The sequence below is a fragment of the Cydia splendana genome, chromosome 13 (assembly GCF_910591565.1).
Source record: "Cydia splendana chromosome 13, ilCydSple1.2, whole genome shotgun sequence".
NCBI classification, from domain to species: Eukaryota; Metazoa; Arthropoda; class Insecta; order Lepidoptera; family Tortricidae; genus Cydia; species Cydia splendana.
Genome location: NC_085972.1, coordinates 188,903 through 477,260, shown reverse-complemented (window position 1 = coordinate 477,260; position 288,358 = coordinate 188,903). Strand labels below are relative to the sequence as shown.

General features: G+C 39.6%; 9 protein-coding genes and 1 non-coding gene across 13 annotated transcripts; 5 read left to right on the top strand and 5 right to left on the bottom strand.

Moving 5' to 3' along the window:
• Window positions 1-1,026: 1,026 nt before the first annotated feature.
• LOC134796329 (uncharacterized) lies at window positions 1,027-5,775 on the bottom strand. Its single transcript, XM_063768423.1, has 4 exons — window positions 5,668-5,775; window positions 4,037-4,173; window positions 3,189-3,310; window positions 1,027-1,108 (listed from the first exon to the last, which is right to left on the bottom strand). Exons 1-4 carry the CDS (start codon window positions 5,773-5,775, stop codon window positions 1,056-1,058), a joined length of 420 nt encoding a protein of 139 aa, XP_063624493.1. The 3' UTR covers window positions 1,027-1,055.
• Window positions 5,776-61,187: 55,412 nt separating this feature from the next.
• LOC134796343 (unconventional myosin ID) lies at window positions 61,188-80,058 on the bottom strand. Of its 2 annotated transcripts, none has more exons than XM_063768495.1 (17): window positions 79,795-79,924; window positions 76,707-76,828; window positions 75,768-75,987; window positions 72,887-73,084; window positions 71,908-72,147; window positions 71,651-71,801; window positions 71,132-71,289; window positions 70,872-70,993; window positions 70,504-70,654; window positions 70,052-70,198; window positions 69,403-69,629; window positions 68,836-68,985; window positions 67,765-67,879; window positions 66,804-66,984; window positions 66,301-66,494; window positions 64,416-64,561; window positions 61,188-61,422 (listed from the first exon to the last, which is right to left on the bottom strand). In XM_063768495.1, the coding sequence occupies exons 1-17, from the start codon at window positions 79,858-79,860 to the stop codon at window positions 61,230-61,232; spliced, it is 2,781 nt and encodes a 926-aa protein (XP_063624565.1). In that variant the 5' UTR covers window positions 79,861-79,924; the 3' UTR covers window positions 61,188-61,229. The 2 variants fall into 2 exon arrangements, with proteins under 2 accessions (XP_063624565.1, XP_063624564.1); XM_063768494.1 differs by lacking the exon at window positions 79,795-79,924 and adding an exon at window positions 79,935-80,058 and having other exon boundaries at window positions 61,204-61,422.
• A 29,545-nt stretch (window positions 80,059-109,603) lies between these two features.
• LOC134795951 (forkhead box protein J3-like) lies at window positions 109,604-121,694 on the top strand. Its single transcript, XM_063767841.1, has 6 exons — window positions 109,604-110,177; window positions 112,709-112,832; window positions 117,918-118,064; window positions 118,532-118,694; window positions 119,870-119,944; window positions 120,864-121,694. The coding sequence occupies exons 1-6, from the start codon at window positions 109,987-109,989 to the stop codon at window positions 121,064-121,066; spliced, it is 903 nt and encodes a 300-aa protein (XP_063623911.1). The 5' UTR covers window positions 109,604-109,986; the 3' UTR covers window positions 121,067-121,694.
• A 5,536-nt stretch (window positions 121,695-127,230) lies between these two features.
• LOC134796476 (E3 ubiquitin-protein ligase Ubr3) lies at window positions 127,231-251,255 on the bottom strand. Its single transcript, XM_063768668.1, has 38 exons — window positions 250,713-251,255; window positions 215,926-216,139; window positions 204,755-204,880; window positions 195,571-195,721; window positions 194,627-194,751; window positions 193,753-193,894; window positions 192,867-193,275; window positions 191,499-191,731; window positions 190,951-191,106; window positions 163,846-164,027; window positions 163,481-163,605; window positions 162,849-162,991; window positions 161,736-161,899; window positions 161,318-161,454; window positions 160,826-160,989; window positions 160,428-160,614; window positions 159,918-160,027; window positions 159,731-159,814; window positions 159,054-159,210; window positions 158,698-158,798; window positions 157,860-158,004; window positions 157,562-157,697; window positions 155,311-155,571; window positions 154,706-155,257; window positions 148,574-148,698; window positions 148,246-148,429; window positions 147,840-148,113; window positions 147,531-147,673; window positions 147,234-147,333; window positions 146,900-147,026; window positions 146,486-146,611; window positions 137,889-138,134; window positions 133,385-137,616; window positions 132,773-132,990; window positions 132,281-132,533; window positions 131,666-131,805; window positions 130,755-130,873; window positions 127,231-129,351 (listed from the first exon to the last, which is right to left on the bottom strand). The coding sequence occupies exons 1-37, from the start codon at window positions 250,927-250,929 to the stop codon at window positions 130,756-130,758; spliced, it is 10,707 nt and encodes a 3,568-aa protein (XP_063624738.1). The 5' UTR covers window positions 250,930-251,255; the 3' UTR covers window positions 127,231-129,351; window position 130,755.
• Window positions 166,429-190,460, top strand: LOC134796349 (uncharacterized). Of its 3 annotated transcripts, none has more exons than XM_063768504.1 (10): window positions 166,429-167,012; window positions 183,707-183,848; window positions 184,440-184,577; window positions 184,761-184,978; window positions 185,379-185,471; window positions 186,691-186,818; window positions 187,764-188,000; window positions 188,327-188,458; window positions 188,837-189,006; window positions 189,438-190,460. In XM_063768504.1, the coding sequence occupies exons 1-10, from the start codon at window positions 166,449-166,451 to the stop codon at window positions 189,599-189,601; spliced, it is 1,986 nt and encodes a 661-aa protein (XP_063624574.1). In that variant the 5' UTR covers window positions 166,429-166,448; the 3' UTR covers window positions 189,602-190,460. The 3 variants fall into 3 exon arrangements, with proteins under 3 accessions (XP_063624574.1, XP_063624573.1, XP_063624575.1); XM_063768503.1 differs by lacking the exon at window positions 186,691-186,818 and adding an exon at window positions 185,970-186,097 and having other exon boundaries at window positions 166,430-167,012; XM_063768505.1 differs by lacking the exons at window positions 166,429-167,012; window positions 186,691-186,818 and adding exons at window positions 180,843-181,363; window positions 185,970-186,097.
• Window positions 210,300-213,990, bottom strand: LOC134795949 (uncharacterized). Its single transcript, XM_063767840.1, has 2 exons — window positions 213,155-213,990; window positions 210,300-211,361 (listed from the first exon to the last, which is right to left on the bottom strand). Exon 2 carries the CDS (start codon window positions 211,260-211,262, stop codon window positions 210,351-210,353), a length of 912 nt encoding a protein of 303 aa, XP_063623910.1. The 5' UTR covers window positions 211,263-211,361; window positions 213,155-213,990; the 3' UTR covers window positions 210,300-210,350.
• A 2,222-nt stretch (window positions 251,256-253,477) lies between the features above and the next one.
• On the top strand, window positions 253,478-264,615 carry LOC134795948 (probable ATP-dependent RNA helicase DDX56). Its single transcript, XM_063767839.1, has 10 exons — window positions 253,478-253,742; window positions 253,850-254,074; window positions 256,072-256,334; window positions 260,955-261,215; window positions 261,806-262,001; window positions 262,212-262,361; window positions 262,508-262,605; window positions 262,864-263,005; window positions 263,498-263,740; window positions 264,410-264,615. Exons 1-10 carry the CDS (start codon window positions 253,683-253,685, stop codon window positions 264,482-264,484), a joined length of 1,713 nt encoding a protein of 570 aa, XP_063623909.1. The 5' UTR covers window positions 253,478-253,682; the 3' UTR covers window positions 264,485-264,615.
• Window positions 264,616-266,408: 1,793 nt separating this feature from the next.
• On the bottom strand, window positions 266,409-276,913 carry LOC134796524 (uncharacterized). The gene is made up of 5 exons (XM_063768711.1): window positions 276,711-276,913; window positions 270,306-270,461; window positions 269,508-269,603; window positions 268,673-268,824; window positions 266,409-266,611 (listed from the first exon to the last, which is right to left on the bottom strand). Exons 1-5 carry the CDS (start codon window positions 276,723-276,725, stop codon window positions 266,437-266,439), a joined length of 594 nt encoding a protein of 197 aa, XP_063624781.1. The 5' UTR covers window positions 276,726-276,913; the 3' UTR covers window positions 266,409-266,436.
• Window positions 276,914-277,267: 354 nt separating this feature from the next.
• Window positions 277,268-277,433, top strand: LOC134796613 (U1 spliceosomal RNA). Its single transcript, XR_010144975.1, has one exon. It is a non-coding gene; the product is annotated as a U1 spliceosomal RNA (small nuclear RNA).
• A 786-nt stretch (window positions 277,434-278,219) lies between these two features.
• On the top strand, window positions 278,220-287,575 carry LOC134796523 (uncharacterized). Its single transcript, XM_063768709.1, has 7 exons — window positions 278,220-278,384; window positions 278,664-278,849; window positions 279,477-279,572; window positions 280,320-280,528; window positions 281,127-281,258; window positions 281,470-281,626; window positions 286,728-287,575. Exons 1-7 carry the CDS (start codon window positions 278,352-278,354, stop codon window positions 286,914-286,916), a joined length of 1,002 nt encoding a protein of 333 aa, XP_063624779.1. The 5' UTR covers window positions 278,220-278,351; the 3' UTR covers window positions 286,917-287,575.
• Window positions 287,576-288,358: the final 783 nt, after the last annotated feature.

Here is a 288,358-nt window from a genome sequence, read left to right as displayed (position 1 = left end):
TATTTCAACCAGGTTTTTGGTCTGTCGAAGTATTTCACAGATGGCGCCATCATATTGTTTCCCTTGTCAATAGTGTCAAAGTGCCCAATTCTTGTCATGTTTTTGGAATTTTATGGCCTGGATACCAGCCCTTTAAGCCAAATCCCATAGAACCAAACTAGAAACAGCGGAAACCTATGATGGCACCATCTATAAAAACCTTAGACAGTCGCCAACCCCATTGGTTGCCTCTGCCTGTCTTGCTTTGTGTTTAGTCAAATCGGCCAGGTGATGTGATATGGGGTGACTTCGAAATTCAGGGGCCACTTTGTAATGTCAGTACCTAATTATAGCCTCATGTTCAAAGTCAAGTCAATCCATTTTGGTTCATATAGGCACTTGTCCCACCGCCGACGATGAGCGATAAGCGAGTAGAACGATAAACTAGAAACGAGTGCGCGAGCGGCGAGAAGCGAGTGTTAGCTCCAATAGTTTTGTCGCTCGGCTATAGGCGAGTGTTCGAGTGCGACGGGCTATTACTCGCGTCACTCGCTCGGGTGGTGCAGCGTAGCCGAACACGCAGTCATCAGTCGATTGGTCTCGCAGCTTGAGTTCTAACTACGAAGCGAGCATCGCCGAGCGAGTACCGCTGAGCTAGTTTTATCTTATCGAGGCGACAAACTAGTAGAGCGAGAGTTCTCGCCGGCAGTGTGAACAGCCAGCGATGAACTATTAATATATGTGTCTCTTTTACTAACACATGATCCTAATCTTTTGTTCGTTTCTTGGGCGAGAAAATCGCCGATAGTTAATCGCTTACTCACTCTTGGTGGGACAAGTGCCTTAGGTACCTATTAAAGTACATTTTTTTCTTATAGTTTATCTTTTCTAAAATTGGACGTATACAATGATTGAGATCATTTATTCACTTATTATTTATAATCATTTATACCTAATCACATAACTATCGATGAAACGAATTGACGATAAGTTAATTACATATCCTCGTAATAGCTACATAGGTAATATAAAATTTGTAATATGTAATAATAGAAAATCGGTGTCATGGGGTCGTCTTATGCGGGATTTCTGAACGCACACAGCTTGAAGTAGCACACCATTTGCGATCCTGGAAACAAATATTGATTTAACTTTAAGTACCCTTTAGTATTTTTTTATCATATCTTGGTACGGTGACCGCTATCATCCATTGATATATATGCCAGTTATCACCGTGCCCAAGCTATGTGAAAAATACTATAGTAATACCTATAAAATGGGGTGACTTTGAAAATCATGGATACAATTTATTTTAGGCAGTACAAAATATCTAAAATATCTTAATAGATTAATAACGCATATTTAGCGTGTAAACTAAGCGGATGCTCGAGCGGTGCCACAGGTTAATTTGCAAAAGAGAAGCTCAGTGCGTAAAGCACTTCTTTCCCTCGACACTCATAAGTCGAGTGGGCCTGATGGAATCCCTGCGATTGTGCTGAAGATGTGTGCTCCTGAGTTGGCACCGGTCTTAACGCGTCTTTTCCGGCTCTCTTACACTTCTGGCGTAGTCCCAACCTCGTGGAAGTCAGCTTTGGTGCACCCGATCCCTAAAAAAGGCGACCGCTCAAACCCGTCCAACTACAGGCCAATAGCTATAACCTCCCTTTTCTCGAAGATAATGGAGTCCATTATCAACTGCCAGCTCCTTCGGTACCTAGAGGATCACCAGTTGCTTAGTGACCGACAATACGGTTTCCGTAGAGGCCGCTCGGCTGGTGATCTTCTAGTCTACTTGACACATCGTTGGGCACAGGCGATCGAGACAAAGGGTGAAGCATTGGCTGTTAGCTTGGATATTGCGAAGGCCTTCGATCGCGTTTGGCACAAAGCACTTCTTTCGAAGCTACCATCCTATGGGCTTCCCGAGGAATTATGTGTATGGGTCAGTAGCTTTCTAGCAGACAGAAGCATAAAGGTCGTAGTTGACGGTGAATGCTCAGAACCCATGTCTGTGAATGCTGGTGTCCCCCAAGGCTGTGTGCTATCACCCACGCTATTCCTTCTGCATATCAATGACATGCTGCAAATCAGCGGCATTCATTGTTATGCTGATGATAGTACAGGTGATGCCTTTTACACCGGCCGCACCAATATTTCTCGGGAAAACGTCATCGAGAGCCGGAACAAACTTGTGTCTGAAATTGAGACTTCCCTAAAGGAAGTCTCTGAATGGGGTCGACTTAACTTAGTCCGTTTTAACCCTAGCAAGACACAGGTTTGCGCGTTTACCGCAAAAAAGTTAGAGTTTGTCGCGTCACCTCGTTTTGAGAGCACTCCCCTGAGTGCCGCAGCCAGTATCGGAATCCTTGGTGTCGACATTTCGAGTGAAGTCCAGTTCCGCGGTCATCTAGAGGGTAAGGCTAAATTAGCCTCCAAGAAGCTCGGTGTGCTCAACAGATCGAGACGGTATTTCACACCGGCCCAGCGCCTACAGCTTTATAAGGCGCAGGTTCGCCCACACATGGAATACTGCTCTCATCTGTGGGCAGGGGCACCCCAATACCAGCTTCTCCCTCTGGACCGCATCCAACGAAGAGCGGCTCGAATTGTTGACTGCCAGCGTCTTTCGGAACGGCTTGACTCCTTGGCGCTGCGTAGAGATGTAGCCTCGCTCTGCATTTTCTATCGCATGTATAACGGGGAGTGCTCCGAGGAATTGTTCGGATTAATCCCTGCCGCTTCTTTTCGCCATCGCCCTACGCGACAACATTACCATCTTCATCACTTGGATGGTTGGCAGTCCTCAACTGTGCGTTTCTCCAGAAACTTCCTGCCTCGCACAGCCAAACTGTGGAATGAACTGTCGCCAGCGGTATTTCCGGACCGATACGACCTACAAACCTTCAAGAAAAGAGCGTACTCCCATCTTAAAGGCCGGCAACGCGCTTGCAACCCTTCTGGTGTTGCGGGTGTCCATGGGCGGCGGTAATCGCTTACCATCAGGTGATCCGTCTGCTCGTTTGCCTCCTATTTCATAAAAAAAAAAAAAAAAAAAAGCTATCACGTATCTCATTGTCAACATATCACTACTATCGCGAACCACGTTCGACGTGTAGCCCCTTGTCCCTCTGTAGCACTTGTAACGTACGTAAGTGTGACAGGGAGGCAGCACGTCGAACATGGTTCGCGGTAGGCATCCTGATTCTTACCTATAACTTTCCCCTTCTTAGATTTCCACCGCTGTTGTGGTCTCACGCCTAAGAAGAATCTCTTCGCCATGTTCGAATCACCCAACATTGGGATGTCTCCCGTTGGCGCGTCTTTATGCATTCTGAAACAGATATAAAGTCGGTCTAACTAAGTACATTTCTGGAAGTTTTATGAAAATATGTCCCATAGTTCTTAATTCACTGACATAAGAGTTATGGGATGGATATTTTTGAAATGATTTGTACACCCATATTTTTACCATTGACTGTACCTATAGTCACACCTATTGTGTGTATACATAGGTACATCGTACCTACATCTATATGTACGTGTCATACAGTTTTGAGTTTTCACCTATCGATAGAGTGTCTCTTGAGGAAGGTTTAGGTGTACAATTTGTTAACCCGTGCGAAGCCGGAGCGGGTCGCTAGTATACAATACATATACGGCCATGTAATGATAATGAGAAGGCCCGAAGATTATGTGACCCGACAAGTCCTAAACATATAATGTAGGTATACCGGACCGAAGAAGCACGGCACTCGGCAGACCCGTTCCGTCATGATCAGCTCGTAAAGTAAATGGCTCGACGAGCCAGAGCAAACGTGTCTGGCAAACAGAGGAGAGCCGAAGAGACAGACAGAGAGAGAGTTTTTTTCTTAACTGAGAATGAAACAAAAATCTAGCAGAGGGCTCTGCACATCGGCGACAGAACCAGCAACGGCAATTATCCAAGATCTCGTAGGTTAAGTGTAGATACCTAATAATTTATTTTATTTGGGCCTTATGATTTTTATAATTACTTAATATATTTGCTATCTTATCGTAAAATACAAGTTATACAAACCTGTGCTCCGTCCGTAACCCTCGCAGATGCGACTTGATCAGTCTGAACAGCAGCAGGTCGTTGAGTCGTGTCGTCTCCGTGTCGTCCGGGAGTAGGTGTCTGAGCGGACCCGTGTCCGTGTCTATGTCGTTGGCGTCCTGCAAGTAAATGGCGAGTTTCGTACTTATCGGGTTAAATATTTTTGTTTTACGCTGCCGTAACTTCAAAGAAAGGAATTTTTGTAAAAGTGTACCGCTTTTTAGGGTAGGTAGGTAATAATATATGCACATAAGCTAAAAATATGAAAATTGCTTCTAAAAATCTTTCATAGTCTTTGTAAAGCACTAAAACATCAAAAATATGCACGGAAGAGTGAACTCTATTTAGAGTGACATTTACCGTACACTGACTTAATTTTCCACCATATCCTCATGCTGAATGCGTCTTAGCACTTAACTATAATTATTAATATCTTTATTCATTTCTCATCTTAAGTTAGGTTATTTATAATATGAATATAAAAGTAAAATATAAAAACACTTACAAAACAATAAAAATTAATAAAAACACATTATAAAAAACCTAACCTAGGGTGCCGCCAGCAGCGGGGCAAGGCCCAAGCTACCGGTGGTCAGGGCTGCAGAGAGAGGAACCGGCGGACTATCCGCGCCGTGTCCAAGATCACCGCCTTCTGCATCTGACCCTTGATCCAACCACCTAGCGAGAGTCTCTCAAGGTGTTGGTCGAGACTCTTCGCTATTAGACCGTTTACTGAAACGACTATCGGGACAATGATCGTCGAATCAACATCCCACATGGCTGTTATCTCGTGAGCCAAGTCTAGGTACTTACTGGACTTGTCCTTCTCGGCTTTCACGAGATTCTCATCATGGGGGATGGTGATGTCAACGAGCACGGCCCGACGTTGCGATCGATCTATTATCACGATGTCAGGCTTATTGGCTACAATAGTCCTGTCAGTGATGATAGATCGATTAATTATTAATATTATTAATGTTACATATGTCTTTGATCCAACCAAACAGCTTCTACTTCGGAAAGAGAACAGTTATGTTAACTTCTTGCTCATTTATAACTCGAGTAAGTTGTTGGTAAGTAATGAGACTAATGAGTTAATAACCTATGCCTTACCTTAAATTAGTTTTTGAAGTAATTATTTGTAACTATTAAAGATACACGTCTATGAATACTCAGTGATTAAAGCCTCATTTACACGGTTCAAGAACTTGCATGCCATTATTTGTTACATTGTGGTATTTGTGGTATTTGGTCGATCGAATAAATTAATTGTACTCTGTAGTTAGCAATGTAGGTATCGATTATTACACGCAAGTTTTTAAACCGTCTCCATGGGGTTTAAAGCTAATTTTTGAAGTCAGAAATTTAAAACGAATTTCAAGGCTGGTACAGTCAAGTGTAAAAGTATGGGTGCACACATCATACTCCAAAATATGTGCCATAGCTCTTATGTCAGCGAATTAAGATCTATGGGGCAAATTTTTGAGAAGTTATATGCACCCATATTTTTACACTTGACTGTACACTCGAATTCTGGTGCCAATTCATACAGTTTGGCAATTAACTGCCCGTACACACAACGCCCCACACTGTGACATATTTCTGACCCTTACCTGGTACATGAGCTCGTTGTTAAATTCTGGTGGCAACTCGTACAGGTCGACGGCGGCAGCGGCGGCCAGCAACACCCACACGGCGCCCAGTCGGCTATGGCACATCATTTCTGAAACAATCGGGGCTAAGTTAACAACAATAAACTAGGGAGGTGGGTTAATTTAACTAAATCTAACTCTTAAGATTACAAAAGAAGTCAAAATTTACCCTTTTCGAATTTCAATAAACATGGTAATAAATAACTCCCCTAGTTTGTGACGTGCTACTAAACTGCCCGATCCGATATCGGAAGTCGGATGGAAGTAAAATGCAGTCATATGTGTTTTTCTGTTTTAATAATTCATTTTTTAATAAATCATTATTACTAAAAAACGATACATAACGCAAAAGGCGGACTTGGTGCCGTATGTATGACGCTCTATCCCTCAGCTTTTTTCTCATAGGCACTTTCCGACATCCGATATCGAAAAGGCGCTTCCGATAATTTCATCCATGTCCAAGCCCCCCGTCTGCTTACAGACTGATATATTTTTTTTTTGTGTGCGTATTCGTAGACATAATGTTTGTTGTCGTGTGCGTGACCGCTAAAGGTAAAGATGGCGCCCCGCCCCCGCGGCCTGACTACGCAGATATAATTCTGCATCCGATATCGGTGAGGACAATGTGAAAACGGTCACGCTCTAACGGGCTCTAAGGGTAAACTGATACCCACTTAGGTATTATGCATTTTGTCGTCACCCCGAACTGTGTCTATCTACAATTAATCCGCCCGTGCGGTAGCGAAGAAATTTCCCCAACCAAGCTATTCTCGACCTTAAGCCCACGCTGTAAGGTCCACGGTCTAGAAGGGACACATAGAAACCTCATCATGATGATAAGTTTGCGTAATTGTTTCCTTAATCCCCTCGTGAATGAACTTTTTGAGCGTTTTTGGGGAATTTCGGCTCTATAACGGACGCAGTTAGGTTCATTTTGAATCAATATTTTAAATTGTAATTGAGACAACAGTATAATAGCTTATAAGAAAGGATCGATGGAATATGTGAGGAATATAAAGAAAAGACCAAGAATTAACTACCCTAGTTGGAAATAAAAGTCATACGTATTATGACATTTATGACAGTATGAAAAGGGTAGTTAATTCTTGGTCTTTTCTTTTCTTTATATTCCTCACATATATCCAACGAATAGAATTGGATTTAGGCGATACTGATAAGACCTTTTCTAAGCATAATAGCTTCCGTAAAGTCACCCAACTACGAGTATAGTCCAGTTAATAAAAATATTTTGCCATGGAACTACGACCTATTAAGGTTTTGGTTAGATTCTACTCTTGCAAATATAATTTACTTAGATAGTTTCCGTGCGAAAATTTTCATGACATTTTCCTTTGTAAAAACGTGTAACAATTCAATATAAAAGTTGCAATGTGTTAAATGTGAAAACCATTAAGTTGTTATAAGGTACTCGTGCCACTTGAGACAGAAGCACGAGTGGGTGCTCTCGTAAGCCTTTTGTACTTACACATTTTAACGCACTTCAAAGCAGCGGAGATAAAAGGAAAATAAACAGTTGCAATTAAGACCATTGTAGATTTTAATCACAGGTCTAGAGTGACGCTTACAGTTAAAGATAATTTAAGTAAGTGCGCAAAAGGGAAGCGATCATGTATGAACATTTCGTCAGTGAGTAAGAGGCAGACTACCAATTGAAAAAACATGATCAGTTTTGAGCTTAATAGCGGCCGCTAACGGCCGGCTTGAATGTACAGTCAGCTGGAGAGATAGTTGATCCTCCCCTGCTAACAAATTTCTATACATGGGGGTCAGTTATCTCTACAGCTGACTGTACAAAAGGTAAGGTTAGTGAACTGAAAAACTACAAAAAGCTTCATTATATCGAGTACCACCTATAGGATTACAAATTGAAACTATTTTTATAATATAATTATTAATTAATTAAGAAGGTACTTACGTAACATTTTCCCTCCGAACACACAATTTATTTTCCATGCTTATACCGTTTACATATTTCACAAAAGAACCTTAGGTGTAGTTTGCTCAAAGGTAATTGTACTTAATTACTTATTTAAAAAAGAACTAATTTTCTCGTACTCCTTTTTTGTTACTTTGATTTTACAGGAAATTCTATTGCAGGGGCTCAATGCATTTGATAGCTTAATTTAATATAACAAGAAAGAAAGAAAATTTCGACATGAATACGTAAACAAATCATTTACAAATCAACCTTTGATAATTCACATTGCAAAAGTTTATACCTATATATATATATCAGTAAAATTATATAAGGCTTATAATTTCGTATTAATACATAAATATTAGGTAAATAATAAAATAGGCGTTTTCATAATGTAAGTAAATAAAATAGGTTTTCGCAAGCAACGACCGTAAAAGATTATGGAAATCTAATTCATCATTTCATCAATCAACAAATATCTAGATGAAATAAATTCGATTTGGTGATAATATTTGCTAAAAATATCATAAAATTGATCACAAATTATGTGTCAATAAGATTAATACACACTCGTTGCTTTCAAGATTTATTTTAATGTCAATATTTCGTCGTCTTCGTTAGGGAGGAACAGTCGCCATCCGATATATCGGAGCGGCCGAGGTGCTCACAAATATCTGAACACGCACCTAGCGCTATGACAATATTAGAGGCGTGTTCAGATATTTTGAGCACTTTGGCCGCTCCTATATATCTGATGGCGACTGTACCTGCTTGATGAGCATATTGGTAAGATCGCACAAAGCGCGTACTAAAAAACAAGTTATATTTATCATTTTCCTATACGGCCGCAAAAACCAACAATAGGTCATGAGTGTCATGACCCCTAGACGTCATGAAGTGGGCGGAGATGGTATCTGCGACCATTACTGCTGACGGACGCCAAAGGCGATAGACATTGTTAGTGCAGATTTATGGGTGCCGATGCCGAACTACCGAATGTTTATTTATTTAATCGTATGGTACCTATATATGCAGTATGTAGCAGATACTTACTAAAATATTTTGCTGACCGCCATCGCCATACTGAGAAACCATTGGAAATAAGTACAACTCCAGAGAATTAATCCACTTCGTCGTTTAATTTTATCAAGTACTTATAAGATATGTACATTCTATACAGAACAAAAAATGAGCAAAAGTGAGTTGCATAAGTAGACTGGATAATACTTACTTACTTACTTACTTACTCCGTTGGCTCAGCGACCCAAAATGAGACTTGACCTCCGACACAAGACAGCGCCACTTTTCTCGGTCCTGTGCGACCTCTCGCCAATTGCTGACTCGAAGTTCGCGCAGGTCCGCCTCCACCATGTCGCACCAGCGATATCTGGGGCGTCCGATAGGACGTCTTCCTGCTGGACGGCCCAGGTATGCTCTTTTCACGTTCCGATCTTCATCCATTCTCTCAAGGTGGCCCAACCAACGGTGTCTGTGAGCTTTAGTCTCTCCCATGATGTTAGGTTCAGCCACTAGGTATGATTGAAGTCGCCACGAAGGAGAGCAAAATGTTGGTTCAAGTCGACGGAGAACTGACGGATGAATTCGCGGTGATTACGGGGCTGAAACAGGGCGATGCATTGTCACCCATGCTCTTTAATTTGGTTCTGGAGTACATCCTACAAAAAGTTCTGTCACAGGAAGGGGGAATAGAGCTAAATGGGAGTCATAAGGTGATCGGCTACGCGGATGATCTAGCCCTGCTTGGAGCATCTGTAGACGAAGTGCGGCAAAGCGTCAGTGTTCTGGCAACAGAAGCTAAAAAGGTCGGCCTGAGTATTTCACACGAAAAGACCGAGTTTCTCCACATGCGACGCTATAAAAATACCCGCGCTCCACCCCAAAATCTAAATGTAGGAGATATAAAGTACAAAGGAGTGTCAAAATTTAAATACATAGGCTGCACCGTTACAGACACCAACAATCGTGACGAGGATATCAATATCAGGATCCAGAATACCTTGCGATGCAGTGCAGCCCTTCATAAGGTGTTAGTGTCCAAGCTCCTAAGTAGATGCGCCAAAATCCGAATCTATAAGACCGTGATTCGCCCAATCCTAACCTACGGATGCGAAGCGTGGACACTGACACTCAAGGAAGAAAACATGCTGCTAGTGGCCGAGAGGAAGATCCTCCGTAAGATTCTGGGCCCAAAAAAAAGACCGGACGGAAGCTGGTCAGTCCTTACGAACCGTAGACTGGATAATAAAATAACAAAAATGTATGCAGAAGAATGTGCTGTATAGCTGACCCTTTTTTTAAGAAATCGTTATCTAAAGTATCTCTTTCTGACATACATTCCCTCCGTTTTCTTAAAAAAATATACCGGGTGTCGCCTATAGTTGAAAAGTAGACTGCTGTTTGGCGTTTGTACATTGTATTATTTTAGGTAAGTAATAAAGGTCAAATGTCAAATTAATTAGTAAAATAAGACTCAAATTATGATCGTAATTTAAAAATACGTTAATCATAAATAACTGCATTATTATTAAAAATCCCGTCACATCCTATTAATCAAAGTTATAATTACTTTTACACATTTTCACTTTCAGTTTTCAGTCACATTCAATTTAAAATTGTATCCCAAAGTTTCAAAGGCTCGGATATTGCAATATTACATATTCATATTTGCAATATCGTGATCGCTAATGAGGTTTTTAATTGAGCAGGTATTGTTATACGGGACGGTTTGACGTTAATTTCATTTGCTTGACGTAAATTCAATACTTACTCAATTTCCTACGTCTAAATTATTTTCTCAAACACGTGAATCCAAAAATGAACCGCAAAATGTTGCATTTGTTATTTTTAAGCATTAATTTACTTTTGTAAGCATTTCAAATTTATTAATAGAATTTTTATTTTACACCAAGTTTATTGAGAATACCAAAAAAGAAGCGATTCCACGGTTTTCCGTGTGCTGCAAGTGTTGGTAGTAGTGGTCCTAATTAACAACGTATTAAAAAAACCGGCCAAGTGCGAGTCGGACTCGCGTTCCAAGGGTTCCGTATATTACACAATTTTTAACAATCAGTGTCGGATTAAGATATGTTGATGCCCTAAGGATTTCTAGGTGGGGCACCTAGAAACTCTCACTCTCCCTCGGGTCATCAAGATTACATTGATTTTTTGGTAAATTGAGAGAAGTTCATTGCCGCGTTACAGCTGAGAATGGAAATCAGTCACATCATTTTATCACGAAAATTGACAGTGCCGCAGCAGTAATGTTGCAACAGAGTACCTAATGCTGTTGCAGTCGCCACCCGAATGTCACCTTTATCATAGCTTAGAAAGTAATAGAAACGCGAGCGAAGCGAGCGCGGAAATTTTTCGATATAAAAACGCAATATGATAGACAGTTGTAAATTTTTACTTTTAGTATGGAAATCAGTCACATCATTTTATCACGGAAGTTGACAGTACTGCAGCAGTAACGTTGCAACAGAGTAATGTTGCTGCAGTCGCCACCCGAATGTCACCTTTATCATACCTTATAAAGTTATTGTAAACGCGAGCGAAGCGAGCGCGAAAATTTTTCGATATACAAACGCAATTTTACTTTTAGTCCCAACCAGGCGCGAATCCAGGATTTCATACAGAGAAGGGATGGGACAGTTTTCTATCAGCCTAGCTTCGCATAGGGCTCGATATTTCTTAGGCTTCGATATTCGAGGTTGTTTTCATGCATAAAATATGCAAGAAAGCAGAGCTTGGAATTGAATTGGCGAAGTGTGAGAAAGGCAGTAGGCCTAGCTGCGAAAGAGGAAAGCTTGGATTTGGATCCACGCCCAAGTGTAATTAAGGCAGAAGGCCTCGCATAAGACCTAACGCCGAACCGCAAAAGAGTGGGTTGAAATCGAATCTATGCATGTAATCACGACTCTTCTACTGCTACCGATTGTTTCCCAAAGAATTACGCGCCATTATTTTTGCAAATTAGCTTTTGGACAGCTAAAAAAAATCGTGTGGTAAAAACGATGGGACAGACGTCCCTAATTTCAAAATTTGTTCACCTTTTTCAACCTGGCATTTTGGTGCCCCTCCTGAACGTGGTGCCCTAAGCACGTGCTTGTTTTGCTTATTGGTTACAAAGTCTTTATTAATTCAACCATTAAAGTCGACGAGTACAAAAAACTTTAAGCTAGCTCTCAATTTAACATTTTTTTTAAACATTATTTTTAATTTGACCTTACAATTACTCGTAAGTGGGTAAGACCGTTAAATATTTAAAATGATTATCTTATCAGAAAATTATCACCAATTACTCTAAGAAAACTACTACTCTAAGTAATCCGGCACTGTTAACAATGTATTTTTTATGTGAAACGTGAGTGAAATCTCTTTAAAAAATCCGTAGGGGTCGGATTAAAAACTGTAATTAAGTCCGACTCACGCTTGACTGTACATTTCTAATATAGGCCAAGAAAGGTACGCTCGGCTAGTATGGCGGAATGGAAATAATTAGTAATAGCTGAAGTTTTCGGTGTATGGGACAGATAATAAATCTAGTGATTACGTCGACACATAATCCAAATAAATATATTACATTTAGGTATTTAAAAAAAAATGTAAAAATATAAAAATTCACAGAAAATTTGTAAAAAATATTAATAACATTTTTTAAATTTATACTCATAGAGAAATATTTGCTTTATGACATTAAGCATGAATCACACAAAAAATTATTCTGTATCCTACATTTAAAGTAAGTAAGCTACGGTTATTATTAAATTCAGTATATTTCCGTCCTCAAAAATGGTAATAGGCTATTTTTTCTCTCATTATTTCCAAATTACAATAAGTACAAGCGTTGCAATTTAATCGTACACTAAATAATACCGTATGGTGGGTTTTATGGGGTTGTGCATTAATTGCCTGGTTAAAAATGGTAATAGATCAATATCATATGGGATTTTCATTGTGAGTTCTCTTTCGTCGAATACTGTAAAAATCGGCTTGAAATATGATTCGTAACACAAAAAACCATCAAAAACGTTATCGTTGCTTTAAAGTTGCCGCGCACGAGCCAGCGAGCTAACGCGATTGGTCGTTGCATGGAGCGGGGCGACGGAACGATGAAACTTCCATCGCCCCGAGCGCGAATATTTAAAAAAGTATTTAGTATATTTACTATTTACTCGGTCAGAACATATGTACCAGTGAACGTAAAAAATATGGGAGACTAGATTCGAACTAATTATCAGCTTTAATATGGGCAAGAGTGCTGTAAATAAGAAAGTAAATTTTACGTAATTGCAGGCTTTCCGTCTTTGCGTGCGCGTTAAATTTAATACAATAATAGGCCAATTATATAGGGCTATTATACTGACACAAACCCAATTTGATAGCAGAAAAGGTCGCGAAAATAAAATTTTCTTAGGGAAATCAAATCTTCGCGCCTATAAGTTTAAACCATTTAAGGTTAAAATAGCGGTCATTTAAGTACCACCCCTCACCACTAAAATGTAATTATCAAAAACGACAGTTGCTAATGTTCCCCAATACATTATACATACCTACATGACATCAGGCTATGGTTTGGCGCACCGTGACCCTGAACGGCGCGGTAATGTGTTACGGCTGTTAAGTGAAGTCCAGACGGGATGATCAAATCGACCGATTTGATCAGAAATGAAATTGGGGTCAATCTCCAAATTAAGCAACAATTAAACAACTGTACCGATATTTGGAACCTCAGAATAATATACCCGGCCGGATACCGGATAGTAACTTTGCTTGATTTCAGAGTAAATAAATTGGATTTAAGAAACAGTCACGGTCATATTGTACATTACTCGTTTATTATTTCAAAGCAATTTAAACATCCACTCACTTGCACGCGTAGGTACCTACTCATTTCGAACATAGAAATGAGTCCGCGCCAACGTTCACCACGAAACAGGTTAAAATCTGCACAATGCGCACCTAAAAACCAAAATGTAGGTATTGTTAAATTTAGTTTGTAGTTAATTAGTTTTTTGGTGTAAGTGTATGAACCAAGGTCTGAAATAAATGATTTTTTATTTTTTTTATTGTTCCGCCGGCTGAATATTCGGCGGTCGGATACCGAATATTTGGCCGACGGTTAGGCCGAATATCAGGTATCCGACCAAACAACTACCCATTGCATCTCTAATTGAGAGTGGCAACACTGTCGTAGGTCGTATTGCCCTTTTCTAGCATATACGTCCCTCGCTCCTACACTCCCACCACACAGGCAGGTTGCTTTGTCAGTTATACAAGGCAAATTTTCAAGTCATTGGCTTGCTGTTTTTCCATCTGGAAGGTCGTGAAGCTAAACTGCTGGTGAGTTTTTGAATTTGTACCTCAGTTTAGCTGACTATATTGAAATAGTTATTTATTTTACAAGGGGGCAAAGTTGTTATTTAACCGCTCGTGCTAATATTGATACTTGAGCAAGTAAAACATTCGAAACATGGAATCTTGAGCGTTGCGAGGGTTTCAAAGCACGAGGGTTAAACAAAATTTGCCCCAAGTGAAACACAAAATGTTTCACCACACCAACCCGAAGCAAATATTAAATGTAAAAATATCATACAAAATCAAATACAAATGAATGTTATTAAATATTTATGATTTAAAAGTCAATTCTACCAGCAAACATAAGAAAACAACTCAAAATTTGCATTTGATTACTTCGCCTCACTTGTGAATAAAATGAAACTTTGCTCTCAGTTTTTGAAGTGCAAAGTAAGCCTTTCCGAGCTGGTGTGGTGAAAAACAGTTTCTAACGGCTTATGCCGTTCGAAATAAATAATTAAATTATTCACGCCACTGTTCGGAAATGTGGCAATAGATGGTCTAAAACCAAGCTGGAAAGTAGGCAATAGCTGTAGCACCTGAACCACCACTACTACAATGTTTCATTGTTATCATCATCTGTCATTGGTGACAGTTCGCTACAGCAATGAGTATAATTTAAAACAAAAAAATCAATAAAAGTTCTTTTTTGGCGCAACTTTTTCCTACAAAAATAAATTTAGGTTATTTATAGGACCAATTTCTTGTTTAAAAAAAAAACGAAATGTCAAACTATTCATTCATTCAGTCAGTTCATTCGATTCACGCTTAAGGCGTTTTTTACTTTTGTCGCTGTTTGTGGTTTTTTTAGCAAAAACGCTTCTAAGTTTAGAGTCGGTTTGAAGCAAACAACAGAAAAACGCCTCTTAAATGTGATAAAAAAGAAAAAAGGCGGGATCGGAAAATTTTCACTGAATTGGATAGTACTATAAAATATAAGAAACACGTATCTACGCTCGCTATAAAAATGAGTTCTTCTAGTGAAGAAAATGATATTCTTACGCTGACGCCTACCGAAATTCAAGAGACAGCACAGGCAGTGGCTAGTAATTTGCTACCAGAGAAATTGCGGGCTAGTACTTATAGTTATGCAAATGTTTCCTTATTTCCTCGCAGTAGTCGTGAAAAGCACTATGTAATGCCTCGGCCGGAAACGCTAAAGATGGAGTCGTATTATTCTAAGCCTCCACCAACGTGTCGGCCCTCAAACTCACTCGTCCATCTTTTAGCGGTTTTCCGTCCTCTCCTACAATGTACTATAGTTGTCCGTTAAATTATCTAGCAAATAAAAACGATCCGGAATAGTGATGTGAAAGTGCAAGAGGATATTAGAAAGAGAGATGCCTAAGAGTACCATACCATAATGAATACATGTGTCTTAGCTGTATATTGTATTGTTATAAATAATGTTAAAACCGGGCAAGTGCGAGTCGGACTCGCGCACGAAGGGTTCCGTACCATAATGCAAAAAAAAAAAACGAAAAAAAAAAGCAAAAAAAAAACGGTCACCCATCCAAGTACTGACCACTCCCGACGTTGCTTAACTTTGGTCAAAAATCACGTTTGTTGTATGGGAGCCCCATTTAAATCTTTATTTTATTCTGTTTTTAGTATTTGTTGTTATAGCGGCAACAGAAATACATCATCTGTGAAAATTTCAACTGTCTAGCTATCACGGTTCGTGAGATACAGCCTGGTGACAGACAGACGGACGGACGGACGGACGGACGCACGGAAGGACGGACGGACGGACGGACGGACAGCGAAGTCTTAGTAATAGGGTCCCGTTTTACCATTTGGGTACGGAACCCTAAAAATGCTTTATGTTGTTAATGTGTTCCAAATTGTGCCGCTTTGGCATTAGCTGTAAGGTGCAATTTGTTATTTGAAATAAATAAATAAATACCTTAAATGTTAATTTTACAAAATGTACCTATCAAATTGTATACTTTACTAAATATATCTCTCCTCACAGGTGTTACAATAAAGGGTGTACGTACTACATAATTAATTAAACACTCATAATATAATTATAGATGGTCAAGCAAATCTTGTCAGTAGAAAAAGGCGCGAAATTCAAATTTTCTATGAGACGATATCCCTTCGCGCCTACATTTTTCAAATTTGCCGCCTTTTTCTACTGACAAGATCTGCTTGACCAAGTATATATTACATACACATAATAAGTATATCATAGGATATGTATAATCACATTGGTTTGGCGTCTTCCCACCACCAGGCGATAACAAACATGTTTCAATATTATTCTTAGGTTCCGAATATCGGTACAGCTGTTTAATGACAGCATTTACACAAAAATAAAACGCTAATTAAATAACTTATCATATTCGGAACTACAGATGCAACGGATAGTTGTTTGGCCGCATACAGGATACCGGATGTACGGCCTAACCATAGGCCGAATATTCGGTATTCAGCCGCCGAATATTCGGCCGGCGGAAATATACCTACATTCCGGTTTTTCAGGTGCGCATTGTGGAAGTTTTGACCTGTTTCGTAATGAACTTTCGCGCGGTCTATCAATCTATCAATAGGTACGAAATTAGTGCGCGAGCTAGTGAATGGAACGTTTAAATTGTTTTAAAATAATAATCGAGTACTGTAGGGTAGGTGGGAGTTTCACTCAAACGCCAATGTCAACGATACTTTTATTGACTATGGAAACTTATACATATAGGTGCATACATTTATGGGCTCATACAAAACTGGTTACTTCCTATCTACGTAATATCGAATAACAGACGGCAAGGTTGAGCACGCCTGCTACCGATGCAAATTGCCAAGGGATAGTCGGGAACCTACCGCCAAGGCACTAGCTAAACCTAGGGAGGTCAGGGAGAAGACTGCAAGTGGCTATCGAACTCCCGACCCATTGAGACTAGCCAAAGGACAGAGGTGTACCTATCGCTAAGGCAGTCGCTAGCTAAGTGATCTGATGCGGCGCGGACTGCGGCTTTTATTCGGTCCGGTCGGCGATCGTCGTGCGCGCTCGGTGCTCCTCGGTGGCTGGCCGGTGTGACGCAGTACTGTGCGAGCGAGAAAGTATTCGAGCCCGCGCGTCGTGAGAATTAGTATTGTTACATTCTCCCCCTCTGGTACTCGGTAACGTCCCGTGAGAGTACCAGGATCAGTATTGTTACATTCTCTCCCTCTGATGCTCGATGACGTCCCGTGAGAGTACCAGGATCAGTATTGTTACATTCTCTCCCTCAGGTGCTCGATGACGTCCCGTGAGAGTACCAGGATCAGCATTGTTACATTCTCCCCCTCTGGTGCTCGATGACGTCCCGTGAGAGTACCAGGATCTGGATTGTTATATTCTCTCCCTCTGGCACACGTATGTCTGAAGAGAGAGTACCAAGACAGGACTTGTGTAGAACGATGTCTCCTTCAGTTTCGCCAAGTTGGCACTATCTTACAAATACTGCCTGAGAGGGTGTTCGACGGAACCCTCCCCCTGGAGTGATGCTGGTCTGATAGCATACATCAACTGTATTGGTGTGACTGTGGATTCTTCTGTTGCTACTTTGTCTTCAAGTTGTGTTGTTACTACCTTCTTTAGATGATTCGTCGTTTGCCTCCTTATTTATTTCGTACAGTCCCATTTTACACGTAGGGTACTTTAGAAAAATAATGTAGGGTAGATGCAACTTCTTCTTTAAAAGAGTGGGTAGTTGTCATTGTTGAGCGTGACAACTCACAATGTAAAAATACCAAGGGACAGTCTATGAACCTATCGCCAAGGGACCTAGGTAAGTCTGGGAGAAGACTGCAAGTGGGCTATCGAACTCCCGACCCATTGTGACTCGCCAAAGGACAGAGGTGTACCTATCGACAAAGATTTAGATGTGGACTTGCAGTGCGTGAGATGGGACTTAATATCAAATCTTGAAAATGTAAATGACATGATTAATGTTTTTAATCAACAAGTACTTAGTCTATTTAATGTACATGCCCCTGTAAAGACGTCCCTAGTTACAACACAATCCTACCCCTGGATTACTGACACCATCAAACATATGATGAGGCTGCGTGACAGTGCTGCGGCAGACTTCCACAAAAACCAGAGTGATGTTAAAAAGAAATACTACAAAGATCTTAAATCTGTTGTAAATAAAGCTTTATATTTTGAAAAAGTTGCATATTTCAAACAAAATATAAATAATAAAATAAAAGAACCTAAAACTTTATGGAAAAACTTAAAATCAGCAGTCTTGCCTAAAAAGGATAAAGAATTACCTACTTTTTTCAATAACCCCGATATCTTAAATATACATTTTCTAGAGCTCCCGGGAACTACAGGTGTCACTATATCACAGCTAACTTATTTTGAGTTCCATAAGCACAGTGACTCTGTTTTCCACTTAGACACTATTAATTCTAGCCAGATTATCAAAATAATTAAATGTCTAAAATCTAACGCCGAGGGTTTTGATGGGATAAATTTGAATATGCTTATCTTAACTTTCCCATACACAATTGACATCATTACAAGCCTAATTAATACCTCTATTGTTACATCCACCTTTCCAGATATCTGGAAGTTAGCATTAGTAAACCCCTTGCCTAAAGTATCAAACCCAACCATGCCTAAAGACCTTAGGCCCATAAGCATACTACCCTGCCTATCTAAAATATTGGAAAAAGTTGTCTGCTCACAGTTAACCACCTACCTAGAAAAAAACAATATTTTGCCAGATGTCCAATCAGGTTTCCGCAAAGGACGTAGTACAATGACTGCTCTATTGGATGTCACTGATAACATTTTGGATGCTCAAGACAAGGGAATGTGCACACTTTTAGTACTCCTCGACTTTTCGAGGGCATTCGATTGTTTGAATATTAACCTGCTATTATCGAAGTTGAGCTACTATGGTTTTGACCATAAAACTGTAATGTGGTTTGCAAGCTATCTGTCTAACCGATCGCAAATTGTAAAAGTGCATCTCAGTGATGGTTCTTCACTTTTTTCTGAGAAAGCCGAGCTAACTAGAGGAGTTCCGCAAGGATCCGTGATTGGCCCGCTCCTGTTTATATTATATTCTGCAGATATTACATCTCACATCACGCATTGCAAATACCACATCTACGCAGACGACATACAAGTATATATATCATGTAAGCCCGCCGATATCAACAGTACCATAGGGAAACTAAATGAAGATCTCACCAGAATTGCTGGATGGGCTACACAAAACTGCCTACTACTTAACCCTAGCAAAACAAAATACCTTGTGTTTGGCAGCAAGCAGCAACTGGCCGGTGCCAGCATTTCAGTGGATGTTCTGCTAATGAACAAACCAGTTGAGAGGGTGTATGAGGCGCGTAACTTAGGTCTCATAATGGACTGCGGACTACGATATGAGAAACATACCGCTGAGGCCATTAGGAGTTGCTTTTATAAACTTAAGGTACTATATAAAATTCGGCCATATTTAAGTGAAAACCTGCGCATTCAATTAATTGAATCACTCGTCCTATCAAAGCTGAACTACGTGGATGTTGTGTTTGGGCCAAGACTTCTTGCAAAAACTAAACGACTCATACAGCGTGTTCAAAATGCCTGTGCTCGCTTCTGTTTCGATATTCCGTTGAGAGCTCACGTGACCCCATATCTGAATAGCCATAGCATCCTCAAAATGCAACACCGCCGTAAACTACACTTGGCTTGTTTGCTCTTTGGCGTACTGAACTATAAAACTCCTTCATATCTCTTCAACAAGCTATCTTGCATCAAGCTCCACGAACGCCGTGATTGTGGGATTCAACTGTTGACGCCGCGTCATGCCTCAGCCGCTTTCCGAGGAAGCTTTAAATATTCTGCGTCCCGCTGTTGGAACAACATTCCGCCCCCAGTGAGAAACCTGCAAAGTATATCGTCGTTGAGAATGCCAAATACGGTATGTGCGCGATTTTAATCAAATTAATTAATACCTTATGTATTTTGTTGCTAGGTAACTATTTGTCAATCAAAAATCGTGCACATAACGGATTTGGCATTCTCAACGACGATATATAGTTTTAAAACAAAGCTCAAACAGTATATGCTCAATCACCAGCTTAACCAGGAAACCTGCAGATTAGAAACCAGCTGCCTGTAGTCAAGACTCTTGCTATTGTTGTATTATATTGTAAATTTTGTTACTTACCACAATGTTCTTGTTCCTTCCGCATAGGAGTCGACACCATTCCCGACACGCCATCCTTTTTATCTGTGTCATTTCATTATGTTTCTATTTGTTTAACTTTGGTGTTGTTTTTGTTTATGTATTTTAGCCAACTTTGTAACATTGTTTTCATGACTAAAAAGTTAAAACTGATTGAGATTTTACATAATATTATATTAGATTCACTCACTTTATTGTTTGTCAAATCTGTCATCGAATTTAATTTCGTGTAGCTACCGCTGGCGCTAGTTATGCGCGCCTAATGCCGCGCCACGATGTGACCCGACCGGATGGTACAAGTTCGATCGTTAATCCGTGTACTTAATTCATCTCTTTTTTGTATTAGCTGTGTAAAATGTGTGTAATCAATTTTTCGGTTTATTTTATGTTTCTTTACTTATTTTTTTGTCTGTTACCTTCCGTGATTATTTCTCACTTGATGGTCTAATCGGAAGATCAGCGCTGGAAGTCGCCAGCAACATGCTGAGATGGGACCATTTCGTGACACTTTATTTTTCACTATGTTTTTTCAATGTATGTCTGTTGTCTGTGTGTTTACGAATAAAAAACTATTCTATTCTATTCTATCGCTAAGGCTGCCAATAGCTAAGTCATCTGATGCGGCGCGGACTGCGGCTTTTATTCGGTCCGGTCGGCGATCGTCGTGCGCGCTCGGTGCTCCTCGGTGGCTGGCCGGTGTGACGCAGTACTGTGCGAGCGAGAAAGTATTCGAGCCCGCGCGTCGTGAGAATTAGTATTGTTACAGTACGATTATATTCCGATATCAAGCATAGTTACTATCCGGTATCCGGCCGGATATTAAAATCCGGTGCATCTCTATTCGGAACCTAAAGTTTTAATCCTGCATGGTGCAAATATGTATAATTTTGAGACAATGACTTGAAAATTTGTCTTGTATAACTGACAAAGCAACCTGCCTGTGTGGTAGGAGTGTGGGGGAGAGAGGGACGTATATGCTAGAAAAAGACAATACGACCTAGGGGCTGTCCATACATGACGTCATCTATTTTTGACGATTTTTGTCCCCCCCCTCCCCCTCTAAAATCATCCAAAAATCATGCTTCGAATGACACCGTTTCCTCCTGCGTCATGCTACCATCATCCGATGTCCAGACCCGCTCCCCCCCCCCCCCAAATTTGAAATGACTTAAATTTATGAATAGCCCCCTACGACAGTGTTGCCGCTCTCAATATTATTTATTCTTAGGTTCCGAATATGGTAAGTTATTTAATTAGCGTTTTATTTTTGTGTAAAACGCTGTCATTTTAAAGACGTACTTTTTGCCTTATTACAAAGGAGTAAGGTGCAAAAGTGTAAACATATATTTGACGTCGACTCTTATTATCGGGCATCGGAGTTTTTATCGCATGGTAAGACTAATAGCAAGCTATGGAGTCGACATTTGCCATAAATGTAAACTCTTATTCATACTCATACTCATTTATTTAATTTATCTTAAAATGCCTTTAGAGCGGTCGGTCGTGTATATTGAAGTTCCAGTGGATTTCGTTTGATGAAGAATACTGTTGATATGTTTTAAAATAAATTTATGTTTCAATTGGGTGAGTTGTACTTCACAACTCAAGCACACTCTAGCAGATTTTTCATAGTCATATTGTAAATCGTTGTATGGCTCTATCCATGCTAAAATTGCAGCTATTTCTGGGTTAGGCATAATAATTAATTATGGAATAATCCACAACGTATTTACCACTTACAGATATAAATAACTACTACGTTTGCAATCACCAGTGATTGACATATGATAAATACTAATCAATTTTATCAGCGATCAGTACCTACATGACATTAGGTATTTCGCAGCGATGTAGTTTGTATAGTTGTATGTTAAAATAGTTGAAGTTATGAATTCATAATGTAATAGAAAAATATTTTTATATATAATTCGACTAAGATAATATACACGACCGACCGCTCTAAAGGCATTTTAAGATAAATTAAATAAATGAGTATGAGTATGAATAAGAGTTTACATTTATGGCAAATGTCGACTCCATAGCTTGCTATTAGTCTTACCATGCGACAAAAAATCCGATGCCTGCTTATTATACTATGTTATACTTATCATGGAACTTAGGAACGTAAACTATGAATAGAAAGAGCACGAAATAGTCAATATAATACGTTTGTTGAAAAAAAAAGTCTACAGACGCTTAGGCGCGAAGGGTTATTGTCTCATAGAAAATTTGAATTTCGCGCCTTTTTCTACTGACAAAGTTGTTGGATAGACGTTAATATCAAATTAAAGAGTGGGCCTACACACTTCGCTGTGACAGAATTAGAAAGTGTCACCAAAACTGTCAAATGACTACGATAATAAGTATTCCTTTTATAATGCCACTCCACACTATGCCATTCTGAAATTAAATAAGAACGATAGATAGTCATGCGCAATTTTTATTTTTGTAGTGGGTCATAATTGACGTATATAATTACGAATATAATTTGAACATCAACCAATATTAAACTAAATATTGGAAATGATATCAGTTATTTTTAATCAGCTATCATTCACGCGCGCGTTCATTTTGCTCAGACTTGGCCGCACAAATAGCGAGACGCCCGCGCACGTTCGAATTGGCCTGTCACTTGTAGCAACTTGTAGGTAAGTACATACTTACCTACATACTATCCACGCGTCCTTGGCACGAACTCCCGCCACCGCCCGCATTGAAACTGTCCCCGCGCGCGGCAAGGAAATGTAATCCTTAGCATTAGCGCAAAGAGTTCAAATTTGGTAGTTTCATTTAGCGAATTTGTTAAAATGCACTTATTTATTACATTGACCATATTTTTGTGTGATTATGTATTGAATATCACTTTGAACGTTATCAGAACAAAGTCTGCAAGAAATTATATCTGTAACCATTTTTTCTACCATGTTTAAGGCGTAAATATATATACAAGTGATACAAATAATATTGATGTCGGATTCTCGGATAAATAGCTTAATGAGGTAGTTTTATGGTAATTCAATCAAAGACCTAATTATTACTTTTTTTTTATATCAAGTTACGACGTATATCCGTGAGGCCCCGCCATTTATTGAATTAGTTATTTTCCGTGTTAATATTTTGACTGATTCCATTGTCGACTCATTATAAATATTATGTTCGTCACGTTTACGAACTAAAAATACTATTACTATTTTTAACAAACAAGAACGGCTCTTTTTTTAAACTATTTTTTTTTACCTACTTCCGGACAGAAAGTTAGTTGGATTCGAAAATAAAGTATCTTAAAATGAACTAAAGAACAGGAATAAAAAAAAAATTGCCTATTACTAATTAATGTTTAACGTAACCGTATCTTTACTGGAGTAATAGGTTCTCCTGTCATCTATAGGTATAGACCTATTTTATGTATTTTTTTCAAAATTTTAGACCTAGTAGTTTGGGAGATAAGGGGGGGGGGGGGGGGGGGGAATGGTCATTTTTTGCCTATTTTCTTGAATAACTTCTAAACTGTTGATTTAAAAATTATAAAAAAATTATTTGAAATCCTTATAATAAAGCTCTTTCATTTGATATGTAACATGATATAGTTTGAATTTTTTTTTTTTTTCATTTTTTCATTTACCCCCCAAAAGTGGCCCCCATGTTTAAAATTCATTTGTTTACGTTACATGTCCGTATTCGGGTCACAAACTTACATATGTGTACCAAATTTCAACTTGACTGGTCCAGTAGTTCCGGAGAAAATCGGCTGTGACAGACGGACAGACAGACAGACAGACAGACAGACAGAGAGACGCACGAGTGATCCTATAAGGGTTCCGTTTTTTCCTTTTGAGGTACGGAACCCTAAAAATCAGACCTAGCCGGTAGTTTGCGATTTTGGCCGCCTAGAAGTACCTAACTACTTACTTACAATTATCAGAAGTCAAACTGCGGTCTAATTGGTAATAATTATGCATACGACACAGTTCTAGAGATCCTGGTCTACATCCAATATATGTATTTACCAGGCTTATTTATCTACCTAAGCATTTTAATAAATATGGTTTAAGAGCTAAAATCCTACAACCCAGGTGTTTTATTCCGTTACTAATTGCAATACACATATGTAAATTGTAAAACTCCGTAATTAATGTAGTGGGATGAAAATGATACGTTCATTTAGCGAGCTCCGGTGTGCGGGTGGGATTGCGATGCGCTGTGACCGATTTAAAACGATAGATCATCATTTTTCATCCGGCATTTTGTTGGATCTCACGTCATCGAAATACTAGATTAAGACATATTTTTTAATAAAAAAAACAATAATAATAAAATAATTTGATTTGTTCCCGAGTTGCCTTGATTTTAGATGAATCGTTAGACATGTTTTGATCCGTTTCGAAACATTGTTTCCTTTTCTGTGAAAATTGTCACTCCGGGACAACTTTAAGTTTTGAACTCGTAAATTGTACTTAACAGCTGTCACTGAATCCGAACTGAAAACAAATATTTAATTATAATACTCTAAAAATATAGAAATCAAATGTGATTCCGTAGCTGCGTAGGCTGTGATGTGAAGCGTAGCTAAGATAATATGTTGAAAACTCTAATAAGCCGGGACTCGACGTTTGTATATATTGAGTAAATACAAAATCCTCTATGACTATTATGATGCGTTCAAAACCCACAAATTACGGCCAGCATAAAACTGTATTATTAGAACAAATTTGTTACTGTGAAAATGTTATCATTATGGTTCGTTTTTTTAGCATTAGAAAAGACTACGCAATCTTGACGTGTCTTTTGATTAAAAAACGCTTTTTAAAAATCAGTAACTATTACTTGTGAAAGCAAAAGAATGTAAATAATCGTCTATGATTTATAATTGTTACATATTTGCCGTGACTTATTTTTCAAAAGTGTTTTTCAATAAAAAGACATGCCAAGATTGTTTACTTTTTTCCTAATGCTAAAAAAACGAACTATAATAATGAATAATGACATTCAAATTTCGAACATCTCTGAAAAACAAAGGGATGTGATTACCTAATTTCTATAGTACCTATAAATCGCGATGACTTTTATTAGAAATTAAATATGAGTATAAGGGCCAGTTGCACCAACCACATTTGACAGACTGATAAACGTCAGCCGGCTATGAAACTTTCCATACATAAAAATTTTGCGAATTCTTTAACGATACGAACAGTATGGTGCAACCGACCCTAATACATCTATTTTGGTACCTCCTGAGTCCCAGAGGCCCTTAAAAGGCTTTATTCCAATATTCAATTTCAACTTTTATTAAATAAGAGAAGGTTCCAAATTCAAAAACAAAACCACAGAAAGGACACTTCCTACAAACCCGAAGTTTGACAGCGGTTCAGGGTCGAATCATACTATCCCTTTCTAATATATGGCTATCCCTTTCGGCTATTTAGGGTTGTCAAAATTAAAGTGATTATCTTATCTGTGGTCGTGCACGCAAAAGGAAGTCAAGTGGTGCCAACCCTAATAATTGCTCGGAGCAATGCTGAGCCGAACGGAGCCGAGTTTGACCGAAGTGTCTCCCCACTGACAAAACTTGAGCTTCTGAGACTTAGGAGTTTATAAACCCCGCTATAAATATTATTTAATCGCACGGCACGAAAAAACTAAAAAAATCGAAAATATATCAGTTATGTCACATAACCCCCGCTAAAATTAAGAAAAACAAGAAATTAAAATTCAATTACGGTGAAAAACGAGGCTAAATGGTATATAACCACACTTTATATATAAGTAGGTGTTTATTATTGAGGACCGCTGCAACCTAATACCTCCGCTGCAACCTAATGGATCTCATAAACTTTCATAATTTGACTGAAAAACTATAATTATTGATAATTCCCATGGTATAATAATGTACTCCGTCTGGTACTCTCTTCCCGTCTTTTCGTGGCCACGTGACTGACACAAGCCTACGTCATCATGCGACAGCGCTATATGATAATATGCGATAGCGCTATATAAAGTGGCAATGTTATTGTTATGTAGGCTTCTGTCACTCTGGGAAGGGAAGACCATGTTTTATTAGACTATGGATAATTCCCTACTTATCTGAAAAAAAAAACCTTTAAAATGTAGGTACCTACCTACATCAATTTAACTTTACTTAATGCCTTTTATTTGCCCTTGTTATACACTAAATTAAACTGTCGTCACTATATGCCACTTTACGAGATAAGTCGTCAGTTGAGCCCTTGACGGGAATAAGTATCCTCTTTAAGATCATCCCCTTTAGTTTAATTGCTCGTGAGTCGTGACGAAAAGATCAGGATTACTATTGTTTGTGGAGAAATAAGTCTCCCCACGCAAGATGGCCTAACTGTACTCTGTTTAGTAATAGAGGGTGGTTTCCTATTTAATTGTTTCAAAGCGAAACGTGGAAAAACGACTAAAAATATAAAATCGTGTAACCCACCACGCGTAGGTAAGGGAGAGCGAGCCAAGACAGGGTGGCGGGTAACAAGACGGAGTAGCGGCTTTATATGGCGATACGACTGACCAACCAGAATCCCGCTAGTGCATGCCGATGCGTCGCCATCATGGTAAACAATCAGCTCGCACATTGATCGGCTTGACAAAAGGTGTCGTTAATTATTTATTTGCGAATAACGGTTTTTGTCATATTCCTTGTTATTTTTATGTTTTATTTGGTTTGTGTTTGTTACCTTAATATCACCAGCACAAATTCAGTGTTAATTTATTCCTATGGACCAGCAATCATGGCAACAGCCGTGGACTTGTTTGATTTCATCTACTGAATGGTTTTTTTTTTACAAAAAAAATACAAATTTCATTAGGCACATGGGGGCAAGATGTAATGTACCCCATCTTTTGAAGTGATGAAATTGCAGATTGAAACGTATTTGTTTCTACTCTCGTAGAATGTAGAAAACGTGTAAAAAGAAAGCCTAATAGAGGAGAGTGGTCAGAGCAGGCCATGAAAAAAGCCGTGGATGGTGTTATAGAAGGGAAGATGGGGGGGGGGGGGGGGGGGTCATGTTAGCTGCAAAAACATTTTCTGTCCCTCAGACGACTTAAGAAATAAAAGTAAAAACAGTTCGTGAGAAGTTATTAGACGACGATTCTAATAACCAACAATTGAAGTTTTGTTTAGGCCCTAAAGATACTGTTTATATGAATCATTCCTATAACACCATCTTGTCCCATAGGGGTAACCCATCTTACCCTACCTAGGGGGCAAGATGGACAGAAGGCACCTTTTGCCATTTTTTATTATATTTAATATTCGAACTAGAGTTCCTAGTAAGTGTTGAGTATGAAAGACTAATACCAAAGATAAAAATAAAAATAACAACCCTTAAAACTAATAGCAATTTAGTTATATTGGGCTTGAAACATTGAGTACCCCGTCATGGCCCCCGCTCCCCTACAGTCGTTATAGTCATTCAAATTTATATTTTACTGCACGGGATACGGTAATCATTTGATTGAGTTTTCCAAGAGCGTTGTAAGTAAGGCGGACTTGTAATGTTAATATTTATTTTATTTTATTTGTAATTTATTTGCTAGAATCATGGATAACACAGATGTTACATAGAAATATTAGTCCAGCGCAAATCTGCAAATTTTACTATACATACTTAATTACTAACATGCATGTACTCTATATTTACATTTCACGGATTAATTATTACTTAATAACCCTGTCAATATTTATTTTATAAATTGTTAATTACCAAAATGAGTATAATTATATTAACGGACGTCCTACAGAATAATTGCATTAATTAAATTATAATTAGTTATTAAACCATATTACATATGTAATATTATATTTTCGAACCTTGGTATACGTTACTGAGGTATGATGTATATGAACTGGGGTGTACGTTATTAATAGACTCAGGCGTTACTTTGCGGAAATCCATATTAATTAAAACAAAAATAACATATTACTTTGCTCATCCGCGTCACGTGCGCGTACTTTGCTCATACGCGATCAAAATCGCGTCACGTGCCCGATAAATTATAGGTAAAGCAAAAATATTACATTACTAATCCGCGAAATTGTAACGTCATCATTATCATCATCATCATCATCAGCCTACTCTCGTCCACTGCTGGACATAGGCCTCTCCTATTGCACGCCATTGAGCCAATTGTAACGTGCTCGTCAATTATGTAGTGCTAACCCGTACCGCGAAATTATAATGTACCTAAGTACCTACTACGGTACGGAGTAGTAATGTAATATTTTTGCTTTACCAATAATTTGTCGGGCACGTGACGCGATTTTGATTAGGTCCCGATTCGCCAGATTCTTGTAGTTATTTCTGAATTCGTGTTTCGCCAGATTTACTTCAGTACGTCACGATCCGACTAGGTAAACGAGAATCTAACGGAACAAGAATCCTGCGAATCGGGAACTAATATTTAACTATTTTTACACGACTGCCCAAAAAAAGGAATGTATTGTCTACGCTACGTACGTGACGCTATTATCTAAAAAGCCGATGTTTGGCATGATAACATTTGGTAACTTGGCATTAAGTTCAACGGTATAATCTAACGATTTGTTAAAGTCACGTCACCGACAAAAGTTATCATTCTGGCGAATCGCCTATAGTATTTTTCAAACAACATGGGAAAAGTGACAGATGTCATCTAACTACAATTTAACGAAATTTTGCGTTTTAAAGTTATAAATTGCATTGAGATGACATCCGTCACCGTACCCAAACTGTTTGAAAAATATATACAACTTATCTGGGTGACAATTAAATTATTTATCTACTAATAAAACCAATGTGAAGTATCTATTCACATTTTAATTAAAATTGCTATAACTGCGTAAAGCCTTTTTGCATCTTTCCTTGCTTATATAAATTATCCATTGATTTCCATACATAAAGACTATTTGTACGCAATATTCCCACAGAGGCACCGCCTAAGTGAACATGCAAAATTACAAAAGTAATTTCAGGTTAAAATATTCATGAAATATGTTATACATGAACAGTTTATTTTCTCATCTTGGCACCTGAAAGCTAGAAAAATAGATTTACACACAAAATATAAATGCTGTGAAACTAAGATAAATCTCATAATAAATGCTAATAAATGCTGCTTATTTTCGCTCCTCTATGTAACAATAGTTGATCAAAACGTAATAGTTCAAGACAATATTTATTTTAATCACGCGCTCTTCGCGATTGCGTCCAATATTGAAACAAATGATAGTGCAAGAAATATTGAAAGAAAACCATTTAATTGAGCACCACACTATTTCATTTCGCCATTTTCATGTCTCTTCTTCTGAACAGGCTCATTGTTGACCGAAGCGAAGCGAAGGTCTACGTTTTGACTCGGGCATTTTGCTTTCGTATGTCCGGATGTTCTCCTCTACAGGTCGCAATTCTTAACCGATTCTCGTGAAATTTTGTGACCGAATTTTATGACTAAATAAATTTTTTTTGTCAATCCGGTTTTTGGAAATTTTTAAAAATGGCGGAGTCGTGATACCTGGCGCCTAAACAAATAGTCGTATCGATATCATAAGACTTTTTTCTTTTTGAGACATGTTTACAGAGTTAATAGCAAAAAATGCAGAAAAAAATTATCGCTGGTTTAGGCGGTATTTAGATATTTAATTTTAACTAATTTTATTTTGAGAAGGAGTAGCTAAATTTCGTCAACCCATCTAAGAACTATTTGGCTCAGTTTGTAAACGTTCGCTTTTTCTGTTTGCACAGAGGGTCTGGGTTCGATCCCCAGTAATTGTATGCTGGGATATTATAACTTTTTGTATTTTTTTACACATAAATTTCGTATTGTTTTTCTTTAATTTACTATACACTGTGTTTTTATTGAATTCCGTTAACTTCGGGGTATAGTTAAGTACGTTTATAAGAACTAAATGGCATAGTTAATTTTCAAAAAAAAAAATTTTTTTTGTTTTCTTTTTTGTTTTTTTTTTGTTTAAAAAGTAATTAAATGTAGCATATAGCGTTGTTGTAACACGGGCATTACATTTAACTCAACCAAACAATTGAAATCTGTGACATATCAATGTCATTTCGTACATCAATCGACCGAGATTGTACTTAAGTTTAGTAGCAAATGTATGAACTCATTCTAAACACTAATCAATATGTAAGCCGGCCCTAAGGCAAGTGTACACGCTTGTAGAGGCCTTATAGTAAAAAAATAAATTATGGATTATCTCCGAAATGGACTTAAGAGCGCTCTTACAAGAAAAGTCGAAATAATGCAAAATTGATGATACTAGTCGACGAAATTCAGGACTTTGCGCTCATTATTAGAAACAATGAGTACTTGTTCCAGTAAAAGCGTCTTCTTATCTTTATAAATAACGTTGTAAATATTAGAAAAAGGACTTATTAAATTAGTAATGATTTTTTTTCTGATGGTCGTTTCCGAAAAACCCCGTGAAGCACTGAATGGCGAGCTCTTATTTGGAAATGTTGAGAATTTTACTCTGCTAAACCTGGCTATTTTGTATTACTAATACCCTGTACTTTAGGCATATCAAACTATATTTTTCCTACATACCTTTGAGAAAGAGAAAATCAAAGTAAAACGAACTCGATTTTCTCTCCGAAACAAGTGTCAATTCCTACGAAAATCTACTTAATATCGAAGTCATTTTCATACTCAAGCAATCTGCAACGTTTGCTTATACTGTTGGTATACATTAGTGTTTATGAAATTCTACTATAATTTTTTGGCAATTTTTTGAAAACTACTCTATATTACCGATGACGCGCGCTGCGCCAGCTCAGTGCCGCGGCAGAGCTTGTAGAGGCAGAACGTGTGTCGGTCGGCTCCGCACATTTTCAACGGCGACGACGAGGTTTTTTATCATTGTGTGCGGCGGGCGCCGTGTAAAACGCTATACTGTGTGCGTGTAAACCGCAACGAGAGACTTTGATCCTAGCACTGTTTTTATAGTATTATAATTTATAATGGTACAGTTTAATAAACTACCGGACAGGATTAAAAATATTTGAAACGACCTGACATTCTATATGTATTTATTTGACTCAAGATAGTACTCAGGGTCTGATGATGGAGCCGGAAGGTGGTCACCGGTACCAATCAACCATGCAACTAAACCACTTCGTGTTTAGGCTCGTTTTATTCATCTCAACAAGATCTTTGACACAAGATAGTACTCAGGGTCTGATGATGGAGCCGGAAGGTGGTCACCGGTACCAATCAACCATGCAACTAAACCACTTCGTGTTTGGGCTCGTTTGATTCGGCTCAACAAGATCTTTGACTTAAGATAGTACTCAGGGTCTGATGATGGAGCCGGAAGGTGGTCACCAGTACCAATCAACAATGCAACTAAACCACTTCGTGTTTAGGCTCGTTTTATTCGTCTCAACAAGATCTTTGACTTAAGATAGTACTCAGGGTCTGATGATGGAGCCGGAAGGTGGTCACCGGTACCAATCAACCATGCAACTAAACCACTTCGTGTTTGGGCTCGTTTGATTCGTCTCAACAAGATCTTTGGCACAAGATAATACTCAGGGTCTGATGATGGAGCCGGAAGGTGGTCACCGGTACCAATCAACCATGCAACTAAACCACTTCGTGTTTAGGCTCGTTTGATTCGTCTCAACAAGATCTTTGACACAAGATAGTACTCAGGCTCTGATGATGGAGCCGGCAGGTGGTCACCGGTACCAATCAACCATGCCACTAAACCACTTCGTGTTTAGGCTCGTTTTATTCGTTTCTATAAGATCTTTGACACAAGATAGTACTCAGGGTCTGATGTTGGAGCCGGAAGGTGGTCACCGGTACCAATCAACCATGCAACTAAACCACTTCGTGTTTAGGCTCGTTTGATTCGTCTCAACAAGACCTTAGATACAAGATAGTACTCAGGATCTGATGATGGAGCTGGAAGGTGGCCACGGGTACCAGTCTACCATGTAACTGAACCACTTCGTGTTTGGGCTCGTTTGATTTGTCGCAACAAGATCTTTGACACAAGGTAGTACTGATGGTCTGATGATGGATCCGGAAGGTGGTCACCGGTACCAATCAACCATGCAACTAAACCACTTCGTGTTTGGCTTCGTTCGATTCGTCGCAACAAAATCTTTGACACAAGTTAGTACTCAGGGTCTGATGATGGAGCTGGACTGTGGCCACGGGTACCAGTCTACCATGTAACTGAACCACTTCGTGTTTAGGCTCGTTTGATTCGTCTCAACAAGACCTTAGATACAAGATAGTACTCAGGATCTGATGATGGAGCTGGAAGGTGGCCACGGGTACCAGTCTACCATGTAACTGAACCACTTCGTGTTTGGGCTCGTTTGATTTGTCGCAACAAGATCTTTGACACAAGGTAGTACTGATGGTCTGATGATGGATCCGGAAGGTGGTCACCGGTACCAATCAACCATGCAACTAAACCACTTCGTGTTTGGCTTCGTTCGATTCGTCGCAACAAAATCTTTGACACAAGTTAGTACTCAGGGTCTGATGATGGAGCTGGACTGTGGCCACGGGTACCAGTCTACCATGCAACTAAACCACTTCGTGTTTAGGCTCGTTTGATTCGTCTCAACAAGACCTTAGATACAAGATAGTACTCAGGATCTGATGATGGAGCTGGAAGGTGGCCACGGGTACCAGTCTACCATGTAACTGAACCACTTCGTGTTTGGGCTCGTTTGATTTGTCGCAACAAGATCTTTGACACAAGGTAGTACTGATGGTCTGATGATGGATCCGGAAGGTGGTCACCGGTACCAATCAACCATGCAACTAAACCACTTCGTGTTTGGCTTCGTTCGATTCGTCGCAACAAAATCTTTGACACAAGTTAGTACTCAGGGTCTGATGATGGAGCTGGACTGTGGCCACGGGTACCAGTCTACCATGTAACTGAACCACTTCGTGTTTGGGCTCGTTTGATTTGTCGCAACAAGATCTTTGACACAAGGTAGTACTGAGGGTCTGATGATGGATCCGGAAGGTGGTCACCGGTACCAATCAACCATGCAACTAAACCACTTCGTGTTTGGCTTCGTTCGATTCGTCGCAACAAGATCTTTGACACAAGTTAGTACTCAGGGTCTGATGATGGAGCTGGACTGTGGCCACGGGTACCAGTCTACCATGTAACTGAACCACTTCGTGTTTGGGCTCGTTTGATTTGTCGCAACAAGATCTTTGACACAAGGTAGTACTGAGGGTCTGATGATGGATCCGGAAGGTGGTCACCGGTACCAATCAACCATGCAACTAAACCACTTCGTGTTTGGCTTCGTTCGATTCGTCGCAACAAGATCTTTGACACAAGTTAGTACTCAGGGTCTGATGATGGAGCTGGACTGTGGCCACGGGTACCAGTCTACCATGTAACTGAACCACTTCGTGTTTGGGCTCGTTTGATTCCTCGCAATAAGATGTTTGAGACAAGATACTACTCAGGGTCTGATGATGGAGCTGATGATGATTGACAGGTACCCGTCGCCACCTTCGCGCTCCATCATCAGACCCTGAGTACTACCTTGTGTCAAAGATCTTGTTGAGATGAATAAAACGTGCCTAAACACGAAATGGTTTAGTTGCATGGTTGATTGGTACCGGTGACCACCTTCCGGCTCCAACATCAGACCCTGAGTACTATCTTGTGTCAAAGATCTTGTTGAAACGAATAAAACGAGCCTAAACACGAAGTGGTTTAGTTGCATGGTTGATTGGTACCGGTGACCACCTTCCAGCTCCATCATCAGACTCTGAGTATCACCTAGTGTCAAAGATCTTGTTGAGACGAATCAAACGATCCTAAACACGATGTGGTTTAGTTGCATGGTTGATTGGTAATGGTACCTTCCAGCTCCATCATCAGACCCTGAGTACTGTCTTGTCTCAAAGATCTTGTTGAGACGAATCAAACGAGCCCAAACACGAAGTTGTTTAGTTACATGATAGACTGGTACCCGTGGCCACCTTCCAGCTCCATCATCAGACCCTGTGTATCTTCAGTGTCAAAGATCTTGTTGAGACGAATCAAACGAGCCTAATCATGTTACTACATGGTTGATTGGTATCCGTGACCACCTTAATCATCATCAGATCCTCAGTACCAGTTCGTTTTTAAACCCTCGTTGATACAAACTTTACAACCTATAGGTACCAAATGCAATGACGAAACATGTAAATAAGCGAGTAGGTACCTATAATTTCTTTCGAGTAATATACCTTCATAAGTACGAGTATGGGGCTATTCATAAATTACGTCGTTTCAAATGGGAGGAGTGGGGGGGGGGGGGGGTCTGGACATCGGATGATGGTAACATGACGTAGGAGGAAACAGATTCATCCGAAGCTTGATTTTTGGATGATTTGAGGGGCGCGGGGGGGGTCAAAAATCGTCAAAAATAGATGACGTAATTTATGAACAGCCCCTATGTACATTTGCACTGCATTTAGTATTTTCGTACTTACCAAATAACAGTTTTAGAACTTTAAAAGTTAAGTACAGTTAGTGTTGTTATGGTTGATTTCAATATGCTTCGCGAAGGATCAAGAATGTTTAATCCATCATTGTAGTGCGAGTGTGGTAGAAGGGATCGGCGTACTGAGCTCGCACGGCCTGCCGCAGCGCGTAAAATACCTAAACTCGCTCAACGCCGAAATGTAATAGCGCTCTTAATTAGAACATCGGTGTCTTTGAGAAAGTTACTTGATTTAAGCTCAGGAATGCACCCTTGAAATTAACGGAAATAAAAAAAAACACGGTGTATTTAAAGCTCTTAGCACCATGTTATTTCAAGCTCTGCTCGCGAGGTCTACAGCTCACAGAGCCACTAGTGCTAAAAAGCTAGTGTAGACTTTTTTGTCTATGGCTGTTAAACAACCTTTAATTCCGACGTTTCAGCTGAGTTGCACCAGCTGTGGTCACGGAAAGACCGTGTCTTAAACAATGAAATTATATCGCGCTAGACCCGCTTGTGTAATTAAATATACTTTTTCTTTGTTTGTAGAGGTATGTTTTTCATTGTGTTTTATGTTTGTGTTACAAAATTATTAAAACAATTCTTATCCGTGAAGTATCCCACATTATTTACCTACGCATGATGAAAAACATCAAATTAAATAAATTCTATTACATTTTTTATCATATAAAATCGACAACAAGTGTTGCCTTTCCGAGTTAAGGTTGATGAGGGACCGTACATTACTCATGTTTGTCATTTTCGTGCACCTCTCCCTTTTAACCTGCCAACTCCTATCGTTGAGAAAGTTTGACAAACGCTCACTCAACCCGTGTACAAAACTCGTCTAAACCTTATTGCAAAAATATACCTATGGTAAAGGTTCACCGATGGTAAAGATAAGATAAGAGTAAGCATTACTGTTAGTACATACGAGTATGTTAATGTTAATTTCATAATTGGGAAAAAGCAACTTAACGAATTTAATACACTTTTTTTGATTTTGTGCCCGATCCAGATTTTAAAAGTTGTTACGGTTTTGACCTTATTATGATACCTTGAAGATCGCTCGCGCTGATTGGTGCATGCGAAATGAAGTGAACCATCAAACCAATCATCAAAACGATCGTCAAGGTAAGTATCAAAACCGTATCAAGTTGTAATATCTGAAACGGGTGCTCCTTGTCTTTTGGAACCGGTCTGAAAATAAGGTTGGAGGGCCCTTAAGATCGCATTTTAATCAATACACATCATACTAAATTTTTCATTTAATTTAATCATGTTTAGTAAGCAAATGGATTTTGCCAAGGAAGTATAGCTACTTGTCACTTACAGTTCTTCTAGAAGTTACTGCAAGTAAGTTTTATTTTTTTTGTTTGTTTTGTTAATTAATAAGTAAACGTTTTAGAACAACAAAAATAAAAAATATAGTAGAAGTCTAGAAGTATACATATGCATTTTATTTATATAATTCGCCATTCGGAGTAGGTACGAAGCTTTTGCGCTTCATTCCAAAGGAAGTAACTTAGTAATAACTGTCAAAGTCAATCAATCATGAAACAACTAAAGTAATCAACGCCAAATATAAGGATAACTTTCATTTCTAATACTTCTCGTGTTTCCCCACTAATTCAAGAGCCAACGGGAGTGGTCATTTCTCCATACAAACTTTCCTCCGTGGTTTTTGAAGCTAGAGCAATGATTTTTTCAACACAGATTAATATTGTCAATATCTGTGTCGGACCGTTTTGCTTTTTTGATATTTTTGTTTTTTAAGGCGCTAGAGCCCTTCAAAAATGGCCAAAATGGCCTAATTGACTATGCCGCAATGAGAGGCGTGGCATTCAAAACTGATATCAATTAGCCAAAAAAGCAAAACGGTCCTACACAGATAATTTCATAATCATTTAGATTTCCAAATTTGGTTACGATTGGTTAAGTTTTGGAGGAGGAAACAGAGGAGTACGAAACCTCGATTTTTGAGATTTTTACGCAGGATTTTTCGCCTTGTCCTTATCGCACTACTTTTAGGTGCCGCTTCCGTTAGCGAGACGGGTATATTTACCTAAAATATTTAAAACTCAGCTCCTGTTTCGTCTTAAGGGAAACGACAACACTCAGGGGTAATATTGATTTACATGATGTGGCAGATAAATATAGCCATTACCATCCCTACAATTTATTTGACATAAAACAGACCGGGGGCCGATTTTTGAATTTCGAGCGTTCGATTTCGTCACTCAAAAATCGGTGGAAAACAGCGAAATGCTCATTTTTTAAATACGAGCAATAGAAATTGGGAATCGAGTGGTATTGACCACTCGTTTTCAATTCTAAGATATTAGTAGAATTTAAATGCCTAAGTAGTGGACTTAGTGGAGATATTATTGAACGAAATACACGAAATCGAGCGTTGGAAATTCAAAAATCGGCCCCCAGCCGGAAAAGTAGCAATTACTAGCTAGTAGGAGTTGTAGATAATGCAATTAAAATCCCGATACTACGTAGTATCGGGTCTCACGACATTTTAAATAGAACACTTGGTTTGTTACTAAGGTTTCTGGGGTGAAATTATTAATTAACATCTCAATCAGAAATGTAAATACCGATCAGGTAACGATAATTCAGGCCGGGTAAGATAATATGGGAGGCCAATTCGAAGTTTAGAAATCTTATCTTAACGAGCAGTGGGTTCAGCCAGCAGTGTTTTTGAACAATCGTGGCGCTTTTTTTGACCGGAATACAATTGCCAAAAATATGAATAGCAATCTGGAGGCCTTTTTCTAGTAACATCTAAAAAGAAAAAAAAACACGAACATTGAACTTAAAATTCTACATTAAAAATTCGGAAAAAAATCTGCACAAAAGCTAAAAATATGAATACGGTTTCTAATTACACGCAATTTTATGATTGATAAATTCATCGATTACTTTTTTTGTTCAAATTACAAACAATAACAATTCAAAAAGATGATATCTGCGTAGAACCCGGGTGGATTTCAGCACAAAAAAAAATTCACCATACAATTTTTTTTTTTTAAATGTTTAATTTAACACGATTCTAGCTGGGTAAAGTAATGGGGGGCTGTATATTGAGGATATGTATGGTATTTATACAATCATTTGTGGCTTATATTTGAAGTTATCGCTTTCGGAAAATAAAAACGCAAGATGGTGATGACAACCATGGTATGGTAATGACTCTTTTATAGACGGTAATGACACTGCATGTACGGTAATGACGATTTGGGAACTAATTTACATATGTATTAAAAACGTATTAAAAAAACAAAAACTTTATTTAATTGTAAGACTTTAGAACTTTAATACACATTACAAATAACATGTTTTTGAACATAACACTAGCTACATAAATTATTTTTAGAAAATTATAAAAAATACATTTTATTCATATAAATAAATATATAACAAGTATTTTTATTGTATAATTTTAAATAATTTATGTTCCGAAATAGGCAATTTATGTATTCATTTATTTTTTTGGGTTTTTTCAATGTTAAATCATATTAACAATATTGTACTCTTATTATCAGTTTAAACCCACATCTTCTTTTATCTACTGCATAACTTGGTATTTATGTCATATTATAAAATTACTGGCTTACCAATGAGCTTAATTTTTATGATATATTACTTTTTTTTTGATAGTTTGATTCATTGCACAAGTTTGTATTTTTGTTGTTTTATTAATTAACTTTAAAAATAGCTATAATGATTTAAATCCATATATATGTTGTTTAATAGCTAAACATTAATATATAATCAGTGTTTTATAAGTTGCAAGACCCCTACTTGTAATGCATGTCATAAGTTACAAAATGTTAGGTATTGGGTCCGGTGACTACCCAATAGTATAATTATTAATTGCTGTAATTATGTACATCAATTAATATAATATTATCAAAAAACATAAAGCCATCACGATAGTGAGCCAGTAACCGTAGCCTATGGTCGCTTAAAACTTAATATATGTTGCTTGTTTAAATACTTTGTTTTAACACGACTAACATGCAATTACAGACTCTAAGTTGCACGATTTACATTATTAGATTATAAAAAAAAAACATTTGTATGTTCTAAGTTCTAAATGACCTAAATTTTGCCTACTTCAGTCAAAATGTTAATTAAAAACTAAGCATCCTCTAGTGTGAAAGAAATAGTTATATCTTCTTCTACATTTATTCTACATTTATAAGGTAGACATTATATAGTGTTAGAAGACATAGAGAACGTTTTTCAAACATACAGCTTAATTTCATAATGAATTATAGCAAAATAACTAGAAAAGTTTCTGAGAACCGTCATCACCATACACATGAAATCATCTCCGGTCGTCATTTTTTCCCGGTGATGATGGGTATGGTGTTGACGATTTGAGAGTTTCTTGTTTTTATTTCTAGAATACGAATAATAGTAGTTAATGTCTATGCTACACAATAAAATTCATGTAGTTTGCCATTTATTTCAGTAATTATTTCTAATATATCATTTGTAACTTTTATAAACCAAAGCATAACGGTGATGATGCTCTGTTGTGACAAACCACGTTTTACAAATTTGTTCGTAATATTTCTCACGATTCAGTGATGTGACTTTATAGTGAAATCATTTTTGGCATTCTATACTAAAGTGAAAAATAGGGCAAGGACCTTTAGCGGTATTTCGTTGTTCATACACCGAGATAAGCTCACATTGACATTACCATGACGGTGTTGACGAATATTCGTGACAAAATTTTAAATATTTTTAAATGTACTTTCTCGGTGAAGGAATTATTGCATATTTTTTCATGTGTTAAACAACAACATGGAAAAGATATAAGTAAAAGAAAAATCGCAATCGTACGATAGGGATGATATAATTTTCACTACAAACAAAAAGGTTCAGATTTTCCGGTCGACGGTGATGATTTTAGACACATAAAACATTTTATATAAAAAAAACTATTAAGTTATTGGAGATGGTAATTGAAGGAACATGAAGATAATAGTTCTTAAAAACATATAAAAAAGTTGCAACTCGCACAACCTACTAGTTTTTTTTATAAAGACCGAACCATAAGTTTTCGCTGGATTTTGAAATCCACCCACAGCCGTCTCCCTCAAGCTCAGTGAGAGTGAGAGAAGAAGCTGAACTCATGGCGCCTTAATCTGTTATTTAATGTTAGTATTCAGTCGCCATCAAATATATGGGAGCGGCCAAGGAGCTCTAAAATACCTGAACATTCACTTAAACGCCTCGACAAGAGAGGCTTTGTCCAGATATTTGTGAACACCGATGGCGACTGTCCAAACTGTCCACGTCTCCACGACATGGACAATAATGCGGTCATTTACATATAGGTACTTAAATTCTAAAACAACTTTTCTATCGTCCCCAGTCCCCACCAATCCGATCACTATATTCACTATAAAAGTGAAAAATCTTGCTCGGAGTAAGAAGATTACTCCAGATCAGGATAGCGTGCAGGTTGTAGGTAATTTTGTTACCTCAGGAATCCTTTTAAAGGTAAATATACATGTATAATATATGTTTATGTATTAAGGTAGCTTCGATCCTGCTAAATTAGATCTTGTTGGGAATAGAAACGTGTTTACTGTTGTATGATGTACCTACTAATTCATATATAATGAGTAGGTATGTATTAACTATTTTCAAAAAAAGCAACCACGGATAAAAATAAATGGTTTCCAACATAATTATAATGAAATTTTAAATTCACTTAAAGCAGCACTCTGTTGCTCAGATATTTTATTTAAAATATGAAATAAATGTACATATCGGTGAATATCGGTCATAAGAGCTTGTTTATATTTTGGGTTTGAGTTTAAATACTAGCTTACTTTTTTTTTTTTTACTGATAATTAATAATGATTTATTTACATACAATATATATACAGTGGTACTACTAAACGAAATTAATAACTAGCTTAAATCTAAAATAGGCCCTTGAGGCATTGTACCAAGGATGCTGGCGGCATTTCCTCGCTGTATCGCAATGCTGATACGTTGTGCGAGGTAGCCGCCAGCTCTTCGGTCACCAGTTACGTCAACCCGACGCTTCGCGATTTCTGCGAACAACTTATGCGCGCTGGGAGTTGGGACCCCATGGACCTAGAGTTTCAACACCTAGATTAAGTACTTAACTACTAACTGAAATTTCCTGCAAACATTGAAATGATCCTGTACCCTTTATATAGCTTGACACTGACCTGACACTGACATATTCGCTAGCGTATGCGTAACGTACTTTTCTACGCATCTCGCTCGTACTATTTCGTCGGGTGACAAGCAAAACTCACTAAGTACTATCAAAAAATTAAAGTAACAATGCACGTTATTACACTTGTAACACGGTTTATTGTCCAATAATTTCAATAATGTTAGTTAGTGACTTTTGCTTGTCACCCTACGATTTAGTGTATTAGTGTGAGCGAGATGTATAGAAAGTAAGTTACGCAGATGTTAGCGAATAGGTATGTCAGTGTCAAAGTCGTGGTAGCCGTACCTACATGTTGAAAATACTTAAGTAATAATTTGATCAGTAATACAAACTTAAATAACCTTAAACTACCATATTTAAATTACCAAATTATATAGTCAGTAGGTAGATAGAACAAAATAATGCCAAAGTCAAGGAAACTATTAGTCCTATTATGATGACGAAGGAGACGAAAATATAAATAATGATGACAATGTGTGTTGTTTCTTCCAATTACAATATTATAAACGAAATTACAGCATAAATAAGAGATAAAATAGTTTCCGTGTTCCGCACAAAACAAACGGTAAAGCTTCCGAGTACTTCTTTAGGTTACCTACTAACAGTATATGTATACCTACCTACCAATACAGTCTAACACAATATTATTTTCTAATCATTAGTCAATGCTTGTCAATTTGAAATGCTATGAAAATAATAGATTTATATACTTATTATACGAGTATAACAGTTTTAGTGCACATTTGGCCAGAAGGCCGATTTTGATCTTGATCTTGTTTTGATATGAAGAATATAGTAACAGCACCAGTCATGGGACATTTAAGAGGAAATTTGGAGTATTTATGATATTTCCCTTGTACATGTAAATGGTCCTCCGCTTAGCGTGTTAAAAGATGAAAGTCCTATCCGCCTTTCATGTTTTAGGCGTGTTGTATCAAAGATACTGCAATGAGTTTCCACATAATTAACAAATTAAAACTATGCTTTTTTTCTCCAGTCATGGACACCAAAGCTCCAGTAATGGGCCCCCGGTAATGGACGTGGATCCAGTAATGGGCCCCCTATAATGGACATTGCTCTATCAGTATAAAATATAGAAATGGGGAATAAGTTATGGCAAAAAAATCCATTTTTGGTATAAGCTTTTATCGCTGAATGTATTTTTCTTTCCACAGCCAATTATTATTGTATTAGATTCATCGAGACAATTCTAATATACCCAAACACAATTAGTTAGGGTTTATTGCGATAAAGTTTCCATAGCCACCTCCTGTCTCCATCATCAGATCAAGTCCATGTTATCATAATATTGCATTATCATCCGATTTGCATACTTAATTACGTACTTACACAAAATTTCAACTGAATCGGAAATCGAAAAGTGGGTCAAATTCAGCTACCAAGATTTGACCCACACTAACTAACAAGGCAAGTTAAATAAAAGTTTGGAAAAACGATATTAATTTATCCTAAGGCCGAGAATACCTCCTGGTTGACATATTTCGTAACTACATTTTACTTCTGTATTGTTTAAAACATGAAATTATGGCATGGCAAGCATCATAATGTCAATTGTCCCATCATAGGAGGTATGCAGTTTTACAGCTCCTATAATGGGATTGGGCCAAATACCACTATTTTTTTACATCTGTGGAGTCACTACATAGTGTGTTGTATACCTTATCTCATGGTAAATGCAATTAACAAAACACATTCTAGTTTTCATCAAGTATTCATTAATTAAAATTTAATAAATTAACTCACCTCTCTTAGCGAAGTTGTTAAGAATTTTTAGTGATATTTTTTTTCAGTGGCACGACAACTTTTGGGTTGACGCACATTTCTTAAAAATTAACCGAATTTAATAAAAATTCAAACATAATCAGCTCTAGGACTCTTATTTATGATAAAAATATATCCAGTGTTTATAAACTACTTTTATATACTTATTTTAGAGGAATTGTGTTTTTTTGTCCCATTACTGGTTCCGTGTCCATTATAGGGTATACTACTATATATTCTTAGAGCCATTTCCAGATCCTATTTACAAATTGAAATATCATTTCATAATATCATACCTATTATCAAACATTGAAATGTTTAAATTCGACGACCGCAAAATGTTTGCAAAGTTCGTAAGACCGTAAGACTTACCTGCGTTTTCCCGACTCGCGTCACACTCGCGTCACACTCGCGTCGCGGCCCCACGCACCCGACTGCCGCCGCGCGCTGCGAGCCGCCCTTATATCTGCACGTGAATTTCCACCGCTAAATATAAATTATTTCACTTCCATTATAGAACTATTCACTTCCTAAGAATAGTGAAATCTAGAGGTTTGAGAAGTTTCTAGACTGTGAAAGAAATACGAGACGAAATAGGTAGTATATAAGAAACAATAACGTTTTAAAGTAGGTACCTAATGGCAGTGGTTAGCATGAAATCAAATTAAGTATACGAAAATCGGTACGGAATGCAAGGTATTGTTACTGACAATTACTATTTGATATTCCGAATTCTGTATGAATACCATAAATTATTCGAATTCTATACTCACCTAATATTTCTTGTTTCTTATAGTACTTCACTGGGATTCGAACCCAGGACTCTAGCCTCAGGTCACTACCGAGTAGGCAAGGTTGTCGTTAAACACTTAGCTAGGTAAATAAAACTTTTAGTACACAACGTTGTGGCTTTAAAGTCTTAAATAGATAATATATTCATCAACTTGAAAGTGGATAATCATTTTGTTGTAGCTCCAAAGATCTAAGTATTTATAGATTTTGTTCAGGTATAGATTGAAGTTGGGGCAGAATAATTAATAACACAACACGGCTCATCACAGATACAGGGTGAACATGACACGTGACAATATTAAAAGATTGTTCACCATCGTATTTAAGTAAAACTATCGCATTTTTTTCTATTTATTTTTAACTTTTTGTTAAGTAAAGGTTTAATTATGTACAATCATGTTCACCTTACTATAATTAATATAAAAAATTGTAACCATTAAGACAGAACTTTAATTAAGAAGAAAGTAAACTGTAACACTTGAGTGTTACAATTGTTACATGGTAAGGAAAAAATTACCACCCCACAATTTTATTTCTTATAGATATGTACCTACATAATTTATAGGTGGCAATTAAATAGTAAATTTTTAAAATATAGTACGATGAAGGGTTAAAGATAAAAAGATAAAAAAATAGTTTATTCAAGTAGGCATATTATTATGCGCTTATGAACGTCAAATAAAGCTATACCGGCTCCAACCCTACACCTCTGCCTCGAGAAGATTTAAATCCCCCCTCAATTGGAGGAGGGTATCCCAATATGGGACCCGCAACAAACTCGGCGGGACACATCTTTTCAAAACATTATTACCTACCGGCTCGATTCGGAAAATTAATTAGATTTCTACTAGACTTCAACAAGTTACGATACGAATAATTTAAAGATATTTGTAAGATAGATATGTCAAATTTGACGTTTCCGCGATTCTGGAGGTCCTCTTGAACGATTTCGACAAGTTATAACTTAGATATCCAAGTCACATCTAGTCGATATCTAATGTAGATCTAGTTGATGATCTCTAAATCGTCTCAAGATCTTGTGATTATCTCGAAATCCGAATAGGCCTGTACATCTTATAATTAACATGCATTAGGTACGAGTAAATAAGAAAAATACAATTTAAATTATTATAGAATACAAAACACTAGAGAATTCGAGAAGTGACTTGCACTTCGTCGATAACTCAATTTACGAGATGCTCGTAGCCTCGTAGACGGGCTACGGTTGTCGTAGCACGCCTACGCCGCGCCGTGGCAAATCATTTCACAGTAAACAACAACAATAATAAGTGAGCATATATGACGCATTCACTAACCGCATTATGCCGTAGTCAAGGAGGCGGTTTCAGATCTTTAAAATATGTGATATTTCTCTCAACGTATTTAGCGGGCCGTAATTTCAGGTTTTAGGTTAGGTTTCGTTCATGTCGTCTCGGATATGGACGAATATGGTATCGATGGATTCAGTGTAATGCCCTGAACACAAATATATGAGATGACAAGCGCGAAAGTGGTGGGGGTAGTTGCTGTGGCGTCATAAAGTCTGCAGTACAAACTTTTTTTTAGTTTCTTTTAAACATATCATATTGGGTACCAAATGAAAGGGCTTTGTGAGTAGATCACAAATATATAACATACTGTAACATTTTCAATACTTGGTCTAACAAATTATTAGAAAACGTTCAAAAATTTCACAATCCACTGCTGACTTTCAAGTGCTCTAAATTGAAAATGGCTGAATGGATTAGTCTAAAATACATACCAAATGACTGTGAATATTCTCTATATAATGTTAAAAAATAATTAACCAGATATATCAAAAAATAAGAAAAGTACATGTAGTTGAAAAAGTATAATTATCTGTTACATTAAACTGCAACTATTGTTAAAACAAACAAAAAACCCGACTGTTTACATATATTTTTGAAATGGTCTTTTCACTAGCTTTCATTTGGTACCCATATTGCTATAGTAAGAAAAAAACACAATACCCCCCCCCCCCTCCATTTTTTTACTTAGCCGGCGCCATTTTTAGGGTTCCGTAGTGACATAGGCTACATACATTTTGAGAATGGCGCCCGCTAATATAAAAATGGAGGGGGGGATTGTTTTTTTTCCTTACTATAGCAATATGGGTACCAAATGAAAGCTGGTAGAAATACCATTTCAAAAATATATGTCAAACTGTCGGGTCTTTTGTTTGTTTTAATAATAGTTGCAGTCTAATGTAACAGAAAATTATACTTTTTTCAACTTGATGTACTTTTCTTATTTTTTGATATATCTGGTTAATTATTTTTTAACATTATATAGAGAATATTCACAGTCATTCATCATGTATTTTAGACTAATCCATTCAGCCATTTTCAATTTAGAGCACTTGAAAGTCAGCAGTGGATTGTGAAATTTTTGAACGTTTTCTAATAATTTGTTAGACCAAGTATTGAAAATGTTACAGTATGTTATATATTTGTGATCTACTCACAAAGCCCTTTCATTTGGTACCCAATATGATAATTTTGGATCCATTTAGCCATTTTCAATTTAGAGCCGTTAGAAGTCAACTGTGGATTGTGAAATTTTTGAACGTTTTCTAATAATTAGTTAAACCAAGTATTGTTAATATTATAGTATGTTATATATTTGTAATCTACTCACAAAGCCCTTTCATTGGGAACCCCACATGGTACGTTTAAAAGAAAATAAAAAAAAGTTTGTACTGCCGACTTTATGACGTCACAGCAACTACCCCCACCACTTTCGCGCTTGTCATCTCATATATTTGTATTCAGGGCATTACACTGAATGCGTCGATACCATATTCATCCATATCCGAGACGACATGAGCGAAAATCGATTTCTAGAAGACTTTTCTTTCGTTGGCCGGGCCACTAATTCCTCTCATAACAATTATGTTTTTTTTCTAGAAACATTCTACACCTACCTACATAGCATTTTCCAATACATTTTTTATATTTGATGTTTTTTTTGTGAAAGTCTTAGTATTGAGTCTTAAGGAACAATTTTTTGTGTTCCGGACAATTGGGAGTCGTGCACGGAGACTGCAACTGCAAAGTGGCCCATTCTAAGAACATTTAGTGTTAACATCAGTTGTATTATTACGACTTTAAACCGTTTCCAATACACCTACGTGTCTTTCGACGTCACAATCAGCACGTGTCTTAGGCATGATCTTAACTGTCCTCAATGAAAAGCAACTTTACTATCAGACATTGACTGCGCTATAAACCAAGTCCAGCCACTCAGCTGGAAGTCAAGTCGCAAGTCCAAGGCTACAGACTACCGAGACTACTAGACGGAACATGTAGGTAGGTTAATGCTGATTTCATACGGAGGCACACAGATCTGGTATGACGCTTACGCTTAAAGATTAATTGAAGAGTGGAAAAGGGAAGCCATCGCGTATATGAACATTTCTTGAGTGCGAAAGAGGCAGACTACATAATATAATGATAATGATGATGATCCTTCCAGTCGATTACGGCGATGGCGATCACTTCGACTCCTAGTTTGCTCGGCGCTCGTGCGCCCGAAGACGGCTGACGTTAGCCGATCCTCGAGGTGAACCCCCGCGCACATTAAGGGCACGTGGGGACACCAGCCACGTATTGGATGGGAGCAGGCTGGCGTTTTTTCCAGCTAATAATAATAAGTCTATCATATCAACTATGATATGGAAGTAGAATATATTAGAAATACTTATGCATCGAAGACGAAGTCGCGGGTAAGAAGCTAGTGTTACATAATGCGATGTGTAAGAAGTCTGTGTTCAAGGCTAAGCTATTTTATGGTGATAGTCGGTAAAAGCCAGTTAGCCGTGAGAGGAAAACGACCAAGGATCAAACCGCTTAGTGCCACTATTTTGGTCTTTAACTACTTTTCTTAAGACTTCTTAAGAAACTGTCTACGTTCCATTTTAATTTGATTTACAAGCCTACATACTATTTATTTAATCTTTATTGCACAGCATAGTTTAGAAGTTTAGAGGAACCAATGAATACCACCCAGATAGATACGCGTTAAAAACATAATCCAATTTACCTGCATACAGAAATTTAAACGAGTCCGATTGAGATTTGACAACATGTTACGGTTTTGATGATATTTTGACACGACCTTGAAAATCGCTCACGCTAATTGGTGCATTCGAAAGGAAGTGACAGTCGTGCGTGAGATGCGCGCCAATCACCAAGACGGTCGTCGAGGTTATATTAAAACCATAAAAAATTGTTAAATTAGCATCGATCTCTCGGTTTTGCTGTTTTGTATTTTCTACTTTATCTGTAGCAGGCGAACAGCTGAAAAAGACAACGTATAATTAGATAATAATATTTCTACACAAGAGTTCAAAGCACACAGCATTTAATTACAACCCTTCGCCTCTCGCCTTTTGTTGTTTCGCCTTATACCTATTACTTGTTGCCACTGTCAAAATCGTTAGAAATATTCATTTCTAAGAACGATTTTGTTGACAATTTTTTTTTTCACTTCCATCAGCTCAAACAAGCATATATACCTAATTTGGTATTCGTTTCATTTACGAGCGATGCATTTTTTAAACTTCATCACCGATTCAACTTAGGTAAAATGGGTCATATTTATCCCACCAAAAACATAAATGTAAAAAAGGAGAGCCAAAAGTTCAATACAAAAATTATGCTTGGCTGTGGGGTTCGCCGCAAAAAGAATGGAGATCTAAATGAGTGCCAAGTTCTATGCAAAATCCAAATATGTATTTATAGGAACAAAATAACATTATAAATAGGTATTAAACTCTATTTCTTTGCTTTATTGGATACCTATAACATTTGCTGTTATTTAAAAAAAATGTGAGATCTTAAAGTAGGTTAGATTTGACTTGGCAAGTTTTCATTACATCAGTCATTTTATAAAGTTATTCAACATATATATATATATATGGACAAACAACAACAACAACAACACAAGTAATCCTAATAGTCGGGGTGGTTTTGATTTTAATTTTAGTTTTATTTTTTTTTGTTTTATATACTTTTATTTTCTCTGCATTGTTTTTATTTTCTTTGTGTACACTAACCTTTAGGCAATTAAGATGAATGTTACTAACACTCCTATGGACTTTGATGGTCTGCAATAAACGATTTTTTTTTTTTTTTTTTTTTTTATATATTTTGTAATTCTGATAAAAACTGGCCAAGCCAAATCTAACCTACTTTAAGATCTATATCTATAATAGGCTTCTAAATGTCCTTATGGATATAATTAAACACACGTAGTTTTATGTGTTTACGTTAAAGATGTTTTGAGTTATACATAGAAGGGTCAAAAGTGGCACCAAGTGGTTCGTGTAATATTCTGCGATCATATATAACCATGGATACCGCCTTCAGGAACATTACCGTTCAAATTCTCGGGCCAAATTAGCACACATACACAATTACGCCTACATTCAAATAAGACGACGCGTTTACAGAGCCTGTAATCAAAGCTGGTAAACAAAATAAGAGTCATCTTTATTACACTAATGGTACATAGCTAAGTGTAGATGAAATGCATATAATGTCAATAACTACCAATCAGCGATATTAATCCGCTAATAACCTTCTTGCTGTACGTACTGGCCGCTGAGAGTTCGCGGTTCATATTTGATTAGAATATGACTTGGACAGGGATAGGTTTATGCCATACAGTGAAGAACCAGTCAAATAATTCACGTATAATAATTTAATGCAGATTAAAAGATAACTAGTTAAAATGTTGTTATGACATGACAGACTAACTCAACGTAAGTAAATATATCATTGTTGTATAAATGTATTCCGCTATAACAAGTATTTTGTATATTTTATTATCAATCTGCATGGCAGTGCGAAGTCACGTTCACGTATAGTCTGTCCGTTTTTCTAAGATCAAGTACGCCATAGTAAATGTATGGCGAACTTGATCTTAGAAATCGGACTGGCTATACAGTCTGCAAAATTTACATGGGTACACGAATCGGGTCAAAAATATTTGAACAGGCGGAGTCACAATAAATCCCCACTTTCAGTTCAGAATATTTTATATGTATATAGCCGGTTAAGAGCGCTATTACATTTCGGCGTTGAGCGAGTTTAGGTATTTTACGCGCTGCGGCAGGCCGTGCGAGCTCAGTACGCCGATCCCTTCTACCACACTCGCACTACAATGATGGATTAAACATTCTTGATCCTTCGCGAAGCATATTGAAATCAACCATAACAACACTAACTGTACTTAACTTTTAAAGTTCTAAAACTGTTATTTGGTAAGTACGAAAATACTAAATGCAGTGCAAATGTACATAGGGGCTGTTCATAAATTACGTCATCTATTTTTGACGATTTTTGACCCCCCCCCCCACCCCTCAAATCATCCAAAAATCAAGCTTCGGATGAATCTGTTTCCTCCTACGTCATGTTACCATCATCCGATGTCCAGACCCCCCCCACTCCTCCCATTTGAAACGACGTAATTTATGAATAGCCCCATACTTGTACTTATGAAGGTATATTACTCGAAAGAAATTATAGGTACCTACTCGCTTATTTACATGTTTCGTCATTGCATTTGGAACCTATAGGTTGTAAAGTTTGTATCAACGAGGGTTTAAAAACGAACTGGTACTGAGGATCTGATGATGATTAAGGTGGTCACGGATACCAATCAACCATGTAGTAACATGATTAGGCTCGTTTGATTCGTCTCAACAAGATCTTTGACACTGAAGATACACAGGGTCTGATGATGGAGCTTGAAGGTGGCCACGGGTACCAGTCTATCATGTAACTAAACAACTTCGTGTTTGGGCTCGTTTGATTCGTCTCAACAAGATCTTTGACACAAGACAGTACTCAGGGTCTGATGATGGAGCTGGAAGGTACCATTACCAATCAACCCTGCAACTAAACCACATCGTGTTTAGGATCGTTTGATTCGTCTCAACAAGATCTTTGACACTAGGTGATACTCAGAGTCTGATGATGGAGCTGGAAGGTGGTCACCGGTACCAATCAACCATGCAACTAAACCATTTCGTGTTTAGGCTCGTTTTATTCGTTTCAACAAGATCTTTGACACAAGATAGTACTCAGGGTCTGATGTTGGAGCCGGAAGGTGGTCACCGGTACCAATCAACCATGCAACTAAACCATTTCGTGTTTAGGCACGTTTTATTCATCTCAACAAGATCTTTGACACAAGGTAGTACTCAGGGTCTGATGATGGAGCGCGAAGGTGGCGACGGGTACCTGTCTGTCATCATCTGCTCCATCATCAGACCCTGAGTAGTATCTTGTGTCAAACATCTTATTGCGACGAATCAAACGAGCCCAAACACGAAGTGGTTCAGTTACATGGTACACTGGTACCCGTGGCCACAGTCCAGCTCCATCATCAGACCCTGAGTACTAACTTGTGTCAAAGATCTTGTTGCGACGAATCGAACGAAGCCAAACACGAAGTGGTTTAGTTGCATGGTTGATTGGTACCGGTGACCACCTTCCGGATCCATCATCAGACCCTCAGTACTACCTTGTGTCAAAGATCTTGTTGCGACAAATCAAACGAGCCCAAACACGAAGTGGTTCAGTTACATGGTAGACTGGTACCCGTGGCCACAGTCCAGCTCCATCATCAGACCCTGAGTACTATCTTGTGTCCAAGGTCTTGTTGAGACGAATCAAACGAGCCTAAACACGAAGTAGTTTAGTTGCATGGTTGATTGGTACCGGTGACCACCTTCCGGCTCCAACATCAGACCCTGAGTACTATCTTGTGTCAAAGATCTTATAGAAACGAATAAAACGAGCCTAAACACGAAGTGGTTTAGTGGCATGGTTGATTGGTACCGGTGACGGCGGTGACCACCTGCCGGCTCCATCATCAGACCCTGAGTACTATCTTGTGTCAAAGATCTTGTTGAGACGAATCAAACGAGCCTAAACACGAAGTAGTTTAGTTGCATGGTTGATTGGTACCGGTGACCACCTTCCGGCTCCAACATCAGACCCTGAGTACTATCTTGTGTCAAAGATCTTATAGAAACGAATAAAACGAGCCTAAACACGAAGTGGTTTAGTGGCATGGTTGATTGGTACCGGTGACGGCGGTGACCACCTGCCGGCTCCATCATCAGACCCTGAGTACTATCTTGTGTCAAAGATCTTGTTGAGACGAATCAAACGAGCCCAAACACGAAGTGGTTTAGTTGCATGGTTGATTGGTACCGGTGACCACCTTCCGGCTCCATCATCAGACCCTGAGTACTATCTTAAGTCAAAGATCTTGTTGAGACGAATAAAACGAGCCTAAACACGAAGTGGTTTAGTTGCATTGTTGATTGGTACTGGTGACCACCTTCCGGCTCCATCATCAGACCCTGAGTACTATCTTAAGTCAAAGATCTTGTTGAGCCGAATCAAACGAGCCCAAACACGAAGTAGTTTAGTTGCATGGTTGATTGGTACCGGTGACCACCTTCCGGCTCCATCATCAGACCCTGAGTACTATCTTGTGTCAAAGATCTTGTTGAGATGAATAAAACGAGCCTAAACACGAAGTGGTTTAGTTGCATGGTTGATTGGTACCGGTGACCACCTTCCGGCTCCATCATCAGACCCTGAGTACTATCTTGAGTCAAATAAATACATATAGAATGTCAGGTCGTTTCAAATATTTTTAATCCTGTCCGGTAGTTTATTAAACTGTACCATTATAAATTATAATACTATAAAAACGGTGCTAGGATCAAAGTCTCTCGTTGCGGTTTACACGCACACAGTATAGCGTTTTACAAGGCGCCCGCTGCACACAATGATAAAAAACCTCGTCGTCGCCGTTGAAAATGTGCGGAGCCGACCGACACACGTCCTGCCTCTACAAGCTCTGCCGCGGCACTGAGCTGGCGCAGCGCGCGTCATCGGTAATATAGAGTAGTTTTCAAAAAATTGCCAAAAAATTATAGTAGAATTTCATAAACACTAATGTATACCAACAGTATAAGCAAACGTTGCAGATTGCTTGAGTATGAAAATGACTTCGATATTAAGTAGATTTTCGTAGGAATTGACACTTGTTTCGGAGAGAAAATCGAGTTCGTTTTACTTTGATTTTCTCTTTCTCAAAGGTATGTAGGAAAAATATAGTTTGATATGCCTAAAGTACAGGGTATTAGTAATACAAAATAGCCAGGTTTAGCAGAGTAAAATTCTCAACATTTCCAAATAAGAGCTCGCCATTCAGTGCTTCACGGGGTTTTTCGGAAACGACCATCAGAAAAAAAATCATTACTAATTTAATAAGTCCTTTTTCTAATATTTACAACGATATTTATAAAGATAAGAAGACGCTTTTACTGGAACAAGTACTCATTGTTTCTAATAATGAGCGCAAAGTCCTGAATTTCGTCGACTAGTATCATCAATTTTGCATTATTTCGACTTTTCTTGTAAGAGCGCTCTTAAGCAAGTTTGTCAGTAGAAAAAGGTGCAAAATTAAAATTTTGTATAGGACCACAGCCGTTCGCGCGCTTACATTTTCTAAATTTGCGGAATTTGCCGCTCTTATAATATTTTAAACTTTCGCGTTTTGAACACATATTAACTCACATTATACGAATCGAAACTGATTTACGTCGGTAAATCAAGGTAATTGAATATAATTCGCGTTAGACCCGTCTATAATGTGAGTTAATATGTTTGCCGCTCTTTTCTACTGACGGAAATGGCTTGAGAGAGAACCTACATATATGTGACAGTAGAGGGTGGATTCAAATGATCAACATTTTCAGATAATGTGTGTATTGGTAAATTAATTCAGTGAAAGCATGATAGGAAAAATGTATCTACATATAGGAGACCGGGTATGATTATCTCACGGGTTATATCTCATGAATAGAACATATTCTAGATATCTTGCCAGGCATCCACTCAATTTCATGTCTCTCTAATTGGACAGCTTTTTTCCATAGTTCTCTGCGAATAGCATCATGTGGGAATCTGAATGGAAAGTAATGTAAAATGACAATACCAAATTTGATTATTAATTTGAAATAACTAGGTAGTTTTTTTATAGCTCCATCTCATGAAATAAAAAATGAAATTACAAATCTGTAAGAAGGAATTTATTACTACATTTATAATTATATAGAAAATACCTAAACCAAACACAAGTTAATAAAATAGTCTACTTCATTTAGCATAACACCATCCCTATTATCCTCGCAATTTAAAAAGTCGTATGTTGTTATGAAAGTCGTATGCAGTTGTTACGTTTTAGCTTACCACGGTAGTATTGAAAACAAATCGTCATGTTTTTTTCCAAATTCTACTGAAGTTATCTGTTTACTACAAGTGAAAAGTGATTCCACTGTCCTTGGTATGAACTAAAATAACTTCTGCACCACTTCACGACACATGAATATATTTTTAATTACAAATAAATGTTGTTTTTATAAATCAATTTAGCCATTTGTCACTGACTGTCATCTCGGTGGTACTGAGATTGCCAATCGAGCAGTTTGTAAGTACCGCCTATCGCGGGGTAGTTTGCGTTGGGTCATAATTGAGCGGACAGAATACTTCCATGTATAGCATTTCGCTGGTAATATTACACTCGGCGCTGGCTAGCCAGTTCCTTTGCTTGAACTAGGCTTGACACGCTGCCGCGTGTCTAGATTTACAGTACATTTTATAGTATGGCTCATTTTAACTCATTCCCGTCTTTCCTGCAGATATAGCAAACTTGAGAGAATTATTATTACTTTGTGTTTTAAGGGTGGTAAGCAAGAATCTACAACCGAATATCGAATATGAATTGATTATTTTTTTTAATCATTTATTTACATACAATATATATACAGTGGTACTACTAAACGAAATTAATAACTAGCTTAAATCTAAAATAGGCCCTTAAGGCATTGTACCAAGGATGCTGGCGGCATTTCCTCGCTGTATCGCAATGCTGATACGTTGTGCGAGGTAGCCGCCAGCTCTTCGGTCACCATTTACGTCAACCAGACGCTTCGCGATTTCTGCGAACAACTTATGCGCGCTGGGACCCCATGGACCTAGAGTTTCAACTCCAAATGGTACAAAATGGTACTCTCTACCGAGGCTCTTATATTTGTTACTTAATTGATTAAATGTTATTGATTAATTAACACGACTGTATTTTTCTGTTCGAAGCGGCAACTTCGTTTAGCACAGTCGTTTCGCAACTTGAAACTTCCCGGCCGGAGGGCAAAAAACATTACCATCCTTTCTTCACAGGTCTGCCCAAAGTATTATCTCAGTCAGATAATCCTTTGGCCAGTTATTTATTGATAATGAATGGGTAGTTATATATAGACAAGAACAGTTAAATGAAAATGGGACTGTCTAAGTCTCCGTGTTCGATTAGTCTTCGTGTCTGTGTTAAAAGAGGGCAATTTGGCATTCCATCAGGTTCACGGGAGGTATAACAACGGGGCTTGAAAACGGGCGCGAGAACTGGCCAACTATTTACAATGCTTGTGGATCTAGAGCAAGTTATGCAAATAAATTAGTGTAAAATATTATAATAAATATTAACAAATATGCACTATCTAGATATATCAATTATTTCAGTTCAGCGATTTGATGTGGCCTGTTCCATCTTTTTATTTCATTTTTTTTACTGTAACCGATATACAATTTTAATTAAAACACTTGAGTCGCCGCGTACCTACTTAATTCGCCATCTAGATTTACGCTCTGGAATGTACCTAGGTGTTAGGTATTACGATTATGTTCCGACGCTATCATTCTAGATTATATTATTAGTTACCTACTATTACTATGTGGTTTCCCTGAGCTGCAAAGCAATCATTTCAACTTTACAACTGGCAATTCATTCCATGTAATGGATTTACGTAATATTCATAAAGTCTTTATTACAAGCCCTTGTACTTCTGAATATTTACTGAAATGAAAGAACCTCCTCTGCGGTCTGAATGGCGTTATCGTGTCAAAAATAAAAACAAACTTACCATATTGCGCAGATGTCATATTACCTACGTAGGTACCTACTCGTATTTTAGGTAATAGTAGGTTAATACGATCTAAACTCAAAACGAGGGTAAAGGATTTAAAGAGTGAGTATTATATTCTTTGATTTAAAGGCGTTCGTTTTATTAACCTAGATACAATAAAAAGTGGGTAAAAATCAAATTGTTTAGAATTTAAGTACCAACTAATTTTGAACACATTTACGGTTTAGACTCACTTGTTTTAAGTCTAAACCGTAAAGTTACTCAATGTTAGTATGTCTCACAACAGTTTAAATTCGATTACCAACTAATTTTAAAGCCCAGCGCATGTGGGGAGGCCTGTGCCCAGCCACTGGGACGTATAGGTATAGGCTAAATGATTATTATTTTATTAAACAAAGTTCGAGTGCTCTCTCTGAAGTGCTGATTAATACGAATTCCATCCTAAGTTTCATTACCCTGGCGATATCCATTTACCATTTCATTAGCTTCGTAGGCTTCGTTATTACTTAACAAGTTAACAACTAATTAGCATCATAATAAACTTTTATTTGTAACATATCACGCAAACGAAGGGTCTGGATCTGGATATAATTCAGAAATGTATCGTATGTATGTAAAGTCTAAGGTCTAAAATATATGCACAATATCTTTTATTTCGAAAAATAAAGCAACATCCGATAGAAATAAACCTTCTACACGTCGAAGCACAACAATAATAAGTCCACAATTAATACATACAACGCTAATTATAATAAAGTAAAAAGATGTTGTGCGAGTTTGTCGATAGTGGATTACCGAGAAAACCAACAGCCTCTCTGATAATTATGATAACGATGAAATAATTTCTGTCACTATGACATTGGAATATTACGGTACCATCGAACTGATCTGATGATGGACGCAGGATATAGTTTTGTATGAAAAACTAAACAAACTACACCAACTGATGAAAAGGCGCAGTAAAAGGTTATAGAGATATTTCCCGTTGGATATATGGATGTCGTAGTCAGATCGTATAATCCGCCGTATTACATTACGGCTAGCCGTTTTCAAAAACAAGGGCGTTTTGAAATGCGGCGGTTAGCCGGATTGTCATTGCGATAAGTACGTTCTTCAATAAGGCGGCCTACGTTTAGCCGCATCGTACTACTATTTAGATTGTAGAGTGACCAGTACGGTTACCGTCAGTTTGTCACTGACATAAACGCCGTCGGTTCTCGACGGCGTTTATGTCAGTGACAAACTGATGGTAACCGTACAGTTCTTTCGGTCGCCTACGTAACCGGAGATTGATAATGTTTGCAATTTAATTTATTTTTACCATGGTCCCACCGCACTACATGTGTTTCTTTTCCAAAACATTCCCTTCACAACTTAAATAGACTCTGGGCGGTTTGCCCTTCGGGCATCTGAAGCTACCTAACGAACCTAACCTTACCTTTACCTTACCTTACCTTACCTACCTACGCTTTATTCCCCAAAGTGTAATGTTTTCACGGACGTCTCACTAAATCAATAGATAGGTAGGTTAGGTTCGTTAGGTAGCTTCAGATGCCCGAAGGGCAAACCGCTCAGAAATAGGAGCCCCGCGAAGCGGGGCTCCGTCTAGTTAAGTTGCGAAGGAAATGCTTTTTGAAAAGAAACAGTCCGACGAACTCCAGATTTGATGGACACCCCAGCGTTTTTCATAGTTTGGTGTTGTTAAATATGTCAGGCAGCGCCACGAGTGTTAAAAATGGGAACTAAACTCTGTTAAAGCGGCGGCTAATGACTCGCTGTATTACATTACGGCTAGCCGTGTTGAAGAACGTATGGCGCCGAATACATTCCGGCGGATTCTCATTCAGCCGGATTCAATCCGGCTAATCGTTGAACCCCCGCATTTCAAAACGCCCCTGTTTTTGCAAACGGCTAGCCGTAATGTAATACGGCGGATTATACGATCCGACTGCGACATTGATATTACGTATCATTTTACGGTTAATATTTATCCTATCTGCAGTACAGTTCCATAAGTCTCATAAAATAGGTACTGAAGTTGTAAGGTGAGTTCGACTAAGATCGGACACCGGGTAAGATCGTATGATTCAAATTTCCGCCTTTTGCGGGGCTTTTTTTTAATGCTAGCAAGGTGTTGCAATGCGCTATTTTGTTCTCCACCCCCCTTCAGGCCCCACTTGTCGCTCCGACTAACAAGTCTCGAGATATGTGCAAACGTCCAAAAAATGAATTTTTATTTTGTGTCAGGAAATACCCTCCGCCAGTTTTTCTTGAATAACTGGCAAGTTGAAACGTTATTTGTTTCTTTTACAGATTTCATGTTATTTTTATTAAATTTGTGACAAATCTGTATATTTGGAATTTTGATACGATGCCTGTATTAGGCCGAGATCCGGTCTAACCCAAAGTGGTAAAAGATCGGATGCTAATTATCCGATCTTAAATTCTCAGGGATGCTCAAACTTTATTCGTGTCACCACTTTTTCTAATGAAATTAGGTATTAGGTAAATGTGATTAATAGATATTAAATCACTATAAAGCTCCCAAATCATCATGTATTGATCTCTACACTTAACTAAGTAACGCCACATACTTAAATGATCTCTTATACTTAATCAAATATGTTTATAAATAATAAAAACGCAGACTGATTAAAAATGGTCGTATTCATTCATCCACTTTCATATTAATTTAGCCTTAAATCCTCTTTTATCACCTTTTTTCAACCTACCACGCTTATGGTGTCAATGAACCCACATGGTTCATTGACCCTACATGGGTTCATTGACCCCACATCTAAAGTTTGACAACCATAATTTCTTGAATATTGAGCGCATGGTGTAAGATCGGACGGAAAAAATGCAAAAAAAAAAAAGATTGGTCGGATATGATAGCCCGAATTACTGCTAGGCCTATTCTTCTATATATTAATCAGTGGGTAAAACCGGTTATTTTGCAATAGTAAACTCTTTGGTACCGTCAATAGGGCCGAACTTAATAGGCCCGTCCGTTCTTACACCACCAGGTAAAAAAATAATGTTGTCAATTTATTGTGTTTCCTATATTTAAACACTCATTATAGCGTCTAGAAACATAATAAAAATCTATTATATAGAGCATTTCATTATTATCAATTCTGTATTTGAATCATGTCCGTACCCTATCCACAAGCAGAGAAAAAAAAAATCTAACATCATCTCAACCCGCCTAAAAACGTCCGAAACTTTGCCGAACTCACCTTACTGTGTCACTATGTAATATTGAAAAATTTAAAATTGTTGTTCTGGGGTTAGATATGAGGATATCACGCATCATTTGTGGTATATTGTACAAAAAACAGTTTGCCATATCGTATCTGGAGGAGCCCAAACTAGGTATGTTATGAATATTAAGTTTGTTTTCGTTTAAAAAAAATTGCTAAAATGTAATGATGTGGTGGTTTAGAATCGCCTCAAAAAGCCCTTTCATATAATACCTACCAAACACGATAGGTTTGTAAAAAAAAAATTTTTTCCCATACAAAAATGATGACTCGGCACTCCCCTCCTAAGGGTTTTTTTTAGGAACTGCGGGTCAAAAATTTTGTTTTGACCTCTAGTATACGTGTGCCAAATGGCTAACCTGTACATCGATTTGCGGTTTTTCTATGAAATTGGGAAATGGAAAAAAAATGAAATCGTACGGCTGCCGCTAGTAGCGAATTTCCTACTTTCCGCACCTGTATCGTAAATAACTATTGGTTCTAAACAAACACATCCCTCGCGACGCATCCTCGCAAATCTCTGGTGGAAACGCAGCCTAAAGGAAGTTAAGGTAAAATGGTAAATAGGAAGAGGTTAAACAAATAAACACGCATCAGGTAAAAGATTGTATTCAATACATAAAACTCATGGCACCACATGAAGGCACATCCGAATTATTCTCGTATATACATAAATGTCGCGGCGCACCGCACCGCGCCGCCGTCCACCCAATACTGACCAGTGACCATACATCATACGTTAATCGTGTTATACCTAATTATATCTCAGATACTAAAATACATAGTTTCATTGACTCAATTGCCAAAATTTTAGTACCAAATTGATACAAAAGCACGACTACCACGAGTGGACGTTTGAAATTTATTGCGATGTATAAACGTCTGTCCACTCGTGGTACGGCTACAGGTGATCGGTTAGTAAATTGGCCACTCGAATGTTTAGTTTAGTATCTGGGCTATACTTAGTATCAATTGTAACAAAAATATCCTTCAGGTTAACATTTGACAAGCTGCAAAAGCTTACACTCAAAACCAGTTACTCTGTCACTCTGTATGAAAATTTAGTAAATCATAATATTTTTCTTTTACACTTAAATGTAAGTTTTTGGTAACATCTGGCCAAAAACAATAATTAAGTAATAAAAGACTAGGTCGTCGTTGTGTGTGCCCTTTGACCGCCGCGTTTGTTTTACTTTATTTTATTTAACACACAATAATAAACTTTTTAAGAACGTATTAAGGCTAATTTTATACTGTGTCTGTGGCGTCAAAGAGAAGAATAAATATTCCTGGTATTTTGTGCGTTTCCTTTAAGTAGGCGCTATTGCGTAAAACAGTAAATAAGGTATTTACCTACATATTAAATATAACTAAGCAATGACTTACTTATAAAGAAAATAATTAATTACAATTAAATCAATAAAAACATCTAAAAATATAATTGTTTTTAACTCATCGGAAATCATTGTTCACATAAAAGGCCATTTAATAGTAAAATCATAATTAAGTTATTAACAAAATAATTTAAAAGAGTTAGCACAACTAAACAGTTGTGCAAACGCGCGAAATACTTCTTTAAGAAAGGAAGAATTATTTTGGAGCCGGTAGTTGTGCTAACTCCAAGAGGCCGCACCCTGAAAAACATTTTGTAATTTCATAACGTCGGGTGACAACCAAAAGTCACGAACTAACATCATTGAAATTATTGGACAATAAACCGTGTTACACGTGTAATAAAGTGCATTGTTACTTTCATTTTTTGATAGTACTTTTGCTTGTCACCCGACGATAACAGAAAAAACATAATCCATAAAAAAAAATTCTCGGCTGTCATATTACGAGGTACTATTAAACATATGAAATAGTCCCGGGACGGCTTAAAATTAATAAACTATAAAATAAGGTAGCAGGCTAATATTATTATTATCACTCGAATAAATTATTGGTACTTATAAATTACTTTACAATTCATATCACTATTGCTTATAATACGGTCAACATTTTTTTTTAAACACGCGAGAGCGGGACGAGAAAAAAAATAGACGATTGATATCCAGAATTATAAATGCAAAACGGATAATAGTTTATTTTTTTTATTTCGGGCATATAAATGTTACGAGTGAAAATGTATGGATGGAGTCGAAATACACGCCCGAAAGTAAAAGTTTACTTTTTCCAATTTTGTTTAGGAATACATATATGGGGCATTATCTATGAAAATGGACGTTATTGTCGATGGCGCTTACGCCGCACAGCGTCGCGCGGCATTGTATTTATATCGGAGCATCGTTAATAATGGCGTAACCGCCATCGACAATAAGGTCCTTTTTCATAGATAACGTCACATATATTTTGTTTTCGTTACTACCCCCTCGGGTGGTACAAAATACGGTCGGGGATAGGTTTTGTGAAAGTGAAATATCTCTGGTTTACGCTCTCGCCGATGCGGGATGGTAGGTGATGACGTTGTGTGCGTGCGTGAAGGGGGTGGCGGGGGTGGAGGAGGGGGAGGAGGGGGAGGGGGAGGGGGCGGGCAGCTGCAGCGCGCGGGACTTGCCGCCCAGAGTGCAGCGCGTCGTCGCGCCGCTTTCCACTTCCACGGATAGTTCAGAACCCGTTAGCCTGCAAACAAATCGATATTATATATTTTTTCTCAAAAATGGACGGCAAAGTCGACTTTGCCGTTTAAAAAAAAATCGGGCAAGTGCGAGTCGGACTCGCGCACGAAGGGTTCCGTACCATATAAAAAAAAACAAAAAAAAAACGGTCACCCATCCAAGTACTGACCACTCCCGACGCTGCTTAACTTTGGTCAAAAATCACGTTTGTTGTATGGGAGCCCCATTTAAATCTTTATTTTATTCTGTTTTTAGTATTTGTTGTTATAGCGGCAACAGAAATACATCATCTGTGAAAATTTCAACTGTCTAGCTATCACGGTTCGTGAGATACAGCCTGGTGACAGACGGACGGACGGACGGACGGACGGACGGACGGACGGACGGACAGCGAAGTCTTAGTAATAGGGTCCCGTTTTACCCTTTGGGTACGGAACCCTAAAAATAGGTCGCGAAGCGCGTAGTTTATAGTCAGTCATAAATTAAAAAGTTAAAAACATTGCAGTCTCGATTTTGGGACTGCAATGTTGCATACAAATTCCATTATTTGTCGAGTTCCAAACTTTTTAAAAGTTGAAATGGCCATATCAAACGAAGGCACAGGCCCATTAAACAGCCAAACAGATGATTAGTACCGCGACTATTTAGCTGTCTCAAATAGGTTGACGTATTTTCGGCAGAAAAATACACTTCTTTTTTTTTATTTAAAAAAATAAATAATAAAAAGGCGGCAAAGCAAATTTTTTCAATTGTTTCTACTTTTTTCTGTGAAAATATATACGTAAGAACGTTGCTTTTGTAAAATATTTCTATGATATTTATATTTCTTGCACCATTTTTGAGAAAAGCACTATATATGACTCGGCTGGAAGGCTACTTGCTGGCTTCGGATTCAATTAAACGGACTCCCAAGGTCGTCCGTTTAAAACGAATCCTCAGCCTGCAAGTAGCTACTTCCGAGCCTCGACAATAATGTACTATTTCTCAAAAATGGACGGCAAAGTCGACTTTGCCGTTTAAAAAATAGGTCGCGAAGCGCGTAGTTTATGGTCAGTCAAAAATTAAAAAGTTAAAAACATTGCAGTCTCGATTTTGGGACTGCAATGTTGCATACTAATTCCATTATTTGTCGAGTTCCAAACTTTTTAAAAGTTGAAATGGTCATATCAAATAAAGGCACAGGCCCATTAAACATCCAAACAGATGATTAGTACCGCGACTATTTAGCTGTCTCAAATAGGTTGACGTATTTTCGGCAGAAAAATACAATTCTTTTTTTTTATTTAAAAAAATAAAAAGGCGGCAAAGCTAATTTTTTCAATTGTTTCTACTTTTTTCTGTGAAAATATATACGTAAGAACGTTGCTTTTGTAAAATATTTCTATGATATTTATATTTCTTGCACCATTTTTGAGAAAAGCACTATATATGACTCGGCTGGAAGGCTACTTGCTGGCTTCGGATTCAATTAAACGGACTCCTAAGGTCGTCCGTTTAAAACGAATCCTCAGCCTGCAAGTAGCTACTTCCGAGCCTCGACAATAATGTACTATTTTCTACTCCCGTACTTTTATTTGTCATTTAAAGGGTCGTGCACACACCTTTAAAACCCTACCTTATAGTTATCAAGACAAGTCTTTAGTCTATTCCCCAAACAAGACTTTGTGCATACACGCAGTATCTTTTTGGCGATTTTACGATACTTCGTGTAATTACCACTTATAAAATATTGAATGAAATACAGTGTTGCCAACCTTATTTTAAACGTCATCTCTGACAAATAAGTGAACCATAGACTTTTTTTTTAATTTCATTCATTCATTCATTCTTTTCCCGCCGTACCCGCCATTTTTGCTACTTCTTGAATTAAAAATATTTGTTAATTTTACAATTTTATTTCAAAGTAAGTGCTTGATCGTAGAAAAAGTATTTTATGCAACTTTGTTTAACTGAGTCAAAAAATACTCGTGGCGTCTTTATTAACGTTGTTTAAGAGAGGTCAAAAAAGGCGAGTGGCGTGAGTAACAATTTGAGGCGAAGCCGAACTGTATTTCATTCAATATTTTTTAAGTGGTTATTACGCGAAGTATCGTAAAATCGCCAAAAAGATACTGCGTGTATGTACAAATTCTTTTTTGGGGAATAGACTAAAGACTTGTCTTGACAACTATAAGGTAGGGTTTTAAAGGCGTGTGCACGACCCTTTAAATGACAAATAAAAGTACGGGAGTAGAAAAAATACTATTTTCTATTCGTCGACTGTAGTTCTTGAATTAAGATTTCGTATACCAAACTGCATTTGGGTACTTTTAAGCTATGGACTCCCGACTCAACTATAATATTCATTTAGATACAGTTTAGTCAACTATAATGAAATTGACCAATCACAGCTCAAAATTATTTATTTTAGGTTGTATTGTAGGAACAATTGCTTCATAAGTCAGAAACGCGCATGTGACACCCATAATATAGGAACATCCATAGACTACGAAAACCGCTTAGCGTTACTTGTTAGTCTCCATAGGCTACGGTAGCTAAAATCGAAAAAAAAAAACTGTTAATAATTGAATTTAGCGAGGAGCAAGTACCAGGGCCTCATAAGTTAGAAGAAGGTGTCGTTGACCAACCCGCCGGGCCGCGGCCGGGGAGCTACGAGTATGAAGGTATCGCGGCTGCTCGCGTATCTTAGCTGTCATGGTATAATAATATTACTCCGCCTGGTACTCTCTTCCGAGAACGCGCGAACCACGTGACTATAGCACGATTGTATAAAATACTATTAAACATGTCCATTTTCATTAATTTTAGTATAAAATTATTCCTACACCTTATAAAACAAAGGCCCCCGCCGCGAGTGTCTGTCTATAGGTTCGCGAAAAACTCAAACACGACTGTGAACAGATTTTCATGAGGTTTTCACCTATCAAAGAAAAGGGAGTTAGAAATAGTTTCGTACGCGTACAAAAACTACTTAGATACGCATACAGGACAACTTACATGTGATACCGGTTGGCGAGCACGCCCACGAGCTCGCCGACAAGCTCGAAATCGGACGCCAGCCCGATCACGAGGTCGTTCTTCGCGTGGGGCACACTGATCACTACTAGTTGTGCATCTGAACTCATCACACGAACCGCTCCCACCTGCACAATAACCGAAATCAAAGTTGGTATTACAAAAAATAAACAAAAGTGACCTGGTAATGGTATTTTTCATACGATTTTTCAATCCCTAAGTCATAAGATTTACATGCGGTCCGAAAACACTGCCTTGCAGTACTCCTAAATAGTGACTTATCTCAGTGATAGGCGTAATAGACCGGGAGATAGTGACACATTTTACTGGGTCATTTGTACCAGTATGGCGGTTCGTCAGGGGTCTAAGCATGTAATGAAGGAAAGAAAAATGATGGTCATAGCGCTGGTACCGGCGGCCCAATCGCGTGGGCGTTAGTCGAACGTGTCGGATAAAATACGAGTGTCGAACGATTTGTTCCACAAAAATCCTCGTATTTTCCGATAGTCCATAAAAAAGAAGTAGGCGGTAGCGTAATGCCATACTTCTCCAGTATGACTTACAGCCCGCCATACTGAGGCGAACACATTAATTAAAAAAAAACAATTCAACCATTTGTGCCAAGCTAATTTTTGCACAGGTGATCATCGTCGAGCAGCCATTCATGGACATCACCATGCCATACTCTTCGGACGGTTCCAAATGGCCGCCATACCGCCGCAAGGGAGTTAATTTTTTTTTTTGTTAAACGATTTGTACCAGTATTGCATTTAAATTTTTGGAAAGTATTTGATATAATGTGTCCGTTATTATAATTGCCATACTTATAGTAGGGGGATAAAGTGCTGCCATACTTGAAAAACTTATTTAATCGACACGTTTCAAAAATACGACTATGTATACGTAAAATAATTTTTTACAGCATGGCATCATCATATTCTGTTTGTTTGGATACAATTGTACCTAAAAAAATATATTTCAGATTATAACTACGGGGCGGACGACTGTGAGACTTAAGCCAAGACTTAAAACAAAAAACAATTTTTTGACGATTTGTACCAGTATGGCATTTGGATTTTTGGAAATTATATGATGCAATGTGACCATTATTATATTTGCCATACTTCTAATAGGGGGAAAAAGGGGCACCATACTTGAAAAAAAAAATATATTGTACACATTTGCCACCTCCTACAGGTATGGCATTATGAGATTTCCATTTATGATCACACAGAAAGTCTTGAAAAAAAATTACAAGATGGTACAAATCGTTTAGCAATAAAAAAAAATTAACTCCTTTGCGGCGGTATGGCGGCCATTTGGAACCATCCGAAAAGTATGGCATGGTTATGTCCATGAATGGCTGCTCGACGATGATCACCTGTGCAAAAATTAGCTTGGCACAAATGATTGAATTGTTTTTTTTAATTAATGTGTTCGCCTCAGTATGGCGGGCTGTAAGTCACACCGGAGAAGTATGGCATTACGCTACCGTCTACTTCTTTTTTATGGACTATCGAACAAATCGTTCGACACTCGTATTTTATCCGACACGTTCGACTAACGCCCACGCGATTGGGCCGCCGGTACCAGCGCTATGACCATCATTTTTATTTCGTTCTTTACGTACTTAGACCCCTGACGAACCGCCATACTGGTACAAATGACCCAGTAAAATGTGTCACTATCTCCCGGTCTATAAGTTTCTTCAGCACTAAACGTGTCAGCATCCAGTTTGTAAATGCTGTGATCCGTGATGAGTAGGCATTCCGCCGCAAGTTTGTTGTATCAATTGAACTTATACATGCGGTCCAAGAACACTGCCTTGTGGAACTCCAGAGTAAAATCACAAAAAAATTAAACTAACCTCAGTGATAGGCGTAGGTTTCTTCAACACTTTGAAGGTATTGGCATCCAGTTTGTAAATGCTGTGGTCCGTGATGAGCAGGCAGCGCTCGGCCAGCTTGTTGTAGCGGTTGAACTTGTGCACGCGGCAGGAGAACAGCGCGGCGCCGGCCTGCTGCGACTTCTGGAGGGACGCTACCGCCGAGCGGTACACGGCTGGAAAAGGGAAGAGGTTTATTTCAATAGAAGGTGAGAATGTTTTCAAATACGAAACTAAAGAGTTTTGCATTAGGTAGCCAAACTAAATATAAAAAAAATATGAACGCAAATAATTGGCATAAGATTGGAAGTATAACTACAACTAGGTATCGAATTTTAAAAACTCCCTACGCTAATCATAAGATTGTAAACCATTTTATGCCAAAATGCCTTACATCAATTCGAAAAAGAGCTGTTACTTTTTAAACGTTTTTTATCAAAGACAGCTAAGAACCACCGCACCGCTTGGAGGTCGAGTAGACTCACCAGCTCTCGGGTTGTACTGGTCCTCGGCCAGGTAGTCTCCCAGCCACTGGCGGCCGGCACCCCAGTCCCTCCGCCGGCTCCGCAGGGCGCTGGCGGCGCAGATCTTCATCTTGAGCTGCGGCCACTGCGCGCGCGGGATCGGCTTGAGGGTCAGGTACGCCCTCCAGCGGCGATAAGCGGCCTGGAAAATTATACATATATTATCTTAAAAAAACAACAATTATCATCATTTAAAAATGATGTTAAACAAAAAATACTCTGTTAACCTCTCGTGTTCCGCGAGTATTTTTTTAATATACTCATGGACTTTGGAGGAACGCAAAAAAAAGGTTTAATTACTGGCCTGGGGTTTAGTAATTTCAAAATTAGTAATTAAACCTTTTTTTTTTGCGTTTCTCTAAATTTGTTCATGAGTGTACGCGTGTTTTCTCGTACGCGGATCCGCGAGAACATAAGTTTATGTTAGATACTTAAACATCTGTAGACTGCTATGGGCAGTTTGAATTCACAGAGAAAGAATGAGTAAGTAAAGTGTTGTAATGTGTTGTAATACCTGTATAAGGGTGGAGTTGACCCGCCTCGGGGCCGGCGGCCAGGACCTGATGACGTTGCGGTTGCGGTGCAGCTCGTGTTGGATGGCGGCGATGTAGCGACGGTAGCAGTAACGCCTGTAGCATACACGTACATACCTGTATGAGGGTGGAGTTGACCCGCCTCGGGGCCGGCGGCCAGGACCTGATGACGTTGCGGTTGCGGTGCAGCTCGTGTTGGATGGCGGCGATGTAGCGACGGTAGCAGTAACGCCTGTAGCATACACGTACATACCTGTATGAGGGTGGAGTTGACCCGCCTCGGGGCCGGCGGCCAGGACCTGATGACGTTGCGGTTGCGGTGCAGCTCGTGTTGGATGGCGACGATGTAGCGACGGTAGCAGTAACGCCTGTAGCATACACGTACATACCTGTATGAGGGTGGAGTTGACCCGCCTCGGGGCCGGCGGCCAGGACCTGATGACGTTGCGGTTGCGGTGCAGCTCGTGCTGGATGGCGACGATGTAGCGACGGTAGCAGTAACGCCTGTAGCATACACGTACATACCTGTATGAGGGTGGAGTTGACCCGCCTCGGGGCCGGCGGCCAGGACCTGATGACGTTGCGGTTGCGGTGCAGCTCGTGTTGGATGGCGGCGATGTAGCGACGGTAGCAGTAACGCCTGTAGCATACACGTACATACCTGTATGAGGGTGGAGTTGACCCGCCTCGGGGCCGGCGGCCAGGACCTGATGACGTTGCGGTTGCGGTGCAGCTCGTGTTGGATGGCGGCGATGTAGCGACGGTAGCAGTAACGCCTGTAGCATACACGTACATACCTGTATGAGGGTGGAGTTGACCCGCCTCGGGGCCGGCGGCCAGGACCTGATGACGTTGCGGTTGCGGTGCAGCTCGTGTTGGATGGCGACGATGTAGCGACGGTAGCAGTAACGTCTGCAACATACAAGTACATTACATTAGTATACATACGTACTACAAGGACCATTAACACGGCACGGATGTCTAAAGTGTCATTCTATGGAACTTGCTAACTATGTAAACAAAAGTCACTAGTAAATTAATCATTCTTTGACAATTTCAATATGGCGGTTTGTTTTTAGCCCTGAATATACTCGTACGACTCTTGTAATACAATAACAATAATTCATTTTGTAAACTCCACGTACGATATCACACTTTAAATGGAGATTAATTATTAAATGAGAGTAGTATATACCCTCCATCGTCCATATGAACGGAAAACCATTTGGTTACTAGTGGCTCTGTGAGCTATAAACTCCCACGGCTGCGTTATTGTAAAAAAAAATACCAAAGCCATGGTGACAAAAAAATCATAACTATCGAACCTGCTTACAAAATTTTACGGAAATCGGTTGAGAATTGCGACCCATAGCGGAGAGCAGCCGGGCATATGAAAGCATTTTTGCTCAAGCTGAACCAGAGATCTCCGCTTTTATTCAGTCAAGCCATAGTATACTAACTTCCAGGCGTTGTATATGGTGAGCGCAGCCTTCATCTTCTTGTAGCGCATGCGCGCCAGGGTCCCTCGCCACAACTTCTGCAGCAGCACCACGATGGACGGGATGAGTGCAGCGCGTGCAGCTTCTAAACCGTGCAGGGTTTTCGCGCTCCTGCGGATTAAACATTGTAATTAGGGCATACTGAAAATTCCTGGACTGGCCACTTAGAAAAAATAACTCGTCTCATATATCAGAATCCAGAAACTTTCAGTATGGCCCACGTTTATCATTATTAGAGTAAACAACCATCCTATTTAATATAACTACCGCTACTTGTTGCGGGCCATACTTTTGGTGTGTCTTCCGTTACCACAGCTGGCGCAACCCAGTAGATACGTCGGGATACTCGGGATTAAGTAAAATAATGAAATTTAATCTCGACAAACCCGTTAAATATACAAAACACGAGAATTTAAAATGTAAACCTGCAAACCATGTTTTTCTACATTTATTCATCATCTCTAAAACATGGTCCTCCGAACCGGATAACTGTTAACGGAAGCCGAATACATGTCATCGTCTACTAACCTGATGAAGAGCTTCGTATGTCCATACTGCACATCGTTGACCTGCAGATCTTTCAGCAGCACCATGACGGCGTCCTTGTCGCTGGAGCCTCGGAAGTTGGGCCACGTGTACTGCGACAGCATCTTGTACCGCTTGAGGAAGCGGTCGTAGCGCTGGCGCGACGCGAAGCCGGCGCGGCGCACGCGCACGTTCTCCACGAGCCCGAGGTACGCCACCTGGTGACGGACCTGGCCAACGAGTGAGGTTACTTTAGTTATCGTGGAATTAAAAACTCATTTTACGGTTCAACTCACGGTTTTAATCAGTCACTCGCATGTTTCGGGGTCTAGGTTTCTATTTTCAAACATTAAGGGTCGGTTGCACCAAGTCGTCACAGTTACGAATTTCGGTAAATTTTATTATATGAGAAGTTTCATAGTTTTCTGCTGAGTGACGTCGATTAGTCCGTCAATTGTGAGTGGTGCAACTGGCCCTAAGAGTGCTAAGAAAAGGTTCACGTCCAGCGTGTTAAGCGCGCAAAGAAAATAGCTAAATCACTGATAGATAAATCTATTCGCATACACAAATTTACAAAAGTAACCAACACATTTGTAGCATATAGGTACATATGTACAGGCTACACAAACAACAAGTAGCACAGCGTATTTACCAGCTGGTCGTCCCAGGCGTTAGGTGACTGTATGGGATTCGGCTTGACGCAGCGCACGTAGAATGGTTCTTTACTCTGCAGTCCTGTTACTAATGCTGCCATCGAGTTGCGGAACAGAGTTGCTGCGGATGGAGGCCGCTTTGATGTCTGAAAACAATATGTATGTGTGATGAAATCGTTGATTAAACCGAAATTGATCTATAACTATACGAAAGAAAAAGTGACCGAGGTCTCCAGTGCCCAATGCTGGAATCTCGAGATATTTTAATAAAAAAAAATATTTGGGACCCGTACCGCGCCGACGGTAATAAAACCGGGAGAAGGCATTGGGTCTGTATAACCAGTTGATTCCTTCATTTAAAATCAAACAATCATTGAGACAAATTCGTGCTTCGAATTTGACAGCTAACGTAGATGCCACATTGACCACTAAACATATGTCGAAAGCTTACCTTTTGTATGTGAGCGCCGCCTTCGGGCCACATGTCAGCGAGCGAAGCATTCGAAGATGAGTGCAGCAGCCGCTTGAGATCTTGCCATAAGGAATCCTTGTTCTTGTCCATGAAGCCAGTGATTGCATAGGTCACATCGCCCGCATAATGTCTGGAAAATTAAGGAAAACGATTTAAAAATCCTCTTTTGTACAAAATAAATAAAATAGAATTTTATGCAACGGGTACGTAATAAAATATATGTAAATTGTTTTGTTTTAAATGAACTCAAACAAATGTAACTCTAATTTGAATACCTCGAAGTCTGAAGATTGTTCCTCACTCATAAGAATGACCAAAGAGAGCGCAGTATCAAAGTAGGAACTCACGTGATTCTAAAGTCAACTCCATGTTTAAGTTTTTTGTCTGTGGGCGCGAGCTGCCGCGATGTGTAATGTTTGTGTGAGCCCAGCCGTTTGTCGAGTGCCTCTAATAGTTGTGTGTCGGAAATCTGCACAAAAAAAAAACAAAAATAGGATCAAGGATAATTCCAAAGCGATCCAACTAACGAGAAATCGGGAGACATTATTCAAAAAAATACCGGAATCAAGTTAAAAATATCAAACAGTTAAAAAATACGTGAACCAACCTTCGTAGGATTAAGACAGGCTTCGTCCATGACGGAGATGATGCCCTGGTGAGGAGCATCCACCAGCTCGCAGATGACCCTGTTGTTGAAGTACTGGATCGGAGTCCACTGGATACCCTCACGGGCGTATTCCTCCTGCTCCTGTTTTAGCACCAGTTCTGAAAGGTAACAATTCGATATCCAACAATGGTAAACACTATAAGTACCAAAGTCTGGCACTAAACGTTCTTGACCAGGTGCCCACAAACTGCAGCCTGCAGGCTAGAAAAGACCCGAGAGTTTATCCAGTCCGGCTCGCGAAAATAAAGCGTAAGATCGAATTTTTGACTTGTAACAACGATAGTAGGCATAAAAACTATGCTTTGGCTCTACTGAATTTGAGTAAAGTACGCCTTCGAAATACTACTTAAGACAGCGACTGCGATTGCGACCTTGTTGCGTAAGGAATAAGCGACCTTATTAACTAGTACTAGTCTACTGATAAGCTAAGATGTGACCTTGCCAGTAACATTAACTAACCAATGAAGAGTTGTTGTAGCTTCTCGTTGCAGTAATTAATGCAGAACTGCTCGAAACTGTTGGTGTCGAATATCTCGAACCCGTAGATATCCAGTACTCCGATAAGGGTGTTCTTGTATGTGCCGGCTGGGACCTCAATCGCACGGTTTATCTGTCAACGAATAACAATATTACTAAACACTTCATTACAATAGACATAAGTTCCGAAAAACTCATTGATAAGAGCCGGGATTTGAACACGCGACTTCCGGACCCACCTGCTGTACAATCCATGTGAAAAGACGATCATAAGCCGCCTTAGCAAGCGCCAATCTAGTATAATTAGCGTCGCTGAGCGAGTGCTCCTTGGACACCAGGTCACCGCCGGCGGATAACACGCGGCCCACCATGGCCCCACGAAGGCCTTCTTCTGTGACCCCTAGAGCGGTCACGCATTGTTTCACTGGGCCCCCGATTTTTAACTGGCCGTCTTGTGTTTCTGTGAATGTCAACTCGCCCTGGAAAAAAAAGAAGACACGTAAGAAATCATTTTTGGAGCATCAGTTCCAAATATCTTCAAAACCGGACAGCGCAAGGCTACAGGACTTTAATATATGTGTCGCTTAACTTCACACTCGGGTAAATCCATTCGACCCTCTCAGCAAATTTCTACCCTATTACTTTTGCTTAGTACCAATATCGCATAATCTGACAGATGGATTTACCCGAGTTTAAAATTAAGCGACTCATATGTTAGTTACAGTATAAAGCTTAAAGTCCTATGGTATTTAATACTGGCGTCCTGCAACACCGATGACGCTGCTGTATGTGTCCCGATTACACTACCTTACGAAGGTCGAGGAGATCGTAAAGTATGTACGAGCCAAGTCCGGATTCATCCTGAGGGTCGTGAAGTTGGAATCTCGATACAGTGTGAATTTTAATTCTTTTGTGCTGAGCGTTCCGACTGAACATCTAGCGACCTTCACCAAGGAGGAGTTTTGGCCGAAGGGTGTCAAGTTCCGGCGGTTCCGCGGCCGGCTCCCTGACACTGCGGGGTTGCGAACTGCATCGCAGCCATAATTGTGTTTTTAGTTTTAAGATATATTTTGTAATATGTGTATATGTGTAATATATGTATGCTAGTTTTAAGGTATTTATCTATAGGCCAATAAGTTGCCTGAAAATAAATGTTTTCATTAATTTCATTCATTCATTCATTTAAGCTGATACAAATAGGGTTCAAAATCCGCTTACCAGCAGGATAACTCCAGCGACGATACTCCAAATATCATCAAGCACGGACTGCGCGAAGCCCAAGGCATTAAAAGCGCTATTCGTTAGAGAATATAGCTTAGAATCTTGTGACGTTGCTCGCTCGCTGCCCAAGATCATGTATTGCGCGTTCGTCGTTAGGCCGAACTTTTTCGTGTGCGGGTTGTTTGTGCTCAGTAACTGGAAGTAAATGTAATAAATTATTATTATTGTATTAATAACTCGAAAACCGATAAGTAAAGAGATAAGCTGAAATATTTTGTATGTAAGTTGTAGGTACAGAAATATATGGTCACAAGAGTATCACACCATTTACTAGGTAAGTACATATCAGGTTCGATAATTGAATATATATTGTAAAGATTGATAATACTTAATATATGCATTATTTTAATATACATATAGAATTTAGGCACAGTTGGGCACGTAAGGTAAAGTCACGACGTAGCACGTCTGTAAGACTATTAATTGGAAAAAGTAGTAGGGATTTATTGGAAATATTTGCCGCTGTTGGATAATATTGTAGCTTAATTGGAACAGCTGTGGATCGGCGTCATAGAGCGGTGAGTTCGAATTCTTTATGGATGGTGAATGGATTTCTTCATTTGAAGTTGTACAATAAGCTGCAGAGATATGCATAGAAACTTGTTTGGAGGGGGTCCAGTTATCTCTGCAGCTCACTGTACGTGGATATAATCTATTAAATTCTTTGCTCTGCTGCTATTTGTAAAGAATTCGCAAGCATCCTGGCACTACACGGACTATTGTTTAATTGTGTAGCGTGGTACGGAAACCGCAGTCAGGGGAGTGCGGCTATTTGTGCATAACTGCAGCGGCGACTGCATTGTGTCGCACGTGCGGTTGGTATTCGTAATCATGACAATGTTATGATGTTCAACTTGTACACTCAGCATCAAAAGTAGCGGATAAGGCTACGATTTAAAAGTATCTATCATTTTCTAGCTTTACAAGAAGAATCTATATAAATATAATTTCTAGCCGGTAGTGACCCTGCCCACGAAGCAGGAGATCCTGGGTTCGAATTCCGGTAAGGCCAGATGGTATGGCATTTATTTATAGGCATATAATTGTCGCCTAGTAACATAGTACAAGCTTTGCTTAAGTGTAGTTAAGGCTAGGTCAATCTGTTGTAAGATTGTCCCCAAATTTTTATTTATTAATTAGAGAGTGGTGGATATTTTTGAACAGGAAATGTAAATATTGGCACTTCCATACTTTGTCGATGCAGAATTAGCTTAGACGTACTCTAACCATCCTCAGTTTTAGGACGAAATTAGCTTATGTGCATAGATTACAAAAGTTAAATAACCCAATCTATACAACACAAATAGTTTACATAACAAGTGCTACAGACAATCGATACTGCTATTTGACCATTCGTATACCTTTCTCCAACGAGATACGGCTTACAATTGGTCAGAGATTTGATGTTAGTACAACAATAACATCGGTTTGTAAACATATCGGCGTATACGCATCAATGGCTGACACAATTCGACAATTGCACCAATCAGAATCAAGTGAGCTTTCTATTGAAATGTTTGGACACTTTAGGCGAAGATCACTGATAGATATATTGACCCTGAAACGTATTTGTTAAAGTTACATTATTCTTCTCACTAACCTATGTCCGATAAATATCTCAATTTGGCTTAGAGTGCTCACCCCATACATCTTAGGTACAGTCAACTGTAAAAATATGAGTGTAGCCAACTTATTCAAAAATTTGTCCCATAGTTCTTAATTCGCTGACATAAGAGCTATGGGACATATTTTTGAGATGATTTGTGCACCCATATTTTTACAGTTGACTGCACCTAATAAATAGTTCTCACAATGATTTCGAACTTTATTTTAAAGTGTTAGGGTTCAATTTTACATAAGGTACTATATAAGTACAGGTCGCAGCTCTCAGACATTCTCGTGAGATATATTTTGTGAGCAGGTTCGATATTATATTAATCATGTATATGGATTTATTTGCAGATTCAGGAGATATATTTTGTGAGCAGGTTCGATATTATATTAATCATGTATATGGATTTATTTGCAGATTCAGGTTTTTATGGCAGATTTAGACTGATGAAGTCTATAGTTCACGGAGCCACTAGAATGAAAGAAGTGGTAAGGTTGTAAATACTAAAACACATTGGATGAAAAGGTTACCTACTTTAGATATTAGGTGTATTAACTAAACAGTATTATTCTCATGTTTTCCAGGATATGAACTCACTGCAAAGTGGATACAGATTAAAGTTATCGCTATCGGAGATAGCGCTATGGAACTGAGTCACCTGTGTAATGTATTTATGTTATAGTCAAATATTATGTGAGTTTGTTTTGTGAAATGGTTGTGTACGTGTCTCAGCATTTTTATTGCTGCGTTGAACTACCGAACGTAATTTATACACAGAATAGTCCAAAACAAATAGATAAATATTTAATTGTAGGTACACCAAATACTACTCGTACCTACACAAATGAAGATAGGTTATCTGCTTCTTAGCCTATTTTATTGAATGTAACAGATAAAGCTAAAAAGAATACAAAGCTGTATTGAAATTGAAACGGTTCCAGGGACAACTGAGATTTGGTGAGCTTGAATTCCAGGTTCTGAATTAAAAACGGACAATTTTTTTCCACCGTAACGAAATCGTCGGTCCATTTCGCTGCAGATGTACCCACAGAATTTTCTGCCCGAACATTGGGATCGTCATTTATCGTGAACTTTTGCATCGACCTGGCAGTGATCTATCCCATAAGGGCGCCATACTTGACGTAGCAGTTGGCATGAAACGTAGCATCATCGGACTCTAGACCTCGGTATTCCGTCGGTATTTACCTGATAGAAGGCATGGAAGTTCCTCTCTCCTTGCTGCAGACTGACGACTCTACTCTTCTCTAACAGGTAGTTGCTGATATGCCCACCGACTGGGTCACCCTTGTAGTCGAAGTGGATGTCCATGTATTTTCCGAACCGGGACGAGTTGTCGTTGCGAGTGGTCTTCGCGTTGCCGAATGTCTCCAGGATTGAGTTGGATTGGATGAGCACGTTCTTGACTCTGCATAAGAAGATATTGTCAATGAAAGTAACTAAAGGAAATACGTTTTCGAGTCGTCGAGTGCCTCATATTTATTCTAAAAGATAACTTGTAAATTGCAGAGAAATAACGAGTTTGCATTTTGTTCAAGTTTTTTCCACAAGTACTAAAACTTGCTGCAATAAGCTAGGAAAGTTTGCTTTTGGGATTTTTTACCCGAAGTATGTCAACCAACCCTTATTATTATGAGATTGGTTAAGCCTGGTTCTAATTTCATCACGAACACATTACATTTTGTAAACAAATCATTGATTTTTGTGTTGTGTACCTACCCATTTTGAGCAGTTTCAGAAAAACTGACACCTATCTTAGTGACTATTCTTTATCCAGTAGATACGTCTGCAAGGGATAGGTACATTAGGTACACACATTCTTTTAAATGAAAGGATACATTTAAACATTCACCGCCTCTCTATAAGGAAAAAGAAGGAATGGAAAGATTCGCGCGCTTCTCACCGGCTAGCATGAGTTTGGTTTTCGCACGCGAGTTCATACTTGAAATCGCGCTAGCTAGATGTATGGAGTTGCGCGTGAGAACGCAACTCATGCTAGCAGGTCTAGTATTTCTGGAGGGCTTCGGTAGTTCCGATGATTAAGAGCGATTAGAACAGTGTTCCAAAAAGTTGCAAGTTCGAGTCTTGCCGGGAGCGGTGAATATTTCCTTTAATTTACAAATATACCTGTCTATGTAATCCCTGTGGACCTGTGTGGTATTGGCGGCGATGTACTTCATTATAAACTTCGATGCCTCTGTCTTGCCTGCTCCCGACTCGCCCGATATGAGCACGCATGTGTCTTTGCCCTGAAACAAAAACGAAATTATTAACAATACAGTCAGAAATACAGTGGTTCTCGTTGGATAAAGAAATTACGGTGGTTGTGTTTAAAGAAGACACAGTCCAGAAATATTTATTTCAACAGTTAATTTTTCGGTCCGTGGTCACCACTCAAGAACCTTTCTGCCCCAACGGCCATCAGTTCTCCGAGCAATGTGCCCTGCCTGCGATCTGGTCAAAACCGCAGGGACACGTTGGATGAGGTCAGCACATGACCGGCCGTTGTGGAGATCATTGAGGGTCTGAAGCAGGGCTTTGTTCAGCAGTGGACGTCTTTCAGTTAATACGATGAGGATGATGAACAGTAAGTTTAAGTACCTACTTACAGCATTTGGTGAACAACCATTACTGCATTTATTCTTAGTTTCGTCACTCGCTGTGGGTTATTTTATTAGATCTTGGTCGGTGGGAATATGTTCTGATGGTTAAAATCATTACCATTATCTCGAGAGGAAATCTGGGTGTGCCATAAGATTGGACAATTTAATGGAAAACCTTTAAAAATACTTATCGTTGAGTGAGGTATCTCGTGGCAAAGTAGGTAGATAGAATATGGAAAACTTAATAACTCCTTCGTCTTTACTCTTGTATATACAATGCACCATTTACATTTCCATAAACCACATTGTAAGCAATATAGGCGTTAACATACCTTCACTGACCGTAAAATGCTTTAGGGCCCTCGAGTTTACGACTTTGTCGGCACGGCACGCCGGCCAGCAATGTGCATTTACGGCGGAGGACAATGGAGATTGGCACGAAACAGTGCCGTGACTGATTTAACTGCTCGGGGAAACGCACAGACGATACCGCTGGATGCATTGACGTGCTGATCTCTTTCGAAGATTGGTGGGTCCATTTGGAAAGGAGATTTGAAATAACAGGAACCATGTTACTTAATATATAAAATCGCCGAAAATCGCAGGGCCGATGATTCAGAAATTAAACATTAACAGAATGAAAATGGTCTCTAAAAGACCACGCTGACACTCACTCTCAAAAACCGCTGGAGTCGCTAGACATACCTGATAAAGGTAATAAATCGTCGGGTGACAAGCAAAAGTCACTAACTAACACCATTGAAATTATTGGACAATAAACCGTGTTGCAAGTGTATTAAAGTGCATTGTTACTTTAATTTTTTGATAGTACTTAGTGACTTTTGCTTGTCACCCGACGAAATTTCTTGGTCATTCGATATAACGAAGACTGTCTATAAATTGTTTATACGACAACGGTTTCACTTACTTGAATTTTTAGTCGCTATTGGCGACATGTTTCGGGCCCGTCGGGGGTCCTTCCTCAGGCTAGAGTGAAACCGTTGTCGTATAAATAATTTAAAATATGTCTCACGAAAGTTTAATATCGATTAAGACTGTCTATATCGCTAATATAAAGTGCTCGATCCCATGAAGAACGTAGAAATATGCAAACGAATAACTAACGAAATAATATCTACTCTCGTTTGCATTTTATCTATATACGCTCTGGTCATATCGTCTTATGTTACTTTTAAGTTTCATTTTAAACTAAATAGGTACTCAAGTGAGACAATAAAAATGCTTTATAAAATATCGCTTACCTACACGACAAAGGACGAAAGGGCTCGCGGGACGAGTGCTTCGTCCTGGCGACCTTTAAACATCCTTTAAAGGACCTTTACAGAGGGATGCTACCGTATAAAAGGGCATGCACTGGAGTCAAACTATATGTGTCAGCGATACCGACATATCGATTTAGTTATGTCAATTCCGTTCGGGGTTTGGTGACAAATCATTTGATGAAAGAGTGACAATGATTCGATAATGAATGCGTGTCATTCGTTTATGTCACGCATCGATTACGATTCTTAGGCCCGCTTGCACCATCCCACTAACCCGGGGTTCAGCGGTTTAACCGTCAACCCAGTGTCGAATTGTACTGGTAACCGTGGTAACTTCTGGTTTAACCAGTTAACCCCGGGTTAGTGGAATGGTGCAAGTGGGCCTTATTGTTCTACTCAATACTATTAGGTATCTGATAGTACCTATAGGATAGGTATTGAAACATTAAATATTTAGTACGCATTGGTAGAGGCCATTAACTCATGCTACCTATAGGTAGGGCTAACACATTATTACAAACTACATTTACCTACTTCACACCACCATAAGCAAAACAATACATACAAGTATGAAAATGTTTCTGCTGCGCATACATAAGTACAATGTGTACTGGAAATTGCTACTGTTGGTGCACTTATTATCTTCTTGTATTGTAAATATTTATTTATGAATCTCTAAGATGAAAGATAGATAGATGGTCGCTTTAGTAAAACTAGTGTCTACTCTACACCACTTGTTGGAAAGGTGGCCGGTGTTATCTACTATTTATATAAAGCGAAAAAAAAGATACAATAAATTCCAGTTTATCAAAATGAGCCGCGTCGTCATTAGACCATAACTGGCACAAGCCCACCCTATAAAACACACCCCATTCAGAGTTTAACTAATTAATTATCTTTTACACGCTCGCCCTTCGAATTCGCTTACACAAACGCATAACGTAATGTTTGGTGTCACAATTTTTTAAATTTTTAAATGACGCGTGCCACCTATCTTGACGCAATTAGAATATTAAAATACCGAGTCTTCCAAGTTTAAGAAAACTATGCCAATAATTAAGGCAGCGTTTAAATGAGCTTTTACACGCATAGACGTACTACGGGTGTCCTTAGTAGGCCCTGAAATGCTTCATCAAATCATCAGCACTGTTAAATAGACCAAGCCCATTTTTTAGCCGTGCGATTACCGCGGTAGGTACTTTGCATGGCGATCCGACATGATTCTCAGTAACTTTATGGTGTATAAGAGCGGTCAGCATCATGCCTACCGATCATTGAATTCTGCATCTTAGAGCAGATCTGCTGCTTAGAGAACGTATCTTTACTGACCTGTTGTCTAAGTACGCGTTGACACGCGTCGGCGACAGCGTACACATGAGGAGGCACCTCAAACATCTCTCTGCCTCTGTATTAAGCCATGTGCTGGGCATTGTAGATGTCGAGCGTCTTGTACGGGTTGTATAACTGACCTGTTGTCTAAGTACGCGTTGACACGCGTCCGCGACAGCGTACACATGAGGAGGCACCTCGAACATCTCTCTGCCTCTGTATTGAGCCATGTGCTGGGCATTGTAGATGTCGAGCGTCTTGTACGGGTTGTATAACTGACCTGTTGTCTAAGTACGCGTTGACATGCGTCCGCGACAGCGTACACATGAGGAGGTACCTCAAACATCTCTCTGCCTCTGTATTGAGCCATGTGCTGGGCATTGTAGATGTCGAGCGTCTTGTACGGGTTGTATAACTGACCTGTTGTCTAAGTACGCGTTGACACGCGTCCGCGACAGCGTACACATGAGGAGGCACCTCAAACATCTCTCTGCCTCTGTATTGAGCCATGTGCTGGGCATTGTAGATGTCGAGCGTCTTGTACGGGTTGTATAACTAACCTGTTGTCTAAGTACGCGTTGACACGCGTCCGCGACAGCGTACACATGAGGAGGCACCTCAAACATCTCTCTGCCTCTGTATTGAGCCATGTGCTGGGCATTGTAGATGTCGAGCGTCTTGTACGGGTTGTATAACTGACCTGTTGTCTAAGTACGCGTTGACACGCGTCCGCGACAGCGTACACATGAGGAGGCACCTCAATCATCTCTCTGCCTCTGTATTGAGCCATGTGCTGGGCATTGTAGATGTCGAGCGTCTTGTACGGGTTGTATAACTGACCTGTTGTCTAAGTACGCGTTGACACGCGTCCGCGACAGTGTACACATGAGGAGGCACCTCAAACATCTCTCTGCCTCTGTATTGAGCCATGTGCTGGGCATTGTAGATGTCGAGCGTCTTGTACGGGTTGTATAACTGACCTGTTGTCTAAGTACGCGTTGACACGCGTCCGCGACAGCGTACACATGAGGAGGCACCTCGAACATCTCTCTGCCTCTGTATTGAGCCATGTGCTGGGCATTGTAGATGTCGAGCGTCTTGTACGGGTTGTATAACTGACCTGTTGTCTAAGTACGCGTTGACATGCGTCCGCGACAGCGTACACATGAGGAGGTACCTCAAACATCTCTCTGCCTCTGTATTGAGCCATGTGCTGGGCATTGTAGATGTCGAGCGTCTTGTACGGGTTGTATAACTGACCTGTTGTCTAAGTACGCGTTGACACGCGTCCGCGACAGCGTACACATGAGGAGGCACCTCAAACATCTCTCTGCCTCTGTATTGAGCCATGTGCTGGGCATTGTAGATGTCGAGCGTCTTGTACGGGTTGTATAACTAACCTGTTGTCTAAGTACGCGTTGACACGCGTCCGCGACAGCGTACACATGAGGAGGCACCTCAAACATCTCTCTGCCTCTGTATTGAGCCATGTGCTGGGCATTGTAGATGTCGAGCGTCTTGTACGGGTTGTATAACTGACCTGTTGTCTAAGTACGCGTTGACACGCGTCCGCGACAGCGTACACATGAGGAGGCACCTCAATCATCTCTCTGCCTCTGTATTGAGCCATGTGCTGGGCATTGTAGATGTCGAGCGTCTTGTACGGGTTGTATAACTGACCTGTTGTCTAAGTACGCGTTGACACGCGTCCGCGACAGTGTACACATGAGGAGGCACCTCAAACATCTCTCTGCCTCTGTATTGAGCCATGTGCTGGGCATTGTAGATGTCGAGCGTCTTGTACGGGTTGTATAACTGACCTGTTGTCTAAGTACGCGTTGACACGCGTCCGCGGCAGCGTACACATGAGGAGGCACCTCAAACATCTCTCTGCCTCTGTATTGAGCCATGTGCTGGGCATTGTAGATGTCGAGCGTCTTGGACGGGTTGTATAACTGACCTGTTGTCTAAGTACGCGTTGACACGCGTCCGCGACAGCGTACACATGAGGAGGCACCTCAAACATCTCTCTGCCTCTGTATTGAGCCATGTGCTGGGCATTGTAGATGTCGAGCGTCTTGTACGGGTTGTATAACTGACCTGTTGTCTAAGTACGCGTTGACACGCGTCCGCGACAGCGTACACATGAGGAGGCACCTCGAACATCTCTCTGCCTCTGTATTGAGCCATGTGCTGGGCATTATAGATGTCGAGCGTCTTGTACGGGTTGACAGACACAAGGACCTCGCCGATGTATGTATATATCTTGTTGTGTTGAAATCTGTAAAGAGAGAAAGAGGTTTAGGATTTTGTTTTGATGATGAATTTTACTCAAAATACTAGCTCAAATCTATGGGCAACGATATTGGTATCATAATCGAGCCAAACATCTTCAAGTCGATCCACTGGTAAAACCAGCGGGTAAAACTGATAGAAAAAAGTCTTGTTTTGTTTGTCAGAACAAAAATATTTTGTAATAGGTTCGGGAAAATAATAATTTGACTTTTAGCTGTCTACCTTTCATTCCCCTGCTACCTGCTGAAGGAAAACAATTACCTATGCACTATACATCTGTAGCTTTATCTGAAATCTTCAGACAATCAGAGCACGGGTAAAGACAGACAGTAAAGTCAAACAAAAACGAATTATGATTTAATAACCGCGTATTGTTACCATTTCCAGTTCCCAGTGTTCTCATGAATGCAATAGGTAGTTATTGTTGGCGACACAATAGACGTAACATTAAACATGTAGATCTGTATGACAGAAATATATAACAAGCCAGAAAAACTTGAGATTACTATCTACTTTTATTATATCTATATAATCTCTTCCTTAGATCCGATCCGATCCGATGCCGACAATAACGTCAATAACTGTCGTGGTTTGCAGCGTGACATAAGACGTGACGAAAGAATGACACATCACTTCATTGTGCTGCACTTCACTTTGGCGGCTCAAAACAAAGCATTTCTTTGTAAGGCCTAAGGCTTGATTGGCCATTCAAACGTGTGCAGAAAATCGAAACAAAAAAGAGTCCCAAAAGATGGATACGATACCTACGAGTCATGTAGAATTATATTCTCGTGTATCTATATAACCGTGTATTTTCTGGATTATTTAATGTATTACTATTACTTAGCTGCTGCTTATTGGTTAGCTGGAAGAGATCCCTTAACGGGATAAGTTCGCCTTTGTACACATTTACTGTTTTCTCTCTGTGTTATGTACTTGTTTTGTGCAATAAAGTGTCTACTACTACTACTACTACTACTATTTAATACTTTTAAGGAGTTGCAGGGTGTGTCATACCGTGTCATGCGCGCTTCATCGCATAAGATATTATTGCAAGTAACTGTACTTTATAATTTGTAATGCCATGGTTTCAGGGTTATGTACCTATTATTTTATCTAATAATTGGGTAATTCCATGTAACATACAACTTTGAATTTATCGCACGTTTTCCTATTGATAAGCCAATAAGCAAAAATATTGTAAATCGACATTATTTCTGCAAACGTGCCTCGTGTCGTGCCGTATGCCAAAAAATAATATGGTTGATAATGATAGTGTACAGTCGCCATCAGATGTATCGGAGCGGCCGAGGTGCTCAACAATATCTTAACACGCACTCTAACGCCTTGACAATAAAGGCGTGTTTATATTTGAAGGGTACACGGAAAGAACATGTCTAGTCCATTTTTTTGAAAAATGAAATTTTAATCTCAAAATGTAGAGCTCTCAATGAACTATTAGTAACAACTTCGGTTACCTGTGTAATCATAAATATAACTCCTTTTTTTCTTACTTTAAAAACACCTATACCCGAAATTAATATGGTTAATTATGTACATCGTTCCTTTCAAATCGCGATAACTCAAAATGTTGTCAGAGTGACTAGACATGTTCTTTCCGTGTACCCTTCATTTGTGGGCGCCATGGCCGCTCCGATATGTTTTATGGGGTACAGTCACCATTTGTACTTAATTATTTTTTTATAGATTTTTTACGTAGCAGTGAGTAAATAATGTGTGTGGACTACCTACATAATGTAATACATTTTACTCTTGTTCCAATTTAAATAATTACCTACGCGACTATGATTCCGTGATGATTCCGCTTCGAGACCGAGAGTGGTCGTTAATTAGAAAATCCGGCGTTTATTCTAACAACACTTTTGACCATTGTTAGACCTTAAGTCTTTGCAATAAGGGTCACTGAAAGTCATTTGACAGGGTGGGCTCGTGCCCGTGGTGCCAACAAGCATGTTTAAATTTATACAATTAGTGTTAACCTGCGATAAGATAAATGACCATCTCGCTCGGACTGACACGTACAAGCATTTGTTGGTGATAGCGTTAATTGTCTATTAGAACAAACGCCGAAGGGACCTAACTTAATATGGAACTGACTGGTGGAAAAGCGTCCCATATAGCATGAAAACCAAAGCTGCATGGTGAAGTGAATGGTGAAGAAATTGATTTACACGTTCTTCTCCCTAAGAAGTTATGCTCAGAATATTTTGAACTCCTCGCTTCGCTGCTTCTACTGCTGACCGTATAGATAGATTATACATTTTTGCTTACGAGTTTGAGTAACTTAAGAGCTTTTGGTTGTCAATAAGTTCCTGTTTACTTTGGCCTTTTCAACCTTTTCAACCTTTTCGCTGCATACATAATTAGATTGTTAACAAACGCAAACGTAACATATTTAGCGGACGTAAACTTGAAATAACAAAAAAACAATTTAACCAACCAAAGACAATCGATATCATAACATAGCTCGCGTGTACCAGGTAAGTAATAAGCATGAAGCAGGCGAAGAGGGCGTTGACCCACGAACGGACCGAAGGCTGTCACCAGTTTATGGTTATGGTGCTTTATAGTTATAGTATCACTGTCACATTTGACACACTATTGGTAGCTCGTGTGGAAGTTATATAGGCGATAAACATAAGTAGCGGGCATTGATGGTCGGCAACGCGCAAGTAACACTCCTGGATTTGCGGGCGTCCTTTTCCCATCCGGAATGTTTGGAAATTTTCATTTTCAATAAATCCAGGTAGCCCCACAAATCACACCATAATAAAATCATGCGCTGACAACAGTTAGCAACACTTACGCAATGACTGCAGAATTAGATCATGAACACCTAATAACACTAAGCGCCACTTGCACCATTCCACTAATCCGGGGTTAACCGGTTAAACCTGAAGTTGTCATGGTTACCAGTACAATTTGACACTGGGTTAACGGTTTAACCGGTTAACCCCGGGTTCGTGGAATGGTGCAAGTGGCGCTAAGTAAATCCTAATTTAAACCGTAACTAACTAATTTCATTGCAACAATTAGTTACAACCTTCGAATTTCATTCGGAAAATTTATTGTTTTATTCGTTTGTTTTGCACCGTTTCGAATTGCAATAACGCCCAAAAAAACTTTATATAAAATAATGAATAATTATTTTCTCAATATTAAACTTTGACTGTTGTATTAATTTGTACAGTTTCTAATTGGAATAATTATAAAACCCAAAAAAAGTAATATTAAAATTATGGCTTTTATAAATAATTAATAAATATTTCTTCAAAATTAAAACTATAATAATGATGTTGTATATTTTAGACGTTGCGTTGCTGGTTGTAGATGGCAAGTTCTTTTGTAACGGGAACGGTGCGTGATCGTGGCGTCACTTATTTTCTATCTATTTAACTAGAATTCGTTATAAAATGTAACTTGTGTCGTCACTGGATGTATTCGACTCAAACTGTACCCACGGAAGAAAGAATGAGCGCGCCGCGCCGCTGCATGACTGGACCAAAACATAGCATTCCCGAACTCTACTATTACACGCAAACCATTCAAAACAATCAAAACCACAGGTGATGACCTAATATGACTCCAACACTCCATTCGAGTCGAGTCGCATTTTTTTACAACTCAAGAGCTGACGTCACCGCCCGAACAGGTTTGCGTCCAAGATTAAAACACCGGCAATTAAATGACCATCAATGAATCTTATGACATTGCAATAAGGTATATATGTATATATGTCAATTTGGTACACGAACTTTAAAGATACACACTTTTCCATCTTAAATCGTGGGAATAAGGCGGGAATGTGTATACTTGCTCTTATTATGTAGGAGGAAAACATGAAGACGCTCATGATCTGTATTTCGCCTTAAATGAAGCTCGATTGACAAAGGTAGCATGGAAAGTTTTCAATATGCACCTATTATAAAATACATATAACAATCTTAAATAAAAATTACAAAAAAAATGTAACAGAAAATGATACATATGTATGATCAAGCCGATCGAACACCGAATTCACCGACCAAACATAGCAAACATAGACAATGGACAGTCGCCATCAGATATATCGGAGCGGCCAAGGTGCTCACAAATATCGGAACACGCCTCTATTGTCAGGGCGTTAGAGCGCGTGTTCAGATATTGTGAACACCTTGGCCGCTCCGATATATCTGATGGCGACTGGACCTGCGCTACATACAGACAGACACAAAAGTTAACTTAGCTTCTCGCACGTAGGTAAGGGGTTAAATTATAGAATTAAGATTGTTAAGAATGTAAAGATGTACTATCAGTCCTCGCATTAATTAAACTTTAAACTCGCTCTCCTCTCCTATACTATGCTAATTGTAACTGACTTCGATGAGCGCTGCGATGACGTCATCCTCCTAACACCCAAACGTCGTAAAGGATTAGAATGTTACATTTAAATACGCCATTTTGTAACAGCGTAGGCGCAGCTTCCAGTTCAAGATCAAGAGGCTGTTTATATTTACAAGTCATGAATTCGCGTTGAAGTATTCGTTTCCAATATAGTCTGACCCCGAGACTCGTAACAAGACGTGCCCAACGAGAAACCCGAATTATTTAAAGAATAATTTAGAAACTAAAATGCGGTTTATTAAAATTCTCTGGATCACGCTCCAAATTTTTCGCAAAAGTAGCCAATCTAATAAAAGTAGTAAGGTTATGTTTTTTTAGAAGGTGACCTATATAGTCATAACTTCGTAACATAATGTTTGTTATAAAAGGTTCGACTTATACACTTGTCCGCTTGTTTGGCAAGCTTTGTTAATAACACATAATAACCCAGGAGGCCGTGAAATTCTAATGTCCGTTGGATTATTCATTGCCTATTGAGCTTTATTTGTATTGGCTTCCGATTCTGATTGATACGATTAGGCTTGTGATTTTCAAACATACGATATAATCGATATATAATAAGATAGTAAGTCACTTTAGGTAGCCACTTAAAATAACTATAAGTTCACCGTTGTAAAATCAGCAGTAGAAGTTGCTAATAAGCGGGTATAAATATGTCCAAAATGAACTGAACTGGTTTTGAGAATAAAAGCATGTGAAGTTCATTTTAAGCACCTCACACGCTTAGCAACTTCTGCTGCTGAATGCTCACGTATGTTATTATAATTGTTTTGTTTTATTTGTACATATTAACACAATTAAGTGTTTTACTACTCCTACTATTACTAAGTACACATTTTTTGCCAGACAAAGCATTGTTATACCTGCGGGCTCAGCACGGTTCCATTTTTATCGACTATGCGCGTCCCTTTCGCACTTACATACTTGTTAGAACGTGACAGGCATGGTGACAAGGGATAAAAACGCGACCGTGCTAAGCCGCCTGGTTATACTGATTTAATTAAATTATGAAGGGCACTCGTGACAGCTACACCGATTTTAATGATTTTGACCCAGATAGTATATGTATATGTAGTCTTCATAACTGTATTTAATCGTTTATCACATTGATCACAGATTCGACCACACGCGCACTCTTTAAATGTTACGTTTTTATATTTATATGATGCTCTTGCGTGTTTTGAACAAAAGCATGAGATTTGGTGTTATTTATAGTATTGACGAACCAAAATAACTTATTGGTAGTTTCTTGTCTGTAATAGTTGTTTATAAAACTGTCAGTTATTGAATAGAGATGTGGAAAAGCTGTTTGGAAATTTCATCAACACGTGCGATATTATTTGATTTTCACTTATTAGGTAGGTACGTGAAATAAAGAGTAAGTGAGATCTTCTACATAGAGAGAGAACAAATACAAACATGAACCCAGAAAAAGCTAATCCATTTGGGTTTTTTTTCATTAGTATTAGTTTTATAAGTACTCATATTATAAACTTCAACTACTATGCGAATAAATGATATCTATATCACGAGACGAGATATGAGTCACTATCGTTTTGGCTCGTGTGACTCCGAGTATGAGTCATTGACAGCATGGTATAATAATATACTCCGCCTGGTACTCCATTCCCGTCTTTTCTAGGTCACCTAACTGACACGGGCCTACGTCATCATGCGACAGCGCTATATGATAATATGCGATAGCGCTATATATAGCGGCCATGTTGTTGTGACGTAGGCCCGTGTCACTCTGGGAATGGAAGACCATGTTTTATTAGACTATGATTGACAGTGCCCTCCTGACGTCATGGATCCGTCTACGTCTAATATATTTTCCATTTCCTTGTGCTTACGTTCATCTGAATGAGTGGTCTACGGGGAAACGATCTATTTTTGTATTTAATAGTGTTGACAGTTCGTTGGCCAGTTTTTTAGATTTATAATAATAGCAATATAAAAATATTTAGTAACCAAAGGTTGGACTACCCTGTTTTCTTTTCGAAGGTATTTTTACGATTCACCGAACCGGATTAAATAAGCAGTAAACAGTAAGCAACAGGCAATATTATCTGAATCAAGTCATGAAAACATTTATTTTGTATCGTTTCACAGCTGCTATCTTTGGATAAAGCTATCTTCAATTTGATGTGGAGTTATTTCAATGAATTTTATCGGAATTCTAAACTCTTTTATACTTCCGTTGCACAAACATAAGTACAACAGTCCGTAGCAGAAGCAGCTAAGCGCGCAACGAGGCCAAAATTATCTGCACATAACTTAGAAAGCAAGAAGTGTCACATAATTCTTAAAAACCTCATCCGCTTAGCTTTTACTATATTTATTCGTTTAAAGGAAGTATTAACCAAAACGATTGCTGACTACACAAATCTGTAGATACGTCCACAGGAAACATGTATTTAGCACAATAAACAAACAATGTTACGGACAGGAAGATACAATATAATATATACTACAATTTTTTTTACAACCGACCACACTACCGCCATGCAATTCCTAATGCCCTTTCATAATGCACTTCACACAAGAATGCACCAAGACAATTGCATTCATCACATACCCAATCCAATACCCATCCTTCGCCTTCGACACACTTTCTAGTCGCTGCAACCATTCGGCATGCAAGTCGCGTACTACGTAATAGTCTTTGTACCCGAGGCGGTTCCGTCACAGGTAGGTCCTTGGCTACCGCGAACTAACACCAACACTCTTGACTGACCATAGGCGAACCTTTCGTGTTTGGTATAAAGTTCATTAATTGACAATTGATCGTCTATGCGTGTATATTCACCTCTATAGCTTTTGTACTGTCAAGTGTAAAAATATGGATGTACTCGACAATATGTCCCATAGTTCTTAATTCGCTCAGATAAGAGCTATGGGACATATTTTTGAGAGGATTTGTGCAACCCATATTTTTACACTTGACTGAAGGTATGGTGTATTATGCGAGCAAAAGAGATGTAGGCGATTCGAAGTGTTATAGATAGTCCACACTGCTGACTTTGTTTAACCTCATTGCACAGACATAAAGTCCACCGACGATCAGTGTGGCTGTTATCTAACAGACCTCGCAGTATAGTACTGCTAGCTTAGCTAGCTTAGAATACGTTGGCAGGTAAGATAGATGCACCACTGCTCATGCACTGGAATGGACTGCATGTGGCAGCCACAGATGCTGAGAAGTGGTGCATCTAGGTTGCCTAGTTACATATATATTTTTTTTGTACTTGTAGATATATTATTTTGTATGTCACTAACCTTAATTAATTTTAAGATTTGTTGTAACTACTAACAATTATAGATCTATCATGGATTCGAATTAAATAAATAATTGAAATTAGCTTCAATAACAGCGAAAATGCGTAGGGCTTTACTTGTTAGCGAGACTGTGCGCCGAAGACTAGACGTCGCCAAATGTTTAAGAGCCGTTTACATCAAACTGTCTGTTGGTACGTTATTCTAATTTTAATTAGGGCGTAAATATTGACAGATTAATATTTCTCTATATACATTTATAGGACATTAAAGCCCTGGATTGCCTGTTTTGAGACACTGAAGATTTTGGAGTTTCTACACATATCACTTACTATAGTTGCTTAGCTATACCTGGGTACTTTTAGCCAGCTAGGTGCTTGCCATATCTGTGTTAGTCTAAGTATTTGATTTTAGGTCTACTAGACAGCTTAACAGACAGACATTGATAAGCGATTTGTAAGGCAGGGACACACTTATCCCACGTACGCAACGTTATGCAATGCATTATGACATCTGAACCCTGAAATTTGTATGCTTATAATAGAAACATACTTGTCATGCGTTGCGTTGCGTATGACAAGTGTGTTTCTAAGCGTACAAATTTCAGGGTTCAGATGTCATAATGCATTGCATACGTTGCGTACGTGGGATAAGTGTATCCCTCGCCGTATTCGTTTGATTCAAGTGCAGTAAATGGTCTCTTTTCGATGTATTCTTTAAAAGCATGGACAAACGACTATTTTTATATGTGTCTTTTTGTGTTTTCTTCTGTAAGTGGAAATACGTTTTAGGTGAGGCTGAGTAAACTGCCGGATTATAGAGCGCCCATCTAAGACGTTAACTGCCGGATTACCGAGCGCCTACTGTACTAACTAGGTACTTACAACAGTAGTTACTTCTTAAGTTATAAGACAAGACAAGAAAATAAGTGCGCGTGAAGATTTTGAACATATCGTTTGCTTATTGAAGTATAGCTATAGATAGCTAGCTAGATAGATAGCTAGATACTAATACTGATTGTACATTCGGTAATTTTTGGGATGAGGCCGGTAAACCCTTACCATCCTTGTCCTGTCCAACAGCAGAGTGCAATGAACACGTATAATTTGCCGTGATCGTGGAATCCGGCGCAAAAGGCGAAGGGAAACTCCCGAAATAGCCGCGCCCACGTGCTGCCCCCCATTCGGGAAGGGCTAAGAATACCGGATTAAAGAAATGTCGCCTTATGCCGTGCGACTGTTAATTATTTAGTCCCTTTTCATTGGGCTAAGAATAACGGATTGTAGAAAACGTCGCCATATTGCCTTGTGCCTGTTAATTTTGTCCTTTTTGTTGCTGCTCCATTCACGAAGGGCTAAGAATAACGGATTACGGAAATTTTTGCTTTGTTTTATTGACCTGTGGCTATTAAATATTTAGTCCTTTTTTATTGGTACCCCCCATTCAGAAAGGGCTAAGAATAAAATTATAGGAAACTTCGCCTATACGGCTCTTAATTATTTAGTTCTTTTTTATTGTTACCCTTCAGGAAGGGCTAACAATAACGGATTATAGTAAACTTCGCTTTGTTTCATTAGCTGTGGCTGTTAAATATTTAGTATTTTTTATTGGTCTTTATTTAGCTTTCGATTTATATTCTTGCCCGGTGGTTTCCAACTCAAGCGAAGACACTGAACCAAGAGGCAATATAAAGTTTCAACATGTTAAATATATTTTTATTGGGCGTTAAAAACTAAAATAATATCGTGCCGGCATCGGCAGTTATTGAGGTACGGAACGGCAGACCTACATAGCTCTTCATTCGGAACTTTCAAATGAATTTGAAGACCATGGTGATACAATCGTTATCAGTCATAACGAAGTGAAACATAGGCATATTCAGATATTTTCTGAGCACCTTAGTTGCTCCAATATCTATCTGCTAATCTGATGACCGACGAAGACAGGAGCATGAGCAAGGCGACACGGATTCAACAGTCCATCCGCCATGAGTTGATTAATAGTCTGCCTAATGAATAAATATCGTAAAAGGATCGCATTAGCGTTTATAAATGCACCGAGTATAGTAATAAATAGGTGTAGCAGGAATCGGAAATTACAGCAATTTGCAGCGCGTAATGGCCACGCCGCCGCGCCGCGAGGAAGCTTTCTTGTGAGCTTTTACTGTTCTACTACGGCGTAGCTTCGTAAAAAGGTGTATTACAGACCTAAACTGTTATGACAGTTGTTTTATTATAATGTTGTGTTTATTGGTTGCTGTTGGTTGATTGGTGTTGCTGGTAGGCCAGTGTTTGAGGATAATCATCATGATTCTAGGGTGAAAAAATTAGATTAGGTACAGTGCAGACATGGTTTAGGCTTTTGAATATTGATTTTGTCCTCCATATAGAATCCATAACATCCTATAAAGGAGTCTCGAGAGGATCGCACTCACGTGATTGATGATCGCGATTGACTGTTTACAATCCTGATTGAAGCGATCGACAATTGCATTTTAATCAAATGAAGTAGATAATTAGGAGTGATCGAATATCGCGACTGATCGACTCAGGGATGTCTAACAGTCACCATCAATACTTTTGTTTACAAATAAACCCATAAATACAAGCTACTGTAGTTAACTTATGACTCAGCTTCGATGACACACCTGTCGAGGTTGGACGAACATGTTTTCTACTTATGTATCCTATACCTATCCCAACATCAACAAACACAACTATTGGACATTTAAGACCTTATATCGCGAAGGGCAATGGTAGAGACGACGAGGGACGGCAGGTGGGAACACACAAACCAACTCGTTCTATAATTAATTAAACCCATGTTATATTAGCATCACAAATGCGTTGAAATTATTTATAAGACTCTGGTGAGTCAGCAAACTCACATTCGTGGATATCGTTACCACAGATTTATTAAATATTTACGTGAAGTAATTTTTTTTATTCGGTAGACTAAAATGACATTTCCTAGTATGAACATAAAATAACATTTCATAGTATGAAACGTCATTTTAGTCTACCGAATAAAAAATTGACTTTAGTAGTAAACTAGTAAACCCAAGATACGAGTAGGTAAATGCAATTTAAACACTGTAAATGAATCGAAAAAAAAAAACATCCCCACTTTACGTGTAGGGGAAGTACACCCTAAAACATATTTTTCTACTTTTTATTTTACCACTTTGTCGGCATGATTGATTTATATAAGTATCCATGCCAAATTGCAGCTTTCTAGCACTAACGATCACGGAGCAATGCCTTGGACGGACGGACGGACATGGCGAACTATAAGAGTTCCTAGTTAACTACGGTCACTATTACGGAACCCTAAAAAGGCAAGCATAAAGGCGAACTTAAGAGATTTCTTCAGTTAACCTTTTAGTAATTCAAGCAAATGAGCGAGACTTGCACTTAATTGAGACATGACTTATTTATCGAGAACGTGAAATAGCTTACGCGCTCAGTTGCGTCAAGATTGTTTCTATTTCCGTTCCGCAAACGCCTTGGCGATGACATGACTTGTATATGTGCCGTGAATATGTCGTGACCCCAGGAAAATGGAGCGCCTTAAGGACACCTAGGGTTGACACAAGACACTAAGCGAAAAAAAATGCGTCATATCGTTTACGCACTCATCATTAGCGTCAAGCTTGTTTCTATTTCCGTTCGGCAAGGAACGCCTTGGCGATGGCGATGACGTGACTTGCATATGTGCCGTGACCCCAAAAAATAAAGCGCCTTAAGGACACTTAGGGTTGTCGCAAAAGCGAAAAAAAATTCGTGGTAACCGTAGAGTCAGTAGCAGAAGTAGGTACTCGGGCAAGGTGTTGAAAATAAATTAACGCACTAACTTATTAACTTCTAGTCCAGTTATCTTTCGTATCTATAAACATTGGAGCGTTTGACAGCCCTAAAGTATAGCGTAGGGGGCTGTCCATAAATTACGTCATCGATCTATGGCGTTTTTGACCCCCCCTCCCCCCTATAATCATCCAAAAATCATGCTTCAAATGACCCCATTTCCTCCTACTTCATGCTACCGTCATCCGATGTCCAGACCCCCCCCACCCTAATTTGAAATGACGTAATTTATGAATAGCCCCTAGGTATGAGGTCAATCCTCTATCAAAAGAAAATGACGCGCCATAGAAACGCCTCGTCAGCATCGTGTAGATGACATGAGAACTTGCGACCTTACAACCCCGGCTTAAGGTCCTATTCCGCTTGTTTTTGAAGGCTGCAGTTAATAGTGATTGCACGTAGGCATGTATATGTAGAGTATTACGTGTGGTTGACATACATTACGGCGACGCTGCACCACCGCCAAAATTGGAGACGATACACTACTCTTCCTATAGCTATACTTGCTATATGTAGACGGAAAATTGTGCAGTCAAGCAAAATTTTACATGCACTATTTCTATGGCATGTTTTATAGCATAAGGGCTTGACAGATCACTGGCAGACTCGCAAGTTCAGTCGTAAAACTCGTAAATTACTTACTTTGAAGAAGATAGGTTTAAATATAGGTAGAGTCCGTCTAAAGGCGGGATTCCACCAGTGTGCCGCACAAGCATTTTAGTACTGAACATGCTTAGTGTCGCGTACAGTGCCGCATACTGGTGGAATCCCGCTGTAAGCTACTCGTAGTTAACTTACACACACGGTTTATTGACATTTCTTTATACTTTGCCGTTTGCAGTATTATTGAAAAAATATATATATTCCAAGTTTATTCAAGTTATTATCGTGTAGTTTCAAGGACTCGCGTTTTTATCCATTAGTTACAATACTTGTTAATTTATCCTCATTTTACAAGACACTCTAGGCAGTCTAGGTTAAGTCCGACGGATTAAATTCAATAGAATACAATCTTATCAATCGTTCGCGATAAGTGATAAATGATAACAATCCATGTCAATAAATATTTCAAGTTTATTTATCTTTAGATATGGATAGTTGGAAACAAGTGTAATACTTAACACATGATAAAAAACACAATAGTTATAACTTATATGTTTTCAATGTGGCTCCATGGTAGACAGCTTGGGTCATCATGGCCTCTCTTGTAGCAGGAGTGCTGGTCGGATTCCTCGTCACGCCAGCTTGAACGATGTCATCCGAAGGGCTCTTGTCAGCGTAAAGGTGCCTGCTATTCTGGAGCCTGTTGGTTTAGCGAGGGATGACGGCAAGAGGCCCGACGGTATGACGCTGGTGCCCTGGAGTATGGGGCGGCCTCTGGTTTGGGACGCAACGTGTGTAGACACTTTTGCCGTGTCCCACTTACCGGGCACTAGCTCTGGTGCTGGTCATGCGGCCACGACGGCTGAGGATGGCAAACGGCGCAAGTACAGCATGCTCGGCAGTGGCTACATATTTGAGCCTTTTGGGGTGGAGACGTTAGGGTCGTGGGGGCCCAGCGCCCGGCGCTTATATAAGGATTTGGCCTCGCGTTTGGTCGACGCCTCGGGTGACCAAAGGGCTGGCCAGTATTTTGCCCAGAGAATTAGGATCGCTATTCAACGGGGAAATGCGGCCAGCTTGTTGGGTACACTGCCTGCTGGCGGTGAGTTGGAGGGTGTATTTTATTTGTAGGTTTTTTTTTTTTTCTTCTTATTAATGTGTATTTTTAGAGTAGTTGAGTTGACGAAGCCTGTTGCGGATTTTATCGCTGTAGTTTTTTGTGACGATGCCTGTAGCTGATTGTAAATTTGTGTTTACCTGACGAAGCCTGCGTTGCGGATATAAAAGTTTGGTCTCTGAATAAAACAGTTGAAACATATTAGAAAAAAAAAACTTATATGTTGTAACAATTATGCTCTTATAAATTTAAACAGTATGTGGGCCGCACACCCACACTTGTCGTCCGTGTCCAAAAACATGCAATGATGAGTCTTATTTCTTGGACAATAGCCTTAATATTTGTTTGAAGTCAAACGTACTATCTCTATGCTGCCCGAATTATTGAGATTCGTAGTGTTTCACAAAGTGACAGAATATGACGGTGTAGAATTGTACCATAACCATGAATACCCCACCCAGAGAGTATCTCGTTTAAGCTCGATTCTTCTTGCAGCTAAGTTTAAGCCAAGAACGAAAGAATGTAAACAAAGCAAGCCGTGTGACTAGTGTTGGTAAGAATTCGGGTCTTTTGAGTCCCGACGCGTCATTACGAGGCTGATGCGCTAAAAAACTTCCGAGTCTTTGAAGTCCCGAGGCGAGTCTTTTATTGATTCAAAAATGTTGTAGGTTTTATCAAACCAGTAGTAGCAGTAAAGAAAAAAAGTGTTATTGTATGATATATTTATTTTGCAAAAATAATGAGTGACCTACAACCATCAACTCGGGTCTCTAACAAGTTGAAAATAACGCGAGTTTCGACTTAATTATAAGTTCAAACCGAGTCGAGTCTTAAAGCAGAGAACTCAATGGACTCGAGTTTTAACCAACACTGGGAAAAAGATTTAGGTACCTACCTAATTCGCTGAATGGTCAATTCACGTGGTATTACAAACTTCTAAGGTCCTAATGGAATGGACTTAGCGGGAATTCTCCCTTTGTCAACATACTCGAAAAAATAGCAGTTGTTTATGATGTAATTTGCAGTGTGTGTAATAAGCAGTATGTCGAGATAAGATCTTAAGACATCGCAGCATCCGTCTCGCGAACTGTAATGAGAATGAGCACAAGTGGGGTCGGTGACCGCGCTTCGGGGGTCAGACGACGACTACACTCTTTGCAGTACTCCGTACATTTCATTTACTAGGACATATCATAAAAACAGACAAATTTTATCAACCATTAGGCATATTCACACTGAGCCACTTTTAGCCATATACTTATACACAGTTAATAGAAGTCTGCCCACTCCTGCTTATGACAAAATATGGTGATTCTTGCCTCCTCAACATACACACTTAAATGATGTAAACACTCGTGAGTCACCGATGACGATGACGGCAGAGTATAACCCATCAAATAGCTACAAAGCCAGCAGTGATAGTGCATGACACACCTGTTTATGCACTGAGTAAGAAATACGACGTTATGCGTATTGAAAAGATGTTCGCTTTGCGTCAGAAGAGGATTATTCCAATTTAAATTATTAACTCGATTACGTATTGAATAGTCAATAGCGTCATTACCTACCTGCAATACTCTCAGTGCTTCTCGCTCGTGCTTTATCAAGCTCGAACTAAAGTCGGTAATTTTACCGTGTGCGTGATGTTCGTGTGCGTTGCGATTATAATATTATTTAACTTTAATTTAGATGTGGATGTGGGTGTAGGGTAGGTGCTCGAAGGAGTCTAATAATATTAAAATTCGTTATTGCATGGTAATTTAATTTCTGGTTAAACAATTATGTGTTCATATTTTATATTTGAAAAACGAACCAACTTCTTGCGTACGCCCTGCAATAACGGAATGTTTATGAGCTCTAAAGTATTTATTATTTTGTTTACTTATTAAGATTGGGTAAAACTATGCCTATGAGGAATTTCACGTAGGTGTACGAAATGATTTAAATAAGATAATAAACAAAGAATACATTTATTATCAGCATAGATAGATAGATAGATAAACCATTTATCCATAGCAGTCCATTTTCAAACTTTAAAGGGCTGTAGTCGTTCAAAAAACTTTCAAACATTACATTATTATCTCAAGCGATGAAATCTCCTTCCTCCTATCTTAAAGAAATAAAATCGTCTTTAGACGAATGAGGTTTTACTAATTTAAATGATCGGGATTCTATTGAAATTAGTGAGGGGCGAACACAATCGGTTCGGCACGGCAATTACACGGGCTATTATGCGGTATGCCGTCATCGCCTGGCTATGGCCTGGTGGCGCACGTCAATGGAGCTTCTTGAAATATATATGCAAAATACGATAAGTATCCGTCATAGATATTATTAGGGTATCAGTGACGAAAAAGTAAGGGTCTCCCCTCCCCACACCTATCGAAGCAGAATCGGCAATAGCCTATAGAAAAAAAGCTTTATGTCTATTGTCTACCTCGCTACGCAATAAGAGCGAAAAAGATGTCGTCGTGTCGTAACGTAAGGCGTCGGTCGAGCCGAGTGACGTCTTGGCGTGGGCAGAAAGCCTACCGCGAACACCGAAGTTAGCAAATTGCCGGCATCTTTTTTCTGTCACTACATCTCATAGGTATCTGTTACGCCTTAATAATGCCCGCAATTTGCGAACTTCGGTGTTCGCGGTAGGCCTTCATACCCTAAAGCCTACTTTAATTATGATAAATTCCTTCAGAAGTCTTGGTAGTATTATAGATTCAATTATCAAAACACTAATTCATATCATATACATATACCTATGTGTATCTATTTGTTTTGTTTGGTCTCAACACCGCGCGCGCTTCTGTTTCGCGCCGGCCTGACCGCATTTGACTTTCTTGGCTAACGAACCAATCACAACTTAACCACTTTATTAGTATTTGTATTCTTCTATTTTTAGTCTATCGCAATATTTGCAACTCCATGCAGTATCTGTAACTAGGGCTTGCAATTCGAATATTCGAATATTCGAATATGTCGAATATTCGACCTGTTTTGATATTCGAATATTCGGCCGCTCAGGTTTCGAATATTCGAATATTTTTTATTACTAGGTAAAATCTATTTTCATCCGTTATAGTTACAGTTTCTGTGTATTTTGCAGGGTATTAACAGTGAATGAGGAACCGTAGGTACCCAAATGCGAAGGAAATAATGTTTTTACTGTATTCCTCTCAATAGGCTTCGTGAATACAGTTAAACCTAAGAATCTAACTCAATTTCAAAAGGAAACGAAATCAAAAAGTATGTTTTATTACGGTGCGGCTAATGCTTTTTCTAGGTACAAGTAACTTTACGTAAGTTTTAAGATAAAGGATCATTCTGTTTATTGAGTAAAAGCGTACCTTAAGCGAATATTCGAAGTCTAAACCTTGCCCTTTATCGCAATTCACAAATTTGATCATACCAAACCTACCGAACTAGGTAATCTAACCATGCACCTTTAGCTAACGAATAATCCACCCCGTAGTCAGCCAACTTTTTCCCTTAAATATTCCAATACCAATTATATAACAGCCGACCATTAGGAATCAAAACTAAACTTGCCAAGACTAATAAAGTCAATAAAGATTCAAAATACAATGGAATTAAAGGCCATTTTACAGGCTTCTTAACGACAAGAAGTTAATTTAAATCAGAAAATGATTAGTGATTACCTACTAAAATGTTTTCTCTCTTACATACGTGTTTGGATGGTTAAAGTTATATTAATTCACGCAACGACGCATTTATAATAAAAAGTTTTATCAAGAAATATTGAAAATGTCTAATTTTTGCGTTTTAGGTACTTACTTGCTTTTATAAACGTGGGTATTTCAGAGTAGGATGATAAAATCTAGTCAATAAGTGGATTTCTGCAAAATATCATTAATTTTAGCAATATGTGAAAAAAGCTTTTGAATAAAACTATAATAAACCGATTTTTCGTTCATTTTCTTATTTTTTTTAAATATTCGAATAATTATTCGAATATTCGAATATCTCGTCAGTAAAAGTCGAATATTCGAATACCTGGAAGTTTCGAATATTTGCAAGCCCTATCTGTAACACGATCCTCTAATCTCTAATATGTACAGTCGCCATCAGATATATCGGAGCAGCCAGGGCGCTCACAAATATCGGAACACGCCTCTATTGTCAGGGCGTTAGAGTGCGTGTTCAGATATTGTGAACACCTCGGCCGCTCTGATATATCTGATGGCGACTGTACCTACATTACTGTCAACAAAACTTCGACACGTGTGTTTGTTTTGGTGTTATCCCCTGCTAGCATCTCGCGTAATTGATATTCCTGGCTCACAACTGACCTAACCGAACTTTATTAGAAGAATATCCTCTATTCTGGCCTACTCCAATATTTGCAAATTTTAGTGTACCTATACGTAACACGATCCCCTGACATTACATTACTGTCAACACAATCACGTGTGTTTGTTTTGGTGTCAACCCTCGTGCTTCGTCGGTCGCATTTGACCTTCCTGTCCTTAACACAACCAATCACAACTCATTTAACCCGGCCTTCTAATCTCAGTATAGTACAATATTTGCAACTGCAGTATTTGCAACACGATCCCCTGTCATTACATTACAGACAACACAGCCACGTGTGTTTGTTTTGGTGTCGCCTCGCGCCCCATCCTCGCACCGACCGACCCGAGTATTTGTTTTGTTTGGAATTCTTTGCATAATCTAATCAATAATCTGTTCAATTACTTAGTTTTTTTTAAACTCTTTTTCGTCGACGCAGAATATACCTAATTGTTTTTCAAAATGTTAGTGGCTGATAAGGGTAGGTAATTGAACTTAATAATTGTTGACATACGCTTAGGCCTTAGATGACCGTAAAGAACCTTGCATAGTTTGTATTCCATGAAAAAGAAGCTACAAAATTACAGATGAAGCTGAGGCATTCTGAAACAAGTTTAGTCACAAACTTAGTCGGTGACATATATCATTATAATATATGTATGTATAATGTAGTCGGAATGTCACTGGAGTTCGTCAAGGCCGTCTGCGGCGTCGGTTTACCTTTGGAGAATCAGAGCACAAAAACGCCGCCAACATCAAAAACTCCACACAATAGCCCTCGAAGATATGTCACGATTTTCGCTTTGAACATAATGACTAACTACTTAGAGCATTAGCATAGTGGATGGGATTTTTTCACAAGTCCCGTAACCCAACTAAGTATTCTTTTAGAGCCTCCTTCTGTTTTTGAGTAGGTTACATGTGTTGCCCTTGTCATTGTCCGTACCAGACGGATATATACAAATATACATGTATAATGTACCTATAGGTATACATATTTAACATACAATAAATAAATACATAGGCTGCAAAAATCCTAACATACTTGGGTTAACATAACACCCACTAAACAATCGTTGGAATAAAGCTTCATAAATCATTTCAGTGCCCTTCACTCGGCTCCATAAAATTAAAAAATCATTCATGGGTAATTGTGTAAGATTTTATAATAAACTTCCAAACCATATTACTGAATTATCTATTAATAAATTTAAGAATTATGTAAAGCGTAAACTTATTTCTAAAGCTTATTATACCACACAAGACTACATGAATGATATTACAACGTGGGATTAATTGTTATTCGAAATGATTATTTATTAGGTATATTTGATTATTGATGAGGAAATGGATATTCCGATGTAATACTATCTACTTCTTTTGTTACTTATGCTTTTTTTTGACATTTAGATTTTATTCTAGAAATTCTAGACTAGTATTTTTTTATACAATCTTTTTAATGTTTGACGATCCTTTTGTGAAATTTTTAGTGTTAAATTTGATATGTATAATAATCCAATTTTATTATGGAATAATACTAACATCAATAAATTGCTCTGATAATTAGATTAAGATTAATTACGATTCATAAGAGCTTGTTGCTAGGCCTACATGAATAAAGTAAATTTTGTTTGTTTGTTTAGTGTTTATATGTGTTTTTAAGGAAATCTTGAATTAAAATTCCTTTATTGGCGGTAGTTTGAATATACAAACATCTAGTGTACCTACTCGTAATATTTCAAATACATATCAAGTTTTTAAATGTGTATAATTTCTACCAGGCTACGCAAGCATCAATAGAATGCGTTGAAAAGTAGATGTGATTCCGTTACAACATGCCCGACACCGAAACACATAAAACATACCATACACATGACTTACGTTTTACGTTCCACGCGATGATAGTTGTCTGTCAAATTGACGCCCCTATGCCAACCAACAGATAAAATATTATATACAGCTAGAGTGTACCGAGAACTTAACCGTTACTTACATTTTGCACTCGTTCAATTTTACACGTTTCTGTCGAAAATATACAACTTCAATTGACCCTCAACCACCCCTACACTGCTGTATCGAAAATAATGTCATGTGTATTGTAAGTATATCCGTAATGATCATAATTTATTCCACCAATCATCGTTTAAGTGGGATTACAATTCGCAAGTTGAGGAATGTTTCCGAAAAGTTGGAAAACATCCAGGAAATTTAAGAAATATCATGGAAAAGGGAAATTTAGATTCTCATTTCAAAAATGAGATGATTCTGAAAATTTTCCACGTGGAAATTTTGCATTTCAGGAAACTTTCCGACGGCACATAAGTAACTGAGAGGCTGGGCTTCGTAAGAGCTGAGGTTAGACTATCAATCAATCGAAGCATTTATTTTCAGGCAACTAAGGCCCATAAATACATACCTTACAAACTAACATATACAATAATAAAAGTCCTAAATACTAACGTGGCGCAGTTTTCTGTTGCGGCCTCACTCTAGTGTAGGATTAGACTATAGTAGCGCTACTCCCTTTTGGATGGACATTGACTGGCGGAAAACGCCCAGAAAAACTAAATAACTATGCAATGACGATATGACTTATAACAAAGTGTGGTATTGTCCATTATGTAGGTGGACACGTCAGTCAAGTGTGCATTCCTCCGATAGCAGTGATAAGTGGTCGTTAGCAGGTAGTGACGGCTTATCTACTCTTTATGAGGTGCGATACTTGCCTGTCGATCAGGTAATAGGCTTTCGTAAAACATTTTAATGATATAAACGAGCAGACGAATCGCCTGATGGTTAGCATTTACCTCTAGAGCGACTGGTTGTACAAGGAAGAGTGGAGGGAACCAGATCGCGCGGCAGATCACCTATGCGCTGGACTGACCAAATAAAATCCGCAGTGGGAAACCGATTATCTGACTATACCAGACAATCTGCCTCTACTATCGATGCGGACGCCTCAACATGACCACGACCGCTCTGTCAAGAGCGTTACGACAGAGAAGAAGAAGCATTTACCGTCGCCCGTGGACGCCTGGAGGGGTTGCTAATATGTTGCCGGCCTTAGTGAATAAATATATAACAGCACATTAATAGAGACATTAAACACGGCGATAACAATTGTGTTGTCGCCACGTTCATCACATAAAGAACAGCCAGCCGGTAAGCAGATGCAGTAGCCTCTGGACTCTAGGGGGGGCAAGAGCATAGCTGCCAAAACCTTACTGCAAGGATATAAGATCTACATCTGGTCAATTAAGAGCGTTGCTGTAAGTATTGCAGTTCAACCACATCAGTTATTCCACATTTCCACATACCTTAAGAAAGCCGTTACTGTCCTATTCAAGTATTAACCCATAAAACTTTACGCAAATAACCGCATTATGGTGAAACAATTTGCCTCCTTTGAAAACATCGAACTTTACGACAGCACTTCAATAATAAATTACAATCTTATTGCAAAAGCTTTAGGGATGTTTTCGAATGACCCCTGAAAGTTATAATACGCTGGGAGCTGAAGTTGCATGGTTTTGTGGCGACTATATTGCGGTTCCATCCTGTCTGACAATTCGGAAACCTTACTGCAAGGACATAAAGTTCAAAAATGGTCAGTTGTGTTGCTATTAAGTGCCGTACCGGTAAACCTATAAATCCTACATTGTGGCAGCAGTACTAATACGGTATGATGTTTCAATGAATGGAGGACAATCAGTGATAGCTATTTTCTTACTGCAGTTCATTAAACTTTTGAGAAGACACAACCACAGTAGAAATACGTAGTTTCAGGAACCCCAAAGTGTCACAAATGTTGATTTTATTGGTATAACTAAATTACCTACAAGTACTGTAAATATTATTAAACTTAATATCTAAAGATCTAGTGCGTAGTGAAGAGTTTTTCTTATACAAACATACCTCCTGTTTGTTTTATTTGTAGTAATTGCAGTTGATCGTTTTATTTGTTCTTCTTCCACTAAATTCTAGATTGTGTTCAAACCAAAGATCCGGTTGTAAAGCCTTTACTCCCGGGAATGTGAATATGATATGTGCGGTCTAACCGCAAATACCTATCTCATACAACCAATATGTTGACTCGATTATGCAGAAAAGTATCGTTTTATCGTTTTCGAACACTGACCCATCTTGATTTTATTGGCAATAACTTATTATTGACAGATTTTTTTAGAGACATTTTGTTTGGTTGCCTTCGGCATAATCCTCTCCCAGAAAGAGAAAGACCATATCTTGGGGAAGCGATAAGTTATCTTCCAATGCGATCGATACCTCCAGACCTCACAGGGCCGATGATTAAACAGCGACTTGAACATTTTATCTTACTTCTAATAAGCAAGCAGCATTATAAGTAGACTCGAGGATAATGAAGGTGATGTCAGCGCGACAGCGGGCCATTGTTACGAAGGCATCATCTTTGTGTTAGCGTCGATACTTGAGATTAGCCAACGTGAGGTATAGAGAGAGATATTACTTATATATATTAGATGTATTCTATTTTTTTTCTTAAATATGTAGGTATATTAAGTACCTATATGCCCATGCTTTTCGTCATTTTATATTTCACGACTGCATTATTTCCGAAGCCGTGATACAGCCAGTATCACTAGTAGCAGATGTGCTGCAAAAGTATCATTTAAAAAATATTTACTGCATGTTGCCGCTAACTCGAGATGTCTGAGATGACATAGGTAAGTACGAACGTTACGATGTTTTCGATTTTCATCGGTCCATATATATATCTTTCATCACGAAACATTGGAACATCAGGAAACATTGGTACTAGAAATAGATTTCTTTATGTTAAAAACCCACAGTAACGCCCGCAAAATTCCAGTAACAATAACAATCAATATCAAGTACCTAGACATCGTCAAATATATTTTTATGGCAACTTTCTCTTTATGCACAGCAATCAATGCCTATCTATATGTACCTTCACTATTACCTACTTTGATAAAAACAACACGTACAAGCAATAAATATGAAACTAACTAGTTGTGCCATGACATAGATACCATTTAAAACATGAAATGGGCTCCGAACCTAGACTACCTCCTATAGAACACCTCACCTCACCTCCCATGCTTCAATATTAGGTATACGCTACGCTCTTAAGGCTAGACCACACCGAATGCGTATGCAACACTCTCTGCTCTTAGCTTACTGTGTACTTGCATAGTATGATTGCAAACAAGTTTCTATGCAGGGGGGCTCAGTTATCGCTGCAGCTTACTGTTGTTCATCGCTTGCGTCTCCTGTCGCATTCGGTTATCTACACAACGTAAAGCCCATCATAGACGGAGCGATAATATATCGGCAGATACCGTAAGATACGGCATCTTACGATATCTTTTACGTACTATTTGACAGAGTCCACACACGAAGCTGTAATATATATTTTGGTATCTTACAATATCTTCTTAACACATGCCTTGCGATATCTAGGTACATTTCGTCTCTCTCACAATGTAGGTTTCAGACAGAGAGCGATAAATATTTTGGTATTGTTGGCGTGTGTGGTGCTTAGCGATACTCTAAAGTCTATGGTATCAGTCGGTATCTGCCGATATATTATCGCTCTGTCTATGACGGACTTAAAACGCAATGCAAGCGATGTATGGCAAAGGGATGCATTACCTACACATCATGTGTGGAATGGCCTTCTACACTTGCGTTAAGTAACTACTACATTGTTACATAGGGCACCACTATGCAAGTGTCAACGCATAGTGAGCGTGAGTTAAATGCTCCATCTATTAGTTACGAGCAGGTGATCTGTGACACTCAGCAAAGACAGTATAGTGATTCACTCATGCTCATGTCAAGACTTCACGTTGCTAACAATTAGCTGATATAATCTGTTTTGCAGCTTCTGTGTTCGAAAGGATTTCTATAATAAAATGAGTATTGTTGCGTAAGTGTGTAGGTGTATGTATGTTGGATAGTTCTACATACACTGATTGTCTGTTTTGTAGGTAAATAAATAAACGTTCAGACACACCTAGCTGAGTACCCAGTGTAAGACCTTCTTACATTGAAATACTTAAGGTTTACAAAATTCTGATCATTTTTTTTACATGTAGTTGATGATGATGGTACAGTCGACATCAAAGATATGTTTACGTTTTTTTTCCTTAATGCAAAGGAGTAAGGTGCAAGAGTGTAAACATATCTTTGACGTTGACTGTACATTAATAACCTGACGCGTTTTAGATCATGGTTTCAAAAAAAATATTTTGATAGTAGTAATTATTAAAATATAACACTGATTAAGTTTGTCCTCATGAATGGTAAGGGGTGGCTTTAATTTTGAGAAATATAAGGGGTCGTCCAGAAATCATGTGATCATATTTGACCTATTTTTTAAAGTTGATGTTTTAAAGTTGGTGCGATTAATGTTTTTATTGGGTAAATATGCATATAAAACAGAGCGGATTATTTGATATGATTCAATTTTTGAGTAATATTGTTGTTTTTGGCTTTCCCGCTTTGAAAAAAAAACTACACGTGATATCTTCTCTGACCCCCCCTCCCCCATCATGATCATTCGTGATATTTTTCTTACCCCCACCCCCCCTCTAAACGATCATAAGTGACATATTGAGAAAAAATCAACTTTTTTTTTATTTAGAAAACCAAACAGTCATAAACATATCAAAAATACAATAAGTACAAAAGATGTACTGCAACAAAAGATACAATAAAAAAGACCTGGAGGTACATAAATTATAGGGATGTACCCACTAGTCGCCGACTAGTCGGGAAAGCCGACTATCCGGCCTCATTTGTAGTCGGCGATTAGTCGGCGACTAGTCGGCAAAAATGGCCGATTAGTCGGCACTTTATAAGTGACAGAAAAACAGGGCAAAAAGAAATAAACAGCACATATTTTCATAAGCTTTTTACCTATTTTACCCAAATTTTTATTTAGGGTGCTTACGATAACTTTTGTTCGAAATTATTGACCTTGTGGTCGCTTTTTTATGTCCGATGGTGCGGTCGCCTTATGAAATATAAATAGCGCGACGAAAGGGGTGAAACGATTGTTTTTTAGTGCATTTGCCGACTAGCCGACTAGTCGGCCGACTAATCGACCATCCGAACGCCGATTAGTCGGCTAGTCGGCCAAATCAATAGTCGGTACATCACTAATAAATTATGTTAACTGTGTAAGTATGTACAATTATAACTACTGCATATATGTAGATATATCAGATAGAAAAAACTGCTATCAGTACTTATAGTTCGTTTTTTTAGCATTAGAAAGAACTTGAAAGAAGGTAAGCGATCTTGACATGTCTTTTAATTGAAAAACGCTTTTTAAAATCAGTAACTATTACTTAATATGAAAGCAGAAGAATATAAATGATTGTATTAGATTCATAATTGTTACATATTTGCCGTAACAACTTATTTTTAAAATGTGTTTTTCCATTAAAAGATTTTTTACCTTTAGATTGTTTACCTTATTTCTAATGCTAAAAAAAACGAACTATAGGTCTGCCGTGTCACGCGAACATGAGTTACGGATAACCAGTCTAAATCGTCTTAAAAACCATTAAAGATATATCTTCTAAAAGAAAATTTTGAAAATCTTCATTATTTACTGAGAAAAGCATATGACTAACTCATGTAACTTCGTTTTTTTGCCGATGGCGTCAGGCACAACTCAGTTAACTTAAGTTGTATGACTGACACAAGCAAAATATCACCATCGTTTCTTAAGTTGCCAGAGTTAGGCATGACTGGCCGAGCGCTTGGTTTATACAACAACAATATTGGTCAAGTAATATGAGTCACGTTTGATCACGCGTATGTCATGTAACTTGACTTACATGACTTCGTGTGACCACTATAGTATGGAAGAGTTGATAATGCGGAACCATTTAATTCTAATAAAATGAAAACTATTCAATTATGCTGAAAAAAAATTAAAGGGCCTATTCTGTGACCATATTTCCTACATGTAGATTAGAAAAAATAAAAAAAATTACGATGAACCGTCAATGATAACAGCATTTGAATCTTTAAAACTTTAAACGTAATTATCATGAAACTCAACTTTTAAAGTTACATGAGATGCGCGTGACACGGCAGAGGTACTAAAACCACTTACGTTTAACTATGGTTTTTAAACTAGACATCGAATTTTGAAAGCAATCTATTACGGAGAGATGTCTATTATAGTAACTAGGAACTCTATCTGAAAAAGGTATGCCTGGAATAGTTCTTGACAGAACAGCGATCGAGGGTGTAAGGGGTGACGCTGAAAGTAACTAATCTTAGGAGATTAGGACAATTAATAATATTTTTAAGAATTTTAAACAAAAACATAACATCCAGGTATATCCTACGGTTAAAAAGGGAAGGTACACGAAAATGTTTTGCAGCCAAGGTAGAATTTCCAAAATAAGTGCCTGTTCTATAACTTAACGATTTTAAGAAAACGTTTTGAATTGATGTTGTTATTTATTTCAGTTATGTATAAAAACTTAACATATAATTATACCATTTCATTTGCTACTAGCAATATATTAACTGGCAAATAACAATATTATTTTACATCACTCACCACTCTCACCAATAATTTTTATTTGGCAATAAAAATTGTGCATGAATAACATATATATTAAATGCAGAGTTTATTGTGGTTGCTGGAAGCTTTTATACCGTACCAGAGTGAAATTGACCAATATGGAGAAGCTGAGAATATACACACAAATGTTATTTTATATTATAACAAGTAATGTGATTGCACCATTACAAGAATGATATTTATTTACAGCTTAGTGTAGGTACTCATTAGTGCAGTCATCACACAATTTAGTTGGGACTGTTGAATGGCCATGACCAGAGATTAACATTCAAACAAAAAGATTTAAGCCATCAATCCAATTACCAACATTAGGTTAAGGTGTATTCCTAATACAACCTATTCAGAAACAGCACAAGGGCAACACAAGGAAAACTCTTGCAACCACAATATACAGTTTGTATGTTACTTGAATGAGTAATTTGACTAACATTCATAACACTGTGTGTGTGAGTAACTTGGATATGTAAAAACATTTTTACGAAAGTTAATTATATATTATCTCAGAATTATTTTGTAGGTACACTTACTTAAATTCTATTTCTATTTTTTAAACTAAGTTTTGTCCTTAAACATTCATAAACTATATAATAGGAATGAATACTTTCAAACGAAGTGGTGATATCAGCTGTTCTAATATTGATTTACTTAAGTAGAACATGCTGCAGCAAGCGCTTACTCCTCCAATAGTTCATGACACGAAGGTCAAACAACAGCTAACTAAACATAAGAACGTGCGCTAAAAGTGGAACACCATACACAGTTTTATAAAATACACCGTACTCGGTATTATTCCATGCGATTTATGTTTCTTTTATTGCGGAGAACTCAACCCAGGACTCCCACGCACGGTGCCGAAACGTGAAAAAGTCACACTTACCTCAAATGCAAATTCTCAATAAACTTGTCAGGAGTCAAATTGTCCAAGAGCACGAAGTCGGACACGCCGATTTCGGGTTGACTCGCCATGGTCACAAAAACACTTTATAATCCACTCAAAAAGTAAATTGTAATGTTCATATAAAAGTTTCTTTCTTTGCGTATAATTTGTCAACAAACCGTTAAAAATAAACGGACCGAGAGGCAACCTTCCACCTCCGACATTTCATTCAAACTGACAGATTTTTAAATAATTTTTAGACGCTGGCAACCCTGCAATGTTACCAGTACCCCATTTAAAAGTAGGTAGAATATTCAACTTCTTTATAGTATTATATTGAGTTTATATCGTTGTACCTTCATTGTTTCTTTAGTACATTTTAATAAATAACATATTATTTTTCGTGTAATTATGGATAGGGATAAAAATTCTACAATCCATAGGCAGTAAAAAAAAGAAGGAAGAATGATGACCGCCGCCGCCATTTTCCTTGTTGTAGGCGCCTCAAATGTCATAATAATTTCAGAAAATTAATTTTATTTCATTTTTTATGTTATTTTCCATGGTTAATTAGCGTCTTCAACTATATTTTAGTGTTGTTGCGTTTTCCTTGAGCTGCGCGCCTTCTCGGAGTTCACCGTCAAAGTATTCTATAACATCGTAATTTCAAGGATCCGCGATCTTGGTGTTCTACAATGAAATGTTGGGATCCTCTTCATAAAAGGTAGCGAGCGTGAGTTACGCCCACGGAGGGACTTGTTGGGTGTAGTGCGGCCTAAACGGTGTGGTTTTCTTTGTTAGGAATGGGTAGTGAAGTGTAGTGGAGTGCGGTGAATGGACAATGAGCGACTCGCCAGGAGTGGAATGGCTGCCGGCGTACAGCCCGGGCCCGCCGCGGCACAGCCCGCTAGGACCCATTCCGCGCTTCCTGTTCGAGGGCGTGCAGCCGCTGGGGCTGCAGGAGAACAACAACAAGGAGGCAGACCAGAAGGAGAACGCGAACAAGATCAAACACGCCAAACCCGCCTACAGGTTCATAGCTTTGCCACTTCTACACTTAAACGGTCATTCCTCTTAGTTTCTTGCTAACTATTAATCAGCTGATAAATGCTATTACATTTAAATGCTTGTTTAACCTTGCAAAACCCACTGGAACCCTGGGCAGATCCAAATTTAATTTAATCATCTTAAAAAAAAGTCTTTCTGGATTTCCTGGTTCCCCATGGAGCCAGCAAGTCCAGGAAGGTTAAGGTTTTGCTTCAAAATTTTTCTGTATTGCAAGAATGTACAATATATATGCAATATTTCATTATTTCATACCTATTTAAGTTTAAAGTAAAAAAAAAAACATTTAACATCATTTGCAGGGGGAGGAAAACTAATTTAAGTTCATATTTTCCCGGTTTCTTTATACAGTAGACACACAGACCTTCTATATAAGTATGATGGTATTAATTCCATAATAATTAGTCATAAGCCTCACAAGTAATGGGTAGGTGTAGCATTACATCATGTGCCTGAGTTTGTTGTTTTCCTTCAGACTGCTAATCTAAAGCAATAGGGGATATTACTGCAATGTTCTGCCGCCAGAGTGCAGCACTACCGACTCAGTAAATTCATAGACTAACTTATACATACTGTGCCTTAAACTGTTTTTTGACAAGTTTTCACAGACAATAAAATATGACATTGATGCATCAAGAAGGTTTGTTAACAAGGGCCTACCGGTAAACGCGAAAATCGAAATTTAGTTATCTGCCTCTTTATCGCTTGAATATGCAAGAGTGATAGAGAGATTAGATAACGAAATTTCGATTTTATTGTTTCACGGTAGGCCATGTGTCAATGTGGTTTGTTTACTGTATGTGCCACCTACGCAGAGCTTTGCCTAATATTCCCTATTCCTAGAAATCAGCTTGTGACTAATTCAATACACTCTGCATACTACTTTGTATAATACCTATAATTGATTTATAGGAAACACCAAATCAATGGGAGAGGCCATTGCCCAGCAGTGGAATGCTCAAATAAGCTAGGATTTTTGTTTTACATTTTGGCTCCTTTATGAACAAAGTAAATAACTATTTAATGAAATATATTTAGTAAAAAGATGGCAAGATACTCGGGGTTTGTATTTACAAACCAAACAGTTGCATCAGGCAATTATTTCCAGTGCTACAGGGAATAATTTCTAGTCTCAGATGGCCAAATCTTGTTCACCATGCCAGCATAAGTATGTAGATTCCTCATAGTCCCACTGCTTGAAAAATCTAAAATTGCCACTGTCAGAACGCAGTTTTTTTATAAGGAAAAATACAAAAAGGCAGTTACAAAATTCCATACCATACAGCACATAACTTTAACTCCATATAAAGTAATAAATAGCAATCCTATAACCTCCATCTTTGATGTGTGGGCAGTGGGCACACATTTTGATTAGTCAATGTCACTAAATTTCAAAATCAAATGTAATGGGAGACAGCTTTTTATAGGACTCTGGGTGGCTAGAAGATATTACAACTAAATATTGTTTGTTTGTTTTTCTGTATATTATCTATTGTCTAAAATTGTATTGTTGTATTGCATTGGCTATTTGTCACTGGAATATGCTCCCTTTGACAATAAGACAGGCCCCAAGCAGAATAACGTTCAAACGCTTACTTTATAAGCACCTGCTAGAACACATTTATTATTTATATATTTATCTTTTTCATTTATACATTATGATATAGTTAGGGAATAGCTATGTATTCTTTAATATTAGGTCCTTACCTATGAAATTGGCGTTTTTGTTCATAGATATAAGTCTGATCCTAGTTTTTTTTTTTTTACAAAAGTACATACACAATTACAATAAAACTACAGTGCACTCAATAAACAACGATTTTACATACAATTAATTGTTATTTTTTATTGTTAAGTGTTCAGAATTAAGCCTTGAAAATAGGTCTTTTCATGTGCTGTCGGTTCGAGTATTAAAATTACTTATATTTTTCTAATGGTACCAATTTTCAAGAAATGGAGATATTGAAAACATACCTTAAAGGTGTCAAAAATTACTGGAAAAATTTTGTTTGGTTTGAATTAGCCATCAAAAAAATATCCGCAAAATGAATTGTATGGAAATTCGTGTTTCGTTGAAATTCTCCGAACAAAACGCCAATTTCATAGGTAATGACCTAATACTTGTTTGCTTCAAAACGGTTTTCACTGCACCCACCTTGACATTTTTCTGTTTGGTCCTATGGTTGACTGGTAGAGATTGCCACAAGGTATTAAGTCCGCTTTTGTACTTTATTTTGATGTGCAATAAAGTTTAAAATAAATAAAACTATTTTAATCTAATGTATCAAAATAAGTATACTCATGATTATCAATTTATCAATCATGAATGGCTGAAAATATTTATTAAACATGGAATTCCCTCCTTATCTAAATGTTAACTATCAAGATAATGTTCTTTGATAAAAAAATTACCCTTTCACACCCTGACTTCTTTAACTTTCCTAGAGGTTTCCAATTTAAGATCTTCCAGGAACTTATCCACTCTTCAATCCTTCCAGTTATGCCAGCATGATCCGCCTTGCAATCAGCAGCTCGCCCAACGGCAAGATGACCCTCAACGAGATCTACACATACATCTGCAATGCCTTCCCTTACTACAGGGAAGCTGGCAAAGGATGGATGGTAACACTTACTTGTTGTATATCTATAGCATATTAGGTGTAGGTGTAGGTATGTGGAAGCATACACACACAGACAGGTAGTAGCATCCTATTTTAAGACCTAGTTCTAATGTGTCAATATTTGCAGAATTATGTTTTCTTCATGGTATAATAATATACTCCGCCTGGCCCCAATTTCACCACGGTGACAGGTGCGACAATTGTAAAATCACTGTTGCTGACGTCACAGGCATCCATGGGCTACGGTTACCACTTACCATCGGGCGGGCCGTATTCCTGTTTGCCACCATCATTGTATTATTTCAAATTCTTTATTATATCGGAAAAAAACAGATATTTCTTTTGTGAAGTTTCTGACAGTTGTCAAGATTTAGAAGAATTGTAGGTAATTCTTGACAGGTAATAAGTTATATATCGGAATTTCGTGACAATTGTAGTGTTTCTTGTGACAATTGTCATAAACTTAGCAAGAGAAATATCTGTTTTTTTCCGATATAATAAAGTTTTTTTAAATAAAACAATGATGGTGGCAAACAGGAATACGGCCCGCCCGATGGTAAGCGGTAACCGTAGCCCATGGATGCCTGTGACGTCAGCAACAGTGATGTTTTACAATTGTCGCACCTGTCACCGTGGTGAAATTGGAGCCTGGTACTCCATTCCCGTCTTTTCTAGGTCACCTAACTGACACGGGCCTACGTCATCATGCGACAGCGCTATATGATAATATGCGATAGCGCTATATATAGCGGCCATGTTGTTGTGACGTAGGCCCGTGTCACTCTGGGAATGGAAGACCATGTTTTATTAGACTATGGTTTTCTTGTAAAAATCTAAAGCACAAAAATGTGCCTTTTAATTAACAATGATGTTTGCAATCAAATCATACTTTTTAGGGTTCCGTACCTCAAAAGGAAAAAACTGAACCCTTATAGGATCACTCGTGCGTCTGTCTGTCTGTCTGTCTGTCCGTCTGTCACAGCCTATTTTCTCGGAAACTACTGGACCATATAAGTTGAAATTTGGTACACATATGTAAATTAGTGACCCAAAGATGAACATGTACCGTAAACAAATGAATTTCAAACATGGGGGGCACTTTTGGGGAGTAAATGAGAAAGTTAAAAAATAAAGTTTTTTCAAAGTATATTGTGTTATACAGGGTGTCCCATAAGTGACACGTCACAGTGACACTGGAGGTAGACCAAGCCAAGAGGACCCAAACCAACTTAACATGACCCCAGTAAAAGTGGCACGGTTTTCGAATTATTGCCAAATTAAGGTTTTTCATGAATATTGACCGTTTTTAACATTGTTAGTGCCAGTGTGCACTCGGAAAGGTCTCGAAGTTAGTTCTTTTTATGTGTACGGCATCATGAATAGTTAATTAAGATAACAGAATAGGTATTTTATCGATAAACAATGTAAAATGCAAAAAAAGTACTGGTTTAATCTTGAATTAAATTCACAGCGAAACATTAATTTCGACTATGACCACCTGTCGTGAAAAAAAAATTACTAGAAAAGTAATGAGCAAATGACGTTAAAATATTGAGCATGTTATGCAGATTCAAAAAAGGTATAACACATGTACCTTCCTGCAATAAAATAGGAATTATTATCATCTTTCGAAAGCCTCATTAAAAAATAAGTTAAAACTTGGAAATCTGCAATCCGTTGCTACTTAGTAAAAATAACGATTTATGTTAAGATATTTCATTCTGGATACAGAAATAAAAAAACGCCCATTCCAATATTTGTCGAATGCCTCAAAGAAAGAGATGGAAAATGCTTATCTCCCTTTTTAAGGATATCATTGAGTTGATAAAGGTTCAAAGAAAATAATACAGATAGAAGTTTGAAAGGGCAGGTTGAAATAATTTTACAATAGGTGCTCGAATTGCTTTTCTCCGGCTCATATATATTATTTATTTATTTAAAATTTAAGTCAGGCAACAAGGCCCATATTATAAATACCTTACCGACTAACATACATATATATTTTATAAACTTAAAAACTAAACACTATTTATGCGACAAAACGGCGTGGCTCCGTTGAATCGGCTGTTCTTGTGTCGGATTCGGCAGTTTGCCCCGGAACCTCCGAAACACGACACCTTTCGGCCAGAAGTCGGCGCACTCGATGGTCTCCTGCAGCGGTCGCGGCACGCGCACCACAAAAGAGTTGAAGTGCACGTAGTGGCGCGATTGAAGCTGGAACACCCTCAGCGAGTAACCGGTCTTCTGGTGTACGTACTCCACCACTTCAGCAGCCGTGGCGGTGTAATGCAGGCGCGACACATATAGCGCCTTACTCGGTGTAGCAACCCGCAAGCCAGAGTTAGCCGGTTCGGCGGTACCACACTGAGTCTTACGAGGCGCCGTGCGCGCCTTCTTCTTTCTTGATACCAGTGTGAAATCCTCCTCATCCACACCGGCAACAGGGAGCTTCTCCTTGGGAGCCGCTCGCTCTTCAGTACCCTTTACAGGTACACTAACCCGGTTCGATGCGACTTTCGGACCGGCGACGACATCCGCGTAAACACGATGACGTGATTTGGAGGATTTTGGACGTGATATGCATGCTTGACACCGTCTTGTAAAACTTCAAGTTAATTTTCTTAAATTAATTTCGGATATGTTTCGTGCTGCCTCGAACATGCCGTCGTAGTTCCTCTTGGGACCTTATTGGGTTGGAGTAAAATTTTTCTTTTAAGTATCCCCTATAAAAAAATCTAATGGATTTAGGTCCGGGGAACGTAGGCCATGCCACTTAGTGTAGTAAATAAAGGTAGTGGACCCCACAGTAATTCCTCAGCCAGAAAAACCTTTACAGTATGATAAAGTATCAATAAATAAAAAGTATTGTATTAATTTCCAAAAAATAATAATAATAGAATTAAAGTAAATACCTAAAGTCTTAAATCGTTAATATCTTTTTACGGAAAAATGCTCCGTTCAAACTTTCTTCACCAGACATATTCATGTAACGTATTGCAACAATATATGAAATATCAAAAAAATATCCCAGCAGAAATACCAGTATTAATAAAATACAATTTTTTGGCGTGTCTTGGACCGGAAAATTGCTCAGTCTAATTTTTTCACTGGAATGCCATTTTATTGCCGTTTTATACCTACAAAATGAAAATCTAAAAATGTTCCACTCTCAGTTTTTAATAGTTCTATAATACATACATTTTGATACGCATTTTTTTTTGGATTTTTTTACCCACTGCGCCAAATTATATTCTAAGATCATATAAGAAGAAAAAAATGACAGAGCAATTTTCCGATGAAAATGAGCGTCAAAAAAAGGAAGTATCATAAAAAAATATTCTGATGTTTGACAAAACTTTTAGATTTTTTTCTAGTATCACATACTGATACAAATAACTTATTTTGTAAAATAATTTTGGACTGAGGAATTACTCGGTTCAATATATAATCAGATTTGTGTTTTTACCTAACTTAGGAGTGTTTTTTTTTGGATATTTATAATGTTAGTCTCGGCTCATACTATACAATAACCAAGCTAAATTTCATCGACTGAGAAATTAATGCATGGGTCTCCATACAACAACTTGCTTCATTTACTACACTAACTGGTACCAGTCGGTCGATCCATCTTCAGGAGCTGGAACCACAGCAAGATGGCTGCCCAGAACATGACGCTCGCGATGTCCGCGATCACCTCACACAGAAATTCTCAGATGGATCAGCCGTTTGGGACCAGTGGCATGGCCATTAGATTTTTTTCATTGGGGATGCTTAAAATGCTTAAAAAATAAAGTTTACTCCGTGCCAATAAGGTCCCAAGAGGAACTACGGCGGCGCATGTTCGAGACAGCACGAAACATATCCGAAATTAATTTAAGGAAATTAACTTGAAGTTTTACAAGACGGTGCCAAGCGTGCATACGAGCCGGGGAAAAACAATTCGAGCACCTATTCTAAAATAAAATTACTTTAAAAAATTGATTAAACTTCAACCTGCAGTATTTTATTTTCTTTGAACCTTTATCAACTCAATGATATCCTTAAATAGGGAAATAACCATTTTCCATCTCTTTTTTTAAGCATTCGGCAAATACTGAATGGGCGTTTTTTTTTTTATTTCTGAATACAGAATTAAATATCTCAACATAAATCGTTATTTTTACTAAAAGTAGCAACGGATTGCAGAGTTCCTAGTTTTCACTTATTTTTTATGAGGCTTTTGAAAGATGATAATAATTCCTATTTTATTGCAGGAAAGTACATGTGTTATACCATTTTTGAATCTGCATAACATGCTCAATATTTTGACGTTATTTGCTCATTACTTTTCTAGTATTTTTTTTTTCACGACAGGTGGTCAAAGTCGGAATTAATGTTTCGCTGTGAATTTAATTCAAGATTAAACCACTACTTTTTTTGCATTTTACATTGTTTATCGATAAAATACCTATTATGTTATCTTAATTAACTATTCATGATGCCGTACACATAAAAAAAACTAACTTCGAGACCTTTCCGAGTGCACACTGGCACTAACAATGTTAAAAACGGTCAAAATTCATGAAAAACCTTAATTTGGCAATAACTCAAAAACCGTGCCACTTTTACTGGGGTCATGTTGTTGGTTTGGTTCCTCTTGGCCTGGTCTACCCCCAGTGTCACTGTGTCATGTCACTTATGGGACATCCTGTATATCAAATGAAAGAACTCATCTTGAGAATTCCAAATATGGTTTTTTCATAATTTTTGGAATGCATAAGTTAGAAGTTATTTAATAAAGTAGCCAAAACATGACCATTCCCTCCTCCCCTTTTCTCCGAAACTACTGGGTCTAAAATTTTGAAAACGTCGGACTTAACGTGCGGAACCCTTGAAACCTTGCGAGTCGGACTCCCACTTGGCCGGTTTTTTTTGTAAAGATGTAAGGCGTAGTTTTAAGTAGTCTAACACTTGAGGTATATTATGTAATTGCTGGTAGAAAATGTCAAAACTTGCAATTTTCCACTGCATAGTACTGCATCATAAAATAATGTGTCAAACTTGAAACATTCTATGTATTTATTTATATTAATTCTTGTAATTTCAGAACTCAATCAGGCACAACCTGTCATTGAATAAATGCTTCATGAAAGTGGCTCGCAGCAAAGACGATCCAGGCAAAGGATCATATTGGGCTATGGATAGTAGTTACAAGTTATCCGAAGTAACTCCGCGGCGGCGGAGGTCGCTACGGGTAAGCATTTTGGTATACTTAACATCTTTTTAAACAAAAGATGGGCTTTCTCACCTTCAAACTTACAAGAAAAGAGCGTATTCCCATCTTAAAGGCCAGCAAATTCCTCTGGTGTTGCAGGTTTTCTGCCTGTTTACCTTTTATATCTTAAAAGAAATCAAGCAATTCCACTACTATTACGACTGAACATGACACGATCGTGTCGCTCGTATTGAATGGTTCTCAGTAATTTTAACTAGATTGCGTATTTTTAAACTTTAGCTAAAAGAAAGGAAAGAAAATAAAGTATCTAATGATTTTCTAAGCTTCATAAATTGTAACACAATTCATACGGTAAAATTAGTTCACGAGGAGCATGGGCGTTTACAGGTTTAGACGATCAATAGTTAAGGCCCGGACGCTTTATCTTGGTATCTGTCAGACTGTCAGATTTAGAATCCGCTTTACACGCTTTAATGATCTTGTAGATGGCGCCGTACAGCCCGGAGTGCAGCAGCAACAGCAGCGGCGAGGCGGGCGGGGCGGGGACGCTGGTCCCCGACGCGGCGCCCACGCCCCCCGCCACGCCCACCGACCCGGTGCCCGACCACAAGCCGGCCGCCGCCGCCGCGCCGGACCCGCGGAACACAGGTATAGATAAAATTCTTTCAACTGAACTTGTTCACTTACCTGTACTAACAATGGCATTGTTCTATTACAATCCTATTATCTGCTTTTGTTCTCGTAGGCGCCAACCAATTTACTTACAAAATAAGTTAAAAGTACATTGCATGTATATTGAATTCTAAACCTTATTTCTTGTTGAATGGGGTTAAAATGGTCTAAAAAGATAATATCATATTCAATCTTTTGGAAAGTCACATGCACCTTAGCCGGCTTAGCCACGACAGGTGTCGATGATTGTTAAAGGCAAAAAAAGTTGGGTTAGCCATTATTTAGTTAGTGTATTTTGTAGTCTATTGTTTAAAGAAATAGAGTCGTTAATCTATACTAACATTTCAAGGCGGTTATAATCTGCTTTTACTACGAGGGGATTATCCTAATTTGTGGTTTACCACTCAATGGTATTGTATTCTTGAGACTCTTTGAGTAAACTAGCTCAGATCGCTTGATTCACACTACAACTACCATGCTGACAGTCGTCCTGCTTCGGGCTTCGGCTAAGGCGACAACCATCAGTTGGAGCGGAACACGGCGATCGGACCTTACGTTCCCACCTATGGTTTTCGCCTTAGCCGAAGCCACAGTCGCGCAATGTCGTGGCCGAGCCGTAACGCCACGTCTATTGTGTGAGGCGCGTTATTGTAAACCATGCGGGAATCCAAAAGGGTTGATATTGGAGTGAAGCCGCGCGTGACAGTTTAAGTTGACGTCTTTGACGGTCGAAGACCTCGACCTCGTGTCTCTGCAATAAGTTTTACAAATTATCAGTAAACATTGTAAATTATGGTATGTAATATGATAACTTTTTAGAAACACGATGTTACATTTGTTATTTTCACCGACTTCTAGCTTCGTATTGAAGCGATATATACCGTATATGTATACTGAGGAAAAAGAAAATAGTTTTACGTTTAATAATTAATAAATAATTTTTGAGTAACAAATTCAAACTTCTGGGAGTTGGGAGGTTCATTCAGATTTCTAATATTTATTGAAATGCTAATATGTGAAATATTGAGAAATAAATTATAAATAGTATTATTATTACCGAGCATAACGAACACTTAGCACTAGGAATACTATACACTTAGGGATGCTCTTTTGTGATCTTTCTTTTACAATAAATGTTTAATTATTTACAGAATCGAGTCATACAGACGATGCATTAACAGCACTTATGAATGAAGAGCTAATATCAGACGTGGACATTAGTGAAGGTAATATTAAAACAATACCTATTGAAATGTATTTCCTACAGATACGTATTGTAGTTTTTTCCTATAGTGTGTTCTCTATATAATTATAAGCTTTATAATAGAGTCATTAATTAAATCTCTTTTGTGCTCATGGCGACAGGTCATTAATCAAAGTCATTATACTTCACAAAAGTGTTGTATAATGAATTAATTAAAATGATGTCTGGAGCTTCATGTAGAAAAAGCATGCGATTATAGTTCGGTCTTTACAACTAATGAGCTGAAATATCAGTTTTCACTTCTTATGCTCAAAAAGTGCACCTTTATGTCGTGCGTAGACGACATAAAATCGCATTTTATGCTCTAGAGCATAAAAGTAAATTTTTCTTCTAAGACTAAGGTAATCGGTCTCAACAGCCAAACAGTTAAAACATATTGCACAATTTTACTGAGCAATAAAATTGTGTAGATGACAAAACTTGTTATATTATTTTATTTTTGCTACAATTTATTAGAAATCCGTATTTTCTGTCATTAAATTTAGTAAATCACATAAAATAGGAGTCGATTATCGTTCCAAAATGCTCCGAAATGTTTGACTTGGCAGAAAACCAAGCGTCTGAAACTCAGATCACATGTTAAAAATTAAAAAAAAGAAATTAAAAAGTTAGTTGGCGGGAATTGGTTATGTATTATGTTCTTTCGCTTTACGACAATTTCGTGGTGTAAATTGCCGTGAAAAATATAATTTTATTTTCCTCGCAATCGAAGTGAAAAGCACAGTGTACAACAAGGGCATAAATGTCCATTTTTACCCTTGTCTACTATTTTGGTCTTCGCTTCGCTCAGACCAAAAAATTGCCTCAGGTAAAAATGGGTCACTTTATGCCCTTGTTGTACAATCTACTATTAGATTGTAACGGACATATTGTTCCCATAGAGCGGTCGTGGTGCTCCGGCGGGCGGCGGCACGTGTGCGCCACGCAGCTCACCTCCCTCACGGACGACTACGGCAACTTCGTCGTGTCGCACCACTGCGACTGCCCGCCCGACGACCCCCTGCCCGCCACCCCGCACACCCCGCACACGCCGCAGACCCCCCACACGCCGCACAGCCCGCTCTACTGGCCCAGTGACTTATAACACTCCGTGTGCTGAACCTGGAACTGCTCAGGTGGGACACGATCGTTTATTATGACGTAGGGCGATGCTCTTTGAACACTCGGCGCTATCACATTATCGGACGTGAGTTCGTCTTGCGAAAATAACAAATACTAAATCTACAGTTCGATTGGCTAATGAACTGGACAATCATCCAGTTTCTGTACCGATATTACACTAAAATGATCAGTTGGGAAAAGTGAAAGAGATGTACAAGTCTACATTTATAAGATAGGATAGCGCCCTGTTCGGAACAGTAGTTGCATGTATGTAACTAAAATACTTGTAAAAATGCAAGTGTTGCCAACTGATTACAATACTAATTATGCGATGTTTTTATATCGACCGTAATGATAACTAACAGACAGTGAATAATTAGTAATATACACTGTATTTTTACTGTTGTAATTCTCAATGTGTTTTTACCACAGGAGATAAGAAAGTAAGTTGGCCTCAAATATTCGTTTTAGCCACCTATTTAATATTATCTTACTTTTTACTTAACTATTATTAATCTACTTAAATGAAAAGTCATTTTCTAACTAAGTATTATTTATACTAAAATATATATATGATGTTTTTCTGTTTTACTGACATTCTCGAGGGGTTAAAGTTTCGACCTCAATTTCCGACGTTTTACCCCACTGGTTGTTAAAATATAAACCATTTTATAATTTAATGTTTTCTTGTAAATAATTAAGGAGCTACTTATATTTGAGACAAACCTGCTTATTTAGCTATTGGCTTGATTAAAATATTTGCTGATCAAATATATGCCAATAACATTTGGAAATGTATTTTACTCGATTTAAAAATGTTAGCGTTAATACATGTTGACATTAACGCGATTGCCAGTAGTATAGGAGTCACGCCGTTGACTGACGCGTCGTGGACCTTATTGTAAAGTACAGAAGGTTCAATGGTGGTCAGTAAAGAGTGGATGTTAGTAATACGTACGGCACGGCCACGGAGCGTGGTCGCGAGTGTGTTCCAGACACTTGTTGCTAGAGTTATAAGTAAACTGTCCTATATCGTCATCACAAGAATATATTATTAAGTAAAATGAACCATTTAACTGCAAAAGAATCGTTAGGTTAGGTTATACAATATTCCTACAATCTCTCAGAAGAAAAATAATAATTTGTGATAAGTATAAATTCGATTTTTTGGATATTATCTTACTTAATAATTTATATTTTTAAGAGGCGATGTAGGATGGTAATCTTAACAAATTGTGTTCGATGATAATTTTGTAAAGGAATAATATCAGGGCGCGGTTCAGATGAGTCCTGGTGCCAGTAATATATCCCCGTATGTATACTGAGGGGCTACATACGCATACATATACATATATACTTAATATACTTTCTCTTTGAATGAAAGAAATATTTTGGCTCATCATTTAAAAAAAAAAATGTTTATTGGTGTCACTAAGTACACAGTTACACACAGTAACTGCTTATTTTTGGGAGTTCAATATTAAAATGTATTAATCGTACACTCATCGTTGAACCGCGCCAGTAGCAAAGATATTTTTCAGTAATTTACAAATGTTATTTTAAATATAATATATGCCACATAATAATCTATCGACATCACCAACATATCTGCCAATTATTGATATGATAGTTGTACGTTAGTGTAGTTACCTCCCTCTCTAGCTGTATACTTAGACTGTTGTACGTTTTGTATGATATGTCAATGGACCATAGAGCAGGATAGAAATACTCGTGTCACGATATTGGTGTCATGAGCAGAGCATTAGTTCCATACTAAAGAGTTGTTAATAGTAGAAGAGGTGTAAAGTTTAGGACTAAATCGTTTCTCCAACTTAGCTCAAATAATGTTAACTGGTTGTCAAAAGTTGGCGTTTCATTTTCTTCGTAGAACATATAATTGCCCACTTGAAAATATTAAATGTTTTCAAAACATGGCACCGTACAGCGCCACCTGGTTCAGCTATCAAACATGAATTCAAGTTTTTTTTTTTAAGACATTACGGTATCGTCTTGGGTCGTCCCATTCGTTTTTCGTCAAGTTCTTAAATTAGTCCTATTCTGCTTTCGTCACTCATTCTACATTCATCACAATCGTCGGTGGCTTTCATTGTAGAATGAGTGACGAAAGCAGAATAGGACTAATTTAAGAACTTGACGAAAAACGAATGGGACGACCCAAGACGATACCGACATTACACTCCTTCTACTATCAATATTTTTTTAGGTTTAACCTACAATTATACTACTTAAGACACTTGTATCAAAGCTTGTGTATAAAGACTCAGCGTGTAGGAGAGAGTACAATGCGTGGCATATTGTTGTGAGTACTAGTGTACCGTATTCCACACACTTAACTAATCATTTTATACCGTATTGCAAAGATATAAGATTTACTATTGGTCAGTTAAGTGTGTTGTTAATATCTTCATGATACCGAAAAATTATTTATTGTTGAAAAAGTATAAATAAATTCTAAGGGAAAATCGTGCCGAGGACAATGGTAACTGATTCAAACGTCAACCGTCAACAATTGACAACCAGTTATCACATACTCTACTCGTAGTGTACGGGGCCGTGCAGCGCCATCTACAATTCGAGGCACGAACTTTTCTTAGAGTTTGCACCTCTTCTATAATTAATAATTGTTTGACGATACTGTGGAGGCGAAGCAACAGTATTGGAGCCAGAGTGCTACGATCAGATCTCAGAGTGACCAGTATATTGTAATAAATACATATATTAGTTATTTTAATATTATATACACGACACACGTAATCATTATTTTATGCATAATACTAACCGGCTCAGATTTACTTGTCGATGCGAGGTAGTACATAAAAATATGAATTAGTTGGTACGAATTTATTATTTAATAAAAAATAAAATATGGATAAAGTAAAAATGTATGTAATATTCATGTCGCACTTATATACGTAAATGCTTAATAGATAATCGCGTAAATGGGGCCTATTGGTAAATATATGATATATATAAATATAGCTCAGTACACTACAGTACCCGCTTGTCCGAGTTTATTTTGGGGATGTAAATTATGTATTAGTATAGTTAGCTGCTGGCAAGTACAATTTACAAAAATACAAACATGACATTCAGACAGGCTGTTTTTTTTTAGAACTGTGACATAGTAAGCTGAATATGTAGGAATACCGGAAGACTTTTACGGAGCAACACCAAAATCTTAAAATATGTTCTAATAAAAACATTTGCCATCTAATTAGTCACAATAAATAAATCGACGACCTTATTATCGTTGTTTGGGATTTAAATCATTATAACATTCCTTTATAGTAAGTAGCTCGGACAGGTTATCGCAAAAACAAATACGGTCATAGAAAAAGGCACAAACATTTGGACATTTGTGGCTTATTGCTACAATGAATATAATTTAGAAATTAATTAAAATTAAAATATGACTATAAATAACACGATTTTAAAACATCTTGTTCTATTTCCGAGTTAGGTACGAATGGTTTGCGATGATCTTTCCGAGCTCTGAGTAAGACTTACATATGACGCTCGCGCTCTCAGACCAAAAGAATACCCTGTAACCACGTGTTACATACAACTTTTGACATTATGTGTATTTGATCTATTGATATCCATCGAAATTGTACTTTTCGCAGCTAATGATTAGTATCGCTCGTGCCATACGCCGCGGCGGCACTCGGCGTCCCATATCTTATTGAAAATGTGTTCACAATTTTTTAGATACTATACAATCATAAACATAGTTGTGTGTATATAGTTATTTAACGCGGGATTATTTGTGTTAATTAAGGTAATATTAACGTCGCTCTAGGCCGGGACGACAAATCTGTATATTTTGTCATTGCGCTAGTGCAGTTCGCGAGAAAATATGTGACGATTTCAGGCAAAAAATAACATCTTTTAGTTGTCAATAATGCTCATATCATTTTTGACAACCGTTTATGTGTACATTTTGGCTGAGAACGACACATTCGAATGAAATTGAAAAACATAATTGCGTGTCCTTCTTACTGTTATATTTAGTAGATCCGCTTAAAGCGCGCTGTCTCGCGAACTGGGGAGTTGCTAATTGAGGTTGAAATTGAATTTCATCTTTTTGACCGTTGCAGATAATGTAATTTTCAAGTCTTTAATTTTTTTACCAAAATTAATGAACAAAGAGCGTATAGCTGCCGCGGTCAAAATGGTAAAATTGGTTTATGATTATTTTATATGTAATAACGATCACAAATATAAGAGCCAGTGTATCCAGTGTTAAGTAGGTTGGCTGTTTTGTACAAGCTGTACGGTCGACCTCACAAACATCTTCACAAGCCAACGTTCCAAGAATATATACACGACCTTATTGTCAGTGTCTTAGAGGCGTGCAAGAAGAATTTACGAACTAATGTGAATTGAAGCCCGAAGCCGGAGGCGAGGGCTTAATTAAGACGAGTTTGTAATTCCTGTATCGCCCGTGGCACAATGTTTTTCATGACACTTGTAAGGAAAAAATTGTTGTCTGTAACGGTCGGTTAACGGACGATAATTTTGCGTGATAACGTCATAAGAAAACGTGGCCGTAACGTTACCATGGAGCTATGTTCACAACGTTACCATGGAGATCCGCCCACAACGTGACACTTTCGTGCATGCTACCGGTGTTCATCGATTTATAAGACGTTATCACGTCAAAAAAGGAAATTAATAAATCTTGTTGAAATTTAGGATTTATGGGCCGCATCGCCTACGCGTAATACCACCATTTATGAGCAAGTGTGATGAAACAATGTTTTTGGAAGGTTGCCTTGTGAAGATGTTTGTGCAATCCACTGTACTTCGTTAGCGAACATGTTACTTTAAGTCTAATGTCGCTCTAAGCTTAAACTTATTGGTTTTTACTTTGAAATTACATTCCGTATTTATCGTTTATATTTTAAATATCAAATATTTTAATATTATTTTTTTTACTATCCGTACAGAACATTATATTTATTTATATTATTTAGATTAATAACTAATTGTAATCATTTGAACTAAGGCGTATTTTGTTTGGTGCATATATTTGAGTTGCCATCTATTGTTTGATAGTATTAATTATTTTCTGTGATAAAACTTTTTTTTTATGAAAAACAAAATATGGTTCTGTGAAGAAAAATATTTGATTAAACATCACGATCCTATATTACGAGTGATATACAATTCATGGAGAAAAACAAGATAAATATATGCTTTAATTTCACTCATATCGAAATGTTTTAATGTTTTATTATATTTGGGTCGTGAAGCAACTTGTATCGCGTGTCATTATTCTATAACACTGCACTGACTTAGCAAATGACAAGAGTCTGGAAGTGCCATAAACGCAAATTCCTATGAAAATATGACGTTTGGAGTACCATATAACCACCCATGTATAGTTATAGTCCAGTACTACAACTATGGTTCACTATTTCAACATATCAATACCAATCTTATGAAAATATTTTACCTCGAGAACTGCGACATTCAAATAATATTCACACTTGAATGAAGATATTCGAGTTAGCGTTGGACCACAGTTGGGAGCTCTTGGGCTAATAGTTGGGTAGTTTAACGGTATATAGCACTATCACACTTTGTCCAAGGTTTACTTGCAGAATTGGCTTACATAGACATCATCCAGGTCACTCGTAGTAAAGGCTCGTGCATGTGTCGGATAATTCTAGTTTGGAGAATAATTGTCGATCAACTCCGCCTATGTGACTCGGCGCCGTTACTACCGTACCCGTAGCCGTTACTTTAAGCGTAGGATGTTCTACCTCTAAACAAATCATAGTTGATGTACAATATAATATAAACTTTTAACAATTATGCGTTTCTTTTTCAAATAACCTTCCCCAAATCCAAACACAATTTAATTGCATTGTTTTATCGCAGGTTTCCTATTTTTTTATACCGCATCGGTGGCAAACAAGCATGCTACGGCCCGCCTGATGGCAAGCAGTAACAAATATATACCCACTTCCTGTGTCCATCATCAGATAATCTCGATGGTACTATAATATTGCATTGTCAGATCGTCACCCACATTGCAAGTTAAATAAAAGCTGGTAATAACCGGCCCGTCGCGTCGCGTTAAACAACATCAGGTTACACTGCGGTTAAATAAAACAGTACTGAAATATCAACAACTTTAATTATTGAATATATACATGAACAATATACATACAAGAGTTAACAATCATTGATTTAGTCGCTGGTGCTAGCACTCGGGTGAGAGACGAAAACGGACTTTGTCGCTATAGACGTAGGGTTTGATTTAACTTAGCAAGTGTTCTAACAGTGCCTAAGGCTAAGTAACCTCAAGTAGGCGTATATTAAAGAGATTTTTATCATACAGAAACTAAAGGACATAGGCAGTCAAAAATAAGACAAATCCTAACGTCTCTGAAAATAATTTGAAGATATTCCATACAGTTAACACTAACGCAGTCAAAGACTGTCTACGTCCTATTTTGTTTATGCATGCTGCTTCACTAACAATCTATAATCAAAGTTCGTAGGATCAGCAATTCGTTGATTACAAAAATACATTAAATTTCTACATAATTGAAACATTAATTAAAATTTCTAAATTATTTATCGCATAAACACGTTTCAGTAACAACATAACGTTTTGACTCCGAACGGTCCGTAACCTATAATAATGCCAAAATCCGGATTGCACGAGATATATCAGATCCTAAACACTATTGAATAAAAAATACAGTAACAAATATTAAGATTACGCTGCGCCTCCAGCGTATATTATTTTATACGTTGCACTGATCGATCACAGGTACTAGTGTCGAAATAGACAAATATGTCTACATTGACGATAAATTCAAATAACTAGCCAATTATAGATGTTACCCGCCAACCGATCTTTGCAAGCACAAAACATTAAGTAGTTCCAGAGGCAATGGTTACACAATTTTGCATTAACTCCGTACGTAAAACTATTATACAAACTTAATTAACACCAACATGATTAGAAGGTTAGAAGCGATCATAATAAGAAACTCGGTACTTTTGTAAAACTGGCGTTGAATATAAATAAGTAAATAATGGTATGAATGGTTTATAATATTATAAGAAACCGTGTCCACTCCACCGGGTTAAGTTATTTATGTAATTATTTTGAGATATTTAAATAACTATTTTTAATCAAGAATTGCACAAAACAATGCGATGTGGTCATACCACAGCAAAATGACACGGCGGACAAGAACAATAATTTAACATGTTACATCTAAGTTGTCGGCAACCGAGTCAACAGTAATTACATTCACAGCCAGCGAATTGACGGCGGATATACAACAAACAATTGCTGTCATGTCGCCATTTTGTTCGCAAGATACATCGCCGGACCTAACACACCTCCTTGCGGTACTCCGTTGTGGCCGGGATAAAACGAAATTGATATAATTTTAAGAAGAAACGGCAACTTTTGATCAAGAGGGTTAAAAAGTATGTGACATAACAGTCCCATAGATAAAGAAGGATGCCCGGGTGAGACATCAAAAGGGCAAACATCAAATAACAATAACTTTTAAAGAGTGCTATACACTCTCAGTTTCGTTTGCTTGGTTTTGTCGAGTATAGAAAGGCCGCTGATTTTAGTGGCCAGAGAACAAACAGATCTAATCTGACATAATTTATGTCGTTCGTCGAAATCGGGTAAAATATAATATAAAAATCACAAATCAACTCCATCAGCCGTTGACAGTAGGCTATCTAATATATACACCCTAGCTTTATCTAGAAATAAACATTAATCTAACAAAGATGTCGTTGAAGCAATACTCAATGTATTGCGGCGTGGTTCTATTAACAATGATAAAATATGCCATTTCGCTGGCCCAATATTACAGGGTTCTATGTTACATTTCCAAGATAGTTGAAATTCGACTTACTGTGAAACATATGACCCTGTATATTGATCCAGGGAGTTGTCTATATAAATATTTTAAGTTAAATATGACCGATATTCAGATCAGTTTCGTTAGTATTGGCGTAGTTTGCAGGAAGTACAGTTGATTTCTGTGGCACTTCGTACATACATTGTCACAGTGGCAATCAACATAAAATCTGCTAGGGATCAAAGCTTGTCATAGTGACAATAATATGATATCTAAATACGAAGTGATAATGAAATCAAATTCCTTGAATGTACAAGTCCTGCAGGTTCGTTTGGTCGTTAACAAGTGGCGCGGGAGAGATCGGGTCGTCGCGAAGCCCGGCAGCTTCAGATGGGCACTGGAACATAAAATTTTCTAACTTCAAGAAAGAACCAAACTACTTCCATCAATGTGTTACTCCTTCATGCAAAAACGATTGAACGTTTATCATTGAGCAGCACCGAAACACACAGACGGTTTATAACCTACAAAAGGACAACGGATACTTTACCGTATACATCATCCGTTAAGGGGTTGCAATGGGGTATGCGAATACTAAGGGGCGAGGAGTATAACACGTCCGTACCAGCTGACAGCGAGTCGCGGTGCCACACCCACGTACGTACCGTATTGTAGTACGATGTACTGCAGGCAGTGTGTACACAACACGTACCTCACAGCGAGTCGCGGTGCCACACCCACGTACGTACCGTATTGTAGTACGATGTACTGCAGGCAGTGTGTACACAACACGTACCTCACAGCGAGTCGCGGTGCCACACCCACGTACGTACCGTATTGTAGTACGATGTACTGCAGGCAGTGTGTACACAACACGTACCTCACAGCGAGTCGCGGTGCCACACCCACGTACGTACCGTATTGTAGTACGATGTACTGCAGGCAGTGTGTACACAACACGTACCTCACAGCGAGTCGCGGTGCCACACCCACGTACGTACCGTATTGTAGTACGATGTACTGCAGGCAGTGTGTACACAACACGTACCTCACAGCGAGTCGCGGTGCCACACCCACGTACGTACCGTATTGTAGACGATGTACTGCAGGCAGTGTGTACACAACGCGTACCTCACAGCGAGTCGCGGTGCCACACCCAGGTACGTACCGTATTGTAGTACGATGTACTGCAGGCAGTGTGTACACAACACGTACCTCACAGCGAGTCGCGGTGCCACACCCACGTACGTACCGTATTGTAGACGATGTACTGCAGGCAGTGTGTACACAACACGTACCTCACAGCGAGTCGCGGTGCCACACCCACGTACGTACCGTATTGTAGTACGATGTACTGCAGGCAGTGTGTACACAACACGTACCTCACAGCGAGTCGCGGTGCCACACCCACGTACGTGCCGTATTGTAGACGATGTACTGCAGGCAGTGTGTACACAACACGTACCTCACAGCGAGTCGCGGTGCCACACCCACGTACGTACCGTATTGTAGTACGATGTACTGTAGGCAGTGTGTACACAACACGTACCTTACAGCGAGTCGCGGTGCCACACCCACGTACGTACCGTATTGTAGTACGATGTACTGCAGGCAGTGTGTACACAACACGTACCTCACAGCGAGTCGCGGTGCCACACCCACGTACGTACCGTATTGTAGACGATGTACTGCAGGCAGTGTGTACACAACGCGTACCTCACAGCGAGTCGCGGTGCCACACCCAGGTACGTACCGTATTGTAGTACGATGTACTGTAGGTAGTGTGTACACAACACGTACCTCACAGCGAGTCGCGGTGCCACACCCAGGTGCGCTTGGTGTGGTCGAAGCGGTGCGCCAGCCACTGCGCTTGGAGTAGTTCCGCGCGGTCGTTGGACAGGTATAGCGGCTTGCCGCGTCTGGAACAAATATAATTTTATTTAATGTGATGTATATGTTGACCGCTGAAGGCCACGGACGGACGAGCGGGCGTTCAAGGCCGTTCATACATTGAACTCGATCAAATATATGAGCTGCGTGGCGTCTAATCCGAAACTTTAGAAACTACTACTAGTACGCAAGCAGCTGTTTCCCTCGTTAACACCCAACTTTACATGGAACCTAATGGAACATGGAATGTAATTTTAAATGTCTCAGAATAATTTATCCAGCTTGATTGACTTAATAATTTTAATTTATTTTATTGTGGTTTTTGCTATTTTAATTATTTAATTTGATCGCATGACATTATGTACCTATTATAAGTTTTGCATGCTCAATTGTGAGTAGAGTACACTGTACTACTAATTTTAAGTCACCATCTACATATTCACTGTATTCTGGCCAATAAATAATTTGTATTTGTATTTGTAACCCTGCCAAAGCGACCTTACAAAGTGGAAATCAGTTCTTAAACATTTTAACCTATAATTTATAAACCAAAGGCATATGGTTTACCGATGGTCAGTTACTGAGTAATACTTTTACATGGGGTCGCGGTGATGCAAGTGGAAGTCACCATTAGCCTCGTCATGTTCAAGTTTTTTGAAAGAACTTCAATATTCTGCCCAATATTCTCAACTAAGAACACTTGTTCCAAATCGGGCACGAACCACATAAAATAAAGTGTTATTTGTTGAGAACATTGGATATTACGACAGTGTGAAATGAGCACTAGATTCATGTATGTATGAAAGTAGAGATGGTCTCACTTGAGATCGCGGTCCTCTTCGTCGTAATCGTCCAAGTACAGGGACCCCCACAGGCACGCGCGGCGGCCGCGGATCACGATGATGTACGTGGAGGTCACCACGAGGAAGATGCCCGTGCCGCCTCCGCATTCCATGGCGTGCTGCAATATTATACATGTTATTTACTATCCTATTCCATCTAGAAACCATCACTGGACCAAACGATTTACTTAAGATGATATTTTCATATCTTTTGCAATTAATTTAAGAAAGTGTTCTTATAACCAACGTGACCGTAATTCCCTTTTACCTAAGTGGGAAAAGGCTTCCTACTATTATCTGTATTGAAACTAGGAGGGCGCCTCTGGAATGTATTGTTTACATTAATAAGAGTTAGCTTATTTAAGATAGTCAGCTCTGTATGTTTTTACAGTCATATTAGATCAAAATGTGCATTAGAAGTAAATTTTACATATTATATAGCAGCGATCTTACCGACTGCGCCGATGATGTATGTTAGTGCAAAGATAAGCAAAGTTATTACTGCTTTTTGGAAATGACGATACTTGAAGTGCAATGAGTGAGTAATTCTCATTCTGGCGGTGTTCGTGTCTCGGTAGCCGTGCGTAGTCTTACCTGCACGGCCTCGGCCACCTGGTGCTGGCGGCAGCAGGGCTGCTTGAGGCACACCAAGGTCCCGCACAGTAGGCAGACGGAAGCCTCCTTGGGTACGGCTCCACACTGAAGGCAGACGCGCTCGTGGTAGTAGGAGAACAGGCGGTCGTAGTCCCGGGGCAGGGCGAGCAGCGCCGGCGGCAGCCACGACACGTGCAGCGAGCGAAGGATGCGGCGCACGGCGAGCCGACCGCCGCGGGCCGCTTGGCTAAGCCTGCAATATACAAATATTTAAGTTAGTTTTTTGAAAGGGTTTTTGAAGTAAAACTGGGAAAATTAAAATGTTGCTTCGATTGCGGAGTCGTGTACTGTGTAACCTGGCAGGGTCAAATCACCGGCCACGGAACCGCCGGAACTTGACACCTTTTGGTCAAAACTCCTCTTTGAAGAAGCTCGCCAGACTGAAGTGACTGCGCGGACCGGCAACTCGGCGGGAGGAACATGTTCACGTACCTCCTCGCGGCCGCTCTCGCCAGGCCGGCCGCGTGCGGCGGCAGCGCGGCGGCGGCCACGTCCTCCACGTCCCGCACGGCGCGCGTGCACAGCTCCAGGTAGTGCACGAGCGCCGGGAACTCCGCCTCGGCGGCCGGCACGGCGGGCAGCGAGCCGCCGTACAGGTGGTGCCGCAGCAGCGCCGCCACGCGCAGGTACGGCAGCAGGAGCTCCTGGAGCTAAACATATAAACGGGGAATTCTAATTAGATCTTAATATTTAAGTTAAATTATTTCATGGCCTTTATCGACGGTTAAAAATTGTGTTTCCGAAAGACCTTAAATATTCGTCTATCATATTTCCCTCCCTCATCCTCATGAGATTTTCTCATAATAACAATGAAACCGACTGTGAACCCCATCCTATTCCCGAATCGGTTCAACTGTCTTCGAGAAATCAGGGTACTATAGGAAGCATCGGCGGTGGTTAAATTTTTCGAAAGTGAAAGACCGTCAATGCTTTTGATTGTAGTTTTCTTTCTGAAATCAATCCAAGTTTTTTTTATTCGGTCTGTTTGTCGAGAGGCTTTTAGAAGGAAAAATTTCCGTATCGGTTTTGAAATAGAACAGGTACCTGTCGCTCCATGTGCGCCACGTCGATGTCCTCGCTGGCGCCGGGCTCGTCCTCGGTGAAGAGCTCGGAGCCGGCCAGCGCCTGCAGCAGCAGCCGCGCCGCCGCCGCCAGCCCGCCCGCCTGCGCGGCGGCCCCGAGAGCCACGTACCTGTCGCTCCATGTGCGCCACGTCGATGTCCTCGCGGGCGCCGGGCTCGTCCTCGGTGAAGAGCTCGGAGCCGGCCAGCGCCTGCAGCAGCAGCCGCGCCGCCGCCGCCAGCCCGCCCGCCTGCGCGGCGGCCCCGAGAGCCACGTACCTGTCGCTCCATGTGCGCCACGTCGATGTCCTCGCTGGCGCCGGGCTCGTCCTCGGTGAAGAGCTCGGAGCCGGCCAGCGCCTGCAGCAGCAGCCGCGCCGCCGCCGCCAGCCCGCCCGCCTGCGCGGCGGCCCCGAGAGCCACGTACCTGTCGCTCCATGTGCGCCACGTCGATGTCCTCGCTGGCGCCGGGCTCGTCCTCGGTGAAGAGCTCGGAGCCGGCCAGCGCCTGCAGCAGCAGCCGCGCCGCCGCCGCCAGCCCGCCCGCCTGCGCGGCGGCCCCGAGAGCCACGTACCTGTCGCTCCATGTGCGCCACGTCGATGTCCTCGCTGGCGCCGGGCTCGTCCTCGGTGAAGAGCTCGGAGCCGGCCAGCGCCTGCAGCAGCAGCCGCGCCGCCGCCGCCAGCCCGCCCGCCTGCGCGGCGGCCCCGAGAGCCACGTACCTGTCGCTCCATGTGCGCCACGTCGATGTCCTCGCTGGCGCCGGGCTCGTCCTCGGTGAAGAGCTCGGAGCCGGCCAGCGCCTGCAGCAGCAGCCGCGCCGCCGCCGCCAGCCCGCCCGCCTGCGCGGCGGCCCCGAGAGCCACGTACCTGTCGCTCCATGTGCGCCACGTCGATGTCCTCGCTGGCGCCGGGCTCGTCCTCGGTGAAGAGCTCGGAGCCGGCCAGCGCCTGCAGCAGCAGCCGCGCCGCCGCCGCCAGCCCGCCCGCCTGCGCGGCGGCCCCGAGAGCCACGTACCTGTCGCTCCATGTGCGCCACGTCGATGTCCTCGCTGGCGCCGGGCTCGTCCTCGGTGAAGAGCTCGGAGCCGGCCAGCGCCTGCAGCAGCAGCCGCGCCGCCGCCGCCAGCCCGCCCGCCTGCGCGGCGGCCCCGAGAGCCACGTACCTGTCGCTCCATGTGCGCCACGTCGATGTCCTCGCTGGCGCCGGGCTCGTCCTCGGTGAAGAGCTCGGAGCCGGCCAGCGCCTGCAGCAGCAGCCGCGCCGCCGCCGCCAGCCCGCCCGCCTGCGCGGCGGCCCCGAGAGCCACGTACCTGTCGCTCCATGTGCGCCACGTCGATGTCCTCGCTGGCGCCGGGCTCGTCCTCGGTGAAGAGCTCGGAGCCGGCCAGCGCCTGCAGCAGCAGCCGCGCCGCCGCCGCCAGCCCGCCCGCCTGCGCGGCGGCCCCGAGAGCCACGTACCTGTCGCTCCATGTGCGCCACGTCGATGTCCTCGCTGGCGCCGGGCTCGTCCTCGGTGAAGAGCTCGGAGCCGGCCAGCGCCTGCAGCAGCAGCCGCGCCGCCGCCGCCAGCCCGCCCGCCTGCGCGGCGGCCCCGAGAGCCACGTACCTGTCGCTCCATGTGCGCCACGTCGATGTCCTCGCTGGCGCCGGGCTCGTCCTCGGTGAAGAGCTCGGAGCCGGCCAGCGCCTGCAGCAGCAGCCGCGCCGCCGCCGCCAGCCCGCCCGCCTGCGCGGCGGCCCCGAGAGCCACGTACCTGTCGCTCCATGTGCGCCACGTCGATGTCCTCGCTGGCGCCGGGCTCGTCCTCGGTGAAGAGCTCGGAGCCGGCCAGCGCCTGCAGCAGCAGCCGCGCCGCCGCCGCCAGCCCGCCCGCCTGCGCGGCGGCCCCGAGAGCCACGTACCTGTCGCTCCATGTGCGCCACGTCGATGTCCTCGCTGGCGCCGGGCTCGTCCTCGGTGAAGAGCTCGGAGCCGGCCAGCGCCTGCAGCAGCAGCCGCGCCGCCGCCGCCAGCCCGCCCGCCTGCGCGGCGGCCCCGAGAGCCACGTACCTGTCGCTCCATGTGCGCCACGTCGATGTCCTCGCTGGCGCCGGGCTCGTCCTCGGTGAAGAGCTCGGAGCCGGCCAGCGCCTGCAGCAGCAGCCGCGCCGCCGCCGCCAGCCCGCCCGCCTGCGCGGCGGCCCCGAGAGCCACGTACCTGTCGCTCCATGTGCGCCACGTCGATGTCCTCGCTGGCGCCGGGCTCGTCCTCGGTGAAGAGCTCGGAGCCGGCCAGCGCCTGCAGCAGCAGCCGCGCCGCCGCCGCCAGCCCGCCCGCCTGCGCGGCGGCCCCGAGAGCCACGTACCTGTCGCTCCATGTGCGCCACGTCGATGTCCTCGCTGGCGCCGGGCTCGTCCTCGGTGAAGAGCTCGGAGCCGGCCAGCGCCTGCAGCAGCAGCCGCGCCGCCGCCGCCAGCCCGCCCGCCTGCGCGGCGGCCCCGAGAGCCACGTACCTGTCGCTCCATGTGCGCCACGTCGATGTCCTCGCTGGCGCCGGGCTCGTCCTCGGTGAAGAGCTCGGAGCCGGCCAGCGCCTGCAGCAGCAGCCGCGCCGCCGCCGCCAGCCCGCCCGCCTGCGCGGCGGCCCCGAGAGCCACGTACCTGTCGCTCCATGTGCGCCACGTCGATGTCCTCGCTGGCGCCGGGCTCGTCCTCGGTGAAGAGCTCGGAGCCGGCCAGCGCCTGCAGCAGCAGCCGCGCCGCCGCCGCCAGCCCGCCCGCCTGCGCGGCGGCCCCGAGAGCCACGTACCTGTCGCTCCATGTGCGCCACGTCGATGTCCTCGCTGGCGCCGGGCTCGTCCTCGGTGAAGAGCTCGGAGCCGGCCAGCGCCTGCAGCAGCAGCCGCGCCGCCGCCGCCAGCCCGCCCGCCTGCGCGGCGGCCCCGAGAGCCACGTACCTGTCGCTCCATGTGCGCCACGTCGATGTCCTCGCTGGCGCCGGGCTCGTCCTCGGTGAAGAGCTCGGAGCCGGCCAGCGCCTGCAGCAGCAGCCGCGCCGCCGCCGCCAGCCCGCCCGCCTGCGCGGCGGCCCCGAGAGCCACGTACCTGTCGCTCCATGTGCGCCACGTCGATGTCCTCGCTGGCGCCGGGCTCGTCCTCGGTGAAGAGCTCGGAGCCGGCCAGCGCCTGCAGCAGCAGCCGCGCCGCCGCCGCCAGCCCGCCCGCCTGCGCGGCGGCCCCGAGAGCCACGTACCTGTCGCTCCATGTGCGCCACGTCGATGTCCTCGCTGGCGCCGGGCTCGTCCTCGGTGAAGAGCTCGGAGCCGGCCAGCGCCTGCAGCAGCAGCCGCGCCGCCGCCACCAGCCCGCCCGCCTGCGCGGCGGCCCCGAGAGCCACGTACCTGTCGCTCCATGTGCGCCACGTCGATGTCCTCGCTGGCGCCGGGCTCGTCCTCGGTGAAGAGCTCGGAGCCGGCCAGCGCCTGCAGCAGCAGCCGCGCCGCCGCCGCCAGCCCGCCCGCCTGCGCGGCGGCCCCGAGAGCCACGTACCTGTCGCTCCATGTGCGCCACGTCGATGTCCTCGCTGGCGCCGGGCTCGTCCTCGGTGAAGAGCTCGGAGCCGGCCAGCGCCTGCAGCAGCAGCCGCGCCGCCGCCGCCAGCCCGCCCGCCTGCGCGGCGGCCCCGAGAGCCACGTACCTGTCGCTCCATGTGCGCCACGTCGATGTCCTCGCTGGCGCCGGGCTCGTCCTCGGTGAAGAGCTCGGAGCCGGCCAGCGCCTGCAGCAGCAGCCGCGCCGCCGCCGCCAGCCCGCCCGCCTGCGCGGCGGCCCCGAGAGCCACGTACCTGTCGCTCCATGTGCGCCACGTCGATGTCCTCGCTGGCGCCGGGCTCGTCCTCGGTGAAGAGCTCGGAGCCGGCCAGCGCCTGCAGCAGCAGCCGCGCCGCCGCCACCAGCCCGCCCGCCTGCGCGGCGGCCCCGAGAGCCACGTACCTGTCGCTCCATGTGCGCCACGTCGATGTCCTCGCTGGCGCCGGGCTCGTCCTCGGTGAAGAGCTCGGAGCCGGCCAGCGCCTGCAGCAGCAGCCGCGCCGCCGCCGCCAGCCCGCCCGCCTGCGCGGCGGCCCCGAGAGCCACGCGGCCCGCCGCCGACGCGCACGCCAGGAACTGGCACACGATCTGGTAGTAGCTGAGCGCGTACAGCGCCTGCACTATGCACGTGAAGTGCTCTGTCAACAAAGTAATTCCGTACTATGTAATATTACTCACATAAGTTAATTGTATGAATAAACTATTTTATTGAAAATAATTTAGGGAAATTGGTTGAAAAAAGAACAGGGAATATTATTTTGCCAAACAAATTGAGGGGGCGGGTCGAATCGGATTAAATTGTACCCACGGAGGGTGGGGGCCCGCGTACTAGCAATTGGAAATGCACGAGGAGCGCCAATGGATCCGTCAACAAATGTTGCCCGAGGCGCCGTCGAGGCGGGGTACTCACGTGGAGCCATGTAAGGCGGGTCCTGCGGCGCCAGCAACAGGAAGTGCATGAGCAAGGCCAGCGGGTCCCTCAGCAGCAGCGGCACGGGGCGCTGCGGCGGCGCCGGCACGGGCGGCTGGGCGGCGCCGGCGCCGGCGGGCGGCTCGGCCGCGGCGGGCCACAGCTCCTGCCACGTGGCGGCCGCGCCCAGCCCGCCGCCCAAGCGGAGCATGCGCGCGTGCGCACCCGCCACCACCATCAGCGGGACTGTACAAAAACCGATACATTGTTTTTACTCGTCGACTGTAATTCTTAAATTAAGATTTCTTATACCACACTGCAATTGGGTATTTTTAATGTATGGGCTCCCAACTCAACTATAATATTCATTTCGATACAGTTTAGTCGACTATAATGAAATTGACCAATCACAGCTCGCCGCGATTAAGAGGACGAAACAAAACCATAGCTCAAATTAATTATGTATTTTAGGTTGTACAGTAGAAACAATTGCTTCATAAGTCAAAAACGAGCATGTGACACCCTTAATATAGCAACATCCATAGACTACGAAAACCACTTCGCGTTGCTTGTTAGTCTCCATAGGCTACGGTGGCCAAAATCGAGAAAACAACTGTCTAAAAATTGAATTTAGCGCGGAGCAAGTACCAGGGCCTCATGAGTTAGGAGAAGGTGTCGTTGACTAGCCCACCGGGGCGCGTACCAGTATGAAGGTATCGCGGCTGCTCGCGTATTTTAGCTGTACCTTAGCCGATCTTTTTAGTGAAAGCCTTTGTTTTATCCTTTTGTGTAAAATACTGTCTTTTTCTTTAAGGCGACGGTAGCGGTGGGTAAAATTTCAGATTCTGTCAATTTACCCCATTTCACACACAAGCGCACTTCACGCACACTACCTCACTTTACTGGGACAGGTCAGTGACCCATCATGTTTTTTTAAGATTGGACTTTTAGTTTAGTATTGACCACTAGCCTCCTTTAAGGGTAAAAGCGTTCCATTGAAAGATGAAAGAGAAACAATGCATTTAATCTTGCTTTCCTTGTCTGTTCATGTCACACGTGACGTACCTATTTAATTCATTTCATTGTTGACTGTTTTATTAGTCTGTTCGGAAAGAGAAGAGTCGTGGAATGTATTGGGCCCCATACATTTCACGACTCTTCTCTTTCCGCACAGACTCTACCTAATATTGCTTTGTCGAGATACGCGTTTTGTACAAAACAAGATGTCATTAAGTCAGATGTAAAATGTTATTTACTACTCTATACGGTTTTTCATAAGGTGCAAAATCCATTCAATAGGAATTTAAATAAATAAAGTTTCAGCAGGGTGGCAATTCCATTTTGGCGGATAAAGCTTACAAATTTTCACGAGAATCAGTTGAGAAATGTGATCTACAAATGAGAACATACAAAAGCATTTTTGCCTAAGCTGAAACGGAGACCTTTGCTAACGCTCGGCCAATGATGGTTTAGGTACACCTATAAAAAATGGTTGTCCCTGCTGTAATTTTAATATCTTTATATTTCAACCGGTATAGTTTTACCTTCAAAAATAATCGGTATCGCTAAACAATAGCGGTACCTTACTACTTATACGTTCACGAAATCGGTATCTGCATAACTTGATTGTTAGTAAACTAACCTGGAAAATAATCTCAAAATCACCGAAACATTTATGTACAGTCACCTGCAATAATATGTTACGTCATTAGCGCCAACTTTGCCTCCAGGGAAACTTTGCCCAAAACGACAATTTTAAACAGATTCGTTAATGTAGAAAAAAATATAATATGTAGTTATGGCCACCCTGCTATTTTTAGTAGAAAATAGGTTATATTTCTGACAAAACTATATACCAAACTTGTGCATAACTTGACTTGGGAATTTTGAGTTTGAGCGAGTATAATAAGTAGTATAAGAGTCTAATATAGGGTATATTTCGGCGGGCAAAAAATTGATAAATAATGAATGCAAGTAGAAAAAAAAGAGAACCCTTTGACAAATATTTCCGGGTTTGAGTTATAACACATGAAGCATAGATTATGTCTATTGAGATTTAAACTAAAAATGCCTAAATACATAAAAGTTTTAGCGGTGGGCAAAGTAATCCGGTAATTTGGCATCCATACCAACATTGCCCACCAACAAAAACGGATTAGGGTTGTCACTTTCATCTAATTTACGCAAGTAAAAGAAGGTTATGCTTGTACACTAAAATAAGTTTATAAATATATACTGTATTTATTTGTCTTATTATCCTTTATTGACCGAAGCGAAGCGAAGGTCTACGTTTTGACTCGAGCATTTTGCTTTCGTATGTCCGGATGTTCTCCTCTACAGGTCGCAATTCTTAACCGATTCTCGTGAAATTTTGTGACCGAATTTTATGACTAAATAAAAATTTTTTGTCAATCCGGTTTAAGGAAATTTTTAAAAATGGCGGAGTCGTGATACCTGGCGCCTAAACAAATAGTCGTATCGATATCATAAGACTTTTTTCTTTTTGAGACATGTTTACAGAGTTAATAGCAAAAAATGCAGAAAAAAATTATCGCTGGTTTAGGCGGTATTTAGATATTTAATTTTAACTAATTTTAATTTGAGAAGGAGTATCTAAATTTCGTCAACCCATCTAAGAACTATTTGGTTCAGTTTGTAAACGTTCGCTTTTTCTGTTTGCACAGAGGGTCTGGGTTCGATCCCCAGTAATTGTATGCTGGGATATTATAACTTTTTGTATTTTTTTACACATAAATTTCGTATTGTTTTTCTTTAATTTACTATACATATTTAAAGCTCTTAGCACCATGTTATTTCAAGCTCTGCTCGCGAGGTCTACAGCTCACAGAGCCACTAGTTTAGATGTTTTATCCCGTTAACGAATGAAAAACACAACAAAAATCATATTTTTGGCCATTAAACTATTGTAACAGATTTTCTCAAAAGTGACAACCCTAGCCTTTGTAAAATGCTTAGGCGAGCCTTATTTGGAAATGGGCAAAAACGGGTAGGCAACATTGCCCAGCAAATTTATTTTAAAGTTTTTACACTTATCGCTAAGTTATTAACAGGGAATGGTAGGATTGCCCAAAACCTTTAAGTGATCCTTAGACATCATCATCATACGAGCTGTATTTGAATACCAAATTGACGTGGGCAATGTTGGCGAAAACCCCGGATATCTATGCCCGCCCTCTAAAACGCAAAAAAATGGGTAAAAACACGATAAAAAATATTTTTTTTTTTCAAATAAACTGATGCGTTTGATCACAATGGACGTGCTGAGCAAAAAAGTCATATGATGTGATGTTTTTTGAGAAATTCGTTTTAAAAAAAAAGCGGGCAAAGTTGGTGATAATGACGGTACCTACTCTTCGAAGGCCGCAAAAATATGTGACATGGTCTTATGGTTCTACAAATAAGATCGTGTCAGATATTTTTGCGGCCTTCGTTGTGTAACATAAATTGCAGGCGACTGTACATTTGGAATAATTATTTTATTTAGTTTCAACGAAAGTTTCAAGTTTAGTACGAAAATACTTCAGATATGCAATATGCACAAAATGTAGACCTAATCGAAATAAAACATTGCTTTTTATAAGTAATTTATAAAACATTCGATACATAGGTATACATAACAATAACTAGAGCGCTATTGGCCTGTAAGCTTCATCTCGGTCTCCAAAGCCGCAAAAACTCGCTAGTACTTAGTGCTGGTCTAGCCGTTATTTTTTCTTGAAGATTTTAAGAGAACAGCACGTACACGCATTATACATATAGACGGAACGAACGGCATAATCATAATCATTTATTCGTCGCAATCCATGGTATTACAGATCTAGGTACAAGACTTTCAGGTATTACTTATACGAATTACATAACTCTTCCTGTTAATAGGCAATATTTTAAGATAAAAGTTCTAAAATATAATACAAGATTACAATTTGGTTAAGGATATCATACAAATTAGAAGTAGTGAAAGTTAGAATGTTATAGATTCATTAGAGAGCCACTATGAGGGTGGCATTTGTAAAAACCCTCTATAAAAATAAAGAATTAAAAAAAAAAAAAAGATTACAATTGTCATCAAAATTCATTGACGTACAGAAGTCAAATACGTTTTTAAACTGACGCAAAATGATATCAGCATAATAAAAATTGATCCCAATCAGTAAAGATGAGTCTTTAAACTTTTTTCATTTTAAGGCGCTCTTATACTCGAGTTTTACGTTTTCAAGGGGGTGAAGCAGACGCGTGGTAGAACGGGCAGGCGGGCGCCCCGCGCGGCGCACCGCACCATTCACGCGCAGCACGTCTACGCCCTTATTCTGACGACATCGGTATTCTGAATTGTCAGTTCCGGGATTTTTTCCGGCAATTAATATTGAATAAGATTTATTAGCAAATTCGTATTTTGATGAGTACTTAATGAAATTAAAAATGGTAGGTAAGACAGTGAGTGTAAATAATTATTAATTATAAACAATATGAGTGTATGCCGCGACAAACTGAGAATCTAATCAAATGATGCCAAATTATTATGAGACAAAAACTAGTACTTACTAATAGACCTTAAAAATGTAATTGAGTTAGACCAAGAAAAGTCTGCAACGATTTTGATTGCACACGCAGTGCAAGTGTTATTTTAAACGTCAAACTTCTATGAAATTATGAATAACACTTGCACTGCCTATGCTATCAAAATCGTTGCAGACTTGGTCTAACTCTAGCAGTCAATTTCGGGCAAGTAGGTATGTAGTGAAAATAAGGAAGAATACTAGCAAAGCTAAGATAATTTGTGGGACTATTGAGTTATGCATAGCTCCAATAAGTAGATAAAATTAGCTATCTTCACAAAAAAGAATTATAACTCTAACTGTAATTACTTACTAACTATTTTGAATTGACGAGTAAAAGTCAAGCATTTAAAAATTGTAATGGCAAAAAACACTTTTACTTCGACATTCGAGTTAGTTAATAGCTCAAGAAAATAAAAATAATCAGCGGAAATAATTCGTATAATTTTGAAAATTGTCACAGATACCTTGCAGTGTCCAGATAAACATACTTAAAAGTCCTCGAGCTTAGCGGGTGTGCTGAGGGTGTAGGGGGGAGAGGGGGTGAAGGTACCTTTTTCATATTTTTGCTCATATCTCGAATATCTGTACGAATAGGATACAAAACAATAACAAATTTTAACATAAAATTTCCTACAAATTTGGTTATTTTTATTTTTACGTTACGATCAATACTTTAGCTTTTCCCCTCTAGTTCACCTAACTTTTGAACCATGTGTCCAGTATACTTTAAGGAAAAATATAGCAAACCTAGAGAGAGAGTTTTCCGTCACGACTCTTTCTTAACTTCGTTTCAACCGATTGAACCCATGAGCCCATGACACTCTCGCATTTTTTTTTTACGATAAGACCACTTCCACAAAAACGCATGTAGGTATCTCGGAAACTAAAAGTGTTGAAATGGTTACCACCATACACTAAACCCTGTATATCTATGTTAAAAATTATTCAATAAATTGATTCATTTAATATGTATATCTATGTTAAAAATTATGCAATAAATTGATTAATTTAATAGACTTTTAAAATATGTTTACACAATTTATCAATCGTGACTGAATTCCGGATTGGTTAGATGGGTGTGTGCCTTTGCTGCTCAACTTGTTATAAAATGACAATATGACGGACGAATGTCTGAAATGTCACCGTATTTAAGAATTATTTTGCTTTTCTTCGTAAGTATGTTGAAAAACATGGTGTGTATAACATATTTGCATATTTATACTGTGATTAGCCATTTTATGAAACGTCCGCTAACCTAGCATAGGTCCGACGCTGACAGTGGTCACGGGCGTACTGGTGTGAGGAATGGGCGCAAGGTATTGCCGCGTAGGGTGTAATTTAGTAGGCAAAATGTTGAATTCATATAATGATGAATGAAAAAATTAACGTATCGATAAAAGGACAAGCAATAATGAAGATTTACTTAAAAGCTATCGACTGAAGTAAGTTTCATATACATTTTCGTCGTTGTACTTCTGACATAAGGAAATAAAGACAGTGTTAGGCATGTTTTCAACTTAAGATTCTATCGAGAAAATAATGAGCCGTCGTGTTTCTGACAAGCAATAACGTAGTTCAAGGACTGAAGTTATACATACTAGAAAATAATGGATAATATCCTTGTAAAAGTCTGTAAATATGGTGACAAAAAAGCGCATTTTACTACACACCGCGCCTTAAGCGAGTTTTGAAGGGACATAATACTTAAATTCGACTGTAATCGTATTGTTTTAAGATAGTTTACTGCGGTTTTCAACCATTATAACAGCAATTCAAATTTAAATGAGACGCGAGCTGATATTTATGTACCCTATTTTTTGAAATACAATTTATCTACTGGTATACTTTCTCGTGTGCGTGTATGATTTAATGTCAATATAATTGTCAAAAGCAAGAAAATCAAGCTGTCATTTTCATTTGAAGAAGTACACGTGTGCTCCGGTGTAGCCCCAACGGGCATCTGACTTGAAGAAGAATTTTGAGTGATGTCGTCAATGTATGGAAATTGTTCGAAAGTTTACATTTGAGATTGAATTTCTGTGTTGTCTTTGTGAGTAAAAATATAAATCGATAATAAATTGGTAGCTGAATTATCTAGCTTTCAGCATCATACAATAATTCAATTACTGTCAAAGACAAAATTGTTTTGCTTCTGTCTCAAACGGAACTCCATATTTTGATTTTTTGATACTTTTAGTGTCGATTTGTAGAGAATAACAGCAAATTAAAAATGGCATGAAGAGTCGGTACACGGTTTCTTCGTGAACAAATTTACGTGTAATTTAATGCAATTATTAAACATTTATTGAACAAATTATGGTTACAAAGTGAGGTCTAAATCGAAAACGTCATATACCGGCCCCTTAAGAAATAAATATATCTAATCTATACTTTTGGTTTGGTTTGTTTGTATGATTCTACTAGTTTAAAGTATTATTTTTGTTGACCCGTAAAAAAAGTATTGTATACAATAGTGATATAATCAAGCTTTTCAAACGGTACTCGACTGAAAAGCTCTCTATTATGTCACGATTATATATAAAAAATAAGTTCAAAAACTAAAACCCGACTACTGCAAATCGCGCTCTAAAAAGTATGAAACAAGATAGAATTCTTATCTGAAATTATCATATAGGAAAATTATAAGAATCATTTTTTTATATATTTACAGAGATATTCAAAGGATCGCCGTGGACGTATGCCACGATTATAAACTTTAAGGTAAACTGGCATACGACCACGGCTATCCTTTGAATATCTCTGTACTGCTTTGGAACGCGTACATCGTGCTTCGTACGTCGGGCTACGCCCGACTCTTTTAGTATGGGGGCGCCGAAGGCGCCCGGCTTTGGAACGCGTACATCGTGCTTCGTACGTCGGGCTACGCCCGACTCTTTTAGTATGAGGGCGCCGAAGGCGCCCGGCTTTGGAACGCGTACATCAGGCCTCGTACGTTGGGCTACGCCCGACTCTTTTAGTATGAGGGTGCCGAAGGCGCCCGGCTTTGGACCGCGTACAACGCGCCACGTACATCGGGCTACGCCTGACCCTTTTAGTGTCGCCTTTTGGACCGAGTCCGGTGCGTCACATAGGTACGTTTCAGTATGCTTCGCCTGACCACTGCGAATTTTAACGAGGTGAATATACTAAGATTACTAAGCAACTTTTACCATGGGACCTAACCCGATCTCGTAAAAAAATTTGCTGATCTGGACTTCTATACCTATTCACGTTATAAAATATTGCAGGTCATTTTAAAAAACACCATGTATATAGCGGCCAAACAAATTTCTTTTGAAAAATCCTTCTTGTATCGCCGTAGTCGCGTAACACGCGGATAGATAGAATCCAGAGCGATTGTAGATTCGTAGTTCGAATTACCTACCAGATAAATTAATGTTTTATCGGGTGCATGCAAGCAAAGCCGGGTGCAAAAGCTAACAATATGTATATATTTGAAATGTGCTAATTGAGCTCTTTCAAATGATATATAACACGTCATCATTACTTATTTTTATTTTTTTGGTTCGTGACTTTATGACCTCTAGAGGGCGCCGTGTTCATTTTTTTGTGACGTAATATAGCCTATAACCAGCGGACGATTAAGACGATTCGAATGACACGTCGTTTGTCAAATTTCAATGAGTACTTTAGAAGTTATGAGGGAACAGATGAACATACATACATACATACATACCCACAAACATACCGGTCAAAATCATAACCCTCCTTTTGCGTTGCCGTAGTCGGGTAAAAATACTATTATACGTTTACATTCCTAGAAATCAAAGCTTTCATACAATACAGTATGGCTCATTTCCCTTACAAAATTCAAAAGTATAGTCCCGTCCAGAAAAAAACATGAACATTGGCCCGCATATAGCTTACGCCAGTAAAAAAGAGGTTTTTTTATCTCTATTAAAAAAAACTCTGAAAGACAACCACCATTCCAAGTGGACAAGCCAAGCACCAACTTCGTCGCTTATGCTAATTGTTTATGTTCTATTTCAAACTGACCTATGCAGTCGTTCCGGGGCTTGTACCGCGGCCTCGGTTCCGCTGTGGAAGAAGACGCCGGTTCGGGCTCCGGAGTCACCAGAGAACCTCCGCGCTGAACCAACTCGCATTCTAGATTCGTGCGCACTGACAAACAATTACAAACTTTTTAATATCTTAACACTTAAAAAGATAAGTACAACAATAACAATACACAGTAAAATAACAATAAGCTCCTATCCTGTCATAACTCCACTTTGAGAGGGAACTATAATGTAGGTAATGTATGATCGAAATAAATGAATTATTTAATCAAGCAGAAATGGCGACCATTTAAAATCTTATTATTAAATAAGTCACATAATTTTCACAAGCGTACGGGAGTATAACACCTTTAGAATAGAAATAAGTACTTCTTTGGCGGTATGAACTTACCCAGTGAAGTGACAAAGGTAAAGATGGCAGCTGGCGAGGAGCCGTAACGTTGCCGTAGTTTCGTGCTGGCGGTCGCCGTCATGTCCTCCATCGCTTTGTTCATCGCGTCCGTCAGCGCACTAGGAGCCTGCACACACAACGACATCAATAATCAGAAGAAGGAGTGGGGAAATGGATGAGATCTGCACAAACGCTTTCTCATTTAACAATAAGGTCGTGCTCAGAACATATTGTATTCCTCGCCAGTTTAGCACCTTTAGGTAGGTAATACACAGAATGTATGCATAATTTTTGTAAGCCATAGCCATAGCATATATATTATAGCGATACTGACGGGTTGTGGGTATGTGCGCAGCAGCATCTCCCGCACGGCCTCGTGCGGCGGCGTGGCCGGCGCCGGCGGGATGGCAGCGCGCGGCGGCAGCGGCAGCACGCTACAATAAAAACAACGCTTCAGTATTCACATACACAGGTCTAGTAATTTAGAGGCGAATAAAAAAAACACACTATTAAGAGATGGATCAAGGTGAATTTGCAGACTTTGCAATGGCGAAGTGTGGTAGTCAGCATAAACATGAAATTGGAATTCTCCGCCGACTACGTGCAGGTCTCGTGTGTTCAGCTCGCATACCTGTTGGCGAGCTGGCGGCACACGGGGCACAGGAACTCGCCGCCGGCCACGTGCAGGTTGTGCGGCCGTGCCGGCGCCGCCAGCGAGCGCAGGTAGGCGGCGAGGCAGCGCACGTGCAGGTCTCGTGTGTTCAGCTCGCATACCTGTTGGCGAGCTGGCGGCACACGGGGCACAGGAACTCGCCGCCGGCCACGTGCAGGTTGTGCGGCCGTGCCGGCGCCGCCAGCGAGCGCAGGTAGGCGGCGAGGCAGCGCACGTGCAGGTCTCGTGTGTTCAGCTCGCATACCTGTTGGCGAGCTGGCGGCACACGGGGCACAGGAACTCGCCGCCGGCCACGTGCAGGTTGTGCGGCCGTGCCGGCGCCGCCAGCGAGCGCAGGTAGGCGGCGAGGCAGCGCACGTGCAGGTCTCGTGTGTTCAGCTCGCATACCTGTTGGCGAGCTGGCGGCACACGGGGCACAGGAACTCGCCGCCGGCCACGTGCAGGTTGTGCGGCCGTGCCGGCGCCGCCAGCGAGCGCAGGTAGGCGGCGAGGCAGCGCACGTGCAGGTCTCGTGTGTTCAGCTCGCATACCTGTTGGCGAGCTGGCGGCACACGGGGCACAGGAACTCGCCGCCGGCCACGTGCAGGTTGTGCGGCCGTGCCGGCGCCGCCAGCGAGCGCAGGTAGGCGGCGAGGCAGCGCACGTGCAGGTCTCGTGTGTTCAGCTCGCATACCTGTTGGCGAGCTGGCGGCACACGGGGCACAGGAACTCGCCGCCGGCCACGTGCAGGTTGTGCGGCCGTGCCGGCGCCGCCAGCGAGCGCAGGTAGGCGGCGAGGCAGCGCACGTGCAGGTGGTGGCCGCACGACGCCACGTGCACGCCGCCCTCCAGCCCCACCGACACCGAGAGCAGCCACGCTGGAATATCACATTGTATCATGTGTCTATACAACTTTTTAAGATCAACACTGTTAACTAATCATCGATGAACTTTATGTCTATTCAATAAGGTTTATGAATAGTCAGTTAACATGTAGTGTGACCGGCGGATCGTTATCATACCTTCTTGGTCGAAGTGTTGTTGCAGTTCGTCGTGCAGTCGGTAGTGGTGTGCCGCCGCCGTCGTGTCTCGTTGTTCCGCTAGTCTTGCTCGCTCGCGCTCCGATAACGCTAGACGTGCGCCGCCACTGTTCAACAAAAAAATAAGAAGTTTCATTTTAATTACCAAGAGTCCAGAGCCATCGTGAACCGTACGGTATCAAGTACTAGTACTATTAGTATCAAGAAAGGTTATTTTTATTTAATTAATTTTATTGCAATTATTTATTAATTTATTTAAACTTTATTGCACAGTAAAAATTGTACAAAAAGCGAACTTAATGCCAGAAGGCATTCTCTACCAGTTAACCCTCGGGCCGAACAGAGAACAAGTCGTAATAGGTGCAAGAAAAATTAAAAGTACGAAAAATTTAATATTAAGCATAAATTTTATGTTGAACAACATACTATTTCAAATATACATACTGCTATAATATACTTACTTATACATACATAAAATACTAATATACATATGTGTACATATAATACAATATATATATACCTGCTTTCAGATTTTTATATTTAAAAAGACCCAGAGGGCGCTGTCTAAACGTAAACATCGGCTGTGTGTTAATATAATCAATAAAATGTTTAAACTAACTTTTATCGCGATATTTATAGTGGAACGTGAATAATATAATATAAACTCTCTCATATGTGTGCACGTATAATAAAATTATCTCCCATCTAAAAACTGAAGTGAAATAGACAAAAACAATCGGTATATCGTGATCATTTAAACGCTCGAGTTAACAATTTTAGTGTTCAGAAACAGCAGAAATAGACTATGAATATCAATTGTATAAAACGTATATCGAAAAGTTATAAAAATATAATAAATCAATTCAAGACATAAAGTGAATAAGTGCTTGTGTGTACGGGTAGATTTTATCACACATCCATACGTAATCACCGCGTCATATGGTCAAAGCTGCCTGCAACCGATGAACTTTTTCGCAGCTCGTTTCAACGCACCAATAGCTCAGTTGTTTTAGCGAAGAGGTACAAACACTGATCGCTATGATCCATGGTTCAAATCCCGTCCACGGTTTCACTTTTTGTATTTTGTGTTGAACTAATATTAACGTTCCTGCGCCTATACCGAATCAAATTACACATCTAAGTATAAACTTGAAGTATATTCAATATTTAACTAAATTACCTACTCACCACCAGAGGGCGCTATAACCAAAGCAGGGAAACTAACTATAGTCGTTCACGGCTGAATTATACGATACAAAAAAAGACACCAACACGCATTAAAAATTATTTGCAATGGATGCGACAGGAAGATTGAAAGAGGAGAACTAGTGAATTGTACAAATTGTCCGAATCTTTACCATTATACCTGCTTGAATATGACCTCTGCGTATTTTAGAGAGCAACAAGCAATAATAAAGCAACAATGGACTTGCTCAGATTGCAATTTGTCTTTACGTCGCCTCCGCAACGATGACACACCTGTGACTCCAGCAGGTCTGAGTAGAAGTACGCCTCAAACACTGGACCATACAAATATGTCATGCGATGAAACGATGGACGACAGTAACGTAGTCGTCGGAGACACACAATACTCTCCTAACGCAATGAAAACTCCACCATGTTCCATCTTACGAAGAAACGAATCGCCGAATCATGGTGTCACACTAGATCAACTTAGCAAACTACTTGACCAGAAACTATCACTACAGAAACAATCGATTGTCGCAGTTATTAGTGCCCAAATAAAATCAGAAATGAGAGCCCTTATTAAGCAAGAAATCCAGGGCTCCCTTAAAACCATGAAATCAGAAATAAATTTCGAAATAAAAAATATAAACACGAATCAAAACCATTTGAAGTTTGAAATTGAATCTTTAAAGTTAAAAATCAACTCTCTTGAGGTGGAATGTTCTATGCTAAAAACAGAAACAAAAAGTTCATCGACTCGACCACCCTCCTCTCCTTTAACAATTAGGCCTGAAGAAGATAACACCAAAAAAATCGTACTATATGGAGTAGAAGAGACCAGGTGGGAAAACTCCGAAGAGCTGGAACATCATTTAATAAATTTATTTTATGATGTACTAAATATAAATTTGGAAGGATACATAGAAGACGCAATACGAATTGGGAAGAAAGGGTACCGACGACCTATAGTCATTGAATTAATAAGCAAAAAAATGTCAAAATACATAAAAAATCACTCGCACTTCTTCAAAAATGTAGGATTAGCTATTGCACCTTACTTAAACGATGAACAGGTTCAGCAACGCAGAGAACTGAGAAAAATACTTATTGAAGAAAGGAAAAACGGGAACCGCGCTATAATCCGGGACAACAAACTAATTATAAATGGTAAAGAATATGAACCCAAGCAACAAAACGCAACATACAGTCGGAGCCCTCAAGCCACCAATTGATTAACCAAAATACATCTACATCGGTCACACAAAAACACAAGGATATTTCAGAAAAACAAGAAATCGACGCTAGAAATCATCCCTTTCGGAACGGATTTTCATAAAATTACACAAAACACTCAACTTCTCGTCCCTAAACTACAACAATCAGAAATATTGTTTCAGAACATGTGTAGTGTTAGAAATAAACTTCACCTTATTGAATCTCTAGTAGATGATAAATCATGTATTGACGCATTATGTATTTCCGAGACATGGATCACAAGGGCTAAAATAGATTTACTTAAACTAGAAGGTTATAACTTAGCAAGCTGTTACTGTAGGTCGTGCCATGAAGGCGGTGGTGTATGTATATTCTTAAGAGATACGATAAAATACATAGACTTGTTAGATATAGCTAAGTTATCGATAGAGTGTATATTTGAAACTTGTGCGATAGAAATCTGTAAAACAAAATTAATAATAATTGTAGTATATTGGCCAAACAATGCACGCAGACCTGACTTATTTTTTGAGCAAATGGATAAACTTCTCCAATTTGTTAATATAAAGTATAGTAGCAAAAAGGTCATCATAGGCGGAGATTTGAACATAGATATGCTAAAAACTACGACTCAATCCCAGAATTTGCTAAATCTTTTTAGAAATAGTAACTTCTACCAACACATCAAAGAACCAACTAGAGTCTCATTAAATTCAAAAACATGTTTGGATATTCTTTTTACAAATTTTGATATAAACGATGCCTGCCTTTCCATTGATGTCGTGGAGTTTGGTTTCTCGGACCATAAGGGAATCTTAGTCACCACCACAAACATGTATGAGAAGGAAAAATCTCGACGATCCCAATATCTTTACCGCAAACGATATTACACAGAAAGAAACCTTGATATATTCAAAGAAGAACTACAGAAAATCGACTGGACAATAGTAATAACGTCGCAAAAAACAGTTAATGATAATTTTAATAGTTTCAACACTTCAATAAAAACTCTACTTGATCTCTACATTCCTAAAATACTAATTAAATTAAAACCAGTACCAAAGAGACAATGGCTAAGTAAAGGCTTAAAAAATCGTGTAAACATAAACGCTACCTTAAAACATTAGTTAACCAAACGAACGATCCCATATTAAGAAGACATTATAAAACTTACGACAAAATTTTAAAACAATCTGTGAATATTTCCAAAAAGCTAAATAACATAAAGAAAATAAACAAATCCAGTAACAAAATAAAAACAGTATGGCAAATTGTAGGCGAGCAAACAAAAAGATCTAAAATAAAAGGTAGAGAAAATATGAGTCTGAAAATAAATGACAATATAACCAGTGACCCGCTCTCAGTGTCAAATGCCTTTAATACCTTCTTTGCATCTGTAGGATTGAACACATCCAGTAGTAAACCTTGTGGCCGCCCCGTTATTAATCCCCCCACCAACACGTTTTTCTTATCACCCGTTGATCCGTACGAGGTATATAAATGTATTCAACAGCTAAAAAACAAATCCAGCCACGGAATCGACGAAATTCCCTCTAAACTTGTGAAAAAGTGTGGAAATGAGCTCGTAATACCGCTTACTTACATTATCAATCAGTCTTTTTCCTCTGGAACATTCCCTGATAAGTTAAAAATCTCGCTCATAAAGCCAATCCTGAAAAAAGGAAATTCAACGGATCCCGCCCAATACCGCCCAATTGCACTACTTAGTACTTTTTCAAAAATATATGAAACGATTATGGCGAAACGTCTTACCTGTTTTTGTGACAAATTCAACCTTTTTGATGAATGTCAATTTGGGTTCAGAAAAGGGAAATCCACTATTCTAACAGTTTATAAGTATATACAAGAAGCATTGAGATTATTATCAAATAAAAAATACGCGTTTGGATTGCTATTAGATATGAGTAAGGCATACGATCGTGTCCAACACGATATCCTCCTAAATAAGCTCTACGGAATAGGAGTTCGCGGCATGGCACATAATTGGTTTAGGTCATACCTCGAGAACCGTCAACAAATTGTTGAAATAGACTACTTTGATGACAAAATAAAAACATTAAGTAAAATCCGCTCGCTCACAACACACACAACCTGTTCTATCCCGCAGGGCAGCGTATTGGGATGTATATTATTTATTATTTATATTAACGACCTGCCAAAAGTATTAAAACATTACGATATTAAATGCCTCATGTATGCAGACGACATATCTATAATGTTTCCAAGCGAGCACAGTAATGAAGCTACGAATACTTTAGATACTATCTTTAGTTCAGTTTTGACCTGGCTAGAAGACCATAATTTACAAATAAATTTACAGAAAACTAACCTAATACAATTTAGACCTCATCAAAAAATAGATTTAAAAATTGATTATCATTTCAGAAATTGCAAATTAGAACTTAAAAGCACCAGCTCATTACTCGGTTTAGAAATTGACGAACACATAAACTGGAAAGCGCACACTGATAAAATAGCTGCTAAATTATCCAGTTTTGCGTACGCTCTCCGACAAATAAAATTAAACACGGACCTAAAAACTGCGGTATGTGCCTATCATGCTTTTGCCCAAGCATGGCTGCAGTATGGAATAATACTGTGGGGCAATAGCGTAAATGTTAAAGATCTCTTCATTCTACAAAAGAGATGTATAAGGATACTTGTAAATAAAAGAGATGAGGAAAGTTGCAAGCCTTACTTTCTTAAATTAAAAATTTTAACACTTACAGCCTTGTATATTTTAGAAACTTGCAAATTTGTTCGAAAAAATAATGATCTTTTTGATGAAAATAAATACCAAAGTTCAGAAACATATAACTTGCGCCACCGAAATAGAACCTTTGTGAGTGCCCCTGTTACGCTGCAAATGTACAATAAAGGTCCGCATGCAATGTCTATAAAAATCTTTAATAAAATTCCCCAACATATCTTAAACGAAAAAAAATTCACAACTTTTATAAAAAAACTAAAGTCCTACTTATTGCATTTATGCCCATACTCCATGCAGGATTTCTTCGAAGATCAAGCTTAGTCTCGATTATGTGATGTGAATGATGTGATGTAGGTATAATGTGATGAGTGCAATATAGAACTTGTATAATAATGATAAATGTTAAGATAGTCTTCCTTTTGTAGTTGTAAGCCAATATTCACCCACTGGGTAAGAATATGTACATGTAAAATGCTACACCCTAGTAGGGTCCATGTTTGTACTTATTAGACATTTAACACCTATGTAAAATACCATGGATGCATTGAATAAATGATTATGATTATGATTATGATTATGAGATTTACTTAACTAAGAGACTTTTGTAAAAGATGTCTGCGCAACTTGTATTTAAACAGAGTTTTAGTCTGACTTAGCCTTATCTCGAGAGGGAGGGAATTCCAAAGACGAATCGCATACATGGTGAAGGTGGCAATTCGTGAGTTTTGACGGCCAACTGTCGATTTGTCGTTCGAACGTCTTATCGGGCCGTTTCAAGTATCAAATACACAAAGACAAAGAGAATATAAAATAACGCGGTTTGTACATATGTACATTCGACTAAAACGAGTAACAAAGAGAAAACAAAAACAGGTCGGTAAGAGTGATGTCCATTCGTCATAGTCGACGAGTGCAGGCTCATGAGTGCTGCGGCGTGGAGACGGAGCTGGTGTTACAGGTCCAGGGCCACGGTGGCATACCTGTCCTGGCGGCGGCGGTGGCCCAGCACGGAGGTGGACTGCAGCAGCACCACCCTGCCGATGGGGTGCTGCGGGGTGGAGACGGAGCTGGTGTTGCAGGTCCAGGGCCACGGTGGCATACCTGTCCTGGCGGCGGCGGTGGCCCAGCACGGAGGTGGACTGCAGCAGCACCACCCTGCCGATGGGGTGCTGCGGGGTGGAGACGGAGCTGGTGTTGCAGGTCCAGGGCCACGGTGGCATACCTGTCCTGGCGGCGGCGGTGGCCCAGCACGGAGGTGGACTGCAGCAGCACCACCCTGCCGATGGGGTGCTGCGGGGTGGAGACGGAGCTGGTGTTGCAGGTCCAGGGCCACGGTGGCATACCTGTCCTGGCGGCGGCGGTGGCCCAGCACGGAGGTGGACTGCAGCAGCACCACCCTGCCGATGGGGTGCTGCGGGGTGGAGACGGAGCTGGTGTTGCAGGTCCAGGGCCACGGTGGCATACCTGTCCTGGCGGCGGCGGTGGCCCAGCACGGAGGTGGACTGCAGCAGCACCACCCTGCCGATGGGGTGCTGCGGGGTGGAGACGGAGCTGGTGTTACAGGTCCAGGGCCACGGTGGCATACCTGTCCTGGCGGCGGCGGTGGCCCAGCACGGAGGTGGACTGCAGCAGCACCACCCTGCCGATGGGGTGCTGCGGGGTGGAGACGGAGCTGGTGTTGCAGATGACGCAGTCGTAGTCGGAGTCGGCGTCCAGGTCCATGGGCTCGGGCTCCATCCGCTGCATGGCGCTGAGGAACTGCTGCTGGCGACGTTGGAACTCCTTCATCATCTGCTGCTGGCGTTCGCGGGCGCGGCGGGAGCGTTCTTCTTTCTCGCGGCGTTCCCTGGAGTAAGAGGATCATAAAAACCATGGTTCAATGGTTAGTGGTGGTTGGAGTCCGGCAAAAAGGTAAAATGTAGTTTGGAAAAGTTTACACCAAAGTAACAGTTGTATTACAATATATTACTGGATAATAAAAATGGTCCTTCGACCCGGATCAAGTAACAAAAACAATAAAGATCTGCAAAAGCGTCATTAAAACGTGCATCAGTAACCGATCAAAACGTCGTCTTAAGAGCCCATCAATGTGCACACTAGCGCCACTGCTAAATAATCGTGATTATTGAAATTTAACGAAATATATTTAAAAAAGGCTACAAATATAATGACCACCAAAAAATACTTTGGTACCCTAAATAAAAAAATCATGCTTACCAAAAAAAATTACTGAACACCAAAAAAATAAGGCCTAAAAATACAAAAGTACCACCACTTTAATTACGACTGCACTTCAAATTGTATTCAAATACCAAATATATTGAATGATCACCAAAAATCATTAATGATCACCAAATCTTGAAGACCAAATTAATGCGATATTTTCACCTAAATAAACCACTATGATTACCAAAAAATTTATACATATTACCAAATAAAGTAAACTGATGCCAAAATTACTAGCCCCTCCCGCTCAACCCCCCGTAGCCCGCACCGCATACCTACCTAACCTAATCTACTTTTCTAGTAGCATTTCGTTATGCTACTAGAAAAGTAAGTTAAACTGCTATCAGTTAAGTGGGTTAGGTTAGGTTAGCACTGCGACCCTTACAGAAACGAAATGGTACTAGAAAAGTAGGTTAGGTTAAGTTTCAACTGCTACCCATACAGATACGAAACGCTACTAGAAAAGTGGGTTAGGTTAGGTTTGAACTGCGACCCTTACAGAAAAGAAATGCTACTAGAAAAGTGGGTTAGGTTAGGTTTGAACTGCGACCCTTACAGAAACGAAATGCTACTAGAAAAGTGGGTTAGGTTAGGTTTGAACTGCGACCCTTGCAGAAAAGAAATGCTACTAGAAAAGTGGGTTAGGTTAGGTTTGAACTGCGACCCTTACAGAAACAAAATGCTACTAGAAAAGTGGGTTAGGTTAGGTTAGAACTGCGACTATTACAGAAATAAAATGCTACTAGAAAAAGGTGACGAAGTGGATTAATTAATTTAATAGGATAACGATATATTAAATGTTTGCACATTTTTAATTAAAATGTGGTTACAATTTTGTGATCATTTACTATTTTTGCGTTTACAATGATTATTTTGGAGCCATTTGCTTTAATAGGATAGCAAGATTAAAAAATTTGGTTATCATTTTACATTAAAATGGAGTTCTAATTTTGGTGGTCATTTACTATTTTTGGGTTTACAATGATTATTTTGGTGTCATTTTCTTTAATAGGATAGCAAGATGTAAAAATTTGGTTATCATTTCACATTAAAATGGGGATTGAAATTTGGTAATCATTGACTATTTTTGGGTTAATAATGATTATTTTGGTGTCATTTCCTTTAAAAGGATAGTAAAATGTAATAAAATTGGTAATCATTTCACATTAAAATGGTGTTATAATTTTGGTGATCATTCATGATTTTAGGGTGGTAAAATAGATTTTTTTGGTATTAAATTTTACTAAATCTGGTGATCAGTTAAATAGCAGCCTTTAAAAAAGGGGGCCGCTACGTACTGTATTTTGTATTTAAGTACCTACCTTTTGAACACATCAAACTAGTGTTTATGTTGCTGGATTCGTCGATCTATGAACTCAAAACAAAAACGGCCGTTTTAACTCTGGACGCATAGATTGACGAATCCAGCAACATAAAAACTAGTTTGATGTATTCAAAAGGTACTTAAATACAAAATACAGTACGTAGCGGCCCCCTTTTTTAAATATCTTTCGTTAAATTTAAATAATCACGATTATTTAGCAGTGGCGCTATTGTGCACGTTGATGGGCTCTTAAATATGTACTTGAAGTGAGGGTTTATCATGTTACCTGGCCCGTTGCTCAGCCTGCCGCTCGCGCTGGTGCGGCCACAGCGAGTGTCGCACGTGAGCGATGGCGCCCGCACAGCGCGCATCCAGTCGCGCCAACTTCCGCAATACTTGGCCGATGAAGTGCGGCCCGTCACCTGCAAATTGTTTCACATCTAATGCTGTGCTTTTGCGAACCGACAATACCAGTTGACCGATGACTTGGAAGCGATAATTACAAGTTTTGAATGAGTCGATAACGCATTTATGGCCCTAAACGAGGTTATCTAAAGCTGCTAAGCGCTAAATAAGCAGGTTACCGATAGGCTCGTCCACGGCCGGTTCCGGTTCCTCTAGTGAGAAAGAGTCGAGTCGTCCTGACAGCTGCGAGTGCAGCTTCAGGAGCAGCGAGATGATGGACTCGTTCACGGGGATCGAGTCGTCCGTGCCCGTGTGTAGTTGCACCTGCAACATTATACAATTATTAAGTGTTCAAGTCATCTTCTCTTCTTATTTTATACGATCACAATAGGGGATATTACTGCAATGTTCTGCCGCCAGAGTGCAGCACTACCGACTCAGTAAGTTCATAGACTAACTTGTACATACTGTGCCTTAAACTGTTTTTTGACAAGTTTTCACAGACAATAAAATATGACATTGATGCATCAAGGTGGTTTGTTAACAAGGGCCTACCGGTAAACGCGAAAATCTAAATTTAGTTATCTGCCTCTTTATCGCTCGAATATGCAAGAGTGATAGAGAGATTAGATAACGAAATTCCGATTATCTTATTTCGCGGTAGACCATGTGATTGACGTGACGTGTGATGTGTCAATGTGGTTTGCTTAGTATGTGCCACAAAGGTGCCACCTACGCAGAGCTTTGGCTGATATTCCCTATTGTTTTCTACCGATGGTCATAAAAACATGTTTGATCTATGTATATCTCCGTACCTTTGATTTCATGTCCGATGCAACATCACTAATTCACTAGTTATGCGAGTTAAAGTAAATGCGAGTGTAGTGGTCTACCGTAGAATCCTACACTCGCATTTTAAGAACCCATATTATGTGCCTACTGCATAAAACAATACTATCTGCAGGAAACAACAGTATTATACTGTATGTGAGCGACGGTCCAGTGAGTCCAGGTTACCTGTGTGTTGGTAGAAGGTTGGGGGTCGGTGCAGGGCAGCGCGTGGGACAACGGCGGGGAATCTTCTCGCAGGCTCACGCTCCATTCGGGGGTCGACACGTCTGTAATATTATCACATTGTTTACTGTTTTAGAATCTATACACTGTAATAGATGTCATGTACTAAAGAAAAAGTGACCAAGCCCTTCAGTGCCCGAGGTCGGATTCAAATTGGCGACTAGACCACCTGGTCAGGGCAACACCCCGCCTCGATTTCTCGAAAATAATTTGATTTTACCCGTACTGCCGTGTAGGTATCTGTGAACAAAACAACCGGAAACTATCGATTAATATGCAATTATTAAAGAAATGAGTACCGTATTCGATGGGTATCGAGGCAGGGGGTGACGGTTCCCGCTCGTTGAGTGCCAGCGACATGTCGTCCGCCATGTCGGCGTCGGCGCCGGCCATCGGCAGCGGCATCGGCAGCGCGAGGGCTCGACTGCCTTCCGCAGCTGAGCTGATACTGCCACTCTGTAGAATACACTGTAAGTTAGCAAGATTATCAATCAACTCGATAGAATCACGTAAAGCTAGACAGGATTAGAATTAGTAATTATGAGTCGAAAAACTTTCAATACTGGACCAAAACATAAACAATTCCACATCATTACAATCTCTATATTGATCAGGAGTCTGTTTCACAAATCATTATAATATTGTAATGTTTATGTATGTTTACCCATTTTGCCACTGTAAACGTTGTATTTACTTGTGAAAGAGCCCTTGAGGCGTATTTAAAGAATACATTTATGGATTTTGAATTTTCAACAACTTACAAGTAACTATGAAAATAAAACGAGTTGTTACAAGCTTACGCAAAACCGCAAATCTTCGGACCATGGCCTGCCCACATCGCTTATTTAAAAACCTTTTCACCCAGGCTTTCTCAAAACAGTGATACCGCAACACTTGTATAATCAATGGTCGTCGAGGCAAGGTTTTAGAGGAGAGTGGGCGAAGTCTGCCAGCTGTTTGAGTAATGAGTGGTTACCTCTAAAGCTCTGATCTGCGTGGCGTCGCCGCCGCCGTCGGACTGGTCGTCGGTGTCTACTGGCTCCGCTGAGTTTGGCACCATCTACCGTCACAACAGTATGTTTTGTAAATATGTCCGGTTACATTATAGTATATGACGTTTATACATAGGTAGGTAAGGCTTTCTCTTATTACATTACACTTACATCTAAATTCGGTGGCACAGCCAACGCGGTGCTCATCGCCGACAGCAGCGCTGATTTCATCGGTGATATTCGTGCCGATTCCGTTTCTGTCGGCTCCCACTCCGTATCACCTGCCACGAAAGTTGAAAAGGTTTAAGCATAGGTAGTTACATTTTATTTTATTTAAAATTAGGTAACATGTCGCAATTCCATATTATACATCAAGCTCGTATGCGCGTGGTTGCAATCCAAATGGTCCATATCTTTAGCATACGAGTATGTGTTAGCACTGTTTTGATGTCAGGAAGTCAAAGGATACGTTCAAATTGGTTTTTGGCTTTGCGATAAGCCGCGCAGAAAGTCTGAGTAGCAAAGAGAGCCACGAAACGCGCCGTGTTCGGCATTAAACTTCAATTGCTAGGTTAGCTCGTCGGGTGGACGACATTCGATCGCAGGGCATGTTTGGACGGCACTAGCTCCCGGAGTCGCGGTGCAGAGTACTTGTAGGCAGAAATGGTCACGGATACTGACTGTCGGAGTGTGCGTGGTGCGGGTAGACGGGCCCGGGCTGGGGCCGGGCGGGGCGCGGCGCCGGCAGGCGGGCGACCACGGTGCGTGCGTTGTCGGGGAGCGACCCCGCCAGCGCGGCCAGCAGCGGCCGCCCCGACACCACCGCGCCGCGCGACCCGCCCTCGCCGCCGGCCACCATCACGTCCAGCTGAAACATACACTAACGATACAAACCCCTGTCCTACATATAGGATGCTTACTGGACTTATTCTTAACCGATTTTCAACGACTAAATGTGATCAGATCTCGAAATTTAAAAAAATACATTTTGGATAAAATATGGTACCGGAGCGATTATTTTCAATATACATCAACAAATGATAACGAAAGGAAGATATAATGTTAGTCGGAATACTGACGTCGTGGTCGGTGGCGCGCTCGGCGGCCAGCTGCGCGCCGACGTCGAGCAGGTAGACGGCCAGCGCCAGCACGTGGTCGGGCGGCGCGTGCGGCGCGCTGCTGTCGGGCGCGCGCCGGTGCACGCCGCGGTGCAGCACGGCCAGCAGCGCGCCGTGCAGCACCCCTGCCGGCCGGGGACCGAGGGTACACGATCAGAATACCATACAGGGAATTGGGGGCCCGGCGGTCGAGCAAAACAAAAACGGCTCTAAACATATTTACATAATATTCACATTAAGATAAGAAAACAGAAATGGAACAATAAATATGAACTGGGTAATTAACTAATTATTGAACGAAATATTTACGAAAAACGACCACCCGGTCTCGATTCTATATCTAATACGATACGATCCACGTGGCCCTTATGATAGCCTTCCTCTGATACGAGATGACACCGGAAGAAGAAGATTCCAATAGGAAAAAAGTACAAAAATCGTTGGAAAACCTACCTGAGGCGCAGATGGCCCTCGGGTCGCCGGCTTCAGGAGGAGGCGCCGCTGCGGGTCGTAGCGGCGGCCACAATGCTGCTCCCTCGCCAGGCTTGCTTGTACCGGGCTGACCAGATACTTTTTGCTTCTCGCGTACACTAAAACAAAAAGCCAATTAGTTAAAATGCTTCATACTTTCATATCTTAAGGCTTCACCATCATATTCCACTACTGGGCATATATATACACATGAATCTTAACAATGACCAGTTAAACGTAGCTCCCATCAATCGGTTCCTTACGACCTTGACCAAACCATCAATTTTTAAAGGCATTCTTTAGCTGCTTACTGGGATCGCCACTCAAGAATTTTAGCTCCGAGTATGAGGTTTGAAGAATCCGTTTCAGGATCTGGACTGTATGTTGACAATAAACTTACTAGGCGGTGAACCTCTCCATGGAGGCGTGGAAGTCTCTCCTGTGGACCGCGCGACGCAGCACGTGCAGGGGGTCGTAGTACTTCTGCCACACGAGGGGGGTGGGCACGAAGAGACCTTGCTCGAGGTTCTCGGAGCCGCGAGGTGGCGGCCGGTATGTTGATAGCTGTAACAAGACACAAGTAAGAACGGGAACACCATAATAGGCAGGTCGATACACGACAGGTTACAGTTTATGAACTTGGTGATTAGACTTTGTGAAACATAAAGGATTATCTACATCTGGACAGCTTTACCCTGAATACTGCCATAACTAGAAATATGTCCGGCTATTGACTGTTTAGTCTATCCAGAACAAAATTAGATTTTTATTAGAAAATTAACCAATGACTAAGAACCGCAAAAAACAAAAGTATTACCAGCTGGTTTTTTCAAAATAAGCGGCCCTTTGTAAAGTCCAGTTTTAAAAAGTTAGAACACGAAACCCTAGCCACAACAATAGTACATTATTGTCGAGGCTCGGAAGTAGCTACTTGCAGGCTGAGGATTCGTTTTAAACGGACGACCTTGGGAGTCCGTTTAATTGAATCCGAAGCCAGCAAGTAGCCTTCCAGCCGAGTCATATATAGTGCTTTTCTCAAAAATGGTGCAAGAAATATAAATATAATAGAAATATTTTACAAAAGCAACGTCCTTTCGTATATATTTTCACAGAAAAAAGTAGAAACAATTGAAAAAGTTTGCTTTGCCGCCTTTTTATTTTTTTAAATTTTAAAATAGGAGTGTATTTTTCTGCCGAAAATACGCCAACCTATTTGAGACACCTAAATAGTCGCGATACCAACATTATAATAATAAGTAGTTATCATCTGTTTGGCTGTTCAATGGGCCTGTGCCTTCATATGATTATGGCAATTTAAACTTTTAAAAAGTTTGGAACTCGACAAATAATGGAATTTGTATGCAACATTGCAGTCCCAAAATCGAGACTGCAATGTTTTTAACTTTTTAATTTTTGACTGACCATAAACTCCGCACTTCGCGACCTATTTTTTAAACGGCAAAGTCGACTTTGCCGTCCATTTTTGAGAAAAAATTTCTGAAGGCCAACATACCTCTTTGAGGACAACTTCGAAGTTCCTTGTGTGTGCGTTGCCAGATCGCTCCGGCATCAGCTCGAGCAGTTGAGAGTGTGTTTTGTCGCCGGCGGCCAGCAGGGTGCTCACTTCTAGTCGGGACTGCGTCAGCTCGTCGTTGCCTGCACAATCAAATTGGGGTAAGTGGGAAGACAAAAGCTCAAGGGTTATTTAAATACAGCAGCAAGTTTTATGAAGTGGTAAAGAAGATGGGACCACAAAAAGGAGTTGATGGAATTTAAATAATCATGATCTTCTAACATGAATGACCAGAGAAAGAAGTAATAATGTTCCTGATTTTACGTTAGGGTTCGGTTTATCCTCGTGGATCCAAGTGATATTTAATGATATTGTGCCATTGAACTCATATCCGACCCACTGGAAGAAACTTGTTTTTACATATTAAAATGAGTAGGAGTGAGACTTACGAGTATAAGCTCAAGGAGTTCAGCCCAAAAACTAGTTCTGGGGTATGGCAAAAATAATATTAATGCTAGCATACGAAATGCTCGTCTTACTCGAATGGTTCTCTCTTCATTTTGAACTTTAACGGGACTGTCAAGCCTGATCTTTCCTGAAAAGGTAAGCAAGGTTTTGATTTGTTAGATTACCTAGGTTGGTCCGTGAAGAGACCAGGATGGCAAGGAACGTCAGCAGGCCCTCCACCATGGCGTCCTGCTCAGCCGCCTGCACGGGCGGCATTGGCACCATGCTCAGCCACTCGCGGACGCCAAACCTGCAAATATTCGCAGTGTTAGTATGTATCATCAAGAAAGTCCGGTCAGCTACACTTTATCTTAAAATTACCCAATATGTGCTGCATCGGTCAGATGACCGATCAGATGAACAGCTCTAAGTGCAGCGCAAATTTGCAGCCAGTAGATGTCCATGTCCACATGGAGTTGCAGTCTGCCTGGATACATCCAGCATCCGCATCCGTGATACATCACGGTGACTGCACACGGTCGGTACTCACATGTCGATGCACATGTCGAGGAACTGGTCGGCGGGGAGGTGCGCGGCGCAGATCTGCAGCCAGTAGATGTCCATGTCCACCATGGAGTTGCAGAAGTTGGCCTGGATGTACGTCATGGCCTGCCCCTTGATCTGCAGCCCGTTGCGCACCCAGATGCCGGCCAGGATCTCGTAGAACAAGCTCTGTGGACAAAATGTGCTTATGAGTTTTGGGCTTTCATGAAATCTTAGTTCAGATCATCATCATCATCATATTCAATGCAGGTACTGAAACATTTAGGCAAAATGTAAGTGTTCGTAATTCTATGTAGAGGCTTCCCCAAATACGCGTGCGGTAAATACAGGGTAGAATAGCCATAGGCAGAGTTATTGCTACAGTAACATTTTTGGCTATACTTGATTACACGATGCGATGATTTTACGATGCGGGTCGGAAGCTCGGACCCTCGCACGAAGGGGAAATTTACGTGCATTGTCACGATCGTTCGTGCGTGCTGTGAGGGTAAGTGATGTTTCCTCTTCGCTTAATATAATTCGATTGCCGTCTGCCCCCCATATGCTGCTCTCCCGAATTTATGATTGTTATTATAATATTGCAAACGACAGGGTCGATTGGAGGAAACGAGGGGAGGCCTTTGCCCAGCAGTGGGACACTAAATTGGTCGGATGATCGGAGACTGTGTTCGTTTAGGGTGAGAGGCTGTTTAAGTACCTATACCGATTTAGTCGAGATTTAAGGTAAAAGAACTGTGTTTGAAATTTTTAATTAAACGGTTATAAAAATCTATACTTAGGTAAATTTTACATAGCAGAATTTTCACATCTAAAATACTTTGGAGGTAGTTTTCTCATGCCTCGTACGCTTCACAATTTACGCGAGGTCTAGCGCTTTCACAAAGTGTTTATTCTTTCGCTATAGCGTGAGACAAAGTCGGTATTGAACTATTTAATTTACACAACAGCGATACAAGATATCTAAGGCCTTAATTTCGCATTTCTGCCTGTAAGGTGATAAATAAGTCATCTTACTCCCAAGCCTCCTCTCTAAATTGAGACTACTGCAAAATTGGCCTAATCAAGACATAGATGTAGTTAACTATATTGCTCAGTTAAAGTTCATCTCGACGTGATAAAATAAAACTTAATAGCGATATTTGTTGAAGCCAGAGGGATTCCAGTTTTAATAAGCAACCATCAAAATGCCACTTAAGCTACTTTTTGTCATTGTCATTTCTCCCAATCGTAATAATAATGCGCGGTCAGCTCTCTAGTCAATCTACCTTTCAAACTTATACTAATTTTGTAAAAACAACAACACAAACAAGAAAGTTTATTTAAATTGCGGCAAGCATTATTTTATTTAGTACCCATTTTGTAGGGTCCATTATCTTAAGGAAATAACCGTAATGAGTGGTCAATTACTCATAAATACGAGCAACATTACGTGTTACAAGAATATAATCAATTTACAATTTTATTAGTCATCTATTGTGGAACAAAGCATGAGATGCTTCTTCTGATCATTTCAATCGAAAGAAACTGGATTATTATTTCAAATATCATTCGTTTGGATGCCCCTAGCTATTTAAACTAAGCATTCTTGTCATCAATGTTGTCATAGTTTTAAGTGCCTTAGTTTGTTTCAAAAACATTTTTTGGGGACTCCCACTATTCTGGATATGGAGCAACATTTTAACTGTATCATAAGCGCAGAAAATCAATTGATTAATTTAAATTCGACTAATGTTCTCCCTATTAACTTATACCTTTTGACGGATCAAGCTATTGGGTACCTAAAGAGACGTTATATATAAAAAAAAAAAAAAACAAATTACAAATACCCCCGTGTGCATGTCAGACTACATTCAACAATAGGTACACGTAGTACACGGAACATTGCACAAGTCCAATCAAACCTATTATTACTACATACATCCCGATCTATCTGATCCAAAGGCACATTGTATCTTTGTCACGGCAGGTAGAACCACATTAGCATATCCCTCATAATTTTGAAGAAAAAAAGCAGCAAAAAAGCGGGTGCGGTTTGGATACAATGTCTTTGTTGACATAAGTGGCGGGAGGGAATCTATACTCTGTGTTGCTAGCGTCAACTTTCTAGACTTTGGAGGTTTACAAAAGCGTGAACAATTTTATTTTCGAATAAAAATTCTTCCTTCTTCTACATGAGGTAAAACGTAATCTGAAGGATCCTATTGGATGCTTAAATAATACATCGAGAGAAACGATCACGCGTAACGTATTTAAAAGTGAAAAAAGCATTTAATCCGTTCTCGTCAAACAAGAATCAGACAGAACGACCTACAAGTGCCGCGCTAACCGTCCGCACAGTTATACGGAATCATAACGTAACCGGTCGAACTCCACTATCGAAAGATAGAAAAGTGTGATAATTGTATTTTGCTGTTTGCGCACGAGTGCCACAAGTGTATTGCATCGTTTTACGGAATCACAATGTTCATTCATGGAGCTCCACTAGCAAAAGATAGAAAAGTAATAATGGTATTTTAGTTGATTTTGCGTTGGCCACCCCACGGCCTCGATCGTCATTCGTCTCGGGCCAGTGCGCTCGCGTCCTCCGCTATGGCCACACTCTCGCGCACGCTTATAGCGCTGCTCGCGCTCGGCGCGTGCGCCGCACTCATAGACGACGCGCTGGACGTCATACGATTAGGAAAAGAAATCGGCGAAGAAGTGATAAACTCATGGGATATAGTCGGGAAGTCCTTTAACGCGTCAGGTGGTGTCGAGTTGCCGATAATTAAGAGAAAAGAGAGGGTTATTTTATCGAAGTTAGCTCAGGTTTCGCGCGCGATACAGAGGTTAGAATTGGGGGTGGAGAAGACGGCTGCTGTCGCTGAGCTGTTAGCTAAGAACGGTGGCAGAGGGGCGCGATTAGAACTCCGCTTGCACGAGATGGCGGATCTTTTAAGTAGGGTATCATCAGCTAATAGACAGATGAGGGAATACGTGAGCATTCAACAGGAGTTGGAGCCGAGTACGCTGCAGGACTTCGCGGAGTGGTGCGTGTCGCACGACCCCGGAGCGCTGCCGGGGTTGCTGGAGCGAGTGCATTCGCTGGTCGTGCCGCCGCATACGCATCTGCTCGGCCGGGGGATCATGCAGCTCGTCTTGGATGATATACAGGTTTGTCATTAAAATATTGTCGATACAATAAACTGGTAAAAGTAGTATAAGCTAAATAAGAGACTGTGTTAAGATGACAATCGTAATAGTAAAAACGACAATCGAAAAGCAAAAATGTATCGGGATGATAGATGCTACAAAAAGTGACGTGATCATGACCATACTTATTAAGTTTAGTTTGGCGTTTTCTATCAACAATTGTCGTTTGGCTAGGCCCCTAAGGCCCTATAGGTTCGTAAATTCGTAATCAAGGCGTCGTTTAAAATAGCGTTAAAATAAGTGGTGAAATAGATAGGAGACAATAGAAACCGGTAGGTCGGTGACAGTGATAATGATAACGTATAATAAATTCAAATTAACGGCAACTGAGTTTACATAAACTGCCCGCGTTGACATAGCGATCGGATGGTAGGTAAATAGTTATTATTAATTTACATGTCATGATATTTTACAGGAACCGTTATGCATAATGTCCATATCAATGTAATTTCTTTAATACATACATACATACATATAATCACGCCTATTTCCCGGAGGGGTAGGCAGAGACCACGGATTTCCACTTGCTACGATCCTGACATACCTCTTTCGCTTCCTTCTCTTTCATAACATTCCTCATACACGCTCGCCGGTTTAGGGTGCTCTTGACCTGGCCTTTCTTCAGGATTTGTCCGATCTGATCAGAGAAAGTCCGCCGAGGTCTACCCTTTATTTATTTAATGTCTTTCTATATTATATATATAAGTAGCAAAGTTTTTACCAATATGTTGTTTTCGGTAAAAACACGACATTCCTCGCATTGTGGTGCGACGCCGGATGGCGCGCGACAAACTTCCAATTGTAGAGTAAACAAACAAAATCTCTGCGAAGACAATGCAGAGTTTTACTTGCATTCCTTTGCACTCGAGAGCAATGCAAGTGGGTAACTGGGTAATTTCCTACCTATTTTGTACTTTGTCACAGTGACAATAGTATGAGGTTTCTAGCGACTTTCATATTGATTGTCACTGTGTCACCTAAACCTCACATAAGTAGAATGAAGTCTAAAAATAGCATGTTCATTCAAGAATTTGATATGCTGATATTCTATTAGTGCAATTGTGGTGCAATTAACTAAAGACACATTAATTTATTACGGAGTTGAATAATTGTGAGAGGGATTTGCCTACACTCATACACTGTAGGCTCACAATGCTCATTTTATAACTGTCAGGGTTCTTGGAAATAAATACACAATGCCCTTTTTGCTTACAACGTGCAACGTATCAAGACTATCAAGTTATCATAATACTATGTCATTCTTCTAAACATTACAAACGGTCTTTGTTTGTTACACGATTTTATCTAAAACAAACTTTATTACCCGCGGTGCATTCGGGTTATAACAGGAAATATACGTTGGAAAGGAATATCTTTGAAATGGCATGAACAATTTAACCGGATACTTAGTATTTAAGTACTCTCACTGCGGCGGTTGGCTGCACCGACACGACACCAGATTACATAAGAAAATGTCGCAAACGAAACCAAAACTTGTTCAAGACCTTGAGTACCATTCGAACTTAAACAATCACAACTTGATTTGATATTACACGCAGTGCATTTCACGCACCAATATATGAACGAGCGAAGTGCACTGCGAGTTGTATCAAGTCAATATCAAACTGGGAAGATTGGGATATTTTTATGATATGGGAGGCAAACGTGCAGACGTATCGCAGTGATTACCGTCGCCCCTGACACCCGCAACACCAGAGGGGTCGTAAGTGCGTAGTCGGCCCTTAAGATGGAAGTATGCTCTTTTCTTGAAGTTACGGCCCAATTCGAACTTTAAGATACGTCAATTAATAGATCTAGAAACGATATGGATTAGATATGTCAGTGTCCAATGTGACGTTTCTTCAAACAAAAATTTTCAATTTTGACACTGACACATCTAATCTATATCGTTTCTAGATCTATTAATTGACGTATCTTAAAGTTCGAATCGGGCAGTTAGGTATAAAGTTTTAATACTCTCTTATAACCTCACAAGTTGAGCTGAGGGTGTTACTGGTGTTAGTGACACAGCCCAAACATAAAAACTTTCTTAAACATGTGCTTTAAGATTTTTATATCCACAGGATAGTAATATTTATTACGGAACTAATGGTCGAAAACCGTTTCTGTTCTATATTTATAAGCAATAAAGCTAAAAGGACTATGATTTTATGTTACAAACTTATCTGGTACACATTACTGATATCTCAATTTTACCGTTAGGGGTCATCCATTAATTGCATCACACGTTTAGGGGGAGGGAGGGGGTCAAGAAAATGTGACATGTTGTGACAAGGGGGAGGGGGGAGTCATAAACTTTGTGACGTCACTTTAACTTCATCATTAACCGAAAATGTATTTAAATTATTTTATTCGCTATACAGTTAAATAACAAGTTTTTGAAACGATAACCGTTTTTATTCGTTTAATTTTATTTCTTAATCAGTTTTGGGTTATAAAATTACTAATATTTCTTTTGTCAAAAATATTTTGATAAAATATTAAATAAATATTTGCCGATTTCGTTGAAGAAATGTGACGTCACACCAGGGGGGAGGGGTTTGCCAAATGTGACCAAGTGTGACAAGGAGGGGGGGAGGGGTAAAAAAACCTAGAAATTCGTGTGACGTAATTAATGGATGACCCCTTACACATACATAAGGTTTACTGAAAATATGCAGTTAAACGCTCTAAAGGATATTTCAAGAATTTTAACAATGACAAGAGAGTTATCATCATTACCCTATTTCCCTTCCCCGCTATCACAGAGTGTTTTGCAATTAACACATTCAAAATTATACTTCCTTAAAAACGCCCCTTCACTACGATTTATTTTGTACTCTTAGCTAAACGGAATATGGTTTAAATTTCCTTGTTTGTGTTGATAGGTGACAAAGGTGACTTCCTTAAAAAATCGTAAATCGTAATCTTCACGTAAATTTAGACTCTTTGTCCAAAGGAGTATGTTTAAAATGTCTTTGTTTTTACACTGTAAGGTGACATTAGCAGGCTTGAGCGCGAACGGGATCAATGAGTCAATGCGTGTAACTGTGCGTGCGCATGAGTCACGGGTCAAACAACTTGCTTTATTGGTTGGATGCTGCGCCTGCGACGCTCAATCGGGCTCTATAGCAGTATAGCCAATATGAGATTGGAAGTCACAATCACTTTCATAATTCTATACTCATTTTCAAAACCTTGGCAGGCTGTACAAACCGGTCAGGCGTTTTTGAAAACCTGGGGGCCTGACAATCGTTTGCGCCGTTGCGAACGAAATCACTCTTCCATATTAGTGCGATAGAGAGAGAGAGGCGTATCGGTCACTATGGCGCAAATGATTGGCATCTTAGCTAGGCCCCCTGTTAAGAAATGTATTATTATTTCATGAACACTGTCTAGTACCTAGCATAATTATTTTAGATTTAAGACTATTGCTGTGCCCTACCAGGGCCCATGTGAAACTTACTTTTACCATGTAACACCAAATGTAACCATGGATGCAATAAATAAACTGATAAACTGGTATTGATCCGAATAAACTACGGCCCGTGAAACTTTTGGCCAGCGAGCGGGAAAGCAAAAATCCATATAACCCGGCTCTCGGCAGAAATGCCAGAAATCAGAACACCTCTGGCTTGGGTCAAAAAGATTGGAGACCCTTAAACTAAAGATAATCAGAAAATAAATTTACATTTAAAGTTAAATATGTAATAAAACTCAGGTAACTTTTTAGATATCCGTACCCAAAGGGTAAAAACGGGACCCTATTACTAAGACTCCGCTGTCCGTCTGTCTGTCACCAGGCCGTATCCCATGAACCGTGATACCGTTGAAATTTTCACCGATGATGTATTTCTGTTGCCGAAATCTATCAGGAGCGCTGGTGGCCTAGCGGTAAGAGCGTGCGACTTTCAATCCGGAGGTCGCGGGTTCAAACCCCGGCTCGTAACAATGAGTTTTTCGGAACTTATGTACGAAATATCGTTTGATATTTGGGCCATTCCATCTGAAATCGACAAATAGGGTGCGCCGTGTGATTTTTAATATGAATAAAAAAAATTGACAACTATCGTTATGGTGTCCGAAAACATAAGCCACCACCATTTTATTTTTTTTATCTTTTAAATTTAGAGTAGTGCCCATTCGAATAAAAAAATCGGGTCAAATTCCTGCGTGTACATAATGTGCTCTAACTTTTGATGTAGAATAGGTAACCAAATAATTCTTTCTTTATTTGATTAGGTATGAAATGGGGATTTAATATTGTATAACAAAAGTTAGCTAAACTAACTACAAACAAAATGGTGGCCATCTAAAATGTTCACGCTTTCGGTCCATTTTTACGATTTTCAAACATTTTCTATGGCTACCCTATTGCACATCAAGAGTTACTTTTTTCTAAAATATAATGTCCTTGCCCTTCTTAAGCTGGTAAATAAATTTCAGCATCACAGAATAATATCTTCAATTAGAAAAGTAGTTGTGAAAATTGAGAATTTCGAAAAATGGTCAACTTTGACCCTTAAAAACCCATGTGGCGGAAAAAATAAAAATCTGAAATATTCTGAAAATATAGTCTATTTCCTCGTTAATTACAAACACTTAGTATTATTCTGTTACTTTCACTCATTTGGGAAATATGATTTTTTTTTAACTGCTAACTATTTGACTTATATTTAATGTTTTTCTTTCAAAAGTTGCCATAAATAGAAGACTTTCTAAAGTATAATTTGTCATTATATGAATACAATTATTGTATGAGGTTAGCAGCTAATGATTTAATGTGTAGATCACGTCAAAATAAGCACCTTTTATTGAAAAAACTTTTCTCTAAAATAAAAAATGGCCGAGTTAGACGCCTCCAAAGATTGAAGTTTTTAAAAGGAGCTGGGACTTGGAAATTTTTCATCGAGAGTGGTGTCATTATGACATTTTATATTTTAAATGATTGTAACGTATAGAACACGTCAAAATAGGCTACTTTTACTTGGAATCCTTTTTTCTAAAATTGAAAATGGCGGAGATCGAGAGTTTTACATAACACTCTTTTAAGGCAGGTACGACGACGAGGGAAGCGAGGAGGAGTGTTAGGTACAACTGCGGCCTTACAGCGCGCGAGCCGAGCGAGCGAAGCGAGCGTGCCGCGGCGTCTGCCGGCGAAGCGCCAGAACCGACTTTTTTATAATAATACATTTTTACAAGTCCCAGCTCCCTTTAAAAACATCAATCTTTGGTCGCGTCTAACTCGGCAATTTTAGATAGTTTATTAAGAAAAAAGTGATTATTTCATCAAAATCTTGTAAATTATTCTGTTTTTAAAACCCCTGTTTTTTTCATATTCTCAAAAAAAATCTAAGTCCCAGAAACGGCCCCCCTTTGGTACAGTCTGACCGGCATCTCTATTTAAATTTGAACCTAATTTTGTTCTGTTAGAATTTTGAATTTATATAATATTTCTACTCAGAATCAGTAGCTTTCTCCATTCTCACTGAGAAAAAATATCCCCAAGTTTTTGGTGCATTTGTATGAAATTTTGGGGACACCTTTTTAGGGTTCCGTACCCAAAGGGTAAAACGGGACCCTATTACTAAGACTTCGCTGTCCGTCCGTCCGTCCGTCTGTCACCAGGCTGTATCTCACGAACCGTGATAGCTAAACAGTTGAAATTTTCACAGATGATGTATTTCTGTTGCCGCTATAACAACAAATACTAAAAACAGAATAAAATAAAGATTTAAATGGGGCTCCCATACAACAAACGTGATTTTTGACCAAAGTTAAGCAACGTCGGGAGTGGTCAGTACTTGGATGGGTGACCGTTTTTTTTTTGCATTATGGTACGGAACCCTTCGTGCGCGAGTCCGACTCGCACTTGCCCGGTTTTTTCTCGTATTAACGCCATGCAATATTTTGGGACATGTAAGTTATGCTTAATGATATAATGATACATTTGACTAAATAATACTTGGTAAAATGAAACTTGTCCAAGTAATTATTTGCTAAACAATAACTTGCCAAAAAAGACTATTGCTAACTGAATAATTGCGATAAGTTGTTTTGCCAAACATTTTTTTGGGAAATGATAATTTGGGAAACATAGTTTGGGATGTGATACTTTGGGAATCGTTTTTGGCCCATTCGTTAGTAAACCGAATGGGCACTGCTCGGAAATTAAAAATAAAAAAAAATAAACGGTGGTGGTGTAACACTTCTAGTACCTATTTTAAATCCTCAATTTTTTTTAATTAAATCAAAAATCATGCGCCACAGTTTTTATTCCAAATTTGTCGATTTCAGATGGAATGGCCCATTTACCAGTTTCTTTTCGGTGAAGGAAAACATCGTGTGGAAACCGGACTAATCCCAATAAGGCCTAGTTTCCCCTCTGGGTTGGAAGGTCAGATGGCAGTCGCTTTCGTAAAAACCAGTGCCTACGTCAAATCATGGGATTAGTTGTCAAGCGGACCCCAGGCTCCCATGAGCCGTGGCAAAATGCCGGGACAACGCAAGGAAGAAGAAGATGTACATATTTCTTCATATTTCTTTTTTGCTATAGCGGCAACCCGCTATAGCATTAACAAATATTAAAAACATAATAATCAATATTTAAGTGGGGCTCCCATACAACAAACGTGATTCTTTTGCCGTTTTTAGGGTTCCGTACCCAAATGGTAAAACGGGAGCCTATTACTAAGACTCCGCTGTCCGTCCGTCCGTCCGTCTGTCACCAGGCTGTATCTCGTGATCTGTGATAGCTACACCGCTGAAATTTTCACAGATGATGTATTTCTGTTGCCGCTATAACAACAAATACTAAAAACAGAATAAAATAAAGATCTAAGTGGGGCTCCCATACAACAAACGTTATTTTTGACCGAAGTTAAGCAACGTCGGGCGGGGTCAGTACTTGGATGGGTGACCGTTTTTTTGAGTAATGGTACGGAACCCTTCGTGCACAAGTCCGACTCGCACTTGGCCGGTTTTTATTTACATCTGACATTTGATTGATTTGACAGAACTCCTACTTGTGACTACTCGTAGCAGAGTTTAGGAAAGGTAAACTTGATGTCCAAGCCAATGAGTCACCCGTGTCAATACTCATCGCTTTCAACAAACAACGTCGTACCTACAGTTTCCCCATTAGATGTAGTCCGACACTGTTGCTACTGAGAATGCATAAGGGATCATGATTGTCGTCAATACTAGTTATAGTAGTTATTTAAGCGCTGGAGTCTTTTCTAAATGGGAGTTGTATCGGCAGTTTTGGCAGTACATTTCACAATATGAAGTACCTACCCTCTAGCTATGCATATTCCTTGAGCTAAAGTTTATTACTCATCAAAATACGTTCAGAAGTGAAAATGTAACAGACATGAGTCTCCTTCGAGCAACACGGAAGGGAGGCGGCATTCGCACTATTTCCCCTCTGCCGAGGTACAAGATTAGCGCGTCAATCTAATCTAGCGCGGGTAATAAAACTAGTTGCACTTGGATTTTTCACTAGACCGAGTCCAGACGCGCGCGTGAACACTGCTGCACAAAAATGCCTGTTTGCTCGGTTTTTTGTTATAAAAAGAGGTCGGGGACATCAAATTTACAAAAAGAAAGTGTTACACTTCACATGTAATATTTTTTTTACATATCATACGTTTAATTACATTCAAACACAATTATTATATTTTAGTCTCATGTAATTGTTGGATTTATCGATTTTGCTCGCTCAGTACAAATTGCGGATCGGTCGAGCGACAAATCCGACTTCTCATCTCTCAGAATACAATAACATACTTCAACGAAAATGTGTTAGTGTGCGTGTTGTGACACTTGTCACTCGTCCGTACACAAAAACAGATCGAGGTTTGCAAGATTTGTCTTTGACGTGTGTCATTTTCTATGTATTTGTGTCGTCATTACAGATTGGATTTTGTATGTAAGTGTGTGAGAAGTGCGACTGTGTGCACCTTTCCCCCCGCGAAAAATGGCAGAAAGATTTGTACGGTGAGATATCGCTTGGGCCCCTCCCTTCCGATGTGTCGGAAGCCGGTGTTGCTCGAAGTGAGTCTCATTTAAAATATTTCAATGAATTCCTTGATACCATTGAAATATCACGCCAACGTCTTGAAATGGATCCAATATTGACTGCTCGCGTGAATCATATGCTGACCATTCAATGGCCGTGACCTGTCAATATTATAACTCTGTACAAGAGTACAGTTAGTTGCCAATGACAGATTGAATGCGCGACATGTAGCGGAAGCCAGGGTGTAACGCACTGACGCTGATAGTGATAACGGTTAGTCGATTAAAATTCGTTCTTATTGACACCAAAAATTACTAACTAGACTTATATCGAGTGTGCTCGAAAACAATACAAAAGGTAATCACGGTTCATATCCCGGTCGATATAAGTCTAGAGAAACTAACCGTGAATCATTCAAAACTGTTAAAAATTACTTAAGTACTTACACTTAAATGTCGACTGACTGTTCTATTGTTTTAATTTGCCAAAATTAACAATGTGCGTACCATCGTTTACACACTTAATTAACAACAATCGTAAAGCTTATTGTAAAGAGATAATCTACGAATGGTCATTTAACCCTTTGAACGCGTGTCGCGGGCGGGCGGCGCGTTATTGTGAACCTAGTCGGAATGCACAAAGGTTGATATGGGGCTGTAGCCGCGCGCGGCGCGTCAGTTGACGTCTTTGGAGATCGAATGGTTAAGTGCTGTTGTCAATACCTATCAGGCCCTGAACTCTGTACTCTACTGTCTTAAAGTCTGTGACTAACAACCAGTCAAGTCCACGCATTGTATTGTATATTTTGCGTGTGAAGGCCATATTAGTGGACATTGTGTACCTCAGCGGGTATGATTCTCCGAATTCAATGGTTACGACGGAAATGAGCAAAATAGGTGTCCGTCTGTACGCTATCTGTGTTATCAGAGTGCAAATTTGAGAGAGGCGTCCTTAGTAGGCGACAAACACCTAATGTTAGGTGTTATTACGGGACTAATAGGAACTTTTGTAGAATAATAAATAAATCTTTATTTAGAAAAAAATATAAATAATAAAGAAACAAAAATAAGTAATTGAAGCCCCGATGACCGAACTCCGTCCAATCGAGGAATTTGTTCAGTGAACCTATTATCTTTAACAGAAAAGTATGTCGCATTTCTGATGGTAAAAAGTGGAAGTCTTTTGAATCGATGCCAATCTTTTTATTCTTAAATCATTTCCTTCCTGTAGGAAACGGCCTAATCATGATCTTTTCTGTTTGATGTTTAATAAAGCTAGTATATATTGGTACATTATTTAATCGCTAGCTAATGACGTGCAACGCACAGGCATAAAAGCTGAAACCTTTCCTGTGTATAATTGCTCCTAGTTGCCAGATACCGACTCATATGAAGGCTAAACTTTTTTTATACAATACAAGCATGCCTTGCCTACAAAAACCTAGTCTTCACAAAAAGTGCTCGAAAAAATTACGTTAGTCACTGAGAGAGAGCATAATGAGTGTTGAAATTCGTGGTACTGGCACCGAAAAAAAAATTTAGAGATGCTAATTTAAAGGATTTTTTTTATGAGCAGGCTAAGTGTAATTTTTGTGAAGTTAATCGAACTTGCATGGAACAACACGTAAAACTTCTGACAAAATAGCCAGAGGGTGCATTTTTTTTAAAGTACATATTTAGAATCTACTACTTTGAAAAATATCGGTCTATAATAACGAATCGTAGTTTTGACGGGACAATCGAGCCCAAAACATTCTACAAGAAGCGGGTATTTATAGGGTTCTCAAGGGTCGGCAACGCTTAAGTGGCTCCTGTGATGTTGCTTGTGTCGCATAAAAAAACCACATGCACCTATTATACAACCTTTCATTTTACCGTAGTCGGTAAACTAGGAAACAACACGCTTAATTCCAGGAAGCTTGATAAGTGATATCAACGGACCGAAGTCACCATCCGCACGTATACAGTATTCTAATAACAACACATGTTCATTATTCCCCATTAATAGACCTTACCTCTTTGCAATAAGGCCTAAGAACAGTCAGCCAGCATTGCCATTGATGGTGTATCGGTTAGCCACGTAAAGTTAATAAAGATGATTATAATAATGGCTAAACGTGGAAACGGGACGATTTTCACCGGTCCTGAATACCCACGTGTTAATTACGAACATGCATGTGGCCCACATTCCTAAGTGCAATTGGTGCAGTTGTGATACAATTGGCATAGAATGCACAGACCATACTTTGTACAGAGTATGAACCCTGGTGCAAGTTCTCTATTATGACTTGGTTGCACCACCACGGCACCGTTAAAACGTTTGCTAAATTTTACTGAAAGGTCAATGTGGGGAAGACCGGCACATAAAATGTATTGCTGGGAAGACCGTCATAGGGCACTAAGGTACATCAGAACTTTCGTATTTGTAAAGGTACCATCGCCCACACTGTTAACTGTACATCGGTGGACCTTATGTCTTTAGTAATAAGGTCCACCGATGTACAGTTAGGAGTGTTGCTGTTGGTACTTCGCTCAGACACAGTCAGAAAAGAACAGCTTCGCTCCTTCTGCTCCACCGACCTTCCGTAAGTGGAGTACATAACGCAAGAGAGAAAAGCGACGAAAGAGCTTGTAGACGGTCTTTTCCACATTGACCTCATGGGAATTTTCATAGGTCACCGTCTGCATTATTTTATAGGCGTTTCAAATGTTATTATAAATATAAATTGTAGTTTGCAACGGTACATTTTACGTTGAGTTAAGCACATTGATACCAAAAGGATTATTTGAACAGATGTTCGACATGTGTGACTTTAGCATTCAGAAAAAATGTCACAACAAAAATAACTTTAACACAAGAACAGAATATAAAAAGCATCAAAACTGAAATGGGGTTAGGGATTCATTTCAATTCAATATTCAGCCTATTTTTTAGGGATCCCTGGAAAACCCTTGAAGCAAATTGATTAAATGAATTGGATAGAGGGATTCTTTAAATAATAGCCATAATGCCCACCCACCGTCTGGGTCTGGGTTAAGACAAGTCCCTGCGTTCTGCGTTTGCTATTTTGGAAATCATTGGACCCATCAACCCTTGAGGAGGAAGGGGGGATGAAATTTACAATGGAATTGCTGATTATATAGGTACAACCGAAGTCGCAGGCAGAAGCTAGTTATATCTCAGGTTAAAAAGCAGGGTCAAGAACAATTAAAAAAATTATTTGCCCATTCGCTGTTCCCAGAAGTTCAATTAAACAAAAACAATAATACCTAAATATCACGACATATTGCGCGGGAGCGTGTCCGCCGTCAGCTGACGAGTTCGTTTATATTACAAACATCTACATACATCTACTACAAACGAAACCCATCTTTATTAAAACTGCATAAGAATATAGATAGCCGCATTATGTCGAGTGTACGTGAAATAATGAAGCACATAATACGGGTGCTATTGCAATCGCTCCCCGAGTGCAAGTCACAGGAGAACCATTATAAATGCATTCTCATATCATACAGAGTTATTACCAAGCCAAAACTCATAGCTTCCCTGGTTGACCTGAGCGTTTGACTCAATAGCGTTTGGGAATATATGAGCAGTAGGCCGGCGTCCGCTTTGTAGATGTAATCGGTGCATTGCAATAAAAGCTGTATTGTTATTGTGATAAATATCAAGGAGGGTGCAAGCTGTGATTGGTGCGTTAACAGCATTATGCGGGCCAGTGGTGTTGTGTCGAGCGTGTCGATGTTGATGTCGATACGGACGGGTGAAGCTGATATAGAAATTTTGTAATCGATCGCATGTTTGAGGTAGTCGTGTTTTAATATAACAAGCTAACACCACATTGTTGTAATTTTTGTTCTTCGGTACCTAATTCTGCATAGGCATTCGTTAAAATTCACATTTACATAATTACCTACCTATCTAATAAATAATAATTATGTATTTTTTGTAATTTAATTCGTAAAATTCTAAGTGTATCTAAAAGCACCCTCGTGGCTAAGGGCGTGTTCCATCTGTCCAATATCTTGGTCCAATGTGTATTTTGCATCTCACATCTTGCTTAATGAGAGAGTGAGAGGCAATTCACAGGACAAAGAAATTGGACAGGTGGAATTCCACCCTATTATGCAGAGTAAAAAAATGACACTCAGCCGTTCAAGCAAATATACATTTAGGTATTTAATATAAAATCTACTAGTAGTCATTAAATAAATGCCATTATTCCATTCAACAAGACTATTACCGACTTAGATAAGTCATAGATAGGGCTTGCAATATCGGATGGTTTCCAATTCCGGAACTGATTTTCGATATTGGATTCCAATTCCGGGATTCCGGAACTGGTTCCGGAATTAGGGTTTATCATATTTTAATTAGATTTTTTAGTAAAAAACAACAAAAAATGTGAAATTCTGATACTTTACGTTTATTAAAGTACGTTTTATTTTCCCACCTTATTAAAATGGTTACTTTTATTCACTTCTATGATACGGGGTATTTATTTGGGGAAACTATAGATGCTAGCAAAGACATATGTAACTTCGTATAAGACGAATAAAGTCTAAGGAAAAAAACGTGCCTCAGAATTCAAGTAAAAGTCATTCTCGAATAGATGCCGCACAGACCTTTAGCCTATCCTCGGCTAGATGGCGTGACGACACCGTTTCATATTTAACAATTTTAACACATAGATATCAGTGAATGAACATGGATCAAAATGATATAAAAATAATCAAATAATTTATCCATATATATACGTTTTTTGATAACTTTATACGTTTTCATTTTGAGTTTTAGTCGTGTGTCGATAGATGGCAGTAAATTTACTGTGACTACAAAATTTACAATGACAGGACCCCTCTATACTATCTATTCTTTTTGATGCTAGCAAACCTTTCGATGCATAATTTTATAAAATAGTTAAATGTAATAGCTTCCTACTCTTCCTAACCAAGTAGGTAGTGGTGTTGTTTAAGAAGTTGAAGGTCTAAGTTTGGCTTTTTCCTTCCTAGTTCCTAATTATGATTCAGAATATCACATATTATGTGCTTCTACAGGATTCGAAATCGTTAATAGAGAAAACCTCTCTCTCTCTGAATTCAAGATAAAAAGTCCAAATATATTTAAATTTCAATTCTACAAATTCGCTTATGTAAGATTCAGATTATTCTGACTATTATAAGCAAGTAAATCGCTCTGCCTTATTGTATTTTTATTTTTTTATTATGAGCCCATATTGTCCCACTGCTTTAGCAAACGGAAAAGTAAAATATACCTATACTATAGTTCACTGAATGACTAAGAAGCACTTAATAACTACAAGAAACACCCGTACAGTGTAGTTTCTTAACAAATTTTAATAACAAACGTATTAAAACCTACAAAAAGTACTTAAATCCAATTCCGGAATTTTCGATATTGAGTGGTATCAATTCCGGAATTGTAATATCGGAAAAATTGTCCGAGATTCCGGAATTTCGAAATTCCGGAATTCCGGAATGCAAGCCCTACATAGATACCAGTAAATACTATTTGCAAGTATGGCTGACTGTACTCTAAAAGCCCGATAAAAAACATGACTGAGTTTACTCTTAAACTTAAATATGCAATAAAATATTATGTTGCCACAATTAACGTATCAAGGTCCGATTCTGACGTTTCAACACAGCTGGCTGTTTTACTTGTTTGTAAATTCGCACGTGCATTTAATTGAAACTGGTATATAAAGTCGATAAGTAAACGTCTCGTCCCTACCGGCGGTCCCCACTCGGTCGCGCGGTCCCCTCGCCAGTGCTCGCCGGTCTCTCGACGGCGACGGTCGACCATGCGGCTCCTAACTCTATCGTTACTCGTAGCCCTCGCGCTGGGCGACCTGTCCCCTGTAGACCACATCCGAGACAATTTCTACAAGCTTGAGAAGGAGCTATGGACGAACGCGACGAATCCTGAATGGATAAACGCGGGTTTGGGAGCAGATATAGAAGTGACAAAGGCGTTCTCGTCGTTCCACGATCGATTCTCGGCTGTGCCGATGCCGCCGCGGCCGCATGTGGACTCCTGGCCGTGGATGAAAGCCACGGAGAAGCTGGGAGTAGTCGACAATCTTTATAAGAACTTCATGGAGTTTGTGAAGCGGCAGGCGGTGCCGGGAGCGGTGCCGTCCCCGGTCAGAGAGTGGTTGGACTTGGCGGAGGTGATACTGCGGGACCCAAAGTTGTCAGTAGCTGATGCGGTCCAGCGGCTGGACGAGCTTATCGAGCACGGGGACATGTTCCGGTCCACCTTGCAGGTACAAATGCATCAGGGATCTAAAACGTGTATTTTTTTCCAGAAACGTGTTAATGTTAATAAAACTTAAGGACAAAGCAGCTCCTTTGGAACTTCTAAAGTTCGGAACTGTTAGCCTCAAATTCCTATCAGATGATCATACAATTTTTCCACCAAAAGCAAAAACTCCAATAAACAAGACACAAACACAAAGCCTTTTCGGTTAAAAATACAAGTGTACGTGCAAATTCCATTCGATAATTGTTATAATCAGCACAGGAAGACGTAAGCCGAGCTCACGTTAGCAATAACATTAGCGACGGAATCTGAAACCATTAAACCACTGACACGACCAACTTATACAATTGTGTTTACGATTGTCGCTGCGATTTTGGTCTCATCGTTCGTAAACATTGATAAATAAGCCTTGGGATTGCTAGTACAATGCCAGTGGCTACTTGATGGTCTGAGAGCGTAAATGGAGTTAATTTGCTCTATTAAGAACGCGATGGATTTCATTACATTTAGGCTCAGTGAGGACTTTCTTGGTGAAACCTCACAATGGTTAGCTTTATCTAGCAAAGTCATAATTTTTCTTAATACGTCAAAATTATAAGGCATGTTGAAGAAGATCATTCTTATCAAAGTATCAATCACAAGATAACCCTCATTAGTAGGTATCCAACTCTCAATGTTTATTTCTATTATCTTCTTAGAATGTTATTATTATGTTATGAATATAAAAACATAATCGAATAACTTCCACAGCTTATACTTAATAATATTGTTCTGTAATAAAACAAATAACACATCCCAGTGAGCGTATAGGAAAAACACCATAGGAAAATAAATCTAGCCATTTCTTTACATAAATATATGTAATGAACAAAGAAACATCATCCCGCGCGGCATTTGTTTAAACTGTCTGTACTAACATTTAACTTGAACATTGGTGGACCGTATGTCTTCACAATAAGGTTTACGAATTATCAGTTAACAGTGCAAACGATGGTACAGTCAGCGTCGTATAGTAGGTAGCATCCAAAGTATTCAAATATGTAGTTCGATACGCCATACAAATTATTTGGTGTACCGAACTACATATTTGAATACTTTGGATGCTACCTACTATATGACGCTGACTGTACAAAGAAAGAAATGGAAAAGTGCCCATAAGAAGATCTTAACACCTTGTAATAAGGGTGTAGACTGATCAATTACATACTGTATTTCCACAATCTGTACAAGTTGGTCATTCTGATCCGCTCGACGGACAAAGGATTTGCCAAGGACGGGGGAACAATAAACTGATTAACATTTCGCTGAAAAATACTTGCAAATGTGGTCACGGTATCTAATAACACTCTACAAATTGTCATTTATGAAACCATGATGCTGATCAGTTTGCCTTGCTGTGTAAGGCACGGTTTGAGCAAAAGGATAATCTTACTTACTTCCAAATTGTGTTGATTAGTCATTAAAGTATCTTATTTAGTGGATTAAACACGTCCGTTTAAATTAAACCTAAATATTGAAACCTACTTTCAGAAACCGTTATTGTGTTTTAATAATAATAATCTGCCTTGTTTAGTATTATTGTTAGATGTGGAAATAACACGCAGACACAAATCAAGGCGTCAGCAACACAGCATTACACACGGAAACAAACGAATCATGTCACTAACCTTTACTGAGAACTTTTCTACATATTCGCACTGACAACTTTCCGAAAATGGCTCCTAACGCCTTATAAAACGGTCGTTTACTGTATAAACTAACGCGACAGGCTAAACAGTCGGATTGCGCGACACATTTACATAAGATATGCGATACCTACAGCTAACTGTGAGTTATATTTTTGCTAAACAATTTTTTATTTCCTGCTTTGAAAACTTAATGATATCTAACTAAAGTATAACTTCCTCCATAATAGGAACAGTTCATTCAACTAAATCCAACAATTGGGGCGCACGTAGAAAGTTCATAAGAATGAATCACAAATGCATCAATCATAGCAATAGCACAGCATTTTCTCCAAGTAGTTAATAAACTAATCACGACGTAGACGGTCATAATTTCGGAATTATAGTGCAGTTTAGATTTTAATTTCTACTGTCAAAATCTGTTTCTACATAGTGAAACATTTTATTAAGAGACAAAAATGCTTCCCCACTAGAGATTCTTCCACGGATGGTTCAGCAACCCTGCAATATAAGGCTTAGACTGTCTGAGAACTCACATGTAAGTTTAATTACTTGCCGGCTACTGAGGTACCCAATTCAACCGATCGGTCAAATACCGCAATCTAACTAAAATCGCATGCAAGTCGTAAAATTCACCGTCTAAATATAGATCACATCTACAGGAACAGAGCCAGGACCTGTGCGAGCTGCAGATGTCGCCGCACCAGCTCATCTACGACATGTACAACACCATTGCCCTCACGGAGATCAAGGGCTACGCCATGATGCAGTTCTCCTGGATCCTGCTCAAGATCTACGGGAAAGGTAATAAAGGCTGCTGAAGACAATTTGAGCTGGATATATACATATATATATATGGAATAGGATATCTCCTTTTTCCCTCCCTATCTATCTAAATTTAAGAGTGAAGAGAAGACTGAACGCGCGAATGTCATGAGTGAAGTGCTGTTATAACCCATCGTGTTTAAATTCTGTCGTGTGATATTCTGACTAAAGCATTACAGGAACCGGGTCATATGTCCTTCTGCTCCTCTGCTGCCAATACGCACATCAAGTGTAATAACCGATTATCACTTTGTAGAATCACGTCGTTGATTCCAACTACATTGTAAACTCGATATACAACTGAGGAGTGACTCGTAGAGAACGCATCAACCTTGAACCTGGCGCTTCCCGCGCAGTGTTGCGACATGTCCTCTGACAGTAGCGAACGACATCACTAGCACGCGCAGCGGAAAAGCGAGACGGATAGTGCACTGAACCTACCTCATTGTGAATTATGTTGTCCTGATTATGTGCAGTATGGGAAACGAAATGGGTTAAGCGAGGCTCTGGCTACGATGCATATTGAGTGACTAAAATCAAAACTAACGAATTAAAATACAAACGTTACAGGTAACTATACAGAGGAAGCCAGCCTGACGCGACAACGCTACGCCGAACGGACGGAGAAGACAGCAGCCGCCGCCAAAGCAGCACTCGCTATGTCCAAACGAGGGGTCTACCGGTGTGACCCTGCCCAGCACAAAGAAGGTAAACACAATTATCCTCAAGGCTTTCCAAAACGCCACACGATGTTCTACTTTAAAATGCAATTTTGAAAGTCCAATTTATCTCGCGAGTTTCACTAACAGACCGCGAGCAACGAAGAAGGGTATATTAATATATAATCAATCCCAATACCAACTAAACTCATCAAATGTTCGCATATTCCAGGTGAAACCTTCGCGCAAGTAACTCGCCTACTCCAGGGCTACATCGAGAACGAAGTGGACATGAACACTGACGGAACGTGTCGGGACAACTGCGCGTACTATTCGTTAGCGGAGCGCAAAGGCTGCTTTAAAGAGCTGTACTGCGCGAAGCAGAGGCCGTGCAACGGGAGGATTCTTAACTGCCAGTATATTGACTCGGATATGTGGGTCTGTCCTGCGGTAAGTCACAAGATCCCTCTTTGCAGAAACTTCAAGTGACATTCGTCACGATTCCTTGATGCTTCCGATCTTCTTGCATCCAATCATACCTAGTACTGCCGCATTAGGTCAACCTATATGGCTATATCATAATATACGAGTACATGTGTTTATTATGATCTAGCGAACTACTATATACTGGCATTGTTCTCATCAATATAGATGACGAAGGAAGATTTTTTAAAGAATTGCAAAACAACTCATCTAAGAGTCATAACAACAACGATAAGACTTCATATTTACGTAACTTAACAATTGCATTTCTGCACAACTATTACGTTAGAAGTAGGCTCATGTATATTAAAACATTCCTAGAATCGTAGGTACAGCTACAGCAGTGAGCGTTGATTTATGTTTTCAGGGTCGGAACAGCAACCGGCGGTACGAGTGGATCGAGTACGAAAACGGGCGGACCCTCGGCCGAGCCGGCAAGTGCACGCTGGGAACCACCAAGGTTAGATCGATTTAGAGGGGTCAAATATATCTATACATTTATCGCCTTATTAGCAATGTAATAAGGTGCAAATGTGTGAATATATATTTGAACGTGCCTATAAATAATTGACGCTCAATGATTCGTCTCGTCTCGCTTATTGGCACGAATGTTTGTTCAAGTAGGCAAAATGCGAATAAAGGTTATTGGAGCAAACGTTGTTGGTCATACCAGTTTATTTGTTTGGCTTATCTACTTGACCCGGGTGTAAAACGGGGTCGACAGATTACAAAATAAACTGCGATGTCGAGTAAATCTGAAGAGTTATATTCAACGCTACTATTATACGCAGTTAATTAGATTTACAGCGAAACTATTTCCTCAACCAGGTACATAACTCCGTGAATATAAATGAACCATAAACGTGAACTCAGCACAAAGTTTAACCAGAAATTGTCAGGCGAATTGCAACTTTAATGCTTCGGTTTAGAGGCTAGTTTTGACAGCGCAGCCTTCCAGGTGGACTCGTGGTGGCGCTGGCTGTTCTGGCACTGCTCGTACTGCATGTGCCTGTGCGACGAGAACACCCAGGAGTCGGATCGTTACTTCAGCCTCATCGACGCCACGTCCGACGTCAAGAACAACAAGTTAGTCCCGGATGGGACGCCCGCACATCTTATACACCCATAGTTGATCTCGGTTGCTAAATCGTGATTGCGCTCGCATGTTGAAAGTTTTGTATAGCTGCGTCTATGAGATATTATTATGTCGAAAATAACGTATTAGACTTCATGAACTTCTAAATTTTCATTTGTCACCAGATACTGTGAATTCGTTTCACGGTCAAAAGCGTACCAGAAAGTTAGCGTTTTTTTTGTATTTAACATTTTTATAAAACTTTTCAAAAGTTACAGGAATGAACACGCCTATACGGCTCTAGCAAAAAAATTAGTAACAAGTACTAATAACATAAAATTAGTAATAGGTAGTCTTATCCTAAAAAAACTTTTGAGCCTCTCGCCTTTTAGCCGTTGAGTACCGTGTTCGCATTATCAGTGTCAAGTGGCAATTGTCCAGGTCAAATAGGGGCATGATTGGGCCGTCTTTAGCGATCGAAGTTCAGCAGCGGTATTGCCTGAAGAAAATATAGAAGCGACCACTGAAGTCTATATGTTGAAAGTTTTCAATTTGGAGGGGTCCCAAGTCAGTAAACAGCCTCTAACTGTAATTTTTCTTGAAGGTGGACTCTTGGTGGCGCTGGAACCTCCAGCACTGCTCGTACTGCATGTGTCTATGCGAGGACCCGGCGTCGGAGGCCGAGCGCGTCTTCAGCTTAAGGGAGGCCGTGACGGACTTACAGAAGAACAAGTCAGTCGAGGCTCTGTGACGCTTTCGGTTGCCAGTATTCAAGTATTACTGACGAGATCCATTTCAGTTATAAATATTGTTCTCATTATTTAGATAACTTACAATAGTATATTTCATTGTGAAGTTCACTTTTTAACACATGAACTACAAAAGTAGACAATGCGAAACTAACTACGGGAAAGATGCTCATACATCAGAAAACGCTATAAGACATGAATAATCATGTGTAGATAGATGTGTGCTTCTTGAATAGATACACGTATAACTGTAATACAGTCTATCTAAGCTAACTCTGCCCAGATTTTGCCGTGACAAAGTGTGTGCTATGAACGTCATACGTTTATGGTAGAACTCCCACACTCTGTTGCTTGATCGAGGAGTTAGCTTGGTCCGACTAACTATTGAACCAAGTTTAGTAAACAATCAGTCAGTTTATGTAATACTTGAATACGATGAGGACCATCTGACAGAAGCCAGATTTTCCATTGGGGCAGCACACGGCTTCCAGCGCACCAGCCGAGGGTGTATCGCTAGTTCGGGCAGTTCCTTGTTGCTTTGGGTTCAGCTTTGGGTCTAATGTTCTTTACTAATGGCATGAGATGTGCGGGTGTCTTAGTTTAGATATAATTAAGTTAGAAATTAAGTTCGGTAACATAAGATTATTATTGGGTAACATACATTCATACTTATAAGTGGTTTAGTAGTAAAGAGATCATGTTGATCTTACTCATCTGATTAAATAAGTAAAATCATACTGAAAAAGGTTCGTAGCTGAATTTTATGATCTTCAACCACTGACTAAAATGATATTACAACTGTCGCATTTGGTTTTAGAACGAGCTACTAGAACTTTATTTTATCTAGGAACAAATCTAAATCCTGCTGAAATCGAATCGATCGCAGAACCGGCAGAATCAATTGTAATTAGTATTTAAAATGTTCCAGGGTAGTAACAGGACTGCGTATTGTGAAGCTCGGCAGAGTATTCCACCTTCAAATCAGCGAGGGCGTGCTGGGTGAACGAGGGGCTGTAACTCCCAGTGGATGGGTGCCGGTGGTCAAGTTCGACCCCGCGGATGTAGGCGTGGCTGAGACGGATTATCACACGTTGACCTACGAGCAGCGAGCGATCGATCTGGACGAACTGGACTCGCCCAAGGGCCACGTGTTGACTGGAGTCAGGTCAGTAACAACATTGGAACAGTGTGACATTAGATGATAGTGACATGACATCGGCGAGGCAAGATTCAACTACCACGCCATGTGAGGAGTTTGGTGTTCATTTGAGGTAAGGACAATGACAATTAAATCTGTAATTAATGCCAATTCTATTAATAAGGATGGACAGGAAAATGGTAAGAAAAGCGCGGCGCAATACGAGAGTATACTCACTAGGCAGCCATACAGATAGTTTTTGAACGTTTATCTAACTTATCTTCACTGGCCTATCTATTTACCTTAGCAGTAAAATCTATCAAAAATCTAACTATCAATATAAAATATTCCAGGTGGCGAATGATCGGTGCGCACCTACACTTCGAGATCCGATCAACACCTTTCAACTACACCACTGGTCGCCTCGCACCCGATAGGAGCCAATGGATCAGCAATGACAACACAGAGGGCGCGGAACAACCAAGGTCGGTCACATTACCCTTTGCATAATGTTCACATCACACTTCTGAAATTATGATAATTATGTATTGGATCGTTCGCCGCGTCAACACGATGATAGCACTAATTATTTTTATATAGTCACGACTAGCTGTCATTACATACTCCATCCCGCGTAATGCGTTAGGCATTTTCAATATAAAATAATAATTCATACTGTGACGATACTAATGATTGCCAATAAAACAAGGATCAATCTATCCACTTCAGCTTGATAAAGGTCTAACGATTAAAACGAGAATTTCCAGAAAGCTTTTGAAACTCTACACTGTTCCTATACCGAATAAATTTCAAGACACTAAAAACAGAACTCCATATCCTAACGCATAAAATGTAAATTCCAGGAAACGCCTAGAGTTGTACAAACCAGACGTTCCGACGCGCAGCGCGGCGCCCATGCCAGTGGACTCGACGCACGACCAGTACGTCGAGTTTGTGAACTCGGACTTTGAGGCGGACGCCGCTCAGACGACGGTGCCGTTCCTGGACGTGCAGCCCGTCGAGCCCATGAAGGGTGAGATCACAATGAATCTATCTATCCATTAAACTAGTGTCAGAAGCTGTCTTTCATCACGTTTAAGCTAAGAAAGCCTGGCGAAAGATTGAAAGGCGAATGTGTTTAGAACGCAATGTTCAGTGAAAGCATGTTTTTTTTTATTATCATCACTTCACAAATAATGAGACCCTTTCGATGACTAATATTTGTATATACCCATAACATCAGATATGCTGCTAAGTTAGGGAAATTTTTCAGATAGGTAATAAGTAGTCGTAGGTGATATTCTTACCATTTAACCGACAATTTTACTTTATAAATTTTTCATAATTGGAATTTTGGACTTCAAATTGACCTTTTTCTGTACAATACTATTTCTATAGAAGATGGTACGGTCAGCTAAGGCAGTAAGATAGCCGATACGAGATATAGGTAATCATGTGTTTCAGGCGCGTCGCTCGCGAGCGGAGCGGGCATCGTGCACCGCGGGCAGCGCGGCTCGGGCGGGTTCGTGAGCGTGAAGCTGTTCACGTACGACTACAGCCGGCACGTGCGCGCCGACCCGCCGCCCCAGCACGAGCCCGACTTCGTGCCGCTGCCCGTTGTCAATTAGATAGGGTATACCTTGTGAGCTACAGAGGATGCATAAGTGTACAACCTACAGTCGGACCGACCTAACTTTGCATGCCATTTGCAATGACAAAGTGTGGAATGTCATCATTAATTAAATCTAATCTATCTAATCTCAAAAAAATGTGTAATTTCTATGAAAATAATATGTTTATGATTACAACTCCTAACTTTGTTGTATTCAAATCGGTGCAAAGTTAGATTAGACTGACTATATGATGGCTTGAAGTGAGACCGTACGCTTAAGTCCAGTTTAACATGTTGTCACAAATATTTGCGAATTTTGTATCCTATCTAACACAAAACGCCATTTTGAGCGCGAAAGAATTGGCGATGAATTTATTTTTTATTTAATTTCGATATCTAACGTATGACTGAATGCACTTAGGCGTCCTCTGCTATGAAAATTGAATTTAGTTGTAATCTAAGTAATTAGGACGAGTGCGGCCAGGGGCCCCGGAAGATACTTGGTCCCTCAGGTACTTAACCTCTAGATCTAGAGTGATCAGATTTAAGACTTTGTACGCTTCGTTTTCAAGGTTTACATCACTTTTTGTAAGCATTTTTTTGTCAGAGCACTTGAGGGGTATAATGTACATTTGGAATGTTACATAGGGATGTGTAAAAACGATAACAAGATAAATAATATAACCGTAGATTAATGAAAAACAACCGCTTAGTAAAAATCATGGTCACGGCACCAAAGTGTAACGAAGACGTTTTTTTATAAGTGTACATGTAGCATCAAGTTATCTTCCGAGAGCTTCTGTGCTGTGGGAACTGTACTCATGATTGTAATGTAAGGTTTTGATAGTAATAAATACTTCTTAATTAAAGTTTAAGATTCGTTTCATTTGACGCAAAAATCGATACGGAATCATTTAATGTGATGCCTACATAATAGAGTAGATTTATAAAAAAGTATCCGATATTGTTTTCATTTGAAGTAAGTCAAATAATAATTTTCCATTAATGTGACCGTGTTTATGCAAGCTTTAATATGAATGCCAATTTATTGCCACATACAGTATCGATGTGTTCCGATTTAAATACTCGTTTTTTTTATCTAGTCAACATGTAATAACTAAAATTACTTGACACAGCGACCTCTCTCGATCTAGTGAAACATAACGAATGTAACGTTTCACAAAAGCTGGTTCAAGACTTATTCATCTCGAAAGTAAATAGTATCAGTCGTCCGGAATGATTTTATGAACCCTTCATATTTTTTGACCCGCGGACTACGGCCTCCGCTTCCGTTTCGCGGGCCGGATTGTATGAAACTTGGCTCTTTTTGATAGCCGTAGTTTGGAGAGTTGTGAAGACACTGACCTGGACCCGGAGCGGGTGGTGAGCCAGCAAGGCCAGCACTCTTGGCGGGGGGAGCACGTCCGCCGCCGACACGCCGAGCGTGCGCACGCAGCTGCACAGGAACGCGGCCAGGTAGCGGTGCAGCGGGAAGTGGAACGACGCGTGCATGGTGCCGGCCTAACGGTAAAAGATTCACTATTAAAATGTGCGTAAAGAAACTACTATAACATGAATGTTTTAAGTAGACGATCTTAACGCGAAGCAGCGCGGTGTGGGAGAAACAAACAAAACGTTGATACTTACGGAGGAGTCTAATCTGACCAAACTACACTCGATGCGTGGGTCACGCGGCGTGAAGGGTAGCGGGTGCGATCAGTTGGACTTTTACGACGAATATAACGCAGCAGGGCAATCTGCGCGCACTTACAAAGCCACCGCGCCGCGCCGCAACGCGTTGACTTCACGTGTCATCACGCAGCTTCGTGGTTGCTTCAAGATTTTTCATCGACGACACATAAAAAAACTGCAGTATATCAGAATCGGGCAGTAACAAGGGGATAACTACTGACCTGGAGCGCTCTCGGAGTGGTGCACTGCATCTCGTCGAGCCACTCTTGCAGACAATTAGCCGCCGCGGCGACTATCCTCTTAGCCAGAGGAGCGTGTTGCGGACTCGTCAGGTGAGACAGGACGGACCACATGGGATACGCGGCCGCTTCTAGTTCGCACGAGAAGGCGGCGTAGTAGGAGGACGGCTCGAACTCGATGTGGCCGTCTGTTTCGCGGACGTTTACGTTCATTCCTGGGGGAAAAACGTGATTAGTTACAGAGCGATATGGCCTGATATAATTATAGCCCATTGGCTAAAATGCCATTGCATTTTTCATATCTCTTCGCGTATGCCATGTCATCATTAGCAGCATCACCTGTTGCAAATGATTGTTGCAGTGTCGGGTAGGATAAAGTTGAATGTTGCAGGGCGGTTGATCGCAAGTGGCAACGTCTCACGTCTGCGATGACTGTGAAGTCCTATACCAGATATGAATCACAAATATGATGAGAGTCCGGAGGAGAAGGTCTGTCAGTGCGGAGTCTTTTTTTTGCCTAAGATTCTTCAACCAGTCTTTGTCAAGTTTTCGTACAGTTCTACACCCGCTTAACAATTAACTGGACGCAGGTGGCGCGCGAACTACTGCTCGCGGTGCCCGGCACCGAGCGGCATGATCAAAATGTATTGACTTGAATGAAATTTAAATATTTCTCCTTTTTGAATGCAACTGTTTTGGAGGAATGTTGCGGATGCAGATTTTTTGACATCCGCGGATGCAGATATTTAAAGGCTCACATCCGCGAATGCGGATGTCAAAATTAAGTACTTAAAACGTCAAAAATTACATTTTAGTAATTTTTATTAAAAAAAAACGATACGTTTAGTATTTGAGCAAGAATATAGCTGCGTCATTTTCAATAAACAGCAACTTGGTCGATTTTTCTGGATCTAGACGATTTCATTTTAGGTAATGACGAAATTACCGAGCACTTGCGCCGCCGCTAAGACGTATCTGTACCTACTTGTTCGACATAAGCATCCGCATTAAACTCTGCATCGATTTCATGCGAATGCGGATTTTGAAAATAATGCGGTAGTTCTGCGGATGCGAATATATTCGCAACATCCCTGTTTTGGACGACAGCGGCGGCCGCCCGTGGCCCCGCTCGCTTCCAGTCAGCGCCACTTGCGTCCAGTCCACTTTGGGACAAGGTTTAAAAATTGTCAATTAGGATAGACGATGGTAGATGTAGTAGACGCAGCGTTAAGCGAAAGTCTGTAAAATTTTACTTTTAAATGACTCACCCCGCAACAGAGATAAAGGAACTAGAACCATAGTACTGTATATTACTTTACGGGTCGTGGAGGGTATTCTGTACACTCTCACCTTGCAACATGGACAGGAACTGGAACCACATCTCGACGAGAGCGTCGTCCTGCAGGAACACGAGCGCCACGCTCTTGTGCGACAGCACGTTGTTGAAGTCCGACACCAGGGGCCAGTAGCAGTGCTCCTTCATCACTCTTCGTGTACAGTCTATCACTTTATGCGTGTTCTTCTCCGGATCATGGAGGGTATTCTGTACAAGAATCTTTCCCATCATCAGCTTCAAAGATAAAACCATGACGTGTAGGAGATGTAGCTGTTGGACGCAGCGTAGGGCGAGGGCCTCGTTGGAGAAGAGTTGGACGGACATGTGCACGACGCGGTTGGAGAGCATGTCGGGGTCGCCGGCCGCCTCCAGCACCAGCGGGATGCGCGCGTAGTGCATCACGAACGTGCGGGTCAGGTGCTCCTGGAACAAATATCATTGGTCAATGTCTGCGATTTTTCTACCCTAGATTTAGAGAGGCTAGCTAGATTATGTGTTCAATCTACTAATAAACAAAATAGTAATTAAGAGGGAGGGCACCATGTGACGCCGTTGACGACAGTTTTATGACCATGGCGCTCTGCCGTCAATCCGCCTATTTCGTACGGATCTAGTTTTTAGAAATTCAGTGCGTACAATCTTGCAACACGACTTTACACGACTACGTATGAGCCAGATTTCTTCTGACTTGGATTTACAAAAAACTATGAAACCGTAGATTGAAAGTTTAAACTTATCAAGTGGCTTCTGGTGAAGGGCTGCTGACACTGGTTATATCTTTGTTTGGAAAGCTGTCTGCCAGTTGCATGTGTGTGAGGAAAATAGTTAGTTGAGCTTAACCATCAGGTGGCACTGGGTAGTGTTCATCATTCTCTGGTAATGTCTCCGCAACAGGCTCACCTTGTAGTCCTGGTCGGGCAGCATGTTGAGCAGGAAGCAGACCACGTTCTGCGGGAACTCGTACTTGAACGTCCAGAAGATGAACTCGTCTAGTAATGTGTTGTGGGATAGCCGTGGTGCGAGCGCGGGTAGGTGCCGGTATCTGCAACACATAACTCATAATAATCTGGGAGACCGAGCTTTGCTCGCAAAACATATAAAAACACAAAAATGCGCGTTTTCCCAGAGATCTAAATCGATTTATCGCCCCCGAACACCCCCATACAGCAAATTTCATCGAATCGTTAGAGCCGTTTCCGAAATCCCCGAAATAATTATATAAGTATATAAATAAACAAGAATTCCTCGTTTAAAGGTATTAGTTAGTCTTCAGCATAATACCGCAAATAACTGCCCCGTTTAGTATTTTACGAGGAGCCGTCTAGTGACCAGGAATGGCCAAACCTATTACTTAGTGTCATTTAGTGGATTGCATAAATATGCCAACTAAAAGTAATCTTATTTTATACCTTTAAACGAGCATTTCTTGTATATTTATTTATTTATATATATATTTCGGCGATCTCTGAAACGGCACCAACGATTTCGTTAAAATTTCTTACATTGGGGATTTTGGGGGTCGAAAAAACAATCTAGCTAGGTCTTATCTCTGGGAAAACACGCATTTTCGAGTTTTTATATGTTTTCCGAGCAAAGTTTTCCGAGTCGGTCTTCCAGATATTCTTTATAAATTTTATCAACCTAAGCACTTCATGGCAACTCTTAATGTCTTATTTTGGCGAGGAAATGAAACTGCTGATTAGAGTTGCTATATCCGATATACCTGCTCGTGGAAGTATAATACTTCATATAATATACTTGTATAATAACTTACTCGTCTGGAAAGTACTCTGGCGCCGGGAAAGAATCGAGCGCCTTCTCGTAGGTGCGGTTTGACTCGGCCATGTAGCAGCCGTACTCGGTCTCAGGGAACGGCGGCTCCACCAAGTTTCTGTACATCTGTAAACAACATTCAAGAGTAAGTAAGTAAATATTCATTGTTTTTCTAATAACAATACATTTTACATGTCAAACTACAAAGAAATTAAGAAGAAAATTATAACTAGGTAACAACAGGCGGTCAAGAGTTTAAGATTGTCTAGTTTATAAAGTAACATTTGCGAAGGAGAAAGTGACCAAGGCCTCCAGGACCCAGGGCTGGAGTCAAACCAGCGTACTCTGCATTATTCGTGGCAGATGCCTAGCTAGACCGCTCGGCCATCCGAGCCACGGCGGCATGGGTAGAATTTTCTCAAGTACCTATATGCAATCCCCAAGACCAAGACGGCTCGGTCAACCTAACCAGGGCCATGTTGCATAACAAACTACAACTAATATTACAAGCGGAACTCCTTTTCTAATTTCACTTATTAAAAAAGGAGTTCCGCTATTAGTAATATTAGTTGTAGTTTATTATGCAATACGGCCCTTGGTGTTTGTTTGTATAAGACTAGACCGCAACCTGATTCGAAAATAATAAACCTGTGGTTTTCCTCATTCTTCCGCACCACTCAGTTATTATAATCAATGTTATTACGGACTATGACTACTTAACGTACTCTGACTGTAAGTCTGTATATAAACTCTTAACGAAACAGTAACATTAAATGTACTACTAGAAATTACATACCCTGGCAGGGTCGCCATGTGATGCGGAGCTATTAATATGGACATATGATGTGAGGTTTTGTATATTATATTGGACTGTATCTATGGGCCTAAGATCCCTGCAAATATATTTGATTAATGATACAATATGACGGTACAAAGTGTACATACCTGAGGGTTGATGAGCGCCTTGGTCATGGCGGAGCGCATCAGGTCGCCCATGTTGTTAAACTCCATCAGCATTTGCACGTAGCCCTCGCACTCTTGGACCGCTATGCGGTAGCTGTTCGATGTAGGTTGTGCTTGGCCCGAGGGTTGGTCGCTGGAATAAAAACGATACGCATTAGAAAATGTCTTGGTGGGATTCGATAGGTGCATGGTGAAACTAATTAAAATTAACGCGGAATATTTAAATGCCCTGCCCTCTTGGACTCCATTAAGGGGACTTCTACAAATTTCGTAGTTAAATTTAAACTAAAATACACAAAAAACGAAAACTATAAGTTTACTCGTATGACCCAGCATTATAAAGTGATACACGCGAGTGGCTGGGGTTAAAAACACTTCAACGTCGAAACCTTAAGCTCATTTTGTAGGGCTTCTTCGTAAAGTGCTGTACAAAGATGTACATTTTCTGCAGCTATGCATGTGCACTTTGATCTGACCCAAAACAACATCTCCGTGCAAACGATGCATCTGTACTTTGCCCAAAAAGTAGAGCGTCATCTTGCACACGCATCGCAATTTCCCACTCAACCTAGCTGTAATTATTAATAAGATCAACATATTGTATTCATTATAATTTCTAACCTTGCAGTAAAAACTCGCTTCTTATATTTGACATCTTTTCGTTGGTGTTTCGGCACCTCTCCTTACATTTGACATAATTTGACATTCCTTGACAATTCATTGGCATTCGATATTGACATTCATCTTACATAATTTTGGTCCTTCGAACCGGATATGAACCAGTGACCTATGGATCAACATCTCCGTGCAAACGATGCATCTGTACTTTGCCCAAAAAGTAGAGCGTCATCTTGCACACGCATCGCAATTTCCCACTCAACCTAACTTACAAAAACAATCGCATACTTTTAATAAATACACAAAATCCACAAACCAATCGTCAAAGGGCCCGATGAACTCAAATTATCATTCCAACTATCACGTATCTACCAATAAAATTAAATGCTCATTATGCAATGATGATCACGCGCTATTTCAATGCAAACGCTTTCTCAGCATGACACCAAATGAGCAATTAAAGCATGTTACTAAGTCCAACATATGCAAAAATTGCTTATATGTCCATACAAAGAATTATTGCAAATCTGAGAAACGTTGTAAGGAGTGCAATGAACCGCACAATACGATGATACATAAGGCCTTTGCGAACCAGCCGTCATCGTCGTCATCTCCTGCCGTACCATCACAGAGACAGGCGCAAAACAGCTTCGTCGTTGGCAGTGATGAAGATTCTTTATTACCTACAGCGTTAATACAGGTGGCCGACGAAAATGGGAATTACCACACGCTTCGGGCACTGATAGACCAGGGGAGTGAAATCACATTAATTACCGAAAACGCAGTACAAACGCTGGGTCTGCAAAGACAAGCACTAGCAGGGAACATAACGGGCGTTGGAACCTTATCCAACAAAAGCAGGGGTAAAGTACACTTGAAATGTAAGTCGTTACATAACGATTTCGAATTCTTTACGGATGCACTAATACTGACACGCGTGGTCCGCGATCTACCCAGTACAACATTTGCAAAAAAGAACTGGGGACACATTGACAACATTACGTTAGCAGACCCGCAATACAACATTTCTCATCAAATCGACCTTTTACTAAATGTGCAAGTGTACTCCAAAGTAGTAATGAACGGCCTCTTGAAAGGCGAAACAGGCCCCATAGCACAGCAGACGCAACTAGGATGGATACTTTCAGGCGTCGTCAAATCATACAACTGTCACGTGGTTATCAATGACACAGAGGATTTAGCAAAATATTGGGAGGTGGAGGACATCACTGACAATAAAAATCAATTGACATCACAGGAAGAGTACTGCGAAAACTTTTATGCAACCACCACTCGCCGATTGGAAAACGGGAAGTATGAGGTCCGACTACCGATGAAAGAAAATTTTGCACAACATTTGGGAGAATCGAAACCACAAGCAATAGCACAATTTCGACAGCTTGAAAGGAAATTAATGAAGGATGAGAACTTGTCGGCAGGTTACAAAAAATTCATAGATGAATACCTGGAAATGGGACACATGAAAGAATGTTCCGCAGGGGTCAACCCTCAATGTCATCTGAGTCATCATGCTGTGCACAAGAGCGATTCACTAACCACAAAGCTTCGCGTCGTGTTCAATGGATCCCAAAGGACCTCCTCGGGACAGAGCCTGAATGATCTAATGGAATGTGGACCCAAATTACACCAAGATTTGCAAACACTCCTTCTCCAATGGAGACGATACAAATTTGTTATGACTACCGACTGTGAAAAAATGTATAGAATGATCCTGGTTCACGAACAAGATCAGCATCTCCAGAAAATCATATGGCGAGATAACCCGAACCAGCCATTAAAAGAATACCAACTTACAACTGTGACATACGGCCAAAAGGCTGCCCCATTTCTAGCCCTAAGGACTCTAAAACAACTGGCCATCGACGATGCAGAAAAATACCCCTTAGCGGCAAACGTCATAAATAACGAAATTTATGTCGATGACGTTTTGACAGGAAGTGACAATTTAGATCAGGCTCTAGAAATCCAAAATCAATTGATATGCATACTTAAAGGAGCCGGATTTAACTTAAGGAAGTGGATGAGCAATACGCAAGCATTGCTAGAAAATATCCCGGACGACAGCATTAGTCCCACCGTCATCGATTTCAACAATGCCCATGCGACTAAAACGCTCGGATTACAATGGCATCCCGCACGTGACACTTTCTCGTTTAAAAACACGTTCAATGACAAACCCAAGGGGAAACTTACAAAACGCATTATACTATCGGAAATTTCAAAAATATACGACCCCTTAGGATTCCTGACCCCCTTGACAATAAAGGCTAAAATACTGTTTCAATCTATATGGCAATCTAACTGCAACTGGGATGATACAGTATCCGAACAAGTACAAAATGATTGGTACAAATTTACCACTGACATACGTGACATAGAAACCATAGAAATACCACGATGGTTGGGTGACATGACACACGATTTCGAGATACACGGATTTTGCGATTCGTCAGAAAAGGCTTACGCATGCTGCATCTACGTCCGTACGGCAGACGTGCAGAACAAACCCGTCGTAACTCTTATCGCCGCTAAATCCCGATTAGCCCCCATAAGCCAAAGTCAAAAACAGACTTTGCCCCGACTAGAACTTTGTGCCACGGTACTTTTATCACAACTCATGAAAAAGGTGATTCAAGCTCTTAAGTGGGAGTGCTTACCTGACAACACATTTGCATGGTCAGACTCTATGATTACGCTAAGCTGGCTCAAGGGCGACCCTACGAAATGGAAAACGTTCGTCAGCAACAGAGTCAAACAAGTGCTCGACGTTATTCCTAGCGCGCATTGGAACCACGTCAAATCAGAAGATAACGCCGCAGATTGCGCCACAAGAGGTCTTAGCGTATCTAACTTGAAAGCCCACTCGCTTTGGTGGCAAGGTCCAGAATGGTTAAAAAATTTTGACAAAACCTCGCTTGACAACAAGATACCCGCGACAGATTGTGAAGTCAAACCAAAACAAGCGAATGTTGTGCAATCAGAGCCACCGTCGCTAATAATGGAATTACTAAGCCGACATAGCAACATGACTCATATCACTCGAGTCTTAGCATGGATTTTGCGCTTTATTGCAATAACACGAATGCGGACTATGAAAGCTAAGCTATTCTACTTAACAGTGGCCGAGTTACTAACTGCAGAAAAGGTCATTGTCAAGCATATTCAGCACTACGACTTCCCCGACGAAATAAGGAAGTTACGTGCAACCAAAACTGTCAGTACGAAAAGTAACATTTTAAAACTCAATCCGTTCTTAGATGACAATGATGTCCTGAGAGTAGGAGGCCGGCTGAACAACTCCTCTCTCCATGACTACACGAAACATCCAATGATTATTGCAAAAAATAGCAGATTGACAGAATTATTAGTAAAACGAGCACACTTAGAAAACCTTCATGGTGGTCCTAAATTAACCCTAGTGCACCTACGCGACAAATACTGGATTGTAGGGGGATACCAAGCAGTCAAAAAATATCTCCACCAGTGCGTTACGTGTCGGAGATTCAACGCCGCACAACAACAACAAATTATGGCAGACCTACCTCGACCGAGAGTGACACCATCCCGCCCCTTCTTACACACGGGAATAGATTTTACAGGATTTGTTGACATTAAAGCAAACAAGGGCAGAGGGATAAAGACACTGAAGGCCTACATAGCCGTATTTGTCTGTCTTGCAACAAAAGCAGTACACCTAGAATTGGTATCAGAACTCAGCAGCAGTGCATTCTTGGCAGCATTCCGCCGGTTTTGTGCGAGACGTGGAGCACCAAAAGACATGTACAGCGACAATGGGACCAATTTTGTAGCCGCTAATCGGCAACTGCAAAAAGAACATAAGGAAATATTACAAAGCATGGATACAACAATAATAAACTGTCTTACTGACAAGGGCACAACCTGGCACTTTAACGCCCCCGCTTGGCCTTCAGCAGGCGGCCTATGGGAGGCAAGTGTTAAAAGTACTAAATACCATTTAAAAAGGGTAATTGGGGAGCAAAAATTGACTTACGAGGAATTTTCGACTTTGCTGCACCAAATTGAAGCATGTCTTAACTCCAGACCATTGTGCCCCCTGACTGAAAATATTGAAGATCTGAAGTGCCTCACACCGGGTCACTTCCTAATCGTGGGAGACGCCCACCTGACAATCCCTGAACCCATCGATTCGGACTATGACCTAAGAAAGAGATGGCAACTAGTACAAAAAATAACCCGTGACTTTTGGTTGGTTTGGTCTAGAGAATATTTACAACAATTACAGTCGAGAAATAAATGGCAAAAGCCAACCGACGATCTACAGTTGAACGATATTGTGTGCATTCGAAGCAATCAACCTGTTGGACGATGGGCTTTAGGCCGAGTTATTGACACCCACCCTGGAAAAGATGGACACACGAGAGTGGTCACCCTAAAAACAGAAAACGCCATCATGAAGCGGCCCATTGTGCAACTCGTACCACTTATCACTAATTCAAATGACAATACAAGAAATGACAACGATAACCACTCGTCGCCCCCCTCTATCAATGCAAACCCCTCCTCGAGATCCCGCAAGACGTCCTGGATGCCACTTTTATGTTACTCTCTATTGCTAATGATGACACTATTCACTCCTGTTACTCAAGCCGATGCAAGAACCTTCAAAATAACTTCATTGGACTCTGATCGAACATTATATTTCGACAGGATATCTGACATGCAAGAAATCAAAGATGATTGGAAAATCGTTCTATATTATAACATGACAAATTACTGGCAAAATATAGACGCGTTGAATAGATATGTGACACAGATTAAACGCTCGATACGGCCCGAGATGTTAGAACAATTTCATATTATTGTTAATCAGCTAGACCAAGACATGCGAGAACTACGCTACTACAACACGTTACTCAAAAATCAACCTATGGAAAATCCTCGGTACAGGCGAGGGCTAGCTGACGGAGTGGGTTACCTTGCAAACTCCCTATTTGGGGTATTGGATCAACGTTTCGCCGAAAAATATGAAAATGACATCCAAATGACACGAAACAACGAACAACATTTACTACAACTAATAAAAAATCAGACTAGCATAATCGAAGCTGAAGGCAATATATTAAAGCGCAACGAACATACTATGAGCAAGCAATTTAAAATTCTTACTGAGCACCTAAACAGATTATCAACGGAATCAACACATGTTTATACTCAACACGAAAATGCATTGTACATTATGACATCTTCTATGGCAGCGAACGGAATCCTTCAACATCTGAAAAACATACAGCAAACCGTTATAAATACACTAACTAATATGTATCACGGACAAGTCGACGTCCATCTTCTATCTCCAAACCAATTGCAAATTGAATTAAATAAAATAGCTCGCCACCTAGCCAGCAAATTAGCCCTTCCTGAGATTCATGACAATATACGCAACTTATACAAGTTACTTAAAATTCAAGCTCGCATAACCGACCAATATCTTATAATGGAAGTCAAAATCCCCTTACTAAGCGACGAAGTATATGAAATTGACCGATTAATAAGTGTCCCGCAACACGCATCACGTGACAACATCATACAGGTCATTCCCGGAACCGAACTAATTGCATTTAACATTAATCAAGACACGTTCATCCCAATGGAACGCACTGACATCAACACATGCCTCCAAATGAACGAACAAAAGTTACTATGTCACTTGAACAATCCCATCTATGACGTACAACAAGGCAAATCTATTTGTAACACAGAAATCCTAAATCATCACAAGAAATATGACTCCTATTGCCACACGGAAACAAAACCCTGCGCCGACAGATGGTACAAATTGCATAAACAAAACACATGGCTATTCGCCTGCTGCGAAGAATGCTTAGTTCGCATTTTATGCCCAGACGGCCTGGCGACGAAAGCACTTCATAACAACGGACTGATTCAGCTCGGTCAAGGTTGTGTATTGAAAGGTGACACTTTTATGCTATATGCCAACAAAGATTATATCGAGAAAACACTTATTGACTTAGAACCTCATAATATCTTATTAGAATTATCCCCCCTAAATAATGTACTGAATACATCAATCATTCACATGACATTCAATAATGAAACGCATGAACAAGAATTCCAACACCTTCATCGTGAGATACAACTGCTTAAGTCCCAATCCAGATTTGAAGAGATGTCCTCTCATGACCGATACCAATACATTACCATCGGAACATCATTAATCATCAGCATACCCATACTCGTCATTATTTTGTACGTATACTACAAATACCGAACGGGAACCTGGAGATTGGAACGGCAGCAACCGCTTGACAAAAAAGAAACAAGTGATAGTGAAAAAAGTGAATGTGTGTATAGTGAACCAGTACCAAGTGCGCGAAAACATACAACCGCCCCGACTGAGGTGGTTTTTGACTCAAGTACGAACCTTTAAGTGCCTACCTATAGTTAATAATTAAATCATTCAATTTGTGTTTAAATGTACTCAAACCTTATTTGTTTTATATTTGACTCTAGATTTACATATTACCTAGATTTTACATGCATGTATTTTAACTTATATAGTTCGACCTGACTTCTGTTTGTTATTAACTTAGCGCCCCTTTTCTGAGTCGCCACTATGTACAAAGATGTACATTTTCTGCAGCTATGCATGTGCACTTTGATCTGACCCAAAACAACATCTCCGTGCAAACGATGCATCTGTACTTTGCCCAAAAAGTAGAGCGTCATCTTGCACACGCATCGCAATTTCCCACTCAACCTAGCTGTAATTATTAATAAGATCAACATATTGTATTCATTATAATTTCTAACCTTGCAGTAAAAACTCGCTTCTTATATTTGACATCTTTTCGTTGGTGTTTCGGCACCTCTCCTTACATTTGACATAATTTGACATTCCTTGACAATTCATTGGCATTCGATATTGACATTCATCTTACAAGTGCCTTAAACTACTTTTAATCGGGGTTGAGCCTTTTACAACGTGATGAACTTGCTCAATTGATGAGTTTAACGCGCCGTCGCGTAACTTTAGCCTATAACATATTGCAAATTTAACAAAACCCGATCAAAAAGCTTGAATTCTTATTCAAGTTACGCTGAAACGAGAGGATTATCGGTTCATGTAACTGTATCACTTAACGTTATGGTAATGCCATGACGACCTCGATTGCAAATGCATGCCGCTGCATTTAAATAAAAATCGGAGGCATTTCAACAGGAGAGAAATGTAGCCCTATGTAAAAATAAAAAAAAGGAACTTTTCCAATATATTCAACCCAGAAGTTTTGGTTCCGATACGGACTAATAGATCGTAGATATGAGTTTCTTGAGAGCTGGGGTTTACTTACGAAACCATCTCTTGTAACCACTAGTTTCTCTATTAAGTAACTCTCCTGGGCAAAAACAAGATTTAATTACAACTATTCAACTAGAATAATTTTCGAAATAAGTATTATCTAAATCCACCAACGAAGTAAAGTCTTAAAAATCATGTGTACTACATTGTATAAACAACATCTCGCTATAACTCTCATGTAAACAAGGCATACATTCTACGTCGCTGACAGCCTCTATTAGGTAAAGAACAATACTGTAGTTTGTCTTTTACAAGATGCATTATGGCATGACGAGAACAAATCGCGGTCACGCTGCGCCGATAACGATCGATTAGGAGATCGACTGTCTCAAAGACTGTCATAAATAAGTCATATTTAACGCGTTAATCGAAAACAATAAGGCTAAGATATTAGTCGATCTCAAAAGCGACATTATTTTTTTAGCAAATAGGACGATTTGCATGTCGAGTCGTAAATACTAGACTACTCTACTATAAGACTACAATTTTAATGTCCAAAGGGAATTAACACCCCTAATCGTACATCGGTGGACCTTATTACAAAAGGCATATGGTCCACCGATGTACAGTTAAAAGTGTACATAGTTTTTCAAATGTTTTACTTGTCATATTTTTGTTCGGATGTGTGACAAACGTGACTTGTGTTGTGAAAGAGCAAAGCAGAGATAAGCTGTTTACCTGACCCGTGCTAACCTTATACATAATGTATCTAAACAGCGCACGTGTTTCGTTTCGAGAACAAATAACTATCTCTATGGAATCGGTTTCCAGCTGAGACTGTATCAGTGTGTTAGAAATGGATCAGAATGCGTTGCGCAAAAAACACGTGATCACAATAGAATCCCTTTTGAAACCATGTAATGACGACAGATACGAATCACTTAGGATTTCCTTTCATTTTCAATCTCTAACTTGTAGTCCGAAATACCTCACAATTAAGCACTAGGTATCAGTTCTAGCATTCCCCAATATTGAATAACAAGTAAAATTATAAGTTTTCCGCATAGAGATCAAGTACTCTATGCGGGAAACTTATAATTTTACTACAATTAGGTACATTATTTGGCCACTTTGGCCGTTAGTAGGTATCTAGATATTGATTGATGCTGACTTCATGGTCCGGTCCGGTGGAACATGGCCGTTAGTATAGGTATCTATGCACATTACCTGTTCTCTCTAAAGTGCTGGAGGAGCCTGAGTATGAGTCGTGGCATCATGGCTTCAGCCACGCACATGAGTTCGGCGGGCGCGGTGCCCGGTCGCGGGCACTTGTTGCCATGGTTGCTGCAGAATCTGGAATAATAAACATTTTTCATTATACCACTGCATGACATGGAGCTGCCGGAACGGCTTTCGGAATTAGCTCGGAGCGTTTTTTAGTAGCCAAGGCAGATTTGGCTCTATGGCCTTTTACACAGTCAGCATCAAATACACGGTGTAACATGAGGAAACCGAATAATTTGAACAGCGTATTCCTGATCATATTTAGAGACAAAAATGTCCTATAAACTTTTTAGAAATTCGCCTAGTTTCAGAGATAACATTAATTAAAAAAAAAACAAGTTTTTATTGTTACATAGTGTAAAAGGCCTTTTTGATGGTGATGTTGCTGCTATGGGACGTAGTCTAAATATCCTTATTGATAGATGTCAAAAAGTGACAAGTAACACTTTGCAAAAAGTACGTTTTACGAAAAAAAAATGTAAAAATCAATTTTAAGTGACAAGTTTACCAATAACATTTATTTTTTATGTACAAATACATTCAAAAAATTGAAAAAACAAAACAAAAAATATTTTTTTTTTTGCGAAGTTGACCTAAACTCATATTACATTTTTTCGTTCTTTTGACCTCAGAAATGCGTGGTTAAAATTATTCGGTTTCCTCATGTTACACCGTGTATATAGTGACGGTCAAAGTGGCCAAATAAATCGGGACAAATGCTTATTTCTATGGTGAGAAAAGTGTATTACGATTACGATAATATAATATCTATTTGGGGACTTTGGCCGTCACTATCTATTTGATGCTGACTGTACCATAGTTGATTTACTTTTGACGATCTCCCAGTAAAATTAAAATTTGCGTGGCATATTCAGCAGTTCTAAATATAAACATGAGACAAAACTCTTCTTTTTATTAAAACAATATATCTGTCCTATATGGTATGGAGTATGGACCTCTCGGCACGTGTGTCCAAGCGAGACGGACGATAAACCGAAGGCGTTAGACAGAGCCAGATGCCGGTTGAACTTGACTTGACATTAGACCTTCGCGGCGGCCTTGAGCATTTCTCGCTGTCTGCTAAAGATCATGGTATAATAATATACTCCGCCTGGTACTCCATTCCGAGATTCGCGTATGACCTAACTGACACGCGCCTACGTCATCATGCTGTTTACAGGTTCTCAAACTTTGAAATGTGGGAGAATTTTAACCAACGGTGAAAATTATTTTAACGGCATTAATTTTAAGTTATTCATGTAGAAACATAGTAAAATAAAACAAATCTAATGTATTAAATTAAACTTTATTTATCTATACAAGACAAACGTTTAAAAAACTAATTCACAGTTACACATTAATTACCAAGCTTACGACGTGAAAAGTTTGGAAAACACTGCGACTGCTGACACTGAGCGAGAAGGAAATAACAATTAACACGCGTTCGACAAGGATGACGGTCAGGGCATGAAGTTATCTAGATCCGTATTGTCAAATGTGCCCAGCGCTATACTGTGTTGCCAGTAGTATAAACAGAATTACCCGAAAGTCTGAAATTTCTTTCGTGAATCGGAAGATATTGCTAACGAGTAATTAAAAATGACGTGTTATTGTAAAATTTAAGCTAAAATACATATAAATGAAAATTATAAAATTATAAAGAAATATTTTAACTTATTAACCATAGGTATAATGTACCCATGTAACATGTTATGTTGAAATAAAGTGGCAATGTTATTGTGACGTAATCGCGTGTCACTCTGGGAATGGAAGACCATGTTTTATTAGACCATGCTAAAGATATGTAGTCGGCCTATTTGCTAATTCATGTAAATATAAGTTGTTGTCACGGAACCAATTTCAGTTTGTCCTGGAATTTTGGCTGTTTTAAAAACACAATGGTTACAAACACGATTGGGAATTATCTTTAAGCCTTTGGATTGTTATAATGATTATGGCCACAACATAGGCAAATAAGTATGTAAATAGGAGGATCACTGAGTCTATGTGTTCAAGTCACCTCAATGGGAACCACATTTGACGGACTGGCAGTGATATGTGTTTAGATCATTATTAAACTTTTACCACCTTGTTTCTTGTGGTGGTGACTGTACGAGGAGGTAGGCACAGTTCAAGTAGGAAGGACGCATTGCAGGGTATTCTTCTTATGTTCTTATGAACAACGTTAGAAGGCGCTCCAAATAGAGATATATCTCGACAGTTCACGTTCAAAAGGATCTGCAGCAGTTTAATTGTTCTACATATAGAAATATTTATTATATTTCTTTTTGTTGACGTATCAAATAATTTAGATTTTTGGCACATAGGATAATTCGCCACCCTAAACTAAAAATGTATTCTATTCACCTATAAACAGAATCAGAATTCATCTCAAGCTCCACCAAATTAGGCCCGAGTTCGAGGCGAAGGTCGCGACCTACAGTTATTCTAGGTCGCAAGTTCGCAACGTTTAACCTTCGGGGTTCGATTCAGAGAACGTCCTAAATCGATATTTTCGTTATCAGCCTCTCTATTGATCATGCATATTCGAGCGACAGAGACAGATAACGAAATTTCGATTTTCGACATTTGCGTTAGGCTGTCAGCCTCCGCTCTCTTCTAAGGACATGCAGCAATAGATTTTGGACCCGTAACTTGATCAAACAAATGATCTTAGCACGTTTGCGTGATGTCACCAAGTCAAAATTGGTTTATTCTATAGAAGTATTATTAAATAATACAGAAAAAATCCCTTCCATCATGAAAACATCATGAGCAAACCGGACTAATCCCGATAAGGCCTAATAGTTTACCCTCTGGGTTGGAAGATCAGATGGCATGGTAGTCGCGGTCGTAAAAACTAGGGCCTACGCCAATTCTTGGGATTAGTTGCCAAGCCGACCCCAGACTCCCATGAGCCGTGGCAAAATGCCGGGACAACGCGAGGAAGGTGATGATGAGAAAAAATCCCTTCCCGTCCCTTGAAATTATTATGAAATGTTTACTCCTAATAAACTAGTACCTACGCCAATTCTCGGGATTAGTTGTTAAGAGGACCCCAAGGTCCCATGAGCCGTGGCAAAATAAAACGGGATAACGCGAGGAAGATGATGTTCACTCGTAATGAAATTGCATAACTTTTATGTTTTAAGAAGGCTGTGTGCAAAAGCAATGCAAAATGCAACTACGAATCACTCATAAACGTGTGGTTAATTTAGTTGACATAGACTTTACAAGTTTACATACTTTATCACCGTATCAGTAACATAGACACCATAGACATTATCTAAAACTGTAAATACGTTCGCATTACTACATAGCTTATTAAATTATTAATTTAAAGCTGTCAAATAACTTTCTTGTAAAGTGGATATGGTCATTAACTGATGGCCAAACACTGTTTTACTCATATTAAAGATTACTAACTCGATCTTAACATGCTGGCCCAATTCGAAAAGAGCCTATATGTATATGTTAGGTGTATTACGCCGTGCAGAAATTCATTAGACTTTGGATTCCAAGAGACAAAGTAGCTATTTATCTTTTCATATTCATCAGGTTAACCAGCAACAGCAATTTGTTTGCTGAATATTATTAACGTTTATTTGAGCTCGATAAATACTTAAACTTCTGCTTACCGGGGACGCAAGTAGAGGTACCCTCATCGTCACATTGCCTGACAATTTATAATCTCATAGCGAGTTGCCGTTAGCAACAATACCAACAATGTACCTATTTATTTCGCAATGGCACATCATAATAACGACTTTTTATTACAGTATTACCGTAGACCGAGATTATGGGGCATGGCGACTGATGCGTCCGATTATACGCGCATAGCGTTGTCTCGCTCAAACTTCCGAAAAGATAAAATTTCATTGGGAAATAATCCACCTGTTTAAATAATTGCATCATAAATGAAGCCATGCTAAAGATACGCGACCGTATATACTTAAGTATGTTATGCTTAATTAAAATGACTCATACAATACCTACGAGACTCCTTCATCTTTGTTTGCGAGTGTGACCTACCAACAGAGTAGGAAGTATGACCAATATGGAAGCACATCAATAACCAATCCCGATGACCACAGAGTCAGCGCCATATTAATATCGTGTAGGCGATCCTGTTTGTGCCCGTGGAGTGGGTCACGGCGAACCGATGATAAAGCGATATTGAAGAAATAAGTCACATATAGACTTTTAAGGCCTACTAACATTAATATATGTATGTATCTGCAAACATGAATCGAATTTTCAGCATCGCTCGAATATGCAAGAGACACCTCAACGTTATATTTAAGATCCTTTCTTTGAACGGTGGCTGCCTTAACCTTGTGACACCAATCTTCTATCCACGGGATTACTTACTGAAATTACTGATTATGATTTTATTCTCTAGATATTAAATCATATTTCGAGAGCCCAATCGAATGCGATACGAGGTCTAAATTCGAGTGAATATATCTGCTTATACATAAAGAAATCTCAATTCATCTGCAGTCTCATAAAACTCATAACTCAAAAATTACAATATTTCAATGTTTTGATGCGAGTTTTATAACTACTGAATCAGTTTTTTGTCATAACTAAGTGTCATCGTATGAATGACTAACCGCGCCAAAGTGACTGTATTTTCGAAGGTACTTATATATTATTATGTGCCCATCAGGTGAGGTGACCGCACATACTGTTAACCAATCATTCGTAAACCTTATTGTAAACACTTAAGGTCTACCTATGGTCAGTTACTGTTAGTGCAGTTTTTTGTGAAGATGCATTTAATAACTTTAGTAAATGATTGGTCACCTTACATATTCACTGCGCATTGTGGCATCGACAGACCGCATTGCGCGGATATTTGCAGTGATGAAGTCACCCGCGCATAAACTATGTATTGGATTAGTTAGAATAGAACTATCTGGTCAACTGGCAGGCGGCCATTTTTGAGACGACGAGAGACTGTTTACGATCAAATGTCTAGTGAAAAATATCAAGCCCTGCGGTACAGTTTTGTGCGGTAATATTATTAGATTAAACGAACTTACCTTAAGTGAAGTTCTATCATAATAACATGATTCTCTCTCCCTGTTAATTAACTATTGTATAACCTTTATTGTATCCAACATTTATCACAATTTTCAAAGCTTTAAAAAAAATAGCTCAAACACTCTCACAGTTATGCAGTCTGTGGTATCCGGTACGCAAGTCATTTCGTTTAAAGTAGATTGTTGTTTGTAGGAGCAACCCTGTAATTTGGGAACAGTATATTAACATATATACAAGGGAAGGGATGGGACTCTCTTAACAGGGAGAGAGAATCATGTTATTATGATAGAACTTCACTTAAGGTAAGTTCGTTTAATCTAATAATAACATTTATCTCTCTCCCTGTTAATTAACTATTGTAGATGTTTAAAGATCGGGTTGCGAGTACATAATCAAATCATACAATGCATATAAAGTAATTTAAAAATTATTTATTAAAAATGTAACTTTAGATAATCATGTAATTATAATCAACATAACAGTATAACAATCAGTCTGATACCAAGTTACATATAGTATTGCTAAACTCAGTAGGTTCTAAGGTAATAGGTCTGTTATAATGATTAGCAAAGCAAATAGAGTTTTGTGACCAACCAGCTGTTTTTTGGATAACATCTATAGATATACCAGATCTGCTTGCAGCAGATGTGCTGGCGTGTCTAGTGCTATGAGCTGTGAAGATGGTAACGTCTATGCCCGCCTCCCTAAGGACATTTTTTATCCAGCGACTTATAGTCTGTGTAGAGACAGCATGATGAGGTTTTTTATGTGTAATGAAAAGATTGTTAGTATTTCTAACATGCTGTGTTCTTTTAATATAAGAATGTAAAGTAGTGACGGGACAAATTTCAATTTTATTGCTGAATTTTTTTAAATATAGTAATGGTTGTTTACTATTTTTGCCTGAAGTTTTTATTAAATCAGGTATAAAAATTTGGACACTGTCATGATTAAATTGGATATTATTAATTTTAACCAAAGATAATGTTTGGACCCTGTGGCCTGTCGTCAAGGCGAGTAACGTCACTACTTTATGGGTAAGCTGCTCTAGGCTTATAGCTTCATTAGGGTACAACCCTTTTATGTAATTGAGAACAACGCCGGGATCCCATGTTATGTTATATTTTGGCGTTGGAGGTTTTAATCGGAAGACTCCTTTGACGAACCGTTTAATCCTATCATCAGATCCTATTCTAGGGCCAATAAGAAGAGATAGAGCTGACCTACTACTATTAATTGTGCCGTAAGATGCCCCAGTATCAAAACGCTCAGTTAAAAATTGAAGTACAAATGGTACAGAAGCTTGATAAACATCAATCTTATGGCGTTCACAGAATAGCCACCATTGTTTGAAAGAAGTATCATACTGTTTAAGAGTATTGTTTGAGAGAGAATTAAGCATTATGTGAATTGCTGATTTTGGCGTTCCACGTCTACCGTACGCCTCGCTGATAGCAGCCCGGCAGCCAGGGTAAGTTGATGATGTAGGGGGTGGACATCTCTGAAAGGAGACGACAGTAAATTCTTGTTAGGCTTGAATATTAGAGGATCTGTAATTAACAATGACTTTAAAAGAGGAAACCATGACTGTGAAGGCCAATATGGGAACACCAGTATACCTTCAGCTTTTTCTCTTTTAATTTTGTGTATGCATTTTAACAATAAGGAAAAAGGAGGAAAAGCGTAAAAGAAAATATCGCTCCAGCTGACAGTGAATGCGTCTACAGTAAATGCTTCTGGATCAGGTTTCCAAGAAATGAATTTCGAGCATTTGTTATTAATCCTCGACGCAAATAAGTCTATTTCTGGGTGTCCAAATGTTTGTGTAATCTTTTGGAAACATTTTTGAGAAATTTCCCATTCAATATTAATTTTTCTAGATTCCTCATCAGCCTTAAAGTTATCTTTGGTGTTAATATAGGATGCAAATATCCAAATATTTCTATCATTACACCATTTCCATATTTCCCTTGTAATTTGGTTGAGATGAGGAAATTGAATACCACCCATTTTGTTTATATAAGCTACTGCAGTTGTGTTATCGACTCTTAACAAAATTTCACAGTCATGCAAGTTTTTAGCAAAACATTGTAACCCTAAAAAAGCTGCCTTAATCTCTAAATAGTTAATGTGATTTTCTTGTTCAGATTTTGACCATGATCCAGATGTTCTATTCGATGCACAAACTGCTCCCCAGCCAGTTTTGCATGAATCTGTATGAATTTCCATACAAAAATCGTGATGTTTAATCAAGTTGAATTTGTGTAAATTCATACTCCACCAATGAAGTTCAGAATAAACAATATTACTAAGAATCATTTTAGCTTCATAGTTATCATTGAAATTTAATAATGCAAGGTATTTTTCTCTTTCTAGTAGTTTGGTAAAAACCCAACCATATGGGACAGCTGGGCAAATTGAGTTAAGTTTCCCTAGTAATTGAGAAAATTCCCTTATTGTACAGTTTCTTTTAAATTTAAACTGCTGAATCATTTCTAAGATAGTCTGTTGTTTTTTCTGTGGGACTGATAAGGACAGATTAGTTGAATCCAGAATAAATCCGAGATATTTGCATGTTTGGCTTGGTGTCATAACACTTTTTTCAAAATTAATTACAAAACCTAAATCCTGAAATAATTTACATGCTATATTGATGTCATTTAGACATCCATTATATGATTGATTGAAATATATACTGTCATCCAGATAACATGTTAGGACTATATTTTGTTTTCTGAGATAGGTACAGACCGGTTTGATTAATTTAGTGAAAACATAGGGAGCAGAGCATAACCCATATGGTAATGCATTAAACTGAAAAAGTTGTCCGTCAAAGCTGAACCTTAGAAACTTTCTGTGTGACTCTGCAATTGGCAGGGAAAGATATGCCTCTGTCAAATCTATGGAACCCATAAAGCAATCTTGTGAAATCAGTTTACAAGCAGTTCTAATATCTTCTAATTTAAAATGATGTGTAACAACATATTCATTCAACTTTTTTAGATTTAATATAAATCTAAAAGAGCCATTGGGTTTTGGTACTAAAAATATTGGAGATGTAAACTGGCTACGGTCTGGAGAACACCTAGAAACTGCACCAAGTTTTAGTAATTTTGTTATTTCACGATACATGTTTTCCTTTTCTTTCCCATGCCACACTTTTTGCATCGCCTCATAAGGTGGAGGGGTAGTATGAAATGGAATCTCATACCCTTCCAGCCATTTTAAAATTACAGGATCGTCAGTGATTTCTAACCAATTATCCATAAAATGTCTAAGTCTACCTGCATGTACCTCGGGTTCTATCGGTGATATCTGGATCTCTGCTTGTGAGAGCTGTGTCTGTCTTTCCGGTGAGGCTGGTTGTAATGCTTCCGGGGTTGATGGTATGGTTGCCCACCACGGGCTCGATGAGTCTGCTGATTGTACTGTGGTGGGCCCTTCCAGTTTAACTGCTTAAACTGCTTGTTACTTGCAGGCTGTTTATATTGCTTTTTCTCTTTATCTGAAGTATTCTTTATGGTATTACAAGTTTTTTGTATTGTTTGTGCAGCCTTGATTTTTTCTGCACAATCTGCACCAAATAAAAACTTATCAGTTTTTTGATGACGAACAGCATCTTGGATAGTTTTATTGGCCCCAGCCAAGCAAAAGAATTTTCTAGAACTTGAATCCTGGTGGTGCATTTCTGCAGCTAACTTGGCCGCATCATTAATCTCCTCAATCAGCATTTTGGAGTTAATATTGCCTAATAAAATATTTGTTAGGCATTTGCCTAAACAGGACATTAATGTACCTGTTAGGTTTTGTCTGAAGACAATCCTTTTATCTCTTTTATTAGAAGGTTCTGAAAGTGTAGCCTGAATTTCTGGGTTTACCACTGGGGCTATAGCAGCAGGAAAATTAGCTGGAGGCGGGTACTTCTTCACAATTGTCTCTCTAGCTTCTTTACCCAAGCCATCATTCATAATCTTCATCCAACGGGAAGCCAGTTCAGATCTAATAGGGTTGCCAACTTCTGTCTGCTCCTGACCTTCAGTCCCCAGTGCAAGAAGAAACTCCTCTGGGAGTTCATCGTCAACAGGCTCTGTAATAATTATATTATTATGAAATAGTTGTATATTAGAATAAGTTTGTCTATTCGCAAAGTGATAGCGCACTATGAATGTTATATATTAGCACTGTCTATCCACATTGTGATAGCGCCTGCCAGAAATAAAGTTAATTAGAATCAAGGGCATGTCTATCCGCTCTGTGATAGCGCTTAGCCACAAGTTGCTACATCATGTAGCAGTTAAGATATTATTTCTCTATACGTTAGATGTTACTAAACTGAGAAAGAAAAACAATAGCCTTAGATTTATGTACCATCAACGCACCTGCATTAAGATCAAGGTCATTATCTTGTGGCATCGTATGAAGTGGTGAAGGTGACGCAGATGATGGTAAAGAGTGTGACTGCGGCGGCTGTTGCGCAGGCTTCGATTGCGGTTTTTGTGGCGTAGGGTCTTGATCAGATTCAACAGAACGTCTTCTCGAAGTATCTCGAAGCTTTTCTTGTAATTTCTTAATCTTTCTCCTGATGTAATCTTCATCCTTTTCCTTATCTCTTTTCCTTTTCCCCATTATTTTCACTTTTCACAGCACTCGCGAAAAAACCAAGCACTTAACTACGCGCTTGTTACTAAGAAAAGTAGCGATCGCTTCAAATACGATTTAGGAGGTCAGTTTTCAAATGAGAGAAAAAACGGACTTTCAGGCCCAACCGGAAAATGCCAGAATAGAAAAAAGAATTACTAATTCAAACAAATCTATCAGTCAGTAACAACCAGAAGAAACATACTCTTCCCTTTCTTTTGTATGCTAGTACTAGTGTCAAACAAGGACAGTATGACTCTTTTTATCTATGTTTGAGATGAGACAGTGCTGCCGTGATAGGCCAAACCATAGATAAGATTTGACAACAAAAACAAAACAAAGTTATATATTCTTCCGCCATCACGGTGCTTCAACTATTTTTAATTATGTAATGATTATTTCCGAATGAAATTCGTCTGAATTAGTTGAAAAATAACAATAAGACAACATACCTGAGGGTCTTGTTACCTTACTTGCTTAAACTATGGTGTATATTGTATACGAATCGCCATGGAGTGGACGCCGGCGCATTGTTTTCATAAGCCGGATCAACGCTAAAACCGTGTTTACGCCGTACAATCACATTTATTTTAACTTTGATCACATTTCTACACCACATTAACATTGTTATTTCACTAATTAATTGTCTAATCATTTAATAAAATAATATTTACTGGAGAGTAACGTGACAATGTTGGTAGCACAAAAAAGTTAATGGCTTGCGTACCGGATACCACAGACTGCATAACTGTGAGAGTGTTTGAGCTATTTTTTTTAAAGCTTTGAAAATTGTGATAAATGTTGGATACAATAAAGGTTATACAATAGTTAATTAACAGGGAGAGAGATAAATGTTATTACAGAATGCCTATATTTCTCATTGTCTAATAACACCGATGTTTAACAGCTAATCTGTTAAGATAAGATAAGATAATATTTTATTGTCAAAGTTGTGTAAAAAGTGTGTGTTGTTCAACTCATAAGCATAAGTTGCATGACGTGCTCTCGCTCATTACTAAGACTGCCTTTCCACTGCCCGTGACGAGTTAAGATGAGAGGAATGATTCAATAGTATTGGTTCTAATCACATCTCTTCTCTGCTCTGCTGGATTACAACCAATGCTATTGGTTGATTGCTTCCTCTCATCTGGGTCCGCCTCCGCCTCAGTGAAAAATAAGTTTAACTGAATATTTGAATAAACCACCGACCGTTGTAATGCCGCTTCTAGGTATGTACCTAATGATAATTTGGTATGATAACAGCAAAGCAGTTGACGTTGCAGAGTCGTGCGCTTCTATGAGTTTCAGGGGCCCAGTTGGAAACTAAGAGACTTGATATTCCAACATTGCAAACCAAAATTGATAGAGATGGAGACAGACTATCTTTAAGTTTGTCAGACGTGCGTGTCTAGTGTAGGTACGCTCACCCGTCCTCCTTCATGACGGAGTTGTCGCCGCAGTCGCACGCGCCGCCGGCCTGCGACAGGAACATGTTGAAGTCGTGCGTGGAGTGGTCTCCGCGGTGGAAGCACTCGCGGCAGATGGACATGCAGGGCGAGATGCCGCACGTGCGGCAGCGGTACGCGACCACGCGCGGGATCCACACGAGGCCGCATTTGTCGTGCTTGTCGTAGCTGCGAACTGTTGACAAACAAATAAATATTGGGTCAGAATTTGTTGCAATAACAAATACAGAATAGAAGGTACATTTTTAAAATGAAACAATAATCATACGTCAAAGCACCTTGGCAACACAATAGTGGTAAAAATATAAACAAAATTATAATTTTACTAGACACTAAATTTTATAACTGCCAATTTTACGGCAGTTTTTATTCACTTTTCGTTGAGTTTTTACAATGATATATATTACATACAATAGTGTGAGTGTTCTTGATTACAAATCGATTGTTTATATTCTTTATCACTCCTCGTTAATCTGACTTTAGTTAAGCCTCGTTATAGTCGTTATGTATATTATGTACAGTCGACGTCAAAGATATGTTTACACTTTTGCATCTTATTGCAACGGAATAAGGTGCAAAAGCGTAAAGATATCTTTGACGTCGACTGTACATACAAAAAACGAAACAATAGATTCAACGCAAATGACGCGGCGAGAAGTCGAGAACCAACGTGTAGTAGTCAACACGGTGTTTTTGTACAGTCGTATTCAATTTGATATAAGGCAAAAGTGTCTCTAACAAACACTAATGCCAAAATGAGAGATAGGAACATTAGGAACAAACGAACACCTACAGCTTGTTAGAGTTGACAGACGTTTATGAATAACGCTATTATTTAGTCTATCTATATCATGCACAAACAGCAACCGACTAGGATATCACAGTTATCATCACCTCATCTGATGAACTCTATTTCAGACCTTCATGAATATACCTTCGTCCTTCAAGGTTCATGACTACTTAATTGCAATTGCTGACCATCACTGCTCTCTGCTGTATCTGTATACATAAGAGTGTTGCTGTGAAGGTCCGAAAAAGAGAGATCTCTAGGAGGACCAATAGATCCGACTGTACGTTAGTGAGATCTTGATAATCGCTACTCTATTAGCGGCATACTCCATTAGACACATGTACCGATCGATCACGTACCACAGACAAATTGATCAAAACTAATACCAGCGGTGATTGATCGTAATTACATACTAACAACTTCTCTGGCCATTGGGCTTTATGTATAGGGAATAAGGTTTACGAAGTGTGGACGATGGCACTTGAGATCGACGCCCTAGCGAGTGGTCAAACGGTCTAAGTATAATTCGATATTCGACTATATCGCAAACAAATGAGACATGGTCATGATATTGATAAAAGACATATAGATCTCGAGAAGCAGAACACAGATTATTTTTTACAAAAATTGCAGATATAAGATGAGCCATTATTAAGATAAGTTAGATTGAGCCCCAGTTGCTAGTTGGTGCCTAGCAGTACAGTTAAGTTCATAAATATGTACCTAATATACATTTTTTCACTCGATTCTACCATCTGTCATCAAATACAAAGTCAAAGAAGACAGGTCATAATATCGATAACTCTGTTAGGTCCCATTACGCTCCTCGATTGTTAATTGTTATGCCATTTAGGGTCCTAGCTTAATTGGTCGTCCAATACTTTGCGCGATGGAATATCCAACTTAGCTAGAACCTTAAATGGCTCAACAATCACGGAGCGTGAGTAGCGTGACGGTATAAGCGATTTTACAAGATCACGATTGTATCATCATCGTCGACACTGCTGGTGTTATCTAAGAATTCTAACAAAACATAAGTAAACTTTATTGCATGGATACAAGCTCCACCGAAGGTCAATTAAGAGCGTTAGTAACGATTGTAAATTCGGACTAAATCTGCATCAGTTGCTATAGAGTTGATTAAACTCATAAACTGACGGTGACTCATTGAAGCACACAACACAAACAGCCTTCAAATTAAACCACAATATTTCACGCGTACTCACTGACCTTAAGGTTTACAAATTGTCAGTTAACCTGCATAGAACATGTGTGTTGTTCGCTAAAGATCCATTTAGAAATAATAAATTAATGAAACGGGATCATAAGCGCCGCGCGCTTATTAAGAGCCAACGGGAGTGGTCATTTCTCCATACAAACGTACTCCTCGTTTTCCTCCGTGGTTTTTGAAGCTAGAGCAATGATTTTTTCAACACAGATTAATATTGTCAATATCTGTGTCGGACCGTTTTGCTTTTTTTGATATTTTTGTTTTTTAAGGCGCTAGAGCCCTTAAAAAATGGCCAAAATGGCCTAATTGACTATGCCGCAATGAGAGGCGTGGCATTCAAAACTGATATCAATTAGCCAAAAAAGCAAAACGGTCCGACACAGATAATTTCATAATCATTTAGATTTCCAAATTTGGTTACGATTGGTTAAGTTTTGGAGGAGTAAACAGAGGAGTACGAAACCTCGATTTTTGAGATTTTTACGCAGGATTTTTCGCCTTGTCCTTATCGCACTACTTTTAGGTGCCGCTTCCGTTAGCGAGACAGATATATTTACCTAAAATATTTAAAGCTCAGCTCCTGTTTCGTCTTAAGCGGCATACTTTGATCGGTAATTTGCCGAAATGATTCAGTCATGTAAGTTTACAACCTCGTTTACAACTGTGCAACACGGAAATGCACGGCTAATAGAAAGCGAAAAATGCGTTGCAAGTTAATTATGTCCGCTGCAATTAGTTGCAGCTGGGTCCTTAATTGTGTTGCATCTACGTTAGCAAAATTGAGTCCCTAAATCAAAATAATATATGTACCTACAATTGATTTACTGCACATTGCAAATTACCTGTGTCTGATTATTAACATACAAAGTTAGTTTATTTTTCATCAGTCACATTACTAGTTATACATAGTTAGTTACGTTCTCAAAAACGTTAAATTTTATATTATACAGAGCGAACCTTATGTAATTGTGTATGTATAGTGCATTAGTTCGTTTCTTAAATTATTGATATTGTTAGAGTCGCGCCATGCATATTAATGACAAAGTGTGGTCATGTCATCATTTGTGTCTAATTTCTATGGAAATATTTATGACGATTATGACGCTCCTTCAATTTGTTTTGTTCTAGCCGATGCAAAGTTAGCTTAGACGGACTCTATATCATTACATGATCATTTTGCCACGAGTTACATAATGATAAAAAAAATCGAACCGACAATTTGATACATACAGGTCTCGGTAACATTATTGATCGCGTTTTCCGCATACATATTTCTGAACCCGGCCGTACCACAAGTATTGCACGACTGCGCCAGATTCGCGGAGGCGATGACCACGAAACCGCCGCGTCATCATGTATAATTACTATTTTCATTCAATACTTACCGCTTGAGACGTTCGATCTCAATCAGAAACTTAAATGAGAGATCACTTGTCCGACCACGTTCATCGAGTCTGATAGGTGTTCGTGTGAAAAGTTACATGTACAGTCAGCTTCAAAAGTAGCGTATCAGACTATGCGACTTTACACACTAATTTGCTAAACTCTAGTTTGATTAAGTATTTAGCCTGCAACAGACCAAAACTTTTGAGGTCGATGAAAGTTATAAGACAGACTGCACATGACCATGACCCTTCTAAAAATCGTTACAAGTTCACTTTAGATCAAACAAACACAACAATCAATCAGCAGAGTTTACAACAAAATAAGTTCTAAAATTAGTCGCAAACACGCATTTGGCGTAGGATCAAAACGTAAATAAAGAAGATAGTAGAATCTAGTGTTATCTTATATCTTCATTATCTGGCAAGCTTTCATTTTCATCGATCGCTATTCTAGATATTCTGGATTTTAATAGCTTGCGACTAGATTTGAATATATATACCATTGTCCTTCGAGCAACACGGAAGGGAGGCGGCATTCGCACTATTTCCCCTCTGCCGAGGTACAAGATTAGCGCGTCAATCTAATCTAGCGCGGGTAATAAAACGAGTTGCACTTGGATTTTTCACTAGACCGAGTCCAGACGCGCGCGTGAACACTGCTGCACAAAAATGCCTGTTTGCTCGGTTTTTTGTTATAAGAGGACATCAAATTTACAAAAAGAAAGTGTTACATTTCACATGTAATATTTTTTTTTACATATCATACGTTTAATTACATTCAAACACAATTATTATATTTTAGTCTCATGTAATTGTTGGATTTATCGATTTTGCTCGCTCAGTACAAATTGCGGATCGGTCGAGCGACAAATCCGACTTCTCATCTCTCAGAATACAATAACATACTTCAACGAAAATGTGTTAGTGTGCGTGTTGTGACACTTGTCACTCGTCCGTACACAAAAAGAGATCGAGGCTTGCAAGATTTGTCTTTGACGTGTGTCATTTTCTATGTATTTGTGTCGTCATTACAGATTGGATTTTGTATGTAAGTGTGTGAGAAGTGCGACTGTGTGCACCTTTCCCCCCGCGAAAAATGGCAGAAAGATTTGTACGGTGAGATATCGCTTGGGCCCCTCCCTTCCGATGTGTCGGAAGCCGGTGTTGCTCGAAGCCATTGTCACATTGTTAACTGACAAAATTACATTTACCGATGGTCAGTTAGGACTGTTAATGTTAGTAAGTGTTATACAGAAGCACGGTCCAGGCGGCTTAACACGGTCGCGTTTTTATCCCTTGTCACCATGCCTGTCACGTTCTAACAAGTATGTAAGTGCGAAAGGGACGCGCATAGTGATAGTCGATAAAAATGGAACCGTGCTGAGCCCGCAGGAGTCTTATAATATTTATTGACCGAGTGTTAGCGAAGGTATCCGTTTTAGCTTGGCCAAAAATGCTTTCGTATGTCCGGATGTTCTCCTCTGCAGGGCACATTTCTCAACCGGGTCTCGTGAAATTTTGTGAGTAGGTTCGATAATTTTTCTGTCATTTAATTTTTTTGGTAAATGTTCTAAATGGCTTGCATTGGCACAAAGGGCTTAAGCACCAGTAGGGTCTATAGCGCTTAAGACCATAGTAAGTTCTCTTCAATGCAAAGTCACATAATCCAAACTTTGCTATATCGATCGCCTGATGTACTATCGTATTAGTTACATATGTATTTCTGTAACAATTAAAAGTTCTTCTCTCTTCTCGTGTTAAGACTGACTTCGCGTGGAATAACAGCAACACTCTTAACTGACTTCGGTGGACTTTACTCGTATGTTTTTGCAATAAGATCTACAAAATGTAACTTAAATGTGGTCGATGGCACTCGTGTCGGTGTTTAATTTAATAAGACGCATCGGTTCCGGAGCTCGGCCATTAATTTTGGCAAGAATTACGAGCGAGCGTTGGTCGTTCCAGTGACAAACATGTTCATATATTATTCCACTCCAACTCCAAACATCGTTTCCGTGCGCAGTGTCTTTTATTTTTACAAGCTTCTTATTTTATTTTTTGTTCGCGAATGTTCGATTGAGTTGCAGCGCTGCAAGAAGATAAAACCAATTTTGCTCTTTTGTAGGTAAACGAAGTGAAGTCTAGATACGATATCCCTATTACCTGAACTTTTAGCTGACTATACCGATTTAATTTACCAAAGTAAGTATGTCATAAAAAGTTCCTAACCTAAAGCTAGGGACCTGTAAAAACAAATCCCGAAGTTCAACGATTTAAAAACCGAAAGTTTAAATTAAATCCCTCATAAGTAATAAGAGTCACGCCATTACGAACGCATTACGCAACATTAACCGACTGCAACGGCGACAATTAGCGAGGCGCATCGCACGCGCGCACTTCACATAACCACATTGTGTAAATGTGTAGGTATAAATAAAGCATACGAGTAATATACATATGTAAAGAAAGTGGTACTCGTAACTCCATACATCAGTTTTCTTGCCAAAACGCGAGTTCGTAGTGGATATCTAATGTCAAGTAGTGGAATTATCAGTACCGCTACTTGACACCAGATGTCACAAGTGTCGCTACTGATAAAAAATGTACTGCTAAAACAATTTACAACTAATATAAGCAGGAGCTGAAAATAGAGTTCCGGTTATAATATTAGCTGAAAATCGTTGAGCAATAGAGTTTTCGTTCGTTGCGAGTGTTGCGACATCTATTGTCGACTACCAGTACTGATACATTCCGCTACTTGACGCTAGATGTTGACTGCGAAATAACTCGTGTTTTGATAAGAAAACTCATGTATGGAGTTACCACTCTTTCTTTACTTACATATATTGCTCTATGAAATAAAGTAACCTGCAAATCTTGCAATCATGTTTGATAGGACAAGTTGAACACTAATGTCTGATACAGCCATATCCTATTTATTTAGGTACTGAGTAATAAGAGGTATATGTGACGTCCCACGGTCAAAGGTACCTTATGGCGGGTATGGAGTTATGCATACCCCAGTAATCTACAATAAATAAGCTATCCATAACACAAAAGATCAACCTTCTAGGTTGCGTAGTTACAGAGATATGATTTTTTGAAAATAATGTTGTGAAATGAGCAACTTTACGATAGAGAAGTTTTAAGTTTAGCCGCCTAAAAAACTATGTTCCTGAAGTAAGTTACATAGTTGACTACAAATAATAATGCCTTATATATCTGAGATTAAAAAAATATTGCGACTTGTTCTGTAATGCAAATATAAACTTTTGATATCGACTGATTTATGTGTATACTAACCAATTTCTTGAAAATAAAGTTTTATTTCATTTTCACGATTGATTGCAATGAGCTCTCAAGATTTAAATTTTATCTATTAGAAAACGACACTGACAGAAAGTTTAAGCAAAAAACAATACCGATTTAGAGGTGAAAATGTATTTTCTGACTTTTTCATATAAAATCACAAAATTGAATATTTTTACTTTTAATGTGACACACAATCAATTTTTCTGAGCACATATGAAAGAAATTCTGTCATTCAAATGAAATAAATCCTAAAACCCCAACTAAATACTATATTTAACCCCTTATGCCACTTTAAACTTACATAACAATAACATTATTTGCTCCATACATTTACGAAAAGGTACCTTATGGAAATAAATCTAATAATACATCACTACAAAATATCAATCATATTATAGTTTATCTTTTATGAATAGAAAATATTAATTTACATTAAACTGCCCCCAATTTAATTAGTTCTTCGTCATAATAATCTTAAAAAAGACCAATAATTTGTATGTAATGAAAAGGTACCTTGTGGTCAAGTTACATGATGAGGCATGATGATGATGGAACAGTTAGGATAAACTAATAATATTTTGGGGTTAAGATGGTATAAATCGTCTATTTCTTATCAATAATATATTTCGGTTGCTATTGAAGATAAGCGGCATTGAGGTTCAATGACCTCAGATATTCCATAAGGTAATGCGTCTGGTATTGGCATTTTTCAGCAAACCAATGGCTGATTTACTGCATGCGACCAAACCAAATGAAGATTATTCTAGTTAAGAAAGACTTGACGAGAGTAACTTTGGTATAATAGCAGTCTACTTGGATTTGTGATGTCGGTCTATGTACGGTTAAAATATTTGCGAGGCGCCCCAACCAGAACTGAAATTATCAAATTAGTTTTGCAGAATGCTAATACAGTTCTCTACCAAACTTTTTTTCCCGTATTTACTAGTTTTTTTGGGAATTTTCAATCTTTTTTCCATAAGGTACCTTTTCTACTAAACTCTGAGACGACATTACTAGGCTTATAACTAACTTATAACAAAAATAAAAACAGGTAAACAAACGTTACGCATTAAGGTTTCAGATCACACAATAAAAAAAAATTGAGCATTTTTTCACCTCTTTACAAAACATTTAATATCTCCGAAACTAGAAACCCTCATAAGGTACCTTTTCCCGTGGAACGTCACATATTATTATATAGGTACTGAGTAATAAGAGGTCAATTTGTGTAAAACATGTCCTTATAATATTTATTTATTTATTTATTTATCATATATGTAAATTGAAAAACCAGAACGGGATAAAAAACGAGGGAAGAAGCGAGATGGCGCCTTACAAATTTCTAAAAAAGTTTTTGACACGTTTCTCGAATACGACGCACGTATGATAAGAAAAAACTGTTCAAATCAATAGGGTATTATACTGTATTTAAAATAAATTATTTTACACCATGCATGAAATAAAGCACCAGATAATTATTAGAAAAACACAGACAGCAGTTATTTTTAAACACAAGTTCTATTTAATAAATCGGATAGAAATATAAAAAGTAGGCGAGTTGACCGTGACGTCACGATGTAATGTTTCATATAAATTCCATATTAGCAAATCGTTTTGACAGTTCTAAAAAAGTAACTGATTTGACTAGTAGGAAAATACCCTATTATCTAAATATGGGAATAGAACTAGAACGTAAAAACTACCGCTTTCGACGCGTATTTAATTTACAAAAAGGAAAAGAAATTTTCATAACAACATACTTTATTGTATGAACATCGGCCATTTCTCGGCAACTCTCGGGTCGTTTCGTTTCGGTGTAAAGTAATCTAAATTATGTTTGTCATGTTGGTATACAGTTATTCCTACGTGTTTTTATACGAAGTAATATAAAAAGTGATGTCAACCTCAACCTTAGTGTACGCCCATACGAGTGACTTATGACAAATATGACATCAATCAAATTAATATTATCATATTATTAATAATTTGTATTTTGTTGTTTTAAATTTATTTTGAGTTTTATTATTCGGAGTCAATTTGAATTCACAGTCAATCAAGTCAAAAAGAAATTCGACTTCGGCAAACATTGCCATTCGTCCGGGGAACGGGCTGCCGAGATAGGCCAGAAATACAAAGTGGATACGTTAATATTTAATATGAAGTCCATCAATTCAAGGGATGACTTTAGAGATAGGTATACTTAATCAATTTGGAAACTGTTTTCTCGCGTAATACGATACGACTCGACCAGGTAAGATTTTTCTTGCTGAAAGTCACCATCAGATATATTGGGGTGGATGAGGTATTCACAAATATCTGAAGTCTGAACAATGTAAATTATAGTGTAACTTTAAAGTGCATGTTCAGATATTTTTGAGCGACCTTGGTGGCTACGATATATATCTAATGGCAACTACACATTCATGAAGCCAATGTATCAGTATGAAATAGATCAGGCTAAAGTAGCCAAATACATCGTAATATAACTTTGTTGCCATAGAAATAAGGGTGTGTTCCGATATATTTGGGTATTGAAGAGACCAAAGCGGCTTAGCTTCAGTGGCTCGGAGCACACAGAGAGAATGGGAGAGGATCTTGCCGTGAAGAGAGCGTACTTGGGACAACGAAATGGGAGACACCCGATTGGACGTCCTAGGTACCGCAGAAACGACGTCGTTGCTCAAGACCTGCTCAACCTCGGCCATAGCGACTGGCGAGAGCTATCGCAAGACCAAGAAACATGGCGTGATCTGGTATTGGAGCCCAGGACTAGTAAGTATTGTTATGTCCAGAAAGGAAAATGGGGACTACCTACCTACGTTTGTATGAAAAGGCGATATATGGGCGGTGGTCGTCATCTTCATCATTTTATCTTATCAAATGACATCATTTATTGAGAAATTTGCGAATTAATTTATCCAAATAAGAAGTCCCTATCACAGAGTTATGAACCCTGGCAGGGTTGAATAGGTACATAATAATGTCGGTAATTAACGAAACATAAGACAAACTCTTTATTTCATTTACGCGAGCGGAGCCGCGGGCCCGCCTAGTATTATTATATTTTGCGTGTAAAAAAAATACTTAGAACTTCAATATCAGTGTGGATCTAAATAATCTGTAACACACCGACCACACCGCCCACTCTATTATTCAAAAAAATTGTAAACTTATTATTACAAGTACAGTCGCCATCAGATATATCGGAGCGGCCAAGGTGTTCACAATATCTGAACACGCGCTCTAACGCCCTGACAATAGAGGCGTGTTCCGATATTTGTGAGCACCTTGGCCGCTCCGATATATCTGATGGCGACTGTACATTAAGTCTACCGAAGGTCAGTAAAAAGTGTGTTACTTTCACGGACAAAAGAATAAGGCCTCTGCAGCAGATTTGTTTTCTACGTTTATACCCTGATTCTCTGACCGTTCAAGCCTGTTATTTCAGTGGAATCAATAACTTGTTTCATATAACTGTCGTAAACTCATTATTTTTCACGAACAGCAACAACGGTGCACGCCAGGACAATTTAACAAATTATCATTCCTACCAATCGATGCAATACACCAATCAAATGCTTATTGTATACGGTTCGCGTGTGGAGTCGCATTTAATGTCGCCAGAGGGAACGAGCCACTGACATTGCTTTTCGAAAAACGTTACAAATACGCGGAAATAATTATTAGGATTACATTTCCTTTTATCTCATTTACTTGAAGCCAACGCAGCATTAATGTTGTGATGTAATGTAACCTGTAAGTTCGTCACACTCTTCCTTCCTACTTACAGTTAGTTACCTTAAAGCCTTTTCCCACTGAGCTCCAGTTGTGCGGGAACGATATTTTACTGAATCCAGCAAAAATCATAGGTGTGCTCACACACATTAGTTTGCATCCCGTTTTTTGCGGTACAGTCGCCATCAGATATATTGGAGCGGCCAAGGTGTTCACAAATACCTACACAAAGCCTCTATTATAGAGATGTTAAAGTCCATGTTCAGATATTTTATAGCAATTCGGCAGCTCCGACATATCTGATAGCGACTTTACAGCAATGAGAATGAGCATACTGGGCACATCCAGCAAAAGACGGTATGCAGGACGCTAGACGAAACACTCCCATTAAACTATACAAATGACAAATGGTATATGACAAAAGTGGACTCTGTTTTTTACTAGACAATGTCATTCAGTTTGTAGTGGCAAAACCGAATAGCTAAATTCGATGGATGCCCGTGTGAACGTTAGTAATGTTAGTATACATATGTATAAACACGTAAACTAGGTACTACACGGGATCCTGTAGAAAACCGTACTTACAAAAAAACGGGATGTTGCCGTGGGAAAGGGCTCTTATAATCTAATGAGTAATTGAGTATATATCCGCCAGTCCTTGGTCTACTTCTTCGACTGTCCACAGTAATATATAACATGAAAAAAATATTTTTGTCACATATCTGTTCTCATATTTTGGTTGAGCATGACACTTCGACCCTCCGTGGACTCTTATATGTTTACAATGAGGTTTAGGAGTTGTCAATTACAGCGTGTATTTGTATACCATCGAATATATAAGTAACTATCGTCGTAAAGTTACAGAGAGAAAGTATCTCGCTATGTTATTAGGAAGTTCATTATCACGACTTTGACGACGCATGTGCAGACGTTTATATGTACGAGCCTATTGTGGTCGCTCATTGTACTAACAGCGACACTCAACTAACCACAGATAGCCCTTATGTCCTCGCAATAAGGTTGACGAGTGGTTACTGCGTTGACGAGTGGTCGACAATAGTAAACGCTCGGTGGTTATTGCCCCAGCCGTCACGGCAGCGAGCGTGTTGACATTTCCACACAACCCACCGACCTTACTACGGAGCTGTTTAAATTTAATCTAAATTAAACCTTGTTTCCGTTTCAGAAGTTCTTATTTTAAATTGCATAATTCCATGTGATATGAGGTTGCGAAAGATAGGGTGAAGGTAAAGTGAGCGATTAAATTTCAACCTTCTTCAGCTCGGTATAACATTACTTTTATTATATTACTTTTTCGTACGTTGAACGAGGTAAGAGTTAGCTAAAGTAATGTGTACAGAACAGGCGACTCTTGACAATAAAGGTTAATTGGGACGCTAGGTGGCTGGGATACAATAGCTGTCCTCTGTCCTGTCGATCTTGGAAGGAATGACAATTGGTTGACCCTGCGTGAAAAACTAGAGTAATCATTACCCCATTACCTTTATACAAAGGAATAATTCTTCCTTGCTTTCTTGAATTCTTAGCTATTTACCAAGGCCTGAGGTCCAGTCCACTTGACAAATCCCATGAATTTGAGCAGGATTTTTTACGAAAGTGACTGCCATAATTATGACCTTTAAACTCAGAGGATATACTATACTAGGTATTTTTAGGATCAGTTCGGTTTCGCAGTTTATTTTCCTTTACCGACGAAGTGTTTATACGGAAACTTCATATATATTTATTGTAAACATTATTTAGAATATTGTATTTTTTTATAGATTTTGATGTAAAAATTGCTAAAGTTATTGGTGAAGAAATTGGGTGGATTTTTTTTTCAAATTGCACTACTTTACTTGAAAGAGTTGTAATGTAGAACTAGCCTTATGAAGCAATTGTGCATGTATAACTGGCCTTAAAATTTATAGTTTATGATGGTTCATTATTTTGTAAGTGGGTAGTTTTTGCACAGTGTAGTTTTTCCTAGGTCACCCGTTGACCACGAACGCTGTAAAGGGTTCGAAACGTCGGGATGTGGTATGAATTCAATATACGCGATATAATCCGTTTCAATAGTTTTATTTCAAATTGCACTACTTGTAAATAATCATTTTTCCTTCTGTACGAGTATAGTAACCATGAGCGGCATTTTAAGTTTACATTTGATCTCACTTTGACATCGCTTCTATAATTTGAGTTAAAAATATGTACATACCTGTACCTATACATCGAAAACCAGCAGTAAAGTTAACAAAATGATAAGTTGTGAGTTTTCACAAATTCGTGTAATGGTGCGCTGTCACTTAGTGGTCACTTTATCAGCTTATCACCTATTTGTTTATCACAACACCTATAAAACCCCATGTAGTACACCAAACGAAAACCAAAAGTTTCCAATCGGCGGAAATAATTCGGTATAAGCGTATTTTGGCATATTTATACTATAGGGAATTATATGTATGTGTATTACGAACCATGAATACCTAATACAAAAACGAAAAACAATAACTACATATTTTAATCCAAGATTAGACGAACAATTTAGGCGTTTCTTCTGAGATCAAAATCTTTATTTCAGTCAGGTAAATCTTGGCCTAAGCCACATAATATGGTACTTACAGTGACAACCTTAACTGGCCTTCGGTGGACCTTATGCCTTCGCAATAAGGTATACGATTTATCAGTTAATAGAGTAACGTAGACGATAATATATTACTAAAGCATGTCTCGCCCGCATGGGTGCCGGTGAGAGCGACATGCTCCATGATTGTCGCAAAGATGGTCAAGGGATTATAAAGTTAAGCCATAAGCCCATAACTGTAACAGGAGAAACAAAGCTACCTGGTATAATAACGTTCAGACATACATTCAAATTAAGCCCCTAAAAGTCTTATTAACCAATTTAAACAGTTAACTATTTATCTGCCAGACAAAAGAAAGTCTAGCAGGAACGAAAATTCTTCGGATTAGTTGCCAAGAGGACCCCAGGCTCCCATCATAAGCCGTGTCAAAAAGCCGGGTTAACGCGAGGAAGATGATAATAATGTTCAGATATTTTTGAGCACACAGCTAAAAAAGTGCACACCCACTTAACACAGTTTATGGGGTGTTCTGTAAAAAGGCGCAATGGTTTCATTTTCTTACGGAATTTGCCATTCATATTTCTATAAATAATCAGTACCCGTAGGTGTAGGTGATATAAATGTTTGCCAACGCGGTGATGGAACAACTTGGTATGTCCAAAATAGATGTATTGACTCTCTAGAATCTTACTCTTATGTAAGCTGGAATCATCTCTGGTAGATGGTAAACAAGCCAATTATAAATACATGTTAGGACTTGGTAAGTTTTTGTGAAAAATAAATATTTGCTAATAATAATATGGTATACTTGTTACCATACCATGTTTAAGCAAATAAAACTCTGAATCTGAATCTTGCTTATAATAGGAATCTATTACTTGCTGTCCATAAGACGAAACAGGAGCTGAGTTTTAAATATTTTAGGTAAATATACCCGTCTCGCTAACGGAAGCGGCACCTAAAAGTAGTGCGATAAGGACAAGGCGAAAAATCCTGCGTAAAAATCTCAAAAATCGAGGTTTCGTACTCCTCTGTTTCCTCCTCCAAAACTTAACCAATCGTAACCAAATTTTGAAATTTAAATGATTATGAAATTATCTGTGTCGGACCGTTTTGCTTTTTTGGCTAATTGATATCAGTTTTGAATGCCACACCTCTCATTGCGGCATAGTCAATTAGGCCATTTTGGCCATTTTTGAAGGGCTCTAGCGCCTTAAAAAACAAAAATATCAAAAAAAGCAAAACGGTCCGACACAGATATTGACAATATTAATCTGTGTTGAAAAAATCATTGCTCTAGCTTCAAAAACCACGGAGGAAAACGAGGAGTACGTTTGTATGGAGAAATGACCACTCCCGTTGGCTCCTTAGGGGTCATCCATTAATTACGTCACACGAATTTCTAGGTTTTTTGACCCCTCCCCCCCCCCTTGTCACATTTGGTCACATTTGGCAAACCCCTCCCCCCTAGTGTGACGTCACATTTTTTCTACGAAATCGCCAAATCGAATTAAGTAAGTACCTAAGTATTATTAATATTTTATCAAAATATTTTTGACGATATAAATATTAGTAATTTTATAACCCAAAACTGCTTAGGAAAGAAAATTAAAAGAATAAAAACGATTATCGTTTTAAAAACTTGTTATTTCAATGTACAGCGAATAAAATAATTTAAAAAAAAATTTCGGTTACTGATGAACTTAAAGTGACGTCACAAAGTTTGTGTCTCCCCCCTCCCCCATGTCACAATATGTCACATTTTCTTGACCCCCTCCCTCCCCCTAAACGTGTGACGTAATTAATGGATGACCCCTTATGAGCCAACGGGAGTGAATAAGAATAACATAACATGACACGCGATATTGTAAAATAAATAAAGTATGTAATTCAATTCAGCGTTTCAATAGCATAATTCGCACTTATTAAAGTCAATACATATATTATAATTGTACTATAAACTATAAATAATAAATTAACACGTTTTTTTTAAACGTGTTGATATACGAGTATTGTATTGATTTTAAAGTATAGATCTTTGCAATAAAATCACCACGGTCAGATAACCTCGTCGGCGATGCCTTATAACTAGTAGGTACAGTGAGCTGAGAAATTGCGTGGAGAACTTTGAATGAATTCATTCATGATACATACTAGAAGCTCGAATCGAACTTACCGGCGAATCTGTAAAAAAAAAACTAAACTGAATAAAGATGAGGCACTTTAAGAGGTATTTTAAAAACACGGGGCAGTTTTTCACAAAGGTAAATTCACTTTGGTGCAGTACAAACGCACGTCTCACTTGAATTACTTCGTATTATAAAACAGATAGGTTTTCTATAGAAAAGTGATTTTACTTCACAAAAATGTTTAGGGGAAATATGATCAGCACAGTCATAAAATGTGTTATACTTTTGTTACGAATGTCACAATGTCAGATTCAATCATCAGCAGGCAGTACATACTTATACATAGCTAGCGAAGCGAGGTGGTCCAAAATAATGTGAATACATTTGTTTTTTATATTTTTAATGATCGGTTAATGTTGTTTGCATCTCTTTAGTTTTTCTATGGCCATGCCAGCAATACGTGTGGCCCTTTTTGCTCGTACATGATTATGTCTCTCGTGTTCTAAAGATAGAGTTAACACTTTCGGTGCCGGGCGCTCCGTTTCCAGTACAAAATGAACACAAATACGTGTTCTTGGCAGTGAACTCAGCCTCCCTATCACACTTGCAAATTTTTAGCAATACCTAGTGACGTAGCTAATGTCTAGAATGTAGATGTTAGACAGACCCTCAGAGGATACCATTGTTGTGTTGACATGTAGATAACCTGTGTTGCGACTTGCGAGGGTGCACCGCACCGCACGTGCTCGATCAGCTGGCCGGGTCGACGCCCGCCGGGAGCAACGCTCGCCGGAGAAACTCATTGACATCACACCATTACATTCGGCGCAACATATTCTAAGTATTAGCTTTTAATGAGGATCGATGCCGGGACGTTTACAGATTGATTAGTGTTTTGTACGATACTTTTGCTACTAATCGTGGCCTGATTTACACATTGATTAGTGTTAAGTGCGAGTTCATACATTTGCTACTTGCGTTTAGTAGCAACTGTTTGAACTCGCACTTAACACTAATCAATGTGTAAATCGGCTCTTTGTAGCTTTTGTATGACTTCGTACTAAACATTAATCAACATGTAAACAGACTTGTACATTACAACAGAGTAAGTACTCTTAACTACTGAAGTGACCTTCGGTGGACAATTTTTTGTCAGTTAACAATGTGAACGATGAATCGAGTAAAGTCCACATAAATGCTTTGGTTGGTGTTATACTGTTTAACTTATGTGTAAAGTTTAATAAATAAAATAAAAGAAAAAAGTATGAAATTATGTAGGTAGTAAAGAGTGATGTGATGTTAACCGATTAAGTTCGGAAATCGAAAACAGTTTTGATAGAAAATTAAACCATTATTCTGCCGTAAATCACCTGTATAAGTAAATCTAAGATATTTTTTTAAAGGTTTTTTGACGGACCATCGAAGGTGATGCTCATGACACTCATGTCATGACCCGATCAGTGTAGCCATTGCTATAGGTATGTCAACTACGATTATTTATTAAATATACTTTATTGTTTTTCCTTATTATTGTCTCTCTGTTTCAAGCATTAGATTCTGGACTTGCGGACATTCAACTGTGTTCTGTGAGGCAAATGGGAATGACCTATCCTCAGTAGCCCTTCGTAAGCATGCGTCACGCTCCAAGCGTGCACTATGGCGGATTAATGAAGCATAGCATAGTCCTCGAAAAAACCAGCACCGAGCTAATCGTGAAGCGCAAAAAGTACGAATTTTATAATTTGCGCGTTATTTTGGACCTGAGAAGATCAACCATGGAATATAATCGGCTGCTTTATGACGTCACAGTTCTGTAGGGCAGATGGAAATGACCTAACCTCTGTAGCCCTTCGTTAGCATATCGCGTCACGCTACGAGCGTGCACTATGGCGGATTAATCAAGTTTAGGAGAGTGCAAAACTTAGTAGGTATAGGTAGGTACCTATGTAGAAGAGTGCCAAACGTGCGACTTTTGCAAGTTGTGCTTCTGTTGTGTTGTTACTTAGGTATGTACCTTTAGTTTTTCTTGAATGATGATCAGGTTTTACATCTCAAATAAGTATAATTATCGGAACGAAACGATACACTTGACTTGAAATCTGCTCTTCGCCATAACAATGTGTTACGGCAGACAGTGACATGCAGATGAACCAACGCTGACTCAGCCCGAGTGGCCCGAGCGAACGTTGCTCCGGGCTCCGGGACGGTAACTAATCCCATTTCATGTTTTAAGGAGGCTGTGACATCTGGCATTCTGGTATCATGTCATTCATTGTATTGTGGTGTTGTTACAGCCACCGTTAAAACGGACATGGCATATAGCTATACATTAAGGGGGGCGGGCGTCCATTAATTACGCGAGGGCTTTAGGAGGGGGGAGGGGGTCAAGGCGAATCTCACTAAATCTTAATTGGGGGAGAGGGGATTTTGGCAAATATACTCATGGACAAATTTAGACAGACGTGCGGGAATCACCCAATAGCCCTGGGGAGCGTTCAAGTATTACGTAACGAATTTGGGGGGAGGGGAGGGGTCTTGTAAAACCAAGGCCCCAAAGTTTTCTGTTCTCTTTGACGGCGCAGCAACTAGTATCATTTCTCTCTCCTCGCTCTTTTAAAAATGCCATTTGTCAAAAAAGGACAACCACACTGTTGACAAGATGAACTTCAAATCCAAGTGTTGCCTTTTTTGGTGCGTCCAGGATGTGTATGTGTGCGTAAAAACGTGTATGTGTGCTCTTTTAGGGATGTGAAAAGTCGATTTTAATCATGTTATATATCGATAAACGCTACACAGCGGAACGAAATAGCTATTAATTGAAGCTTCAATATCTTCGTTAAACATAAACATAATTGAAATGCTAATGAATAATAAATATATTAGAATATAATAAAATAATTCAATTATTGCGGAACACATATTTTAGTAGGTATTTATGGTTTTTAATTAAATATCTAAACTTTCCCTTGGTTCCCTGCTGGGGCGTGACGATAAAATTGTGATCTGATAACCACAATAAAGAATAAAAGCGTTTTTGTTCATTTTAGGTATCGTTAAACCTTTGAAGTAAAATTAAAATTGCAAGAAATGTCGATAGTTTATCGATATGACTTTGTCGACATGGCTACAGCAAGGTGGTGTTAAATTGTTAATCGTACACTAAACAAAAGTGGCAACAGTGACAGCTCGCTGAGGCGTCATCTAAGTATATCATATATCTATGTGTAAAACGTTACGATGCGTTACAGGGGCGGGAGGGGGGGTTTGAACTACGCGTTACGTAACATAGTTTTTTAACCCTTCAGAACGATCGCGTGGAGAGATTCTCTCACGCATTTTTTAAAACGTGATTTTACTCAAAATTTTTGACATTTCAAATGTTAATTAATAATGGCTACAAATATAATGACCACCAAAAAATACTCTGGTACCCTAAATAAAAAAATCATGCTTACCAAAGAAAATTACTGAACACCAAAAAAATAAGGCCTAAAATTACAAAAGTACCACCGTTTTAATTACGACTGCACTTCAAATTGTATTTGAATACCAAATATATTGAATGATCACCAAAAATCATTAATGATCACCAAATCTTGAAGACCAAATTAATGCGATATTTTCACCTAAATAAACCACTATGATTACCAAAAAATGTATACATATTACCAAAAAAGTAAAATGATGCCAAAATTATTAGCCCCTCCCGCTCAACCCCCCGTACCCCGCACCGCATACCTACCTAACCTAACCTACTTTTCTAGTAGCATACTGAAATGCTACTAGAAAAGTGGGTTAGGTTAAGTTTGAACTGCGACCCTTACAGAAAAGAAATGCTACTAGAAAAGTGGGTTAGGTTAGGTTTGAACTGCGACCCTTACAGAAAAGAAATGCTACTAGAAAAGTGGGTTAGGTTAGGTTTGAACTGCGACCCTTACAGAAAAGAAATGCTACTAGAAAAGTGGGTTAGGTCAGGTTTAAACTGCGACCCTTACAGAAACGAAATGCTACTAGAAAAGTGGGTTAGGTTAGGTTTGAACTGCAACCCATACAGAAACGAAATTCTACTAGAAAAGTGGGTTAGATTAGGTTTGAACTGCAACCCATACAGAAACGAAATGCTACTAGAAAAGTGGGTTAGGTTAGGTTTGAACTGCAACCCATACAGAAACGAAATGCTACTAGAAAAGTGGGTTAGGTTAGGTTTGAACTGCGACCCTTACAGAAACAAAATGCTACTAGAAAAGTGGGTTAGATTAGGTTTGAACTGCAACCCATACAGAAAAGAAATGCTACTAGAAAAGTGGGTTAGGTTAGGTTTGAACTGCGACCCTTACAGAAACGAAATGCTACTAGAAAAGTGGGTTAGGTTAGGTTTGAACTGCGACCCATACAGAAACGAAATGCTACTAGAAAAGTGGGTTAGATTAGGTTAGAAAAAGGTGACGAAGTGGATTAATTAATTTAATAGGATAACGATATATTAAATATTTGCACAATTTTAATTAAAATGTGGTTACAATTTTGGTGGTCATTTACTATTTTTGGGTTTACAATGATTATTTTGGAGTCATTTGCTTTAATAGGATAGCAAGATTTAAAAATTTGGTTACAATTTTACATTAAAATGGAGTTCTAATTTTGGTGGTCATTTACTATTTTTGGGTTTACAATGATTATTTTGGTGTCATTTTATTTAATAGGATAGCAAGATGTAAACATTTGGTTATCATTTCACATTAAAATGGGGTTTGAAATTTGGTAATCATTTACAATTTTTGGGTTAATAATGATTAGTTTGGTGTCATTTCCTTTAATAGGATAGTAAAATGTAATAAAATTGGTAATCATTTCACATTAAAATGGTGTTATAATTTTGGTGATCGTTTATTATTTTAGGGTGGTAAAGTAGATTTTTTTGGTATTTAATTTTACTAAATCTGGTGATCAGTTAAATAGCAGCCATTAATAATATTAACGCGATTAAAACAATAACAAAGGTATTTTAGCGACTTTCCGGTACTTTACGCCACATAATTGTGGCCTTTAGGTAAAAAAATGGTCACTTGGTGGTTACGTAACGTTTTACTAGGGGGATGGGGGTACAGAAAAACATTACGGCGCGTTATAGTTTGAATAATCTCAGGTGAATTTTTCGAGTTCGGGTGCTAATCCGTTAAACAAAAGCCTTTGTTTCTTTTAAGGTGCCAAAGCAACCATGTCGTTTAAAAAGCAACTATCGTGATAGTATTAAGGTTCAAATTCATATGAGAGCTTGTTCAGAGAACAATTAGGGTGGTCTTGTTTTTAGAGATAGCAAAAACGTGTTATCTCCGAATGAGCTGATTCAAGAATTTGAACCATATAATTAGAATGGTAAATTTGCTTTTTAAATGGGTTTGTTCCCGTTACTTACGTCGGGGCTATTAGCAGTAAGCATTGTAACCACTGCATAAAGGAAACAATATCTTTTGTTTAACAGATTAGGGTCCGAGCCCGAAAAATTCACCTGAGATTATTCAAACTATACATTGGGGGGAGGGCGGGTCAAAAATGTCCAAAAATTGCGTTACGTAATACTTGAACGCTCCCCTGGTTGTAATGTAATCCAGCGGAGCGGTAAGACAACCAATAGGTATATTGGTTGATTCCCTTAACATCTTAATTTTGTACTGAAATGAAATGACACATCTGTTAAACAAATTAGGGCAATCGAACCATATTAGTTTCTGGGATTAAAACAAGGTTTAATCCCGAATGCCAATATAATACTTCCTTGTCCTGCATAGGTACTTCATCGCGGTGCTCGCGTGCGTCCTTGGTGACTATAAACGTCTAACTCGTTTGTCGCAACTTTGTTTACGGGGCGTTCCAATCTGGTTCCAATACTTCCAATCGCTCGCCGAACATTCTCAGTCCAAATTATATTATATCCCAGTTGATGCAGAGTTAGATAAAAGACGGCATTTAATCTTTAACATATTTCCGGCAATACTGCTATTGCCATATGGGCGTGATTAGAAATCGGAAATCGCCCTTAAGGCTTCGTCTGTCGCGTTTTCCGGGCGGGGCGTGAGCGTTTTATATGTAAAAGCGGCGCGCCCCGCTCACGTCCCGCCCGGAAAACACGCCTGTGTGACGGAACCTCTATATCGATAATACCTGCGTATATAATCATAATAGGCATTCTTAGAAAATATTTAAATGATATTAAATCTGTTAATAAGCAATACGGCAGGCAAACCCGTAATCGAATAAATAGGCAGCTATACAATGTACAAGTTTAAGTCAAAAGCCATTAACATAAACTTACAGCTTACCTATACTATACTAATAAACACTAACATCATAGCAATTTCCTAGAATAGGTACTCAACAACAGATTGAATTAGACATTCCTTGAAATCACGATCTGGGTATAGCCAGTTCTAGCTGGTTTGTTAGTGCATACCGTTGTATGGGGACCTTGCACTTTGAGACTATGCGCTGAAACTTGGCACAGTTGGTTCTTAGCTGGTCCTGAGCAGATACAGACCGGGAGACATCGAGACCCACCTCTCATTTAGTGGGGGGGAGGGGAGAAGTTCGACGCAGCCGCGCTTCACTTCAGCAACATTTCTCTAAAACTATACCTATTAGGGCATGTGATATATCATTTTCGGATAAATTAAGGATGAGAAATCTATTTTTAGAACAAAAATAATGCACTTTCTAACAAAAATAAAAGCATAAAGTAGAAAAGACTAAAAAACGTATTTTTGTTTTTTTTTATAATTACTAATTTTTTTTAAAAGCGTTGCTGGAATCTGAAAACAAAAAATATAGTCATAAAGCTACATTTATTACGTTTAAAAAAATATATGGTTTATTATACAAATCTGTTGATAAATGGGAGATAAAAAATAATATTAAGCGTGGGTCAGAGTGATCTCATATGAAGGTGAGAAGGTTACTTATAATTTGTTCTACAATCGTATATTTTTTTTTGTTTTTCGTAAATAACTCGTAAACGGTAGCCCACAGCAAAATAATATCTTTTACGTCAATAATCTGTTTCAGATTTCTTATAATATAAGTGCTACTTTTTTTCGCTAGGATCAATATAAAAAAATATATTAAAGGGAGAAAATAAATTCTAAGGTCCCCTTTTTTAGTAATTCGTAAATAACTCGTAATCGATGGCCAATAGCAAAAAATGTTTTATTACATGAATAATGTACATAAAATTTCCTACAAAAAAGGTCATATAATTTTTTTCGCTAGGATCAATATTAAAAACGATATCAAAGAGAGAAAATAAATTCTTAGGTCCCCTTTTTAAATATTGATCCTAGCGAAAAAGTTTGAATAACCTTTTTTGTAGGAAATTTTATGTAAATTATTCATGTAATAAAACATTTTTTGCTTTTGGCCATCGATTACGAGTTATCAACGAATTACTAAAAAAGGGGACCTTAGAATTTATTGTATCTCTTCAATATTTTTTTAAAATATTGATCCTAGCGAAAAAAAATGACACTTATTTTATAAGAAATCTGAAACAGATTTTTTACGTAACAGATAATTTTTTGCTCCGGGCTACCGTTTACGAGTTATTTACGAAAAACGAAAAAAAAACGATTGTAGAACAAATTATAAGTAACTTTTCCACCTTAATAATATTTTGTATTGAGATCACTCTGACTAACGCTGTATATAATTTTTTATCTCCCATTTATCAACAGTTTTGTATAATAAACTATATATTTTTTTAAACGTAAGCTTTACGACTGTATTTTTTGTTTTCAGATTCCTGGTACACTTTAAAAAAAATGGTGATTATAAAAAAATAAAAAATACGTTTTTTAGTCTTTTCTACTTTATTCTTTTTTTTTGTTAGAAAGTGCATTGTTTTTGTTCTTAAAATAGATTATTCATCCTCAATTTATCCGAAAATGATGTACTACATGCCCTAATAGGTATAGTTTTAGAGAAATGTTGCTCCAAATGAAGCGCCGCAGCGTCGATCTTTCCCCCCTCCCCCCCACTAAATGAGAGGTGGCTCTCGACGGCTCCCGGTCTGTATCTGCTCAAGACCAGCTAACAATCAACTGTGCCAAGTTTCAGCGCATAGTCTCAAAATGCAAGGTGTCGTGCACTAACAAACCAGCTATTCACAGACATCTTTTCAAGTCAACGATCGAAAAAAATTGTATTTAAACGCCTCTAAGACACTGACAAGAAGGTCGTGTAAAGTAAGTAGATAAGCAAAGCAGGTCCACCGCGGACCAGTGAAATGTTACTATTATTTATAGGGAGGGTACTTTCATGGTATTTTTCTTTCATCCCTAATTTATTGTACCAATTAACAACTTATCCAGTAGGTAGACGAACAAAGACTTGTATCATCCGGTAGACGAGAAAAGACCTTATTCCGTCGCGATAAAGTTTACAATGAGTCAGTAAACACTAAGTCGACCAATGTGTCGACTCGACAACGGTATTAGGGACCACATAACAGTTTATAAAAAAAATAGTTAAGGCATATTTTAATCCTAGTCGTACATTTGTTTTAACTGTTTTTACAATTAATACCATAATTATAATTAAACTAGTAGTTCGCCCCGAACTGAGAACTCGCAGTTAACCAAAAATTATTATAGACCGATTGACTTTGTTGCACCTACTTAGGAACTCGTATAGTGCGACATAAAATATAGTTGGTCAAGCAAATGTTGTCAGTAGAAAAAGGCGCCTACGGTTTTCAAATCTGCCGCCTTTTTCTACTGACAAGATCTGCTTGACCATCTATAGTAGAAAATAAATGAGGGCACCACTTTCTACGTAACTGTCACATTTTTGACGTAAAATGCATGTAAAACTGATGTAAAATGCTTACACATGGCAACAATTTAGTACGGACATTATTGAGTTCCATTTTATTTAATTTCTACTATTTTATTATGTCGCACTATAGGCGGCAATGGATTGGATGGATCAAAAATCGCCTGGATTTATTGTAAGGTCTGTGGAGCCCTTGACTGATAGATTTAAGCAAAGAGTAGTATGTATAATATATAGGACAAAGAGAGCCCTCTCGTGGAACTTTTTTGCATCCATTTTGAAATGCCATCTGTAATTCTTAACCAGAAATATCAACGTCAATATCAGGGGGGAGGGGCATAAATAGCGTCTAAGTATGTTGCGAACGTAAAAAACTTTGACTTTGAAGAAAGGCCTTCAGGATATTTACTAATACACTAAAACAGATTAGGTACTTTTAACTTGACTGTTGATGTAAATAAATTACCTATCATACACGGCTGGCTGGAATAACACACAATTGACCACGAAACACAATTACACGCAGCAGGTTGTGAATCTACCCGCAAAATATTTTTTTAAATTTTTTGGTTATAAAGTTCTCAGCAACTGTGATGGCGTATGAAAACTTTGTTTCTTTTGACATTGTAAAACTGAAAGTATTTTTATTTATCTGAATTATGTCGTAGTACAGACAATAAATGGGGTGTTATAATATTTTGAGTTTTATTTGACAAAGTTGTTTTTTTTTGTGACAGTCGCCTCCATGGCAACGATGGCCATAAATAATCTGTTCAACAGATATTTTTTTGTTTGATCCATGCCCTAGATACAAGACTTTTAAGACGTACTGACGAAATAAAGTGAAGCCATATTAAAAAAAAAGTTTAGCGTTAAGTAATATAGATGTCGCTATTTTTTCGAATAAAGTGCTTTATATACGACTGTCCCTCCCCTGGATTTAAGTCATCATAGAAATCATAGAGATTAAAATAAACTGTATCTGTGCTAAGCCGAAATATTTCCTGTCAAATGTCAATTACCTATATTATGTTTATATTATTTTATTTTTATCTTGCTAATTATTTAAAAATGGTAAATTTAAAATCGATATTACAAAAGTGCAAACCGAGCACTTTCATTTGATACTAAATTCGACCATGTTTTTTGCAAATAAAATGACCAGAATAGCAAGACCTCTCACAAACAGCTTTTTGGCCTTCTAAGCTCTTCTACCTCAATAATCCCTTGATCGAGTCTGCTCATAATTTAATGACTAAAATATAACGCCCTCAACTACACGTTTACCCAATTTCATTTAAATTAGAACAAATTTACTTAAGTTCTTGAGTATCAAACTATCTTCTGACAGTTCAGCATAAAAACATCGAAATGCCGGGACGTGCCGCTAGCCAGCCGCGTGATCCAAGTCGAATGTAAGAACTTCGCTTCGCTCGCTCGTTCGATAAATATACAGAATAATATAGATATACACACTATTACACACACAGGCACACGGCACACCTCAGTAAAAGATACAGATGTAATGTAATGAACTGTTATTTTGAAATCATTAAATGTTGGAATTACACAGACCAAATTAAGTATTAAAACAACACATGAGGTCGTAAGCAAATTCTCTTCTTTCATTTATTATATCTAAACGACCTAAAACATCCTCAAATGATGTCACCAAATCACATCCAAATCGATTATGTGACGCATAATAATCTGGCATGATCACACCTAAATGACCATGTGTAAAAAGACGCAAGTCATTTTAAAGATGACACTCTCAACTGACCATCAGTAGATCCTATGTATTTGTAATAAGGTTTAAGATTATAGTCAAATAAAAATGTGGACGGTTTGGTTTTGGCACAGTGTCATTGACCCCTGCGGTTGACCCACATGGCCTAAACGGCCGTGCGGACTGACACGGATAGGCGCAGCATCCGCGGCTGACCATTTGAGGAAAAGGCCGTTGGGTGGTGTAGCGAAGGCTTGAAGGTGTTAGGGCGCGTTTACACTGGTTACTGGCGTATTCGACAGTCCATGCTAGTCTCTTGAGTCCGTCTGCCAACTTTGCACCGACTTGAACATAATAATATAAGGTCTTGTCATTATAAACTTCATGTTGTCATAGAACTTTCACATTAATGATGACATCGCCACACTTGTTGGGGGTCATCCATTAATTACGTCACACGAATTTCTAGGTTTTTTGACCCCTCCCCCCCCCCCCCTTGTCACATTTGGTCACATTTGGCAAACCCCTCCCCCCTAGTGTGACGTCACATTTTTTCTACGAAATCGCCAAATCGAATTAAGTAAGTACCTAAGTATTATTAATATTTTATCAAAATATTTTTGACGATATAAATATTAGTAATTTTATAACCCAAAACTGCTTAGGAAAGAAAATTAAAAGAATAAAAACGATTATCGTTTTAAAAACTTGTTATTTAAATGTACAGCGAATAAAATAATTTTAAAAAAAAATCGGTTACTGATGAAGTTAAAGTGACGTCACAAAGTTTGTGTCTCCCCCCTCCCCCATGTCACAATATGTCACATTTTCTTGACCCCCTCCCTCCCCCTAAACGTGTGACGTAATTAATGGATGACCCCTTGTTGCAAAATAAATGACATGTTTGCATCTTTTTCCTTGTCACACATTATCACATTTGGCAACCCGCTATGCCCCTGGTGAACCGTCACACACCTTGTTAGCAATTTTGTTTAAAAAAAAACCGGCCAAGTGCGAGTCGGACTCTCGTTCCAAGGGTTACGTTACACAATTTTTAACAATGTATTTTTCGATGTGAAACGTGAGTGAAATGTCTTTAAAAAAACCGGCCAATCGCGAGTCGGACTCGCGCACGAAGGGTTCCGTTACGCAAAAAAAACGGTCACCCATCCAAGTACTGACCCCGCCCGACGTTGCTTAACTTCGGTCAAAAATCACGTTTGTTGTATGGGAGCCCCACTTAAATCTTTATTTTATTCTGTTCTTAGTATTTATTGTCATAGCGGCAACAGAAATACATCATCTGTGAAAATGTCTACTGTCTAGCTATCACGGTTCGTGAGATACAGCCTGGTGACAGACGGACGGACGAACGGACGGACGGACGGACGGACGGACGGACGGACAGACGGACGGACAGACGGACGGACAGACGGACGGACAGACGGACGGACGGACAGACGGACGGACGGACAGCGGAGTCTTAGTAATAGGGTCCCGTTTTACCCTTTGGGTACGGAACCCTAAAAACACGTAAGGGTCGGATCAAAAACTAAGAAATTAAGTCCGACTCACGCTTGACTGCACATTTCTAAAGGTTTCCTGTGATCTATAGGTAAAGACCTATTTTGTGTATTTTATTCAAAATTTTAAACCCAGCAGTATAAAGGGGGAATGGTCATTTTTTGCCCATTTTCTTAAATTACTTCTAAACTATTTATCTTAAAAATACATTTGAGATTCTCACAATGAGTTCTTTTATTTGATTTAATTTGTAAAACTTTGTTTTTTAATTGTCTCATTTACCCACCAAAAAAGCGCACTATGTTTAAAATTCATTTATTTACGTTACATGTCCGTCTTTGGGTCACAGACTTACACATGTGTACCAAATTTCAACTTAATTGGTTCAGTAGTTTCGGCTGTGACAGACGGACAGCCAGACGAGTGATCCAATAAGGGTTCCGTTTTTTCTTTTGAGGTAGGGAACCCTAAAAACCATATATTTTTTTGTTGTAATATTTTTGATAAAAGCTACATCAAGTGCCAGATTTTTTTTTCAAACATGGGTATTTCGGACACATACAGAAAGACAGGTGTTTGTATGGAAACATTAAGCGTAATCTTCACAAAATCAACAACACGAAAGCCGATTAGAAATAAGTAGTTTTCTCAATATGGGCTTGATTCTTGCAAATTGCGAGAATGGACAAGAGGCCCAGAGCGGATACTCGAGGGTGCTGTAGACCACTGGAGCGCTGGGTGGTCGACATCCGACGACACGGAGGTTGGGACTGGATGAATCGGGCACAAGATCGACAGGAGTGAAAGAAGAAGGAAGAGGCCTACATCCACCAAAGGGCCACCATGATGATGATAATGATGGGCTTGATTCAATTACATTCTCATGAATAGGTACAGTCAGCAGCAGAAGTTGCTAAGCGGGCCAGGTGTTCAGAATGATCTGTACGCCACTTTATTGTTGAGAGAATAAGAGTGTGTCAAAGTAATTTTGAACACCTCACCCGCTTAGCAACTTCTGCTAGTGATCCAAAGGACTCGAGCCTTTTAGCTCTTTTTTTAGGGCTTGCCTCATTTCTTGACGCCTAAAAGGCTAAAAGCCTATTTAGCTCTTTAGCCCCCGAGCATAGATAGAAGATAAGATAAGATCCTAGACTCTTGGGGCCAATAACCTTATTAAGGCTTGGGGCTATTTAAAGAGCTAAATAGGCTTTTTTTTAGGGGCTTAATAAGGTTATTAGTCCCAAGAGTCTAGGCTCTTCAATAGAACTAGGCTTGGGGGCTAAAGAGCTAAATAGGCTTTTAGCCTTTTAGGCGTCAAGAGATGAGGCGAGCCCTAAAAAATAGAGCTCCAAAGGCTCGAGTCTTTTGGATCACTAACTTCTGCAGCTAACTGTATTCAATACAAAATAGTAACCTTACTTTACAAGTTTACACCATCGAAAATATTAGGCACAATATTTAAACAAGACAACTTACATTCAGTAACAAACACGACGTTAGTTCCCAATTTTGCAATCAAATATCAAGTCTATTTCCAAGCCATGAAGGTTTATTTCTTTTTGCAACTGTAGATGTTTACTCAAACTCAAAACAAAATTATTCATGTGTTAAATATTCAATAATCATATGACACAAGATGTCATATGATCTACAGCTGAGGTCACTGCAGTAGATGGGTACAGCTGTAATCTGTTTTATGAACTGCAATTACAGGTGTTTTATACCTCACTAGCTTCTGCCTGCGACTTTGTCTTTGCGGGATGATAATGATGATTAATATAAATTATCTTGACATCCTGAGACCCCCGTATGAATTCCTCAATCTATTCTGAACTTTTATACAGTTACTAAGGGTTTCAAATGAAAAGAATAGAATAGAATAAGTCACAATCACAAAGCTACACAAAAACTGTTTTAAAAAAAGAGTGTGTTCAAACCTCAATTTCATCTAACAGAGTAAATAGTAGGTAAGAGTACTGGCCCAAAATATATCACCTTCAGGTTTATATGGCAAGCCTTTTTAGGTTTCCATAGTCAACTAGGAACCTAGGAATGTGATACATGCCAAGAATAGGGTTAGGGTTTGAAAAAGTTTGAATAACACTAAGTTATATGAATCATCATATTAAACATCAGGTGTTCCAGACATGGTGATAAAACCATTAGTTAATCATTGTTCAGGACCTAATCTAACTTTGTAACTAATGATTAATTTATATAACCACCAAACAATAATAAGGAAATATCTAAACTCTCTTATCAGTATTGTAAACATGTGTTGTTAACATTAGATAACACATTTGCATAGAAAGATTTCTAAATAGAGGGATCAGTCCTATACCAAGTACGATGTGGTGGCCAACTGAGTTAACAATATTTATCAAAATTGACACTAGTGTCAGTAATATCCGCTGACCGGTCTGGCCTAGTGGGTAGTGACCCTGCCTGTGAAGCCGATGGTCCTGGGTTCGAATCCCATTAAGGGCATTTATTTGTGTGATGACACAGATATTTGTTCCTGAGTCATGGTTGTTTTCTATGTATTTAATATATTATATATATCATTGTCTGAGTACCCACAACACAAGCCTTCTTGAGCTTACTGTGGGACTTAGTCAATCTGTGTTAGAATGTCCTATAATATTTATTTATAATATTACCATTACTATTACTTAGCCTTACAATGACCTGAATTACCAATAAAATTGTTTGTATTTAACAAAGTACTTTTGTAGGATGTCTTTTGAATATTTTATGCCAATTATATTAGACTAGACGGGCCCGCAGCTCCGCTCGCGTAAATGAAATAAAGAGTGTGTCAACCCTGCCAGGGTTCATAACGGTGATAGGGATTTCTTATTTGTACCCGTTATTTGGATAACTAAATACGCAAAATATCTGAAAAAAAATCATGTGATTTGATAAAAGGCAAAATTATACTTTTTCATCTACATAGTTATTTATTTAAAACTCGTTTCAACATAAAATTATTATTTATTTTTATAAGCCTAATTGCAAAAACGTTCATTAGATTAATTTCCGCCTTAAGACGAATATGGACGACCACCGCCCATAAATCGCCTTTTGGTACAAACGTACGTACTCCCCATTTCCCTTTCTGAATACTAACATTACTTACTACGGTTATGTGAATCCTGGCCTCCGAGAAAAGACAAAACAAAACACACCATTTTTCTCGGTCTTGCGATAGCTCTCGCCAGTCCCCATGGCCGAGGATAAGCAGATCTCGAGCAACTACGTCGTTCCAGCGGTAGGTACCTATGACGTCCAATTGGGCGTCTCCCATTTCGTTGTCCCAAGTACGCTCTCGTCACGGCACGATCCTCTCCCATTCTCTCTAAATGTCCGAGCCAATGTAAGCTTAGCCACTTTTGTCTCTCAGTATTCCGCCAGTATATCGGAACACATCCTTATTTCTATAGCAACAGAGTTATATTACGATATTTGGCCGACTGCTGACTGTACGTTTGCTTATTTTCACCAGGTCGTTTCGCTCAAAAATATCTGAACATGCACTTAAATTTTATCTACCTACATTATAACTTGCTATCAACTTTGTATTTTTGGCCCATCTCGGCTAGGGTTTGCAATCCGGATCCGAAATGTATGAAATTATCCGGATATGGATCCGGATCCGCGGATCTTCCCATACATTTCGGATCTGTCGTGCAAACCCTAATCTCGGCAGCCCGGTCCCCGGACGAATTTGTTTGCCGAAGCTGTGAAAGTAAATCTGAATAACATAACTCAAAAAGAAATTTAAAACAACAAAATACAAATTACTATTGATATTGATAAGTCATTATCAGTCATTATATGGCATGTCACTCGTACGGACATAAACTAAGGTAAAAGGTTGAGGTTGACAGCACTTTTTATTTTACTTCCAGTAAAAAGGGCCGAAATCACTGCATACCAACATAACAAACATAATTTTGGTTATTTGAAGTTCGAAACGAAATCAACCGAGAGTTTCCGAAAATAGCCGATAGTCGTAAAATGAAGAATGTTATGAAAATTTCTTTTCCTTATTGTAAATTAAATACGCATCGAAAGCGATAGTTTTTATGTTCTAGTTTTATTCTCATATGTAGATAATAGATTTAAACAGTTTTTTCTTAACATACGTGCGTTGTATTCGAGATACGTGTCAAAAACTTTTTTAGAAATTTGTAAGGCGCCATCTCTCTTCTTCGCCCGTTTTTTATCCCGTTCTGGTTTTTCAATTTTATATATATGATGATAGTATACATATTTCCTGGCCCCAATTTCACATCGGTGACAGGTGCGACGAATTGTAAAATCACTGTTGCTGACGTCACAGGCATCCATGGGCTACGATTACCACTTACCATCGGGCGGGCCGTACTCCTGTTTGCCACCATCATTGTATTATTTAAAAAAACTTTATTATATCGGATAAAAACAGATATTTCTCTTGCGAGGTTTCTGACAATTGTCAAAGATTTAGAAGAATTGTAGGTAATTCTTGACAGGTAATGAGTTATATGTCGGAATTTCGTGACAATTGTAGTGTTTCTTGTGACAATTGTCAGAAACCTCGCAGGAGAAATATCTGTTTTTATCCTATATAATAAAGTTTTTTTTAATAATACAATGATGGTGGCAAACAGGAATACGGCCCGCCCGATGGTAAGCGGTAACCGTAGCCCATGGATGCCTGTGACGTCAGCAACAGTGATTTTACAATTCGTCGCACCTGTCACGTTGGTGAAACAGGGGCCTGGTCATATCAGTCAAACTGTATTTGTTTACCTTTATACATTATATTATTAAAGGTTAACTATACAAATTAACGATTGTATTTGCAACAATTAATTAGTAAGGATATACATGGACTCAGCGAAAACCAAAGAATTTTCCATAAAACGAGACAATGAATACATGTCAATTAACAGTTTTTTTTTCTTTTTTTTTTTTTGTATTTTTATGGCTTTTACTCCTCGCTAAATTTAGCAAGGTGGATTCTGCCAATGTCGAGGTGTAGACTTTTGACTTATGAGACGAGAATGTTCGGTTTAATTTTGATTTTTGTGGAAGGATAGACTGGGAACCTAAAACAAACAAATTATTATGGACATCACAGACAAATACATGACATGACACAATTAACATAGTACCAACATTAGTGAAAAAGAGCGGAAAGCGGATGACAGATTGTTAAGGCAAGCAACATAGCGGATGAAATGGAGGAAAAAACGTAGAGATTAAATTATAGATAGATAGAAAATAATAGTAAGACGAGCAGTAAGAATTAAAGTTTTATATTATGTTCCTGTACATACTTAATGAGGATAGAAGTTAGGGGCGGGTCCATTAGAGTGAGAAGTGAGTAAAAATTAATGGGTCGCGGAATATTTGAAGGTAACACATCATACAAAGAGTAATTGAATCTCGGACAAGAGAAGAAAATGTGATCTACGGTGCCTTCGTCTAACCCACATTCGCACAGTGACGTATCCCGGACCCGTATCTTGGCAAGGAATACAGGCGTACAAACTGGCCCTAAGCGTAAACGGCAAATTGTAGACGTGACCCATTTAGGGTATGCTCGGAATCTGAAAAACCATGGTTTACGTGGAATATTGGGCTGAATGTGGCCATAATGTTTTCCTACCTCCAATCTGGAAGAATTCCAGAGATTTTGCCACGTGTTAAACATATCAGTCTGTGCATGGTTTAAAAGGTCAGAACTGTATATCCTGTCGTGGCCTGGTGATCCCATCTCAATGGCTCTCTTTGCCCATAAGTCTGCAGACTCATTTCCAGGAATGCCACAATGGCCCGGGATCCACCCAAGTACTATTTTTAACCCCTTTGATTCACATTTTCTTAGTAAGGTTTTGATCTGAAGTATTAAGGGGAATTTTGCTTTCATTTTAAACTGATTGCCCATAATAGCTTGCAGACAACTCCTGCTATCTGTAAATATGAACATTTTTGTTATATTGTGAGAATCCGCGTATGCTACAGCTTCCAAGATGGCAACAGCCTCGCCTGTAAAAATGGATGATTGAGGAGGGCACTTAAACATCAAGACAATGCTATATTTTGGAACCACCACTGCTGCTCCAACACAATTTGCGGAATTATTTTTTGATGCGTCAGTAAACACCGGTAAGTAGTCTTCCCACTTTTCTAAAAGTTTTTTAAATTTGCTGTTAGCTCCCGGGTCATTTTTAAAAATTCCAAGGTCTAAAATAACACTAGGGGTGTAAATTAAAGTTTCAAATTTTGTTTCAAATAAGGGGTTTGTTCCTGATTTATATAATATGGGGTTTATACGATTTAATTTAGAATAAGTAATAATAATTTTTGGAAACTCCTTATGCATCCAATATGGGTTTTCAGTGACCAATGAAGCAAGAGCCCGCAAGCGTGTAATCAGCAAGTGATTGGTGTTGGAGATAGCTCTTGTGAGGAACCTGTCAGCAAAATATTGTCTACGCAGCGCCAGAGGAGGCTCCACACATTCTACTTGCATGGCATTTTTTGGGGAAGATCTCATGGCACCAAGTATGATTCTTAAGCATTTAGCCTGTATTAAATCCAACTTTTTTAAGGATTCCTTATTACATGGTTCTAATATAAAGGATCCATAGTCCATGTGGCTGCGGATAATAGCATTATAAAGTAGCTTTTGACAATATGGATGAGAACCCCACCAAACTCCTGATAGAGCCCGCAAAATGTTGATTCCTTTTTCACACTTGTCCTGTATGTATTTCAGATGAGGTATTCCACTCATTTTCCGATCCAAGATGATACCCAGGAATTTGGTTGATTCGTTATTGGGAATGCTTTCTTCACCATAATGAACAAGTGATAGTCGTAAAATGAAGAATGTTATGAAAATTTCTTTTCCTCATTGTAAATTAAATACGCATCGAAAGCGATAGTTTTTATGTTCTAGTTTTATTCTCATATGTAGATAATAGATTTAAACAGTTTTTTCTTAACATACGTGCGTTGTATTCGAGATACGTGTCAAAAACTTTTTTAGAAATTTGTAAGGCGCCATCTCTCTTCTTCGCCCGTTTTTTATCCCGTTCTGGTTTTTCAATTTTATATATATGATGATATAGTATACATATTTCCTGGTCATATCAGTCAAACTGTATTTGTTTACCTTTATACATTATATTATTAAAGGTTAACTATACAAATTAACGATTGTATTTGCAACAATTAATTAGTAAGGATATACATGGACTCAGCGAAAACCAAAGAATTTTCCATAAAACGAGACAATGAATACATGTCAATTAACAGTTAACCTATCCAACTGTCAAACTAATTCCAATTGAAAGCAGTGTTTAAATGACCTAAAACGGCCCAGTCATCACGTGTACAGCTTCGCGGGTCACAAATATAGCAGGTATTGCACAAATCTACGCTATAAAGCAGTTATAACCTAGAAAGAATGATATAGTTATGGAGTACAGTTAGATAGACGAACTCACCGACAGCCGCGAACTCGTCGGGCGTGCGGCCGCCCGCCAGTAGCCAGCGGCACCAGTCGATCGTCTCCCACTCGTCGATGGCCTTGCTGGGGTTCAGCAGCACGTCCAGCAGCGGCCCGAGGTGCTGAGGGGACCCGCTCGCGCAATCCGCGCTGATGTACGCGGCTGCACCTCTCTTCCCCTTCTTCATCAACACTTGTGCCGTCGAAATCGACATTATAACACTTTAAATTCACTCTCACACAATGTACACATAAACCACCGTATAATTTCGGTCACTCACGGAAGAAACACCATTTCAAGTTTTACATAAGGCAATGAACTGTGGTCCGTAACGCTCCCGCGGTCAAACATCGTGTGGGCACGTCGGGAGAACAATATCCGTCGAAATTCGCGAACGCGATTATCCAATGATTAATTAAATATATTAGATCCCGATAAAAATAGCTTTTATTTCGCAGAGAAATAAGCATTACAGAAACAACTCGATCCTTCGTGTTTTTTTTTAATTGTTGAAGGATGGCAATAATGGTCATTGTGTGACTGTAGTTAAAAAAAAATGACACTGAACTAAGGTGTCCCATTCATTATCCATCAATGAGTGGTAGATCGATAGAGACGAATAATTTAACGGACTTTAAACGGAGGCATTGCTTTTTATTCTATTATGGTTATTCTCCAACTTCTTAATAAACGAGATATCCAGCCTGAGTCGTTGGTCTCGTTATAGGGCGCTTTATTCTTTCATCGGTACGGTTGGTCGGTATGGTCATCTATTGGATCTGGCATGAAATGTGGGTGGAAGTGATCGAACAGGATAGTCTTTTATGTATCTTTCAGTAGGAGTAGCAGCGAAAGAGCTATTATTGTTTGTCCTTGTCACAGTCTCACATTTTATTTGTTCTCCATCATAGTGTCGCATTGCGTATGTTTTGTCCCTCACGGAGGCACGCGTATACCACTTCTATAGGATCCTACCTTCTATGACTGATATTTATAAAAAATACGCTGCTTATTCAAAGTAGATTAACGTTTTGGAACGTATTCTTACTTTATCTGTGGTCGTGACCCGGGGGGAGGGCGAACCACGCGAACGCGGAACACGCAACGCGTTGCCCGTTGCCAGTGTTGCCAACTTGGCATAAATAATGCCAGATCTGGCATATTTTCACTCGCTTTGGCATCAAAATTTTCCATTTAGCATCTGGCATATTTCTTAGCATAATTTAGTCCAGCGGTCGGCAACCCGCAGCCCGCGGCCTCTCACTTGCGGCCCGCGTGCTTTCCTGGCTACTTTGTATGTAATATTGACAAATGACAATGTCTGATAAGGTCACAAATATTAACAAAGTGCGGCCCGCGTCCACTTCGTTAGCTGCTATGTATTGTGGCCCTTGGCTGCTAAAAGGTTGCTGACCGCTGATTCAGTCTAAGGCAAGTTTGTACCAACTTGGCAGCAACAATATTCGCCATCGCCTTATGAGGTTCATGTTTTCATATGAATTTTTACTTTTGTGGGCGGATGGACGTCGACGGACTATATATTTTATAATTTTTTTTAAATGGCATATAAATTCAGTTAAATTGACGTCTGATTTTTTCGTGGATTGACATATTTGAGTTCCGTTTTGCAGATTTGATCAGACAATTTAATCAGGTTGGGTGAAAATTGTCCCATCTGGCCTGGCAATTTCGAGCAACTCTTTTATTTCAAATAAGGCGTAATTATGCAGTCATAAATAGTGGCTGCATATTTGAGCCGTTTGGGGTTGAGACTATGGGGCCTTGGGGGGAAAGCGCCCACAGGGTTTTCAACGAATGTAGCCGCAGATTAGTCGAGTTGACGCGTGACCAGAGGGCTGGGTCATATCTAGCGGCGGCATAGTCAGCGGATCAGCATTGCCATACGACGTGGCAATGCTGCCAGCCTTCTGGGCACGCTGCCAATAGACGGCGATTTGGGGCAAATTTTCTATTTATAGTTTTATTTTTAAGCTTAGTTTTAATTTTAGTTTTTAACTTTAGTTTTTAATTTTAGTATTTAATTTTAGTTTTTAATTTTAGTTTGTTGTTTTGACTGTATTTTAAATAAATAAACCTTAGGTGTAATTAGATTGACAGAGATAGGTAGTTGCTGGAAATTTTCGATTTTCGATGAACGCGGTCGCCTGAAACGGAGAAGCTTTGCTCGCATTTTGAGCTCACTTGGTCAATAATAAGGCTGGCCACAGACGCACGGAATTTTCCGTACGGAACGACAGGTGCAAACGAGACATGTATAGTTATGTGTAGAGCGACGTCCCATTCACACCTGATCGTCCGAAAACCGAATGAAAATTCCGTGCGTCTGCGGCCAGCCTATATTGCCAAACAACAGCAGACTCGTAATCGTCGTAACTATAGTCTGTGAAGCCAGTTCCGTAAAAAAAGTAGCCAAAGTAGGTGCGAAAGATTATCATCGGATAGAAAATTTGAATTTCGCGCCTTTTACTACTGACAAAGTACGGTGTTTTTTACTGAATATTTTTAGACACCATATTATTTTAAGTGTCTATTTTCAAGTGACATTTTAGCATTTTTTTTAGCAAATTTAAAAAAATATATATTTCAAAAAATTTTGTATAATTTTGGCATAATCTAGACTTGATCTAGACATTAGTCTAGCATTTTTTCAAAATCCGAGTTGGCAACACTGCCCGTTGCCATGTGCCTTCATTCGTATTCCAATTATTCCATTCCATGCGCATGTGCCATGTGCTTTTATTCAATCAATGACGTTTCCACGTTCTTTTCGTTCGCGTGGCTCGCTCATTTTAATGGCGGAGCTTGATTTTACAGTGTCGGTTGATTAAAAATTTGCATTACTCAATCAATCAGTGGATTATTGTTGTTATTGAGTTGTAGTTTGCCATATTTGTACAAATTTAGCTACTATTTAGTGCATTTTATCGCGTTATTTTTAAAATTAACATGGGTGAAGAAAAGAAGGTTATGTTTCATGAAATGGAGCTGGACGACAGGATAATTAAGGTAAAACCATCAGCTTATTTGTTTAAGGTTACAAAGAAACGATATGTTGTATATTTTAGTCATTTGAGTAGCTTAGATTGTTGAAAATATGCAAAATTATTTTTTAGGCTATAGCGCAGTTAGCGTGGTCCGAGCCGACCTTGATTCAAGAAACTGCGATACCCCTGTTGTTGGAAGGAAAAGACGTCCTAATGCGTGCTCGAACGGGCTCTGGAAAGACGGCCGCTTTCACCATTCCTGTTATACAGAAGATCTTGCATCTTAATAATACCAGTAAACACCAGTGCATCCGGGCTTTAATTTTGTCACCAAGCAAGGAGCTTTGTGGGCAGGTGAGTTATTTTATAATAAAAAAAAACTAGCTATACATGACTCTTGCACATGTGAAATATAATCGGCGATTTAATTACATAACCACTAATTTTGATAAGGAATATATGAACAACTTACTACTGCCTGCGACTTCGTCTGTGTGGGATGATTATGATGATAAAAACTATTCTTCCTCATGCCTCAAACTATCTCCATAGAAAATTTCATCTAAATTGGTTCAGCGGTTTAAGCATGAAGGGGTAGTATCCAATTTCTCAGGCTTTAAACTATCTCCATACCAAATTTCATCTAAATCAGTTCAGAGGTTCAAGTGTGAAGGGGTGACAGACAGACAGACAGTTATTTTTTTAAGTTTAAGGATTGTCACTTGTAAAGTGTGATAGTTTTCTAAATCAACCATAAAATTAGTCACTTCTAATGTTATTATCTCCAAGAAACTAGGTAACAGTTTTATTCTGGATACAATAGATGGGTTGAAGTGGTATTGTTTTGTTATTTATTGTTCTGTAACTAACTCAACAGGTAGGAAGCCAGGTAAGGTCCTTCAAACATACCGTGCGGTGTCAAGTTTCCTAAGTACTATACCTATAGCAGGATATACTACTAATTTGATCTATGTTTATAAATATTAATTTTTATAATTAGCAATACCTATTTAAACCAAATCTTGTTTAGCTATAACATTACACTTCAATGGACGCAAATAAAATATAGAAAATGTCTGGGCATCTGTATTTGAGCATTAGTTAATTTCATTATTTGGTTAATGGCTTAAAAGACTTAAAACATTACCAATGAATTAATTTACTTAGAACTCCATGACTATTTAATTCAAACATGAAAAAAAAACATTTACTTCAAAAATGCTAAAAAATATAATGTAATTTTTTTCTGGCTTGTGGTAAGGGTTTATAATTTTTACCTGTTACCCACCCCCACCCTTAGCAAATGACTTTTCAATTATATTTGACTTGTGTGGGGGAGAGCTGGGTGGTGCAGTGGGTGTACTGGGTAATTATTACATTTACATGCACTTCTCATTTGTAAATCATCAGTGTGCTAGTGATCTCTGCTTTTAACAATCTTTTAACTTCATGGTGATTATTAATGTATTTAATTAAGCTGATTTTTAATTTCAGCTTACTTAACATCATGAACAGTGGGGATTTTTTATAAACACGGGTGAGTCTAAACTTTGATACATGTTTTATTAATGAGTTTTCTATCTTTTATTTGCGTTCACTGTACATAATGTTGTTTTAAATGAGTTAAAAGACTAAAATAACTGATGAAGCTAAAATATCCATAGATTTATTTTGATATTATAGTTATAGATTTCATCAGTATTACAAAAAAATTGAAATCTTTACAAGTTTGTAACTGCAATAATAATTTTTATTTGGCTAGAATTGCTATTTAACCAATCAGCAAAAAAATACTTACCTAACCTATAAACAAACGTAACATAACAAGTCATTGCACAGCAAAACATAATTCCGCTGTGGAAAATGAGGATTTTTTTTTGAAATAGATAGAAATAGAAATAGAAATAGAAATAGAAATAGTTTATTCGTGGCATAAAAAATTGGTAACAGACAAACGAGAAAAAAAGAAGAACGAAAATTAAAATTTACACTTAACATTACAACACATATCATTACATAACAGAACAAGTAAATAGCCACGAAATGGTCCCGACTCAGCATGGTGTTAGCCTTGATGGGCCAACGCTGGTCTTCCGTCGGGTCCATGGACGAGTGAATCACGGAAACGGATAGTACACAACATTTAAATAATGAACAGTGGCAAAAAAACAAACGAGTTGGAAATAAATAAATAACAGTAATTCATTAATATTATAAAATAATTACATTTTATGGAAATAAAATAAAAACCAAAAGAAATAATGGCGAAAGACTAAAATGTGAACGCGACCAATTGTGACATAAGTGTCGAGCAGTTGAGGTATTATAAAAAATATTTCTTTTAATTTCAGATTACATCAGTGATAGCAGACTTGACTCTCAAATGTGCGCGAGAAGTGCGATGTATAGACATCTCAGCCAATGGAGACATGCAGACACAGAAGGCGCTGCTTTCCGACAAGCCCGACATTGTTGTGGCGACCCCATCAAAAGCCTTGGCACACCTGAAGGCTGGCAACATGAGGTTGAAGGAGGACCTGGCGATGCTGGTGGTGGACGAGGCAGATTTGGTCTTCTCCTTTGGTTATGAAGACGAGATCAAGGAGTTGTTGGGGTAAATATGGTACACATTTTTTTACACTTAAAACATATTTTATTTGACCTCATGTGTTCCTAAAATGTTTATTTTTTTAGCAAGTTATACACAATTTCATTATTTCACATTATCGTGTATCATCATTGTGTTTTTGTGTTATTTCTTTTCAATTTTACAGGTTTTTTTGCTCTAGTTTATTTGTTTCATAAGTTTTTTGACTAATTCCTGTATGTGTATTATATAATATTGTATTAACCTAATGTGTTGTTTAAGTTTATAATGGTTATGCTTACTAATACAACAGGAACATGTATATAAAAACAGTGGGTCATGTACTAACAACTTGTACCTCTCGCATCGAATGATGGTCCGCCCCTATGACAGTTCATTTTCATATGGAGTAGTTGTCACATAAAATGTTTGTAGTCATTTTTTGGAAGATTAGCACATTAATATGTTTATAAAATGTATCTAACATTTGATTAATAACAATATGGTAAAACATATTTCTTCAATTGTTTTTTAAATTAACCTCAACCAAAAGAGGCTTGAATGAACTGTGTTAAGGACCATCATTAGACTGTAGAGGGTTATTGTCCTATTTACATATAGGGTAGGCACCAAATGAAGCACAAGAGAGAAGATCAGCCTTTCATGTGGGGCCACCTTATACTTGCAGTTGCAGTTCGCAACTATAAGGTATCTCCTAACATGTGGGGTCTCCCAGCTGCTCTGCAAAGGTATGCTGATAAGTTATTTAAGAACATATGGATGCCTTGCCTTCTTGATTTAATAATAACTTGTTTTCCTTAAATCAGTGTCAACGGCACAGGTTTTGTTTTATTCGTCAATAATCACAATCTTTTTAACTGTTAATCTTTAAAATGGGTTTCATTTTTCAGTGCTGGCTACTTAAGTAGTTTAATTCCATGGAATACTTGAGCGGTCAGAACTGCCATGTGGTATTTCGCTGGGAGACACCATATACATGCGATTGTAATTTTCCCATGAATATGGCTTTTCCCCCAGCGCGATGCCTGTAAGCATCCACCAGGAGAAATTACCAGAAAGTATAAGCTTTTATACAAAAAGTTCAGTTAAACAACGATAGTACATCTACTTCATGTACTTGTACATGAGAAGTGCGAAAAGTGGATTTCTCGGCGCGGGACACCTTTTAAATGAGAGTGCAGTTTTCCCACTTAAAAGGCTTCTCGCTACAGTGGAGTCCCATAACTCTATGATGGCGTTACCCAGTCTACATGTGGATTTCCGCTAGAAGACAATTTTGAGATGCAAATAGGGTGCAATCCTGATTGATTACACAAATACACATCTGTATTTCTTCACGCTGGTCATGAAGTCTGGCTGTGACCAGTTTGTTTTAATTCTTCAATCGCAATATGTTTCTTTTACATTTCAGCTATAAATAAGTTTGTCATATGAAAAAATAGATTACCCTAACAAGTCCCTATCCTAAAAATCCTGACTTTTCCTTGGACGGTAATTTCTCAAAAAAATACCCAGTATTATAGCTTACCTGTCCACCTCCTCTACCCGACTCCAAACTTTTGGCTAGCTTCTAGTGGTTAGTTGAGGTTTCTATAAACCCTGACATTCGCCAAGTCCCCCCGCAATCCTGAAGGACCAAAATCCTGACATGTCAAGGGAAATCTTACGTATGACAACCCTAGCTATATTTTTTTATTGCCAGCTAACACGTCTACATACAATGTTTGCTGGCGGCTTTGAAGCAGCGGATTCTTTCTTTGTAGCACTTTAAGAGCGATTTCTGAAGCCGATTCCCGAAGAAGCAGGGGCCCATTTTGAAAATGTGGATTTTCATTGCGGGAAATCTTTTAACTGAGAATTCTATTTTTCCCATTTAAAAGGCTTCTCGCCAATGCGATTTCCTGTTCTGCTGCCACGTTGGTTGTTGTCGCCTTCATCGGAAAAACATGGATTTTTCATCGCGGGAAATCTTTTAACTGAGAGTTGTATTTTCCCATGTAAAAGACTTCTCGCCACTGCGATTTCCTCTGCCACGTTGGTCGCAGTCGCCTTCAACGGAGATACATGGATATTTCGTTGCGGGAATCCTTATAACTGAGATTTCTCTTTTCCCATTTATAAGGCTTCTCACCAATGCGATATCCGAAATGCTACGTCGGTGTTCTTCATCGGAAAAGGGATTTTTTAATGCGGGAATCCTTTTAATTCAGACTTTAATGAACAGCGCAGGTACCTAGAGATGCAAGAATAGATATTTCAGTGGGGGAACCTTTTAATTGAGAATATACATATATCCCAACATCCCACTTAAAAGGCTTCTCACCACTGCGATATCCCGAACACCGCACCTTTAAAATAAACTTCTATTTCCCCATTTTTGTTTGCGTCATCCTAGCAGCGCAGGTGGAGATGAAAAATGAATATTTCAGTGGGGGAACCTTTTAATTGAGAATCTATATATATCCCACTTAAAAGGCTTTTCAGCACTGCGATATCCCGAACGCCGCTTCTAATTGCCTACATAAATTAAAGAATAAAGCTGCTGGGATACATTTCAAATTAACTTCTATTTCCAAATTTTTGTTTGCGTCATATTAAGAGTGCAGGACTGCAGGTATAGATGGAATAGATATTTCACTGGGAGAACCTTTTAATTGAGAGTAAATCTATATCCCACTTAAAAGGCTTTTCACCACTGCGATATCCCGAACGCCGCTGCTAAGTGTTTAATATGCCTGAATTAAAGAATAATGCTTCTGGGATACCTTTCAACTAAACTTATATTTTCCCATTTTTGTTTGCGTCATCCCAAAGTGCAGGTAGAGATGGAATGGATATTTCACTGGGGGAACCTTTTAATTGAGAGTAAATCTATATCCCACTTAAAAGGCTTCTCACCACTGCGATGTCCCGAACACCGCTGCTAAGTGCATCTATGCCAATTGGAGAACAGCTGCTGGGGGCAACGGGAGCGTAGGACTCGTACTGGGGGATACCTTTCAACTGCGACGTCCTTCTCTCCCATTTGAAAGGTTTCTCGCCACAGAGCGAGTCCTTTGACAGCGGAAGAAGCCAGGCCTTCGCTTTTTGGTGGGCAGTATTTACCTAAGAACTGTAAATATGTTACCAAAATGTTTTTTCCATTGATTTATCCTTTAATCATTGTTGTGATTTAATATGCTGTTCAGATGTCGCCTCTAGTCAATGTAGTATACGAAGGACTGGTTTCTTCCTGCGAAATGTAACCAATATATTATTTATAATCTTTTTAGGAGTTAAAATGAATCTGCAACAAATTCCTGAACGCTTGAAATCAAAACAAAATGTTGGGCGCCTGTAAGAATATTGTAGTGTGGAAGCTGGTAAAGCCGTCGATACGAGTCCTGCACTGGGAGGCACCATGCTCCAGCGGTTGTCTATATCCACGCAGGAGTATGGTTTCTCCCCCGGTGCGGAGGCTCGACACAAGAATAATAAGGGCTTTAGGAGCGGCTCTGGGGCAACGGTCAAGCAAAAGTTCGCAGGAGGAAACGGTCTTGTGTTGTAACTTTCTGATACCAAAGCGTTACGTAATAATTCTTAATAGGAACAACAACTGTGACAATGATAAATGCGCCAGTAGCGCATGAGCTTAGATGTCGTCCATGCGAGCTTTCACATCGAAATTAGTCTCCTACCTACTTCTTGTACAAAACTCCTGTTGTCTACTGTTTTGTGTATGTTGTTATTTTTACCTTATGACCGATTGTTATGTTAATTTTCAGGCTTGTGATGTTCTTTACTAAAATTCTGCATTTTAATTATTATTACTTATCTTGTGTCCGATTACACTTTTTTTGATACATATATTATGACAGTATTTTTTGACATTACTTGTACACTTGCATATTTTTGTTACTTGTCTGGTGTATTGGTATACTCCGTGTTGTAGATTAGGTCTTTATTCCCTTCACAAAGTGTGTACTGTATGACTTGATTTATTATTATGACTTATTCATGTGAATATTTTTTATTTACTTTATTATATTTTATTATTCTACTTTGTGTTTGTCAATTATGTATTTAGGAGTGGTTTATTTTTAGGTGTATTATCCAGTATTTTGATTATATTTAATGTGTGTCCTTTATTTGTTTTATATATGTATTTATTGACCCTACATATTTTTTGTGTTTTATGTACATTTTTAAAGTATATATCTTGAATTTGCGTTGTCTACGTTGTTATAATCCTTTTAAAATTTATTTTTTAAAGTACTTTTTTATTTTTATTTGTAAATACTGTATTATCTATTCATTGTGTTTATATTTCATATAACTTGTTTCCAGAATTTGATATTATTTTATGGTATTGTATATTAACACATAATATTAACTGTTTTATTTCAAATACAAGATAACTTTTACAGATTTCATAGTTATTATTGCCCGCCGCTTAGAAGACATTTGTAGTACATTTTGTTTCAAAAACATCAAATTGTGACATAAAATGTAATACTAATTTCAATTCAGCTATCGAAATTGACTTTTAAACGGCGGGCACCAGTTTCTTGCACTGTAACGTGCAATACTTATTGTTTCGCGCGAATATGTACCTACATTCTCAGGAACTAGCTTATCTATCCACAGACACCTGCCAAAGATCTACCAAGCGGTCCTGGCGTCCGCCACGCTCTCCGACGACGTGCTGAGCCTCAAGAAGATCGTGCTCCGCAACCCCGTCACCCTCAAGCTGGAGGAGCCGGAGCTGGCCGCCGGAGCTAAGCTGCAGCACTACCACGTGCACGCCGAGGAAGATGACAAGGCGGCCATATTGTATGCGCTGCTCAAGCTTAATTTGATTAGGGGGAAAAGTATCATCTTTGTGAGGACTGTGGATAGGTGTTATAAGTAAGTGTATTTTGTGTTTTTATCACCATTAATATGTTATATTCATAATAATGTACCACACTACCACATACTAGCTAAATAGTTCTCGCGGGCTAGTGTGCCCCATTTTAACAGCTTTGAGTGAATCGATCACAAATCAAGATTTATCTATCATAAAAACCGGGCAAGTGCGAGTCGGACTCGCGCACGAAGGGTTCCGTACCATAATGCAAAAAAAAAAAACAAAAAAAAAGCAAAAAAAAAACGGTCACCCATCCAAATACTGACCACTCCCGACGTTGCTTAACTTTGGTCAAAAATCACGTTTGTTGTATGGGAGCCCCATTTAAATCTTTATTTTATTCTGTTTTTAGTATTTGTTGTTATAGCGGCAACAGAAATACATCATCTGTGAAAATTTCAACTGTCTAGCTATCACGGTTCGTGAGATACAGCCTGGTGACAGACGGACGGACGGACGGACGGACGGACGGACGGACGGACGGACGGACGGACGGACGGACAGCGAAGTCTTAGTAATAGGGTCCCGTTTTACCCTTTGGGTACGGAACCCTAAAAATACGTTGCCTAACAATAACTAATCTCCGTAGGCTCAAACTATACCTAGAGCAGTTCAAGATCGGGTCGTGCGTGCTGAACTCGGAGCTGCCGGCCGCCGTGCGCTGTCTCTCCGTGGACCAGTTCAACCGCGGCCGGTACCAGATCATCGTGGCCTCCGACGAGAAGGCCTTGGAGAAGCCCGATGGAGGCATTCTGCCACTTGAAGAGAGGAAAACCAAGAAAAAGGTACATTTGTACTGATCACAAAAGTTAGAAGTGTCTTTCACAAAAGAAAGTGCAGAGGTCAGTTTACGTTAACTGCATGCCCTGTAGGTACGGTCGCTCCGCATGTATAGTTGTTATAAGACCCGGTTGACGAGAGTGATAAAACAGTAAAATGAATATAGTGTTAACGACTCTCGACTAGATTTTTCTAAATTGTCCTTTTTATTACAGCAAGCATCAAAGCGTCGTCGTGACAAAGAGTCGGGCGTGTCCCGCGGCATCGATTTCCAGCACGTGGCTAATGTCATCAACTTCGACTTCCCGCTCGACGTCGACTCCTACGTGCACCGAGCCGGCCGGACGGCACGAGGAAACGAATCGGTTAATATCATTATCATTACTAGATGTAACATGTCTCTTAATTGTCTGTAAATTTTTCAAAGTTATTGTTATTATATATTGTTAATAATAGTTCCTTCTCTAGTATTCAATCATTAAACAATAATTTATTGATTGTGTATTTGCAGGGCTCAGTGCTGTCCTTCGTGTCGATCCGCGAGAAGCCACTGATGGAGGCCGTGGAGGAACACCTCTCCGCTGGTGTCAAAGGGAAGAAAGTTCTACAGTGAGTGACAACTCTTATATTATTTCATAAGGCACAAACTTGAATGCTGAAGTTGGATTTTTAATCTTTGACTACACTACTTAGTTACATATTGTATAATATACGAGGCCGTATAATGTCATCTATCTTAATTGTTAATACGCCTAATGTATTTTTCATTATTTCGCCGTGTCATTTTATTGTTTATGAACTAAAAAGCTGTATAAGATTGACTGTTTGCTGAAATGATTAAAGCTAACCAGGTGCATGTGGTTATAGGAAATACGAGTTCGCGTTGGAGGAGGTGGAAGGTTTCCGGTACCGGTCGCGTGACGCCTGGCGAGCCGTGACGCGCATCGCGGTGCGCGAGGCGCGCCTCAAGGAGATCAAGCAGGAGCTCATCAACTGCAAGAAGCTGCAGGTGAGATGCTGTGGAAGGTGGATGTTGTTAGGCTGGCGTTTCATTAGTGTTGGCGTTTAGTCAGCATTATGGCAGATTAGATGCCAAAGCTCGGGAGGTGCTACATAAACTATTGATAAACAGCGGTACGAGTTTTATTGTTGTTGAATATTGTTAGTCAGCAGTTTTGTATCTTTTTTCTACCACATATTCAAACCTTCTAAGAAAAGAGCGTACTTCTATCTTAAAGCCCGGCAACGCACTAACAACACCTCCGGTGTCGCGGGTGTACATGGGCGTCGATAATCGCTTACCATCGGGCGATCCGTCCGCTCGTTCGCTCACTATATCATTAAAAAATACAGGGATATAAAATTTTCGGCACAATTCACAGGATGACACTCGAAGCGTCATAATCAATTTGATGAATGACTAATCTTCTCTCTGACTCCCCCCCCTCCCCCCCCTCCATAAACTCTTGGGGCCCCTTTACTGACGTCCCCTCTGCCCCAGGGCTACTTCTCGGACAACCCTCTCGAGCTGGCGGCCCTGAAGCGCGACCGGGCGCTGCACACGGTGCGCGCGCAGCCGCAGCTGGCGCACGTGCCGGAGTACCTGCTGCCCGCCGCGCTGCGCGCCCCGCCCGAGCCGGAGCCCGAGCCCGGCCGGGACGAGGACGCCGCCGCACCCGAGCCCGCGCCGCCCGCCAAGAGGAAAAGGGGCAACTTTGGGAGCGCCAAGAGGCTGAAGCACCAGGTAGGTTATCTGACCGATCGTAGCTCCCTCCGGCCGTTTCGTTCTAACGAAAAAGAGCCTCGCGAAATCTTAACTCCTTTTTCTTTCAAACGTAGATGTAGACCGGTAACGTGTCGGTGGGCCGAGCGCGGCACGAATATTCCTACATATTTTTTCTCTATACGAGTCTGAATTTAGAAAACGCCTCTAGACAAAATTAACAAACGGTATGTATGTATGTATGTAAACACTTTATTGTACATAAGACAGGTTAAGATACAATTAAAAGAAAGTATACAATGTACAAAGGCGAACTTATCCCTATAAGGGATCTCTTCCAGTCAACCTTTGAACAATTGAGAGTAAACAAATGAAAATGACAGACAAACGAACTCATGTACAGAAAAGTAAATTATTGTTCAATTATTACCCAAGTAAATAATTAAAACCTTTAACCTACATTCTAATATAAATACACATATATAATACATATTAATATAAATTCATACATAGAAATAAATATATACATAAACATAATTAAATAAAAATACTTAGTACTCAACCAGAACACAAGTCATTGGATAGCCATAGTTAGCAATTTAATCTTGAGTCACGGTCGGTCGGTTGAATCACGGTTTCACCATACTTCTCGGTTTATTTTACATTTGACCACTTCCGCTTTGTCGACAGGCGCGCCGAAGCAACCCCCTCCGCAGTTTCGCCGTCAGCGATATAAAGAAGACACCCGCCACCGGCGACACGTAACACCTCTACTACATTATTGTAATGTTTAAGACTACTTATATACGTAACATAAGTGTACCGCGATACGGGACTCTGTTTTACTGTGTTCCTTAAGATGTTAGCTTTGATGATGATTAAAACGCGTTAAGTTTAATTATGTGGTTTCATTTCTCATTTTATAAATACACATATAAGCTAGCCATACACGCACGGATTTACACACAAACACGAACTGATGTGCGATCCGGCGGACACATCCGTTACTCCGTTACCGCTCCGTTACCGCTCTCGGATCTGTCTGCTCCGTGTCCGATTCGTTGGGTTTGAGCACGGACAGCGGACAGACATCCGGCGGACAAATCTGTCATTTTCTCGCCATACATTGACGGATGTGTCCGCCGGACACATCTTTCAGCAAGATCTGACGGACAAATCCGTACGTGTGTGTATGACTAGCTATAAGAATTTTAATTAGTGATGTACCGACTATTGATTTGGCCGACTAGCCGACTAATCGGCGCTCGAATGGCCGATTAGTCGGCCGACTAGTCGGCTAGTCGGCCAGATCATTGGTTTCGTATAAGTTCAGGTGAAAAACAATAGTTTTGCTCCTTTGGTTGCGCTATTCATCATAATTTAGCTTGGCTAAAAGGTGTTCTCTACAGGTTCAAAGACCTATCACAAGAATCCTCGTTTAATGTCTGTCTTTAGTTCTTTTATTTTGCAATCATGAGCAGACCGTCAGTACAGCTTGTTAGAGGTATTTCCAAGGCTCTATTTTCCGTACGTAGTCGCCAGTTAAGAACCTATCCCCTGTGGTCAGCGCCTTTACGAGCAACGTGCCCTGACTGTCTCTAAATTTTGCAATAGCATTAATAGTTCCTCATGGCTCCACCATTAAAAGAAAAACAAAAACTGAATAATAATAAAAAAAAATACTATCGAACTTGCACATGAAATTACACGAGAATCAGTTGAGATCGACCTGTAGAGGAAAACACCATCCCACTAACATACGATAACGATCAAACGGTCAATTATATGAATAAAAGTGTTCGTATGCACCCTGAATAGGTATTTTAGTAAAATAAACATAAAACATATGCTAAATATTGTGTTGATTTCTTTTTTTTTCTGTGTTTCTTTCACTAATAAAGTACCGACTAATCTGCCATTTTTGCCGACTAGTCGCCGACTAATCGCCGACTACAAATGTGGCCGGATAGTCGGCTTTCCCGACTAGTCGGCGACTAGTCGGTACATCCCTAATTTTAATATATAATTAGCTAAAATTCTTCCTATTCTTAAGCTGTTCCATATCTGAATATAAATTGATCCTAAAGCGCAATTTACATCCAGATATGGAACAGCCTACGGTGTTGTACGGCTTACATTACAACCCATCGACATTCACATTTCATATGGTACAAACAGCAACACTCTTAACTGTCCATCGGTGGACCTTATTACAAAAGGCATAAGGTCCACCGATGGACAGTTAACCTTTTGGACGCCAATGACCGATATATCCGCACCGCAGGTTCAACGCCAAAGACCGATTAATCGGTCACAGACCACAGAGTAACATGGACCTACGTGCATATTCATAAAGTTCAATTTCAGGTTTGACAGGTGACGCGGCGTCCGAGTGACAGCTTTTGTGTTTGATACGGCGTCGAAAAGGTTAACAGTGGGCGATGGTGCGGTGACTGGGCTTAGGGATCAAATATACATCCAGAACTGGGGCAGCCTACGTACTTACTAGGGCTGAGAACTTAGAATCTATTCGCTATCCTACTCAACACAATATTTGGGGAAAATGATGGAAGAATGTTTGGTGTGGGGAAATAATGATAGATAGACAAGGAGCGTTTGTGAGTGGTGTGGTGTTGGGCTAGTTGCGGGGCGGAGATCATTATCCTGACAGTTACAATGAAAGCCAGTATTGGTTGTAACACTAGATATATTCCGATTCAGATAGACTTGGAGTGTTTGCGAGTGTTGTGGTGCTGGGCCAGCTGCGGGGCGGAGAAGGCGCGGCGTGGGGTGCGGGGCTGCGCGGCGGGGGGTGCGGGGGGCGGCGCCGGCCGCTGCAGGTAGTACCCGTGCGGGCCCATCTCGCGCCGCTGCCAGGGCGACGTCGTTATCCTGATATCAATGATAATTAGTTACATCCTTACTCAATAGTTCATTATCAGAACATACCCAGTCCCAGGGGTGTTTATGTTGTCTTCGAAAGGCTCAATTGGACGCATGCAATAAAGCTCTGCACCATGCGCATGCGCAGTGCGTGAGTGATTATTTTTTCTCCAAATTGCGCGGTAGTGGTGCATTCGTCACCTGGGCTTTAACACTGTGGCAAGGCTGTTTGCATAGTTTAGACACCATTGTTTTTTAGGATATGCCACTATACTGCCTAGAGGCAGCAGGCTAGAGTAGACTCTAGCCTCTCTTCTATAAGGATCAACTTTCGCTGTCTGTCCCTGAAAGCTTTGTGCTCGCAGGAGTAAGGAATAAGTACTTAACCCATTCATGGCCACGAACCGTTGAGCGTACACAATACGCCGGGCCACCATACAAACCGTTTTTAGCTAAAACGTATGACTCAGCTTATGGGTCTCGAGCCTGGCGCGCACGGTAAATAAATCGCCGCTTATGAAGCCGGCCAGTTGAACAGCATTATGCAACATTTTTACTAACCACCGTTTTTCTGTGCCTATGAATAAAAATAATATCTTATTGCAGTTTGGTTAGGCGGGTTGAAATTCCGGTAATCCATAGCCATATATGGTCACAAAATACGAAATCACTAAACAGCACAGGAGGAGTATAAAGTCGCCCACGAATTAATCGTGAATAAATAATATTTCCCATGTTACTCCAAAATACATCTCTAATAGGGGGGATGGGATGAATCACTTCTTGAACTCTTGTGACAAATACCACATGAAAGATAATACCGCCGCCGCCGCTCGGATGCATTCCTTGTTTATTGTCCAAGTGTGTCCGATAAGCTAACACCTGGTCGGTCATTTATCTTTGTTTTGGTAAACGCCATTATATTAGTAACAATATGGTAACAATAGAGAACTTGAAATGGATTATACTGCCCTGCTAAGCCAAAGAGCGCTATCTCAAAAGAAAATTCATTGCTAACTTATACTTTAGTTTCTATTACTGAGAATTCCATTTACAAAATCATTTGTTTTTGAGATTGGCTATTCGGCTTAGGAGGGCAGTATAGTACTTACTTTCTAATCTGCCGTAGAAACCACGATGTTTTAAAGAACTTATAAATATTTGTCACAAACTATTTGTAATACAATACATATTAGTTAGTGATGACTGTTTCAACTGCCTTGTTTTATATTGAAACGAAAAAAAATGAACCTTAACATCATTGTTAGTAGGTAATTGCCTAATATACAACGGATATACAACGATCACCAAATATTATGACATAAAAGTACAGTGGGAGAAAATCCTAGTTGCCTTACCCCTCATACAAAACAAAATATTATTATACTACGGTTTGGTTCCTACAAAATGTGGCTTACCATCATCCAAACAGTAATCGGTTGTAAAATGGTACAATATCAAACAGCTTCAACGTGAAATAAGCTTTAAAACCAGCCAATAAAGTTTAATTTAGCCTGCTACGGAAACATTAGTAGTTTTTACAAGTATCGCCAGGCCACGGTGACCCATACCTTGAGTCATGTCAATAAGTTCTGATATATATATATTTTTTGTATTTTTTAAATATGGATTTTTCTGTTTGCTTGCATCGCATATGTATCTAGAATTTCAGTATATTTACTATATTGCACTGATAGTAAACCAAACTTGAATATTCTAGACCCTGTTTTCATTAAAAAATACGTGTTTATAATTTTTTAACCTAATATACCTTATAGAAATGGTTGTTAGCTTATATGATACTTACGTTATTACATCAAATTACGTTTCGTTTAAGTTTAAATCAGAATTTATTCAAGACTCACATGTGAGTCACTGGCCCTGCGGAACTGTTTGAGCATGACCCATACGCTGAGTCGCTGGCCCTGAATGGGTTAATTATGTTTGCAAATCTTGGAAAAAAAGCTTGCCCTCTCTCGGAGTCACCTCCAAAGCTTGGATGCCACTGAGGTCATCAGTGTCGTTTAAGTTACAAGGCAATTTTAAGACTTATTTGGATTGCTGACGTACCAGATCATGAGCGGCGGCGGGCGCGGGCGCCGTCGGCCGCGCACGCAGGCCGCGAGGGGCACCACGCTGACGCACCACACGGCGCACTGCTGCAGCACGTACTTGTTGCGGGGGCTCCGGAAGTGCTCCGGTTCGTATAGTGCTGCCAAGGTCTGGAAACAAAACATCGTGAAAGTACGATCCAGATAGCAGGTTGAAATCAAATGGGGGAAAGGGAACTACCAGCAGGATTTTAAAAATAATTCTTAACCGTCATAATATACAAATGCTTAATATGGCTTTGCGTGATGTAAAATTCGTAGCGCTCGGTTCAGTTCCATCTAGCGAGTGTGTTATTACTGTTATTAGATAATTGTTTTGTATGTAACTATTTCCTAGGAACGAAAGTGTCCTATCCGATGAATGGATGAGGCTACTGCTCTTTTAAATATGATATCACACCGCAAGCAACATTCTTCGGGACACGACCTTCAGCGACGAAGACAACGACATGGATAATTGGTTTGACCAGACATCGGATTTTTGGGGACGAAATTAAATGAACTTTGAGCGATATACTACTGGTACATGGAAAAATCATCGAAAACTGAGTTTATCAATATAGTCTTGCCCAACCTACCATTAAACTTGCCCCCTGTACGGCTACCACCAGTTTTGACATTGACATAACGCTCACGTTTACGTAACTTACTTTCTATGCATCTCGCTCCCACTGGCATATTAGTGCAAGCGAGATGTACAGAAAGTAAATTACGTAGACGTGAGCGTTATGTCAACGTCAAAACTGGTGGTAGCCGTACTGGAACCGATATGTACAAACGTGGACAACTCATACTTCGTCGTAAGCGACGTCGACCAGCAGCTTCACCAGCCGCACCAGCACCACCCAGAAGTGCACGCTGTAGATCACCATCCACACGAACAGTAGGTGCTGCAACAATACGACAATTACTTAAACCGTCCGTGACTTATCATTATCAGGGGCCGTAGCTTAAGATGACAATCGTGTACCTATTGATAAACGCCGATCAAAAGTAAAAATGTATCGGGATGACAGATGCGAGGAAAAGTGACGTGATCATATAAGTAGGTACATACACCACCACATTACACACCACACCACATACACCGGCGCACCATTACATTATAAAGAGCGTATCTCGCACTAACTTCACAGTTTGGCGAGTTTTATGTTATTTATAAAATGTATTTTAGTGTATTATGAATAAAAAAAAAAAAAAAAAAAAAAAAATACATACACACCATAACATACACCACCACACATTACACACCACCGTTACATTGGCGCACCGACCATTGGGTTTCAATTATCAACAATTAGGCACCGGAATTCTTGTGGTCACGTAATATTGTGTAAGTACCTGTGGCCACGGTAAACTTTGTTTTTGTATGAGGCTTGGGCTCGTGCGTAGAGGCTCGATTCACAGGTTCGACCCTAACGTGGAGCTCGGCCTTCGGGCACCTCGAGTAGTGCTGTTAGCAATACTCTGACTACAACTACCTAACTGCCATCGTTACCGTTGCCATCTGGCCATCGTTGGACCTTATGTAAGTATTACAGTAAAGTGAGGTTCACGGATTGTCAGTTAACAGTGTAGACCATGGTACATACCTGCAGGGCCAACTCCCAGTAAGGCGCGCGCCGGAACATGCTGCGCCTAAACAGTATGACTAGAAGGCGCCGGGCAAGAGCCGCAGTGCCCGCCGCCCATAGTACAGTGGGTAGCGCCGACAGAGTGCCGGAGCCGCACTTGCACCACTCCAGCACCTACTCAGACAAACGTCGTTATAATCCATATAATACAACTAGATACAATGTCATGTAGACTTGCAATTTGTATTGGATGTAAGTATAGCTAACTTGCGATGTTTAACTTTCTAGAACAGAAAAGAAGTATGTTTTGTGCAGACAGTTTGAGGAACAGATTTTACAATACGTAACCTTTATTCTTTGTTAAAGGTTCGAGGTTTTGGAAAAAATGAAAAAATGCCACTCAGTATTAGGGTCATTCTCGCATTTCGTGCAAATCGGTATTATTTGCAATTTACCAAAAATGTGATGGTGTTTTCGAATATCTGTTAATGCAAGGTTGTAACATAGGACCTAAAGTATATTGGCCCGCCATGAACAATTCTAAAAAGGTGGTTATTTTCTTTATATTTACAATTGACCCCCACTATTTTCATTCCTCTCTGCATATAACGCGTGAAGTGTTAAACTTTGACCTCGATTTGAACCTTAAGATACTAAAAATAGAAAACTTGTTGTTGGTTCAGTAAACAAGTAATTTAGTTATGTTTTATATCCTATAATATTATACGCTAAGAAATTAACAATAAAACTATACAGCCTTATAAGTGATGGTCCAAGCAATTTCTTCATTACCGACGCGAGAAATGGATTAGCTATATTTTGCTATATAGCAAGGGTATATAGCACTTCCCGCGGATACAACACATTGTTCGTCAGTCAGTTGGCCGCGTGCTACCACAGCGGTCGTCCGTATGTTGCTTTTGACGAAAATACCTACGTTCTCTCGTGTCGGGAAGGAGTGTGGTTCAGATAAATCTTCATCGCCATCTAGTGATTTATACAGTAAGTACCAATTGTACATCATTAAAATTATACCTAATTGATGTGTTTTAGGGTTGCCTTTCGTGTGGCTTATTCCGCGAAACCAAGGTCTGATATCAACCGACCTAGGCGACGAAAACTTCCAAAACTTCATTCATATCTGTTTCATTCATTTCTTTTCCTTCAAATTTTGCCAGGGAAGGTAATGAACGAATTTAGAAGGTAATGGTAATGTATTTGAGGCAGTGCATTTAATGGAAAGAGGGTTAAGTTATTATAAATGGAATGTTGGTATAAGCATTTAAAACTGTATGTAATAATATATAGGGGAGCCCAACTGGTGATTTTTTGGATTTAACTAGAGCCCAGTAGATTAACATAATCTGCCGCTCTACATATAATACCAGACCGCACTCAAGGACTGTGCTGAGAAATTTGACACGTTACTAAGAGACTAAGTGAGTTGGAATCATTTGATACCTGTCGACGATAAGGTGTCGAGGAGAACGGGGCAAATGTTTGAAATAAAGGGCAGAAACTCTGCGATCATATATAACCATGGATACCGCCTTTAGGAACATTACCGTTCAAATTCTCGGGCCAAATTAGCACACATACACAATTACGCCTACATTCAAATAAGACGACGCGTTTACAGAGCCTGTAATCAAAGCTCGTAAACAAAATAAGAGTCATCTTTATTACACTAATGGTACATAGCTAAGTGTAGATGAAATGCATATAATGTCAATAACTACCAATCAGCGACATTAATCCGCTAATAACCTTCTTGCTGTACGTACTGGCCGCTGAGAGTTCGCGGTTCATATTTGATTAGAATATGACTTGGACAGGGATAGGTTTATGCCATACAGTGAAGAACCAGTCAAATAATTCACGTATAATAATTTAATGCAGATTAAAAGATAACTAGTTAAAATGTTGTTATGACATGACAGACTAACTCAACATAAGTAAATATATCATTGTTGTATAAATGCATTCCGCTATAATAAGTATTTTGTATATTTTATTATCAATCTGCATGGCAGTGCGAAGTCACGTTCAGGTATAGTCTGTCCGTTTTTCTAAGATCAAGTACGCCATAGTAAATGTATGGCGAAATTGATCTTAGAAATCGGACTGGCTATACAGTCTGCAAAATTTACATGGGTACACGAATCGGGTCAAAAATATTTGAACAGGCGGAGTCACAATAAATCCCCACTTTCAGTTCAGAATATTTTATATGTATATAGCCGGTCAAGCAAGTTTGTCAGTAGAAAAAGGTGCAAAATTAAAATGTTGTATAAGACCACAGCCGTTCGCGCGCTTACATTTCTAAATTTGCCGCTCTTATAATATTTTAAACTTTCGCGTTTTGAACACATATTAACTCACACGACTTATACGAAACGAAACTGATTTACGTCGGTAAATCAAGGTAATTGAATATAATTCGCGTTAGACCAGTCTATAATGTGAGTTAATATGTTTGCCGCTCTTTTCTACTGACGGAAATGGCTTGAGAGAGAACCTACATATATGTGACAGTAGAGGGTGGATTCAAATGATCAACATTTTCAGATAATGTGTGTATTTGTTAAATTAATTCAGTGAAAGCATGATAGGAAAAATGTATCTACATATAGGAGACCGGGTATGATTATCTCACGGGTTATATCTCATGAATAGAACATATTCTAGATATCTTGCCAGGCATCCACTCAATTTCATGTCTCTCTAATTGGACAGCTTTTTTCCATAGTTCTCTGCGAATAGCATCTTGTGGGAATCTGAATGGAAAGTAATGTAAAATGACAATACCAAATTTGATTATTAATTTGAAATAACTAGGTAGTTTTTTTATAGCTCCATCTCATGAAATAAAAAAGGAAAATACAAATCTGTAAGAAGGAATTTATTACTACATTTATAATTATATAGAAAATACCTAAACCAAACACAATTTAATAAAATAGTCTACTTCATTTAGCATAACACCATCCCTATTATCCTCGCAATTTAAAAAGTCGTATGTTGTTATGAAAGTCGTATGCAGTTGTTACGTTTTAGCTTAGCACGGTAGTATTGAAAACAAATCGTCATGTTTTTTCCAAATTCTACTGAAGTTATCTGTTTACTACAAGTGAAAAGTGATTCCACTGTCCTTGGTATGAACTAAAATAACTTCTGCACCACTTCACGACACATGAATATATTTTTAATTACAAAAAAACGTTGTTTTTATAAATCAATTTAGCCATTTGTCACTGACTGTCATCTCGGTGGTACTGAGATTGCCAATCGAGCAGTTTGTAAGTACCGCCTATCGCGGGGTAGTTTGCGTTGGGTCATAATTGAGCGGACAGAATACTTCCATGTATAGCATTTCGCTGGCAGAAACTACAGAAACATAAACACAGGCCGATAAGCAATAATAGTGCCTCCGCCGTCAAAAGCGACAATTCCCAATCCGTGCGTGATAAATCTCAGAAAACTGATACCAGCAGTAAAAAGCGGTGTAAAATCCCTCTCAGGGCGGTGGACCATCGCAAGTTCATCCATCTGTGGAATATAGCTTGAGGATCGGAGGACCTACGGGCATATCTGCTGTTATTCATGGTGCACTGTCGATGAACTTAAGCTCAAAGGGGACTCCAAGACTTTCAAAATAGGAGTACCCTCGACAATGTATGAATCCTGTTTATTTCCAACTATGTAGCCTGATAATCGTGGTCATTTCGTAAATCCAACGTCAATGGGAGTCAGACAAAAACCAACCAATAATACTTAGTTTCGGAATCCTGATTTGAAACCTTCACTGGATCTAATTTACCAAAGTGTAAGGGGGTCTTAACACCAAAGTAAGTTTTTCGGGCTTCTATGCTGTTGGTCCAGACTACTTAGGTACCTGCATATATCTTAAAGGGGTGTTTAGAGCATTTGAATGGTCCAATACACTCCATGCTTAATCTGGTACCTACTCTCCACAAGTACATATCCTCACCATTGGAAGATTTCACGGGTAAGACCGATCCCAAAGTCAAGGTATTCTTTTCTTTCAGCTTTAGCAAAGCTGTTTGAGTCCATACTCCATGGCACGTATGCGAAACAAGTGAAACCATTATTCCTGTGCAACACTCAGCATGGTTTCAGAGCGAAACGGTCTGTGAAAACTAACCTGACCTTGGTTGACACCATCTCAGAGCATCTGGATATGGGTATCCTGATAGACGTCCTGTATTATGATTTCCGAAAAGCCTTCAATCGTGTGGGTAACGATGTATTCCTACACAAACTAGACACTATTGGGTTTAATCCACATTTGCTTAACATTTTTGCCAGTTATCTGCGTGATCAACCGCAGTATGCAACGACCAGCATGGCCACTTCGTAACAGATCCGTACTATACTCGTTCTGGTGACAGCCAAGATTCAATCTTGGGGCCTTTCCTATTTGGAATAATGGTCAATAACCTGCCCTCGGTTATCCATAACGCTCGTTGTCTACTCTACGCCGACGATCTTAAATTGGTATATTGAGTTGAGAAGGAGGAGGATTGTAAGTTGCTGCAGGAGGATGTTTCATCTCTGTAACACTGGAGTCGGGATAACAAACTGACTTTCAATGCGGCTAAGTGTCAAGTGTGTAGTTTTAATCAAGCCCTATTTCCTACACATGCATTTTTTCTTGGACCTGAGCCAATAGACTCTTAGATCAATAGACTCTTGTAATAACAAGAGTCGTCTCAGTAAAGGATCTTGCGGTCATATTCGATACGCGGCTAACATTTCACGACCATATCAAAGCACTTGGTACTGTAGCTTCAGTAGATTAGGCTTTGTCACTCGCAACGTCAGAGAATTCCATGACCCTTGCCCCATAAAAGTTTTTTACAATGTTCTGGTCAGAAGCAAGTCGGAGGCGTCAGCATTAGCCTGGATCCCTTACGAGCCAACGTACATTCTACTATTGGAAAAGGTCCAAAAGAATTTCCTTAGGATGTATTACCAAAAAATATTTATTTTAGGAACCCTGAGCTTCATGTCTTTGGAGGTGAGGCAGAACTTAAGCCTACTACTTTTAGCTTGTTGGACTTTTCGTGGAGACTCTGGCTGCCTTGAACTAGTAGAGAGGCTTGTAAGACTTTATGTACCGGACATTAGAAATATAACCCTTAGGCTTCTCCTGGTGCATCTCCTGTTGACTCATGAGTGCTTGAGATTTTGCGAGTTTATGGAGCTACGGTGGATGGATTGGCAGTCGAGTGTATTTGGATGTTAATTTTAAATTAAAGTATGTAGTTTCTCAGTGTGTTGGTGACAAGACTGATGTAGTGCTGTGTAATCATTAAATAAATAAACAATACGAAATACGTCTTCAATCACGTAAATTGTGCTTGACAATCGCTACAAGCTAGGTGGTAAATCATAAGTCGCGATTGTCAAGCCGGAGTATTTGTTAAGTCGGCTTGATCGTCTGCACAGCGCTTAAGACACGTTATTTTAATGTTGTTCATTATATTAATGGTGTTAATTTTCGTTAACAAAAGTGTTTTTATTGCGATTTCATAAGTTTGTTTCATTACCCTCCACTGATAAAATTACCATCCATGCCCATTTCATAACCAGCGCGTAGTTCATTACCACCAGTCTTATTAAATGAAAAGGAATAAGGTTACGAAGGTGCCTTTAGCATAAAAGTGTCAATAAATGAATCCACAATGCATGAAAACCCAAAAATTTACCATTTAAAAGAAAATTTACAAATCGAGAGAACATCACCGATTTGCACGAAATGAGAGAACGACCCATTAGTAACTACAAAGTACACATCTAGACTATCTAGAGTGTGTGCTACTACTGAGTGGCATTTTTCCCAGACACTATTATAGAGTATAATTTCGAAAAATTCTACTTTTAAGGTTCAAGTCCAGATTAGTTCCAACTTCGCTTAGCGCAGCGGGCCGAAAGTTGACGGTTTCCGGCCGGACGGCAAAAAAAGCATACCTATTGCGGTGTAAGTATGTACCTACGTATACCTAGTTACTGAATAGTGTTGTGAGTTAAGTAGGGCAGCTGAGGAAAATTACTTTTTTTACGATTTTAAAAAGTATGGAGAAGTAGCAGTACTTTTAGCCTTAAAATCTCGAGAATTTAATTCATAACTCGCAATAGCAGGCGTGGCTCACTCCGCGATTTCGTCGCTTTGCTACAGGTAGCTAAAAGTACATCCGTTACACACCAATTTTGGTGGCTAGCCATGAGCCGCGCGTGGCGCTGTCGCCACCTAGCGGCCATATCTGTCCTGATCGTAACAGACGCGCGTTTTGTTAGAGAGTGAGTCTTCTGTACCTAGTACTATTATTTATTCTGTGGCAATAGGAAAGTATTTACACAAGCATTTGTGAGAAGCGTGATGAGTGGTTGAATACTTGCCTCGTCAACAATCATTTTGGACGCACTCACACGGGCTATCAAGAAACTTTACAGGGTTTGGTAGAGACCATACTTGTTTATTATCTTTTATCATTGATGTTTACTATCATTAATTTTGTGGAACAATTAAAACATAGAAATAATGTTTTCGTTTATGTCACCATGGTAGATGGCGACTTTTGAGTGACGTCTCGAAGACGTAATCGTTGACTTTACATGACGTAGTATTTCGTAGGTTTCATGAAAAAAGTTTTTACTATAGGTACCTACCTATAAAATAATATAGGTACTCGTACTTCCGATTTGTTGACATACTCTTTAATTTCCTTAAAGTTCAATAATAACTACGAATTGCAGATTCCAACCCAATCATAATGGAACCATCGTTACAATATTTATAAGACAAGTTATCATTACAAGAAAATTATTTTTCAAAAGCTTTACAAAACCAAAACTCACTCCTCAATTGCCCGTTAGATGTCGCTAGACCGAAAAGTAAATGGCGCTATTAAGATTTTTCCGCGTCCGCATATAAGGGCTGGTGGAGCTTACTCGTCATACTAACCTTGCGCAGGGTGTACCGTGATCATGTAGGCGGTTGCCCCAGGCCCGGGCCGGCCATTGCACTGCGGCTGGATGAGCTCGGCCTGTGACTATTCCTCGTGGATATGTCGTGCGTGTAATTTTTGGTAGTTGGACTTGCGCGTCGCGCGCGCAGTCCTTGATAAACTCAAGAATCAATGTAGGGACAGTCGTACCGTCCCATTGCCCCAGGCGTACAATTGTCCCATGCCTAAACCGATGCTGGAAATATAGAGGTAGGGAGCACCGTATCAGGAAAACCTGGACAGAAAAGGGAAGCGAACAATATCGGGTAAAGATTAGATGACACAGTTAACCCAGTTATAGTGATCTGATGAGGCTTTATTATGACCATGTACAGTCAGCAAATAATGATTTCCAAAGTAACCAAATATATCGTATCATCGTATCACACATTTCTTACCATAGAAATAAATAAGGATGTGCCGATACATTTGGCCACTTACAGTCAAGTATACGATAGGTAAAGCCCCGCATTCGTCCGCCTCGTTGGGTAGGATTGTGTATGGGGGTTGCGGACTACCAGCCGTCCTACCGTTTAGCCGTTTGTAGGACGGCTGGTAGTCCGCAACCCCCATACACAATCCTACCCAACGAAGCGGCCTACAAGGTAGGAGTGTGAATGGGGGGCTTAACAAAAATGTGTAGGTACCTAAACCATAAACTTACCGACGATAAAATAAAATAATACCTACGCGCCTTATTCTTTTCGGGAACCCAGTAATAACATGTTTTCGCCGATTATCATGATTCCGCCGATTATTCAGAGCTTTGGAGATTTTGGAGTGATGATCTGATAATAATGATAATATTGTTCAAAATTAAAACCATAAACACACCTTACTAACCTACATAAATAACAAACCAACTAGATTTAATATTCATTTAATATCTACGTTATTGACACAATCACGACAATCTGGCACCAAGAGTCACTTAAAATGTCAAAGAAACTGTAAAAACATGGAAATGGAAAGATTGGGAAATGGTAAATTGTGAGTGATGTCGATATTACTGCAGCGCCGGCTCCGCTGACGCATGGCGAAGACTGTCAGCTTCAATGCCAACTGTGTGAGTATCTTCTGGTGTCAATGTACCTACACTTTATCTTGGTGATCAACCCGGATAAGGCTTACACGGTGCGAGAACTCGTATGAGTTACATTGCCGACTACTGTCTAAGATACGTTACAACTTATGCCGCAATGTAGCGAAATGCGAGTTCTCTATCCGTCTCAATGAGTCTAAAGGCACTTCCCTGCACGTCCAAGCCTGTGAAATCCGACCTGCCTCTGACTCTTCTTGTACCTATATAGTCTGTAACAATATATAATGATGATGGTTGTCACAGAACCTGAGTGACTCGTACTTGGAGGACGCTGCCAAATGGCTGAGCTGCAATGGCGAGGTGTGGGGCATGGGGCCCACGGCCCTGTTCACGGCCGCGGCCGCGCTGTTCTTGCACCACGAGCTGCAGGCCTCGCTGTTTGGCCCTGGGGACCATCCGAATGTGACAATGCTGGAACACATTCTCGTGGTAAGCTGTCTCTTTCTTTCGATTCAGTCCGTAGAGGCTCTATTTGCAAAAACCAGACCTTTAGTTTGGTTAATGCTTGAGAGCGCCATTTTGGCCTGTTTAGCGTGCATATTCTGTAGACGCACTGCTTGGCCTCCTTTTGCACCTGCTAGTGGAGTGGTATAATGTCCAGCAGTGCATCTAGGGCCGCTCCCGGTGTCGAGGAGAAGACGCCTGTTACTGTTAAACAAGCCGTGTGTTGCAGGCTGTTTAGAGTTTCTATTGCCGTCTGTTGGCTGGTTTTGTTTGTTACACCACTATTACAGTCTTGCTCGGATTAATGGACAATTCATTTTCTCTACACCATTTGAATATCGTGTTTAGAGTGTGGAGGCAAGGGCCTTTGACGATGACTACAAGGTCGTCGGCATATCCTTGTGTGTCAAAGTCTTGGCCTGACATAATTGCAAGAAGTTGGTCCACTGCTAGGGTCCATAATAATTAATAACGATGGTATCTAGGACTGCTCGAGCAGCGTGCTAACTCTGCTACGCGTATTCAGCTGCTCTGAGTTTACCCGAGTGCCGAAGGAACGATCGATCGCAATCACCTTTATCCACTATAGTAACGTGCTTGCTCTGTCGATAGACCGCCATGGTGGTGGGCACGCTGGCGCTGATGGTGCACATCTGGGTGTGTCTGATGCGGTTCTTCCAGTACTACCTCGACACCCTCATTAGAGATGTGAGTATTATAATTCCTGAATATTTAAATGCGCAACGAATGCAATCCTATCCTACAGTAACACGACACACCCAATACCATGTCAACTGTTGTTGTTTTGTAAGACCTAAAGTACCTGCGGTCATAGTCATAAGTCATATATTTATTAAAAAAAAACAATACAGGTAATAGGTATTGTGTTTGAAATACATGTCTTAAAACTAAAATTATTAAACACTTAAATAAAATGTAAAGATAATAATATATCCTAAACCTTAAACATTATCATTAATTTCATAACGTTATCACGTTACCGCTTTGTGATGCAAGTAGCTATTAGTTTGGGTGTCCATGCACCATGGTTGCGCTAAACGTGTCTATACAAACAGAGGTATAACTACACGCAGCGCAAGTTTTAGATAATTTCCTCTATGCCTGACGACTTGTAGAGCCCTAATAATGCGCTGTTGAATATACCCTGATGGGCGCTTAATAGCTGGACCTTGGTCCCTTTTAGCTTTCCGCATCACAGAGCTAGGATCCACCGTGTTTCACATGTTGCAGTACCCCAACGCATTCTTAGAGATTACGATAGCGAGGCGTCAATTGCGTTTCGATCACTGCGGAGCGTAAGCGATTGGCATGTCGGCTACGCGGCCTGGTGAGGTCCTCACAGACAGAATTAGCTGCCCAGGGCCCGCTGACCTAGTTCATTCGGTAGCAGCAGACACAGACCCACATCTATCGATACCGTGTCATATGTTTCAGAGCCCCAACGTCCTACTGGAGATGACGACCGCGGGCCTGCTGGGGTCCTCGCAGCCAGAACTGGCTGCCCTCGGCCCGCTGACCCGGTTCCTCCGGCAGCAGCAGCCTCAGATCCACATCACGCTCTGCTGGCTGCTGGCGCTGTGCTACGCCGATTACATCAGGAAGCATTACAGCACGAGATTCAATATGCCGTATTTGGAACAGTGGTTGGTGTGCATCTAACCTTGATTTATAATCAGTGTATAAGTAGATACCTACCTACCGTATCTTTGATGTTTGTAACTCTTCTTGATGGTGTTGGAAAACTAATTGATTCCTTATTGATTACTGTCTATGTTACTCACGACACAACATTCCTAAAACGGCAACTCGTAAAACTAATAAGTATATACATAGCTACAAACATATACGGTAGGTAGGTGAACCATCGGTGGATGGTTAGTTGAGAGTAGTACATTAAAATTGTCGTTGAAATTGCATACCCATAGTAACTATTTGTAGACCTGCAAAGTGACTTGGTGACATTATCAGTACCCTGCAGAGGCCATTTTTCGAACAGTATATTGGACTTAAAATACTTATTTTATTCTTCATTCATTGCTTATTCTTATTTCATTGCTGTCATGGAAGCATACGATTCTAATAAGCATACGAAGTTAATTCGTGGACCAATAATCGAGTAAGGTCCGAGAAATTAATCCTTATCCTTAACTTTGTTATTGGCAGGGATTCATTCTTATCTAGTACACAGTCCAAGAAATGGATCCCTGTCGTTAACCTACGTAACTTTTCAATGGTTTGAAGGCAAGGGGAACTGCACGCGATGGCGGAACGGCGCGCTCGCGGCGCTCTATCGGCAGCGCACAGTTTCGCAGAGGGAGTGCGCCAGCGGCTCCGGGGCCTTGCACCACCGCCGCCAACTAACGAGGCCCATACGTAAGACTCACAATAGGCCTTTTAGTGAACAGTCTGCACACGGTTCACAATTCGTGTCAATGTTTATAAATAAAATAATGGGATATGTCTCCCGCTTTTTAACTTTGCTGAAGAACGCAACGAATATTATGTTATGTTACGAGACCATATATAGTATTTAGACTCGAGTTACTAATATGCTCTGCTATAGGCATTATGTTGTCCACTAGAGTATCACGTCGGACAAAAGCTCGCGGACTGCCCTCAGCAGATGCGGCAGCTCGGCGCTGGGAGGCCGTTGCCGAGCCAGCGAGGCCGAGGTCTGTGTGCACAACGAACGTACAGCCATCGACACCGAGGACTTACAGAAGCTTAGAGCGTATATCAAGGTATGTGGCGCGGGGCCTCTGCAAGGCCGAGGTCTGCCTTTGAAAACTTTCAGACAAATATATATTTTAACTTTTACAGACGCTTGCTTGCTTAGCCATACATAGCTACTGGTCCTTCCACAGACTTAAATATACCATAGATGACGCAAATGCATCTACTTCGCGTGTCCGAAACTCCGAACCCGGACCAAGCGTCGAGGTTGGCCGTCACTATTGACATTCCACGCGCGCCAGTTGTGGCAGCCGGTTGTCCGTAAAAAAATAAAAAATGCCTCGTTGCGTGGTAATTAACTGCAACAACCCAAAAATTGCAAGCACCCAAGGGCAAGGACATATTTCCTATCACAGAGGTAAGTAATTTTAAAATGATATTATGCGTAAATTCATTTTAAAACAATTTTTTAAGTTGTGATTCCAATAATATACCTAAGTAACTATAGATTAACGTTACAAAACTATATTTACATTACATTGCGCGTTTGCTTTGAGCGTTTGATCTGACGTTGTAAGTTAAGAGACGATAAATATCGGAACCTAGCGATACTGTCGCGCATCGCTTCGACTTCGTGGTACAGGCCGTTTATTATTCGTCTGTCAAATTTAGCGACTAGTGTTGTTCGTGCAACCGATCGCTTGAAATAATCGATTTTAATCGATATCGGACACATGAATGATATTAACTATTAAAAAAAACTATTAGTAGTTATTGATAAAAAAAACATGTCCTAATTTTACACGACACCTTTAAAAAGAAGTGTAATTTAACCACATACGATTATGTGTCTGCCTATACGTTTAGTAGGGTTATAAATTTCTATTGTGTTAAAAAACCTTTCATTACTTTTGTTTTACACATGATCCAGTCATAGATTTTGAAAATACCAGTTTCATTGAAGGGAAAAGTTGAGGGAAGAAGATCATTCGTCTGTTTTTATCATTCGTCTGTCTTTATCATTCGTCTGTCAGAAAATCGAAGTCATTCATGACAATCGATTTGTGATTTTTGGCGTGGTTCGCGGGGGAGCGGGGAGTGAGCGAGCGAGACCGCAGATATAAAATCTATGAGTATGAGCAAGACAGTTGAATCGTAGCTGGGCAGAAGGCATCGGTGTCTTTGAATCGGTTAGGATTTCCCATCACTAAATTGCGGCTGTGACGCCACAGTAGGTGGTAAAAAGTTGGCACGCTTGGTTTCAATACAAATCGTGATATTTGCTTCATCTATGGTATATTTAAGTCTGTGGGTCCTTCCTTACTACAGTCGTCGTATTCTATCCCTTCGTTTGTCATTTTGCATAAAGATCTAAAACAGTAAGTATTTAGATGTTTTTTTCTGACCTGTTTTGTTATGAATATGAATGTTATTCAATTCAATTCAATTCAATTCTTTATTGCAGATAACAAATGATCCATATTAAATTAAAATTATTAAAATTACGTACACAAGTAAAAAAAAAACAATAAATAGGAACACATAAAAATGATTAAAATTAAAAATTAAAATAATAAGTCTTACACAAAATAGAAAAAGGCACATTTTAGAATTAAAAACACAAAATAAATAGTGAATAGAATCAGGCGTTACTTTGCGGAAATCCATATTAATTAAAACTAAAATATTACTTTGCTAATCCGCGAAAAGATAACGTGCTAGTCAATCAGTGCTAACCCGTTATACTTACTTGCGTATTTTTACATGCAATTAATATTCCCACCCTCCCACCGCAAAAATAAATACGCAAATAAATATAACAAACCACCACCAAAAGAATAATACTCGACACGTGTTTCGCCTCTCTACGAGGCATCCTCAGGAGTTGTTGACGGTCTGACGCCCGGCAACGGAAAACAAAATAAATAATAATAATAGTTAAAATTCAGTCAATTATTTACATGCAAACTATTCCAGTGTTTCGCTATGATGGGGGAGTCCAAACTGCTAGCAACATGGAGTTATAAGAAGGAGTGAACTGTCACTTTTTTTGCCATACTAAATTGAACCTTATCACAGAGCCAGAAAGACGTCCGTACCAGTACAGAGAAAACGGTCCACTTGAGATAGCAAAGGTGGGCCGCGGTGTCTCACTCGCACATGTTGCCAATGTTAAAAATATACCATTGTGGTAGTATTTATATCAATATACTATTGAAACTAACCTTGGTATTTACCTTCTTATATTATTTAAGTGCTATATTCAGAGTACGGTTCTGATATCTTTTAGGAAATATTATAAATATATATAATTATGATGTCAATATTATTAACTGATTTAACCAAGCATGTGCACAACAATAAAAAACACTAATTTTGATATGGTAGACATTGTAGTAGTAAGTTTGAATATTAATTGGTATCCCTAACCTGATGACATATTTACAAAACACGTGAATGCAAAATTTCTTAAAAATGGTGAAGAAATGTTGCGTTAAAGGTTGTGGGAGTGAAATAATTTCTAATTGTGTAATATCGTTTCACAAGGAAGCCACAATTATTACATTTTACGATAAAAATACAAGTTAGACATTGTCAAACTCATTAGGGTGACCATGATGTCGGCACGATGTGAACCAGTTTTACCACTTCCTTTATGGTTTTACACAATTCTTATTACGTACTTAAACGTAAGTTTTCATAAATAGGTATGTATTTATTTCGGCATGTTTAAATTGGTGAAATGAGAGCCAATACAGAATAAATAATTGCAAAAATTGAAATCCAAAGTCCTTAAACATTACAGACACATTTATAAATTGTTATAATAATAAAAAAACACATAGATAATAAAAGAAAAATAGAAGTTTATCGTAATTTACTGACTTTTGGGACGATACCAGAAACGTTACTGGGAATTTAGCCCTCATAAGCACGAGCGCTTTTTCAACGCGCGTTACAAAAGGGGTTGAATCCGTTCACATGCTAAATTCGATTTAACGACCAACGCTTAAAGTCGAAAAAAAAAAACAAGGCTTGATAAAAAGCGCCACCACCATCGTGTGAACAAATACACATGTTTCCATTTGTTTCATTCTAACGCGCGTTGAAAAAGCGCTCGTGAGAATGAGGGCTTACCCTCTTTGGAAAATTTACTGGGAACGGCACATCACTAGTTTCTTTACATTTCACGACTCTTCTCTTTTCGCACAGATGGCCTACCACAGTGAACACCGAAGTTCGCAAATTACGGGCATCTTTCTCTTTTACTCAATAAAGGAGTAATTACAGTGACAGAGAAAGATGCTCGCAATTTGCGAACTTCGGTGTTTGTGGTTTTCGGTGACGCCGAAATAATTTTTAGCTTGTAAGATTTTTACTATTGTACGTATGTTAGTTTGTAAGGTATGTATCTATGGGCCTTAGTCGCCTGATAATAAATGATATTTATTTTTTTAATTTAATTTATGCTCCAATGACAAGCGTCCTAGTTAAAAACTATAACAAACGGGCGTAGCGGATCCACGCGACCCTGAGGCAGTGGCGGATTTGCTCTAAGGCCGAGTAGGCCCGGGCCTAGGGTCAATCAATTAATCAATCATTTATTTATTTCTTTGAATGTGGTACATTAAAGATGTAATAACAGAATTTTGTTCAGCACATCCTGCCTGAATAGGCATAGAAATAGTGAGTCTTACCTAAACTGCATGCAAGTAATGATTATGTACATTAAAATTTAACATTAAATTATAAGTAATATCAAAAATATAAATCATAGAAGTCACAAGTAAACATTAATTTCATTCATTATAAGCAATATCAAAAATATAAATCATAGAAGTCACAAGTAAACATTAATTTCATTCAATAAAAGTATACAAATAATTAATAATTCAGGTAGTCAAATAATTGGTTCTACGTCAAATAATAATATAATAATAGTCAAGCCTAGTTTAACTTGTTAAGGAGCTTCTAGGAACTCTTTTATTGAGTAAATACATTTATCGATCAAATAGGTAGTGAACAGCTTCTTAAATCGATGAACCGGGAGATTTCTCATATGTATCGGTATTTTATTAAATATTCTTGGTGTCATTCCAAAGAAACTATTTCGCATTAATGCCGTTTTCATAGGCTGAATGTATAACTGTCCCTCATATTGAGGGCGTATTGGCTGATTACGTCTCTCTGATACACTTGTAAACAAATGTGGATTTCGTGGCAGTCTATATGATGGGTGCTGAGAAAGGGGCGTCTAGTGCTTGCTACAGGGCCTGGGGCCTAGGACTGCAAATACTGTAAATCCCCCACTGCCCTGAGGGCCTACCCCAAACCACTTTCGACATTTTGTCTCTCTGTCGCACTTGTAAATTCGTACGTAAGTGTGACAGAGAGGCAACACGTCGAACTTGGTTCGCGGTAGACCCTCTGGTTCTGTCACCATATCTGTCTCTCTATCTCTCTCACTCATACCCGTGTCTTGACAGACGTTACGGCGGACGACATTCCTGACGATCCACCATGTTCGTGGTCCAGTGCGCCTATTAGCAACAGCTTTTAGAACAACTAAATTAAGTGCCTAAGGTTGTGTGAAGCGTTTTACAGAAGAGAAAAAAAACTATATCCATCCCTTTTCAGGCCATAATACTAGTACAGCGAAAATACAGTATGATTCTCTATAACTATGCACGAATAAGAAAAGATCCTGGCCAAACTATATATTCAATGTTATCCTAATATCCCACATACATATGACTTATGGTCACCCTAATTAGAAAGAGATGCAACGGCCCACCTTGACTTCTCATGTGGACACACTTTTTGGCTAATGTACTCTGTCCGGTTTACTCTCTAGGTCCGTGGCTAGCAATCACACTCAGAATGCCGTTGTTACTCTCACGCACACGGCGCATCATGGAGGCATGATGAATGGTTATGATACAACTTTGTCACGTAGGGTTAGGGTAGGATGTTTGATACGTGCACCAAAAAGCGTGACAATCGTACCAATCCATTATTGTAAGATGATTAGATATCATTATTACATTGTAATCCGCAGCGCTGTGTTGTATTCATCAAGTGGATACAAACACAAATCAGCAACGATAGTCGTCCCCTAATTAAATTAATTAAATTAGTATGTTAATCATCGGATCGCCCTGTTTGCAGGCGACGCGGTGCGCATGCGGCGGCGGCGGGACATGCAGTACACGAACATGTTCACTCACACCGACTCGCACGCCCTCAACACCTGCTGCAGACGCAGTTCAGTCGGTCAGTGAGTCGTGTGGCGTCCGATCCAACACTACAGTGTCCTTCGCACAATCTCTCGAGCGGAGACGGAGCAGCATATGGTAACAAGGTCACTAGGTGGCGGTGGCAGCATGTTACGACCATGTTCGACCACGCCACCTACGCCCCCGTCTGCAGTTCAGTCGTGTGGAGGTGTATCTGGCGCGAGATTTGTACTGAACTTTCATAGAAGAGCCGCGCCATCTTTCGTGACTCGACTTTTAAGAGCGGGTGTAGATCAGATCAGGCCTGCTTAACTGTTTCTGGTGTTGATTGTACCTATAAGGTGGACTATTGCAGAATGTGAAGTTTTAATCTTATTGGATCATGTGCTTTCATTTCTTCGATGACCTTCTATGTAATAAATGTAGTAATTTTGAATGATTATTAAGCTTTTTAGGATGTTTTTCTGCCTTTGCCGTCATATATCATATTTAAAAACGTCACTCTGTCACGCAACTCTGTCATGATATGCGTTGCGTAAGTATATAGGTAGATTTAAAGCTACTTGAAGGCACTAAGGTCATCAAAATTGTAAGACTTGTAGAACTTCTTGGCGTGGCGACATTCAATATGATTTAAACGTTCTTGTCGTGTCCAAAGATAAATAACCTCTTAATTAAGTGGATACTCGAATCGAAATGAGGTTTGGTTGGTTGATAATAAGGATCTGCGGTGTCTATTTAGGCACATTTGAATTAAATTAATAAATGATGTACAGGATATTACCAAAATATGTTTCTTTTTAGTAACTATATAATATGATAATATATGAAGTACCTACGAACGAGTATTACAAGAAGTGTAGAACACACTTGCTTGGCTTCTGTTCTGATATTAGTATTACAGCTAGTACAGTTGTAATTCTTATTCCCCTGGCGACTCACTCCCGGTCTGTTATTGGCGATAATGACTGCGAGGGGTGAATAATGAATGAATTCAAAACTGCAACGGTCATATAAAAAACTGAGAACTAGGTAACTTGACTGACGGCGCGATTCGGGAATTAAATTATAGATTCACTAGATATGAAATAGTAAAGATATGTGACGTTCCACGACAAAAGGTACCTTATGGCGGCCGCAATAATATTGGTGCGGCGTTAATAATAGCGTAAGCGCCAACCGCCATAAGGAACCTTTTGCCGTGGAACGTCACATATCTTTAGTATTTCATATCTAGTGAATCTCTAATTCATTTCCCGTATCGTGCCGAGTGTCAAAAGTGGTATTTTTGACTGAAGAACCACCACCACCTTTGAACCATGTTTGACCTGTTTTTCTCTACGTATGATATCGCTACGCGCTACGATGTGCTACGTCGTAGAACTGCTACACGATAAACGACCGCTAGACCGCTCTACTGTAGTAGAGTAGGCTACGTTCGCACGGCGTCATTTTTCCCGTATACCGTATACGAGATTTTATCGAATATCGTAGTGACAGCAAATGACAGCGTATGGCAACTCTGAAAATCGTTCACACGGCGCCTATACGAGAAAATCTCGT

Excerpts from the sequence above, each read along its gene's own strand:
- LOC134796329 (XM_063768423.1), bottom strand. The coding sequence starts at position 5,775 with ATGATGTGCCATAGCCGACTGGGCGCCGTGTGGGTGTTGCTGGCCGCC. Across the intron at positions 3,311-4,036 it reads GGGTTACGGACGGAGCACAG|AATGCATAAAGACGCGCCAA; the intron begins GTTTGTATAACT and ends TATCTGTTTCAG. Across the intron at positions 1,109-3,188 it reads TAAGAAGGGGAAAGTTATAG|GATCGCAAATGGTGTGCTAC; the intron begins GTAAGAATCAGG and ends ATTTGTTTCCAG.
- LOC134795948 (XM_063767839.1), top strand. The coding sequence starts at position 253,683 with ATGGGTGAAGAAAAGAAGGTTATGTTTCATGAAATGGAGCTGGACGAC. Across the intron at positions 253,743-253,849 it reads TGGACGACAGGATAATTAAG|GCTATAGCGCAGTTAGCGTG; the intron begins GTAAAACCATCA and ends ATTATTTTTTAG. Across the intron at positions 261,216-261,805 it reads ACTGTGGATAGGTGTTATAA|GCTCAAACTATACCTAGAGC; the intron begins GTAAGTGTATTT and ends TAATCTCCGTAG.
- LOC134796524 (XM_063768711.1), bottom strand. Across the intron at positions 268,825-269,507 it reads TCGACGTCGCTTACGACGAA|ACCTTGGCAGCACTATACGA; the intron begins GTATGAGTTGTC and ends TTTTGTTTCCAG. Across the intron at positions 266,612-268,672 it reads CCGCCGCCGCTCATGATCTG|GATAACGACGTCGCCCTGGC; the intron begins GTACGTCAGCAA and ends CATTGATATCAG.
- LOC134795951 (XM_063767841.1), top strand. The coding sequence starts at position 109,987 with ATGAGCGACTCGCCAGGAGTGGAATGGCTGCCGGCGTACAGCCCGGGC. Across the intron at positions 110,178-112,708 it reads CACGCCAAACCCGCCTACAG|TTATGCCAGCATGATCCGCC; the intron begins GTTCATAGCTTT and ends CAATCCTTCCAG. Across the intron at positions 118,065-118,531 it reads GGCGGCGGAGGTCGCTACGG|ATGGCGCCGTACAGCCCGGA; the intron begins GTAAGCATTTTG and ends ATGATCTTGTAG.
- LOC134796523 (XM_063768709.1), top strand. The coding sequence starts at position 278,352 with ATGGCGAAGACTGTCAGCTTCAATGCCAACTGT. Across the intron at positions 279,573-280,319 it reads TCGACACCCTCATTAGAGAT|AGCCCCAACGTCCTACTGGA; the intron begins GTGAGTATTATA and ends CATATGTTTCAG. Across the intron at positions 281,259-281,469 it reads CCAACTAACGAGGCCCATAC|TATCACGTCGGACAAAAGCT; the intron begins GTAAGACTCACA and ends TGTCCACTAGAG.
- LOC134795949 (XM_063767840.1), bottom strand. The coding sequence starts at position 211,262 with ATGCTTAATTCTCTCTCAAACAATACTCTTAAACAGTATGATACTTCT.
- LOC134796343 (XM_063768494.1), bottom strand. The coding sequence starts at position 80,024 with ATGGCTCAATACAGAGGCAGAGAGATGTTCGAGGTGCCTCCTCATGTG. Across the intron at positions 71,290-71,650 it reads GCTACAACAACTCTTCATTG|AACTGGTGCTAAAACAGGAG; the intron begins GTTAGTTAATGT and ends GTTACCTTTCAG. Across the intron at positions 66,495-66,803 it reads CCAGTACAACCCGAGAGCTG|CCGTGTACCGCTCGGCGGTA; the intron begins GTGAGTCTACTC and ends TCCCTTTTCCAG.
- LOC134796349 (XM_063768504.1), top strand. The coding sequence starts at position 166,449 with ATGGCCACACTCTCGCGCACGCTTATAGCGCTGCTCGCGCTCGGCGCG. Across the intron at positions 167,013-183,706 it reads TCGTCTTGGATGATATACAG|GAACAGAGCCAGGACCTGTG; the intron begins GTTTGTCATTAA and ends TCACATCTACAG. Across the intron at positions 188,001-188,326 it reads CACGTGTTGACTGGAGTCAG|GTGGCGAATGATCGGTGCGC; the intron begins GTCAGTAACAAC and ends AAAATATTCCAG.
- LOC134796476 (XM_063768668.1), bottom strand. The coding sequence starts at position 250,929 with ATGTCGATTTCGACGGCACAAGTGTTGATGAAGAAGGGGAAGAGAGGT. Across the intron at positions 155,572-157,561 it reads CAGGCTGAGCAACGGGCCAG|GGAACGCCGCGAGAAAGAAG; the intron begins GTAACATGATAA and ends CTCTTACTCCAG. Across the intron at positions 130,874-131,665 it reads GAAGAGGACCGCGATCTCAA|ACGCGGCAAGCCGCTATACC; the intron begins GTGAGACCATCT and ends TATTTGTTCCAG.